The sequence below is a fragment of the Doryrhamphus excisus genome, linkage group LG8 (assembly GCF_037039965.1).
Source record: "Doryrhamphus excisus strain RoL-2023G ecotype Guam linkage group LG8, RoL_Dexc_Guam_v1.1, whole genome shotgun sequence".
NCBI lineage: Eukaryota > Metazoa > Chordata > Actinopteri > Syngnathiformes > Syngnathidae > Doryrhamphus > Doryrhamphus excisus.
In genome coordinates this window covers 9,181,526-9,456,690 of record NC_136364.1, presented here as the reverse complement: position 1 = coordinate 9,456,690, position 275,165 = coordinate 9,181,526, and the positions used below count along the sequence as shown (strand labels likewise).

At 44.2% G+C, this 275,165-nt stretch overlaps 22 protein-coding genes across 55 annotated transcripts in view; 14 read left to right on the top strand and 8 right to left on the bottom strand.

The window, feature by feature from the left end:
• Positions 1-31,690: 31,690 nt before the first annotated feature.
• pld3 (phospholipase D family member 3) lies at positions 31,691-38,836 on the top strand. Its single transcript, XM_058079052.2, has 12 exons — positions 31,691-31,883; positions 32,915-32,998; positions 34,596-34,646; positions 34,715-34,872; positions 34,944-35,124; positions 35,193-35,310; positions 35,381-35,508; positions 35,639-35,836; positions 35,911-36,050; positions 36,122-36,287; positions 36,354-36,453; positions 37,056-38,836. Exons 2-12 carry the CDS (start codon positions 32,972-32,974, stop codon positions 37,241-37,243), a joined length of 1,455 nt encoding a protein of 484 aa, XP_057935035.2. The 5' UTR covers positions 31,691-31,883; positions 32,915-32,971; the 3' UTR covers positions 37,244-38,836.
• A 2,256-nt stretch (positions 38,837-41,092) lies between these two features.
• Positions 41,093-68,064, top strand: prx (periaxin). 4 transcript variants are annotated; one of them, XM_078792767.1, is made up of 10 exons: positions 41,093-41,252; positions 47,046-47,101; positions 47,204-47,311; positions 47,915-48,040; positions 48,126-48,285; positions 48,441-48,634; positions 49,148-49,380; positions 50,093-54,091; positions 56,243-64,833; positions 66,621-68,064. In XM_078792767.1, the coding sequence occupies exons 1-10, from the start codon at positions 41,249-41,251 to the stop codon at positions 66,872-66,874; spliced, it is 13,725 nt and encodes a 4,574-aa protein (XP_078648893.1). In that variant the 5' UTR covers positions 41,093-41,248; the 3' UTR covers positions 66,875-68,064. The 4 variants fall into 4 exon arrangements, with proteins under 4 accessions (XP_078648893.1, XP_078648894.1, XP_078648892.1 ...); XM_078792768.1 differs by having other exon boundaries at positions 41,132-41,306; positions 66,534-66,771; XM_078792766.1 differs by having other exon boundaries at positions 41,133-41,306.
• Positions 68,065-68,898: 834 nt separating this feature from the next.
• LOC131134446 (uncharacterized) lies at positions 68,899-75,826 on the top strand. The gene is made up of 6 exons (XM_078792984.1): positions 68,899-69,393; positions 70,149-71,944; positions 72,407-72,558; positions 73,246-73,370; positions 73,680-73,797; positions 75,063-75,826. Exons 2-6 carry the CDS (start codon positions 70,393-70,395, stop codon positions 75,192-75,194), a joined length of 2,079 nt encoding a protein of 692 aa, XP_078649110.1. The 5' UTR covers positions 68,899-69,393; positions 70,149-70,392; the 3' UTR covers positions 75,195-75,826.
• A 2,457-nt stretch (positions 75,827-78,283) lies between these two features.
• On the top strand, positions 78,284-86,120 carry kcnk6 (potassium channel, subfamily K, member 6). The gene is made up of 3 exons (XM_058080856.2): positions 78,284-78,844; positions 81,424-81,816; positions 85,353-86,120. Exons 1-3 carry the CDS (start codon positions 78,529-78,531, stop codon positions 85,601-85,603), a joined length of 960 nt encoding a protein of 319 aa, XP_057936839.2. The 5' UTR covers positions 78,284-78,528; the 3' UTR covers positions 85,604-86,120.
• Positions 86,037-89,472, bottom strand: sertad3 (SERTA domain containing 3). 2 transcript variants are annotated; one of them, XM_058080855.2, is made up of 2 exons: positions 89,314-89,472; positions 86,037-87,714 (listed from the first exon to the last, which is right to left on the bottom strand). In XM_058080855.2, the coding sequence occupies exon 2, from the start codon at positions 87,705-87,707 to the stop codon at positions 86,790-86,792; it is 918 nt and encodes a 305-aa protein (XP_057936838.2). In that variant the 5' UTR covers positions 87,708-87,714; positions 89,314-89,472; the 3' UTR covers positions 86,037-86,789. The 2 variants fall into 2 exon arrangements, with proteins under 2 accessions (XP_057936838.2, XP_057936836.2); XM_058080853.2 differs by lacking the exon at positions 89,314-89,472 and adding an exon at positions 88,435-88,821.
• Positions 89,473-90,182: 710 nt separating this feature from the next.
• On the bottom strand, positions 90,183-92,650 carry blvrb (biliverdin reductase B). Its single transcript, XM_058080857.2, has 5 exons — positions 92,440-92,650; positions 91,133-91,294; positions 90,945-91,034; positions 90,734-90,865; positions 90,183-90,577 (listed from the first exon to the last, which is right to left on the bottom strand). Exons 1-5 carry the CDS (start codon positions 92,522-92,524, stop codon positions 90,423-90,425), a joined length of 624 nt encoding a protein of 207 aa, XP_057936840.2. The 5' UTR covers positions 92,525-92,650; the 3' UTR covers positions 90,183-90,422.
• Positions 92,651-93,190: 540 nt separating this feature from the next.
• On the top strand, positions 93,191-123,683 carry sptbn4b (spectrin, beta, non-erythrocytic 4b). Of its 5 annotated transcripts, XM_078792762.1 has the most exons (43): positions 93,191-93,454; positions 95,889-96,046; positions 96,142-96,293; positions 96,619-96,792; positions 97,749-97,840; positions 97,909-97,989; positions 98,105-98,220; positions 98,399-98,511; positions 98,591-98,778; positions 98,842-98,959; positions 99,050-99,208; positions 99,283-99,585; positions 99,658-99,808; positions 100,223-100,359; positions 100,469-100,618; positions 100,698-101,066; positions 101,145-101,359; positions 101,430-101,567; positions 101,863-102,103; positions 102,196-102,354; positions 102,449-102,579; positions 102,659-102,884; positions 102,942-103,144; positions 104,131-104,221; positions 107,971-108,117; positions 111,547-111,810; positions 112,332-112,556; positions 112,628-112,717; positions 112,785-113,063; positions 113,171-113,301; positions 113,383-113,587; positions 113,738-113,983; positions 114,442-114,576; positions 114,651-114,895; positions 114,959-115,097; positions 115,928-116,012; positions 116,166-116,362; positions 117,580-118,538; positions 118,673-118,733; positions 118,812-119,068; positions 119,761-119,931; positions 121,686-121,728; positions 121,807-123,683. In XM_078792762.1, exons 2-43 carry the CDS (start codon positions 95,902-95,904, stop codon positions 122,113-122,115), a joined length of 8,040 nt encoding a protein of 2,679 aa, XP_078648888.1. In that variant the 5' UTR covers positions 93,191-93,454; positions 95,889-95,901; the 3' UTR covers positions 122,116-123,683. The 5 variants fall into 5 exon arrangements, with proteins under 5 accessions (XP_078648888.1, XP_078648890.1, XP_078648887.1 ...); XM_078792764.1 differs by having other exon boundaries at positions 100,698-101,359; positions 119,764-119,931; XM_078792761.1 differs by having other exon boundaries at positions 100,698-101,359.
• A 1,061-nt stretch (positions 123,684-124,744) lies between these two features.
• LOC131135045 (uncharacterized) lies at positions 124,745-129,343 on the top strand. Its single transcript, XM_058080848.2, has 4 exons — positions 124,745-125,335; positions 125,532-125,749; positions 125,996-126,059; positions 127,770-129,343. Exons 1-4 carry the CDS (start codon positions 124,939-124,941, stop codon positions 129,338-129,340), a joined length of 2,250 nt encoding a protein of 749 aa, XP_057936831.2. The 5' UTR covers positions 124,745-124,938; the 3' UTR covers positions 129,341-129,343.
• Positions 129,344-129,876: 533 nt separating this feature from the next.
• On the top strand, positions 129,877-133,053 carry LOC131135048 (uncharacterized). 2 transcript variants are annotated; one of them, XM_078792759.1, is made up of 4 exons: positions 129,877-130,019; positions 130,976-131,306; positions 131,389-131,466; positions 131,541-133,053. In XM_078792759.1, the coding sequence occupies exons 1-4, from the start codon at positions 129,891-129,893 to the stop codon at positions 132,965-132,967; spliced, it is 1,965 nt and encodes a 654-aa protein (XP_078648885.1). In that variant the 5' UTR covers positions 129,877-129,890; the 3' UTR covers positions 132,968-133,053. The 2 variants fall into 2 exon arrangements, with proteins under 2 accessions (XP_078648885.1, XP_078648886.1); XM_078792760.1 differs by lacking the exon at positions 129,877-130,019 and adding an exon at positions 130,033-130,219.
• Positions 133,054-133,601: 548 nt separating this feature from the next.
• Positions 133,602-138,715, top strand: LOC131135046 (uncharacterized). Of its 2 annotated transcripts, none has more exons than XM_058080850.2 (7): positions 133,602-133,870; positions 134,642-134,743; positions 134,826-135,012; positions 136,204-136,265; positions 136,338-136,445; positions 136,656-137,303; positions 137,991-138,715. In XM_058080850.2, the coding sequence occupies exons 1-7, from the start codon at positions 133,712-133,714 to the stop codon at positions 138,255-138,257; spliced, it is 1,533 nt and encodes a 510-aa protein (XP_057936833.2). In that variant the 5' UTR covers positions 133,602-133,711; the 3' UTR covers positions 138,258-138,715. The 2 variants fall into 2 exon arrangements, with proteins under 2 accessions (XP_057936833.2, XP_057936832.2); XM_058080849.2 differs by having other exon boundaries at positions 136,653-137,303.
• A 202-nt stretch (positions 138,716-138,917) lies between these two features.
• Positions 138,918-169,692, top strand: mark4b (MAP/microtubule affinity-regulating kinase 4b). Of its 12 annotated transcripts, none has more exons than XM_078792753.1 (19): positions 138,918-139,114; positions 151,715-151,912; positions 152,330-152,383; positions 156,461-156,509; positions 156,589-156,654; positions 157,880-157,950; positions 158,234-158,290; positions 158,429-158,665; positions 158,794-158,913; positions 158,990-159,089; positions 160,695-160,804; positions 160,877-161,057; positions 161,133-161,353; positions 162,027-162,130; positions 163,385-163,666; positions 164,420-164,498; positions 166,296-166,332; positions 166,550-166,571; positions 168,414-169,692. In XM_078792753.1, the coding sequence occupies exons 1-19, from the start codon at positions 139,073-139,075 to the stop codon at positions 168,745-168,747; spliced, it is 2,364 nt and encodes a 787-aa protein (XP_078648879.1). In that variant the 5' UTR covers positions 138,918-139,072; the 3' UTR covers positions 168,748-169,692. The 12 variants fall into 12 exon arrangements, with proteins under 12 accessions (XP_078648879.1, XP_057936824.2, XP_057936825.2 ...); XM_058080841.2 differs by having other exon boundaries at positions 164,420-164,502; positions 166,288-166,332; XM_078792757.1 differs by having other exon boundaries at positions 138,920-139,114; positions 164,420-164,502; positions 168,414-168,538.
• Positions 169,693-170,677: 985 nt separating this feature from the next.
• On the bottom strand, positions 170,678-173,849 carry ckmb (creatine kinase, muscle b). Its single transcript, XM_058081041.2, has 9 exons — positions 173,707-173,849; positions 172,948-173,063; positions 172,783-172,879; positions 172,534-172,688; positions 172,324-172,456; positions 172,079-172,250; positions 171,852-171,975; positions 171,587-171,776; positions 170,678-171,095 (listed from the first exon to the last, which is right to left on the bottom strand). Exons 2-9 carry the CDS (start codon positions 173,041-173,043, stop codon positions 170,917-170,919), a joined length of 1,146 nt encoding a protein of 381 aa, XP_057937024.1. The 5' UTR covers positions 173,044-173,063; positions 173,707-173,849; the 3' UTR covers positions 170,678-170,916.
• A 4,917-nt stretch (positions 173,850-178,766) lies between these two features.
• klc3 (kinesin light chain 3) lies at positions 178,767-189,406 on the top strand. Its single transcript, XM_058081040.2, has 14 exons — positions 178,767-178,975; positions 180,180-180,410; positions 180,486-180,551; positions 180,631-180,795; positions 182,392-182,467; positions 182,567-182,715; positions 182,796-182,878; positions 182,951-183,038; positions 183,114-183,215; positions 183,282-183,455; positions 183,543-183,642; positions 184,280-184,454; positions 184,537-184,603; positions 184,750-189,406. The coding sequence occupies exons 2-14, from the start codon at positions 180,204-180,206 to the stop codon at positions 184,828-184,830; spliced, it is 1,533 nt and encodes a 510-aa protein (XP_057937023.2). The 5' UTR covers positions 178,767-178,975; positions 180,180-180,203; the 3' UTR covers positions 184,831-189,406.
• On the bottom strand, positions 184,908-191,564 carry ercc2 (excision repair cross-complementation group 2). 2 transcript variants are annotated; one of them, XM_058081039.2, is made up of 23 exons: positions 191,393-191,559; positions 191,126-191,225; positions 190,741-190,818; positions 190,613-190,675; positions 190,433-190,546; positions 190,210-190,326; positions 190,018-190,134; positions 189,829-189,952; positions 189,521-189,617; positions 188,402-188,535; positions 188,161-188,329; positions 187,954-188,072; positions 187,813-187,882; positions 187,565-187,634; positions 187,387-187,488; positions 187,247-187,310; positions 187,063-187,184; positions 186,900-186,992; positions 186,759-186,831; positions 186,619-186,689; positions 186,398-186,541; positions 186,081-186,224; positions 184,908-185,993 (listed from the first exon to the last, which is right to left on the bottom strand). In XM_058081039.2, the coding sequence occupies exons 1-23, from the start codon at positions 191,395-191,397 to the stop codon at positions 185,901-185,903; spliced, it is 2,283 nt and encodes a 760-aa protein (XP_057937022.2). In that variant the 5' UTR covers positions 191,398-191,559; the 3' UTR covers positions 184,908-185,900. The 2 variants fall into 2 exon arrangements, 1 of the variants encoding a protein (XP_057937022.2); XR_013627959.1 differs by lacking the exons at positions 184,908-185,993; positions 186,081-186,224; positions 186,398-186,541; positions 186,619-186,689; positions 186,759-186,831 and having other exon boundaries at positions 187,243-187,310; positions 191,393-191,564.
• Positions 191,565-191,826: 262 nt separating this feature from the next.
• Positions 191,827-195,060, bottom strand: LOC131135122 (cdc42 effector protein 2). The gene is made up of 2 exons (XM_058081046.2): positions 194,865-195,060; positions 191,827-193,408 (listed from the first exon to the last, which is right to left on the bottom strand). Exon 2 carries the CDS (start codon positions 193,161-193,163, stop codon positions 192,294-192,296), a length of 870 nt encoding a protein of 289 aa, XP_057937029.2. The 5' UTR covers positions 193,164-193,408; positions 194,865-195,060; the 3' UTR covers positions 191,827-192,293.
• A 6,673-nt stretch (positions 195,061-201,733) lies between these two features.
• Positions 201,734-210,354, bottom strand: zc3h4 (zinc finger CCCH-type containing 4). 5 transcript variants are annotated; one of them, XM_058081033.2, is made up of 14 exons: positions 210,016-210,354; positions 207,365-207,653; positions 207,188-207,295; positions 206,900-207,104; positions 206,500-206,642; positions 206,176-206,254; positions 205,894-206,027; positions 205,656-205,757; positions 205,408-205,519; positions 205,192-205,301; positions 204,656-205,110; positions 204,039-204,304; positions 203,768-203,953; positions 201,734-203,706 (listed from the first exon to the last, which is right to left on the bottom strand). In XM_058081033.2, exons 1-14 carry the CDS (start codon positions 210,093-210,095, stop codon positions 202,070-202,072), a joined length of 3,906 nt encoding a protein of 1,301 aa, XP_057937016.2. In that variant the 5' UTR covers positions 210,096-210,354; the 3' UTR covers positions 201,734-202,069. The 5 variants fall into 5 exon arrangements, with proteins under 5 accessions (XP_057937016.2, XP_057937017.2, XP_078648875.1 ...); XM_058081034.2 differs by having other exon boundaries at positions 201,734-203,703; XM_078792749.1 differs by having other exon boundaries at positions 204,039-204,301.
• Positions 210,355-211,127: 773 nt separating this feature from the next.
• sae1 (SUMO1 activating enzyme subunit 1) lies at positions 211,128-216,086 on the top strand. Its single transcript, XM_058081042.2, has 9 exons — positions 211,128-211,327; positions 211,556-211,667; positions 212,353-212,526; positions 212,846-212,991; positions 213,892-213,991; positions 214,147-214,252; positions 215,258-215,402; positions 215,489-215,558; positions 215,858-216,086. Exons 1-9 carry the CDS (start codon positions 211,227-211,229, stop codon positions 215,948-215,950), a joined length of 1,047 nt encoding a protein of 348 aa, XP_057937025.1. The 5' UTR covers positions 211,128-211,226; the 3' UTR covers positions 215,951-216,086.
• A 4,510-nt stretch (positions 216,087-220,596) lies between these two features.
• bbc3 (BCL2 binding component 3) lies at positions 220,597-226,461 on the bottom strand. Its single transcript, XM_058079959.2, has 4 exons — positions 226,152-226,461; positions 225,405-225,618; positions 223,377-223,549; positions 220,597-221,616 (listed from the first exon to the last, which is right to left on the bottom strand). The coding sequence occupies exons 1-4, from the start codon at positions 226,221-226,223 to the stop codon at positions 221,533-221,535; spliced, it is 543 nt and encodes a 180-aa protein (XP_057935942.2). The 5' UTR covers positions 226,224-226,461; the 3' UTR covers positions 220,597-221,532.
• A 6,990-nt stretch (positions 226,462-233,451) lies between these two features.
• Positions 233,452-243,600, top strand: ccdc9 (coiled-coil domain containing 9). Of its 6 annotated transcripts, none has more exons than XM_058080777.2 (16): positions 233,452-233,564; positions 234,430-234,487; positions 234,758-234,862; positions 234,987-235,139; positions 237,166-237,477; positions 237,554-237,637; positions 237,843-238,004; positions 238,082-238,263; positions 238,335-238,396; positions 238,786-238,830; positions 240,421-240,541; positions 240,828-240,948; positions 241,019-241,463; positions 241,534-241,722; positions 241,808-241,954; positions 242,831-243,600. In XM_058080777.2, the coding sequence occupies exons 2-16, from the start codon at positions 234,485-234,487 to the stop codon at positions 242,833-242,835; spliced, it is 2,136 nt and encodes a 711-aa protein (XP_057936760.2). In that variant the 5' UTR covers positions 233,452-233,564; positions 234,430-234,484; the 3' UTR covers positions 242,836-243,600. The 6 variants fall into 6 exon arrangements, with proteins under 6 accessions (XP_057936760.2, XP_057936757.2, XP_057936758.2 ...); XM_058080774.2 differs by having other exon boundaries at positions 237,840-238,004; XM_058080775.2 differs by having other exon boundaries at positions 237,551-237,637.
• A 3,651-nt stretch (positions 243,601-247,251) lies between these two features.
• pak4 (p21 protein (Cdc42/Rac)-activated kinase 4) lies at positions 247,252-264,935 on the top strand. Of its 2 annotated transcripts, none has more exons than XM_058080416.2 (10): positions 247,252-247,399; positions 256,980-257,216; positions 257,326-257,531; positions 257,659-257,860; positions 257,929-258,162; positions 258,296-258,748; positions 258,857-258,990; positions 259,215-259,341; positions 260,076-260,336; positions 261,989-264,935. In XM_058080416.2, exons 2-10 carry the CDS (start codon positions 257,016-257,018, stop codon positions 262,142-262,144), a joined length of 1,974 nt encoding a protein of 657 aa, XP_057936399.2. In that variant the 5' UTR covers positions 247,252-247,399; positions 256,980-257,015; the 3' UTR covers positions 262,145-264,935. The 2 variants fall into 2 exon arrangements, with proteins under 2 accessions (XP_057936399.2, XP_057936398.2); XM_058080415.2 differs by lacking the exon at positions 247,252-247,399 and adding an exon at positions 254,326-254,600.
• Positions 264,936-266,219: 1,284 nt separating this feature from the next.
• On the top strand, positions 266,220-272,452 carry LOC131134352 (sushi domain-containing protein 6). 2 transcript variants are annotated; one of them, XM_058079518.2, is made up of 5 exons: positions 266,220-266,371; positions 269,130-269,225; positions 269,292-269,492; positions 271,457-271,586; positions 271,657-272,452. In XM_058079518.2, exons 2-5 carry the CDS (start codon positions 269,135-269,137, stop codon positions 271,925-271,927), a joined length of 693 nt encoding a protein of 230 aa, XP_057935501.2. In that variant the 5' UTR covers positions 266,220-266,371; positions 269,130-269,134; the 3' UTR covers positions 271,928-272,452. The 2 variants fall into 2 exon arrangements, with proteins under 2 accessions (XP_057935501.2, XP_057935500.2); XM_058079517.2 differs by having other exon boundaries at positions 271,654-272,452.
• Positions 272,453-273,740: 1,288 nt separating this feature from the next.
• hif1al (hypoxia inducible factor 1 subunit alpha, like) overlaps positions 273,741-275,165 on the bottom strand; it is an 11,675-nt gene continuing 10,250 nt past the window's right edge. The window contains exons 12-15 of the mRNA XM_058079516.2: positions 274,827-274,972; positions 274,621-274,735; positions 274,414-274,531; positions 273,741-274,336 (exon numbers count right to left, since the gene is read on the bottom strand). Of these exons, the coding sequence (XP_057935499.2) occupies positions 274,269-274,336; positions 274,414-274,531; positions 274,621-274,735; positions 274,827-274,972 (447 nt within the window). The 3' untranslated portion in view covers positions 273,741-274,268. The remainder of the gene's footprint in view (positions 274,337-274,413; positions 274,532-274,620; positions 274,736-274,826; positions 274,973-275,165) is intronic.

The window sequence follows — 275,165 nt, the reverse complement described above, 5'->3', positions numbered from 1 at the left end:
CACGGAGCTTCACCATCAAGACCTTAAAGTGGATTAGATCATGTGAAGAGGTGACACCAGCTCAAGTGGCAACTGCAGTGACAAAGGGTCTGCTTTCCAGCAGGTTTGTAAACGGGATGTCTACGCAGTGCCAGACAGAATTAACTGCTTCAGTTCTCCCTCAAGATGTGCAGGGTCGGGTGATATGATATTTTGGGGATGTAGCATGATAAAAAAACATTTAAATTGAGTCTTGTATAAAAAGTTACAAACCTTATAATGAAATAGACTAGTCTCAATAAAGCACATTTACTTTTTGGTAACAAACTTTTTCTTTTTTCCTAATGGAAAGCCTCTGCACACATTGCTACTAAGGCTTCAACAAACTGTAATACCTGTGATTGTCATTAAGGAAGATGTAGTCACCCATGCAATTCCAACTGTATATGGAAGATATTTTTATGATTCCTATTTGCACAGTTAGACGGCAAACAGCGCTTTTATTTTGAAGGCCGTTAGTATGTTGAGAATGTCTGTACAATGAGCTAGGTACGAGAATAAAAATACTTCCCGTTTTCACTCATAACTTGAACGTTGTCATTAGGCATTATAAAATGCTCCTTACATTGAAGTGGTGAAGACGCTCATCCAGCCCGAGTCGCGCTCGCAACAACAGAAGCATACTAAACTCAGCTAACCTTGCTAGCTTCCATTGACTCTCTGAGGTTCCGCCAGCCTTCACCGGTGTTTTATCGCCATTTCAACCTGTTCAGTTTGAGAGGAGGCGGTTTAGTGTTTATAGTGAGAGTGGTCCTCCCCACACAAACGTTCTTTCTCCTCGCGATGACAGCATTTCATTCATCTGATGTAGCAAAGTCCGCAGCGGAGCGCTACTCTGCTTGCTTTCCATTTATACCGGTATAAGTCATTTTCTTATCAATATCGCCCAACCCCTATTCCCAACATACTGAACATATTACTGTTATTATATATTGTCACATCCACACTGTGCATACTGTTTATAATCTGCAATAGCCATATTATAGTCATTTATATCCCTGTACATATCCTCACTGTATTATAGTCATAGCCTGTTATAGTTTGTACATAGATCTGTCCATTTTTTTCTACATTTACTTACTACTAAGGTACTTAAAATTGCACTTCTGGTTGGATGCTAACTACATTTTGTTGCCCTGTACCAGTGACATGAGCAATAACAATAAAGTTGAATCTAATCTAAACATAAATATTCTGTATTGTACCACCTGTATACTTTATCTAGTTTGTGCCTAACTGGTTCTGTCAGGTGGGTCTCAAACTGATGGGGATTCTGATTCAAAGTTTAAAATGTTTCACCTTAAAGTCATAAAGTCCCAACTAAAAGTGGCATCATAACCAGTAAAGCATGGATGATGATCACTCAGAGGTATCAGAACTGTCTGACATTTACAATTACTCACTGATGCTTAAAACCACACACACACACACACACACACACACACACACACACATATATATACAGTACACACAGAGCAGTGGACAATGGTTGATGATGAAGCATCAGCATCATCATCAAAGGGACAAGCGTGACTTTGCAAATACCCTGACAACACAGATTACTTGCTGCAAATATTTGCTGCAAATCAGATAATTCATATTGGTTTACAGCACAGGCAGACTCTGATTGTTTAATATTACACCAGCCGAAAATCAAATTTGCTTTGGAATTTTTTTAGCCGCGTGCCGCCGTGCTAATGAAGCTGTGAGAATGGGGGCGGGGGGGGGGGGGGGGGGGGGGGGGTGGCCTCCAGCCTTGACCAGCTGTGTGACTGGACAGAATGTTTCTCACCCAACGTCTCTGTGGTGCACTCTTGTTCAACTCCACATTCAGATGAATAAGCTTATTGGCCAGTTAATGCAGTAATTATGCATAACAAACCGTCTATGATCCAATAACCACATTCTGCCTTTGCAACTGTAACACATTTGTTTATTACTGTACGCTTACTAATATTCTGTCACATAAGCAGACAGCAGGCATGTGTACCTAATGAAGTGGCCCGAGGATGTACTTAATGCAGTATGCTGGTGTGAGGAAGTGTGCACGTGCACACACACACACACAATGCCCTTAAGTTATCTTATCAATCATCACAGGTGTGCATGTTGAAGGGACCCCACCCTTACCGGTTTCCATCTGGGCCTTGTGTGTGTGTGTGTGTCTAAGGCATCAAATCATTCTTAGGCGACACACGTCCAGTAAAATAACCACCACACCATACAATCTGGTGGTGACTCTGACTATTTAACTGTACTTTGTTTTTTTAATTCAAGATTTCAAAGCACGTTTCAGTAGAGTAGTGAGACGTTTCAACACATTTCATTGGACTGTGTACTTCATGAATTGACCTGAGTACTAATGTACTTCAGTAGGCAACATTAAGAGCAAAAACAAAACCACTGGCATCTCAGATCCACATCCACAAAGACACCAAAAGAGTGCACAAGCGGACTCGGTCACACCATCATGACAACAGAGTTCATTAGCAGTGTGTGTGTACAGCTGGACACACAAGCACGCACGCACGTCGCAACAATGGAGCAGCTCGCCAACAGCTGGCAGAATGTGTGCATGACGCTGCCACCGCAATGTCTTGTTGGGAAAAGCGGCCGAGCCTCGGCAGGGACGTCAGTAATAGAAAGCGCCTCACCTGCCTGCAGGTGGACTTGGGGGAGTGTTCTGATGAGCGAGGGGGCGGGGCAACCCACCGGCAAAGATGATTCTTTTCGGCCGCTGGTGTCGAGGAAGTCAGGAGCCAAAATAAATAAAGGCTGCTGGAAGAGCAACGACGCATCGCAGCAACTACGTACACCGGTCGCTGTTTTCACGGTTCAGCCATAGAACAGTGGAACCCGCTTAAGTTGGTCCCGCTTATGTCACCAACCCATCTATGTGGAACAATTCATCAAGTTATTATTCTTATTATTTAAACAAGTGCCTACCAAAGTCGACATAAAATATGAGACCTAAAGAGATAATTTCTCTGAAAGCTGCCCCGTATATAAGTGGACATGTTGTAGAACAGTGGAACCTTGGTTAGCATGTGTTTAAGTTAACATTAAAAACTTCGGTTAACATACAATACTGGCCATTTTTGATGATTTTGACAGATTTTTCAAGGCACACAGAATATTGTGTTGGGGCCGTAAAGACACGGTATATACCAAAAGAGAGATTGGACTCTTCGCTTTCATCGGGAAAATACGTTTTTTCTACCTTTTTCCATTTTTTAGTAATCAGCAGTAGAGTTGTCAACAAAAAAACTGAAAAAGGGGCTTTTTGTGACATTTCAAGCATAACTTTCACTTTGACAAACTTAGCCATGTATATTTAACCTAAATGTCTAAACAACGATGCCACAACATAAAATAAATTGTTGTTTGATATGAAAATACTTTTTTTTTTTTTTTTTTTTTTTTTACAAATACTATGAACTGTTAATTTTGTAAGCGAACTGGATCAATGCGTAACCTCTTCCGCACTACATGGCGAGATGCCTTTTCACTTCCTGGTTGCTGCGCAGAGCGCTCATAAAATGTACTTCTGCCACCTTGTAGCCATTTTGTCAGCTTAAAGCTGCACCAAACATGATCTCTTCTATTGTGGAGTTGAATCATCACCTCTTTGTGCCTCTCACGTAAGCGGTCAGGATGAAAAAAAACCTCATAAATACATATTTGGTAGCGAGTGAGTTAATACACTGCTTGAGTACGTTTTTTTAAAATGGATTTTTAACACAAAGCTAACTTGAGTTACACATTGGCAACTGGAAGCAAAAGCCACCAATGGTTGATGTCAACACAAAATGTTTTTGTAGTTTTACATGTAAAAACAATTCTAAATGCATACAAATGTGATGAACATTTAGGTTACATTTGCCGTCACTGAAGACCTGATTTACGACCATACGAACACCACCTTCCTGTTTTGCCATGAGTTATTTTTTAGTTCAATTCAGTTCAATTTTTTCACCTTCTGTATCAAAATGCTGAAACTTTCTGTGGCTCCACATTGGGGGAGAAACACTATTGAATTCAAGAAATAACTCATAGCAAAACAGGTAAGTAGGGTTCGTCACATCAAGAATGACGTCTTCAAATGAAGGTAAAAATAACTAACATTCATTTAGTATCCATTTCATTCATCATTCATAAGTATGTATTTGCAATTACTGCACGCATAAAAACTATAAAAATGTGTTTTGTGTTAACAATTTTAGCTTCCTGTAACATATGAACTGGATTTACATGATTTCTTGTGGTAAAAATGGATTCCGTTAGCATACGTTTTGGTTATAGTTAGACCTAATGACACCAACCATCCTCAGAGATCCGGACCAACCTGGACACTCGCGGTTTCAACTGTTACCCTCTGGCTGGTGGTTCAGGACATTAAAGGAGTAAGCTAAAACGTACTATACTTTTACAAGGAATTTCACATTCCGCTTATTCTTTTTCATACCACACACTAAATGTTGTACCTGTTAGAATGACATTCTCTTGCTCTCATCGGCATTGGAGTCAAGACGTACATATTAGCGTCTATAAAACAGTACTCCTTACAGCAGAACAAACTCCACACTTCATTAATGACACTGATGGCAAATGGGGAGAAATCTTTACCACTATGCTCCACCCATGACGTGTCACCACTAGGTGGAACTGCAATTAATAAAAGGAAGTGGCGGACATTTTCATTATACACACCAATTATTGGCGAGGTCGGACGTTGTAGAGCTAAGTTATTAGTGTTTCATACTGCTCAGCGAGTCATCAATGGTACATCCCCACACTGAAATTGAGAGGCGTGTGGCGTGCGCCTTGTATCCGTATTTGGGATCCCGAGGAGGAGTTTGTCAATATCAAAATGCGACACAATCAGACCCCGACCTGCCATAATCTATTGTACATTGAGAAACACCAAATGGGGGAAAGCCACGTGAACAAACTGCCGTAGCTTGAAGAGTCTGTGGATAAAGTCACAAGTAAACGTGCAAGCAATTTCCATTTCGGAAACCACCCATGTCGACGTCAGTCAGCCAGTCTGAGGTGCGTCCATGTAAGCCAGCTCGACTGGACCACATCAACATTTCAACTGTAAAATGTGAGGACGGATGACTGACACCTGCACACAGCCTCCACTTCCACCGACAAGCTCCAGAGGAATTCCACTCTTCTCACTTTCACCCCCCTGTTACTGTTTGTCCTCCACCGCCAATAAGAGCCCCCCCAGACTGCTGCAATTAACAGCGACACACACATCCATCCAGGGGATGGTGTGGCGTCCAGCTGGGGCAGATTAGGGACCCTCCGCCTACCCATTAAGGTGGGGTGATTGGGGGGGGGGTGAAATTAACACTTACACACAAGAGAGACAAAAAAAAGTTCTCCGGAATGGACACATATCACGTGAAGGGGATGTGACGCCACTGGTTCATGTGGCTGGGAGTCAAACACGCGGCTTTCACTTCACCTCTCAGGGTCCCGACTTTTTCCACTGAGGGAGACATAATGAAAAAGTGAAAGGTGGCGGGGACTATTTTGATGACCAAACCAATCCCATGTACAGCGCTAGAGGGGATAGTCGGGATGTTTTAACATGACGTTGTATGACATTCCCGTCAGCAGTGTACCATAGCAAAGGTGGCTTACCCCGCAACCCCATCCTCAAAATGATCCGGTGAGTCCAGTTCTGGTCTGAGATCCTTGAAGAGGAACGTAGTTCCAGTTAGTTTCTGGGGCCATTTAAGTAAAGCCTTTGGCTTCTCTAAACAATATGCGTTCAAAAGAGTAATTATGAATACCTAAAAAAAACCAGACTTCACAAAACGCTTGGGGTTCTATTTGTCTCCCGCTGTATCCCTGTGCACTGTGCCTTCTTGTGTGTGTGACAAAGGCGCTCGCATCTACTTTCGCAACCGAGCACCGCGGCCATCTTGTTTACATGCGTGTTCCATAGCGGTAGAAGATACAAGCGTCGTCATTTGACTTTTTCCACGTACCATTCCCAACAATCCCAGCGCTGTGAAAACAGTGTAATAAGCATGCCAGCGCACTGGTTGGATACAGTACATTAGTCACATGACTGGTGTTGCTAATGCATACTCTGACGGAGAAACATCAAACACACATTAACATGTCCTCCATTTTCAGTGCAGACATGGAAACTGGAACTGGTGGTTCAGGACATTAAAGGAGTAAGCTAAAACGTACTATACTTTTACAAGGAATTTCACATTCCGCTTATTCTTTTTCATACCACACACTAAATATTGTACCTGTTAGAATGACATTCTCTTGCTCTCATCGGCATTGGAGTCAAGACGTACATATTAGCGTCTATAAAACAGTACTCCTTACAGCAGAACAAACTCCACACTTCATTAATGACACTGATGGCAAATGGGGAGAAATCTTTACCACTATGCTCCACCCACAACGTGTCACCACTAGGTGGAACTGCAATTAATAAAAGGAAGTGGCGGACATTTTCATTATACACACCAATTATTGGCGAGGTCGGACGTTGTAGAGCTAAGTTATTAGTGTTTCATACTGCTCAGCGAGTCATCAATGGTACATCCCCACACTGAAATTGAGAGGCGTGTGGCGTGCGCCTTGTATCCGTATTTGGGATTTGAGCTCATTTCGTCCCGAGGAGGAGTTTGTCAATATCAAAATGCGACACAATCAGACCCCGACCTGCCATAACCTATTGTACATTGAGAAACACCAAATGGGGGAAAGCCACGTGAACGCAGTCCCACTTTTTCGGCGTTGCCGTGGCAGCCATGTCGACGTGCAGCCAATCTGATACTGTTTGGATCGGTTAAAAACAGTCCTGCGCAAACAGCCCTGAGTGGTCTTAGGAAGTGATGCTGGAGGTGGGGGCGGGGAGGGACGACACAGGTCTACAGTAGTCTCAGGTGAGGATCTCACAAAGCCACAAGTATTCATTTAAACTGTCACAGCCCATGGAGATAAAAAGCGTCTGCGGCGTTAACGAGCGAGGGCCAGCCAGCGGATGCGTGCAGTGGAACAGTTAACCCCCCGGGCCACGTCGCCTTGTATTTGAATAGTCACCAAGGCCTGCAGCCATCTTTATTGTTCTCCACCCCCACAGGAGAGATAACAGGGCAGCCATCGAGTTTCTCACTGTGACAAAAGTCTGTAAAACATTGACTTTGCCCTACACTGCAACTGCCCAAAATATTACAACCTCCGGCTCTCATCTCGCCATTTATGCACCCCCGACTCCACCCATCCCACATGCCCCTCACTGCCTCCTGTCAAAATAAACACATTGCAAGCTGCCTTCTTTTCATTCAGACGAGCCGATGGCCTCATTTAGTGTGTGTGCGTTTCTCTCAAGTATTTATAACACATAGCTTTTTTTTTGCCGGGACACCATCCCCCCCCTCCCCAACTCTGCGCGGTATCTGACATAAGTGGCACTGGCTCTGTCCGGCCCGCTCTACCTTCCTGGCAGATAGAGGGGCCGCCGACCGCCGCCGGGGGAACTTTCCTGGCTCAGGGAAGCCTCGGGACAATCACACCTTTCATGGGCCGGAGAGAACGCTGCCTGTCCAGCGGCTCCCGGTCCGCTAGCCGGGGAATGTCTCTCCCACCCAGGACACACACCCCACCCCCTTCCCTTTTCTTGTAGGAATATGACCAACATTTGTCTTTTTGTTTGTACTGCTCTTTTACTCAAAAGAATTGCATCAAAATACATACTAAATACTGTTATGATGGACACAGTTTGACACCGGAACAGATGATTTTTTTTAGGGCTGATGGGAAACAAGAGTATCTAAATCAAACTTGGTGTTCCAACTTAGAGGCGGATTCCATAAGAGTAGATTCTTTTTTCAAAAAGCATTTTCCAAAGGGAATGATGCATAAATCTTGATGACAAAGGTAATAATGACGGCATACGGCAGGGGTATCCAAATTGAAGCCCAGGGGCCATGTGCAGCCCAGAGCTATTTTTTGATTGGCCCGCGGCACATTAAATAAATATACAATAATTTAACAAGAAAACCTAAAAAAAAAAAAAAACAGTATAAATGGAAAAATCTGTAGTAATATTACAAAAAAAGGCATTAGTCAAGTATTAGTCAAAAGTTTAGTAGGTAATATTTTTTGGAAAATGTTATATTATGAAAATAATGTCATAATATAAAAAAATCTATTTCTTAATTTTCTATTTCAACTCTCTTATGTTTTTCTCCACCCCGATCAAAGTTGAAATTATTTGGAAAATGTAATTATGGTAATAATATAATATATCATGCACATAATGTCAATTATTAAAAACATTTTTTTTTTAAAAAGTCACAATATTATGAGGAATCACCAAAACAAAACAAGGCTGTAATTTTTCATTCATTCATTCATTTTGGAAAATGAATTTGGGGAAAAGTTCAAATAAAAAAGTTCAAATATATTGAATTATATGGGAATCATATTAGGAGAAGAACATATACAAAGACAATTGGAAAAGACAGTTATTATATAAATATTTCGAAAATAAAAGAAATAAACAACAAATAAACAACAAAAACGGAAAAAAAGAGCCAAGATGGAAGCTGATACTTTTTCTCCTACAGTATATCAGAGCTGTTTTTTTTCTTGAAGTATATATAACTTCTTAGCATACTACCTACGTGTATCTATGTGTTGCATCCTTTCATTTCCCATATGTAGCCCTCGCTGGAAAAGATTTGGACATCCATGGCGTGTTTGGCGGCCTTGGTTGAGGTCTGTGTTCTACTAAGTGCCATTGTAGTTTTTTCCTAAAAGTAGGAAATGTCAGGTGTCCGTAATTGAATGTTCTTCCACGCTGCCGTACCATCAAACATTCCTTGGACGTTTCACACTTCATCTGCAACTTCCCCTCCCAATCCTCCCTCCCCCCACGCTGCCTCTGAAGCCGCCTCAGCTTTACAAAGCTACCTTTTAGCACTTTTAAAATTAGAATCTCCTTCTCTGGGGCCGCAACCTCCACTGCAGGCCATGCTAAAGTGAGAGTTGGGGAGACTTTCTAAACCTGAAAACTGGCAGCTTCTGAGAAGACGTATTTGGAAAGGCTGGCTTTGGAGGCACCGCGTTGCACTGCGCTCTTCCCGTAAGGACGCTGAGTAGCGTTATTCAAGGAGCTGCGGTAGAAAGGGCCAAATAAAGATCAAATCAACACCGAGATTTTCTGTGCAGGGGGCCAAGCCAGCTGGGACATGGAAAATGCTGAACAAATTACCGAAAACTACAACTCGGACAAGAAAGACACATGAAGAAATTCTAGCTCTCTGAGTGTCCTATTTCTACTTCATTAGACTTGGGACAGATATGTTTGAGCTATTCCACAGCAATCTCCCCCCAGAATGCCTTTAAGAACTGTGCTTCATACACGGGGGAACCCTAACCCTAACTCTCAAAAATGGAAGCATGCTATAGGTCCAAAATGTCTTTAAGATTCAGGAACAACCAAAGACGCCATTGATCGATTAAAGGGGACGTATTCTGCTCATTCTTGAACTTTTGTATTGAGTTGTGGACTCCTATAGAGCAGCTACACGGATAACCCGCTCAGAAAGCTTTCTAGATCTTCCAGAATCTGCACCTATTCCAGCTGTATTTCTTTGGACAGCCCGCACCCGGGCACACCCACTCCGCTGTGATTGGTCAGGCTTCCAAGCGCTTCAGACTACTGCCGAACCCCATGTTAATAATGAATGATAAGAATGAACCTTTGGAGGGCTCCTTGAAAAGTGATTAGGAGCTACTGGATGAGTCCGGCTGCATGGAGGACGAGTGGTTAGCGTGCAGACCTCACAGCTAGGAGACCCGAGTTCAATCCCTCGGCCATCTCCGTGTGGAGTTTGCATGTTCTCCTTGTGCATGCGTGGGTTTTCTCCGGGTACTCCGTTTTCCTCCCACATTCCAAAAACAAGTTAATTGGCGACTCCAAATTGTCCATAGGTATACCAGTCCAGGGTGTACCCCGCCTCTCGCCCGAGCTCGAGCACCCCTCACGACCCACATGAGGATAAGCAGTAGAAAATGAATGAATGAATGAATGAATGAATGAATGAATGGATGGTGTCCTTTGACTTACCGTGTATGAACTGGCACTATAGGGTTTTTCCTGATAATTCAAACCAGAAATGAGATACAGGTGGTCCTTGGTTTACGCCTGTCGGGCAAACCATGCCAAAACAACATCAGCAAACTCACCCCCACATGCACACAGCTTACATTCCAAGATATTTGGAATTAACTGGAGACTCTAAATATTCTGATTTGGTATGAATGTGAGTGTGAATGGTTGTTTGTCTATATGTGCCCAGTGATTGGCTGGCGACCAGTCCAGGGTGTACCCCGCCTCATGACCCAAAGTCAGCTGGGATAGGCTCCAGCATACCAGCGACTCTATATTGTATGTCCTTCATGTGTTCTGTGTATAGTCTGAGTTAATTTAGCCATAATTTAAGTAAAAGATCTGACTTAAATCCGAATCGGAACTTGGACGTACCCTTGTGGACTTCCTGTAGTCTGTTATTCTAATACATGCTACATATATTCCTTCCATCTTTTTATTGCTTTTGAATGTTTGGAAAATATTTTTTCATGGCTCTATTGCTCCCAATGGCTGCTACTCTCTATAGAGGGCGGAGCCTCCTGCATCCTGCTGTCACGTCAGCGCTTTTTAATCCCCTCCAGGAACCTGCGAGGATGTTCATGGTGCTAACAATGTGTACTCATGCATGACTCACGTCACCTCCTTCATCATTTTTCATGTGCTGGCTGCAGGGTGCACGCCCGCATCCCTGGCGTTAGCCTGAACGGGTCCAGACGCCACGGTCATCATGTCAGCCAATTTTGAGTGCAGTCAATGTGTCTTTCATAGAGGCGCTCTCTGGCTGTGTGCATCTATGGGCTCTTTCAGCGCGTGGCACGCAGTCGCCGCCGACCATATCGCTGTCACGCCGCTAAGGCCCGAGCGTCTGCAAAAAGGGGCGAGCTTTTCACGAGGGAAGAAAAGAATTCTGTTCAGCTTTTGGAGACGGGGTTCTCGTCGTGTAATCCACACTCTGACACATGAGTGACACATGAGTGTAAAAGTTGGTTTGATGGCTGTAATTTGAATTGAATGAAACATATTCATTAAAAATAACTGAAACACAGACAATTATAGACTGACTTACAGTCGTCCCTCATTTACCGCGGCTAACTGGCTCCAGCGTCAACCGGGAAAAGCGAACTGAAAAAAAATGTAAAAATTTTTCAGCACACAAAAAACTTGACATTTTTCTAAATAGAGTTTTCACCAGTGTTAGAGCCTTGTAGACATGAAATAACAACACTCTTGTTATTCTTGGTTTACATCACATTACACAACACTGATGTGCCACTTACGGGATTACTGCAGGGACATAAGAGACGGCTGCCACTCAAAGCATACAGCAAGCTACAGAACTAACTATCATCTATCTATTTTAAACTTAGTGTTTCAACAAAAGCTTACCACTTCCACACAGAATGGGAGGAGAACCTTTTTTCACTTTATCATGTCCGACATACTAAATATATAACTTGTCTTTCAATATTTTTGACTACTAATAGGCCATAGTCAACCATGAAACAGCAATTATTTATTGATAAATTAAAACACTCACAATAGAGTGAGGGGTGACCATATGAGAATCTATTGCTGGGCTTTCCATTGCAATTTTAAGTCAGCAAATGGTAATTGAGATGCTCCACATTGCTCAATCCTCCCACCTCCAAACACACATGAAACTATACCTATAAAGTCAAGCACAAAGCTGAAAAAGACGATTTAAGGACGTTGAAAACTGGCTTTTAAATCTCATTAAAAGTTCTACACCCCAATTCAATGGCTGGCATATGAAAAATCTGCTTCCAAGTTGCTCAGTTCAGCGAGCACCTTGCCGCTTTAAAAAAAAAAAGTAAATTAAGCCTCTCAATGAAGCTAATGCTGATTGTTTCATTGCTTTCACATCTTGAAATGAACACCGCTTCACTTCTTTTGACACTAGTGCGACGCTTAAGAATGTTAAAATGTGGAGCAGAACCATCCCATCCTAAAGCAAACACAGGTACTTTCCCGGTGCACACTTGGAAACAAAACAAACGGAAGACAAAGTGAACACGGAGTGAAAATGAGCGTGGAACAGAGCCGCTGGTTCTGAGCAAACACGACAGGCGGCGCCGGCACACGACTGGTTCGACTGGTTACTGGATGGCTTTTAATGGGAGCGCCAGGAAAGTTACGGGAAGTGATGGGATAGTTTTCCGTGTTTGATGCAGTAACAACATGCTATTTAATAAATATATATCGGCAAATGCATTTCAAACATGAACAACTCAAGTTAAGGTCAAGTTAAATATGCTAATTTTGTTCGATTTCATGTTAAGATGAGACTGCATTTATAAAAGTTTGTTCTTTATGTAATCTTTATGTTGTTTGTGTGTTTCTGTTGTGTCTGCATGTAGTAAAACACAGCGACACATGACATGATCACGTTAAAGGAGATGGAAATAGGGAGTAAAAATTTAAATTTGGCTAGTGGTGACCAAAGTGCCAGGCATGTGTGTCTCTTTGTCAAAACAAAAAAAGCAAAAATGTTTCGTTGATTTTCTTCTGAATTTGATCCATTTTGAGAGAATATTCAGGGGATAACGATGAAAATGTCAATGTGGTGTAACCATAACAGCATTGTACCAAATAAACCTGTTCCCAACCAGTATTTTTCATAAAAATTGACAATTCATAGAGAATAAGATGTAATGTACTCAAAGAAACTGTATCTTTACAGTTAATTACAGTGGTGTGAAAAAGCCCTTGTCCCCACCTGATTTCTTTGTTTTGCAGGTGTGACACACTTTAAATGTTTCAGATTATCAAAAAAACAGTAAATATTAAAAGCTAACTTCACATAGATTGACGGCAATGTATCAGTTTGGAAAAGGTTTATAATGCCATGTCTAAAAGCATTGGGACTCCAGCGAACCACAGTGAGAGCCATTATCCACAAATGGGGAAAACATGGAACAGTGGTGAACCATCCCAAGAGCGCAGTGACAACAACAACAACAACAACAAGTCATCCAAGAACTGCAGGAGTGACTTGCCTCAGTAAAGGTCAGCGTTCATGACCCCCCCATAAGGAAGACACAGGACAAAAACGGCCTGCATGGCAGAGTTCAAAGACAAAAAAAAACACTCCTGAACAAAAATAATTTCAGAAAACAGCAAAATATGGTGGTGGTGGTGTGATGGTCTGGGGCTGTTTTTGCTGCTTCAGAACCTGAAAGATTTGCTGTCATAAATGGAACCATAAATTCTGCTGTCCAGCAAAAAATCCTGAAGGAGAATGTCCGTCCATTCGTCAGTGACCTCAAGATGAAACCAACTCGGGTTCGAGAGCAGGACAATGATCCAAAACAAGTCATGGCTGACTTGAGAGTGGCCTTGTCAAAGTCCTGACCGGAATACTACTGAGATGTTATGGTATGACCTTAAATCGGCCCTTCATGGCCTTCAATGTGGCTGAATGACAACAATTCCGCAAAGACGAGTGGGCCAAAACTCCTCCACAGCGCTGGAAGAGACTCATTGCAAGTTACTGCAAATGCTTGATTGCAGTTGTTGCTGCTGAGGGTGCCCAAGCAGTTATTAGGTTTACAGGGAATCACTTTTTCAGCATTTTTAGTTTTCTCCCTTAATAATAAAGAACCGCATTATAGTACATTCAGTTGCATTGTCAACGACAATTACTTTAAAATAAATTAGTTTGACAATCTGAAACATTTAAGTGTGACAAATATGCAAAAAAAAAAAAAAAGAGGAAAAACACGGATTCACCCCCATGAAGTAGAGGATTTTAGAGTCATCCTGAAATTTCCACCAAAAGCCAAATATCCGCAACTCATGAAAATGATGTATTTTTATCCTTCTAAAAAAAACACACACAAAAATATCACATGGCCTTTGCATCCTTTCAGTTTTTTTTTTTTTATATTACAGTCCTAACTTAGGCACTCAGTTTTAATTGAGCATTAAGAACTGAAGCACAAATGTAAAAGAGAAGCATCATAAAAGACATCGGCTTGGCGTGTACACACACTTGACTGAAACGTCCGCCAACAAGCTGGGAGAAAGTGGAGCGCCGCGTTCAAGGGTCGATTCCCGTTTGCGCCGAGGCCAATGCCGACTGTGACCAGGAAGCATTTACGCAAGAAGCACTTAAATATTCACGTTTACAACTTGTCAGCCGCATGTTTGCCCTTATTTTTTTTCCTTAGTGCAGCAGCTCTGCTCCGAAAGCAAGATTTTACACATGGCTGCTGAAATGTTACCTCATGCACACACACACACACATCTTGGGTCTATTGGTTCCACAGGCGACAGCAGACTAGACGGAATATGTGATACAGGGGGCAATCTTTCGCTGCTAAAAAGTTGCAATTTGCCAAACTAAACAAACAACATTCATTTTCCTCCACTGGTCAACACTGCATGAATGAAAACAACACAAGAGCAATCAAACACGTCCCGCTAGCTGTACTGTATATGCACAATTGTACAAGTGCACACACACACACACACACTTCTACCACACTTTTGGACCGAAATAGCAAAATAAATAGCAAGTGTTAGCTGAAAGGAAAAAGGTCAGAGCAGTTTTCAGACAGCAGAGAGGAAAACAAACCTCAGCTGACCCAACAGGCCTTAAACAAGGCCTCTGGATTTTCCTTTTTGCTACCAATCATGTTTTTCACAACACACACACAAAACCAATCTGGCTAGAAATAGTGAGGTGGCACACAACACAAACATTTATTATGCCTAAAACACATTTCAATGAGTGGAGGTGGTTAACTTCATTTTATACTTATATGGCGCGTAAGAATCTTATTGTGACTTACAAATGGGGCTGATCGACTGCAAAAAAAAATGTGAATTTTCTTGCTCAGAATTGAGATTCATTTATTCACATACGATATTCAGGGCCATACAATTTCATTTCAGAAAAAAAAAGACATTGTTTCTTCTCATTTTTATAATTATTAGATTCCTACAAAAAGCTTTCTAGATCTTCCAGAATGTGCACCTATTCCAACTGTATTTCCTTGGATTTTCAAAACAGTTTTAATTTATTCCACCCACAGCCCATCTCCGGGCATGCCCACTATGATTTGTCCCACTTAGCTTGTACAGCTAACAGCTTGTACCTGGTGATGAAACCACAAACGTATCAGACTGAGGCTCATTTAGACTTACGATGGAATTACTTCTGCCAGTCATTTTGGAGTATAAGATAAGGAAATATTAGGAGAACGCCGACTGGGGTGAATCATGTCCGTGGAAATATTCTGACATTATGTTGCTTTGTCGTCAAAGATTCTCACTTCTGGCCACAGGGTCTGTGACATCATTGTTTTCATAAAGCAGAGGATCGCTTGTCTATACGGAAATGATTTTCCCACTCTGGAAGCCGTTTCCATAAAATACCGCTCCAGGGTACCCAGAACGTCGTTTCTATGAGGATGAAAGGCTGAAATTATCAAATATTTTGCCGTTTTGAACTGAAAATGTTTCCATATGGCTAGCCCATGAGTGTGAATGGAGATTTATGCATCAGTAATTAAAACAGGGGGTGTCCAAAGTGCGGCCTGAGGAGAATTTTTAGCTACTGGTACGTGGCACATTGTAGGAATAAACTCAAACCAGCAAAAACACAGGAAGAATGGAGCAAAACGGCAAAATGCAAAGCAAAGAAGACACAAAGCTTTGTGTTTTTTTAAGCCTCTTACAAATGCAAAAAAAGTAAACGCGACCCACTGCATCTTTTGATCTTCTGCATGCGGCCCTGGGTGAAAAATTATTTATGACTTAAAGCATTATATGTACTCGTATTTAAGCTTGTAGGATGGCTACAGTACAACCGTGGAACAGATTAATTCGATTTTCATTATTTCCTAAGGCAGGAGTATCCAGATTGAACGCATGCACGGGACCACTTACTGTGAATATTTATTTTTTTAAAAATCCTTTTGTAATCCTTCTTTACATATAATAAATAGGTTTATCATTTTTTAAAGATATTTTTATTTTAATTAATTTGATGTACTATTTGACTAAAATAATATTTAGGCAACCGTTTGTGCTAATACTTATTAGTATCAACAGTTCCTCGTTTTCCATTTACATTGTGCCTTTGCTCTAATTTTTCCCCATTTTTGCTAGTCCTTTTCATTTTTTTATTTTTTCATGTGGCGTGAACCAAAGAAAGCAAACGTGGCCCACATTTTGGACACCCATGTCCTACGGGGAAAGGTGGTTGACGAGTCTCCCTGTTTGAAGTGAGAGTTTCCACTGTTGAACAAAGGCATGGCGAATTTTGTTATTTAATGTGGTCTGATGGGATGATTTTAAGTGGACTGTTGTGTTGTTCTTGCTTTTTGATTATGTAAATAAGAGGAAACAGCAATTCATTCATTGATATTTATTGTCTCGGCTCCTTACTACTGGTGAATGACTGTTTCAAAAGCAGCAATGAGGCTCTCCTTGGCATGTGATCCATAATCAGGTGTAGTGCTGCCCGTCCGTTGCTCTCATGTTCCAGTAAAGTCCGTGTCCATGTCATGTCACAGTGCGTGTGTGTCCCGGAGCAGGTACAGGTGAGTTAGCAGCCAAACAGAACAGGTCCAGTTGAGCAGGTTTCCACAGTAAAAAGCCAGAGGGTACACTTAGTGCAGCTCCATCCTCACTTGATTTCCTTCAAAACATCCGCTGCATGAATTAGACATCTTATTTTGCCAGCAGCCCCCCCCCCCCGCATCTCCCGCTCGCCTGGCCTAGCGGGGTCACCCATCCCGTGCCCCCCACCCCCTCCTCCCGTCTCTTCTCATTGGCCCAGAAAACGCCTTGAAAGGCTTTCGGTTAGCGTGGCGGCTCGCTGCTCGACCGCCAGCACTCAAAGAGCCCAAAGAGTTCTTCACAGGAAGAAAAACTGCAGATCTGGCTCAATAAACAAGCGCGGTTCCGACTGTAAAATTATTTTTACTCTGCCAAACGATGAGATTCTGTGTCTTAATTAAGGTCCCCTACGTTTTTTTCACAACAAGCCCGAGTCTCCCATTTGGCCCACAGTGCCTCCTATCTATAGTTGGTGGAACTTCAGTTGTATGATAACTCCATTATTCTCTGTCTGCATTCAGTCAGCCTCGTCACCAAATCACAACCTAAAAATATAGTTTCCTATCCTCACACACACACACACACACACACACAAGGCTGCAATTAAAGTGTATTTAATTTTAGTCTCATCTGGCATGGTCCTTACACAAAGGTAGCACTGTTGGCCCGAGTGAGACGGAACACACCGAGGTATTTATGCTGCTGAGAGTCTCCAGTGGAGGGAAGTCAGGAAGAAACAAGCAGAGAGAAAGCCTCGTTTCTGTTACCGTCATCGCTTAGACGACGAGGCTGATTTACCATTTTAATGTCAAGAAGAGTTCCAACCTCTTGTTGTAATGAGACAAAAATCATTCCACTATCTTGAAAAATAGTGGAAGGGTCCTATTGTGTTCATTTTCGGCCTTTAGTATTGAGTTGTGGACTCCTATAGAGCAGCTATACACAATAACCAGCACAGAAAGCGTTATAGTTCTTCCAGAATCTGCACCTATTCAGCTCTATGTTTTTTTATTTCGTGGTGCCTGCAAAACCAGTCTGTTTTAATATATTCCACAGATGGCCTGCCACCAGGCACGCCCACTCTGCTGTGGTTGGTCACAATGTCGAGTGCATAGAAAGAGTTCCGGTTAGTGCCGCTAACTGTTTAGGAGTTGATAAACGGTTTAAGAGTTGATAATAAACGGCGATTTTGCCCACTGCTCCAGCTTACTCCAGCTGCATAGTGGCCCATGTTCACAAAACAGTCCAGTATGAAATGCCGTTGACAAATTAAAATTGCATTTCTTTTGCTGGTAGGGAATCAGGAACTCCAACCACTTGTGCTTGATGGTGGCGTCTTTAGGAATTGTAAACAAACGTGACGTTCCCTTTCGAGGCATTGCTAGCAAGGAAAAAAGCGGAGCAGTGCTTGGAAGGTAAATCCAATATACTCTGATGGGACACTATTAGGATTTGCCAAGGATGACTGAAACCGTGGGAATTTGCAGGGAAGAAAGTGGAAGTGTGCATTTGCATTATTTACCTTACTATCGAATTCAGATGACAGGTGTCAGAGGGCGCTCTGCATTGCTGGCATTGCAAGTTGGATTCTCTTCCTGTAAGGGTTGGACTTGTCCCCAACTAAGAGAAGGGTGGGACATGAGTCGAATTGGTCTGGTTTAGTGATGCAGACCTACATCGGTGTGTTGTGGTGACATGGGAGCTGAGTGGAAAGCCGAAGCTATCAATTTACCTGTTGATCTACATTCCTGTTGGCACGCACGGTCATCAGCTTTGGATAGTGACTGAAAAGGACAAGATCGCAGGTACAAGCTGCGGAAATGAGCTTTCTCCATAGGGTAACTGGGCTCTCCTTTAGAGATACGGTGAGAAGCATTGTCATCTGGGAGAAGCTCGGAGCAGAACTGCTGCTACTCCGAGGAGACAAATGAGGTGGCTCGGGCATCATCTGGTCAGGATGCCTCGCTGGAGAGATGGGCAAGGGGCACGTCAGGGCACGTCCAACCGGCAAGATGCCTTTAGGAGAGTAAACCAGGTCATGTTAGAGAAACAGTCTCTCAACTGGCCTGGGAAGACAAAGTAGCTAAGGAAAGGCTGCTGCCTCCGAAACCTTGGATTAGCAAAAGAAGATGGATGGTTGGAGAGATGCGCCCAACTGCAAGTTGGGTTACGGCTTTCCGAGGTCTGTCATTTTGTGGTTACATCTGCCTGCTCATAAATTCATAAAAAATGTAATTTTTCTGAATTTGCTTAAAAAGGTGAAATACCCACCAATATTGGCAGTATTGTGGAATTAAACAGTCAGCCATCATTCCGAAAGACTAGCCTTCAGCATGTTAAAGCACCTCCTCCGACAATTAAGCAGAAAAGTGGTCATCTTATTGTTTTACTTCTCCTTCCTCCACCCAATAAGCCACAGTTTTACACACTTTTTCAAAAATGTCTAAACTATATTTACCCATTAAAGGTCCTTGGCAATGTTGCACCCGTGTGCAACTTAGCCATGTTTTGGTATTTGTTAGAAACACGTCAGCATGTGATGCGTCCGGTGTGACGCTACACGGCCGAGCGTGATGTCTGCGTGTATGAGAGTTTCTGAAGAGGAGCAGCTGAGGATGTTTATTGATTCCAGCTATTTCCAGCTCTACCTGCGGTCTCCTCCCTGGTTTCTGTTCATTGTTTCCGCCTCGGGTGCTGTGGCGGCGGGTTAATGGTTAACGGCGGGCTTGGTCCGAGCAGAGCGAGCGGGGAGGCGGCGGCCGTGAAGAAACGGTGACATTTTGCTGCCATTATTCATCGGTGCTTTGTTCCCGTAGTGCTGAGGAGTGTTTGCACTGGGATGAATGGGACAGGGTGTGGAAGGAGGCAAGGTGGGAGGAGGAGAGAGGGGGAGGCGGTGAGTTGGAGGGGGTTTTGAGAGGTGAAGAAGTCAGGGGGTTAAAGTGTGAGACAACTCTGAGGAGAGGATAAGAGAGACAAAGGCCTCTGTGTTTCTACATCACTATCTCAAACTTTTAATCTTTCTTCTTTTCTCGCTTTGCTCCCTCCGCTCTTTTCCCGTTCCGTCAAGCTTTGTCCGCATGCTCTCCACACGGCTGTGTCTGTGCGCGGCTCACATATGGCACCCACAAAGATGTTTGCATGCCGTGTTTGCACAATATGGTGACAGTGGAGGAGCAGGGGGCATCTCCCCCCCGGTTCAGAGACCAATGTTGTCAACTCCTCAGTAAGGAAAGCTGCTATTGGCTGTCTGAACAGCCGCTAAATGATGTCATCATCTAATTTGCATTAAGAATCCATGCTTAACAACGTGCTTTTCTGTCAGACTAGGGCTGTCTTCAACTTTTCAGAGATTTTCATACTAGACGCATAGTTATCCCAACAAACATACGTATCTCTTTCAAACTTTTTTCCACCTCAAAGAAAAAGTTTAAAACAGTTGTAACTCATCCATTTTATTCCCTAAGGACCGCACATTAGAAAAGGAAAATGTGTGTTGACTCCTTTACTCTAGAAATCTCAGGGATGAGTCAAAGATCAGTGATAAAAACTTTGCCGCTGCAAAATCCAATACCCCAAAACTCGTAAGATGTAAAACCAGACCCAATATGAGCAAAATGATAACTAATAAACGGCAAACCTGGAAGAGATGCTGGGCTTTGCTGCTGTACACGCCGCCATCTTGTGTAAGTATAGGGCTTGTGTTAAACACACAAGGCATGTTCAATGCTCTTTATTAACACAACTGAGGCTGAGTGGGGATCAAAATAACAAAAACAAAGACATGTAGGCAGAATGGTACAAACTTGATCACGACATGTGAGGTGAGAGTGACAGTCAAATCATTCATTCGTTCATTCATTTTCTACCGCTTATCCTCACGAGGGTCGCGGGGGTGCTGGAGCCTATCCCAGCTGTCTTTGGACGAGAGGCGGGGTACACCCTGGACTGGTGGCCAGCCAATCACAGGGTACATATAGACAAACAACCATTCACACTCACATTCATACCTATGGACAATTTGGAGTCGCCAATTAACCTAGCATGTTTTTGGAATGTGGGAGGAAACCGGAGTACCCGGAGAAAACCCACGCATTGCATGGGAGAACATGCAAACTCCACACAGAGATGGCCGAGGGTGGAATTGAACCCGGGTCTCCTAGCTGTGAGGTCTGTGCGCTAACCACTCGACCGCCATGCAGCCCTACAGTCAAATCAGACTCTTCCAAATCGAATCAATACAAAAAAGTGTAAAATGTAAGACCTGGTGTACTGATTTTCAGTATTCTTTGCTTCTGTTGTTAGAAGCAATATACGGTATTGGGATGATTTTTAATGGATGATGGATCGTGTAATCTTCTTCCTTTGACTGACAAATTACATGCTATGTCATTGATGTGATGTCACACTGTTTAAGCTTGAATGCAACTTACAACTTTAAAACAATTAAATACAGGTGTGTTACATACGATTTTCATTCCTGGACTGTGATGTAAGTCAGATTTTATACCTAAATTATGGCTACAACTCCTCAGTCAGTCAGTCATTCACAACATATGACAATAATAATAAAACTGAAAATGCATTAAGTCCATCCATCCATCCATTTTCTATACCGCTTATCCTCACTAGGGTCGCGGGCCTGCTGGAGCCTATCCCAGCTGTCACCCTGGACTGGTCGCCAGCACATATAGACAAACGTCCATTCACACTCACATTCAGACCTATGGACAATTTGCAGTCGCCATTTAACCCAACATGTTTTTGGAATGTGGGAGAACACACGCACCCACGCATGGGGAGAACATGCAAACTCCACAGAGATGCCAGAGTGGGGAATGGACACCGGCCCCCTAGCCAGCGTGCTAACCGCACCTCCACCGTGCAGCCACAGTAATAGTCATAAAATATAATTTAAACAAAATGAAAGCATCACTCCACACAAAAAAAATACACGTACACAGCATGTGTCACAGAGAAATAGTACTCAGATGGCCTCACTTCCGGAAACGAGACTGAACAGCAAGAGCTAGCTGCTCATGGCTCCAAAATGCAATTTTCGCAAATTTTCCGTTCGTACATTTAGAATGTAGAACTTAATTCCAAGCGATATATAACATATTTAAGCAAAGGATACAGGATAGCATGATAGAATTTATTCAATCATGCTCACATCCACCTCCTCAATCTGTGTTACATATCAGAAAAATATCAGAACTCTATCACACATACGCCCACACACTTTAACTGAAGCCTAAGCATGTTGCTCCACTACTCCCATGCAAAGCAGCATTACAGTTAAGTGCTTTAAGTGTGCGGTGTTGTGGTCATTGAGGTCCCGGCAGAGTGGGCCACCGGTGCATTACGCAAGCAAACAAAGGTTCAGTAGCAGACGCGTGGCTCAAATGCTCGAAACTGGCTTGAGTCATTGCATGCAACCTGTGCATGTTGCCGCGTGCACATTTGGGGGGTGGGGGGGAATTATATTCTCACACACACACACACACACACACACACACGGTTGCTGGAACAATAGCTGGCTTTGACAGAGGCCGACTGACAGGAGGAGATGGGCTGGATCCATTGTCTGCTATGTTTACTCACAGACTCACCTGGCACTGAGCTAATAGCAGCCGCTCTATCTATCAGTGCAGGGGACCGCCAACCCCCCCGCCAACACACACACATACACAAGACAAAAACATATACCTCATGCAGCACGTTCTCATCACGCATTATGCCTGTTAAGAGGTGTGTGTGTGTGTGTGTGGGTTTCCAGTTCCACCTGGGTGTCCTGGGAGGTTCTGGTGGGTTTATGGAGAAGAAAGAGGTGAAGGGAGGGGGAAGGGAAGGGGGTCTTTCAGGTTTTTTACTACTGTGCAAATACACGTGCACACACACACACACACACACACACAGTTGATAGGTTTGATGGGATCAGTTGGAAGCTTCACAGTGACCCTGCCCCAACCACACCCTTGTTTGATCCAGCGAAGACGTGCATGTCTGTGAGACATCATGGGGATTCTAACAACAAACACCAACATGAACACAATAGTCAATTTTTCCCCACAAGAAATGGTATAAATAGAAATAATTTGCCAACACGTGAGGACGCGTATGACGCCGTTACTGCTTAGAACGCAAGTCCGCTTGCTTCACATAGCTTCCTGTGTAAGAGTTATTCCCTGGATGCTCGCAGAACTGAGCTCTTGTGAGGTAAGCTGACTCCTCAAGTGACATAATGCATGATGGCGGCTTTGGACGTGTCTTCATTTAGATGACATACAGTACATCTAGATGTATTGTATTGACTCACAGTGGGATCAAAACATTCCTCTTCATAATTCATGTGTACAATATCTAACCACTTTGAGGTCTATTCATCTTAACGAGCATGGTGAAACGTTGGGCCCGGCCAGTCAGACGCCGCCACTGATAAAGTGACTTTTTTTCTTTGCTGTTGTTCTGCAGGCCGAGCTGGGCTGTGTGCCAGCTGATAACGACGTGGGGCATACCTGTCGCATTAATGATTGTTCAACTCTTGCCCTTACGGCTCCCTTATTTTCATGTTGTGGCTCAGGCAGCAGAAACCAGCAGGAGGAGACCTCTGCAGAGGCCGAACGTGTGGTCAAGTCCGGCGAGCGGCCATTAAGATCAAACAGAGTTGAGAAGGGAGGTCATAGAGGGCGGGTCTTTTATCTACATAGCTTGGCGAGCTAGTGTCATGCGGCATCATGCATCCATCAGCGGCACACGAGGGTGACGACAAATCATCACAATGATTATTTACACTGGGAACAATTGAAATGAGACGTGATGATGTGCTGCTTCGCCGCTGGCTGTAGAGGGGAGCCACATTTATTTCTTTATTTATTTTTTTAAAATCACATTGGGCCCCCATATTTAAACTAATTTTAAATATTTTTTTAGCAAAAAAAAATGTAAAATTAGTACTAGTACAAGTAGTACAAGTACTAAAAAACAAAACATCCAGAAGACACATTCAAAGACTGTGATGATATGCAGTATTCTACACTGGTCGCTGAACAACAGGCTTTTGTTGCCGGTTTGGAATTATCTGACACCAGGTGCAATAATCCCTAACATGGGCTACAGTTGTGGCCATAACAACTCTGAACCCCTGACACCACTTCCTGTCCACTAGCACCGCAACACATTTATAACAACACACAAATCTTACTTTGGTCTTAATGTCTTATTTTCTCTTCCGTCTACTATATTGGGTAATACGAATGTTAAGTTGACTATAGGGGTGTTATTTCATGTCTAGAGGGGTTTAATAATGTAAAAAAAAAAAAAAACTACGTCAGAAGGTCCTAAAGTGATTTCCTATGCTCCAACTCCAAAAATATTCCATTTATAAATAAGGAAAACTACACAGTGAATCGCGGTCGGGTCTGGAAACAATCGTGATAAACAAGACATTACAGTAATATTAATTAAGGTAAACAAATTGTTCAGTAAATTCCAAAACAAATGAACACAATTAAAAAAAAAACTTGATCCTGGGGGTTACCGACAATGGGTTGTGGGGGCCCTACGCAAAGTCCATGTTGTGCTTCTAACAATTTTATACATGCAGACAGCTGTGAAGCATCAACACAAAGCAAGGAAGCAGTAGAGGAACCAAATCGGTGTACTACGACAGGGGTAATAACCGAGATACGTACCGAACCACGATGACGCTATACTGTTACACCCCTAACGGTAATAAACTGACAGCATCAATGAAAACCGTGGCAATGCACCAATAAACAAAGAGTTGGTTGAAATGAACAAAAAGGCAATACTTTTCATTAAATACAACTTTTACATGTGGACACGAGAGGTACAGGTACACCTGAAAGTGAGCGCGGCGACTCGGGCAGTGACCTGCTGGTTGTCTGGGCTGGATAAAGGAAGTCCTGGTTAATGAGTAACAGTGGCAATGTGGCCTGGCGCTACAGGTGGGGTGGGTGGGGGTGGACCGGGACGCCGGGCTGATAAGAGGGGACGACAGAGTGACTTTTAGAGGTGGTGGGGGGCGGGTAGAGGCAGTAAAAAAAAACACGTCAGTGATGGAGAGGGGAAGGAAAAATAGATTAAAGATGGAACAGCATGAGGGGGCAATAATGTGACAAGATGAAGGTGGTTAATGGTCACTGTGCCAATAATAAACTACTATCAGCACTGCTACTGTATGATGATACACAGTGTACAGGAGAAATGATGCCACAGCAGTACGGTACACTTATCCAATAGGTTGATTGCTCCAAAAGCCATTAACTCTATACTTACATGAGGAAGTGATGTAATGTTGGCCAATCACAGAACCGGGCATCCCATAATGTAGCCTGTGAACTCATCTCAGAGTGTACATGATTACAAAACAATAATTAATAGCAGGCTGGCATGTGATGGTGATTCATCAGACACATTTAGACAGCGCTGATAAGGACCCTGATAGTGACCTCAAAGGGGTTGCCATGACAGCCTAGTCACCTTTAACCTCACTTTAGCTTCACTTCCTCATTCTAGACCAGCGAGATGTGGGAATCGAGTCAAGCCGTCGTATCATGACAGCAGGAGAGGGAGCGATTGTGTGCGTGTACAGTCGAACATGATGGCAATCGTCACTGACTGCTCTCAAAGCATCGCAGCAACGTGTCATCCGAAACCACGGACGTTCCAAATCCTGTTTGTCCAAAGCGCTGTATCTTCTCCTCCTTTAAGAGCTTGACTCCCAGCGTGTGTTATTCTTGCGTCTTAGCGCAACAAAAGCACGCTTTCAAGCAAACAATGCAAAGGAAATCCTAGGCCGTCACAGTTGGGGTGTAAAGTTTAAGCGGCGGGATTTAAGGGTTAAACTAATGAGGAGGTGCACCAGGGCGGCGGGAGCTCCGCCCCTTCTCGGTCCACCCAGACCTGCTTCGACCGCTGGGTAATCAGTTACCTGCTCTATCGGACCTCTTCTACACACACACAGAGAGAAAAGTGAGAGACAGAGAGAGAGAGCCCACAAAGTCCACTTGGACACTATTTCCTTACCAATGTGGACACAAAGCTGAATTGCCAGCAAGTTAAGTAACAAACATAAACAAGCAACAATTAAAGTTGCTAATGTTTGAAGATGAACAACTATTCAGTGTAACAGTCACCGAAAGATGTCCGGAGTACCTCAGCAAGGTTATTTTTTTTATCACTTGTTTGTTACAAGCCCGATCACGCAAGCCCATTTCCTGGAAGGTTCATAGACGGGTGGCGCACCCGTCAATATCTGTTACAGATGAGGGATCATTTTCATCAGAGGAGGGGCCATTGGTAGTGTAGTGGCTCACAGCTCTTTCCTGTAGCGGGTGTGGGAGTCCGTATACTCTACCAATACTGATACTTTTGACTTGAAATTTTTCAGGCTCAATGAATTTGTGGTTTTGTCTTTTCATTGGTTGATCATTATTGAAATTAGAAGCAAAATTTATATTTTGTTCATTCATTGTAATGATAAACAAAATAATAAAATGATTCCCTTTTATTACATACAATTATGTGAATAAAGTAAAGTCAACACCCAAAAATAATCATCCATCTTCTATATTGCTTATCTCACAAGGGTCGCAGGCATGCTGGAGCCTATCCCAGCTGTCTTCGGCCAGAGGCGGGGTACACCCTGGACTGGTGGCCAGCCAATCACAGGGCACATATAGACAAACAACCATTCACACTCACATTCATACCTATGGACAATTTGGAGTGGCCAATTAACCGAGCATGTTTTTGGAATGTGGGAGGAAACCGGAGTACCCGGAGAAAACCCACGCATGCACAGGGAGAACATGCAAACTCCACACAGAGATGCCTGAGGGGGGGGAATCGAACACAGGTCTCCTAGCTGTGTGGCCTGTGCGCTAACCACTTACGCCAAACAAAGCAAATGCCTCCAACCAGAGATGGTCGAGTCGCAAGTTTTTTTACTGAACCGGGATCCCCCCCACAAGATATAAGAGCTAACGGCACGAACCTGGCTACAGAGAAACTACTGTGTGTGCAGCCTGATTACAAGATTGTAATTTTTTTCTATATATACTTTTTATCTCAACAGCTATTTTTCTATGAGATTTTGTTTTTATTTAAATAAACATCACATGCATATTTGACTTTGACTTTTGTCTAAACTCACTTTGTGGAAAAATACTGGGTAGGGTTGGGTGATAGAGACCTTAGCATACTGTATATCACAATATTTCTACGATGTATCACGATGTGACGTCAAAACGATGAATGCGTCACAACTTTCGAGCATAATGGTGTTCATGTTATGAAAATATGTCAAATTTGCTGAAATATGCATTTTGAGAACTAATAATGGGTCGTATTCAGCCAGAAAACTGCGATGATTTATAACTTTACATATTTTTTAAAAACCATGAAGCCATGAAATTTGAAAAGAAGCGAGGGATTACTGCGATCACAAGAGTATCAATTTGATACCGATACTATCCTCTGTGTTAATACTATCAATATTTGGATCGTTTCACTGACCCCTATCAATATATGCTGAGCAAGCTGAATAAAACTGTGTTCACCTGTCCTCAAACGGGATAGGCTCCAGCTTTGAGGTAATTTGTGCTGAAAAATAAGCGATCAATAAATAGGTTCTTCTTTGTTAGTGGGGTTACTCCAAGTCCATCAATAAAGTCAGTCAATAAAAATACAAATCAGTTCCCCTCTACACAATGATATCAAACTTCACATCTACCGACTGTACTTGTTCCTTTATACTTTACATCACGTCATCACATCAACTTTTGCATGATTTACATAACATGAACTAAAGACAGTGACATTCCTAGGTCCTAAATGTGTTGACGAACAGTGGTTTGTGTTGAAATTAAACATAGCTGGTTGTCAGAGGAAGTAAAAGCTCTAAAACTGCCAAGTAATGTGGCGTACGCTTTAACTACCGGTGTTTTACCCCTCCGCCCCAGCCTTGTAAGTGGGTTATCTGGCAGCCTTCACCTGAGGCTGAACGAGCAGTTAGTTTGCCCCGTCACCCCCCGTCAACCCCTCACCGGTTTCACTGCTGTACCTCCTAGCATGACCCCGCCCCCTCCGGTCACAGAGTCCAGCTCACACAGACGTGGGCGGACAGAAAGAACTGGACAACTGTCAAAATCAATCCCTGGTCACGTAGACCACATGATCACTAATTTAGTCAAGGAACAAAGATGCCAGCTCAGGCCAGGCGAGGACACGCTGGACATGGAGCTCAGTGTTGGGGGGCCGGCGAGGGTGGTCAGTGTGTTTGGAGGTCTGGATAGAAAGGAACACTTCACGTGACCCAGCACAACCTCCAAATTTAATGTTGAACCACCGTCCAGATAAGAGGGACCATATATGGGTCTGATGGGAAGAGGCTTTCCTGGGATGGATCAATTCAGAAGTTGGTGGGGGGGGGGGGGGTCCTTTGGACATTTACAGCAATTGCTGGAAGTTAAGGTTTGTGTATTTGGTCCAGGGATGGAACAGCAGTAGACAGGCTGGTCATCTCTAGCGGGGCCATTGCAGTAAGCAGGCTTGGAACCCCCACCACCAACACGCACACACACACACACACGCGCACACACACACACACACACACACACACACACACAGTTGGGTGGCAACTCCAAGCACCCTTGGCCGACGTTTCATTTCCTTCTCCACATCCTTTAACTGCACAGATGGCTGCCTTTCCAAAGAGCTGCGTGTGTGTGTGAGAAACAGAGAGGCGGGAGATGATCTGATCAATAAAAAAAAAATAAAAAAAAGAGTAATAAGGTAAAGAGTAGAGTAGAAAGATGGAGGCTGGGACCTGTGCATCTACGTCTTGCGTCCTTACATTTAAATTATTTTGTAATTAATACCATTTATTTATTGAATTACATCAACAGCGTGGAGGGTTTTGCTTGTTTAACACTTCGACCAACAAACGGTACATTTGATACCCCACTAATGTATTCACACTGACATGACTGACATATCACTGTTGCTCAACACAAATATGTATTTTTCAAACTAGAAAAAACAGACAGTGGAATCTCTATTAGCATGTTTTGCCCATTAATGTTGAAAATTTACGCCAAATTTTACTTCCATGTACATTTTCCTGTTAGCATGCAAAGTGGCACACGTCTTGTCCTGTTGCTAATACACTACACTACTTCATTTTCTACCGCTCATCCTCACGAGGGTCGCAGGGGTGCTAGAGCCTACCCCAGCTGTTTTCAGGCGAGAGGCGGGGCACACCCGGGACTGATCGCCAGCCAATCACAGGGCACATATAGACAAACAACCATTCATACTCACAACTACACTATTTGTGTTCATGTATTTTTAATCACAAAACATACTCGTTGGCAGCCTATTAGCTTGCCCCCTCCATTTATTGGACAACGTGCATGTTTTTGGAAGGTGGGAGGAAACCAGAGAACATTGGGAGAACATGCAAACTCCACACAGAGATGCCAAGCAGAGATTCAAACACAGGTCTTCCGGACTGTGTGGCCTACATGCTAACTACGAGTCCACAGTGCGGCATAGTGATGTGATATTCATTCATTCATTCATTCATTCATTCATTCATTCATTTTCTACCGCTTATGCTCGTGAGGGTTGCAGGGGGTGCTGGAGCCTATCCCAGCTGTCTTCAGGCAAGAGGCGGGGTAGGCCATGAGTGGTATTGTTATCAGTGTTGTCGATGAAGGCAGTGCAGTGATCTGTTATTCTACTTTGTCTGGTAATTTGGGGAAATAAAGTCAAAGATGTGATGCGGCAGCCAGATCAACACAGACACCACCTTCCCATTTTGCCATGACTTATTTCTTCAATATTGTCTCTCACCTACTTTATCAAAATGCCGACACTTGCAACTTCCTTTGGCTCCATTCTGGGTTCTTTTGCAGCCGTGATCAAAACAAAAGCAGAGACTTGAAGTGAAAACACTAATGAATTAAAGAAATAACTCATAGTAAAACATGAAGGTGGGATCTGTGTTGGTTTGGCTACCACATCTTGTCTTTGTCAACAATCACATCTTCAGTAAAGGTAAGAATAACCTTAAATGTTGATTTATCCCTATCGTTAATCACTTATATGCATGTAAACTATAAAAACGCGGGTGTGTATAAAAAAGATTAGATTTGGAGGGACAGGCAGGTTTGTAATGTTTCTCCACAAAGTGGCATCACCAACTACTGGCCTGGCGTGCATATTACTGTTTGCAGGTCTCCATACTCTCGTAAGTCTACTGTCAAATGCTACAGTTAACTGCCACACATCACTGCAGACCCAAAATCTTTAAGCAGAACTAGAGTAAGAAAAATCAGGAAGTTTTTGACAGCCATGTCCATGCCGCTGCTTGGCGACCCTGCTGCTTTCTATCCACTATCACCAGGATACAAAACACACCTATGACAACGTCACAGTTATTCAGATGAGAGTTCATATGCAAGTCACACACACACACACACACACACAACAGGAAGTAGCTCAACTAGTGACATCTCAAAATGAGTCATTTTACATCACAATACCAACCTTTTAGTAGATTTACCATCAAGAAGAATAATAAAATGATTGTTCTGCTTTCAGTTCACCTGATAAGCTAACTAGCTAACTGTAACTAACTTCTATACGCTGGATGATAATGACAGAAATGCATCAGTTGGTGGAGACTATTTCAAGCAAGAGTTGACTGGAAATCAGCTTTTATGGCGGCACCATAAGTCTGCCTCGGGAGCCGCAGTAAAAAATAAATAGTCTGGGAAACATAAGTGACAATATGTGCATTAACCGCCATGCCTTACTATTTCATTTTAACTCATCCACATCTGTGACGGGAAAACATGCTTTTCAGCTCACAATCTCGGATTTTTTTCCCCCTTTCTTTCTTATCTAGTCAAAAAGTTTCAGCCTCAACAAAAGAAAATATGGCCTCACATTCATAAAGGCACATTCCAAAGTTTTAACCCCCAACACTTGCCTGCTCAAAATAAAGCACCTAGCTGTTCAGATCATTTAACTATTCAGTGTTTTGGTTTACGTTTTTCAAAAGTTTGTTCAGTTTCCAATAATATTAAAGTTATTAGAATCTCAACTGAATCATCTGAGCATTATACAGGGCACAAAGAAAGAGAAAAGATATATTAAAGCTGGCTGACAGTATTCACCTGATCCAATATGGCGCCCCCTAGCTGCTGCCTGTGGTACGGCTTCAATCACGGCTACAGCTAACTTAAAGTTCCCCCAAACCAATTTCCTCTCTCCACAAATGATAGCACTTCTTTTACATGCGTACTTACATGTTCCGTGGGTCTTTAGAGTAGCCTCTGAAGTATCTTCAATCCAGGTGAATGTATGTTTAATTAGGTCACTCAATGGCGTCCTTCCCGTCACAGTGGCATGCAAACACAATAATACTGTCCAGATTGTCGATGGCCCTTCTATTGATATCTGAAAACCAAACAAATGGCCAAGTATTAAGGTGAGACATTCAGCCATCAAGTGATTGAGTTTTAAGAGTTATTGTAGCTGAAAAATTGGTTACATTGGTCTTACAACGGCACAATGATGCACTTCATCACGGTAATTAACGAATACACGTGGAATGGTGACATTATCCCCTTCATTATTAATGACGTTTTATTTTCGTGTGAATTAACGTCCATATTCAGTCGTATATTTGGTTGTAAATAAAGAAAAATCATCAAGCTGGCGTCAGTCTCAAACAAATTACAGAAACATGGAGCTTGGGTCACTTTTCTCTGGTGCTTACCTTCTAATATCAGCGGGCCAACAGCGCCCACTGGTGGTCCCAGTTAAATATAATTCAAGTAAAGTCATGTGACCAGATCACACATCACCTGATTGGCTGGCCGGCCAGGTCACATGGCTATCACTTATTGCACTGTACCTTCTGAAGCTAGCTTGCCCCTCTATGACGCTGACCAAGTTCTTTGTTATTTGTCTTAAAGTAAGTAAGGAAAAGCTGCTTTAAAAGCGGTTCCTTCGAAATGTAGAGTCGTTGAGGCTGTTGTGTAGGACTCTAGTAGGCCAGGATGCTTCTGAGCAGGTGAGTCAGACGTTTAAAAATAACTTAAAGCGGCGTGTGTTTGCTTGGTCAGCAACTTGTTGACAAAACAACTTGCTACTTGCTAGCATAATGGTATTTTTTGTTTTTGTGCATTTAACTTAAAGCCCCACAGTGACTTATATTTGGTATTGTGTTTTTTTAATTATCACATTTTTCTAGGCTGTTGGACGCGTTTATCATTTAGCATTCTTTGTTTATCGTCTAATCATCGAGTCGATCATTCTTTTCAACTTCAATGACATTACAAACTAAACATATTCTTAAAATATAGTTCATAATATCCGTCTGTAATCACGATCAAAAAGGAAGGCAAAAAATCACAAAATAATTTAATGATCTAAAATAAAAAGTAACGGCATCGCCGACAGGAGCCCTGCATTTACTTGCATTTACTTGCTATTGAATCGATACCAAAGTATGTAGCACCTTTAACGACACGCACAGTGATTGCTTTTGTTTTTTAAAGAACTTCATATCTTTGCTAAGTCTCATAGTTCTGTAAAAAATAAAAAAAAACGGGAAGTTTAATGGCACGGGTAATATATATATCCAAACTACAGCCTTTTTTTTTCAAATGGCATGAGACTTAGCGGTCACATGACCACTAAAATCTGCACAAAGCTGTAGACCAGCATGTGACTTCTGGTGATTGCAAACTCTGCTAAATCTTCTATTTCCTTCCTCCATCAGCTAAGAAGAATCACTAGCCAAACTACAAGCAGGGGTCTTCCTGTCTTTTTCACTACTTCCCTAAACTACAACAGCGTCTGCCACGTAATGGTTATGTATTTGTCACCATTATTATTAGTAGTATTATGTCTATACAACCAAAGAGCTGGACTGCGGAAAGTGAGGTGGTCCATCCACAAAGAGTAAAAAAAGCTCCTAGAACCTTCTCTTTGTGCTAAGCACTGTTGGATCATGTGATTGCTGTGGCTTTGTCGCATTTGTTGTCGCCACAAACGCAAGACGTGACGCTGCTTTCTCTTCATTTTGAATTGTGTCTGCAGATGAACATCTGACTGTTTGACCCGACCCATGAAATCAGAGTGACTTCCTGTGTGAACATGACAATCGACATCGCCTATGAGAAAGTAAGAACTTCGTGTCCTCTTTTTTTTTCTTACTTTTCTAATGCACATTCATACAGGGCTAGTCAACTGGCAGCCCGAGGGCCAAATCCGGCCTCTGAATCTGAAAGTACAGTTCAAAACTTAGCGCACACCTTGTCATATAGAGGATCTTTGACTCGTTTTTTGGTTGTTATTGTTTTTTGCACTAGTCTTGAAAAACGTAAGAACACAGCTGTCACAGAGAGAAACTTTGACTAGTATGACATTAAAAACAGAGCTATTCTGGCATATAGAGGATCTCTGACAAGTGTTTTTGAAGTAGATCCTTAAAAACAGCAGAGCACTCCTGTCGTATACAGGATCTTTGACTGGTGTTTTTGCAGGCGGTCCTTAAAAACTGCCAACACTCTTGTCATATAAAGGATATTTGACTAGCATTTTTGAAGTATGTCCTTAAAAACAGCAAGGTCCTTCTGGCATATAGAGGATATTTGATTAGCATTTTTGAAGTGGGTCCTTAAAAACAGCAAAGTTCTCCTGGCATATACAGTAGACGAGACCATCTTTGACCAGCACATTTGAAGTATGTCCTTAAAACAGCAGAGCACTGCTGTCATATAGAGGATCTATGACTGGTGTTTTTGCAGTAGGTCCTTCAAAGCTGCCGACACTCCTGTCATATAGAAGATCATTGACGAGCGGTGAAGTAGGTCTTTTAGCACGCTAGCACATTTGAAGTATGTCCTTAAAAACAGTCATATAAAATCTTTGACAAGTGTTTTTGAAGTCGGCCCTTAAAAACGTCAGAAAACTTCTATAATATAGAGCATTTTATAGCTGCTGTTTTTGCAGTAGGTCCGTAAAGACTGTGCAAGTCCATGCAGGTCCACAAGGGGGGGTGCTGGAGCCTATCCCAGCTGTCTTCGGGCGAGAGGCAGGGTACACCCTGGACTGGTCGCCAGCCAATCACAGGGCACATATAGACAAACAACCATTCACACTCACATTCATAACTATGGATAACTACTATACCAATTAACCTAGCATGTTTGATTGAAAATATGATCGTCTGCCAATCCCAATATATACAAAAGAGTGTAGCCCCCCCCACACACACCCCAAACCATACTTTCTGTAGTTCGATTTCAAAACTCATCCTCTTTATAGATACACACTTCCTGAGTTATTCACTGACTAATTAAGGAAAATGCTTAAAAATGGTGCGATCAAACCAAAATATAATAAGATATCAGTGTTGGGGTAGTCCTGCTAGCTAACAGTGGAAACAAAACATCCATCCATTCATATCTAAACGGATGACTGTTGCTCTGCGATTGGCTGGGGACCAGTCCAGGGTGTACCCCACCCCTGTACCCTGAAGACAGCTGGGATAGGCTCCAGCATACCCCCGGATCCTAGTGAGGATAAGCAGCATAGAAAATGAATGGATGGAGGTATGACTGTTGGGATGCATGCCCTTGTATGGCCAACAGCAGCAATGCAGCTTCACCTTGGTCCAGTGGATCTAAATAAGTTCCATGGTCAGGCACAACTCCATTGCAAGAAGCTAATTAACATCAAGTTAATTGATCTTGCTGCTGTGTTTGCTGTTCTCCAGCTGGTGGACGTCAAGTGGACGAGGTCGGTCTCCAACAGAAAAGCAGAAACGGTTAGTCGTAACAGAATCAGCCAAAGTGGTCGTGACATGAACATCTTTTGGGGGTTCCTTTTGGGCAGTTCTCCTGTTGTTTGCTTGCGGTGGCCGCCATCGTCTCTTTGCTGCTGGCTGGCACGGCGCTCTACAACCTGCTGGTGCCGACTGCTTGGTCTGCACCTCCATACGTGAGCTCTGACCTACAGCCTGGCTTGGTCGAGTCCTGCTCGGACCCCTGCAAGTAAGACAACCTCAATAAAAAACTGAAAGGAGACAAATAATCGCACTTGGGTGACCCGGGCTCCTCTTCAGGATCTTCCTGGTGGAGAGCATCCCTCAGGGCGTAGACTTCAACTCCAGTACCATTCATGGATCCATCTACCATGCATGGCTGCAACTGATGGCTCAGGCCCGCAGTAGCGTGGACATCGCGTCCTTCTACTGGACGCTCACCAACAAAGACACGGGGACTCAAGAGCCAACGGCCAATCAGGTCAGCCCCGAGATGTTACGTAATTGTCTACAACTCGGTGAACTCTGGACTTGAATGTGAATGTGCAGGGCGAGAACATCCTGAAGAACCTCGCTGAGCTCTCGGGGTCCTTGTCAGTCCGTATCGCCGTCAACGCGCCACAAGAGAGTCAACCTCAGGACGACCTCAGGTTGCTCAACACCTCAGGTGAGTCACATGACCTCACTGTTTAGTCATTTGAATGGAAACCTCAAGTTAAATCTGTATGGGTATGTAGGAGCCGCAATCAGGACAGTCAACATGAAGAGACTCACCTCAGGGGTCCTACACACCAAATTCTGGGTGGTGGACAAGAAACATGTTTACATCGGCAGCGCCAACATGGACTGGAGATCCCTGACACAGGTTGACACACATACTCGTGTTCCACTGTGGAGGCACCACTGTGTTTCAGTGACCCTATTTGGTGACGTATAACACCGTGGGTACAAAGTGCTGTTAATAAAGTTGTGTTTGAATGTGTGATGTGCTCCAGGTGAAGGAGCTGGGTGTGGTGGTCTACAACTGTAGCTGCTTGGCTTCAGACCTGTCCAAGATCTTTGAGGCGTACTGGTTCCTGGGGGAGAGCCAGTCCATCCCATCGCCGTGGCCCAGCAGCTTCTCCACAGAGTACAACAAGGACACGCCCCTTCAGCTGCCACTCAACAACACGATTTCCAGCGTCTACTTGTCGGTGAGGCCTGTGGAGATACAAAAGACATCACTGTTGGGGTTTTTCCTGCGACAGTCTTGTTCTCTCTCCATCAGAGCTCCCCTCCGTCCTTCTGTGCCGCTGGAAGGACGTCCGACCTGGAGTCCATCCTGAGCGTTATAGAGGATGCCGAGAGCTTCATCTACATTGCTGTCATGAACTACCTACCCACCATGGAGTTCTCTCATCCTAAGAGGTACCACTCTTTTTGTCATAGTGTCATAAAGTGAGCCGTCACACTCGTCCATGTGGCCACCCCCCCTGCAGGTACTGGGAGAGTATCGACACCCAGCTGAGGCGGGCGGCCTACGAGAAGCGTGTGCGAGTGCGGCTGCTGATCAGCTGCTGGGCTAACACGCCACCCGCCATGTTTCCCTTCCTCAAGTCGCTGGCGGCTGTCTACGAGCCCAAAAGCAAACTGGACATCCAAGCGGTGAGTGGATGCCATTTTGGTCCCAGGGCTCTGTAGAGCACATCACAACCTCTCTTCTCTCTGCAGCAACTCTTTGTGGTTCCCGCCAGTGCCGAGCAGAAGAAGATCCCCTACGCCAGAGTCAACCACAACAAGTACATGGTGACTGACAAGGTCGCCTACATCGGTAAGCTCGCCGGCTGATATGATATATGCAGTTTAAAAGGTCAGTTCGGACCTCCGTCAAGGCCAAACAACGCGAAATGTGTTCTCATATTTACCACTGCAGCCCTGCAGGTGGCAGTAATGTACATGGCGCAGCATGCTTTTTATTTCACCATGAGAATTGTTGGTGGACTAGGGTGGCTATAATTCACAGCTAACAGACTTCAGTATGATGTGCTGCGTTACATGAACGATTACATAAGAAAACGGCGGGTAGCGTCTGTGCTTCCACGGAACTCTGGGAAACCAGAACATAGAGCAGTTTATAGCCACCCGCCATGGCCGAAAAGGGAAGGCTTTCGTCAGACACAAACACTCTATCGGCCAGTTTAGAAATGTATATTCCCTTCACTAATCAGCGATTTTACAATACAACTCGCATTATCCCAGATCTGCATTGAAATATTAGGGATTGTACCTGAACCAACGCCCCATTCCTCCAAAGAGTTTTGTGCAAATCAGTTTCAAAATAACCCACTTGGTGTTTTTCTACTCATAAAAAAAGCTAACGCTAGGCGCATCTGCTGCTAATAAAGGGAGGTCTGCGTGTATTTGTGTCCTCAGGGACGTCCAACTGGTCGGGGGACTACTTTGTGAACACGGCAGGATCTGCGTTGGTGGTCAACCAGACGGCGTCCTCGTCCCTGGAACCCACCGTCCAATCACAGCTGAGGGACGTGTTTGAGAGAGACTGGAGCTCCACCTACAGTGTCCCACTCACGCAGCACACTAACCTCAAAGACGTCTGCTAGTAGAGTCGACCAAAACAAAGGCTCAAATCAGACTTAACACATTCGAAACATGTTTCCAGACTTGAGGACATTTTCCATCACATCACATCTCAGGGACAAAATATTCGTTTGTTTGCTGGAATCTGCTGTGCTTGTAAATATTATCATTCTTTACAAATAGATGAAATTAAAAGAAAGTTACTTTTTATCAAACCTAAATTGATTTCCACCATGTGGCGTCGTTGAGCTTTACAGCAACAGTCCACCAAAGCGAGAAGAGGTAAGGGGTTCAAGTCAAGTCAATCTTAATAATCTTTTATATACTTTAAGGGTAATGTCACTTCAAAGATAATCATAAGACAATAGTGGTTTAGCTGCCAACAGGGGGCGCACTAAGTGTTGGAAGTCCGTAAATGAACTTAAAGCAGACTTGAAGGTGCTTAACAGGAGAGATGCAAGAAGCTGATTGGTTGAAATACAAAGTAGGCGTGGCTGAAACTTGACCTACAACAATGACGTCAAAAATATGAAATGAAGCAGAAGCCTAGTGAAAATAAAAAACGTTATCTTGTAATATAAAAAGCAACATAAAAAAACAAGAGATAAGAAACGAGAAGCAGAAACCTAGTAAAGAATATTAATATACATTATCCTTTGTAATATAACTTGAGTTGAATCTCATTGGATTGTGTTGCTAATATTGTTACTGTAGACTGTTAATAAAATTGGACAAGATGTCCCCCTCCAGTGTAATTATGTAGTAGGAATGCAGTACAGCCCAACCCATGGTGGGTCTATTTCCGTCTGCTGGCCACTGAACTGAAACATGACATACTCGAACCATAAAACATTTACGTTATCACACCTACCAGGAGGTTAATGCTAATTAGCTGTTCCACATTCCCTTTTCAAAACATGCCTGCTACAAGGACACTGACCATCAATTTTTCATAACGTGTCCAATCAGAATTTTTTCTTCTTCCAGAAATTACCTTTAATGCCATCATCGTTGTGAACAAGTGAAAGCTAGCACATAATTAGCCTGATCCTCTGCCAAATGCTAACTATTTCTCTTGGCACTGAGTTAATGCTAGTTAGCTTTCCACATTCCCTTTTCAGAACATTCCTTCTCCAAGGACACTGACCATTAATTTTTCATGACGTGTCCTATCAGAAGAAAAGACGGTTTGGAATACAGGAGCTGTTTTTATTACTTTCAGAAATAACCTTTAATGCCGTCACCGTTGTGAACAAGTGAAAGGTAGCCCATAATTAGCCTGATCCTCTGCCAAATGCTAACTATTTCTCTTCACACCAAGCAGTTTTGGTACATTTTCAGTTTTTCCCCATAATTTCTACATAAAACTGGAGCTGAACTGTACCACTTAGTGGAAATGTGGCACCTGTTATCTGTGGAAAAAGTGAATTAGCTAGCAGCGAGCTCACCTGCTAGCATGACCTGACAACCTTACTAGTATGTTTTTACATACAGTGCATCCGGAAAGTATTCACAGCGCTTCACTTTTTCTACATTTTGTCATGTTACAGCCTCATTCCAAACTGTATTAAATTAATCTCTTACCTCAAAATTCTACACAAAATACTCCATTATGACAATGTGAAAAAATATTTTTTTGACATGTTTTGAATTTATTAAAAATAGAAAACAAAAAAAATCACATTTACATAAGTATTCACAGCCTTTGCTTAATACTTTGTTGATCCACCTTTGGCAGAAATTACAGCCTCAAGTCTTTGTGAATATGATCCCACAAGTTTAGCACACCTATCTTTAGGCAGTTTTGCCCATTCTTTTTTGCAATAAGTCTCAAGCTCCATCAGGTTGGATGGGAGACGTCTGTGCACAGCCATTTTCAGATCTCTCCAGAGATGTTCGATCGGATTCAAGTCTGGACTCTGGCTGGGCCACTCCAGGACATTCACGGAGTGGTTCTGAAGCCAATCTTTTGAGATCTTGGCTGTGTGCTAATGTCTACTGTCTATATGGTCAAGGTACATGACCAGTCTACTGAGGTCAAGAGCGCTCTGGAGCAGGTTTTCATCCAGGATATCTCTATATATTGCTGCATTCATTTTTCCTTCTATCCTGACTAGTCTGCCAGTTCCTGCTGCTGAAAAACATCCCCACAGCATGATGCTGCCACCACCATGCTTCACTGTAGGGATGGTATTGGCCTGGTGATGAGCAGTGCCTGGTTTCCTCCAAACATGGCGCCTGGCATTCACACCAAAGAGTTCAATCTTTGTCTCATCAGACCAGAGAATTTTGTTTCTCATGGTCATTCAGGTGCTTTTTGGCAAATTCCAGACGGGCTGCCATGTTCCTTTTACTAAGGAGTGGCTTTCGTCTGGCCACTCTACCATACAGGCCTGATTGGTGGATTGCTGCAGAGATGGTTGTCCTTCTGGAAGGCTCTCCTCTCTCCACAGAGGAACGCTGGAGCTCTGACAGAGTGACCATCGGGGCCTTGGTCACCTCCCTGACTAAGGCCCTTCTTCCCCGATCGCTCAGTTTAGAAGGCCGGCCAGCTCTAGGAAGAGTCCTGGTGGTTCCAAACGTCTTCCATTTACGAATAATGGAGGCCACTGTGCTCATTGGGACCTTCAAAGCAGCAGAAATGTTTCTGTATCCTTCCCCAGATTTGTGCCTCAAGACAATCCTGTCTCGCAGGTCTACAGACAGTTCTTTTGACTTCATGCTTGGTGTTTGTGCTCTGACATGCACAGTCAACTGTGGGACCTTATATAGACAGTTATTATATTTCCAAATCATGTCCAATCAACTGAATTTACTGCAGGTGGACTCCAATTAAGCTGTAGAAAGATCTCAAGGATGATCAGTGGAAAAAAGATGCACCTGAGCTCAATTTTGAGCTTCATGGCAAAGGCTGTGAATACTTATGTAAATGTGATTTTTTTTGTTTCTATTTTTAATAAATTCAAAACATGTCAAAAAAACCTTTTTTCACATTGTCATAATGGAGTATTTTGTGTAGAATTTTGAGGTAAGAGATTAATTTAATTCAGTTTGGAATGAGGCTGTAACATGACAAAATGTAGAAAAAGTGAAGCGCTGTGAATACTTTCCGGATGCACTGTACTGTCCTGTTTTGGAGGGTTTTTTTGGACCTTAAAATTGAGCGACATTAGGGTATGTGACGCAATTTCCGAGAGAGGCTGCCGTGTGTTGCCAATGAAAAAGCAAGATATATAGTATGGACGGCGATAGTCTCCTAAAATTTGATGTCATGTATGATGGCGGTTCAAAGTTGTTGTGACTTTAGAGGCAACGTATTTCCCCAAAATATTTTTTACATTCATTAACTTTTTACGGTATTTGAATGTTCATCCTTTGGAATTTGTGTCTTTGGCTATAGATAAGCCGCACGGTGGACAAGTGGTTAGCATGCTAGCTTAATTGGCAACCATATAAGTCACCCTATAAGAACTAAATATGCAAACAGAACATATATGGTAAGCATCTATAATAACTTCCAGAATGAGTTGTTGGCTACAAAGTTTTAGGTTCAGTACTTGTTGATGCATTTTATCAGCTGGTCCTGTGGGTCAATGAAAAAAGGACAATGTGTTCATTAAAAAGATGTTCTGATGCCGCAGTAATTAAGCGTTGTTATCCAGTGTCGGGGTCCAGCGTGCAGCCCCTCTAAGCCCACCAACAAGGCCTGCTAAAGCCTCCAACGCCAACAACAATAGGGTTTTGCAGAGACACACGACAAACTGCTGACTGTCCTTTACAGCTAATGCACGCCCATTCTGTTCTGTTGCCCCCACCCCACACACACACACATTGAGGATGTGAGGATGCAAAGTTCATCGTTGGATTTTTTTCCTCCCCTCCATCCATCCTGAGTTTGGTCTTTCACTCTGTGTGAGCCACACTGAGAGCGTCGCATCAAGCCCAACCCGGGATCCTGTCCGCCCAGCCCCGAGGCCCGAGTGCAGGCAGCTGTGTTGGTGAGCTCCAGTGGCGTCCTCCTGCAGACCATGTGTGAGTGTCTCCGTGGAATATTGCGAGTCACCTGGACACCTTCCTCTGATGCAGGTCAGGATGAATAACTTGATTGGCTTTCGGTCTGGATTGGTACATAACCAAAGTGCTGCTAGAGTAGGGTCTGTTCATTCGGCCATTTAACTGAGATCAAATATAATAATGACGTTAAATGTGACATCAGCCAAATAATGACATGACTAATAATCCATGCGCCTGCCTTGTAGTTCGCAACTTGATAGTTCCATTGTTGTGAGGTCATGTTACTCCTGTTGTGGCCTGGACTAGCCTATGATTGCTTTACCTAATGGTAGTTTAGTTCAATCCCAAAATTAGACATTCTCAGTTCATTCGGCTTGATGCCGACTGCAATCTTCAGTTGAATGGTCATCTAATTACACTTCAAAACATCAAGCAATCACATGGAATGTCAGTTAATTTATGTTTCAGGTTAAGGACGTGAGCACTGTGTCGACTAGGAAACATGACAACCACAAAAAAAAATTGCCATCATTGAACAACACGGACATCTCTACCCCGCTAAGCTCAGAAGCACACCCCAAACCCCCATCCCAGTATAAATCTAAATCCTGGCTTTGTGCATCAATGTCCATGTTTGCTGACATTGCTGGAAGTCGTCCCATCGCAAAGGCATCCCGAACCCATCATGACATCATGCCAACACTATTGCCACAACACCATTCCTCCGACATCAACACAAAATCCAAGCACCTGATATCCTGATACCATCGCCACATCAACATTCTTGACAGTATCCCAGCAAAATCTACCAACAAAAATCCACACTTATACCCAAAACATATTGGAATTACAGCAGTTCCTTTGCCAAAACTTGCCAACATCGTCCCAAAACCATTCTCCTAAAATCACCAAACCCTGTCCACAAAATCCAAACACCTTTTTTGACCGTATCCCAGCAAAATCTCCAGAACATCCTGACAAAATCTCAATACAAACCCAAAATATATTAGAATTACACCAATTCCATTGCCAAAACAGTCCAACTTAATCGCAACACCAGTCTCACCAAAGCCCAAAAAACTCCCTATCATCAAAATCCAAACACCTTTCCTGACCGTATCCCAGCAAAATGCCCACTGCATCCCAATTCCATTACCATCTGACATCAGACTCTTTCCAACGCTATTCCAGCTCACATTTAATGACATTGCGACCATTGCAACAACATCCCAGTACCATCCTGACGCAGTCTCGACACCATTCCCTCAAAACTCTACAACATTCCCACATCATCGCCACAAAATCCCAACAGCATTCCAGACACTATCCCAACAACATGGTCAAAAGATCCCAACATCACCCTTTGTACCCCAACAACAGTTGTGTTGTTCTTTGGGTTCTGGATCAAAACAATTTGTTTTCACGTGACCGTTTATTGTCCAAAATTTAATATTTTGAAGTTTGAACCGAAGTTTAACCAAACTCTTGGGATTGCTCCCAATGTTGTCTTTTGGGTTGGTGTCATGGAAACCTTATCACTACACATGAATGTGTGTAAAGGATGGATCTTAACACACACACACACACACACACACGCATGCACAGTGTTGGTACACATGAGCAGCTGAAGCAGCCTAGTGAGAGGAAGCGTCACCCTTTCTCCAAATCCTGCCCTTTCTATTTTTAGCTATGGTTTAAAAATAATCCATAAACAACATTGCCTGCTGGAAGTGTCATTCCAGGACTCCACAATCTCATCATCATTATGTTGTCTATCTCTGTTGACGTGACTGTCAGTCCTCTCAGCGCCCTCACAAACTTTCCACTATATTCCAAACCTTGTTATCTCCTTCTCCTCCCTCCGTTATCAGTCACACAACCCCGCCTCCCACCGCCCTAATATGGGGGCATTTCCCTGCCCTCTGGCCAATCAGGAGCCCAGAGCCGTTCCTCCTAGAGATGCCGTTGTCCCAAGCCGGGCCTGCGACTTCAGTGAGGGGAGTAACGGGCTGGGTCAAAAGTGATAGACGGAGAGGGGGGAAACTTGGGAATACCAGCAACGAGAAGGAGTTGGCAGCAGTTTAGCAGAGGCTGAGATTGAAGCCCTACAGCTGGGAAAAAGGTAGGATGGATCAGAAGCTTCCGTTGTCCTGGAGGTTTTGTGGAAAGTTGCTTAGACTGCATGAAGGAGTGGACATGGCTGAACAATGGCACGCTGTTAATACACACACAGAGTAGTATGTGTCACCCACATTTTAAAACAGCTCGTGAAAATAACTGCTGCTAACATCACATTTAGACAGGCCGGACTGGGTGGGCTTTGGGGTGGAGGCCATTCTCAAAAAGCACATTTTGTGGTGGTGCGAAATCACTTTAAAATAAGTGACGTAGAGCTGTCACTGTCTAGCCTTCATCTTGACATTACACAGCAGGGACAGCTGCACTGTGATGGTCATTGGATCTCTGTGCCCCCCTCGAGTACCGAGCCCGACCCCAACATACCCCCCAAGCCTGGTATGTTGGTGGTATGCACGGCGAGGGCACTCTGTGGGTGACAACAGGGCCTGGAGAGCTACACATATTTCCGTCTTCTTCCTTCAACCAGACCTAGTACTCTACGACTCAAAGTTTGTAGACCCTCTATTTACATTGAAGAGCCTTGTCTGTGAGACGCCTCCTCCAAAGGTGCTACTTTGCCCACTTGACATCTGTAGTTTTAGAACATAACTGCAGTTTTTGGTAGCGCTGTAGGACGTGTTGTGTACTGTGGGACGGATTGAGTGGTTCTGGTTCGATGTTGGGTTGCCAGACCTTTTTCTTTAAGACCTACAATGAGTATCGACTGTGTGAGATTTTGCGGCCAGAGTCAGCATGCATTCATCCACTGAGATTTTCCGGCATGGTGCGACTGTCATTGGCTATGTGTGTTGTATGTGTGATGTGTTTGAAGTTCCTGATGTGGTTTAATCCAGCATCCTCCTGGTCAGTTTTCTATGTGTAAGTAACAACATATGTTTGGACTTCAGTTTCTGTCCTCAGCATACTAAACGGATCACGTGGATCCTAATACCGCTTCAAACACGCAAGGCATCTGAAGCCTCCGTGAGTTCAGCTGGTGTGACAGAAGCCAAGAAGCAGAGGATGCTCAAATTCAGTCCGAACCCTCAAGTAATGTTCCGAATGTCTCATGTCATTGAAGCTACTGTGGATTTCACAGAGATGAACTGAAGTGACATGATGGCGAATGATGTCCGCTTCCTGGCGTCAGGCTTTGGGCGGTGGTGATGGTGGTGGTGTTTGTAGGTGGGGTTGATTTCGGAGCAGGAAGTAGGGTCAGGAGTGGTTGGGGGGGGGTGTAGGATGTAAGGAAACACAGTTTGACATCTACGGGAGGGAGAACTTCCCTCAGCATCCACATGCCAGAGAGGGAGGAAGACTGGTGTAAACACACCATTATGCACCATGTGACTTTTCACATTGATTTACTAATGAGATATGTGGACATTTCTGTTTCCTGTTTACACAGGCTTACTTCCTTTCCACGGGTGTGTTCATTTGTGGATGGTCAGAGGACATGCTGGCATTGGACAGTTGAATCATTAAGCGCAGGACGCTTTTGTCGAAAGTTGTTGTCTTATCTCAACACTGAGGACAGGAAGTGTGTGTGTGTATGTGTGGTCAGTGCAGTTTGATTATGATTGATGGACTTTTTTTTTTACCTTTGCTTTACTCAAATCTAGTGTATGTTGTCTTAAGTGCCTAATGTTGTCTAATTTTGTGTTGCCTGTGTCTATCATTATCTCATTTGGTCTTATATTGTCCATTGTCCAGAGCTGCAGGGCGGCCCAGTGGTTAAAGCACACGCCACACAGCTAGGAGAACGAGGTTCGATTCCCCTCTTGGGTACTCCGGTTTCCTCCCACATTCCAAAAACATGCTAGGTTAATTGGCGACTCCAAATTGTCCATAGGTATGAATGTGAATGGTTGTTTGTTTATATGTGCCTTGTGGCTGGCGACCAGTCCAGGGTGTACCCCGCCTCTTGCCCGAAGACAGCTGGGATAGGCTCCAGCACGCCCGCAACCCTCGTGAGGATAAGCAGTAGAAAATGAATGAATGTCCATTGTCCAGTCATTTTATGTCATGTTGTATCACAGTGTTCGATACTGTCATATGTTTTGTCATTTTATGAGTCATTTTGTTTAATGTTGGCCAATATTGTCTCTTGTCTCACATAACCTAATATTGTCTCATGTCTCATTTTGTGGAATGTTGTCTCACTATGTATAATTTACTCTCATGGTGTCTATGGCGTTGGCCATCACATGGCTCTAGCAGTTTTTTCCTGTTGTGTTGCGTCTAATATTGTCTTCTAATGTTTACACTCATCCTCTACGAGGCTGGATCTATGTTGAGGATGTTGCTTGTTTCGTTTGACGCAGCCAACAATAACATCATCATCATACGAGCGCCTCAGAGCTGGATCACACCAAGCACAGTCCCATCATTCAGTGATTTTGCATTCCTTCATGCAAGGTGTTCTTCTCATGCTGCTTACATCCAGTATGAGATGCTGTCAGTGCTACTCATACCTCAGCATGTTCCCGCATCTTTCCTTCATGGGGGCATCTGCACCAGTCGGGCCAGGCCTGCACTCGTGATCTATAATAAGAGGCAAGAGTAGTCAGGCATGTGACAAATAGAGGGATCTCCGCCTCCTCGGCCACCTGCTGCTGTCTGTCTACAGTCACAGCTGAAAACGTCCAAGTGGTCTTCACCTTTACCGTACAGCACTTTCACATCAAAAGCTGTGCTGGTTCTGATCTTCATATGTAACACAGTGTAAAGATTTGTTTAAAAACATAGGATTTGGACCTAAGAGGTGATCGATGGACACGTCAATGAGGGCTACCAAGTTGCAGATAAGAGAATGGACCTGCTAAGTCTTCTGAGAACGCCTTGTGTTCTCTTCAAATGAATGTGTGTTATGTCATCTTGTGACCCGCAGGACACCTGACACCCGCAACACGCCCAAACGGGCTCGGCATCCATGCAGACACTCTACACGACACACACACACACACACACACAGGTGCGTGCACATACATAGCAGATGCGAGGCTGTTAAAAAAGTGATCACACGAAGGCGGGACTCTCTGGAATGTCATAGCAGAGGGGGCTGCGGGAATGCAAGCCAAGTCATTCCTTAAGTGATGGGGCTCAGCTTATGCAGTACATACACACACCAATAACAACCTTAACTAGAAATGCTGCTGCATTTTACCGTTTACTCGCGCTGTTACTGTTGTTGTTGATGATGATGATGTCTCAATCCGCCTTGTGTCTCCTAGCAACAAAGTGATGCTGCTGTGACTGGCTTTTGTGTTTAACGGGTTCTCATTTGTCAGATTAAATAAGCGTTTTTAATTATCTTCAGGCAGGCAATGGACTCTATTTGTTGCGGTAGATATGTCAGTTTAGAGTTGTAGAGCAGGGGCGTCCAAACTTTTTCCACAACAGAAAAAAAAATGGATGCAGGGGCCACTTTGATACATTTTGTACATGAAAGATGCTAAAACCAATCCAATGTAGATCAATATATGCTTAACTTTCTAAACAAAACATCCACATCACAGCTTTGTGTTATATAGCAAATTAGTGCAATATCCAATCACAAAGAATTAATTTTAACTTCAAGATAAAGTGAGGGCCAATACCTTATTGTTATTATTACCATACATATTTGCCAGTGAGATGAACACTCACACAGGCACAGAACTCATAAATGAACACATTATTGTTCCCTTTCAGACTCTGACAGAGAAGAAGACGACGGCCATGTTTACAGCGCAAGCAGAGATCAACCTGTAAGTGAACGCTGACGTCAACGTACCCATGTGTTTATTATTGCACTGCGTCACACTGAGAATTGTCGATAAGACGCAACACGATGTCCCCACTGACAACAGGTAAAAGATAAGAGGCGGTCTCCCCCCTCCAGCAGACCCCCCACTGGCCCGCAGCGCAACCCTCACCACAGCAGCTCTGCAGAGGAACACGAGAGTCCAGAGAGAGTGGTGAGATGGAAATATACTGCACATGCATCCCAACAATCCCATGTCAGCTGTACGGTATGGACTAAAGTATAGGGACAGCTGCAGAAGTGAAGAAAACGTGGCATCATTGCAGATTCCACTCTCCTGGGAAGACTTTCTGCAAGCTTTTGGGAATTTTGTCCATTTGTGATGGACTTTCACAGCAAACTCCTCCAAGCGTGTGATTTTGCTTTGTGAACTGAGAACAGAAAGTGTTCCAGCAAAATGTCTAGCAAAGATGAAGAATTAAGATTCAGGGACAACAAAGTCCAACTTTTCATTGATTCATTAAGAAATGAAAAGTTGTGTCACTTTACATTTGACCATATTTTGTATGAGGGCCAACATGGCTGCCATTGAAAGCCGATGACCCCCAGCAGCACACCCTCACCACCCGCTTTTGTAGACCACAATGGTCTGGTCCAGCCACGTAAACAACTTTCATTTCCATCCAGTCAGCAGATGACAGTGGTGGTCTTTTCACAGGGCAGCAGCTGGACGCCCGTCAACCACAAAAACATCCCAATGTGACCTCACTGACTGGAAGTACGTAAGCCTGAGCGTTGAGTTTTTGTTGCTCTGCAGGAGCAGAAGGAGAAGCTTCATGCAGAGTTGAAGCAGGTGCTGAGTCAGAAGAGAAGTCACCTGAGAGAGTCCACCTGTCAGCTGGCCCAACCAGAAATGAACCCAGAAACTGACAATGAACCAACTGTAAGCTCCACCAACTCCATCATCTGCAGCTTCGACTGGGATAGGAGTCACAGTTCAAACCTTGCGCCTTGTCTTTGTGTACCAGATCGAGGTGGCGGTCTCCAAGCCGCAGGAGATCGTAGTCGAGACGGAAGCAGAGGCCGGCGCTAGCGGCTACAGCGTGACTGGCGGAGGAGAACGAGGGATCTTCGTCAAAGACGTCCTCAAAGACTCGCCTGCTGCCAAACATCTCAGTCTGCAGCAAGGTTCTCTCGGCACACCTTAATGAGTCATTGTTGATATCAATCCAGTTCTGTCCAAACTTTTACAGGGAACCAAAAACTAACTGAGAATAAATTGCAGTTGCACTGTAGGGACAAATGTACAGTATTAGTAACACTCTTTCCTATGATGCGTTAAGGTGACCAGCTGCTGAGCGCCAAGGTGTACTTTGACAACGTACGGTATGAAGATGCTCTGAAGATCCTCCAGTGTGCCGAGCCCTACAAAGTCAGCTTCCTGGTTAAGAGGACCGTCCCAGGAGCGGACCTCAGCATGAGGCCCGGAGTGCCCAGTGTGGAGGTTAAAGGTCCCAATGCCAAGATGGCCAAAATGGTAATCCATTAACATTGAGACTTGTTACATGTCTGTGCAGTCTAAGGGGAGATATTTCCCAAACATTTCTCATCAGGAGGGTTTAATTAGCTTGTAAATTAGACTACAAGAAAAGTATAAACACCAGACTGCGCTGTTCACTAATATTCAAGCCTTCTCTTGTGTTTTTGGCCACATACTGTACATGTAAAGAACAATTGTGCTAACATAGCATGCTAGCTGCTAGCTACTCAGCCATGAAGGCCTGCGGATGGAGTAGCTATAAAGTAAAACAGAGTCTTCATGCTTGGTTGATGTTCTTTCACTCTGTGCTGATAGCATGTCTAACAGATAAAGGAACGCTACTGTTTAGCTAGACAAGTCATAAAAAGTTAATTTAAGAAGAAACTCCTCTATAAATGCCTTTTGCAGGTTATATTGATGTGCGTCAGTGGCCTATTTGGTGTGTTTACAATAAACTAAACAGACTGTAAAACCTGAAGGACCTAATGTGTTGTATGTTTTGTATTTGAGAGCGTGAAGGGCACCAAGGCATTCAAGACCAAGAAGAAGCGAGGTGGCCGCTTCGGTCTGAAGAGGCTGAAGGAGAAGCGCCAAGAAGAGCTGGTCATTGAGGGAACGCCGCCCAGGCTGGAGATAAGTGACGTGGAGTTGGAGTTTTCTCTCCCTAAATTCCAACACAGGAAGAGTGCCCACCTGGAAGCGGCAGGCGGGGGTGATTCAGTGAAAGCAAAGAGGAAAATCAGGTCTTTCTCTTCATAGGAAATAAGTTTATTGCTACTTTTTTCTGATACAGTGGAACCTTCAAAACAACCCAAAATTGGGAGACTTCAGCTCGAATGCATCGAATGGATTTAGTGCATAAATGCTTTTTCTTTGCCTTTTTTGAATGCCACCATAGAAAGGTAACGCTTATGACCAAGAAAAAAACTCATAACCATAGAACAGGAAATGGCTGTTCAGTATTAGTAATACAACTATTTCAATGTTTCAAACCTTTATTATTTCCGGTTATACTGTACCAATAAAAACACAAAGAAACAGCTTCCTGTTCCCTCTCCCTTGAGTGTCCGTCTGTCAGTCGTCTACAAAGGGAGTAGAAAGAGTAGTTTGCTTTAGTTTTACAATGCATGTCTTGTTGCATTTGTGGATAATAAAGAATATCAAATTTTAAAGCTTTATGATTGCCACAGCTTGATCCCGGAACAAATTAATTCCTTTTACAGTATTTCATTTCCTATAAAAAAAAGTGGTTTTGATATGACAACAGTCTGAAAGTCACTTTTGGAGGTTCCACTGGAAAAACAATTATTGTGTTCTTACAATAACTGCTGTTGCAAGTATACTTTGGCGACTAAACTGACGATGTCAAATTGAGCATGCAGGCAAAGTTAACATCTTCTAAGAGATGTTTATGGTTTTCCTTGTATTTTTCATCGTTTGACAATGTTTCCTCAGGTTTCCTCGCATGAAGACAAAAGGTCGGATTGGAGAAAAAGAAGATAGTGGACAACTGGAGGGAACACTGAATATCTCCCCAGCTGGGGTTCCAGGAGCTAAAGTAAAAAGCAAAACAAAAGGACACAAGTTTGGAATCAGCTTTCCAAGGACCACCGAGTCTGGATCTGTGGAGTTGAAGAAGCCAGACGTGAACATCCAGCCTCCATCAGTGGAGTTTAGTCTGTCTGCTGGTCAAGAGAAGCAAGGGGCAAGCTTTATTTCCCCCGATGTGGAGTTTGCCTTTCCTTCCGGCAAAGCGGAAGCCTCTTTACCCACTGGGAAGGGAAAGGTAGAAATTAAAGCTCCAAAAGTAGAAGTTAAAGGAGCAGGAGGCGAAGCCACTCTGGGAAAAGTTGAAGTAGAGTCAGGAAAAGGAGATGGTAAAATTAGAATGCCAAAGATAAAACTTCCCAAAGTGAGACTCTCACGTCATTTGGATGACAGCGATGATGGTATCAAGGTAAAAGTTCCTCAAGAAGACATTAAGGCCCAAATGAAAGCTGGAAGTGGGTTTGAAGCGCACATCCTCAAACCAAAGATCGAAGCAGACCTTCCTTCCATGAACATGCCTTCTGTGGATATTTCTTCACCCAAAGTCAAAGGAAAAGACATGGACATTTCTGTGCCTGACCTGGAGTTGGATGTTGGCAGACTTCCTGATGAAGTGGAGGGCACTTTTAAAGGACCAGAAATTTCTATACCCACACTTGATATCTCTTTATCAAATATGGGATCCTCTGATGGGACAGTGGAAGGTTCAGGAAGTACAGGGAAGTTTATTCTGCCTTCTGTAGACATTTCCCCACCCAAAGTGAAGACTGATGCTGGAGACGTAGACATGGACGTTTACATTGGTGGAGATGGGAAGTTCAAACTGCCTAATTTTAATGTGTCCCTTCCAAAGGTCAAACCACAAAAAGGAGTGGTCCATCTCAAAGGAGCAGAAGGTGAAGGAAGCGTTAAGTTATCCACTGTGGACATGACTCTTCCCAAAAGCAAAGATCTGGAAATTGACATGGACTTTTCGATTAAAGGTCCTAAAGGCGGAAAGGCCGTGATGCCAACTGTTGATGTTTGCCTTCCCAAAGTTGAAGGAGGCCTGGATATTGAAGGTCCTGATGTCAAAGGAGGAAAGTTGAAAATGCCAACACTGGATGTTTCTTTGCCAAAAGTCAATCTTCCAGAGGGCGGAATCACACTGAAAGGTCCGGAATACAGTGGAGCAAAGATTGAGATGGGTGACATCGATGTTTCACCTCCAAAAGGACAATTTGAGGGGGGTGTCGATCTTGAAGGTCCTGATGTCAAAGGAGGAAAGTTGAAAATGCCAAAGTTTGATGTTTCTTTACCAACTATAAATCTACCAGAAGGTAGTGTAAAACTAAAAGGTCCAGAACTCAAGGGAGGAAAGACGGAAATGCCAGACGTTGATGTCTCACTTCCTAAAGGAAAAATAAAGGGTGATTTTGGCATGGAAGGTCCTGGAAAGTTTAAAATGCCAACAGTAGATTTCTCAGTTAATCTCCCAGAGAGTGGGGTTAAACTGAAAGGTCCTGACATTTCCCTTCCCAAAGGAAAAGTTGAAGGAGACTTTGACATTCAAGGTCCTGATGTCAAAGGAGGAATGTTCAAAATGCCATCGTTGGATGTTTCTTTGCCAAAAGTTCCAGAAGGTGGCATCAAACTAAAAGGTCCAGACTTTGAGGGAAGAAAGATTGAGATGCCTGACTTAGAGGTTTCACTTCCCAAAGGAAATCTTGAAGCTGACCTTGATGTTGAAGGTCCAGAGATGAAGGGAGGAAAGTTTAAAATGCCAACATTTGATGTTTCTTTACCTAAAGTCAATCTTCCAGAGCGTGGACTCAAACTAAAAGGCCCAGAACTCAAGGAAGCAACAATGGAAATGCCAGAAATTGACGTCTCATTTCCCAAAGGAAAAGTTGAGGGTGACTTTGACATTGAAGGTCCTGATCTCAAAGGAGGAAAGTTCAAAATGCCAACAATAGATGTTTCTTTACCAAAAGTCGATATTCCAGAGGGTGGTGTTAAAATCAAAGGTCCAGAACTAAAGGGAGGAAAGATAGGAATGCCAGATGTTGATGTCTCAATTCCCAAGGGAAAAGCTAAAGGTGACTTTAATATAAAAGGTCCTGGAAAGTTCAAAATGCCAGCGCTAGACGTAACTTTACCAAAAGTTCATCTCCCAGATGGTGGTAATGAACTAAAAGGTCCGGAATTCAGTGGTGTAAAAACTGGCATAGATATTTCCCTTCCCAAAGGAAAACTTGAGGGAAACTTTGACATTGAAGGCCCTGACGTCAATGGAGGAAAGCTCAAAATGCCAACGATGGATGTTTCTCTACCTAAAGTCAATCTTCCAGAGGGTGGTGTTAAAACAAAAGGTCTAGACTTTCAAAGAAGGACGATTGAGATGCCTGACTTGGATATTTCACTTCCGAAAGGAAAACCTGAAGGTCATCTTGCTTTTGAGAGTCCACAGATAAAGAGTGGCAAATTTAAAATGCCAAAGTTGGATGTTTCTTTACCCAAAGTCAATCTCCCAGAGGGTGGTGTAAAACTAAAAGGTCCAGAATTCAGTGGCGGGAAGATGGAAATGCCAGATGTTGATGTCTCACTTCCCAAAGGAAAAGCTGAAGGGGAAATAAACACTGAAGGACATGTTGGCAAAGGAGGGAAGTTCCACATGCCCACTGTTGATATTTCTTTTCCTAAAATTAAAACAAAAGTTCCAGAGATGAATATTGAAGGTTCTGACATCAAAAGTGGAAAGGTCTCAGTACCAACTGTTGATGTTTCGCTTCCCAAAATTGAAGGAGGCCTGGATATTGAAGGTCCTGATGTCAAAGGAGGAAAATTCAAAATGCCAACAATGGATGTTTCTATGCCAAAAGTCAATCTTCCAGAGGGTGGAATAAAAATAAAAGGTCCAGAACTCAAAGGAAAAAATATGGACATGCCAGATATGGGCATATCTTTTCCCAAAACAAAAACAGAGGGAGAAATAGAAATTGAGGGACATGTCGGAAAAGGGGGAAAGTTTAATATGCCCTCTGTTGATATTTCGCTTCCTAAAATTAAAACAAAAGGTCCAGAGATCAACATTGAAGGTCCTGACATGAAAGGTGGAAAGGTCTCCATGCCAACTGTTGATGTTTCCCTTCCCAAAGTTGAAGGAGATCTTCATATTGAAGGCCCTGATGTTAAAGGAGGAAAGTTCAAAATGCCAGCAATGGATGTTTCTTTACCAAAAGTCAACCTCCCAGAGGGTGGCATCAAACTGAAAGGCCCAGAGTTCAGTGGTGCAAAGATTGAGATGCCTGATTTAGATATTTCACTTCCCAAAGGAAAAGTTAAGGGTGGTGTTGATCTTGAAGGTAGTAATGTCAAAGGAAGAAAGTTAAAAATGCCAACATTGGATGTTTCCTTACCAAAAGTCAATCTTCCAGAACATGGCATCAAAGTAGAAGGTCCAGACATTGGAGGAAGAATGGAAATGCCAGATGTTGACATCTCACTTCCCAAAAGAAAAGTTCAGGGTGACTTTGACATTGAACTTCCTGATGTCAAAGGAGGAAAGTTCAAAATGCCAACATTTGATGTTTCTTTACCAAAAGTCAATCTTCCAGAGGGTGACATCAGACTGAAAGGTCCAGAACTCAAAGGAGGAAAGATGGAAATTCCAGATGTGGACGTTTCACTTCCCAAAACAAAAGCAGAGGGAGAAATTGGAATTGAAGGACATGTTGGCAAAGGAGGAAAGTTTCAAATGCCCTCTGTTGATATTTCTCTTCCTAAAATGAAAACCAAAGGTCCAGACATCAACATTGAAGGGCCTGACATTAAAGGTGGAAAGGTCTCCATGCCAACTGTGGATGTGGCCCTTCCCAAATTTGAAGGAGACCTTGATATAGAGGGCCCGGATGTCAAAGGAGGAAAGTTCAAAATGCCAAAGATTGATATTTCTTTACCAAAAGTCCATCTCCCAGAGGGTGGCATGCAACTTAAAGGTCCAGACCTCGAGGGAAATCTGGAAATGCTAGATGTTGATGTCTCACTTCCCAAAGGAAACGTTGAAGGGGATTTTGACATTGAAGGTCCAGATGTCAAAGGAGGAAAGTTCAAAATGCCGGCAATGGATGTTTCTTTACCAAAAGTCAACCTCCCAGAGGGTGGCATCAAACTGAAAGGACCAGAGTTGAGTGGTGCAAAGATTGATATGCCTGATTTAGATATTTCACTTCCCAAAGGAAAACTTGAAGGTGGTGTTAATCTCGAAAGTCCTGATGTCAAAGGCGGAAAGTTCAAAATGCCAAAGTTGGACTTTTCATTAACAAAAGTCAATCTTCCAGAGCATGGCATCAAACTTAAAGGTCCAGACCATGCAGGAAATGTAGAAATGCCAGACATTGACATCTCACTTTCCAAAGGAAAAATTGAGGGTGGTGTTGACGTTGAAGGTCCTGATGTCAAAGGAGGAAAGCTCAAAATGCCAAAGTTGGATGTTTCTTCACCAAAAGTCCATCTCCCAGAGGGTGGCATCAAACTAAAAGGACCAGAGTTCAGTGGTGCAAAGATTGAGATGCCCGATTTAGATATGTCACTTCCCAAAGGAAAAATTAAGGGTGGCATTGATCTTGAAAGTCCTGATGTCAAAGGAGGAAAGTTTCAAATGCCCTCCGTTGATATTTCTCTTCCTAAAATGAAAACAAAAGGTCCAGAGATCAACATTGAAGGTCCTGACGTGAAAAGTGGAAAAATCACCATGCCAACTGTTGATGTTTCCCTTCCCAAAGTTGAAGGAGACCTTGATATTGAAGACCCTGAAGTCAGAGGAGGAAGGTTCAAAATGCCAAAGTTGGATGTTTCTTTACCGAAAGTCAACCTCCCACAGGGTGGCATCAACCTTAAACGTCCAGACCTCGGAGGAAAGCTGGAAATGCCAGATGTTGATGTTTCACTTCCCAGAGGAAAAGTTGAAGGGGGCCTGGATATTGAAGGTCCTGATGTCAAAGGAGGAAAGTTCAAAATGCCAACATTTGATATTTCTTTACCAAAAGTCCATCTCCCAGAGGGTGGCATCAACCTTAAAGGTCCAGACTTCGGAGGAAATCTGGAAATGCCAGATGTTGATGTTTCACTTCCCAAAGGAAAGGTTGAAGGAGGCCTGGATATTGAAAGTCCTGATGTCAAAGGAGGAACGTTCAAAATGCCAAAGTTGGATGTTTCTTTACCAAAAGTCCATCTCCCAGAGGGTGGCATCAAAATTAAAGGTCCAGACCTCGGAGGAAAGTTAGAAATGCCAGATATCGATGTCTCGCTTCCCAAAGGAAAAGTTGAAGGAGATTTAGCCATTGAAGGTCCTGATCTCAAAGGAAGAAAGTTCAAAATGCCAAAGTTGGATGTTTCTTTACCAAAAGTCCATCTCCCAGAGGGTGAAATCAAACTAAAAGGACCAGAACTCAAAGGAGGAGAGATGGAAATGCCAGATGTGGACGTTTCACTTCCCAAAATAAAAGCGGAGGGAGAAATAGGAATTGAAGGAGAAAAATTTCAAATGCCCTCAGTTGATATTTCTCTTCCCAAGATGAAAGCAAAAGATCCAGAGATCAACATTGAAGGTGACATGAAAGGTGGAAAGCTCTCCATGCCAACTGCTGATGTTTCCCTTCCCAAAATTGAAGGAGGCCTGGATATTGAAGGTCCTAATCTCAAAGGAGGAAAGTTCAAAATACCCAAGTTCGATGTTTCTTTGCCAAAAGTCAATCTCCCAGAGGGTGGCATCAAACTTAAAGGTCCAGAGTTCAGTGGTGCAAAGATTGAGATGCCTGATTTAGATGTATCACTTCCCAAAGGAAACATTAAGGGTGGTGTTCGTCTTGAAAGTCCTGATGTCAAAGGAGGGAAGTTCAAAATGCCAAAGTTGGATGTTTCTTTACCAAAAGTCCATCTCCCAGAGGGTGGCATCCAACTTAAAGGTCCAGACCTCGAGGGAAAGCTGGAAATGCCAAATGTTGATGCCTCGCTTCCCAAAGGAAAAGTTGATGGAGATTTTGGCATTGGGGGCCCTGATGTCAAAGGAGGAGGAAGGTTCAAAATGCCAAAGTTTGATGTTTCCTTACCAAAAGTCAATCTCCCACAGGGTGGCATCAACCTTAAAGGTCCAGACTTCAGAGGAAAGCTGGAAATGCCAGATGTTGATGTTTCACTTCCCAAAGGAAAAGTTGAAGGAGGCCTGGATATTGAAGGTCCTGATGTCAAAGGAGGAAAGTTCAAAATGCCCAAGTTCAATGTTTCTTTGCCAAAAGTCAATCTCCCAGAGGGTGGCATCAAACTTAAAGGTCCAGAGTTCAGTGGTGCAAAGATTGAGACGCCTGATTTAGATGTGTCACTTCCTAAAGGAAACATTGAGGGTCATGTTGATCTTGAAAGTCCTGATGTCAAAGGAGGAAAGTTCAAAATGCCAAAGTTGGATGTTTCTTTACCAAAAGTCCATCTCCCAGAGGGTGGCATCCAACTTAAAGGTCCAGACCTCGAGGGAAAGCTGGAAATGCCAAATGTTGATGTCTCGCTTCCCAAAGGAAAAGTTGAAGGAGATTTTGGGATTGAAGGTCCTGACCTCAAAGGAGGAAAGTTCAAAATGCCAACATTTGATGTTTCTTTACCAAAAGTCCATCTCCCAGAGGGTGGCATCAAACTGAAAGGTCCAAACCTCGGAGGAAAGCTGGAAATGCCAGATGTTGATGTTTCACTTCCCAAAGGGAAAGTTGAAGGAGGCCTGGATATTGAAGGTCCTGATCTCAAAGGAGGAAAGTTCAAAATGCCAACATTTGATGTGTCTTTGCCAAAAGTCAATCTCCCAGAGGGTGGCATCAAACTTAAAGGTTCAGACCTCGGAGGAAAGCTGGAAATGCCAGATGTTGATGTTTCACTTCCCAAAGGAAAAGTTGAAGGAGATTTTGGCATTGAAAGCCCTGATGTCAAAGGAGGAGGAAGGTTCAAAATGCCAAAGTTTGATGTTTCTTTACCAAAAGTCAATCTCCCAGAGGGTGGCATCAAACTTACAGGTCCAGAGTTCAGTGGTGCAAAGATTGAGACGCCTGATTTAGATGTGTCACTTCCCAAAGGAAACATTGAGGGTGGTGTTGATCTTGAAAGTCCTGATGTCAAAGGAGGAAAGTTCAAAATGCCAACATTTGATGTTTCTTTACCAAAAGTCCATCTCCCAGAGGGTGGCATCAAACTTAAAGGTCCAGACCTCGGAGGAAAGCTGGAAATGCCAGATGTTGATGTCTCGCTTCCCAAAGGAAAAGTTGAAGGAGATTTTGGCATTGAAGGCCCTGATGTCAAAGGAGGAGGAAGGTTCAAAATGCCAAAGTTTGATGTTTCTTTACCAAAAGTCAATCTCCCAGAGGGTGGCATCAACCTTAGAGGTCCAGACTTCAGAGGAAAGCTGGAAATGCCAGATGTTGATGTTTCACTTCCCAAAGGAAAAGTTGAAGGAGGCCTAGATATTGAAGGTCCTGATGTCAAAGGAGGAAAGTTCAAAATGCCAACATTTGATGTTTCTTTGCCAAAAGTCAATCTCCCAGAGGGTGGCATCAAACTTAAAGGTCCAGACCTCGGAGAAAAGCTGGAAATGCCAGATGTTGATGTCTTGCTTCCCAAAGGAAAAGTTGAAGGAGATTTTGGGATTGAAGGTCCTGATCTCAAAGGAGGAAAGTTCAAAATGCCAACATTTGATGTTTCTTTACCAAAAGTCCATCTCCCAGAGGGTGGCATCAAACTGAAAGGTCCAAACCTCGGAGGAAAGCTGGAAATGCCAGATGTTGATGTTTCACTTCCCAAAGGAAAACTTGAAGGAGGCCTGGATATTGGAGGTCCTGATGTCAAAGGAGGAAAGTTCAAAATGCCCAAGTTCGATGTTTCTTTGCCAAAAGTCAATCTTCCAGAGGGTGGCATCAAACTTAAAGGTCCAGAGTTCAGTGGTGCAAAGATTGAGACGCCTGATTTAGATGTGTCACTTCCCAAAGGAAACATTAAGGGTGGTGTTGATCTTGAAAGTCCTGATGTCAAAGGAGGAAAATTCAAAATGCCAAAGTTGGATGTTTCTTTACCAAAAGTCCATCTCCCAGAGGGTGGCATCAAACTGAAAGGTCCAAACCTCAGAGGAAAGCTGGAAATGCCAGATGTTGATGTTTCACTTCCCAAAGGAAAAGTTGAAGGAGGCCTGGATATTGAAGGTCCTGATGTCAAAGGAGGAAAGTTCAAAATGCCCAAGTTCAATGTTTCTTTGCCAAAAGTCAATCTCCCAGAGGGTGGCATCAAACTTAAAGGTCCAGAGTTCAGTGGTGCAAAGATTGAGACGCCTGATTTAGATGTGTCACTTCCTAAAGGAAACATTGAGGGTCATGTTGATCTTGAAAGTCCTGATGTCAAAGGAGGAAAGTTCAAAATGCCAAAGTTGGATGTTTCTTTACCAAAAGTCCATCTCCCAGAGGGTGGCATCCAACTTAAAGGTCCAGACCTCGAGGGAAAGCTGGAAATGCCAAATGTTGATGTCTCGCTTCCCAAAGGAAAAGTTGAAGGAGATTTTGGGATTGAAGGTCCTGACCTCAAAGGAGGAAAGTTCAAAATGCCAACATTTGATGTTTCTTTACCAAAAGTCCATCTCCCAGAGGGTGGCATCAAACTGAAAGGTCCAAACCTCGGAGGAAAGCTGGAAATGCCAGATGTTGATGTTTCACTTCCCAAAGGGAAAGTTGAAGGAGGCCTGGATATTGAAGGTCCTGATCTCAAAGGAGGAAAGTTCAAAATGCCAACATTTGATGTGTCTTTGCCAAAAGTCAATCTCCCAGAGGGTGGCATCAAACTTAAAGGTTCAGACCTCGGAGGAAAGCTGGAAATGCCAGATGTTGATGTTTCACTTCCCAAAGGAAAAGTTGAAGGAGATTTTGGCATTGAAAGCCCTGATGTCAAAGGAGGAGGAAGGTTCAAAATGCCAAAGTTTGATGTTTCTTTACCAAAAGTCAATCTCCCAGAGGGTGGCATCAAACTTACAGGTCCAGAGTTCAGTGGTGCAAAGATTGAGACGCCTGATTTAGATGTGTCACTTCCCAAAGGAAACATTGAGGGTGGTGTTGATCTTGAAAGTCCTGATGTCAAAGGAGGAAAGTTCAAAATGCCAACATTTGATGTTTCTTTACCAAAAGTCCATCTCCCAGAGGGTGGCATCAAACTTAAAGGTCCAGACCTCGGAGGAAAGCTGGAAATGCCAGATGTTGATGTCTCGCTTCCCAAAGGAAAAGTTGAAGGAGATTTTGGCATTGAAGGCCCTGATGTCAAAGGAGGAGGAAGGTTCAAAATGCCAAAGTTTGATGTTTCTTTACCAAAAGTCAATCTCCCAGAGGGTGGCATCAACCTTAGAGGTCCAGACTTCAGAGGAAAGCTGGAAATGCCAGATGTTGATGTTTCACTTCCCAAAGGAAAAGTTGAAGGAGGCCTAGATATTGAAGGTCCTGATGTCAAAGGAGGAAAGTTCAAAATGCCAACATTTGATGTTTCTTTGCCAAAAGTCAATCTCCCAGAGGGTGGCATCAAACTTAAAGGTCCAGACCTCGGAGAAAAGCTGGAAATGCCAGATGTTGATGTCTTGCTTCCCAAAGGAAAAGTTGAAGGAGATTTTGGGATTGAAGGTCCTGATCTCAAAGGAGGAAAGTTCAAAATGCCAACATTTGATGTTTCTTTACCAAAAGTCCATCTCCCAGAGGGTGGCATCAAACTGAAAGGTCCAAACCTCGGAGGAAAGCTGGAAATGCCAGATGTTGATGTTTCACTTCCCAAAGGAAAACTTGAAGGAGGCCTGGATATTGGAGGTCCTGATGTCAAAGGAGGAAAGTTCAAAATGCCCAAGTTCGATGTTTCTTTGCCAAAAGTCAATCTTCCAGAGGGTGGCATCAAACTTAAAGGTCCAGAGTTCAGTGGTGCAAAGATTGAGACGCCTGATTTAGATGTGTCACTTCCCAAAGGAAACATTAAGGGTGGTGTTGATCTTGAAAGTCCTGATGTCAAAGGAGGAAAATTCAAAATGCCAAAGTTGGATGTTTCTTTACCAAAAGTCCATCTCCCAGAGGGTGGCATCCAACTTAAAGGTCCAGACCTCGAGGGAAAGCTGGAAATGCCAAATGTTGATGTCTCGCTTCCCAAAGGAAAAGTTGAAGGAGACTTTGGCATTGAAGGTCCTGATCTCAAAGGAGGAAAGTACAAAATGCCAACATTTGATGTTTCTTTACCAAAAGTCCATCTCCCAGAGGGTGGCATCAAACTGAAAAGTCCAAACCTCGGAGGAAAGCTGGAAATGCCAGATGTTGATGTTTCATTTCCCAAAGGAAATGTTGAAGGAGGCCTTGATATTGAAGGTCCTGATGTCAAAGGAGGAAAGTTCAAAATGCCAACATTTGATGTTTCTTTACCAAAAGTCAATCTTCCAGAGGGTGGACTCAAAGGTCCAGAACTCAAAGGAGGAAAGATGGAAAAGCTTGATGTGCACGTTTCACTTCCCAAAATAAACACAGAGGAAGAAATAGGTATTGAAGGACATGTTGGCAAAGGAGGAAAGTTTAAAATGCCCTCTGTTGATATTTCTCTTCCTAAAATGAAAACCAAAGGGCCAAAGATAAACATTGACGGTCCTGACATGAAAGGTGGAAAGGTCTCCATGCCAACTGTCGATGTTTCCCTTCCCAAAGTTGAAGGAAAGCTTGATATTGAAGGCCCTGATGTCAAAGGAGGAAAGTTAAAAACGCCAACATTTGATGTTTCTTTTCCAAAAGTCAATGTCCCAGAGGGTGGCATTAGACTAAAAGGTCCAGAACTTAAAGGAGGAAAGATAGAAATGGCAGATATAGATGTCTCACTTCCCAAAGGAAAGGCTGAAGGAGGCCTAGATATTGAAGGTCCTGTTGGAGGAAAAGGAGGAAATTTCCATTTGCCCTCTGTTGATATAGCTCTTCCTAAAATGAAAACAAAAGGTCCAGAGATCAACATTGAAGGTCCTGACATGAAAGGTGTAAAAGTCTCCATGCCAACTGTTGATGTTTCCCTTCCCAAAGTTTCAGGAGACCTTGATATTGAAGGTCCTGATGTGAAAGGAGAAAGGTTCAAAATGCCAAAGTTTGATGTTTCTTTACCAAAAGTCCATCTCCCAGAGGGTGGCATCAACCTTAAAGGTCCAGAACTCAAAGGAGGAAAGCTGGAAATGCCAGATGTTGATGTTTCACTTCCCAAAGGAAAAGTTGAAGGAGGCCTGGATATTGAAGGTCCTGATCTCAAAGGGGGAAAGTTCAAAATGCCAACAATAGATGTTTCTTTACCAAAAGTCAGTCTCCCAGAGGGTGGCATTAAAGTAAAAGGACCAGATTTTAGAGGTGCAAAGATTGAGATGCCTGATTTAGAGATGTCATTTCCCAAAGGGAATTTTGAAGGTGGTGTTGATGTTGAAGGTCCTGATGTCAGAGGAGGAAAGTTCAAAATGCCAACATTTGATGTTTCTTTACCAAAAGTCAATCTTCCAGAGGGTGGACTCAAACTAAAAGGTTCAGAACTCAAAGGAGGAAAGATAGAAATGTCAGATATAGACGTTTCACTTCCCAAAACAAAAGCAGAGGGAGAAATAGGAATTGACGGACATGCTGAAAAACGAGGATCGTTTCAAATGCCGTCTGTTGATATTTCTCTTCCTAAATTGAAAACAAAAGGTCCAGAGATCAACATTGAAGGGCCTCGCATGAAAGACGGAAAGGTCTCCATGCCAACTGTTGATGTTTCCCTTCCCAAAGTTGAAGGAGATCTTGATGTCAAAGGAGGAAAGTTAAAAATGCCAAAGTTGGATGTTTCTTTACCAAAAGTCAATCTCTCAGAGAGTGGTGTTAAAATAAAAGGTCCAGACTTTGGAGGAAAGGGGGAAATGCCAGATTTGGACGTCTCGCTTCCAAAAGGAAAAGCTGAAGGAGAAATAGAAATTGAAGGTCATGTTGGGAAAGGAGGAAAGTTTCAAATGCCCTCTGTTGATATTGGTCTTCCTAAAATAAAAACAAAAGGTCCAGAGATAAACATTGAAGGTCCTGAAGTTAAAGGTAGAAAAGTCCCCATGCCAACTCTTGATGTTTCTTTTCCCAAAATGAAATCTCCAGAAGTAGATGTCAGCTTTGACGGTCCTGATGTCAAAGGTGGAAAAATCACCATGTCCGGAATGAAAGGAGATATTCATCCAGCCAAATTTGATGTTAAAGGTGTGGACATTAAGACAGGTAGTGTAGAAGGTCCAAGTTCATCTCTTAAAGTTCACACAGTCAAACTGCCATCAGTGGACATCTCCGCTCCAAAGGTTGATCTAGACTTTGGCATCTCCAAGCCAAAAGGTGATGAGGTGGAAGTGGCACTTTTGAAGGCCGAGGGAAGCCGACCTTCTTCAGGAGGAAGCTTTGATTTACCCAGTGTCTCTCTCAAAGTCCCTAGCTTTTCTCTTCCGAGGTTTGGTGGAAAGTCCAAGAGTGGTAATCTGGAACTATCAGGACAAAGCAGTGAGGGGAACATTTCTCTCAAGACACCTTCCATGGAGTTGGACTTGGACAAAAACATCAAGGGGAAAAAAACTAAACTCAAAAAACCCTCTTTGGGAATATCTAAAGTAGATGCAGATGTGTCTGTGTCTTGTCCTGAATTAGATGTTAATTTAAAAAAAAGGGCAATTGACATTCCGAAATCAGATGTTCAACTCTCAGAGGCCACCATGGAAGGAAAAGGTCGCTTCCATGCACCTGATGTCACCATCAAACTGCCAAAGTTCTCCAGGCCCGCATTTGGTTCAAAGGATGGAGATTTTGAAAAGCCAAGTGGTGACCTTGAAGCTAAGGCTAAGGTCAGGATGCCATCAGTGGAGCTGTCACTCCCAGCCTCTAAATCACCAGAAACTGAAGTTCTTATCCCCAAAGCGGAAGTGGACGTATCAGACGCTGACATCAGAGCCTATGAGGGAGACTTGAAAATCCCAAAGAGACCTGCAATTGATGTCTCTGTCCCCAAAGTAGACCTGGCTGTGCCACTTCCCAAAATAAAACATGATCCCAGTTACGAGAAGGCCGGAGCCAAATTCAAGATGCCCGATGTTGACCTGTCCTTACCTAAAGGGAAAGTAGGCAACATTGAAGGAAGTGGTGCTGGAGCTGAAGTTGAGGGGGGGAAGCTAAGAATGCCTCACATAAGCATTCCTAGTGTAGACGTATCACTGCCGAAAGGAAAACCTCCAAAGACTGAAGAACCAGAAGTTGAACTTAAAGGAAAGCTAAAAATGCAGCCAGTGGATGTGTCCCTTCCCAAGGCACCACATGCTCATATACATGGCAGCGACTTGAAGACTCCACATGCTGACATCAACCTGCCTGAACCAACAAAACCAGGAGCAAAAATTGAAGTTGACACAAATGTCCAGTCACCACATGTGGACGTTGATGTGAGTCTCCGTAAAACCAAACAACACGCAGGCAACAAAGAGAAAGCTGATGTGCACGATGAAGGAGCGCATGCAGGCCTGAAACTAAAGATCCCAACGCTGGACATCAAAGTTCCGAAAGGAGACCTGGAGCTGGATTTAGGACGAGGCAAAGGAGAGGCTACAACTGAAGGCAGCGGCAAAGTCAAAGGGCCAAAAGTGAAAGGAGCAAAGTTTAATATTGGAATGCCAAAAAAGAAAAATGGTGGGGCTGTCGCTGATGTTGGAGTTCCCACTTCCCACAATGGACACACAGGGGGTCCAAACGTTCAAATGGAAGGCGTCACGTTACCAAGTGGTTCAGCCAGTGTGGGGACAGGAGGAGGAAGTGGCCTCCCAAGGATTCCAGACATAGACTTTGACATCGGCACATCACAAGATGAAGATGAGGAAAGGAAAATCAAAATCCCAAAGTTTGGTGTTCCTTTACCCTCTATGTCATCCCCCGAAGGAAGGATGGAGTTGTGTGGGCCAGAGATCAGATATGAGGGTGCCAAGGTACCGAAAGTGAAGAAAGCAGTTTTTGTTCTAGTAAATCCACCTCAAACAGAGGATGTCACTTTATCTACCGGTGACCCCATCCAGAAGACAACAAAGATCCAAACAAAGTCCATAGAATCCTCTGTCACACAGAGAGGAGCTGTTAGAATTCCTGAAATGTCAGTCAGTGCTGGAAAATCTGGGTCAGCTGACGTCACTCTCAAAGCAGAAGGTTCAAGTTCAAGTCCACACAAGGTCTTCAAAGACGACACAGGCACGTTGAGCGGAAAGGTCAAACTTCCGAAGGTAGAATTAACATCTCATTACGCAAAGAAGGCTGCAGCAGACAGCAACCTGGAAATGAGAAGCAAAGTGGTTAAACATTCATCATCTGGGGAAATAGAGCAAGGCCCTGCAGGGCTTCAGCTGAAACCAAGCAAGATTTCATTTGAAGGTTTCCCTGAGGACTCCTCAAAGGGAGTTGTCATACACTCTAGGACGGAAAGGCTGGAGAGGGACGGCTCCGGTTCTCCTTCTGGTTTTACTGTGGAGTTCAGCTCAGCAAAGATGGACACCAAAAGAGACTCCCGAGAGGCAGAATCTTCCCCCTGGTTGAAGGCCCCAAAGTTCACCCTGAAGCCACACTCCACAGGTACGGGCATTAGTGTGCGGTTGTAACATGTAAGGTTGACTCTTGACTGGAAACATATTGTTTGAAAGACAGCACAGTGGTACCTCATAGTTTGACCACAATCTGTGACTCTGGTCTGACTTCGATTTAGTCCACTTTCAAATCAAAGTTTCAACTCAATGTCCAGCGTGTACTGTTCGTCCCCGCAGTCGCACCATCTGGCATCCCCTACTGTAGCGGAGAGGCTTCTCGGGTTGTGAGATCGTCTCCCAGGATGCACTAGTTTGGAGCGGTCAAAGGTATAGGGGGTGTGTTCAAATCAAAGAACACGGAAGGTTGTCCTCTTTTGGTGATTTTATTTAGGTTATGATGTGGTACTGATGAGACATACATACAAAGACAAATACACAATAAATGATAAGTAACTTAATGTAACTCATATTACACAAGTATAAAGATGAGCTAAAGGCACGCTACACACAGAAATTCAACAAAGAAACCAAGCAAACATGACACTCACTAGAATAACCGTTAGTCATAGTTAGCTTAAATACTGATATTAGCACCGATGAAAAGGGAGCCTAACTTTGTGAAAAGGGTGCCCAAACTACTCCACAGCTCCCACAATAAGCCAAAAAACTCACCTTTATGCATTCACGCACAGCATCAACCTAGTGATATGATGTATGAAGCGCAATAAGGCTCAGAGATCTATATATTGTTCAACCGAAAAAACGTCCCGCACTGTGGTGCGTTTACTGACCGCTGAACACCATAGGACAAACGACACTCTAAGCCGAACATACAATGCAATGTAAATTATGGGCTTTCTAACAGTCACAATGTTTATGAAATTAATATCAATGCGTTTTCTGTATACTAAGTAACAGAATGTAATCTTGAATAATGCCTGAGAACTAACACTGCACTCTAAGCTGAACATACAATGCAATGTAAATTATGGGCTTTCTAACACACTCAGAAGCACATAACCAGTCAAATGACACAAAAAACTGCTCCATGCCAGTTGAGAGTTCCACCAAGTACCATAGGAAAAAATGGACAAAAGTACTTGGATGCTGCTTGAGTCTTTATTTATAAAGTGAGTCTGCTTAATTTATGGTAAATTCTGGAGGATATTTGTATTCTCTTACCAACTTCTGTCAGAAGACGTCTTGGAAAAAAGACAAAGAATTAGGGGACACAAAATCTGAACATTAGGACAGAAAGTTTTTGGTTGGAACTTTTGGTGAGTTCAAACTTAAAGGTACCACTGTGAAAGCTGACGCAAAGCAACAACACATTTCTACTTTCATGTTGATAAATGGGCGGCACGGCGGTCTAGTGGTTAGCGCACAGACCTCACAGCTAGGAGACCAGGGTTTAATTCCACCCTCGGCCATCTCTGTGTGGAGTTTGCATGTTCTGCCCGGGCATGCGTGGGTTTTCTCCGGGTACTCCGGTTTCCTCCCACATTCCAAAAACATGCTAGGTTAATTAGCGACTCCAAATTGAATGTGAATGGTTGTTTGTCTATATGTGCCCTGTGATTGGCTGGCGACCAGTCCAGGGTGTACCCTGCCTCTCGCCCGAAGACAGCTGGGATAGGCTCCAGCACCCCCGTGATCCTTGTGAGGAAAAGCGGTAGAAAATGAATGAATGAATGTTGATAAATGTCCGACTCATTAATTGTCACATCTTGTTTTGTCTCCGCTATAAAGACTAAGTTTCCCTTCTGCCTTACACCCTTCCTGTCTTCCCTCCTGTCTTGTCTTTGTCCTTCGTCCTTCGGCCACGCCCTCTGGCAGGCTTCCTCCAGATCACGCCGGAGGGGTCTCCTCGGGCCCAGCGTCGAGGAGAGGTGGGGGGCGAGGCCAACGTATCGGGGTCCTTCAGTATGCACACGTCAGATGTGGACGTCACCACCCGGGAAGCGTCTTCCTCGGTGGGAGGGGTCATCACCACGATGACCAAGACGTCGAGGATCACACGGCACTCCACGCCGGCCGGGACACAGACGGGTGAATCGTTGGTGAGCACTCGTCAGCCCTCAGACCTCTGAGGAGGACGTGAATGTCTTCTTTTTTCTACTTTGCCAGCATTAACAGTAGAGTAATATATATTTACCTTTTCATTATAATTGTGCCTTTTTGTTACTCCCTCTCAAAGTGTGTTAGAATAGTTGGTGGTAAGATTTCACATTAAACGTAATTATTTTATGTTAAGTCACAGTAGTTCCATTTACTGCCAGAGGACAATGTAAATATACAAGTCATGTATGGAGTTAAAGTTCCTTTTTTTTAGCATTATTGGCCTTTTCTCTGAGAGTAACAGTCACAATTGCTTTTGTTTGTACTTCTGCTTCTTTGCATTTTGTTTTTTTTAAGCATTTAGCCTGTCAGTGATGCTCAAACATACTTTTTTGTATTATCATCATGAACTGTAAAGCTTCTAGCTGCTGGCTGTCAAGCGTTTTCTTCAAACTGCTGCTATTTTAGTTCACGTTTCTATTTGTCATGCACTACCATGCAACGTTTTGACGTTCGGGTCCTTGTCAGTGAACATCAAAGTGGTGCAAAAAGTTGGGCATATGCATTCAAATTTTAGGGAAGGTCAAATTAAAGGTTACACTGCATTTGAGCTTCATCCTGGTAATTATTAATAAAACTGAGTTGGACTTGCTTGATGGACCCTACTTTATCAGCATTTACCCATTTTGGAATTATTTTTAATGCAATTTTATCCATTTGTAAGTCAATTTAAGAACCTATATCAGAAATGGACCTTCCCACAATATTGAAAGCACACAATGTTCCACCAAGATGAAGAATTAAGATTCAAGGACAACTAAACCAACGTCTCGCTGATTCAGTACTCTCGCTGACAGTCATAAATAAAACATTATTGTCTTGGGAATAGAACTAACATCTGACATGTTGTTGTAAAGTGCAGCCAGTTAGTTTGCGAACCTTTCAAGTGGACACTGTGGAACGTACACATACAGTTTATGACTTGGGCTGGCTTTCCTTGCTGTGCCTGTTTTGCAGGTGAACACATTTGATTTATTTTTTTCAATGTTTCAAATGCTGGATGAAGTTACGTTATGTTGTGTAGAAATGAACGCCCAATATGGTTTGGTCATGTGGTTTATTTTCTTTGTTTTTTGTTGTGTAAGTGGCAAGTGTTGTGTCCTCAAATGCATTGGAGAGATTGTTGGTTAAGATAAATAAAATAATATATTCACACAAAAAAGGATGTTTCAGTGTCATAAATTAGCACAATCAACAGCACAAATCCGAATTGTTTTTGTTTTACAACTCATGTTTTTAGCAAGGTAGAAGAGTCAGCAAAAAAGAATTCAATCACCACATTCCCATAGGCCACTTGAAAAACAGCTGCAGTCATTGCTGTCCAATGAAAAGCCAATCAGGGAGCATGTTGGGAAAAAAACATTACCATTAAAATTGCAGTTTATATTTAAATATAAAGTAGTGATATATAATTAAATTAATATTCTGGAAATATGTTGAGACTCATTTCCATTCATAGTTGAATGACTGGTCTGTATTAACTATAAAACTGTAACCCACTTAATCTCGACTCTCCTCATACTGGCTGCATGACGTCATCACAAGATGGTGTCGACGTCGCGCTCAGGATGCTAATCAGTAGCTATACTTGCCATGTTGGTTTTCCTGAAGCTATTTGACATTTCTAAAAAAAAAAGAATATAGCGATATAAAGAAAAAAGCAGCGGCTTGGGAATTCGTTGGCGCCAGAGTAAACATTTCTGGTAAATTTACATACATTTACACGGACATTTATGTAAGTTTATCTTCAATACTAGCAAGATCTGGTACTAGCAAGAGTCCTCGATCAACACCGGTAGATTTTCCTACTCTGAACTACTTTGATATCCCAAAATTTGACAGCCAATCAAACCGTGGGAAACCCGTATAATTCCCTATGGATGTGAAGATGTCGCTCACCCGTGTAGCTCGTTACCTCCCGTGGTTTGCTCCGAGTTTCGCCAATAGTCTATAGTTTGTCGCCTCGTGTGTGTGGTGCCCATTAAGCGGGTTCCACTGTAATAGAGAAAGGGGAAATAGTGCCATCTGCTGGACTCGGTGAGATACTGCTTCCTGTGGAGCGCTAACGTCAATCGAGTGACTCCTCCTCCAGCCCTGGCAACTCCTCCTACCGCCGTGCCGTGGGGTGGGGGTGGTGGTGGGGGAGGCACTGGTGGGCCCTCATAGAGTGTAGTGGGCTGCATGTCCACGGAGGCATCATCAGCATCATCAGTGCGTCGCAGATGATGCGCAATGGCCGCAGTGGCGGAAGGGGGGGCAAGCTGACGACGCCGAGAGAGTGGGGGGGGAGACGTCTTTGTGCCGTCGTGTCTATTTTCAGCAGCGTGGAGTGGAGTGGATGTCCACATTTCTTTGGTGGATGTGTGGTGCTGAAGGCCCATTGAGGATGAGGATGGTGATGATCAGCTTCCGCCTGTAAATCAACACCGAGGACAAGGTGGGGGGGGCGGGTGGGGGTCGTACTGTGGAGATTATTCAAGCTTTTGATGAGGTAAGGATTGTTTTTTAATTCCTCTTTTTAATCCTGATGTGTTGGCAGGTGTTCTGTGTTTAATGACGTGACGTGCACGAGCGAGCGTGACGGCCCAAATGCGTTTTACGCAAGAAGTATGGCGTCACTGCCCTGTATCTTTACATCAGTGTGTTTGTTACATTCTAGGACAAATCTTTTTTAGCACACTTGTTAAATGTACACACCTGACCACATCAGTAGGTACACCATATAATTCTACACTCATGTTTAAGTATTAATCTAACAATATATTTTTTTTTAGTCTTGACTGCTTTAATGAGGGAGTTCAAATACAGTGTTTTGATATTGTGCTGTAGCAAATAAAATAGTTGATGAAGAACTCTGACAGTGTGAATCAGAAGTCGGCCTCACTACTAGGTAAGTTCTGTTAGGTAACATAATTATTTTTAAAAAGCATGTTGAGGGGTGTCACATGTCACACGGAAAAGGTCTTCATGTTTTGGGACACATCTGGATATATGTGCGGAAATAATTAAATATTTAGTAACCCACCACATCCAGTAGATGAAACTGTCGGCACACACTTAGTAATGTGCATTGCTGCCATCTATAGGACTCGAGTGGTACTGCATGGCATGATTAGACCGGCCTTGTTGGAGGTCTATGTATGCCACAGTCATCTCTTTCTCATATGAAATGATTATGTTGTCTTCAACAGTAAGTCACTTCATGTACAGCAGAGCTGGTCTAAATGTTGTATTTTGTCTCTGCAGGTTGTTGGAAAAGACGTCAGTGGATGTTTGAATCATCAAACTTCCTCTCATCATCCAGTGGAGGCCCACGGGGGGCGAAGCATAGGAGGTGTTGTTATTGCAATTTGATGGATGAGCAAAGGCGAGCAATGCTGCCCCCTCTGGAAACAATTTGAATTACTTTGTTATACAGCGATGACCTTCGGGTGTTTTGGCTCACACAGGAAGTGAGGTTCGATTGTGTCGTCAGATTCATCACATCCAAATGCGTCCCAGGTGGAGCACCATGTTGCAGCACAACAACAACAACAACTACCCCTGCCTCAGCAGTTCCTCCTGCGAGGCCCCTCTCAAGTGCTCCTCCGCCTCCCTGCCCCTCCCCAGCAGGCTGGAGCTGGGCCTGGGTGACCTGCCACTCATCCGGGGGCTGAGAGCGTGGGCACTGTGTTCCAAGAACCGCCAAAAGGGTGGCGCTCCAGTAGGGGGTGGACGAGCACCGGCGACACCACCTGCCGGCCTGAGGACTTCCTGTTCAAGGCCGGCGGACGTCCACCTGAACAGGGGGTGGGGCCGCACGGGTTACGGCCTCCCCCTGGACGCCAGACAGGCGGGAATCGGCGCTCTGGTGACCGTGGCCACCCTGAAGACGTCTGAAGGCAACGGGAAGACGCAGACTCAGTGTCTCTTTGTCCGCAACGACAAAGGAAGTTGTTTGTACTCCACAGCCAAGCCCTCATCCGGTGGGACGACTGGGGCGGGGGGCTGGCTGAGAGGGAAGTCGGGGGCAGTGAGGAGGGACGACGCTTCCACTCTTCAAACGGAGACGTCAAGTGCAGTCAGAGGTCGAGTGCGGTCAGGCCGGAGATGGAGGAAGTCTGGTCACGCCGCTGGCCGAGAGAAGGGAGGCAACGGGGAGGAGCCTGAGGAGGAAGCTGCAAAGAAACAGGAAGTGGGCCTGGAGCGCCTTCCCGGCCCCCAGCAACATGACGGGGAAGGCTGTCGGGACAGTGAAGGACAGCCAGGGAGTCCTGGATTCTGTCAACATGATTCCAGCACTCAGCTGGAAGAGGACAGGCTGAGCGGAGGCATTCCGACAAGGCTGAGCCAGGAGAAGACGGCCATGAAGAAGCAGCGGGAAGAGAAGGAGGAGGACTCGTTGTGTAGGAGTGACACTTTGGAGGGGCCCAACCCTGACCTGGAATCTATTCACTCTCACAAGGAATGGGGAGGCAGCAAGGACTCAAACATGAAAAGGGAAAACCAGGACGTCATCCTTCCTGCAGGAGAAGTGGAAGGAAGTGAAGTCACATGCCAACACACCGAGCCCTCCCATCCTGCAGGGGGCAGCACCAGCAAATCTGAAAGTGCAGTTTCCCAGGTCGAGAGGGTGCAGGGGAACGCCGAGCTGGAGCGTACTGTGAAGTTGAACACAACACAAGGACATGTGGACAACAACGGCCATCTTGAAAGGGAACTTTCACCTTTGGAAAAACAGAGAGGTGATGATGACGTTTCGGAAGCTGATTGGACACTTAAGGAGAGAAAAGAGGGCGGAGCCTCTCCTGTTGCTCCGCGCCTGCATAATCCTGCCCCCTCCATGCACCCCACGGGCACCATGGCAACTACTCTGCCCCGCGTGGACGCAGAAGAAGAAGTCAGGGGCCCAGACGGGAGAAAGCTGGAGCGCCGGGAGGAGAAGCACAGCGAGGATGAGGAGGAGGAAGATGACTTTGGAGTTTTCATGCAGGCAGAGGGAGGAGCACTGTGGAGCGAGGGCGTCGGCATGTCTGCCCCAGTGCCTTGTGGGAGCTCAGTTGGTGAGTGCTTCTGTCTTTGGCCACTTCATTAGGTACACTTAAATATAATAATATAAAATGTCTCACTAGCGTACACAATACAAACACACAACATTCCCATGCCTCAGGGGTGCTTTTCCAGCGTGAGGCTGAGCCGGGGATTACTCTCTTATTTACATCCTCTCTTTTTATCCGCCTAATAACATTTTTGGAATGATTCTACCATGTTGGCTGGGATTAAGATGGGATTTTTTTTTAATGAAACGTTCATACCCGGAATGAAAAAGTGAAGAACAGCTTCCAGTCTTCTGGGAAGACCTTCTAGGAGATTTAGGAGTTTGTCTATGGAGGATTTGTGTCCACTTGTGTCCGTTCTTGTTCCCACAAAGCCAACAAGTGTCCAAGATGTCCTACTAAGGTGAAGAATTAAGATGATTACTTTCAGTGAAAATCCCTGTCTCCATCTTTGTGTGTTTTTAACAGCATTGGAGGAGTCATGTGACTGGAAGACCACCTGGACAGGAAGCCCGAGCCAGCAGTCAGGTGACGCCTGGACCGCCTTTCCTCAGGTTGAGGGTCAGGACGTGGCGGGACAGTGGTGGCCTGAGGAGGAGAGGAGAAACCACGACAATCTGGTAAGGACTTGGCTTGACAAACATGAATACATGTCAATCACCCGAAAACAAGGCCACGCCCACACTGTAGGGACACGCCCAGGACAACCGGGCTGCTCACTGTGGTATACACTGTATACAGCATACAACATCGACACTATATACAGTATAGATGTTGACCAAGTCACAGGTTCATTGCACAGTTATTGTACAGAATTTTTTGGAGCACTTTTCGGCCAAGGTTTATTGCACGGTTATTGTACAGATTTTTTTGGAGCACTTTTTATGATAAAGTCTGGCAGCTGCAGGAAGGAAAGCAATATCTCTCCTTCACAGTCAGCTTGTCACCAGTGGAGCTCCTTAGTGCAGTGAGTGGGTGTTGGAGTGGGTGGGAGTTTTTATTCATCACGGAGGACAGCTTGGCTGTCATCCTCCTCTTGCACACCTCCTCCACCTGTTCCAGGAGACACCGCAGGACAGAGCTGGGCTTCTTTATCAGGTGGTTCAGTCTCCTGTGCACCGAAAGCCACATGCAAATGAAAAGCAACATAACGATACAGTGACAAAATGTATTATTATTATTATATCAATATTTTATTAATATCTATAAGTCAACATTCAGACATTTCATTGGGAACACCAGCACAGCCCAATCATGTCCAATAAAAAAGTTTTATGTCTATTAACGTATTTATTTCTCCCCTAAAGGCGGGTCTCTTTACGTCAGCATTCCCCTCACTGCCCGACCTACCATCCTGTGACCCCGGTGACCCTGAGGTTATTCCCACATTGACGCAGCTCCTGGGAGAAAGAAGCAGCGGTCAGGAGCAGCGGTGAGTCAAATGTTGTTGTGTTGAGAACATTTCCTTTTTTTTTTTTGCTTTAATCTGCTAATCTGCTAATCTTACTAATCTAACTAATTCCTTTATTTTGCCTCAGTGAAGCAAAACCTATACCGTTAAATCAGATGTTTGTTCACGTAGTTGTGAAATGTTTCCATCGTGTGGCCAACACGGTGAACTGCGCCATTAAAAAAAAAAAAAAAACCTGTGCTCAATGCAGCAACTCATTGCTACTTTGGTCAAGAAATTCATCAAAATGTCTTTTCATCCTTCACTACATATGGAATCTGGACTCTGCAGGCTTCTGGATGGCTTCCATGATCTCAGCAAAATGATCGTCCACAGATACAAACTAGGAAGTGGTGGCGTGTCATGTGACCTGTTGTTGCAGTCCTTACACGTGGAGCAGCCCAGCACAGTGAGCCTCCTTTAAAAAACTTTATTTTTGCAGTTTTTCCACACTGAACTCCTCCAGGCGTGCCTTTATGGACAAAATGACAGTAGTGGATGAGGAACAAACCTACGCTAACCATTACTTATTAGTTTCTCATTAGTTCTTTATTAGTTCCTCAGTAACTACTCCTAAATGTGCCTTAGTTCTTCCATAACTACTCAACACATTTGTTTGGGGAAAAGTTAATTAGTTCCACAATAACTACTCCAAATTGATGTGCCTTAGTCATGACTTCCTCATTAGTTTTTCAGTGGTTTGTCAGCAATTACTCTAAATTTATTTGCTTTAGTTCCTCCATAACTAATCTACTCATTAGTTTGTCATTACTTTTTCATTAGTTCTTCAATAACTACTCTAAATATGTTCTTCACTAGTTTTTCAGTAACCACTCCAAATGTATGAACCTTAGTTCCTTTGCAACTACTCATTAGTTCCACATTAGTTCTTCAATAACTACTCTAAATGTATGTGCCTTAGTCATTAGTTCCTCAGTAGTTCCTCAGTAACTACTCTTAGATGTATGTATGTGCCTTAGTTTATTTGTAACTCTCTACTCATTAGTTTTGTCATTAGTTCTTCATTAGTAACTCATGAACTACTCTAAATTTGCACCTTAGTCATTAGTTCCTTATTAGTTGTTCAACAGTTGCTCAGTAACTACCCTAAATGTATGTGCTTAGTTTCTTTGTAACTACTCATTAGTTTGTAATTAGTCCCTCATTAACTACTCTAAATCTGCACCTTAGTCATTACTTTCTTATTAGTTGTTCAACAGTTCCTCAGTAACAACTCTAAATGTGCCTTAGTTTCTTTGTAACTACTCATTAGTCCCTCAATAAGTACTTTAAAAGTATGTGCCGTAGCTCCTCCGTAACTACTCTACTCATTAGTTTGTCACTAATTCTTCATTAGGTCCTCAATAACTACTCTAAATTGATGTGCCTTAGTCATTAGTTCCTCGGTAAGTCTTCATTAGTTACTCAGTAACTACTCTAAATGTATGTGCCTTAGTTCCTTTGTATCTCCACTCGTGAGTTTGTCATTAGTTCTTCATTAGTTCCTCAATAACTACTCTAAGAATCTGCCTTAATAATTAGTTCCTCATTAGTTCCTCAGTAACTACTGTATTTTTGTGTACCTTATTGTAAAGTGAGATTGGTACATTTATTGATTAGGCGCTGTGTCCATATACTGTAGTCCACAACAATCCTTTAATATTGTCCTTGCAGGATGGCAGACCAGTCCCCTGGTGGACCAATCGCCGTCCCTCCCCCGGCCTCCACTCAGCCAACCAGCACGCCCACAAAGCGGTTGCCAAGCGACGGCTGTCGTGTGACCACAATAGAAGCATCACTGACTGACCTCCTTGACACACCTTGACACTTCTTTCAGGAAGTTGACGCTCACTTCAACTTGCTTTAGTTTGGGATTTGATTTGGCATCTTTTTTTTTTAAAGCTGTCGGAACATTTAATAATAAGAGATGACCTGCACTATTTTATTTGACACTGGAAGAACAATAACGTTTTTTTCAGGGACGTGTTGCATGTCAAATCACAGCTGCATTGTTGCTGATGTACAGCAGATGGCGCTGAAGTGCAGCGTGCCACATGATCCGAGTCACACGCCGATGACAGCCTCTTTTATGTGTTTTTCTTCTTCTTCCAGTCAGTGCCAACATGAAAGGCCTCAGAGGTCGCTGATGTTTACAAGGTCAGCCAAGCAGGAAGTGGCCTCCTCCACTCTATTTTCAAATGCAAATGTTGACGGCCCGGATTCTCTGCGCGGCTCCACTCCTTCTATGTTGTCATCTCCGAGCTGTCAATCAAATAGCGTCGCAATGGTAACAGCTCGTTGATCACTCCCATGTTTCACTGCTTTGTGTTTGTACGTTTTTGTCACGTGTGCTGACCAGGAAGGAATTAGGAGATAAATGAATGGATAAATCAATCAATAAATACATTGACACTGCTCAGCCTCGTGATGGACTCTTTCATTTTCCTTGTCAGCCATCATTAATCGTAATAAGTGAACTTCCATTAATACGTCCTAGGGCACAGAAAACCTGTGTATCACTGTCTAAATATTTTTATTAAACATTGGGGCCCTCTAGACATGAAATAACACCCCTAGAGTCACATTTACACTCTTATTAATACTGTTTACTGTTTACACTACATTGCAACCCCAGGCTACGGGATAACTGCATGCAGGGACGTGTGTGCGCTTGTGTGTGTGTGCTTCCTCAAAACTAACTTTTAAAATCCTCTTGCTCAGCGATGAAAGAGTTAAGTAGGTTATTTTGCTGAGTCAGTGCAGCAGGAGGATATTTTCATTCTTGAGAGAACAAAAACAACTTTTTTTTTTAAGTACAGCACGTCAGAGACCCTCAGGTTTGCTTGCAGAAGCAGAAAACGTATAAATAGAAGGGAGGAGGGGGGACAATTGTGCATATGTTCACAACAATCATAATATGCTCTTAGGAAGTCATTATGCACGTGTCGCTAACTGTGTCCATAAGCACTTTTATTTTGAAATCCAGTTGAGAAATGTGAAACAACATTTCATTGTGAATGTGTGCCTATAATAAAGTATCCATGAGTACCTTTATTTTGAAAACTATGTAAAAATATCTACAAGATCCATCTAGCAGCCAGCAGTGTAGTGATGTGTCTGCATATTTTTATTTCAAAACCCATGTGATAAATGTATAACAGGATTCAATGTCCTTTGGAGAACAATGTATTGGAATTAGAAATAGAGGTGTGCCTAATGAAGGGTCCATAAGCACTTTTATTTTGAAAACACATGTTAAAAACAGCATGAAAAAATACTTTTGAGCAGGTGTGTTGTACTTTTACTTTGAAATCCAGGAGACAACGTTTAAAAACGTTTTTTTATTGGACCTCAATGTGCAGGTGTGCCTAATTAATTGTCTTCTAACCACTATTTTGAAAACTCAGGTAAAAAAAATATCGAAAGCAGCATTCATCTTTTTTTTTATTATATAGAGGTTACTGTGCAGATGTGCCCAAAGAAGCGTCCACTCCACACTTTTATGTTGAAATCCAGGAAAAAACATTTCTTAAAAACAACATTAAAAGTTATTTTTTGTATTGTATGGAAATTCAAAGGGCGGGTGTGCCTGTGATGAAGTGAATGAAGTGTCTACTTGCACTTTTATTTTTGAAATCCAGGTGAGCAAAAAAAACAGCATTAAAAAGTTATGTTTTTATTGTGTATGGGAAATCAAAATGCAGGTGTGCTTAATTAAGTGTCTTATTGCGCTTTTATTTTGAAATCTGGGTGAGAAAACAGCATTAAAAAGTTATTTTTTTAATTGTGTATGGGGAGTCAAAGTGCAGGTGTGCCTAATGAGGTGCCCTTGTGCTCGTTTATTTTGAAATCCGGGTGAGAAAACAGCATTAAAAAGTTATTTTATAAATTATATATGGGGAGTCAAAGTGCAGGTGTGCCTAATGAGGTACCCTTGTGCTCTTGTATTTTGAAATCTGGTAGAGAAAACAGCGTGCCAAGTTCTTTTTCACGTTTTGCTTGGGAAGTCATTGTGTGTGTGCCTATTGAAGTGTCCATGTACAATTTTATTTTTTTTTAAATCCGGGTGAGAATTATTAAGTAAACAGCATTCAACGTATATATATATTTGTTTTGTATGGGAAGTCATAGTGCAAGTGTGCCTATTGAAGTGTCCAAGTACACTTTTATTTTAATATTTAGTTGAGAAATGTAAAATAGACAGCATTAAAAGTTATTTCGTTTTGTATGGAAAGTCAAACTGCAGATGTGCCTAATGAAGTGTCCAAAACCACTTTTATTTTGAAATCTGTTTGAGAAATGTCAAAACAGGGTTTTGTATTAAAGGTCATTGTGCAGGTGTGCCTAATTAAGTAAGTGTGCAAGAAGCACTTTATTTTTATTTTGAAATCCGGATGAGCAATGTAGACAAAGCGACATTCAAGTTATGTAAATTGTTGTTTTATTAGTCTCAAGTGTTGGCAAGAGTTGAGCGTAGTGAGGAGGTCTAACAGGATCCAGGATATCACCTCCGGGACTGAGCACGAGGGGAGGATGGGTTGACATAAATATTGATAGCATGATGTTGTGTTTGCTTAAACTCTTCACCCTGTGCTTTATTGAGATGATCATCCGGACAACAATTGACATGCTAACCATAACTCGTCTTTCCAACCACATGGAAAAAGTCCAAGTAACGAGTATCGGTATCGTCAATACCGGCTCTGTTTGTACAGTACACGTTGTGCAGTCGATACCACAGTGTTGCTGTATCGGCCACCGAACGCGGATGGTGGGTGGAGGATGATGGGGGCCGAGATGGGCGTCAAGTTCTCCGAGTTCGACCCCCTCAAAGTTACGTGGAGGGTTCGTCGAGCAGAATCCTGTTGGCTAGGACACTATATATTAACTTGGGCGACACGTAGTGTTCAGAATGATTCAGAATCATCCAAATGATTCAAATGTATCGTATTACAATGATTTGACAATCAAAGCATGATCGTAAGAGTCCACATTTTTTAGATCGATAGGGTCATATCAAAGCAAGAAAAGTAAGCTCCGCCCCCCACAGCCGTAAGCACTCCCGCGGAAGGGGACACACTTTCTCTTAGGGATACTGACTTGACACGGCAGGGGCTCCCCAACAGCGGCAACGGCAGACATGGATTCCCTCGGCAGGTCCTGGCTGCTGCTCACCGGCTTCGTCCTCTTCTACTTCACCTACCTCCTCTTCGGAGCTCTGGTCTTCTCCAGCATCGAGCGGCCGGTCGAGGAGGAGCTGCGCCGCGACTTGGACGCCCTCAAGCGGAGCTTCCTCAACCATAGCTGCGTCTCCGCCGCCGACCTGGAGCTCTTCGTGTCCCAGGTGCTGTCCGCCAACAGGTACGGCGTCACGGTGCACAGGAACTCCTCCGGCCCGTCCAACTGGGACCTGACCTCGGCCATGTTCTTCGCCAACACGCTGGTCACCACCGTGGGTGAGTGAGGAGAAAAAGGCTGGGGTTCCAGACGGAGAACCAGGCCGGCTTTGTGGTGTCCACTTAACACGTGGAAGTTTTGTTTGGTACACTGAAAAACAAAGGAAATTGATCCACCAAAACTTTGAAGATGGTGTCCATTTCTTCTTATTTTAACACACTAATATGACTTTTAATGGTAAAATAGTTTAAACAAGTGAAAGATAATTAACAAAATCTCAATTTCCACTTATTTTTACACACTAATATGACTTTTAAAGGTAAAATAGTTTATACAAGTGAAAGATAATTAAAATCTCAATTTCCACTTATTTCTACACACTAATATGACTTTGAACCATATCTTCTCCAAATCCTTCTCACATTAATGAAACTGTTGGCTAGTTTTACATATAAATGATACTGAAATGAGTATAAAATTGTGTTTGACGTTATTAAAAACACGGAGGAGGTCTCCAGCCTACACTCTTTAAACACTGGTGCGCTGGCAAAGTCAACATCCTGCTAGCAGATGTGATGGTATGAAACAATAGAGGTGGTAGAAAGTTTGAGTTTTGCAAGTGTCAGATAAGGACAAGACCGGTCTGAAGTTGAAGTCTGAAGTTTTAGGTTTGACATTTTTTGCTTCCCATTTATAATACAGTGACCTCGTAATTTATACTCCTGTTCGTGTTCATCACCTTAATCACCGCAACTCTCCAGTAGTCTGGCTCTCACAGAAATGTCAGCCACACCCTTGTTGCTGGCACTTAAACCTGGTCAGACCTCGTTAGATGCGTTCAATGAGACAGATTATGTGGGAAATTGCTGCTTGGATCTGATTATTAATCCATTAGCCAATTAATCGAGAAATATTTAGTGTAAAAATGTACTGTAAATCTCCTGATTTCAGCCTCTCAAATGTGACTACTTTAACTTCCTTAATCATCCATGAAAGCAGGCTGTTATCTTTGTGTTTCCGGCAAAAACAAGATTGTCACACATCAGCTTTGGCTTTGGAAAAGAGCCTGAAAAGAACTTTGTCTGGCAGAGCAAACCACTGCAGAGATACTATGTATGAGCGTAGAACGTTCACCACAACATTCCCACGCAAAGTATGGGATGTATGACCTGTGATTGGCTAGGGACCAGTCCGGGGTAGCTGGGATAGTTAATTTCCTGTTTGTTTATTGGTCATGCACATGTTTCAGTGACTTGTTGATTTGCACACTAGTAGCACAAATAGAAGTAAATAATGATATGGAAAGTAGGCAAAGTAGGAAGGTCAAGCAAGTGTCCTTATATGTACTCCTTCATATCAGAGGGCCTCGTCATTTCCCGAGGCCAAGCGAGGAGTCGTTCCTTCTCCTCTTCTTGGAATCTTCTCGCAGCCGTACACTGCCTTTCTCTCTGGAAGTCCAGAGTTTGTTGCTTTGCAAGTAGCAGCCTTTTCGTTTTGTGTCCGATGTTTGGTCCTCAGATGACAGATTGAATTTGTGGTATTGAATGAAGCTCTGCTAGTACCACGCCCTGAAATTGTCATTTTGGCTGTAGGACTATCCGAAATGTCTATAAGCCACTGGTATCCATGTTCTAACGCGGGATATTTACGCAAACAAACACACCTCCACTCGGTGTTCCCAGCATCCAAGCAGTAGTAATTCTACACGTGATCAAACTTACTTAAGATTTGTCAGATCAAAACATGATCACTGCATAATAGAGGTCTACACGGCTGTGCTTTTCCTTGGCCGCCCCGCCCCACAGCCGTGGCACAACAGCCACAGCCGTCCACAGCCGTGGTGAGATTTGAGCGGCAACAAGCGCAAAAATTAAATTACCTCTTTTCAGCTCAAGATAGTATAAATTGTGTGAAAAAGATGATATAAGGAATGATTATGGACAATATAGGTGACCTTTCAAGAAACAAATGAGGCTATCAATATTTTTTTAGTATATTTAGTATTCCATAGCTGTGGCCATGTTCTTGAGATTTCTTGAGCCCGCCCCGCCTCGTTAGCCGAGGAGTCCGGCCAGCCGTGGGGCCAGCCGCTCCGTGTAGACCTCTACTGCATAACACTTAAAAAAACATGTGATACTAGATTTACTTTGTGTTTCGGCACTCTGAGCATCATGGGAATTGTAGTTCTTTTAGCCATCAATTAGCCGCATCTTGGTTCAAAGCGTGTGGGGGAAAAAGTAATGAGTGAGGGTGAACAGGTAGTGCCAAATCTGTGGCTGAACACAGAACTGAATCTACTGGAAACTGCTCCCTCCTCCATTTTTTGTAGCTTCCATGTTGGCATTATACATGTGATGTTCTTGTCGTCGTTCCAAAAGCAGTATGATCTGTTGATACATCGTAAAAGTATGACCGATTGGACTAAAAGCATATCGGAGCGTTCATGACTTCATGGTGACCATGCCATTTGTGTTACATCCACTAGGTCATGCTAGGTTTGCCCTCCGAAGATCCATAAAGATGTGGTAAGGACAAAGAGTGTCTGTGCGGACAGCTGTGTTTAAATGTTCTGCCTGTCAAGAAGTTAAAAACCAGGAAGTATTGTTGTTTTCATGGATCTCCTTCTCGGTGTTTCCAGGTTATGGTCAAACCGCTCCTCTGTCCGACACGGGGAAGATCTTCTCCATCGTCTATGCTCTGATCGGCGTGCCGTTCACCATGCTGGTGCTGACGGCCTGCGTCCAAAGGTTGATGTACCCGCTGGTCCTCGCCCCCCTCGGCCTCCTGCAGCGTTTGGGCCTGAAGCCTCGGCCGGCTGCCGCCGTTCATTTCCTGCTGCTGCTAGTGTTGGTGGTGCTGTGCTTCTTTGTGGCGCCGGCGGCCATCTTCAGTGTGGTAGAAGGCAAATGGTCCTTCCTGGACGGTTTCTATTTCTGCTTCATCTCGCTGTGCACCATCGGGTTGGGAGACTTTGTCCCCGCCATGCAGCCTGAGCAGAACCTCAAGGAGGTGTACCAGATCACTGTCATGGGTGAGTGACACTCGCTCCTGCTCCTTCTCCTTCCGATTTAGACCTGAATCTTCTCTCATGTCATAGTTTGGCGCAATTTAGTCCACAGTAGCAAACGACGACAACCAAATGCTTTGTCACGATACGCTCAAACATTTTTATTTTGAGCCAAAACCCTTTAAAAGTAGCACTTTTAGGTCAAAGATGACTAAAAAACTTCTGTGAAATCATATGAGGTCATAGTTGCATCATGTGGTCTTTTAAAGATTGTCTGACTTAACTTCATGTTCGTGCAGCCGTGTCACATGATCACTTCCTGCACGGAGGTAGCTGCTTCGCACACACTCGTCAAAAATATCATAGCCGTGTCGGGAAAACATCGCTTGGCTTGGAAGCTTGACCTTTGAACTAAGGTTCCAGTTCCATTGCGTCGGGCATCCTTAGGCACGTTGAATCTTGCAGCAATGCGGGGAAATGAGTAGAACATGCGGTGCATTTGGGACTACTGGGAAATGGGGATTATCTCATCTTGTCTGCACTCCAGTCCAACATAAACACAAAAAATCATGACTGACTACTACAGTGACATTTGTTGCGGACCGAGTCCAAATGAATGAGTGAATGGTTTGGTCCGCAGAGTGTCAGAAAAGAGGCCAAAATGTCCATCACTGTTTTTCCAAAGTCCAAGCTGATGTGTGTGAACACAAATACATTTGCTCTACTTTCATGGATGACTAAAGGAAATTTAAAAAATATTCACATAATGAAAGGATATTTACATTTTTAAATTAAAAAAATGATGAATCGAGTACCATAATAGTTGTTGATTAATTGGATATATGATTATTCTTGGATTAATTGTTGCAATTAATTAGGTCACACCCACAATGTAACTTTTCTACTTCTCCTTTCTACTTTTCTACCTCCACTTGCTGAACATGAATGAAAGCTACTGGGGTTAGCTTAGTTTAGCATGCTAATGTGGTTGTGTGTGTGCCAAAAAAAATCAGCCTGCATCTCGGTCAGTGGCAAAGCTTATTATTAGTATGAATGAACTTTGTTTGCTTGTTTTTTTTCCACTTTTACTGTTTTTAAAAAAAAATAAATTTATATTTCAACTTAATATGTTCCCCCAACCTCAATTTGCTAAAATTGCAACTTCTTTGTTTTTGTTGCTCAAAAAAAAAAAAGAAATCTTGCCCCCACCCCCCCCCCCCCCCTCTTAAAGGAGATCTATTACGCCCTTTGTATTGAGTTTTGGACTCCTACAGAGCAGCCACACACAATAACGGCACATAAAGCTTTATAATTCTTCAAGAGTCTGCACCGATTCAGCTGTATTTCTTTGGATTTTTCCTGCAAAAACGGTCTGTTTTAATGTATTCCGCCCACCGCCATGAGGAGGGCAGAGAGCTTATCTGGCTTGCAACCACTCCCATATAAGGAAGTCATAAGGAAGTCCACTCCTCTGTGATATCACAAAGGGTCGGTTTTACCATTTTACCAACTTTTTTCAGGGCTCACTTCCAAATGCGCAAACCTCATAATCTGAAACTGTGGCATCGTTTAATGAAGATAAGCATAGAAGATGGCGGGATGGATTATGACTTCTTACATTTTATCTTCATTCTCAAAAAAATATTGTTTTTTTTCTTTTTTTTTAATGATGTGATAAAAGTTTCATGTTGATGGCATTCTAGGATGTAAGGGGTATCGTCCACTGTGAGGTGAGGAAAAAAATCTGCAAATTTGCATGGCCGCAAATGCTGAATTGTGAATGTCTGGTTAAGCACAACCCATAGGAGGCGCCACAAATGTCATTTACAGTGAAAACACCATAAGGTGTCCTAATTTTTCCAGTAGTCAGAAAACATCCAGTTTAGTGCCGTTCTATTGGATGATCATTGGCTGTAATAATGATTCAGAGAGAAGATGGCGTATTTAGTACCACGTGGTGGGGAGCGTCACACGGACACGCTACATAGCTGCTGAGATGTTCGGCAGGAGGAGAGAATATGAGCCACACGAGGAATCTCTCAGGCTTTCAAAACAAAATGTGTTTTTTTTAATGACAGTGGAAGTAGAGGGGCACTCCTGTCCATTCCAATTCCAATTAGATGTAGACTGTGATGCTCATTATGAATGGTGATCATTTTCCCAATACGTAGGAACATGTAATATGCATGCCAGGCCAGTAGGTGTTGCTGTAATACAAAAGTCCTCCAATGGATAAAGGTTGGACACCCCTGCTCTGGTTTGCTAGTAGCCCATTGTTATCCGACTACTGCTAACAACCCAAAAGCTCTGATGTTGTTTGTCAAAACAAGTAGTCGCTTCCCCATCCAGATGGTTGCACATGTGCTTCCCGTTAGGCGTGACCGCTGCGTTCCCTCTCTGTCTTTGTTCTTCAGAGCATCACATGATCGTCTTCATGGCAAACTTCTCTAATTGAATCCGAGAGCGCTGAAAGAGCTTTTTGTCTCAAAAATAAACTCTTCATTGCGGTTTCGGACTCACTGCCACTAATCCAGTCAGCTGAATGATGACAAACTATTGTCTTCACCACTAACTTGGTAAACAAGATTGACTTGGAGAGGCATCATGGTACTGGTACATAACTACAACAACAGAAATTTTGAGGTGTGCAATGTCTCTTGTTGAGCCAAAGAAAATAATTAGCATCATCTGGATTGTACATTCATTCATTCATTTTCTACCGCTTTTTCCTCACGAGGGTCGCGGGGGTGCTGGAGCCTATCCCAGCTGTCTTCGGGCGAGAGGCGGGGTCGGACTGGTCGCCAGCCAATCACAGGGCACATATAGACAAACAACCATTCACACTCACATTCATACCTATGGACAATTTGGAGTCGTCGGATTTGGAGTCGTCGGATTGTACATTTAAATGTCTACTTCATTGTCGTATTTGGAAGTATTTTGAAATTACCATGCAAATCGCTCATGCTAAGTTCTAGCACGCATATGGGATTTCCAATGTAAATTAGCATCAAGCTAGCGTATTTGTTTGAATATGTTTCGTTTGTTGTTGATTTGTATTCTGTCACAAGTAACATGTTTTGTTTCGTTCTTTTTCATAGTGCTGCAAAGTAAAGGCTGTGAAATGGGAGCAGAACAACACTTAATACTGAAAGTCCCCATCCTGCAATTGGACAAGCACTGCAGGCCACATAGGAGAGATTAGGACACACTCGGAGGAGCGGGGACAGATTTGAACTGAATGAGGACAGGCCAGGCCACAAACTCGTAGTGTTTGTGTTGAGCAAATACTTTGGGACGGCAGTTTGGAGTTTGCACTGTCCACGTTAGTTATTCGAAAGATGCTTTGATTTGAGGACGCTGTTCCTTTAAGAACCCTGAGAAAAGTCCTAATCCTTCACTACGGTTCATTCTCACGCTCCTGTCATAATCCCTCACCGTTGACGTGCAGGGTGAAGTCAGTGCATGCAGGAAACCATGTGTTTTTTTTAATACTTTTTTTTTTTAGAATTGGACCTAATTTGTCTTTCATTGCTGCCCCCCCTCCCCTTTTCCCACAGTCTACCTCTTCCTAGGCTTAATGATGATGTACCTGCTGCTGCGCACCTTTCACAAAATGTCCGACCTGCACGGCCTGACCACCTTCCTGCAGCTGCCGCGCTGCGAGGAGTCTGACCTGGAAGATGACCGCGAACCCATTATGGAGAACCGGCAGGGCGACCAGAAGCGCTCACAACACACGCAGCAGGCCGCCAGCGAGCATCTGGAGCCCGCCTCGCAGCCGTCCTACAACTCCATCAGCACCAGATGAGGCGTGGAGACGAGAGGGAAGCTCTAACTAGGACTATGGACACCACCTAAGCGAGACTACGCCACTGAATGTGGAGTCTTGACTGGAACTTTTCTGTCTACGCTTCATTGAGGTGAGAACTTTACACTTTACTCCACAGCCTCAGGATGGCCTCACACCAAATGACTTTTGTCTTTCATATACCGTATGTGCCTGTCAAAATACATTTTTGTTGTACTTGGAGGGTGCTATCTAAGACTCCCCACAGCTGCAGTGGAATGACAGAATGTGGTGCTGCCCCCTGGTGTTTGATAGCATGTACTGCATCTCCTGATTTGGAAATTTGAATTGGGAGACAATTCAAATTTAATGATGTGGATTTAGGGCCAAGATGCTGAGAAGTGTGGAATGAACACTTGAGAAGCACTTTAATGTTTACATGTTTTAATAAGAGATTGTAACCTAATGTAATATAACCCCCTTGTTCTTTTCAATGTTGTAGATGTGATGTCATAAATAAAAATGTTTGCTCACTGAATACGATTAATTCATTCACTTGAATGATGCACAAACAACTTCAAATTGTCATTGACATTTTAATAATCAATATTAGTACAAGTGGAAAAAAGTATCTCTAAAGAGATGAGTAAATACAATGTGAACATTTTTGTCCTCCATTACAATAAGGAATAACTGCCATAGTGACTAAATGGATAAACGTCAACAACAAAACATGTTATAAATATGTGGAGGCTTTAACCAGGGAGAACAAAGGCTGTGGAACAATGAATGTAAACATTAACACTTTGTGTCAGCTGACAAAAGTGAGAAGCTCACTCAGTGATGCCTATTGACAACAACGGTGCGTCCATTCCGTGAGAACTTAGTAAAACAATATGAGCCCGCCTCTCGACAGTAAATAAACAAGATAAAAAACTTGGACTAACTAGTCTATCACAGTTCGATGTGGTTTCTTCTCAGCAACATTGAGTGACACTGCTTGATAAATACGAAAGATTAAACTTTTCTTCACAGAAGAACATTAGTGTTTAAACAGACATCGCATCGGTAACAATTGAATACGAGTTGCTTGCCTGTGCATGGAGTCGCTGCTTAGCAGCGTTTAAATCATGTATGCAGTTTTATTCCTGCATGTTTTTCCTCCAGGACGACTTTGTGCTGCACAAAAGCTCATCTTGGTAACATTTCAGGATTCCACCAGTGTGGTCATCAGATTCTCCAGCTCCAGTCCTTCTCTCATGTGAGCCGAGAAGGAGGAGAAGGATGGCAGGCCCTTCATGTTGTAGTTGAGAGGGAGAGGCTGGGAATGTGTGGAGGAGGACAGGGGAGTCAGACACTGAAGATCCTCTGCGGTAGGGTATGCAGCTCCACTGGCCCTCAGGCCAAGTATTCCCATGTCCCTCTCCAGTTGGGACGTGTCTATGTCCTGGAACATGTCCTCCACGATGACGTCCTTGAGGTAGCTGGCGCTGCTCACCTCCATGCTGGCCTCCCACTCCATGAACTCCTCCTGCTGCTCCCAGCACCTCCCGTGACCTCTGACCTGCTTCAGCCAGAAGACTCCTGCATCGGGGGAGGCCGGCAGGTTCTCCAAGGACCTGAGGGCCGCCCGTGGACATGCCTGGGTGCTAGTGTCGAGGGTCGATTCCAGGCCAGTGAGGATGGTCGATATTGTGGGTGAAATGGAAAAATCTGGATCGGCGGCCAATGAACTCCAATCCTCGTCGTCCGCAGACAGAGGGGGCGATGCCACACATGACGCACTTTTGCCACCATTGGGCGCCACCCGTTGGCATTTTGTAGGAGATGGGAGGTCGTTGTGCGCAGCGACACCTGGCTGTTCCTTTGGCTCATGTACAACAGGCGGTAAAGGCACCTCCAAACCTACAGACGACACCTGACACGCTTCCATCTGCCGCAGCGTGTTGGTGATCAAGACGGACCTCCTGAGGCTGGGCTCTGGTGTCTCTTGGTCCCGCTGATACTTGTGCATGGAAACACTGAAGACAAACTGCCTCTGCCTCTCCCAGGCCAGGCTGCTCCTGTCTGAAACCTCCTCGGAAACCTCCGGCTGGAGTTTACGCTTGTGCGTCTTCATAATCATCTTCACACTGCAAGACATAAAGTTGTTAAGAACAGCAAAACACTTTTCATATAAGCAATACTTGAATCACTGTTAGTGTACTTCAGTAGTACTTGTTTATTGGTGCCTAAACTTACTTCTTCCTGTGTTCTATACAAACTAAAACAGACGGAATGACGTTCATGCCGGCAGACCACATCAGACCAGGGGGGGTTCGGAAAGCAACGACTCGAAAAGACGAAGAATCCCGAAGTCATATTCAAGATGGCGGCCAAAAGTATCAACAATCGCGTGGATGTTATTTTTAAAACGTCGTTAAATCGGTTATGCATATGGTTGTCGTTTCTGTACTTTTTGTTACAAAACAACCGATGAAACAACATCAATCACTTGCTGTTCGTAGTGGAGGCTAACATGGCTAGCTAAAGCCCCTCCCCCGTGCTTAAGTGGAAACGCCAACGTAATGCATATATTTTACGTTTTTGCTATAAAAAAAGTCTAAACAGAGGGGGGAATCTCCTTTTTCACCACTGTTTGTTTGACTGGGATTAAACCATGTTAACATTCCTGAGCTCAACGGAACACCTCTACTTTCTTCTTGGAGGGAAAGGCGGCCATTGAGCATCTAAGCTGTAAACACGCGAAACAACTCGTGATGTTTAAACACTAACACACACATGAAGACAAGCGGGCCAGCAACCGATCAGTGATAACGAGCCATTTTAAGGTAAACGTTTGCAAAACCGACCTGATAGTCGAATACGTTTCCCTTCGACGACTCCAACGGCTGCTTTGATCAACCGTCTCACTGTTTGCCGTCCCTTGGACTTATTCGATCTGCTTGTTAAAATGTCATATTTTGTCACGAAGCAGAGGTCGTCGTAAAAAAACAGTTACAGTTGTTTAAATTTTAAATGCTTCCACCATCGTGTGATTGCCTTCGTCCTTCCTTCTCCCGCCCGTTATTTGTAATGTGTCGTGTCCTCCGCGAATGAAATTGCTCCTGAATTGAACCACGGGAGTTTTTTCCCCTCCCCCTTCCATTGCTCGCGTTTTTTTTCTCTTCAAGTCGCATGTGATTGGTCAATATGTGTGGCGTCTTTTTCATGTCCGAGCTGAGCAGCAAATCACAGACTTGAGCTTCTCGGTGGATAATATAGGGGTGTGGCTACATGGCGAGGTGCATACTGGGTAGAGTAGTATTATCTTAACATGCAGTCGTCGGTTGCTTTTTAATGACAAACATTGGTTTGGACGCTGTCAAACCATAAAGTGCACTTGGTTTCGATCATAAATATATAAACACAACGTAGGTGCGATTGTATGGCATTAACTAGAGTGTTATTACGCACGGCGAGTAGTTGTAATTCCAACACGATGACATCATCTCCCGTCCGCTTCATGGCTGAATATTATTTAATGTGATAGTCCAAAGTTATCATTTAATGACGTACTGACATTGAGGTAATAGACAGAAATGCATATTGCTATCGGTCGCCATAGCTGTCAATAGTTATCTGCTTTAACACATGTACACGTTGACCCACCAGCAAATGGGGAACACGTCTTCCGTGTACACGACGAAAGGAAACGAAACATGAAACAGGCAAATGTTATGGTAACTTACCTGATATCGAAGTAGGAATTGCCACAAAGTCACACGACGGTAATAAAAGTTGACTGTTCTAATTTAAATTCCACTACTCGACCTTTTGCCACATGAAAGCCGACGAGCCAATCACAGAGTCAACTTTGAAAAAAAACAGACTGACTGCGACACCGGATGTTAAACATAAAACTAGCTTCCTGTAGAAGCCTTCAAAATAAACCACAAACCCCTTTAAAAATTATACAACAGTATACGTTAGTAAATAATTATAAAATCATAAACCACAGACTGGGCTACTTCATTTAAAAATTATTGTTCGTGCGTTTCTAAATGTGGTGAAATGATAGCAACGTTGTTTAAAACTATCATGATTATATGAAACGAACCCACACTTGGACACTGGTATTAGTCTGAAGTTACGACACTGAGATTTCCGGTATAAGTGACTCGCCCTTCTTCCTGGGCGTTCTTTTTCAGTTTGGCGGGAGTTGCACAACGACAAAATACCACAGATACCACTAAAAGTTGTCTTCTAAAATAAGTTAAGTGACAGTAATCTCCAAGTTTGATCGTCATGCTCTGAGAAGTTTGTGTTTAGTTTGGAAAAGTGAAGAAGCCCGCAGCTCGAGTCAAAGGACACTCTAATTTTGTACAATGCTATGCCTGGTCTGCATAACAGCAAAGAGAAACAAATTCAAGATCGTTACAACAAACGCGTTTTTTGTTAATTGGGAGTTGTTTGTGACATCCTTGCCATCGGGGGCAATAAAGATTGTGTCAAAGCTACTGACAGCAGTGGAAGGCTAGTTATCACTTTATTCACTCTTATGTCTGCAGGAGGCACAGTATATCTTTGTTTTGGTTTGAATACATTTGGACAACTCACACAGATTGCTCAAAATTTATTTCAGAGACACAAAACAAATCATTCTTTCCAAGTGGGAATCAATGTGTGGCGGAAGCCATGTTTGGCATCTCTTTAAAACGTCTCCTGTGTAAATGTGGTTTGATATACATTTTAGAAAAAAAACTGTCTTTTTATGCATTTTGTCTTGAAAAGCTGCATCATCACCCACTCCCATGTGTTTGGTGGAAAAAGGAAAGTAAGAAAACATAGTACAGCGGCACTATTTGTACTCCCCCCACACGCCCACTGCCTTGCCGTCCCACTCGCTGGTGGACAGACATTTGACGAAGAAGTGTCCAAGGTCGTGTTTGGAGATGGCCCGTCCTTTCAGCATGTTCTCTGTCGCTGAGTATTGCTCTGTCAGAGGAAGATCGCCTGCACAGAGATGGAAAATACAAGTTGATCATTACAGGAGTTTGATCACATGATGAGGTGAGAACTGGTTTATGTTTCTTCCATATGCACCGATTGGTTATCATATCTTTCATTGAGCTTAAATGTCTCAAAATCCAATATTCAGTCTCCACCAACCAGCAATGTGAGGCGGCATAACGGCCACGTAGTCCAGACCAGACAACTTGAGGACATTGTACATCCTGTCATGGTCTTCCGTGAGGGGAATCATACGGGGTGGGACTTTGGCGCGATCCCACAGCAGGAAGGCTGTGGAGAACAAGGAGGAGAGTTAAATAAGTGGAAGTTGAGGGTGGCAGTGAAGTCAGGTGATTGTGTGTCACCCTACCTGACATACAGCCGACCACTTTGCGGATGCCGCGAGCCTTCATGGCCTCCACTATGTTTTTGGTACCATCAGACATCATGGTGGTCGCACCTGAGCAGAACAGAACAAAACTGTTTGTGTGCTATATCCGTATTTATCTTTTCTTTTACTTTTTTCTTTTTTAGGTGGATATTATTGACGCAACTCACTCAGGTCGCTCCTGGTGCCCAGGACAATGATAACGGCATCCTGACCCTCCATGGTCTTTTTCACATCGTCCATATTGACAACGTCCCCCACCACCACCCTGGATGCCTTGTGATCAGCGGGTAGCCTGGCGGGGTCCCGAACAAGCACTGTCACATTGTAACCTGCAGGGGGAGCAGAGAGCCGGTCAGTGATGGGGACAGTTTGACCCTTGAACAGATCATTTCTATAACCTGTGAGCAGAAATTGGTTTCCAAATTGTCATACATGATGTGTGGACCCGCCGTCATAGACTGTGCTTGTGTTCTTTGACAAACCACAGCTTCACCGTGGAACCTGACAACTTGTATGCACGCACCAAACCAGACCAAGCAGTAAGTGTGACTCCGCCCCCTCCTGTACGACCAAGATAACCAATATCGATGCTATCGTCTCTGCTGAAACCCTGAAACGCCTTAACGTGACTCAGTGGTTTTCAGCCCATGCAAAGAGGGACAATGATAAATCATTAAAACATTGCTTCGTCTAATTTAGGGGTGTCCAAAACCTTTTCCAGGGCAGCATACTGCAAAATCAAAGGATGCGGGTCCCCACTTTTACCTTTCTTAAACCAATCCATGCAGATATGCCGATATGTTTTCCTATATTTTCTATATATGTGTTGTTAGTACTAACATTTTCTCCTTAAAGTGCAATTTTTTGCTTTTAAAAAAATACTTTATAAGAAATATTTCATATTTTTCCTTGTACATTTTCCAACATAATTTCCCACAAATTGCAACTTTATTATTTGTTTGTTTATATTATTTTCACTATGCAATTTTTGTTCTCTTAATATTATGACTTTAGTCTTAATATTTTGTCTTTATCTTTCAAAAATACTCTTCATTTTTTTATGTTCTTGTTTATTTTTTTAGAATGTGCAATAGAAACAACAAGCATGGGCTGTAAATGGCCCCCGCAGGCGCACTTTGGACAACCCTGGTCTACTCATTTACTTATTATGGAAGTATTATTTCAGCTTGAGCTGAGGCTTCCCTTTTGAATGTTATATTAAACAGTCTTTCGATGTATATTAATACAGGATTAATCACAATTTATTTGTAAAAGTACAGTACGTCTAATTATTATTCACAGCTGAATAGAAGTTAATTAGTTACATAATCGGTATAATTATGTTGCAAGAATAGATATAAAAACGTCATAAATTAAGATTTAATATTAAAATTAAGTTGGCCCATTAATAATGATCCCTCACGCCAGAACCTCCGTTACGGTTATGTCATGGAGCAGTGACGTCATCTCTAACCTGCAGCCGCCGCGAGGGTAACGGTGGCCTGGCCGGTCATTCCCGTCGCTCCAAAAACGGCGACATTCTTAATCGAGTCGGACATTGTCGGAGGATGAGATCGTTCCGTGAGCTCAGAGTGTAAGTCTTCTTGTTAAAAAGTCACATTAGTGTGACAACAAGAATTCAGTCTGCCGCTTCCGCATATCAGGGCCCTCCCCCATCGAGCACCCTCCCCTTTGTGACAATTTAAAGGTACAGAGCTCTTTTTATATTAAAACTGCAGGTTCTCAAATGGGCGTACTAGTCAGTTGTAAATGTATAGGCTGACAAATATATGAACAGACTATTAAATATATGTAATGTATATTTGACACGAAATTGTTTTTATATTCATTTGGATTTGCATTTAAGTACCATTGTAATCCAAGAAGGAGGCAATTTAATTCGCTCATTATGTTCACGTATGTATTTTCAACCATAGGAGGTACTTTTCAGTAATTCACTGAAAAGTGGTTAAGAATGGAAATAAATGTAAATCCTAATGAAAATTACACATAAAATCAAATGCATGGTTGATATCTACTATTTGCATACTGTTTTGTTTATAATTCTGAAATTAAAAAGGTAATTTTCTGATATTAAATTGTCATGTTTTTCAGCCTGTCTTTTCTGGTACTCGTTGTGAGTGCGCCCCCCAGTGGCCTCATTCAATAATGGCGCTCTCTCACTGATGCTGCTATTTCCCGCATCTCCACGGAGAGGAGGGGCAGGAGGAGGGGGAGCCTGTGTCAGGTGGTAACATCACCATCATCCTCCTCAGCACCAGCAGCACCTCCCGGCGCCTCGACGGCCTCGTCAGTGCCACGGTACCGACTCGCCGGTCCTGTTCCTGTGCGCAGCAGCCGGCGTCAAGGACTCGATCGCTGCCCGGGACCAAAGCGGAGCGCCGTTCTCCTCCAGGGGACAAAACCCTCCGTCCTCGGCGTCGTCCGGTGCGAGAGGAGCGACTCAACATTGGCGCACAAGCTTGAAGGTAAGACGGACATTGAGGTTTCGAACGGACCCGTCCTCTCTCAGTGCCAAAGTCAGCATTGTTGTGCCTGCAGACGCCCCGGCCTGCGTTAGGCTGCAGGGGTACCGCCGCAGTGGTCCGGCTTGGGGACGGTGTGTCTCCTGCACATGTGATGGATGGTGCACGCATGAAGAGTGTTGATAGTGTCACACCATCCTTGCAACGCAGCGGCCTATGGCATCAGCACCATAGACACACTTAGCTAACCTACTAATTAGCCCGCTTGCAACTTTTAATTACACACAATTATGCAGAAATGGTCCCCTTTGCAGAGGTTTTGACCCAAACCTTGCAAAGACACAGCCGGGCGGGTGAAATACACACCTGCACCCTCTGGTGACCTCATCTGTCGTAGCCGTGTTGCACTTTCTGTCATGTTCATTTGGCCTCAGAATGGTTGTTTGATTTGTGTCTTGAGTTGTGCTGATGTTTGTTTGTTGTTTGTGTTGTTTTCACATGCCTTTCTCCACCGGCTAATTTCAGCTAGCCTGCTAATGTTAGCCACTTGCCTCCCTAACCTTTCAAATACTGCATATTTATGTTCTAGCTGTGCAAAGTCTACTTGTATCTGATTTTCTTTGCTTATTTAGCTCTGTGGGTCGGGTTTGCACGTTCTGACGCTGCCTCGAGTTGTAATTTCGGCCTTTCACTCATTTCCAACTCTCCTATTAACATTTTTATGGGCTATAAATTAAGAAGACGGGAACATTATGAGGCACAAAGTGACACTAAAATAGGCCTGTGTGGTTTTTGTGCATCTCTGAAGGCTGACAATGGTAAATTTTGATTTGTTTTGACCACGTATAGCTATAGGGATCACACAATTTGGAAGGTTTTCACTTTGTATTAAAAAAATGTCGCAATGTATTTGGTGACAGTGCTAGCATGAATGAGGAAGAATGAACATGCTGTAGTCTACATAGCAGTTGCCACGCCCTTCTAGAAAGTGAACTTTAAGCTTGTGTGCATCTGTTATGGGTCTCCCAGTATTTTCCCATCAGTTGTATGTAGGTGTTGTGCAAATCTGATTGTGCTATGTGAGTGTCTGTGTCCTGAGAAGTTATTAGACCCACTGAGCTATTCGACTGAAACTATAAGTGTAGTAATACTATATAGTAACAGTACCTTACATCAGTTTTAATACTTCATCCAGGTCTTGGTGATGTGTGTGTGTGTGTGTGTTGTAGTACCAGTATCCGAGTCTCTATTGTATCTCCATGAACACAAGCTAACAGCTAGTTAGCTATCAATTATCCGAGTACATTCTGCGTTCAAAGGGCCAGGTGCTGAGTGAGCTCCCCAGGGCGAATCCAGATGATGCACCGCCACCACCTGACCGCCGGCGGTGCATCATCTGGATTTGCAGAGGTCACGCTAAAAACATTATCGCTGCACGTTTTGACGAGGGGGTGACAGTTTTGATGAGAACTCCCGGTCAAAAAGGGGAATACGCCTCAGAGAAACCGCCAGCTTGAGAAAGAGGCTGATGAGCACTGGCAGCTGTCTCCCTCCGTGGCTTCCTGTCTGGTTGTAGTGGGCCGCCATCATTTCCTCACAAGTATTCTCCGTTATTATTAAACCCTCTTAGTAGTTAGTGTTTGAACATGCGGTCCAATCCAATCATCAACGTTTCTTTGTAAAGATGCACAATGTTGACATGCACGCCTCCAATGGCAGCATCCTTTTTAACATTTGTTGCTCAGAAGTTATTTTTATTTTTCTCGGCTGTCAAAAAAAAAGGAAACGCAGGACTAAGTGACTCTTGTTTTTTAGACCGGCATTTATTTTTAAGGCCTCGTTATTGTGAGATGCTGGTGCCGCGTTAATTATTCATCATGGCTCCAAAACTCCAAAATAAGACTTCCATGTTTGGAAATATTGAAAATATCACCAATAATATATGCAGCGGCTGCACGGCGGAAGAGTGGTTAGTGCGCAGGCCTCACAGCTAGGAGACCCGAGTTCAATCCCACCCTCGGCCATCTTTGTATGTTCTCCCCGTGCATGCGTGGGTTTTCTCTGGGTACTCCGGTTTACTCCATGCTAGGTTAAATGGCGACTCCAAATGGTCCATAGGTATGAATGTGAGTGTGAATGGTTGTTTGTCTATATGTGCCCTGTGATTGGCTGGCCACCAGTCCAGGGTGTAGACAGCTGGGATAGGCTCCAGCATGCCCGCGACCCTCTTGAGGATAAGCGGTAGAAAATGACTGAAAGGTGCACTGAACGCACTTTGGAAAATGGATGTGTTCTTCATAACAATGTTGCCTTTTAAATACTGTATCTGTATATGCAGATAGTTTTTGTTTGCAGTAGCGCTTGCTTATTTGGAGAGATGTGGCATATGACTGCGGGCATTTTTTATGGTTGACACATGCGTATGTGCGTGTGGCAGGGCGTTGGGCGCCATGGCAAATGCCTCCCCAGACCTGGACAACGCCGAAGCCCAGCGCCAGCTCAACAACAACAACCGGCCCATCAGCTCGGGGTTCTGGGAGACGGAGTGTACCAGCGCCAAGCTGTTTGAGTGCTCCCGCATCAAGGCCCTGGCAGGTCAGAGGTCACACACAGATAAAGCCACAGTAATTCTGCTATGTATGGACAAGTATTGGGCCTTGTTGAGTCATTTTTCTCTTGAATCATCTCAGATGAGCGAGACGCCGTACAGAAGAAGACTTTCACCAAGTGGGTCAACTCTCACTTGGCCAGGGTTTCCTGTCGCATCTCCGACCTGTACAACGACCTCCGTGATGGCTACATGCTCACGCGACTGCTGGAGGTCCTCAGCGGGGAGCTGCTGGTGAGCACTCGGCATCACAGCAGATGATTGTTTTTAATTGGCACCTGTTTCTTATATTATACTAGATAATATATATCTATAAGAACAATGGTTATTATAAGAAAGTACAATAAATACAATAATAAATGTAAATAAATAAATTAAAAAATATATATAAATAAACATTAAACATAAAATGATAATTCAATATAGTCAATAAATATAAATCTAATAATATAATACAGTATGTGTCTAATATACATTGTTATATATGCATTGTACCTTTAGCGGTAAAATGTCTTGTCGGGCTTTGTGACAAGTAATTTTTTTCCCTGGACCTTTCTAGCCGAGGCCGACGCGGGGCCGCATGCGCATACACTGTTTGGAGAACGTGGACAAAGCCCTGCAGTTCCTCAAGGAGCAGAGGGTTCACCTGGAGAACGTGGGCTCCCACGACATCGTGGATGGGAACCACCGCCTCACGCTGGGCCTCATCTGGACCATCATCCTTCGCTTCCAGGTATACACACATATGGGGCGTGCCAGGTTGTGGCGGGACGACGCGGAACTCTAGAAAAGAAGGCCGCGTTGGTAGAAGGAGCCCTCCAATTGGGTCAGCGTTTGCGTGTGTTGTCTTTCCTTCAGGATGTGTGCAGCCCCTCATCAGGGACCCTGCTAAATGTCACTCAGAGCTTTGGGGTCCGTTTAAGCTTTTACTTTGTGCAGTTTGTATAGCGCATGTATACACGCCTATGTGCTTGTTTAACTAATTCAATGAGTCCATGTTCTATATCAGTTAAAATGCTTACATGGCATCATCTGGACCTTTGTGTGGTGTTTGTGGAGTCTTGTCAGCCTCCTGGGATGCTTTCTTAGTCATGTGAAGTCACCAAAGACCACATTTACTCAAGTCAACTCGAGTAGATTTATAGCTTTATTTATTGATTTATTGCTCAACCCCCCCTCCCCCGTACTTGTCATGTTGTCCTTCTTGTTTCTGCGTTTCCTGTGTGCTGAAAGTCAGTTTGTCCAGTCAGCATGGTGGCTCAAACACTGCAGTGACTGCACACACTGAGGAGGAGGAGGAGGAGGAGGGAGGAGGGAGGAGAGAGGAGAGAGAAGTAACTGGAAGACGGAAAGTAACCCTAATGTATTTATAGAAGCATACAGTAAATAAGAGCAGACTTCCACGGAGGTTGTTTGTGTTCCAGTGATGTCAAGATGACATGAAGGCGTCTACTCAACATTACAGATTGCCCCTTAAATCCCGTGCCTAAATAAATTGCACTCTTGATGGATGATTAGGAAAATAATACACTCAGATATTTGTGTTCATTACCCATAGCTTCTAGCAGCAACTAATGTTAGCATCAAGCTGTCCGTATTGAACAGGAAGCTGGCGTCCTTTCGCTTGATGTTGATTTTCACAACTTTTAGCTCCGAGAACAACTGGAATGGTGTCATGTGTTTGTGCAGATCCAGGTGATCAAGATAGCCACGGCGGACAACAGAGAGACGCGCTCCGCCAAGGATGCGCTGCTGCTCTGGTGCCAGATGAAGACGGCAGGGTGAGCAAGGAGGTAGACATTTCCAGGAGAGCTTCAGCACATTTTATTGAAGTTTAACATCGCTTCAGGTACCCCGAGGTCAACATCCAGAACTTCACCAGCTGCTGGAGGGACGGCCTCGCCTTCAATGCGCTCATACACAGACACAGGTGGGCCACATGTAGAAAATATGAAGGGTGTATTAGGGTCACTTTGGTATTTTTGTGTACCTCCTCCAAGCTATGTTTTGTCCAGCGTTTATATGTTTGTGTTCAAAATAACCAGACCGGATCTGATCGAGTTCCACAAGCTGACGAGATCCAACGCGACTCACAACCTGCAGCAGGCCTTCAACATCGCTGAGCAGAACCTGGGCCTCACCAAACTCCTGGACCCAGAGGGTGAACACTGCACCTCATCTCTTGTCACATTGCATGTGTTTGGCGTCAGAGTCTCAATACTTTCTTCAAACTTGACTGAGAGTACCCGAAAATCTCATGCGTGTTAAATATGTGCAATCCCAGCATAAATATAAATAATATGCAAACAACATTTCTTCTTTCGGTCTCCTTGGCCCAGATGTGAACACGGAGAACCCGGATGAAAAATCCATCATCACCTATGTGGTGTCCTACTACCACTACTTCTCCAAGATGAAGGCTCTTATTGTGGAAGGCAAGAGGGTCGGCAAGGTAGCAAACATTCAGTTCATTCCCTTCTTGTCCCCTCCCCCCTCCTTTTTTTTCCTGACTGCCCGTGCTTGCACGTCAGGTGCTGGACAACTGCATCGAGGCGGAGAAACTGGTGGGCCGCTACGAGGCGCTGGCGTCTGACCTGCTGGACTGGATCGAGAAGACCATCGCGGTCATCAGCAACCAGAAGTTTGCCAACTCGTTGACTGGAGTTCAGCAGCAGCTTCAAGCCTTCACAACCTACTGTACCATCGAGAAGCCCATCAAGTAAGACCACTCACGGCCTCCATTGTGTCACACGTGGAGGTAACGCCATTTTCCTGTGGGCAGGTTCCAGGAGAAGGGGAACCTGGAGGTCCTTCTCTTCACTATCCAAAGCAAACTGAGAGCCAACAACCAGAAAGCCTACGTGCCTCATGAAGGAAAGCTCATCTCCGACATCAACAAGGTCTTCTTAGAAAATGTTTATATGATCGTGTCGCCAACACGTGTGACACCCGCTGGTGAGCTCACGCCATGTCTGTCACCACCTGCCCAGGCGTGGGAGCGTCTGGAGAAGGCGGAGCATGAGAGGGGTGTGGCCCTGCGCAAGGAGCTGATTCGCCAGGAGAAGCTAGAGCTGCTGGCTCAGCGCTTTGACCACAAGACCACCATGAGACAGGCGTGGCTCAACGAGAACCAGAGGCTGGTGTCGCAGGTACCGTGAAAATTCCCACAAAGAACCGACCCGGGAACTAAATGATGCGAAAGATGCGCTTTCTATTCACATAGGACAATTTTGGCTATGACCTGCCGGCGGTGGAGGCCGCCATGAAGAAGCACGAGGCCATCGAGGCAGACATCGCCTCCTACGAAGAGCGAATCGGTGTGGTGGTGGAGCTGGCGGCAGAGATGGAGGTGGAAGGCTACTACGACATCCGCCGTATCGCCGCCCGCAAGGAGAACATCCTGGGACAGTGGAGTCTGCTGAAGGAGCTGGTGGCGGGGAGACGGATCCGGCTGGAGAAGAACCTGGCGCTGCAGAAGACGTTCCAGGACATGGTCTATATGATCGACTGGATGGAGGACACTCAGGTAGCTGATGGCGGCATTAAAAGTGTAACTGCTTCTGGATGTTTCTCACCAACCCCTTCCGCTCCGTCCCAGTTCCAGCTGCTGTCGAAGGATTTTGGCAAGCATCTTCTGGAGGTGGACGACCTTCTGCAGAAGCACAGCCTGCAGGAAGCTGACATCGGCATCCAAGCTGAGAGGGTGGAGACGCTCAATGCCGCTGCGCTCAAATTCACCACCATAGAGGGTACGAACTACTACTTGAAGTTGATAAACTTGTCAAATCCTTCCCCCAGAAACCTGTGCTAACTAAAGAACCTTGTTGTTACATGACCTTGATGATGAGCGATGCTAATGATCATTTTAAGCTAACGTGAGCTATGGATATGTGAGGTCTTCCTCTTGCTCCTCAGCCAAAGTCATTAATGTAAAGTGGAGTAATAGTTTGTAATAAAAGCCATATGTTGTTAAATTCTATTAGCGGTGTCAACAGTCCCGCAATCATAAAAGAAGCATGAGCGGCACTGAGCCTTTGTGGTGATTTTGATGATTCATCAGTTGTATTTGATCTTGAGATGACAACAATACTGATCTTTGATGCTGGTGATTGGCTGTTTGAGCGATGCGCCGTGGTGCTCAACCTTGTCTTCTTGTCTCCAAGGCTACCAACCATGTGACCCGCAGGTGATCTGTAACCGGGTCAACCACGTCTCCTCCTGTCTGGAGGAGTTGAAGCAGCTGGCGGACAAAAGACGCATTGAGCTAGAGGAGTCACGGCAACTGTGGGCCTTTTTCCAGGTAAGGGGGTGCAGCGTTTTGGAGGTGGACAGTGGGAGTATTGCACCAACCTGAAAAAGATAAATCCCCCAAATGAACTTGAGCTGATTCAGCTCTGTTCTCTAAAAAGGAGCTGGAGGAGTCTGAGGCCTGGATCCGAGAGAAGAGCTCCATCCTGGGAGCGCAGGGTTATGGGAAGGACCTGAGCAGTGTGCTGAAGTTACTCCAGAAACACAAGACTCTGGCTGGGGAACTGCTGGCTCACCGATCCTTGTTGCAGGTCTTGGTTTGGTCCATTAAAGTACAGAACCCGGACTCCATTCCCCACTGTTATACGGTTCTTTCATTCATTTGTGCAGACGACCATGCAGCGAGGGCAGCAAATCCTGAGCGAGAAGAGCATCGACACGGCGGGCATACAGGAACGCATCATGGACGTGAAAGACGAGTGGAAGATGCTGGAGGACCAGGCGGCTCAGCGTCTCGGCCACCTTCAGGAAGCACTCAATTTCTTCCAGTTCTCCACCGAGACGGACGACCTGGTGGTCTGGCTGCAGGACGCCTACCGCCTGGTGTCCAGCGAGGACTTTGGCCACGACGAGTACTCCACACAGTCGCTCTTGAAGAAGCACCGGGGGGTCAGCGAGGACGTGGACAAACATCGGCTGCATGTGGTAGCTTTGCGCAAACACATGGTGGTGCTGCCTTTGCGGTACCGTGAACAAGAGGTGGGCTGCAACGACAACAATGAAAAAGCTGTGTCATTTCCTCCTTTCTCCATATCACATTCCTGTTTTGGCTGGCAGGAGGTGCAGGTGAGGATGTTGGAGGTGGAGCAGCTGTACACCGAGGTAGTGGAGGTGGGCGTGCTGCGCCAGCAGTGGCTCCACGACGCCCTCGCCGTCTACTGCATGTTCAGCGAGGTCAACGCCTGCGAGCTGTGGATTGACGAGAAGGAGCAGTGGCTGAACAAGATGGAGATTCCCGAGAAGCTGGAAGACGTGGAGGTGGTGGCGCACAGGTGAGTGTCACGCAGTGGTCCACATCTGAACACTTTTTTTTTTCCCCCTAACCGGGTCTCCTTGGTGCAGATTTGAGTCCCTGGACCAGGAAATGAACAGCCTGATGGGAAGGATCCTGGATGTGAACCAGATAGTCCAGCAACTTCTGGATGGAGGTCATCCGTCCTCTACAGAGGTCAGAGGATGTCAGGACCACCTCAACTCCAGGTACTGAGACACAAACGTTCTAACAGCCTGGTGTCAATCTCAGGTTGAAGATCATATTGTTCTTCCTTGTGGGTGTGTCAATGAAACATGGCCCGCCCATCTAGAAAGTGGCGGCATCTGATTGGCTCTATTCTGGTATTTACTGGCGTCTGCGTTGTCTGGCAGCAACATAAAGCCATCACGTGGGGTGTCCATGAGGCTTACGACCCCACAGTGCGACCATCTGTAGTGGCGGTGGCCTCAGCCACCATGTTTACCTCCATTCATCTTCTTACTGGCGTCTGCTTCCTGCCAGGTGGAACAGCATTGTGAGTCTGGTGGAGCAGAAGAAGGACCAACTGGACTCCATGTTGCGTCTGCAGAACTACCTGCTGGAGTGCGTCGAGATCAAATCCCAGATCCAGGAAAAGCGGAAGGCCATCGACGCCACCCAATATGCGGGCAGCGACCTGGGCGGCGTTCTGGCGCTGCAGAGGCGGCTCTCCACCATGGAGGGGGCGCTGTCCGTCCTGGAACCCAAACTGATGCACCTGCAGGTCGGGCATGAGTGTGTGTGTGTAGGGAGAATGTGGGCACAGGCCAAGATGGCGATGTTTAAGATCTTCACAATAAACGCTCACTGATGTAGGAAGAGGCGGAGCATCTGGCCACTGCCCACGCGGGTCGGGCCACGGAGGTTCTCCTGCCCTTTGATGGCATCAGTGTGGAGTGGGAGGAGCTTAAGCGGACACTGCAGGGCTGTGAGGACTCGCTGATGGTGGCTAGCAGGCTGCAGAGCTTCATTCAGGTCAGCAGGTGGCGCTCACACGTTCATGCAAACAAACTAAAACCCATCACAACATGTATAACATATATTGTGATTTGTCTCTGTATCTTCTCAGGACTTGGACTTGTTCCTCACCTGGTTGGTCCAAACGCAGACGGCTGCTGCCTCGGATCAGCTGCCCAATGACCTGGAAGAAGCCGAGAGACTCATCAACAAACATGCCGCCCTCAAGGAGGAGATTGGCCGGTGCGCCATCATGATGCTGTCTTTAATATCGCTTCTAGAATGGTCCTTCAGAAGGGTCCTTCCGTGTTTGTGTTCGCAGCTACGAAGAAGACTACGAGCGTCTGCAGGCCATGAACGAACTGCTGGAGTCGGAGGAGGCGCCGCTGCCTCAGGCCGCCCTGCAGCAGTGGCTCCAGAAGCTGGACGTGGGCTGGAATAAACTGCTGGAGATGTGGGAGAGCAGGAGAGAGGTCCTGGTGCAGGCTCACATCTTCCATCTGTTTCTGCGAGACGTCAAACAGGCTGAGTCCTTCATCAACAACCAGGTGAGAGAAGATGTCAAGATGATGTCACGGCATCCAACCAAGTCTCGTGTCTCTCAGGAGTCAGCGTTGGCCCACGTGGAGCTTCCGACCACAGTGGAGACGGTGGAGGCGGCCATCAAGAAGCACAAGGACTTCACCACCACCATGGAGCTCAATCTGCACCGCATCAAGGCTGTGATCGAGGCGGGAGAAAGCCTGATCAGCCAGAGCAACATCTACTCTGAGCGCATCAGGGAGCGTGTTGACACGCTCGCCAAGAGGTAACGCAACAGGAAAAGAAAACGATATTGATGGTGGAAGATTTTGTGATGGAAGTTTATTTTTTTGCCATTGTGCAGGGCTTCTTTTCCCTTTGTTCTTTCTTTTTTTTATATATACAGTAGGTTTTGTGTCCACCATTCCCTCATTTAATGTGAGCGCAGCTGCCAGACTATTCGGCAACAATAAGCATTAGCAGCACACGCACAACTGACACCTAGCCATGAAATCAGTCTGATCTGCGTGTGTGTGTTGGGGGTAGGGCTAAGTGTTTCCCGTGGGGGGTTTCTGGTGGTTGTGTGGGCCTCTTGTGAGGAAGCATATGGATTGAAGGTTACATTTACATGAATTTAACGCTACAAACGTAGTACATTGTGTTAACACATAATGGTGTCTGTGTTATCGATAACAATACGAATTTAGTGATTGAAATCAGTCATACACGTAATCATTAGGCTGATTTGTATGTGACACGGTGGTCGAGTGGTTAGCACGCAGACCTCAGCTAGGAGACCAGGGTTCAATTCCACCCTCGGCCATCTCTGTGTGGAGTTTGCATGTTCTCCCCGTGCATGCATGGGTTTTCTCCGGGTACTCCGGTTTCCTCCCACATTCCGGTTTGGGGGTGTGTGTGTGTGTGTGTGTGGGGAGGGGAGGAACCTACACTCTTTTGTATATAATGGGATTGTCAGACAATCATATTTTCAATCAAACATGCTAGGTTAATTGACGACTCCAAATTGTCCATAGATATGAATGTGAGTGTGAATTGTTGTTTGTCTATATGTGCCCTGTGATTGGCTGGCCACTAGTCCAGGGTGTACCCCGCCTCTTGCTCAAAGACAGCTGGGATAGGCTCCAGCACCCCCATGACCCTTGTGAGGAAAAGCGGTAGAAAATGAATGAATGAAGGAATGAATGTATGTGACTTTTTAGAGTCAGTTCTTCGTCTGTAATATGACTTTCCTTCCTTGTGTGTTTCTCTCAGGGGCAACCAGAACCGAGAGCAGGCCCAGCAGTGGTTGGAAAAGCTCAACGACCAATGGGAGCTCCAGAGGTTCCTCCAGGACTGTCACGAGGTGGGTCCACCAAAAATCAGCGCTTTTGCTCCACCTTTGTTTAGCGTTGTTTTTGCTCACTGGTCCGTATACCCGACCTCCTTCCTGTTTACAGTCTTCCGAACAGTAAGAGGAGAGACTGATGTCACATGGATTGTTATGATTCACAGTGAAACCCAGTCATGTTGAAATAGGCCAGGGGTCGATGACCTTTAGCATCAAAAGAGACATTTTGGCCATTTCTACCAAATTAAAAGCCACTTAAACCTATTTCACCACTAAATTGAAGGTCATGCTTTTTTCCGTCTTCCTGTTCCTGCTGGTGGAGTGACAAGCCACACCTGATGCCACCTGGCAATTCAACCTGTTTATTAAGCCTTTTCTTAAGCCGTCTTCACCAATTTAAGATAAAAAAAAATTCCCAATGAAAGTGTTGTTACACATCGATATGTTCCAGGTCCAGTTCCTCTCTCTGTATCGCTTCAGTTGCCTTTCTTTCTTAGAAAGCTAACAAGCTAAATAGCTGACCAGCGTCGACTAACCAGGAAACACATCCTCGCCTCGCACTTTGGTGGAGAATTGCAAGTCACACGCTTCACTCCGACGCAGAACTTTGAAAGGCTCATGATGGCATCAGAAGGGACAGCATAGTCACGACTCAGAAGCATGAAGCAGCTGGAAGAAAAGAATTAGATGCTGTTTGCAGAGCCATGATGTCGGCGATTGTCAACATACCTGATAATAAGTTGCTCATATAAATCAGAATAGTCAAAAAATGCGTCATAAAGAGGAGAAACAACATATGTAAGTTGCACTGGACTGCTCACATTTATTTTGAAATTGAGTTGACCAAATTCAATGCCAACAGCAAACATTCAACCTGAAAAGACAAGTTATTCAATACCGGGGAAACGCTGAAGCGACTAAATTACACAAAGAGGCCGAACAAGCTCCTATCTCATTCTTGCAGCATAGCGTAGTTGTCACAAGTCTAAAACGTCCTCTTGTGTCCGGTAATATTCACTCCTTGCTTCATGTCAGTCGGTATCAATTCACATTTAAAAACATTGTTTACATCTAATTAGCAAGCTAATGAACTTACAAGCTAGCGAGCTAACCAGCTAAATCAAATGTATTTCTTCTAAACTTAAGCCAAAAAACGTACCACTTCCACACGGAATGGGAGGAGAAAGTTTTTCACTATCATGTCATCTGTCATAGACATGACTTAATGTAGTGTTAAGGTAATATATTAGTGTTTTGTGTTATTACTGCTGCCTAGTGACCAGAATACTACATATCGCTCCTATTAATAATAGGAGCTAATAATAACTGACTAATAATAGACCATAGTCTACCACGAAACAGGGATAATAATTAATTTCTGAAAACCCACGATACAGCGAAGGAGCGATAAACAAACTGTGATGTTGGAAGGGACGAATGTATTGACATATAAAGACCAGGACCAGCAAAATTATGATTAAAAAGTGTAACTTACTGTCCAGAAAATATGCTAATTGTAACTTTGGCCAGTGACAAAAGGAAGATGATGGATAATTTTTATTATATGTGATTTTATATGTAATTTTTCTTCGTTTTATTTGAATTCTGCTGTTTTCGTATGACATATCAAACTATTATCTAAGGCTAATATTCTTGTATGTCATCAAATCATTCTTCCAGTGGCTGACAATGTAAAAAATGTGAGTGAAAGGATCCAGTTTAATGCTTATGTGCATTTATTTTGAAGCTTACTTTGCACTTAACAGGAAGTGCGCATTTGCGTGCTGTAACTATACAGTAGTTACATTGCTGTTGTGATTTCATGCTAGTGTTTGATAGTGAGGAATTCAACAATACAGCAAAGGAACCAATTTTTCATAGAAATGACCCCTTTGGCTCTCAAATTTAATCCACTTCCACGTTGACATGAAGCTAAACAGACCAAGTAAGAGACTGAGGGACCTGGACCGGGACCAGGACTCAGCACAAGCTGTCATGTGACGTCCCCGGGTTGAATGTGGGGCGTGTCCTCCTCTTGCTGTCTGTCCGGCCCCAAAAATCCTGTTGAGTTTCTGCAACTTTCTCTCTTTGGCTGTGTTGAATTATTCAACGGCACGGCTCCTCATCATTAATTCACAAGAGCAAGAGTGTGTCTAGATGTGTGTATGTACAGTATATGCATACAGTATACTGTACTACTGATGTACATGTAGTGTCTATGTGGCCCATACTGATAATCATATGAGCGTCTATGAGTACACAAGTTATAGCAGCTTCTTTGACTGTGACCGGCGTGGTCATTTCAGGACCGCATAGGCTTCTCCTTCCTCCTCCTCCTCCCCCATCCCACCGTACAATCCATTTACAGTCTCAGAGGACTCGGTGCACTTTGACCTGCATGTTCACTCGCCATGAAACGCTTCCTGGGTCCGTTTAGGGGCTCCAGTAGGGTCCCGTGTGTCCGGCGCTAGCTGTCACGTTGTCTGTGTGATGTGACTGCAGCTCGGAGGCTTTTTAGCTTCTTTGGGCTGCTGCAGAGATGGGGTGGGTGGGGGTGGAGGTGCTGTGTGTGGGTAGCTTTTGTGTCCCTTTTAAAGAAAAAGAAAATGCTCTCACCATCCCCTCCACCCATTTTACCCCATCCATGCCAGCACCATTTGATGTGTCCAGTAAACCTGCCCCCCTCCAAAAAAAAATCCCAATCCAGTCTTTGCTCCTCCCTATTCCTCCATCCCTCCACCCCTCTCTCGCTCACTCGCTCATGGAAGGTAGCAGGCAGAGAGGAGGGGCCAGCGCATCATCTCGGCCGCCTGCCATTTTATTGTTTCTGAAGGGGGGGGATTTTTCCTCTTCTTCATCTTCTTTGGCTTTGGTCCGTTCTGTCCTCGTGCCCTCGTGCTCGTCACAGCTCAGCCCCGCCTCTTTCTTAGCAAGAGAGAGAGCGCGTGTCCGTCTCCCGTCGATGGTGTCAGCACACCTTTTTGTGCAGCTGCCTCTCCTCCTTCCTGCTCCATCGCTTTCCCTGCGGCGGAGCATGTCCCGGGCGAGGATGCGGACGCCTGTGGACGCCACCGCCTGCCCCACGCCTTCCTCGGCTCGTTCCTGCTAAAGAGCACCGGTAAAAGCGTGTTTGCGTTGGGACGCGGGAAGAGGAGATGCTGCATGCGGCTGTGTGGATGTTGTTGCCGGGAGACGAGGATGCTGACCTAAATGTCTTAGTGATGTTGTCAGTGCAGGCGTGTGTGTGTGTGTGTGTGTGTGTGTGTGTGTGTGTGTGCATGCATGCATGGGAATTCCTGCCGCCATGCTTGCTGGCACACACGTGTGCGACGACATGCCTCTGCTGTTTCATGTGTGTGCCTTTGACCTTGTGACTTAGTGACTTAAGACATGCGTGTCTCCTAAATTGTGTTTTTGCCAAGCAAACATATTTAAACTTCTTTTTATTTTGCAACATTAACCTGCCACGTTTAAGCCAATGAAAAGCATCAGAACTAAACATTTTTACATTTGTTGAAATAGGAGCGTGCCAACATGAAAAGGAGTCCAGCAGAAGAAAACCAACAATGTACTAAAAGTTGTAGACAAGCTAACGTCACAAACCCCAATATATGTTTCTGTCTTGTGATTATTACTATTATTATTACTACAGTTTTTCATTCAAAATGATCCACATCCACCTTATGCCCATGCCCACTGTGTATGTGTGTGTGTATCTATTATGTAAGCCGTGACTAACCGGTCTTCTTCTCCCTATGGTCCAGCTGGGGGACTGGGTGTGCGAGAAGATGCTGATGGCGAGGGACAGCAGCCACGACGAGACCCAGAAGCTTCACAAGAAATGGCTGAAGCACCAGGCCTTCATGGCCGAGCTGGCCCAGAATAAAGAATGGCTGGAAAAGATTGAACGGGTGAGTTTTGCCTTTTTTTTTTTTTTTTAAGGGGCGATTGCTAAGTGTTGCTAAAAACATGTAGCATGCCAGGTGGAGAGCCGGGCATGTGACACCAGCATAGCACTTCTATTTGACCACACATATCAATCCAGATTTTCTATGCTTACATTTATTTCTAGCAACATATGCTGTCATAGCTGTTTTGGCTTGGTTTTGTTATGATTTTGTTTAAAAAACAAAAAATATGGAAATTGTCAAAATTTTGATTAGGAATAATTAAATGAAAAAAACTACAAACATAAATGTTATTTATTCATTCATTTTCTACCGCTTATCCTCACAAGGATCGCGTGGGGGGGGTGCTGGAGCCTATCCCAGCTGTCTTCGGGTGAGACGCGGGGTACACCCTGGACTGGTCATAACTCTGTTATAACAGAGAGGCGTGCTTGCTAAAAAAAAATCAACGTAATTAGTTAAATAAATTTGTTAGCATGTTATTTTTGACAGCCCTAGGATGGATAAGTAATAAATATTGTCAAAATGATAGAGAATACAATTATAGAGACTACAATGTGAAATAATTGTAAATGAGGTATGGATGGAATTTATTGTTGATGCAGACTACCCGTACATTCTTGCAAAATAGAATTGAATTGTGTTTCACACCTTCTTTAGCAAACTGCTGGCACTCGCAACTTTCTTTGGCCCCATGGTGGGTTGTTTAGCAGTTACACTAGGTAAAAAAAAATGCACGGACTGCAAGTCAGCAAAGACGTATTTCTCCCTTTCACAGAACAATACAGTACAGGACAGACGGACTAGTGTGGTACGTGTAATATTGTCCAAAATTTGAGGCCAAATTTCATTTCCCCCCCCGCAGACAAATGTTTTTGTATTTGAACTGATGTTTCCCATTATCTTACTCGGCTGCTGGATCAAATCTGCGGCGCTTAAGTTACGAGGTCAGAGTCCTCTCAACGTTATACGGCAAAAGGAGACCAGTCACGCGTGCACTCGGGCATCGTGCTGCACCGCGCTTCCTCTGCAGTGTGGAAGTGGGCAGGGTTGAAATTCAACTCCCCCGCTGGGAGCAGAGAGAGCGTCGAGAACGGCGATGCGTTTGCTCTCACGTGTGCACGCGAGCGGAGGCACACCATGACTTGCTTCAGGGGAGGAAGATTTTTAACAGATGTGTACTGTGGAAAAAAAAACACAAGTGGATCTGCAGCAGAATGAATTTATGGTCAAACAAATTCTGTCCTCAATGTTCTGCACTATGATGTTGTTGGTGCCTGTGATGAGCTCTCCAATCAGAGGAGGAGGAGGACAACGTCCTGATTCAAGCAGCAGCTTATTCACTTTTGCTTCTGATTGGGCCGCTTTTCACTGTCCTGGTTACGTCTCTTCTCTCTGCGAGGTCCTCTGAGATTCTCCGCACTATTTTTGTCCCTGTTGAAAAAGCTCTCGCCGCAGACAAGGACGCTTTGAAGCATGTTTGTCGGGCCGGTGTTCACTAGTAAACAAGTCGATCTGGATCCTCGACTGGCCTGCAGTCACTGAGCTGAGTCTCTTCTGTCCTGACGTCATCACTGGAGTTGTTGAATCATGGCAAAAATAATAAGACTTACCTTCTGCAGTAAGCAGCAGGGGGTACAACAACTACGTACATGCTCATGCTGTCATCCTTGTTTATCGCCATTAATCAGCGATAGGATTCCTTATTTATTTGTAGAATCAAAAACCTGATTCCAACCTTCTAAGTATGTGTTTTACATTATTAGAGCCCTCCAGACATGAAATAACACCCCTATAGTCACCTTTACATTGGTATTACCCAATACAGTAGGTGTAATAAGATAATATAAGTAACATAAATAGGACTCATGCTTGTGTGTGTTGCTGTAAATGTGTTCCGGTGCTAGTAGAGCTGAGTGGGGGGAGGGGGGGGTCAGACATAAATGTGATGTTGTGCGTTCAGGGTTGAGTTTTAGCTTGGCATAGGGGATGATTGCGCCTGTTGTGAGATCATTAACACCAACAATTATTCTGGCAATCGAATCTGGTGCTTGTGTGTCTCACCCAACATTTCAGTTACATCACAATTAGTGACCAGTGTAGAATATTACATATCATCACAACGCCTTCTGAATGCCTTGTATTTACATTTTAGTTTATGTAGCTGAATTTATGCTTGACAAATGCTGAATTTAGGCAAAAACATTGCTTAAATATGCATGTTTTTAGACTAATAATGGGCTTTATTCACCCACGAAACAGCATGATTTATGAATGAATGTATTTGGAAAAACTGTGATAAAGCGAAGCTGTTAAATCGGAAGCGCAAATTGTACTCCTTTGTTTACTTTGAATTCCTAGCGCCTCATGTTGTGTTGCCATGCCACGATATAGCCAATGCAGCTATGCCTTGGGAACACCAACCACGTCACGGTCACTTTAAGGCCGACATCCAAATCCAGGGCGGAATTCCGAGTCTGGTATCTTCAGGAGCTTTAAGACTTGAGACTTTTTGGAGGTTCCACTGTAGACTGTAGAGGTGTTCCTATATGAAGCGGCATACAAAAGCAGAACACACACCCCCCCTCAGTGCCTTAGGCGTCTCCAAGGAAACACCAGCGTCCTGCAGGACTCCACCTTTAGAGCTGGGATGTAGCATAAACGAATGAATGAATGTCGGGTGGAAGGAGACAGTTTTTCACACTCGGGGTAAATATTGACGCTGGAGCATCCTGGGCGACATTTGGAGCCGAGCAGACGTCTGTTGCGATTAGACACACGCCAGTCTGGAACTGTTGGCGTCTGCCGGCCCATCTTAGCCAAGCTCTCGCGTGGTAATAGTTGCAAATGGACATGCTTGTATGCAGAGGAGCTGCTCAGGCTGTTTCGGTTTGAGCGTGGAGCCTGTGGGCTAAGCTGCGGCGGCCCACGCAGCCCTCCCACTCGCAGGACGCCTTTTTACAATAATTTACTTTCTTGTGCTTCCAAGCGAAGACTGTAGTTGGTTGCCGGCTGGCGTTATTATCTTCCGTTACATGGGTGATAAACGATGTCAACATAACGATACTTCAATTTGTTCTCATATTAATTATTAGACATTTTTAATGAGAAAAACCAAACACTGTCTGAGTGACATCATCCTTTTTCCGGAGCCGTAAAAGGAGACAAATAGGAGGAACATTTGGTTGGGGGAAGGGAGCGACCTGGTGTGTGTGTGTGTGTGTGTGTGAGTGATATAATGGCACATTATCTGCACTCCCTTCCCCCCCAATACCCTGGTCTTGTCCTCCTGTCTCTCTCTCTCTCTCTCTCTCACACACACACAGAGGTGTTGACAAACAAGGTCATCTGTCGTCTTTGTTTACATTAATTGATGATCATACAAGCTAATGGTGTATGTTCCAAGTTTGACAAAGCCATGTGTTGGTCCAGGAGGGCCAGCAGCTGATCCAGGAGAAGCCGGAGCTTAGCCAGATGGTCCGGAGGAAGCTGGAGGAGATCCGGGATTGCTGGCAGGACCTGGAGAGCACCACGCAGGCCAAAGCCCAGCAGCTCTTCCAGGCCAACAAGGCCGACCTCCTAGTCCAGAGCTACCACAGCCTGGACCAGAGGCTGGGCCAGCTGGAGGGACAACTGGCCTTCGTGGACCGAGGGCAGGACCTGAGCACCGTCAACAGGCAGTTGAAAAAACTGCAGGTGTGCACCACAGAAGAATTTTCATCAGAGGTCATCAGCATTGAGCATTTGGGGGCTGTAGTTAAACGAGCAGCCAGCAGATGGTGCACACGTTCATGTTCATTTCACCATTCTTGCTCTCCCACAGCATGCTTCCTTTCAGCTTCCTTTAGCAGGCTGCCATTAGCTGTGCTTTACCTCCTCCTCACCCTCACTCCATCCTGACAAGGGTACAGTAACCTTCACTATGTTTTTCTTTGGCCCTTATTTTGCCGCCATGCTCAACTCCCCACAGTACAACTTGCAATACGACAGCCATCCTCAGGGGCGGCGATACTGGGGGATATCATTCCATAAAGATGTCATTATCTCCCCAATCTATGTGATTTAAATTAGCACTCATGCTAAGGAAGTTAGCATTTCCTTGTTACTTGTTTCAGCATGGATGACAGATGCACGTGCTGCAACCCGTTGGTGTGGCATGTGAGCCACTATATTAGGTACAGTGGCACTATTTAACAAGGTTCTATACACCTCCTCAGACCATGGAGTCCCAGATGGAGGAGTGGTACAAGGAGGTGGGGCAGCTGCAGGTGCAGGCCACCTCCATACCGCAGCAGACGCAGGTCAAGGAGACGGTTGCTGAGCATCAAGCGGCGGTGGAGGCCCGCATGGTGCGCCTGATTGAGCCCCTGAAGGAGAGGAGACGCCTCCTGTTGGCGTCCAAGGAGGTGCACCAAGTTGGACGAGACCTGGAGGATGAAATGGTGAGTCCTGGTCTCGCTGGAAATGTGGACATGACAGCTCATACATGTTATGACGTGTGATTGTCTTGTAGTTGTGGGTGCAGGAGCGTCTCCCACTGGCCATGAGTCAGGAGCATGGCTCCTCCCTGCAGTCGGTCCAGCAGCTCATGAAGAAGAACCAGGTAAGATCATCCAGATCGCCCTCAAAGTGCGCATAGGAGATGTAAAGCATCACTCTTGTGTCATCAGACACTCCAGAGGGAGCTCCACGGCCATCAAGGGCGAGTAGATGAGGTCCTGGAGAGGGCGGGGATCATTGCGTCCATCCGCAGCCCAGAAGCCAACGTGATGAGGGCGGGCCACGAGCAGCTGGCCCAACTGTGGGCTTTACTCTGGGCCGAGACCGAGCGAAGGCAGCTGGTCCTGGATGCCATGTACCAGGCACAGCAGTACTACTTCGACACGGCCGAGGTGGAGGCCTGGCTGAGCGAGCAGGAGCTGCACATGATGAACGAGGAGAAGGGGAAGGTGAGTAGAACATCCCATCGTCACTTCCCGACCTGTCCAAATATGTCCAATAATAACATCGCAAGGAACAAACCTCTTCCCCGTCTCCTTCATCTTGTTCCTTCCAGGATGAGCCGAGCACTTTGCAGCTGCTGAAGAAGCATCTTGTCCTGGAGCAGACCATCGAAGACTATGCGGAGACCATCGGCCTGCTCTCTCAACAATGTCGGCAGCTGCTGGAGATAGGACACCCTGACTGGTTAGCTTACGCACGGAAATAAACACATATGTGTAAAATGTTATTACATATACATATTTTGTGTGACTCTCACGTTCTCAGCGAGCAGATCAGCAAGCGGCAGTCGCAGATCGACCGCCTGTATGTGTCGCTGAAGGACCTGGTGGAGGAGAGGAAGAGCCGCCTGGAGCAGCAGTACTGGCTCTACCAGCTCAACAGGGAGGTGGACGAGCTGGAGCAGTGGATCGCTCAAAGGGAGGTGGTGGCCAGCTCACCGGAACTGGGCCAAGACTTTGAGCACGTCACTGTAAGCATGGAGCCATCGTAAAATAATAATTCTCATATGATGATTAACACATTAGGCATCACTAGTGATCTTTTTGGCCTTTTTCATATTTTTAACACTGTTTTTAGTTCTTACTTTATTATTAAGTCTCCTCCTTCTTTGTACCTTCAGCTGCTCCAGGAGAAGTTTACGGAGTTTGCCTCAGAGACGGGGAATGTGGGCCAGGAGCGAGTGACGGCCGTCAACCAGATGGTGGATGAGCTAATCGACTACGGCCATGCCGAGGCCGCCACCATCGCCGAGTGGAAGGACGGCGTCAACGAGTCCTGGGCCGACCTGCTGGAGCTGATGGAGACCCGGGCGCAGATGCTGGCCGCCTCGCACCAGCTGCACAAGTTCTTCTCCGACTGCAGAGAGGTCAGGAGGAGGATGAGTGTTGTTAATAACAAATTATCTGATTAGTTCTTAAACTAGGGGCTGCACGGAGGCCTCACAGCTAGGAGATCCGAGTTCAATTCCACCCTCGGCCATCTCTGTGTGGAGTTTGCATGTTCTCCCCGTGCATGCGTGGGTTTTCTCCGGGTACTCCGGTTTCCTCCCACACTCCAAAAACATGCTAGGTTAATTGGCGACTCCAAATTGTCCATAGGTATGAATGTGAGTGTGAATGGTTGTTTGTCTATATGTGCCCTGTGATTGGCTGGCTACTAGTCCAGGGTGTACCCCGCTTCTCGCCCAAAGACAGCTGCCCAAAGACAGCTGGGATAGGCTCCAGCACCCCCTGAGGATAAGCGGTAGAAAATGAATGAATGAGTTCTTAAACTGATTAGTTCTTAATTCTTCAGCCTCTAACACTCAGATTGCCATTTTTCCAGGTTCTGTGCCAGATAGCGGACAAGCATCGCAGGTTACCAGAGGTTCGCGGTCGTCAGAGCAGCACGTCCAACACCAGCTCGCTGCAGAGGCTGCTGCAGAGCTTCGAACAGGATATCCAGCTTCTGGTCACGCAGGTACAGCGGCTAAAAGTTCACACGCCTTCCCTCCTGGTGCTACTAAGTCGCCACCCCTCTGTGTCTCTTGTCAGGTACGCCAGCTGCAGGAGAGCGCCGCCCAGCTCAGGACGGTGTACGCGGGCGAGAAGGCAGAACTCATCGCCTGCCGCGAGCACGAAGTCATGCAGTGCTGGAAGGAGCTGCTGACGTCCTGCGAGGAGTGTCGTGTGCAGATCACCACGGAGACGGACAAGCTGAGGTTCTTCAGCCTGGTCCGGGATCAAATCATGTGGATGGACTCTATCATCTGTCAGATCGGGACGGGAGAAAAGCCGAGGTAGATCTACAGTAACTCCGTATCCCTGATGATGTCTCTCATGAACTTCTTGAACGTCTGCAGGGACGTGTCGTCTGTGGAGGTGTTGATGAACTATCACCAGAGTCTGAAGAGCGAGGTGGACGCTCGCAGTCAGAGCGTAATGGAATGTATCGAGATGGGGAAGACGCTTTTGGCAGCTCGAAACCCTGCAGCACAAGAGGTCAGAGATCAACACAAGTCCAACTGGGTCTTCATACAATATGTTACACATGTCAAACTCAGGCCGGGGGGCCAAATCTGGTCCGTGATGCAATTTCATCCGGCCTGTGGAAGTGTATGGAAGATTAAATTGTGTTGTCCTGCCTTGCGGAGCTTATCAAAAGTGCTTACGTCACTTTTAGAGCGGTTTTAAGCCATAAAAATGGCCACAAGGCAGCAGAAGAGTGGACTGGTGGCCAGCCAATCACAGGGCACATATAGACAAACAACCATTCACACTCACATTCATACCTATGGACAATTTGGAGTCGCCAATTAACCTAGCATGTTTTTGGAATGTGGGAGGAAACCGGAGTACCCGGAGAAAACCCACACATGCACAGGGAGAACATGCAAAAATGCCACACAGAGATGGCCGAGGGTGGAATCGAACTCAGGTCTCCCAGCTGTGAGGCCTGCGTGCTAACCACTGGTCACCGTGCAGCCAAAAGCTTAAATTGTAAGTGAAATTTGAACGCAAGCACACACACACGCGTCCTGGGTCTTTCCCGAGGCCACCTACAGGTCGAATGTTCCCTGAACACCTCCCCTGGGAGGTGTCCGGAAGGCATCCTGACCAGATGCCCGAAACACCTCATCTGGCTCATCGCAGTGAGGGAGAGCGTCGGTTCTACTTCGAGTTTCTGACTTAATTTTTTTATTTTCACATTGAAATTATATTTATTTTATGTGTGCCAGCAAGTCATGAAATAAAATATCTGTCCCCTGCGTAGGGGCGTGACAGAATATACTGGTGTGATGTGATGGTGACGTTGCTGATGTTGCCTGCAGATCAAGGAGAAGCTGGACAAGGTGGTTGCTAAGCAACATGAGCTGTCTGAGAAGTGGGACAAGCATTGGGAGGTCCTACAGCAATGTGAGCACACACTGCAGCCCACAACTACACATAGACACCCCCCCCCCCCCCAAACACTGACATCATCAATCATTAACCAAATAGTGACATGTCCACAACTTTGTGCATTTAACCGGTTGTCTCACGTTGTTGATGTTCTTCTGGTGATTTTAGTGCTGGAGGTGCATCAGTTTGCTCAGGAGGCGGTGGTGGCGGAGGCGTGGCTGACGGCGCAGGAGCCGCTGGTTAACAGCAACGAACTCGGGGCAAGCGTGGACGAGGTGGAGCAGCTGATACGACGACATGAAGCCTTTCGGAAAGCCGCCGCAACCTGGGAGGAGCGCTTCAGCTCACTGCGCCGCCTCACCACGGTATTACATTCAATGCGGAGGAAGGAGACACTTATAATTCACATGCTTGCGCACTTGTAGACTGACTAACTTAGGGGTTCACGTAGTGTAGAACTTTTTTTTTTTTTTTTACATAAAATTGAAAAAGCCCTTCTGTGTATGTCGACATGTGTTGTATTGTTAACTTCCTCATTATTGTCAAGCAGCGTCTGTCAAGATACACAGTATCACACAATTTACACAGTAAAAGTTTACAAAAGCTTTATTTTCAATGTAATGGAGACACACAAGGAGGCCAGCGTTGCAGCTCTGTTCGATAAATATATATGTATAAAATATTGTAATGTCGGCGGAATGAGGATGAGGCAGGATGACTGTGCACAACTCAGCCTTTTATTGGCCGTACATCTTATAGCAAGAAGTGACTCAGCAGCTCTTCTTCTCTCTTGGGCTGGTGATCAGCGATCAGGAAACACTGCTGCCCCCTATAGCCCAAATCCTGAATCACAGCTCAGAACCATACACAATACTCCCGTCGCTGCTCAAATAGAAGAAAAACTGTGTCTCAATTAGGTGACAAGACAATACATTTTCTATACATAATATATTTTAATCTAGCCTGAACGGTGTTCGAGTGGTTAACATGCATGCCACACAGCTAGGAGACCTGAGTTTGATTCCATGCTCGGCCATCTCTGTGTGGAGTTTGCATGTTCTCCCCGTGCATGCGTGGGTTTTCTCCAGATATGTTTCCTCCCACATTCCAAAAACATGCTAGGTTAATTGGCCACTCCAAATTGTCCATAGGTATGAATGTGAGTGTGAATGGTTGTTTGTCTGTATGTGCCCTGTGATTGGCTGGCGACCAGTCTAGGGTGTACCCCGCCTCTCGCCCGAAGACAGCTGGGATAGGCTCCAGCATGCCTGCGACCCTTGTGAGGAAAAGCGGTAGAAAATGAATGAATGAATGAATATTTTAATCTACTCATATAATTTAGACGGTTCCACTGTTCCACTGTTACCGGCCCCGCCTCCACCCACCGAGACAGGTCTTCAGGGAGAGTCACACATAAATGTGCAAGCAATGGTTAATTTGGATTTCGGCAAAAGCCGAGATAAGCAGGTTCCTATTACATTTCAGAGCAAAATCTGAGATCTATGCAAGATTCTCTGGTTCATAGTTAATAGTTCAAGCTACCCGCAGGTAGATGTTAACAGGGTTCTGGTCATCTGCACAGGTGGAGAAGCTGAAAGCGGAGCAAAGCAAGCAGCCAGCAACCCCTTTACTGGGTCGTAAAGTCTTCCTGGACCCGCAAGATGCCTCACCTGCCCCCTCCACCCTCCCACGCCTCCCGCTCTCCCCCGTCATGAGACAGACCATCTATGAACAAAACGAGGCCAGCACCCCGCCTTCACCCTCGCCTGCAACACCCACACCCTCCCCTTCAGCCGCCGCCCGTCGACTGAGCTCCACAGGGACCAGCTACTTGCCTGTGATGAATGGCAGCGGTTATCGTCACAGCCTGGAGGCACGTCACGGGGGCATGGCAGGTGTGGCTGCGGGACTCCGCCAACCCGCTCCTTCCTCCATTTTGTCCGTCGCCACAGCCGCCATGCTGGTCTCGGCCAATCAGGTGCGGGAAAGCACCAGCAAGGTTCGCCTTCAGCCGGCAGCAGAGGTGGATGCAAAACTGTCTCCGTATCTACGGCAACCCAAAATCAAACACCTGGATGACGCGGTGACGCCGCTGGTAGTGGCCAGCAGGCTGGAGAAGGCCAGGGAGAAAGGCCGGGAGATGATGACCGAGAGAGCCGAGGTGGCCGTTATGGCTGAGGTGGTTCTCCAAGAGCCAAACAGGGACAGGCTCCACGGAGAACCTGCCAGAGGGCACCATCCCTCCAGGACTAACCCTGAGCCGCAGGTCCAGACTCACACCTCTCACAAGGAGCACAGGTTGGAACGCCAGCTGTCCAGCGAGCAGCTGATCCAAGCTCGTAGGGATGAGCTTCCTCAGGAGGTTTGGCGGGAACATGCAGAGCGGCGGGAGAGGCGGACTCTGGAGAGGCAGACGTCCAGCGAGCAGGAGGGCCACGGAAGCCTCGATGGACGAAGGAGGGACCGACACCGGCTGGAGAGGCAGGAGTCCAGTGAGCACGACACCGGGAAGGAACATTCTGACAGACGCTCAGGAGGAGGGTGAGATGTTTAATGCCGCCCATGCTTCTTAATGTCCACTAATCCATCCTGTCCAGTTCACCATCGTATGGTTTGGAAGTCTGAACTTTCATCGTGGAGCATTTAATTCACTGCTAACTGCTTTTTTTGCACAGAGAAAGGAGAGCCACCATGGCAGAAATAGTGGAGCAGCTTCAGGAGAGAGAAGCAGCACAGGTTGGAGATTTCTGCAATTTTGATGTGCAGTTCTGATGTACGTAAATATCTTCATCTTGCTGACTCCACCCCCTCCAGGCCCGAGGCGAGGTGCCCCGCCTACCCAACGGCCTACCAGAGAAGTCTTCCCGTCCCGATCGGCCTCGAGCTCGGGACAGACCCAAACCGCGGCGCAGACCGCGGCCCAAAGAGGCGGGAGATGCAACACGGCGATCCCGATCGGCTCCCGCCCAGAGCGGCCCGGCGGTGCCGCAGCCGCCGACCCACAGCGCTCACCACGAGGGCTTCCTCTTCCGCAAGCTGGACATCGAGAGTCTGAAGAAGAGCACCAACAGGTGGGTCTTCTGCGTCCTGATGCCAGCAGCACATCTGCATGATGCAAGGTGTTTACCGCACTGGTTAAGTCATTTTAAATAATGATTGCACTAGCTGCCTCCTCCGGAGAGAACCAACAGTATTGTGGCTCGGCTGACCTAACGCACACACAAAAAAAGCTCCCACCATGCACCTTATGGCCTCGATGCATGGACAATGTCTTCCCCGGACATTCCCTGAAATGTGCATGGAAGCAGGGGTGTCCGTGTTTGGAGTAGGACCACCTTGATGATGGTTCACAGTTTTTATAGTTGTCCTTTAACCAAACTTTTTTGCTGTCTGCTTCTATCCTCGCTTCTGCTGGCTGCTGCCCCCCCACCTCCATCACCCCTAAGGTAAGTCCTATTTAAGCTCCGCTTACTTTTCCCCGCTCGAGCTGTATGTAGTCCCCCCCACCCCGCACGTCCTCCCTTTGCCTCCCTTGGCGTCCGTCTTGTGTTTGTTTAGCAGTGTGTTTTCTCCTCCTCCCTTCTTGGTGTTGGTCCTTCTCGCCCACCTACCTGTAAGCTCAGGTGAGTGAGGTGTTAGCTTAGCAGCGGCTACACTGCAGCGCCCCCTAACTCCTCGCGTCTCCACCCCCCTCCTCCTTCCCTCTCACCTGACCCCCGACCCCTACCCACAACTCCTCCCATCCGGTCTTCTCGCACCTCAGCAGGTCCTGGGTCAACTTGTACTGCGTGCTGAACAAAGGGGAGTTGGGCTTCTACAAGGACGCCAAGAACACTACCACCGCATACAACAACGAGCCGCTGCTCAACCTGGCCCAGTGTCACTGTGACGTCACCAATGGATACAAGAAGAAGAAGAACGTCTTCACTCTCAAGTACAACCTGTTTGTTCTTACTCACATGCTAATATGCTCGTATTAGACTTGTCAGTTGGTCGAAAGTCTCAGAAAATGTTCCAGGTGGTCAAGACAGTCTTTAAGGACTCCTCACTTGGACCAAAAGGCTCCAAAGACCATTCAGTTGGTAGATGAAGCATCTAAAGACTTGTCAGTTTGTCTTCCAAAGTCTTTTAAGACTTTTCAACTGATCCAAAGTCTCAGAACACTGCCCAGTTAGTCTAAAAAGGATCCAAAGACTCTTTACATGGACCAGAAAGGTTCCATCGACTCTTCACTTGGATAAAAAAAGTCTCGAAAAACTATTCGGATGGCCCAAAATTGTATTAACAACTGTTCAACCGTCCAAAAGGTTTTAAAGATGCTCCAGGTGCTCCTTATCTGAATCCTCTTCAGTTGAGTTTCAAAAGTCTTTTGAAACTTTCAGTTAGTTTCCTAAAGATTCTTCTCTTGGTTTAAATAATTCTGTTAAGAGTTTTCAGTTGGTCCAGAAAAGTTCCAAAGACTGTCAAGTTGGTCCAAACAGTCTCTCAAAGTTCTCCAAATATCCCAAGGTCTGCCCAAGACCGTCCAGCTGTTCCAGTGAGGTTCTCAAGACTCTGCAACTGGTCCAAAAGTCCTTTCAGTTTATCCAAAAAGTTTTCAAGACTTTTAAATTGGTCTAAAATGTTCCTAAAGAGGCTTCACTTGGTCTCAAAAAGGTCTGTGAAGACTCTTCAGTTGATCCAAAGCTTACAGAAACACTGTACAACTGGTCCAACAAATGTTGGCCAAAAAAATCCTGAAAGTCTTTAAAGATCCTTAAATCGGTCGAAAAGGTTTCTAGAGACTATCCACTTGACCCGCAAAGTCTCTAAAGACTGCAAACGGTCAAAAGAGTATCCATCTGATCCATAATGCTTTTAAAGACTCTTCAAATTGAATTAGTCTGAAAGAAAGAGTCTGTATCTGGTCTTAAGATTGTTTAGATGTTCCGGCAAACTCTGCAGTTTGTCCAAAAGTCTCTAAAAACCTTTCAGTTCATTCAAAAGGTTTTTCAAGACTCTGAAGTCAGTTGATTCCTAAAGTCCCTAAAGACTCTTCCCCTGGACCAAAAATTTCTGAAGTCCTTTCAGTCTTTTAAGTCTTCAATTGGTCGAAGCTGTTTCTAAAGCTTCTTCACTTGGTTTGAAAATATTTGCAAAAATGGTCAAAAGACTATCCATGTGACCCACAATGTTTTTAAAGACTGAAAGACTCTACAACTAGCCTAAAGATTGTCTGGCTGTTCCAGTGAGACGGTCTAAAGTCTGTCATGAGCTTTTAGTTTATCCAAAAAGTCTTAAAAGACTCTTCAGTCTGTCTTAAAAAGTCTCTAAAGACTCATCAGTTGGTTTAAAGTTTACAAAGACGCTGTACAACTGCTTCAAATGTGGGCCACAAACATTCCTACAGTCCTTAACAATTCTTCCGTTGGACCAAAAAGTCTTTAAAGACTTAGTTTGAGTAAGTCTGTAAAGACTCCTCAGTTGGTAAAAAAAAAAAGTTCAAGAGACTGTCAAGTTGGTCCAAACAGTCTTTAAAAACGCTCCAACTAGTCCAAGGTCTACAAAGATTGGTTCAAGAGGTGTTTTCAGTTGGTCCAAAGAGTCTTTCAAGTTTCTGTAACTCACCCAAAATATTGTGTTGTGTGTGTGATGTGAACTGTACAATGTAAACCACGCTGACACGAGCGTCCTCTGCTGTGGTCACAGGACGAAGGACGGCAGTGAGTTCTTGTTCCACGCAAAGGACGAGGTAGGACATTCTTGACAATACGCGTACATCGCTGGACGTGACCTTTTGTAACCTGTTACCTTTTTGTGGGTGCGTCAGGAGGACCTGAAGACGTGGGTGAGCAACATCAGCAGCAGCATCAGTGAGCATCAGGAGATCGCCAAGTGGGGCATGCCCCAAGCAACTACCTCATCCACCGACGAGGGCACGCGCCGCGACGGCAGCAAGGCCGGTTCGGAGCGCGGCGGCGAGCGCTCAGATCGGGCCGACCGCATTGAGCGGGCTGAGCGGGACAAGGAGAAGGAGAAGGAGAAGGACAGAGGGCGGGAGAAGGACAGGGGTGAGAGGTCAGACCGGGGCGGCAAGGCGGAGGCAAAGCGCTCCGAGAAGAGCAGCAAGAAAAAATGACGACCTGACTGGTTGAAGCGCCACATGCCCCGTCCCCTTTTTGCTCCCACCTATGTGGATGGAAACTGAAGTGCGGGAAGGAAGAACTCAACTTACTCCTTCTTCTCTTCCTGCCTCGCCACGAGGCTCTGCCCCCTGCTGGCCGCCCAGGGAAGTGCGGAGGAAGACGATCGCTGTCAGCGAGATAGAAGCTAAAGTAGCTTGCGCTGTCCCATCATTGTTTGTGTGTATGTGTTTTAGTAGAGAAAGCCCACTATGCCAAACTGAATGATTGGATAAATGCTAACATGCTTCTCCTGTTTGACTGTTATCACAACGACTGCTTGTTTTCAATCACACACACACACCCCCTCTCTCTTGATTTTATCATCCCCTCCAATCAGTGGAATCATTTCAACGGGCTATCTTAACGGAAATCTTGTTTGTGCGTCTGTCATAGCTCTCAGGTTTCTTACACTGCTGTCATGCTTCACGTGTTCAAACGTCTTCCAGGCACGTGTGAGCATCAGCAGAGAGGTCGCGACCCAATGTCTGCAACGAGCATAAAGGTGAACATGAGCGTGAACGGGTTCATCATTTACACCGCAATCACAACCGGAACGGCTTCGGCTGTCACGCCTTGTGACATTGTATGTCAGACAGTGAGGAATCAAGTGTCCCGGTCTAAAGGCGTGGCGCTAATGTGGCTAAAGTGCAAATAAAGAACGCAAACAGTTGCACTCCTCCAGTTATTATATATATATGTGTGTATGTATGTATGTATATATATATATATATATATATATACATATATATATGTATATATAATATTATGTACTATGCTAAACTACTCAAAAATATTTTTAGGGCAATGTTAGCTAGTAAGCTAATACAAATAAGGGACGCCCAAAATCAACATGGCACCTTTCAGGTCACTGTGACTTTCTGGGGAAAAAAAGAAGTGTGGGCGTGCATTTACAACTTGAACATTATCATTCTTATCTTTTTTTTAAAATAGTTTTTATGACTTTTCACTCATGTTACGCATATGAATTGTGAACGCCAGATGGATGCTATCATTTTCCATGCATGTCCGCCACACCTAGCAACGTGAGCGAGGTGAAAATGTCGAAAGAATGAGAAAATGTTTAACGATGCAATGCTCTGATGTCACATTTGGACGCCTCCAACCTCAAAAACAGACTGTACATGAAAAAGCAGCTTAATTTTTGTTGTTTTCCTGTGGGTCTCGGTGTGGAAAGCTGAGATGGAATGACAAATAAAATACATTTTGGTTTATCAGTACAACTCTGTGTCTTACTGTGTTTATATTTGATACGACCTGTATTGGAAGTATGACTTATTTATGTCAGACATGCTTTACAAGTTCATGACATTAAGACAATTTAACCCTCCGGAAAAGGTTATGGAAGGGGTCTCAAACTCAATTTACTTGGGGGCCACTGGAGCTAGGGTCTGGGTGAGACTGGGCCGCATCAGGTTTTCCAAAAAAAAACAAAAACGCATTTATTAAAAACAAAAAAATTTTAAAAACTTCGCTTTGTTTCCAATTTTCTACAAGAAAAGCTCTGATAAAACATTATTATTTTTCTACACAAAATAAGATGAAAAATAAACAAATCAAGAATAATGAAAATCAATCAATCAGTAATAAATAAATATAATAATAATAATAATAATAAAATGGCAAATAATAAAAACTTACGAAACCACATATAGTTGGTGGATAGACAAATTATTTTTTCAGATTAAAATGAACAAAGCATTATTAGAGCCCTGTAGACATAACAAAACACGACTATAGTCACATTTATACTCTTTTTATTTACAACTTGAGACACAGGCTAACTCGCAAACTAGAGAGCTAGCGACCTAAACGGTAGCCTTCAAGTTATTTCCTTTAAACTTAAATAGCCAAAAACGTACCACTTCCACACGGATAGGGAGCATAACTATTAACAGTTATTTAACCTTTAACATGAACATTAATCAAACGTAATAATTTTTTCTGGGTACATGATACCATACAGCATCCATATCAAACTTGCGCGGGCCGCACTAACATTAAACTTTCATATTAAGGCAGGGGCCTCAAACTAGTGTCCTGCGGGCCACATTTGGCCCACGGGCCACGTGTTTGAGACCCCTGGGTTATGGAATCCTACCCCTTGTCCATGTCTATTATTGATTACACATATATTTTACATGTTGACACTTGGAATATTTAGCTCACTTACATTGTGATACCGAGTAAGTAAAATAAAAACGCTAGGTTTCAGAGAGTTTTTTGTAACTCAAGCTAACTGTGAAGCCAGACTTCCTGATATGGGCGTGCCAAGGTTTAGGCCTGCCCTTTTCCCCCTACTCTGCAGGTATGTCTTGGGAGTGTGACCAATCATAGCAGAGTGGGCGTGCCCGGAGGCGGGCCGTGAGTGGAATTAATTAAAACAGACCGTTTCGGAGATCCAAGGAAGTACAGCTGGAATAGTGGTGTGTGTGCATATCGTGTGTAGCTGCTCTATAGGAGTCCACAACAAATGATACAGCTCCCATTTGACCAAAGTGATTCTCCTGTCCGAAAGATGGCGGCAGCGAGACCTGCATGATCACAATTGTGCTCTAAAAACAAAACCGAAGAAGTCACCGGAAGCGGAAATGTATTGCGGAGTCTTTTCCGAGGCGTACAGTCCGCCATTGTTAAGTATCAATCTACCGTGATCATAACACGAAAGAAAACTGCTGTTTTGTTCCATCCTATTCAAGTTTTTTTTCGAAGCACACACTTACACCTGATCGGCGATTTTGTGCTCCTTGAGGAGAAACATGGAGGCGACCTTCGCCGGCGAAGTGGCGTCGATGGTAGAGATGGCCTTCCAGGCCACCGTGTCAGTCTTCAGGGATGTGTGGGCCAAAGAGGTGCCAGACTCGGAGTGGGAAGACGCCAAGCTCGGGGACGACATCCAGGAGATCGAGAGAGGTCTGTTGCTGCAGATCCAGACCGTGTTCGCGGAGTTCTCCTCCACCTTGTTCGAGGAGAACGAGGCTTTGAAGGCCAGAGTGGAGCAATTGGAGGACATGGTCCAGGCGAAGGCCGGCCAGCTGGAGCAAGATCTGCAGGTGCGAGTGGGACAGTTGGGGAAAGACATGGAGCAGCTGGAGAAGGAGCTGCAAGAAGCAAAGCCTGCTGCTCACGTCATGCTGCATGACCAGACCCTGCAAGGTTGCACTAAAATACCTACTAGGTCCTAAAACATAGTTTTATTATTGTGTATTTTTCATTTACATGCGTTTTTAAATATTGTTAGTACGATTTCTAACGTTTTATGTGTTTATAATGTGTGGTAGTATTTCTTTTTACAATTAGTGTCAAAGAAAGTGAAATGAAACGTTGGTTCTAAGCCCCGCCCCTTTGACAGACCACCAGTCCGCACTCACCTTTGTGAGCCGGGGTAGCGGCACTCCGACAATGATACTGCTAGGAGACGGAGGTACCCAGGATGAACCGCTTGCGTCTCCCACAGACGGCCACACGCAGCTCATCCTTCCACCTGCAGCCTCGCCCGGAAACACGGCCCACGATGGCCCCGGTTCTGATTGCGGTTCCGTCAACACGGACGACATGCCACACGAGCAGGTTTGCTGTCTTTGTGCTCTAGATCGATTTGCTGTCATTGCCTGTAAGTTGTTTGCTCTTTAGACAATTAAGGGCAGTGTGTTGACTCAGTGACAGTCGATAGCTGTACTGTGACTACTCTAAAGTATATACTGTCTGTACTTTTGGGGTCTGACAAGATTTTCTGAAGCTGAAACGTAAGGGCTATACTCACCTTTGTCAGATACTCTCCAATGTACTTGATTGTACTTTTTGTTTGCGTGGCAGTGCTCTACGGATGAGGTATCTTCAAGAAGAGCAAGAAGGAAGGTCAGCATCAAAGTTGAACAAGGTACCTTTTGATAGTTGTAACATCAGGAATTTTACCACCATTTTTAGGAGAAATAGCCTTTTTAATAGTAGGCTTGTGTGATTATGAAAAATTGAAAATGCAATGTTTTATCATGGTTCTTTTTTTGTACAGTGGATGCCTGTTTTCGCAGGATTCGTTTTTTGTTTTATTTCTAAAATTTTTGTTTTTAAACAAAACGTCAACATTAATGCAAACAAACCCAAAACAAAAAGGAGGCACTGGACCTACATAGTTTACAAGTTAGGATTTCACATTCTTTGTCATGGTGTAGTTTTAGTCATTTCCTTGGTTTCTGTTCCTGAACAGTGTCTACTTCATCCATTTTTCTCCACATATGTCTTCTTCAGTCCTAAATCTATGTGTTAATAGTTCCATATTGTGTATTGTATTCATCACACAAAGCCAGTCCTCCAGTACCGGGGGTCTTGGATTAAGCCATTTTTTGGTAATGGCTTTTTTTTTACATGCTACCAACATGATTTTATACAAATACCTATATTCCCTTAACACAGAGGTAGGGAACCTATGGCTCGGGAGCCAGGTAGGGCTCTTTTGATGACTGGCTCTCAAGCATTTCTTACCACAATAAAAATGTATTTTTGCTAACATTTTAAAGTAAACCATCACAGAAATGACTGTTAAAAATAATATTCAAAATCAACAACTTTCTTATGCATTTTAATTCGTCCATCTATATTCTGCTGCAATACGGCCAACCATATCTATCTTTCCTGATGATATTTTCCAGGTCAAACACCAAAACTTGATTATTACTGGGTAATGTTGTAGTCTACCTCGGTCATTGAGATGTCAAAAAAACATGTAAATGTAAACTTTCCTCTTTTAGTCAAATAGCTAAAGCTGCAGAACCAAGCCTTCTGACGAAGATGGCCAAAAGAATGAAATACGTCTACGGAGTACGGTGCAAAACTATGCAGCAGCAGAAGTTGTATTAATGGCAACAAGTATTTGATTTATTATTAGACACTGCGCTGCTCACGAAAGTGTGCTGGCCACACCCCATTGGCGTGGGGTTGTGTGCCTGGTCTACGTAATTAGAGCCCATTATCTAAAACTGTTGATCTTACATAAAAATGCACACATTTTATTGCATTCAATGTTTAAAAAAATGTATATGGCTCTCACAGATACACATTTTAAAATATCTGGCCTTCATGGCTCTTTTCGCCAAAAAGGTTCCCGACCCCTGCCTTAACACAAGGTCTCCCACCAGGTGGCGCAGGTACAATGTCTGCAGGATTTGTTATTTGCCAAAAAGTATGTCTTGTTTTTTTCTGCCCCAACAAAGCATCTGCATGTTGGGTGACTCCTGTGAAGAATGGATAGTGGTTCATTCAGAGTTGGGGCACTATAGGCAGATTTTAGCTTAGGAATCCTGTAATCATCTTTAGGATGTGTGTATTATTTTGTTTTGTGTAAGAACGCACATTGAAGCACTGTGTGCCCTGTGCTGATGAGGCGTTCCAGCGCACTGCGTACTGCAAACTGTTTTGTGTGCTTTTTAAAAAAATACTGTTGCAAAATAAGCCACCATGACACTAAAGAAAGAGAGAATTCAAGAAAGATTACGGTTAAAACAGCATTGTAGGTTCCTAGTGACACACTTTGCAGGAAGAATGGTTTATGGGAGACGCATAACAGAAAGTGATGATTGTATTTCTCTCTCAGTGTCTCCTGAAAGAAGCATAGACGAGATGAATTCTGATCAAGTGGAAGGACGGAGGCTAAGGAAGAAGGAGCCTCGGCCCATCAAGAGGTTTTTCTGTGACGAGTGTGACGCCGCCTACTACTGGAAAGCCGACCTGAAGAAGCACGTGGCGCTCCACAAGAGGCCTTTCCCGTGCGAGCAGTGCGGACAGAGCTTCCTGGACAAGAAGTCTCTGGAGAATCACCTCCTGCGTCACGACGAGTCAAAGACCCCGCTGCCCTTCCCGTGCCCGCTGTGCAAGCGTTCGTACCGTCAGGAGCAATCGCTGCAGAACCACCTCAAGCGTCACCAGCGCCTCCAGCAGCCCAAGCCCTTCGCCTGCGAGCAATGCGGCAAGACTTTCCGCATCGAGCAGTCGCTGGAGAACCACCTGCTTCGCCACGAGAAGTGGAAGCAGATGCTGAAGTGTCATCTGTGCGACAAGGTGTGCAAGACCCCGGTTCAGCTGCGAGGTCACATGGTGGTTCACTCAGAGGATCGCCCCTTCAGCTGCGCCACCTGTGGCAAGGAGTTCAAGAGCAAGGACACGCTGCGATTCCACCAAATGGTCCACACCAGCGCAAAGAAGTACAAATGTCCCGACTGCGATGAGACCTTCAAGTACGCCCACTCGCTGACCGTGCACAAAAGGAAGCACACCGGCATCACGCCCTTCGTGTGCGAGGTGTGCAACCGCTCCTACCGCACGGGCACGGCGCTCAAACGCCATAGCATGGTGCACACAGGTGAGAAGCCCTTCACCTGCCACGTCTGCGGCGCCAGGTTCAGCCTCAACAACAACCTGAAGAGACACCTGCGCATCCACACGGGCGAGAAGCCCTTCAGCTGCCAGGACTGCGGGAAGAGCTTCTCTGACAACAACAAGCTCAAGACTCACATGCTGGTGCACGGCGCCAGGAAGCCTTTCATGTGCGACCTGTGCGGCAAGACCTTCCTCTTCAACTGTCGCCTGCAGATCCACCAGAAGTACGTGCATGCCGACGGCAAGCCCAAGATGTTCCCGGCCAAACAACGGAGCAAGCTGCTGGTCAAGCCTTTCAGCTGTAAGATCTGCATGAGCAGCTTCAGCGCCGCCTGCTCGCTCAAACTGCACGAGAAAGGCCACAGCGAGCACAAGGAGTTCAACTGCGGCCTGTGTGAGAAGTCCTTCCACAACAAGTACTCCTTTCGCTACCACCAGAGGAGCCACCTGGGAGAGAAGCCCTTTGTGTGCGACGTGTGCGGGAAGGGCTTCTTCCAGGCCGGAAGCCTCAAGCAACACGAGCGCATCCACACGGGAGAGAAGCCCTATAAGTGCGACCAGTGCGGCAAGGCCTTCCGGACGGACGGGAACTTCTACCGACACATGCGCATCCACACGGGGGAGAAACCCTTTGAGTGCACCTTCTGTCAGAGAAAGTTCCACCAGTCCAACCAGCTTAAGTCCCACCTGCAAGTCCACACGGGCCAGAAGCTCTACTCCTGCCAGCAGTGTGGACGCGGCTTCTCTGACTCACGACAGCTGAAGAAGCACAGCTGCGCCACATCGTAGGCCGTTTGAGGACCATCCAGTCCTCCAGCAATTTGGAGATGAACGCTGCCTCATCCATTCTGCTAAACAAGAACGTGTCCAAACACTAACTGTGCATTTACTTTGATCAGATATTTAGCATTTCTGTGTCAACTCGTGCATTTATGTTGTCCAAGGCTATACTCATGCAAAATCTTTCATCCCAAAGTTACATGGCCTATTATATCTGAATGAATTATATTGTCATCACTGACATATTTCTCAAATGACAAAAATCTCCTATTTTCTTAAACTACTTACTAATTATGAATTGCAATATATTTACGTGTTTTTTTCAAGCATTTTCTGTATGTTTTTTGTTGAGTGTGTGTTTCAGTTCGCCTTTTATTGTGCAGTGTCTTGCTGCTCTTCCTAAGAATTTTGAAGACAAAACAGGTTTTATTTTGAAGTCAGTTCCGTGTGGCATGCACTTCCGGGTGTGGTGTTCGTTAGCGAGCGGCCGGAAAAAAAAGAAGTCCGACTCTGCTCTCTTTTGTTATGACAGGCAGCTTGCAATAAATTTGATGCCAAAATGTCACAAAGTTTGGTATTTTATACACAAACGAAATCCATTTTGGAAACTGTTATTCACAGTTCACTGGATTTAAGCGGACATATAAACGAAGACAGTTGCACGCAGCGATCAAGTTTGAGAGTGAAGGTAAAGCGTTTAAATTATGTTATTGGGTACCTTTCATCGTGAAGACATCGATTGTGCTGTTAAGGGTATCAGATATGTTTTGAAGTTGTACAGAGATATTACATTAGAAAGAGACTGGACTTTGCTAATAGAAACGTTCCTGCCCAAGATGGCGCCTGGTCGTGTCGCCAGACTAACAAAAGTTACCGTGGCGAAGTGAGGTAACCTTCACGTTCGTTATTTAATTTAGCGCTTAGTGTGGCGGGTTCTCTTCGAATAAACCGTTTGTTGAAGATTTGTTTCTTTAATTACATGAGATTTTATGACAAGCAGCGGCTGTCAGCGCCGAGTGCCACATAACGTTAGCGCCATCTATGGGCGTGGAGGTCCACGGTTTTATGTTTCATATCAAATTTACGGTATTAACAATGTTAGTCTTATATTTGACGCGAATGGTTATTATCCGCCAACCAAGTGGTGTTTTCTAAATAACTCAGTAATTTCTGATAGTTATTACATGTATTTGAACTAGGGGTTGGCGACATTGCCAGTTTTAGTATCACTGCGATTCACAAGTCGGTATTCACGATAACGACAACGACACGTTGTACTTGAAATTTCTCAAGATAATTAAACGATTTTGTGATTTTGCCTTTAATTTATGGATCACCATTTAATGAGAATAAAACACGACAAACAAAAATATGCAAAAAAGAAAAGCAAAAACAACTACTGGCTAATTAACTAAAACTATTGTGTCCAAAAACCTTTTCCCTTAGCTTTATAGTAATATATAACTGTACAGATATTTAAAAAAAAAAAACACAGATATCGGTGAAAATACACAGAAGAGAACTGAAAATATATAATTATCATGTATCAACCCAATAATATCCATATTTGGATACAATGTGGCATGCTAGCATATAATAGAATCAAAAGGCAGAAAACTAAAATGGGATTAATTTGTTTTGTAGCCAGGATTGGACAAAGTGGTGGACATGTTGGCTCAGGAGGCCAGCAGAAAGATCAGCGCTATTTTCCAGCAGCTGTTTGCGGCCGAGAACAAGGAGAAGTTGGCATTGAAAGACAAAGTGTGCCAGCTGGAGCACGAGCTTAAGACTGCGATGGACAACTTTGACAACGCTAGAACGTGGAGAGAAAATGTGATGAATGGATGCCCCGTGCTGAACGAGCAGACTGGATGGATCTTCACCTTGAAGCCCCTTGGGACGCTGGTGAAATCAGCTGATGAGGTCGCCAAGGATGAGTCGGCGGCTGCTAACGGAAATGGCAGCCATGATGAAGGTACGTGGTGAAATGTCTAAATGTGAACCACAATAAAAAGGAATAGAACATATGTACAATTACGTCTTAACTTGTGTCAAAGTTCACAGTTCAGATGGTGAAGAAAGGACAAAGGAGGTGAACTGCGGTGCTGAGTCATCATCAGCCAGCAGACAAGAAGGTAAGGTAAGGTGCTGTTGAGGTAAAATGAGAAGATGATTCCACATCATCACTAAATCATCAACGCTTCCACAGAGGACATTGTCACGACTCTGCCTGCAGAGTCCCTGGAACTTCCCCGTGCCGCAGTCCAGAAGAAGGTCTTTGAATGTGATGTGTGCAAGAAGAGCTTCAGCCGCCAGCTTCACCTGAGGAAGCACGCTGACACTCACAAAGAGCCTCTGACCTGCCCCCAGTGTCCGAGAACCTTCCGCAATGCGTCCACGTTGGAGCGCCACGTGCTGCAGCACGAAGAGAAGAAGCTGCAGACCTTCGCGTGCAACCTCTGCGAGAAGACGTTCAAGAGCAAGGTGCTCCTCAAATCTCATGACCTCGTCCACAGAGACGCCCGCCCCTTTATGTGCGCCACGTGCGGCAAGGCCTTCAAGAGCCGCCAGTGCCTGCAGGCCCACCGCACAGTGCACAGCGCCGACAAGCCGCACAAGTGTGAGGAGTGCGGCGAGAGTTTCCGCTACGCCGTGGCACTGCGCTGCCATCGAAGCGTCCACACAGGCGAGTACCCTCACAAATGTGCCGTGTGCGGCAAGGCCTTCACCAAGAAGCGATCACTGCGCACTCACATGGCGGTGCACAGGGGCAAAATGTTCACGTGCGAGACGTGCGGCGCCGGCTTCACGCTGCGGCAGAACCTCAAACGGCACATGCGCATTCACACGGGCGAGCGGCCGTTCACATGTCACGTGTGCGGCGTGAGCTTTGTCCAAGACAAGCTGAAAGCTCACATGCTGCTCCACGGAGCCTCCAAGTCCTTCATGTGCGACCTCTGCGGGAAGACCTTCCTCTACAACTGCCAGCTGCAGAAGCACCAGAAGCTGGTCCACCGTGAGGGCGACTTGGCGGGGGAAGGCACTCGAAGGCGAGCTGGGACGCGAGCGAACCGCAGGGTCATCTTCAGACGGGACAGAACCACAGTGGAGGTGACGCCCTTCACCTGCCAGACCTGCCAGCGAGGCTTCCACTCGGCAACATCCCTGAAGAAACACGAGCAGGTCCACACGGGCAGCACGCCGTATAGCTGCCACGTTTGCAGCAAGTCTTTTCTGTACAAGGCCACCTTCGACTACCACCTGAGGACGCACTCGGGGGAGCGGCCCTACGCCTGCGACGTGTGCGGGAAGACCTTCATCATCCAGCACGCCCTCAAGTCGCACAAACTGCAGCACACGGGTGAGAAGCCTCACAGGTGCGAGCAGTGCGGGAAGGCATTCCGCGTCTACACCAACTACTGCCGACATCTGAGGATCCACACGGGCGAGAAGCCGTACGAGTGCGAGGTCTGCGGTGTGCGCTTCCGGCAGTTGGGGCACGTCAAGTTCCACATGCAGGTGCACACGGGGGAGCGGCCGTACGCCTGTGACACTTGCGGGCTTGGCTTCTCCGACTCCAGGCAGCTCAAGAGACACGTGTGTGCGGTAAACACGCTGGTGCCATCATACACGTGACATGTGACTCAATCCCAGCACTGCAAATAGAATAATTGTATGTATAATGATTACGCTGACATGCCAATAAAACAAACAGGATATATCAATGGTTTGTTGTGTTACCTTGCATCTAAATCTGAATTAATTAATCCTGTATAGCAACAAATGACTAATTGATTGAGGTACATACAGTACAGTAGATACACAATATCTGTCTTTCAGTGTTTAAAATGAGCTTTTATGCTAGGATGAAATAATCACAAATATTTCAGTTTTTAACCCGCACACAGCAAAACTACTTGAAATTTGAAAAAGATTTGCCATAGTTACACGAATCACATTTTTATGATGTCATCGAATTGCGTGTGTCTTGCTATCAGAAGAGATTATTATATGTCAGAACCTTAGGAAATCTAAATTAGTACATTTTAATCTAAATAACGCGGAAGTACAGGGCCGGAAGTTATCAGCACAAACTTGGCGTGACTCATGAAATAACAGTAACATACAAATTAATACATTTAGATTTTATTTATATGCCATGTTGTTACTTTGGTACATTAACAACAAACATATCACAGGGTGTTTTTTAAATTTCCACAAATTAGTGTCTAAAACTACAACGTGTTCTTATTTCGAAACCACCTTACGATATGACATCACTTCCTGTTTTGTGTTGTGCGGCGTTTCACGATAGATAGGGTTAATATTACTTAACAACGCCATAGTTATTACACTTTTACGTTTAGTGACTTTGTCATCATGTCAGATTTAGAGGCGCGGGTGGTGGCCATTTTGGAGCAAATGGTTGACACTTCCGTGAGAGAAATGAGCAAAGTTATGAGTGCCTCAAACGCGAAAAGTCCACAGGAAGAGTCACCGAGCGAGAATGACAACGTACAAGCATCGTCTGACGATAAGGTACTTTGATTTGTGACAACTTGTTATATTTTCAGTTATGATATGTGTCCATATTTGTCTTCTTCCACTCTGCTTGCCTTCAGCAACAGCAGCGTCTGATCATAGAAATAGAAGAGCTAGCACGTTAGCTTCCTGGAGATGCCGAGCCAAACTCACAACGGGTCGCTACAGAGTTTATCTCAAACCAAAAGCACATTAACATGTATAAGCATATTGTTGAGATACAACATTCCCCCCACGAAGAGCCATGTTTGGTCGCCATTTTGTGCTGAGACATCCACTAGGTGTAATCTAGTTGGTGTATGTCTAGACGCGCGTCACCCGCAGATTTGTTCACAATTGGAGAAAAGTTGACGGACGTTTTCTTTGAATGAAACTACTGGCAATGAATGGATTAGCCTCCGTTGATCATAGCTAGCTGTGATTGTCAGACTAACTAACCGCAAGCAGCTGCTTCTGACATCAGAGGCCTGGCTGACCATCTTCTGTCACAACCTTCTGTCTCTGTACTTCTCTCAGCACAATTTGTAACACCAACACTCACACTCCTGCAAATCTAAATAAAAACAGCTATTTTTATTATTGATCATGTATTTATATATTTATTCAGGCCTGGATATCTACAGGAGCTATTAGCTCTCTGAGGATGTGCATGTCTCCAGGTGTCTTTTGTTCTTCTAACACTTTTACCCCAAAATCAGATCTTTATTGATTGGTCTACTACCCATAATTTTTGTGCATGAGGCAGTAAGATGTGTCGTCCCCCATCAGGTGGTCCACCATCTCAACACCTTCATGACGTCTCTGGCTCAAGGGGTGTCTGAGAAGATCTGCCAGCTTTTCCAAGAATGTTCTTCTCTGCTGCTCTTAGAAGTATTTATCACTGTCACAGTTTCACGCAGCGCCAGTGGCCAAGCTTTTGCAATAACTGATGAGGATCTCTGTTGGTTTACAGGTGACGCAGGGCGAAGCTGAGGTGGAGGAGCTGAGGAGGAGGCTGGAGGTGGCTGAGACTGAGCTGAGTCTGCTGCTGACTGGAGGACCCATTGAGGAGGAGCATGGTGGGGAGGAAGGCGGCCTCACCGGCACAGAAGGAGAGAATGCTCACTCCTCGCAGCGCCCGAGGAGGAAACGAGGCAGAGGTGACTCCAGTGTTTCCCACAGGACTGAAATGAATCTATGGTTCTGTGTTGTGTCTTTGGAGGTTTTTGGTTCGTGTCATAAGAAGTGTGCAACATTATTCATGGTTGTACACCTTATTTAACACAGGTGTTACCCAGGAAATTGGTAACCAGGCCAACCGTGGTAGCTTTCCCATGCTATCTGGTTGGCTTTTTCTTAGGTGGCTGTTGTCTTATTTATGTAACATTACTGACACCTAGTGACCAGTTTAGAATACTACATATCACAACGTGTCTTTGAATGCGTCTTCTGAATCCCTTGCACTGGTATCTTTGTCCATGTAGACCTTTTTATGCTTGAAAATGCTCAATATAGGCCAGTGCTTCTCAAATAGTGGGGCAGAGGCCATGGTGATTACGGCCATAGCTCTCCATTTTGTTGCATTTAGCTGGGTTCAGTTTCAAGTTCAGTCTGTACGGTTCAGATAAATAGATATCAGTTATTTTCAGCATGACAGAAAATAATTTTGAACCACTGATTTGGGCCAAAAACGTATAAAATTTTCTAGAATATGCATATTTTTTTTACTAATAGTCAACCAAAAAACAGCATTCATTAATTCATTTTTTACTGCTTATCCTCACGAGGGTGGCGAGGGTGCGGGAGCCTATCCCAGCTGTCTATGGGCGAGAGGCAGGGTACACCCTGGACTGGTCGCCAGCCAATCACAGAGCACATATAGACAAACAACCATTCACACTCATATTCATAGATATGGACAATTTGGAGTCGCTAAATAACCTAGCATGTTTTTGGAATGTGGGAGGAAACCGGAGTACCCGGAGAAAACCCATGCATGCACAGGGAGAACATGCAAACTCCACACAGAGATGCCCGAGGGTGGAATCGAACTCAGGTGTGTGGCCTGTGCGCTAATCATTTTACACCGAGCAGCCTCCAAAAACAGCAATGATTTATTAATTAATATAGTATAAAATAGGCCGCACGGTGGATGAGTGCTTAGCATGTAGGCCACACAGTTAGGAGATCGGGAAGACCTTGGTTCGATTTTCCGCTTGTGTGGAGTTTGCATGTTCTCCTCGTGTGTGCGTGGGTTTTATCCGGGTACTCCGGTTTCTTCTCCATGTGATGGTGCAGAAATGGCCGCCGAGGCTGTAAGGAGCTGAAGCTGACATTGTTTACATTTGCAGCTGGTGGTGCTGGGGTCAAGCGATCGCCCATCGTTCACCTGTGGAAGGGCAGAACCTACGAGGTACTAAATATGACCTCGCCTTTTTCATCCCGCAGTCGGGACCTATTTCACCAGATTGTATCTGTCTCTCAGGAAAGTGTCCATCCAGCGCCACTGGAAGATGCATGTCTTGAGCAGAGGATGCCTCAGCACGGAGACATCTTAGACCCAAACTACGAGCACAATGATCCAGACTATCAGGTGACTTCCATCTTGGTTTTGAAGTCATTGTATTCTCCTATTACACCCAAAAGTGAAGTTTTCATGATGATATAACAGTAGAGAGCCTTTTATGAGCACCAAATGTTAGACAAATCTATCATCTCCCTCACTTGGTTCCTCCATTTTTTTGGACAGCACACTTCCACACAAATTGTACGATGTTGTCACCCATTTCCCTCCACTCAGCAGGAAGATGCCAGCAATGCAGGACACACAAGAACATCCAGACGAGTCAAAGCGCGCCAAGGCTTGCACAGGCGTAAGCTAGCGTCCAGCTGCCACTTCTGCCATAAGAGCTTCACCATACACGGCAACCTGCAGCGCCACCTGCGCATCCACACGGGGGAGAAGCCCTTCAGGTGTGACATCTGCGGCAAGAGCTTCAACCAAGCCGACACGCTAAAAGGTCACCAGAGGATCCACACGGGCGAGCGGCCCTTCAGCTGCGACACCTGCGGCAAGACATTCAACCAGAAGAGCGCCCTGAAAATGCACCAGAATTCATCTCACCCCGCCGCCAAGTCGTTGTCCTGCGTAGCATGTGGCACCGCCACGGCCTGCGTGGAGTCGTTGCGCCTTCACCTCCAGACACACGCTGCCGTCGTCCCCTGCGAGTGCGTCCTCTGCGGCCAGCGCATGGGCTCCATCATGGAGCTGCGCTCCCATCAGCAGCACCACACGGTGGACAGGCTGCACACTTGCGCCCTGTGTGGAAAGAGCTTCAAATCGTCCAGTTACTTGAAGGTTCACCAGAAGATACACAGCGGCGAGAAGCCCTTCTCCTGCGACGTCTGCAGACGCGCCTTCACGCAGCATAGTAGCCTCAAGTCACACAAGGTACTTTCATAGTTTTTCATTTGGAACGTCTTCTCATTTTGTACCGTTCTTCTCAAGTATGGACCAAAATAGAACCTCCATGGTAAATATTGCCTTATTTATGACTTTCTGGGTCATAATAGTGTAATTACTAGCTTCACCACTAGGTGGAGCAATTATTCTCTGGTAAACATGCACAAATGAGTCAAAGTGAAGATATGCTCAGCCAGGGGCGTTCCAGCTTTTTCCCTACCAAGGGCAGGGTGCTTAATTTTGGAAAAAAAAAAAAAAAAACATCCATAGGTATGAATGTGAGTGTGAATGGTTGTTTGTCTATATGTGCCCTGTGGTTGGCTGCCAACCAGTCCAGGGTGTAGCCCGCCTCATGCCTGAAGACAGCTGGGATAGGCTCCAGCATGCCCGCGACCCTCGTGAGGATAAGCGGTCCAGAAAATGGATGGGTGGATAATGTTAAAAGAAATGTGAAAATGTTGACAGCAATAATTATTTTAACACAAAGCTTTGTCTTTAAAAATAGTTTAAAGTATTTTTTTAAACCGTTTTACAAAATGAAAAAAATAGATAAAATATCAAAGTGGACACTTGTATCATTTGTTTTCTTATGTAGGCTTCAAGGACTTAGAATTTTGCTGACCCCATAAAAGCTGAGAGATTAAACGACTGACCTGTGTTCCCGGTCCCGTGCAGGCGGTGCACACAGGCGAGAAACCCTTTGTCTGCAACGCGTGCGGCAAGTGCTTCAGCAACACGGGCAACCTGAACCGCCACCAGCGCATCCACACGGGCGAGAAGCCGTACAGCTGCGACGTGTGCGGCCGCAGCTTCAACCAGGGCAACAGCCTGAAAGCCCACCAGCAGATCCACACGGGCGAGAAGCAGTTCATGTGCGACAAGTGCGGCAAGGGTTTCGCCTACATGAGGAACCTGAAGGACCACAAGTGCTTCTACGTGTGACCCCCGTCTACACTCCGCATACCCAGGCAGGAGCACGTTGACGTGAAACTGTGATGGTTAAATGGCAACATGGATGGAAACCACTTTGTCACTTTTTAAAAATGTATTAGATACTTGTGAGATACTCTTGGGTACTGGTGAGGGTGTCCAAAAAGTTAAGATGCTAGCTATGATATAACTATAGCTACTATGATAACTACTTATTCTTGTGTGCATATGAATAAGCGGCCCGCTGTTAACACACAAAGCTTTAAAAATAAACGGAAACTTTAGTTTGGTTTCCCAATGAGATCCAGAAAGCTTGTGTTTGATGACTGGTCCAAGCATGCACCAAAAACTGACTTTTGTATTGACTCATGTGACATTATTGATTATGAAAGGCAGATTAGTGCAACAAGATTTGTGTATTGTAATTAAGTCTCAAGTAAATAGTAAATAAATTGAAGATGTGAAGGGTTTGCTTTGGTCTCACTATGTTTTTAACCCCTTTTATGTGTTGATGTGACAACACATCAACAGAATGTCACTCGAGTACTTTGCAGTATTGATGATTCCACATCCAGTATTTTCCCCCACTAATTGGTTTATCCGCAGCTGACCGGACACCGATGTGGACGCCGGAGCACTCATCATGTTGCGTACATCCTCACCACTGAATGGAAATATGGAACGCTGCTCTCATTGTTCTTTCCAGCATTGATCGTCACAGTGTAACTCTTAGCCTCCACCCAGAGACGACTGTGTCTATCGATGCACCGGCTTCTTTATACTTTCCGTCAGTCTGGAATTTTGACTTTTTAAGCTTTGAGGGAAGAATGAGGCCTTGGGTTCGCTCCATCAGGTCCAGATCGGTTCAGGTAAGACATATTTTAAGACAGTCTGAACAGTGACTCAACTCTTTTGCGTTAAATGTGTGGATAGATTCAATGGCTGTTAAGACTTCTCAGGAAATCTAAATATTTGTTGCAGAAAATACTGTCTGTGCCCATTTTTATGTACAGTGTGATCATAGTGGTAGTCCTATATACATATTAGTATTTATAACCTCATTTACCTCAATTACCAGGGATTCATTAAATGACCCACAGAGTCAAGTGACGTTTTGTAAAAAAATAAATATGTATGCAGTGTGCAGTCTATTATATATAAACTGTAGTTCAGTATTTTATAGAGGCAAACGAGTGTGTTGTTTGTGACTTAAATCAGGAAATAAACGGTTATTGTCAATAAACAGCATGAGTGACACATCGTTACCATTGGGGTCATCGGGTGGGGGCGTCAGAAGCGCTAGTTACTATGCCAAATGAATGCATCGCGAGAAATGAGGTATGGGACAAGTATAGGTTACGAGGGACCCTGAACGCATCGCCACTGAACTGTATGAGCGCGACAAGCGCAGATTACTAAGGTTGTGTGAACGCACCACGGCCATTGTAGGCGTAGCGGGAGAGGACACCAGGAGACATCCAGGCAGTCAAGACGGTCTTCAGTGTCTGCCTGCCTCTTCCTACTGTCACCGCCGTTTCCTGCTAACGGTACGGTACCGATTTATTCACTCCTCGAACAGGAAAAACACCGATTATTACCAGAGAGGAGCTATCCCCTTTTGTTCCGCCTCCAGTCATCATCAGACAGCGGACACTTTTCATTCGCCGCATCCGCTTCTTTGATCGAATGAGAGCAGCGAAGACCAAGAGGCTTTCGCTTGACAAGGACACCAACATGTCTTCAAAGGCGACCCCTGCGCGTCTTTTTCGTACAGTTCCTGTTCTGACTCGACATTTTTAGTGTGGACAAAGCTAGCTTACTTGCTAGCTAGCAAGCTAGCAGTGGTCGCTTTTCTCCCTTTAATTGTCCTCAGCTTTGTTAGTCTTCTCAGCAAAGGACATTTGCTTCTTAACCTGCCGGATCATCTCCTTAGCGGCCGTCTGTCCACAGGAATGGAACCATCGAGCCGGAGGACCCGGAGAGAGTGAACCCCCATTAGAGGGGGAGACAGAGGGGGGTTCAGTCTGGGCTGTTATTTTTCAGTTATTTTTTGTGTCTTGGATGATGCCGACTTGTAGAGCCTCGGGAGCTGAAAGTAGCTCATTATTGAACTCTTTTGACTCTTTGTCGGTGTCCTGATCCCTGCTGCCTTCACCATGAAGATTGTATGAGTCATTTTGGTCAAACGAGGAGTGTTATTGACAGACACACGCACACACTGCTTATTTCCTTTCTCCTGACCGGAAGTCCACTCAGGGACCATCATGTCTTTACGCACATCACTGCCTGGAAACGAAAGGAACCCTGATCATGTAAGTACATACCTACACATTCATGCACATTATTGTCACTGTCAAGCATGAACGCACTTCCTGTCTATTGCGATAACGCGTTAACACATACACAGATACTGCAGTCTACACTTTATCCAGGTCTTTCAAGGAGGGGCAGATGTTTGTTCCATTTGCCCCCACCCCAGCAGATCAATATTTAATCCAACTGATTGCAAGGCCACCATGAAGTGCTCCTCTCTATTGCTTCTGTGTGGTCACATGAGGGGGGGGGGGGGGGGCAGGGGCTGTACTGTGCTGTGAAATGCCCATTTTCTTTAAACAAATCTACACGTTCATGTTGTCCTGGTTGCCGCTTACCATCCAGGTAAAGTTTGGTAAATGGAGGACACATTCTGCAAACAAACTTACACATTGTATAAGCTTAGCTTTGCATCATGATGTCAAGGTGGATGTCTCTAGAGCAGGGGTCTCAAACTCAATTTACCTGGGGGCCACTGGAGCTAGTGTCTGGGCGAGGCTGGGCCGCATCAGGTTTTCCAAAAAAAAAAAAAAAACGCATTTATTAAAAACAGAAAAATTAATAAACTTTGCTTTGGTTCCGATTGTCTACAATAAAAGCTCTGATAAAACATTTCACTGTTCTCAGTAATAAATAATCAGTAATAAATAAATATAATAATAACGGCAAATAATTAAAAATTAAGAAACCACATATAGTTGGTGGGTAGACAAATAATTTTTTTCAGATTAAAATGAACAAAGCATTATTAAAGCCCTGTAGACATGACAAAACACTACTATAGTCACATTTATACTCTTTTTATTTACAACATATTACGCAACTGCAAGGTCTTGAGACACATGCTAACTCGCAAACTAGAGAGCTAGCGACATAAACGGTAGCCTCAAAGTTATTTCCTTTAAACTTAAAAAGCCAAAAACTTACCACTTCCACACGGATAGGGAGGATAACTATTAACAGTTATTTAACCTTTAACATGAACATTAATCAAACGTAATATTTTTTTCTGGGTACATGATACCATACAGCATCCATATCAAACTTGCGCGGGCCGCACTAACATTAAACTTTCATATCAAGGCGGGGGCCTCAAACTAGTGTCCTGCGGGCCATATTTGGCCCGCGGGCCGTGTGTTTGAGTCATATTTTTTGGTGCACAGCAAGCTTGCTTACTTTATAAAGTATATATTATTAGTATTTATAAATGTAATATTTTTCTATGTAGAGCATCAAAATCCTGTTCAAGACCATAATAACAAAAAATAAGTGATTTAAGACATAAATAAGACTTGTCCTTGTGTGTTGCTATTAAAGTGTTCCGCAGACAGGAAGTGACGTTGGGGCTTCAGAGTTGAGTTTTAGCTTTGCGCGTGTTACGGCCACAACAGTAGCCCGTGTAAGGGTTTATTGTGCCCGTGGTGAAAATTCATACCGGCAATCAAAGTCTGTTGTTCCAAGGATGAAGTCCCAACAGGTGTAATTAACAAGTACAAATTGAAATGTCGATACGAGTAACCCTAATAACATGAATATGTTTTGTCACTCCATTTTTTTCCTGTCCGATCACCCCTCGTCTTGCTAGCAATCTCACCATGCAGGGTGTGGGGACATGATCATTCCTTTCCCTTTCGGTCATCTTCATGTGTCCATATATATTTCAATTCGCATTCATAGTTGTCGGGTCATCTCATGCTTTTAGTTCCCCCAAGCATTCATTATGGTATCAGTCCCAAACTGGCACGCAATCAGTTTGTTCCACTATACCTTATCTTCCCTTGTAATTGTATACGTTTACTTCTTACGAATATCACAAATGACTTTGTTTGGGAACTATTCAATCCAAATCCAAAGGGCATAATGTCAAAATAAATATGTTTCAGTGGCCATCATACAATCAAAGGTGACATTTTAACATTCTTAAAATAAATAAACCACTGTTAATAGAATAACATGTTGAATTGACTTTGAATGTGAGGGTGTTTACTTGATGTAACTTCCTGTCTATACGCTTCTCTTCACACTCCTTATTGATGCTCACCTTTCTGGAAGAAGTGTTGCAAAAAAAGACAAAAAAACCCAAATCACACCATCCTATGATGCAGCACCCAGCCTGTTGTGTTTATGTTTTTCATAAGTGCAGCTAGTCAGCGCCAGTGCCACGGCATGTTATATGGTGGACCGCTTTATCTGTGCTGCAGGACTAAAACGTTGTTGGATCAAGTCATGAGTTTTAATCAGATGTGTTTCAGCAAGAAAAGGAAGTCCTAAAGTGGGCGTGGCTTAGTGCTTGTGCGCACAGGCGGGGCTGTGTGTTGGTTTTGTTTTTTCTTCTTCTTCATGTTCTTCTTGTTTCCTGGACTAAGCCAACAAGTCATGAGCTCGCTGTCACAACTTGTTAGCCAAAGCTCTGGCGCTCGCCCCGCATGTACCCAGCGCAGAGTTAACTGCACTGAGGAGGAACACCTCAGGCTCTTCATCATGTGGTCCACTGAGGCCCACTCAACCGTGTTTGATATGTACAAAGTTTGATATGAGATGACCTATATTTTGGCCACATTGCTGACGTGTGCTGTTGCGGGCGCTAGCCAGCTAAAGCGGACTCTGAAGTGTTTGTGGCAGTAAGGTCAAGGAAAGTGGGCCAGTCGCAGGGACGTTTCCGGCTTAAAGCTCGGGCCGAGGTGATTGAGGTGCCATCTGTTTAGCCTTAACATCTCCTACCAAGATGCCCACCAGCAAGGCGCTACGCTCCTGCTGACATCGCAGCTGTGAGTCTTTAATAAAGTGCTGCAAGGAGAGCGTTGGCATTCACACACTTTCACTGGAAATCCTTCAAATTTGAAGTCGCATTGTGTGAAACTGAAGCGCTTTATTGTTCAACGCTGCTGAAAGATGCGCTGTGAAGTGCTAACACCTGCGGACAATTCACAGGAACATACGAACATGGGAACGACACCAGCTGTTGTGTTCTGTGTGACAGTGTCGTCTCGGCGATATCCCGCATTCTGAAGTAGTATCAGAGGCGCGACAGCGCCTACATGAAAGCATATTCCGCAGTGTTTCACATCCGACACACACTCCTCACCCAGGGCTCTACATTAAAAACAAAAATGACATGCCCATGGGGAATCCTTAAGGTGAGAACTACTTGCCCGAACTTGCCCCATGTAAAATGAAAAGACTGCCATAATGATATCATATATCAATATATGCTGATAATTTATCAGATAATAGTACTGATGTATTGTATTTGGAGGAATGTCTGAAAAATTGATGATCTTATTATCACATACTATTTAATCATGAGCTTATTATCACGTACGATTTAATCAAAAGACCATTTTGTTTCCAGAAAATTTTCAGTTTATTACATGTATTATATCTAAACAGTGTAAACCCAATAATTGCAAAAATATTTCAACAATAATATGTTGACAGAGCACAGACAGCAGCAAAACAAACGCTGTGTGTTCACGCTCGTGTGCTGTTCTCTGATTGGTTGTTTCACGGGCACGATACCAGAGCAGCGCGCTCTGAGTGGACAGCTACGGGGGCTGATACTGGACATGGTTAAACTCTATATTTTATCAGTATCACTGCCCTGGGCTTTGACACAGTATCATTTCGGTCTTTTCCCGTATCATTCATGGGCGGTTTCTAGGGTACAGGGCCAATTAATACTGTAGTATGTGATAACATGGCATGCCATACTACCTTACACATTGTAGTCGTAGTAAGCTCATAAGTGATACTCATAAGTTGTACACCACAATGAAACATTATTGAATAGACACATTTGTGTACTAGTAAAGTGTTTTTAATCCAGAAAAAAATGCTCAATGGTCAAACAATAATTTGTGAAGCAAAGGTGAGAAAAATCCACACAGAAATGGAAGCGCTAGATTTTGTAGCTTGTGCAAAATCAGCACTTGGTATTGGATCTAATCGCTGGTGTTTCATTGTGACCACTTCAAATTGTCACAGCAGTGTGATTCACTCACCTGTGCCATCATTTGATTTGCTGCCGCTAATAAAATACTTGTTTAGGAGGCACTGGTTCATCACTTTTTGGTGTTTTCCTTCAGAAGTTGTTGAAGAATTAGATGATGTTGGCAGGGACGCCATGATAGATGTTTTCCTAGTCAAACCATCGCTGATTGGTTGATCGCGAACAAGAACGGGTGTGGGTAAAACGTGGACTGTGGATTGAGGACCGTGGCTAAATAAACGATTCTGATTGGTCCATTTCAAGATTTGCAAGGATTGGTTTGCAAATTACCACCGGAATTATGCAGTCCGTGTTTTACCAACACCCAACAAGAACCGCTTTAAAAAAAACTCTGCAGTATGGCATGCCAAAGTGCACTTGCCCGACGGGAATATCACTGATTGGATTTACTTGCCCGAATTTTGTTTTAACTTGCCCCGGGCCATCGGTACATCGTTATTGTCGAGCCCTGTCACCCCACCGCTGACGATTGAGATATATCGTATCGTTATGTGAAAGCAGTATCATACTTTGCTGGCTTCTATGTGAAAGGCATAGGCGGATAGCGGGATCCCTGTGGAAGATGTTTGCGTAGAAGCCGGTTTAATGTAGGATTTCCATGTCAAATATTGACATCCTCATGTTTGTTCACAAGGCTCATGTAAGCTTTGCATTGATTCCAATATCTCTATCTGGTTTGTATGCCTGTGTCTTGCCTTGTCAGGCGTTGTTTAGACTTTTCCCCTTGCGCAGGGCATAAAAATGGACCACAGGAGGCGACGTGGCACGTGTTTACTGGTAGAAAATCAATCAGTTGAAGCTAGCTAGGTGAGCAGTGACTCAGCGCCTCCCGTTGATCCAAACCGCATCATTTGGATCGTAACACAGTGTGGGGAGGAACCAGGAGTCCACACGTGTTACACTTAGGGTGTATTCTCAAGTAATTTCCATGACCCCTTGGACCTTCCTTATAAAGTTCTGTTAATAACTGATCATAATGCCTAAATTCATGTCTTCTAGTCAGCAAATAATGCCACGACTCCTTCACAACTGCAGGAAGTGGCAGTGACAGGGCATACCCTTGCAGGAACAATACACGTCACGTACTAGACGTAAACACTACCTTCACACATGACAGGCTTGAGCGGTGTTGTCAAGCAGAAAACCTTAAGCGTGTTTTTACACGAACGTCTCAGTAAAGTTGTCATTCCAAACATTTTTTAGAAAGTCAAAAGCCGCCCACAGCGAGCGGAGTCTTAGCTGTCGCTGGCTGGGAAAGCTGCAAGATAAGACCTTGTAATGACAACATAGCCTCCTCCCTCGGCCCCTAAAGGTGACACAGCACTCTTACTGTATGTACAGTAGGGAACTACTCTGTCATGGAGCCAACTTGCTAATTGTTATTGGCGCAGGTGGTCTTTTTTGTTTTTTGTAATTTATTTTGAGCAAAACATACGACAGAATATATACAAACTAACACAATCAATTCCACAATAGCGTTTGGTTATGCTTCTCTATAAATTTATTTAGTCTCCTTTCAAAAACATTTTCAAGAATTTTAGAAAATTGGGGAAGAAGTGAAAAGGGTCTATAATTACTAAAATCATACTTGTTTCCGTTTTTGAAGACTGGGATAACTTTGGGCATTTTCATTTTCTCTACAACATAACCGTTTTGCAGCGACAGATTACAGATACGTATGTGTCAAGGGTTTAATAATATTGCTTATTATCTTTTTTTTTTATCAACACCATGTCAATGGAGCGACAATCTGTTGAAAATGTACTATTACATTTCTGGACAATGGTAAGAATTTCATATTGAGTGGCAGCTGAGAGTGCAAGTGTTTTCATAGTTCTTTCAAAATTAAGCTCCATGTCATGATTTGGAATTGTTGCTAATAAATCAGTACTTATATTTACAAAAAAAAGTTGTTAACATGATTAACTATTGTCTTTTTTTCTTGATTTAAATCAATAAAATAATCTTTGTTTTATCCTCGCTTGACAATACTGTTCAGTACTTTCCATGTTTTTTTTAATATTACCTTTGTTATCCACTAATATTTGTTTATAATACAACTTCTTTGCCATTCTTATGATTGCAGTCAGCTTATTTTTATACAACTTATATCAATCCTCAGCTTTTTTAGTTTTCAATTTAAGGAATGACTTATAAAGATTATTTTTCTTTTTACAAGCATTTTGCAGGCCTTTGGAAAGTCAAGGGCATTTTGAATATTTGTTTTGTTTTCCAAATTCTCCGATGGGACAGTGTTTATTATACAGTGAAGTAATTATTTCTATAAAGCAATCATAAGCCTTTTCTGTGTCTTTCTCTCCACAAATAGTGTTCCAGCTTTGTAATTTTAAATCATCATTTAATGCACTTAGGGCTTCATCAGTACATACTCGTCTGTAACTTGCATTACCAATCGGTAATTGGTAAAAAATAAATAAATAAAAAAAATTACAAATTGGTAAATGATCAGTAATATCACTAATAAGTAGGCCACTGACTGTTTTGTTCATGAAATTATTTGTGAAAATATTATTATGTAGAGTTGTACTGCATTCATTCATTTTCTACCGCTTGTCCTCACGAGGGTCGCGGGGGTGCTGGAGCCTATCCAAACTGTCTTCGGGCGAGAGGCGGGGTACTGCATTCGAGTTGTACTGCATTCTATCAATAAAGTCATTAGTAGGTTTGTGATTACTCGGATTTATGAAGTCAATATTAAAATCCTCACATATATAAATATGGGCATATCTTTGCCTTCAGAAAACAACTTCCATCCATTCATTGAAAATATCCACATTTGATCCAGATTCTATAAACACGGTTTACAATGACATTCTTTGGTCTATCCAGTGTAAATGTGTTTTTACAACTACGCCTATCCCTGCCAACAAAGTCTTGCAAGTGGCAGCAGGAACTAATGGCAAGAAATGTGTGCACCAGGTGAGAGTTCAGCTACCCTGCTACGCTGTCAAAACATTAATTTCATTACTCATCTTAGCTTTAGTCGTGCATGAAAGCTCTTTACCAATATTGTGGACTTGCTTTGTCTTCCTTCTCACTGGCCTCACTGTTGAAGGGAATCAATTTTGCCGCTTTTTAATAATTCATTATTTTTCAAACGTGTGAACATTTTCATCCCATATGACCATCTACCCAATAAGCTGTCACACGCCTGCTGTCTTTTTTCTACCTTTATAATAATAATTGAAAAAATTGAAAAAGCGCTCCTGTTGTGATTTTTCCCGTTCACGGACATCATCTGATGTTAACTTAAAGGACACCTCAATGGTATTTTTGCTTTGCACTTGAAGGTTTGAAAACGTGCTGTGGCAACAGGAGCTGTTTTCCTGCTCGTCTGCAACACAACAGCGTGATGATAAATCAAAGTCATTACCCAAATGGATGTGGCACGCTAAATAACACCTTGTGTCAACGGATGACTCACCCCTCGGGCAGTTTCTTTTCACCTGCTTCACGCCGGCAGACATGAGGTGTCTGCTGCGCGTTGTTCGTGTCATGCCATATCTGTGTGTCGTGCATGTCACATTGTACTTGCCTGTTGTGCGTCAGGACTTAATAACACGCCTGCGTGAGGTCACAAAAACCCAGAGAGGAAGAGGAAACTGGAGCTGTGCTGCTGATCGATGTGCGTTTCAGCCGGAGGGCTGGTGGGGAGGGTTTCAAGGTTACGCCACTCTTCAGCTGGGGGAATGACGCCACACATCCTGCCATCCATGTCGCATTTCCTCTTACAAAACACACACACACACAGTATTGTGACAGCAGCAGTTGTTTCTTGTTATTCCTATTGGCACATGCCAATGCTGTGGCCAAAACCTTTTAAAGGGATGTCCCAATCTGATCTCTATCGGACCGATTTTAGCAACAACCAAAAAAATCAGATTACATTGAACTGCATCTTAAATCTGCAATATTAGCATTCCGAAACAAGCAGTCGATTCCAGATTCCGTCCCAGCACTCGATGTGATCACATCACTGTCTGCTAGCGTGTTAACAAAGTAGCAAGGAGCAAACCTTGTCATGCACAAGTTTTCCGTGGTGACACAGAACTGCAGAAAATCAATCCATATATGTCCTGCGGGCCACATTTGGCCCGCGGGCCGCGTGTTTGAGACCCCTGGTTTAAGACAACAATGGACAAACCAAGTGCAAAGAACGAGAGTTCTGTCCTTTGCTGTGATCATTTCATTGACGACTCCTTCGAAGGAATACCTTCTGTACAAGAAGGCTTGAAAGTATGGTATGAACACATTTGGAAAAAGAATGCTATTCCCCCCGGTACACAGGAAAAGGCATCAAAACAGCATGGGGGCGCGACGGGTACACGTACATTAAAACAGGATATAAAAACCTTATTAAGAAGCTGATTTAAAACATTAATTGAAGGATAGGCAACACAAAAAAATTGTCAATTTCCCACTAACATGCAATCACATTTCTAAATGATGATCACAAACGAATGCAAATCAGTTTCGTCAAGAATTCACACTTCACTGTCGTTGGCATGACAGCGCACACTTCCTCCTCGCTCTGGCCGTCCCCCAGCGAGCCTTGCCAGCCAGGGCGAGTTGGCTCCACTGCCCTGGTTCTACATTGCATTCATTAATATCATACGTGCATGAATGTACTTTGGAGTGAGTAGGCGGGTTGTGTTTTTGACTGGATGGATTATCTTTCTCTTAAATTCTGTCACAAAAGTGACATGTCTGATGGCAGAAAGACCATTGGTAATGGTTTTATTTCATTTGAACATGCATCAGATTCCAATTGAGTGCATCACATAATCAGTTCAAAGTTCCACATGTCCAAAAGGAGTAGGAAGAAGCAAAGCTTATTAACTCCTACCCCTCCATCTGGTACTTTTACAATCAGTAACTGTTACATTTGTTCACTTCCTGCTTTCCTAATATAGTTTAAGTTTTTTTATTTTATATATATATATACATATATATATATATATATATATATATATATATTTTGTCACGTACCGAAGTACGAGTTGATATGACCATACAATGACATAAAGGGTGCCATAGTAACTGTCAATATAGTGATATGTATAGCACATCATGATTGGAGGTTTCTTGAAAGAAGAACAAGCAGAAAATATAATAATAATAATAATAATAATACAATAGTTGTGTAACTTATTTAAATGTAATCACACGGCCCTGAACATGTGACTGTTGAAAAAAATTGTCCCTGACTATCCCAATCTCATTTCTGAGCAAGAAAATTGACTTTTTTTAAATGCAGAATTGTGCAGTCCTAAGTGGGTGGAGGGGGAAGAAGGGTGGGGTGTGATGTGATGGCGGCAGAGGCTCAAAGTGATGCAAGGTCACCCAAAATGATGATGGTGCCGTGAGACAAAAGAGAGGGCGGGCCCAGTCGTGGAGAGCAGCGTAAAGGGAAAGGAACGTCTGGGGGAGGGGGGGCGGCTCAAGACGAAGAGACGGCGGTTGTGGAGGGCGTGATTGGGGGAAGGGTGACGGGATGAGACTATGAAGGTGAAGGAATAGATTTGGAGGAAAGCATTTTCTGCAAGATGAGCTTTTGGTCGCGAAGCTTTTTCTTTCCAGTGCAGCTGGAGCGAGTTTGTTTATAAAGGGCCTGTTTGTTTGCACAGCAGATGGAGGGATTTGTCCGCACTGTTTATGTTGCAACAACTCACCTCACTTGACCCCAAAGCCTCCACTGAACCCCTCACTGCTTGTACAACTCTGTTGCATTCAGCAACATTGTATTCACCGTTATTGTTGGCCACTTATCACACTTGGCACAAATTATTTTTAGTCAGTTTTAATCCAAGTTTTCTTGTTCAAAGATGGTCGTTTGATACTTTTCTACATGGGACATAAGCTACTTATGTTGTTTGCTGTTTTTTGGGTTATACAATCCATAAATGTGTACTTATTTCTCCTTCTGTAGCAGGAATTAGTAAACATGTCAATAGTTTCCAGTCGCATCTCTATGGAACACCAACCTTTAAAGGGGACCTAATGTATTATGCTTATTTTTCGGCCCTTTGTATTGAGTTATTGACTCTTATAGAGCAGCTACACACAATAACCAGCAGAGAAAGCGTTCTAGTTCTTCCAGAATCTGCACCTATTCAGCTGTTTTCCTGGTTCCTGCTAAAGCGTCTATTAATGTATCAAAGCCCGCCTCCAGGCACTCCCACTCTGCTGTGGTTGGTCACACTGCCGAGTGCATAGAAACACTTCTGGTTTGTGCCGCGAACTGTTTTGGAGTTGATAAATGGTATAAGAGCTGATTTGCTGGTAGGGAATCAGTAACTCCAACCACTTGTGCCTTATGGTGGTGTCTTTAGGAATTGTAAACAAATGTGGCGTTCCCTATATATATATATATATATATATATATATATATATATATATATATATATATATATATATATATATATATTAGAAAGAGGGAGAGAGAGAGAAGTCCGCCTCTCTGTGACATCAAAGGGGCAGTTTTACCACGCCTTTCGAAACAGAGTATTTTGAGCCTTACAAAATTTTTTTACGGCTCACTTCCAAATGCACAAACCTCATTATCTGACACTTTGGCATCGTTCATCACGAGAATACTACATTTATATGTCAGAAAAGTGGAAAAGGCATAATAGGTCTAAAAAGTCCAACAGGATCTCATTTATTGACATTCATTTTAAAAAGCTACAACCCAATTCATGCAATAATTTATTTTTTAAATGCACGTCCATGTAGTGAATTAGAAATGTTGATTCACTCTGCAGTATGTTGTCCATATGCAGAGGATATACATAATTCATTTTACCGTTAGTTAGTATTCATAAATAATTTCTCTCTGTGCCACACTACTGTGGATTTTATGGATAAGGAGTAGGTGCGATTGTTTATTTCTTACATCAGATCAAATGTATAGAAATTACTATTTATTTTTATTTCTAAATATATATATGATAATTATATTATGATAACTATCATATATATATGATAGTTAATATATATGATAATATATATAATATATATGATTTCCTGGACAAAGCCGCAGTTGGTGGCAGTGGACCTCATTACTATGTCATTTATGTCTTTGCTGATCCTAACGGCCCGTCTTGTCTCTTGTCTGTCCTGTCAGCACACCTCCCTGTCCACCAGCCGCTCAGACAAAGGGACAGTCTGGTCAAGCCGTTCGCTGGGCGCCCGATGTCGAAACTCAATTGCATTGTGTTCGGACGAACAGCCGCACATTGGGAACTACCGGCTGCTCAAGACCATCGGCAAAGGCAACTTTGCCAAGGTCAAACTGGCGCGACACATCCTGACGGGCAGAGAGGTGAGTTCCTTCCAGATATATTCACTGTACATTGTTATCTATCTTCAATGAATGCAATGACCTACATTTTCATTAGCGTACTTGTTTCAAAGCAATGAAAGGATCTGTGTGTGAATCATGTGAATAACAGTGGTGTTTCTTTGACGTAGTCTTCGACAAGGTCCCTGTTGATCCATGTTGGTTTGCGGCTCCTCACTTCCTGTATTTTCTCACAGTCAAACACTGTGGTGTATTTGTCCACCCTGGGACCCCACTGGGGTCATGGAACCTGGAGGACATTTGTGTTCACAATCAGCATTACAAGCTGAATGCTTCACTTAAATACCTAAATACCTCAGTCTGTTGAAGGTGTGCATTTATGTTTTTACTTAACAGTATGGTTCTATTGACGCTTGTTTCTTTTTGGCTCTTGTTTAGGTTGCAATAAAGATCATTGATAAAACACAACTCAACCCAACCAGCCTGCAGAAGGTGAGTGAAACGTTTTGGGGAAAACAAATTTTAAAAATCCACTTGCCTACACTCAAAATTATTATTCTAATAATGAGTACTTTTATATGCAGTCAGTTGCGCACTGCCGTGTAAACCCTAATAACCTTCTTAAAAACCCAAATATTAGTGTCTATAACCCGAATATTACCCCTGGACTGCTTTTCTAACCTGAATACTGGGTCATGTACTGTATACATCTGTACATCAGGGATATCCTGATCAAAAGAATGTGTGTTATACATGGCAACACACTTTTGGAATGAGTAGGAAACAAGCCACAACGTTAGTGTGGCGAAGCACAGGAACATTATGTCTTTTGTAGATGCTAGAAAGTACAAAGGTACTGAAATCTATCACAAGTTGAGCCAGAAGTTACGCAAAGTAGGGTTTGCACGCACAAACTTTCATCCAACGCGTCCGGGGGGGCTCTGGTGCATGTAGCATGGATATGGAAGGTACAGCTGCAGCACCATTTCCTATTTCTTCACATTCTGGCCTTCCATTAATGAAGAAACTGAGAAAGAATAGTGTCAAGTACTGGTGATGGCTCAGTACTGCCGTGCCAGTATTGTTGTTGTTGTTGTTGATGGATACAGGAAGACCCGTCATGACGCTTTCTGTGTATCGGGTTATTCTGAATGTTTCAGAAAGCGGAATATTCACCTTAAACTGAACTGTGGAGGAATATTTGTTTTTTTTTCTTAAGGGGTTGAAAGCCATGGTTCTTTATAGATTTCTGAGGAGTACCAGCAAGTGTTCGAGCAGCTCCCTATTTCTTTGCAGGACGTGCCAGCGTCCCCGTGGTGTTATCTCAAACGTACAGAAGCCTTCAGATAAAACATGAAGGTTTTGCTACTCTGTCGGAACCGTGGTGGTAGTCTGTGTGACCGCTCGTGTTCTCACACTCCATACAAAGTCAACCCTTTGTTCTGTTTGTCGGCTGTGCTGAGCAAACGTCACCCGGGTCTTGTTATTAGTTGACTTTATCAGCAACTTGACTGCGGGGAATACACGATCGATACCAGCATCCCACATGCACACACCTCGCCTATTGATGAGCACTGTGTTGGTTTGCTTACATGTTGAGGCTGGCTTTTGATAACGTGGGAGTATTGATGGCGTCTGGCCTGTTGCTCCCATCTGGCCCAGATACTGGCCAACACTGCAGCGTTAACACTTTACTGCTGACTGGTGCCATATAATCAATGGATTCATTACTCAAGCAGGGGTTGGACTCGGGTCCTTAGTTGACCCTGAATCTGCATTCTACATCTTATATAGTTTTTTTTCTAAATTGTATACTTCCAACCGTGTACGAACACTTTAGGGAAGGGCCTTTTTTGCATAAATGCATGCTTGGAGGAGTTTGCTGTGTAAGAATAAGAATAGACAGCTGCTTGTCTTCTGGAGTCTTATCCAAAAGCCTGTCTTGAATGGCCCTTTCTTTGCCATAAATGTCTGGTCCGCAATGCAGAAAATGTACATTTTTCATCCATTGTTGTTTTTGGTTGGCGAGTACTGAACCATGCTTGGACTCTTTGAGTTCAAAAACACAAAAGAACAACCTTGCCATTTTAAGTAGGTGGTTGTCATGTAAATGCTCCCCTAAGACTGCTTGATAAAGTGTTTGCGTGGTCATGGGAGACTGTGTTGAGGCCGTCATCTAACCAATGCTGGGAAGGTCTTTATCCCCTGCACTGGCCCCCTAAACCGGGAGCTGAATTCCAGACAGGCGAAACAAAAGGGCCCCGGCTGAGGTGGGGAGTTGTTGGGCCTCAGCACGGGAGAAAGACAAGATAGAGAGCAGAACTGAAGAGAACAGACGAGTCGCCTCTCTGCCTTTTGTGTGCACGTGTAATGCAATTATATGCATTGCTATTGTGTGCAGCATCTTTCACTGGGTGTCTGCGCAGCATCATATTGTTGCCTCTGAGTGCTTTGTTGGGATTGTACACGCAATAATAGGACGATGAAGATGCGAGAGGGCAGAAGGAGCACAAGCACAACACTGACATTCTGTCTTGTTGAACAAGCCAAGTCAGGATTGTGATGCTTTGGAACAGCAGTGAAGTTTATCTAAAAATTATGTTTTTGACATTTTGTGATTGGCTGCGGTGGCCAAAGCGAGGAGACACTTGGCCTGGTTGAACAGGTCAGACGTCCCGACGTATGAATCAAATATTGCGCAGCCGAGAGAGACTAAATGAGATCCACTCGAGGAAATGTGCATGAAAAGGAAGGTGTGATGCTGGCCAGATAGCATTAGCATGTAAGGTCGCAATTATGCTGTCTCACCACTGACCTCTGACCTTCACAACCACACACACACATATCCCAATGGAGCCATGACAGAGAGCAGCTGTGGGTGTGCAGCTTTAGCCTCGGGGATTAATACCTGCGTTGTCATGACAACCGTGACACCGCCGGGCTGTTGTCACGGCAGAGAGCCAGGAAGTGATTTAAGGAGTGTAAATGAAAGATCCGCAGAGTCATGGAGTTATTCTATCGGCAGAGTGGGACGGAAAAGCCTGAGCGAAATTAATCATCATCATCATCATGCATGCTAAATTCAGTGCAGCGCGGCAGCCTATCAAGTCATGGATTGATGGCATTGTTGATCAATAGCTTGCTCAGGAACATCCTGAAAGCTCCCCCACAGCTAAGCTTTCTGCCTCTTCCAGCTGCAAACACAACAACATAGTACACAAGGTTCCTCTCAGCAGTCCTCCACCTTAGAAGACTACATGTAAAGAAGGAACATTTAACAGGGAGGTGACGGAGGACAGGCTTATCCCTTAATTTGTCTTTAAGCACACAGATGACCAGATGATGCTCCACTTACTTCATTTCATGTGTCCAATATGACTTCCAATCGGGTCTATTGATGCGTTTGCTCTCTTCGCTTCCCCGTGTTCTCTTTTTGCTTCAACTGCCAGCTGTTTATTACATGTACATTTCCATCCATTATACACTCACAGTACTCTACCTAGTAGAGTCAGCATGTCTCACACCGTCACTAATTGTGAAGTCATGATGAATGAAGCGCTTCCTGTAGGCGTCGCTGAGTCATCATCTTGTTTTATCGTCTCAATTCCAAACAATTTTACACTTTTCAAACAAACGGCCAGCCAACAGGCTTTAATCTCTTAAAAGGCTTTTTTTTAAGGAAGCAGAAAAGTTGCGTGGGGGGGAGGACGTCATTTCGCACTCCCCAGGGGGGCACTGGGTGTAAAGGTGGATAGGTTGTCCACTTTCGTGACTTAATTCATTTTATCACACGTTTTCCTAATATGTATTCATTTAAGAAAAAGCATGTCACTGTTTCAGGGTGTCTATCAATAGTTTAAAAAGGTGGTTTTGGTCTAAATTTACATTTCAAGCATAAATATGGCTAAATGAGCTAAAGTACAAATATAATGTATTCAGAAACCATACCGTACTCACCCATTCAAAGTATTTTCACAGGTTAGTGGTTGTGTTTCTGTGTGTGTGTGTAATGGAAAACACACAAGGAAATGCTTATAATGCAGCTTTCAAGTTAGGTTCAAGGTGCAAACTTTTGCTTAGTCCGCCACTGGAACTCTGACAGCGTGAGGCAGTGTCAAAAAATGTCACCAACGGCTTCCGAAAGTCTGGACTATGGCGTGATGAAGAGGACAGCACAAACATCAGGGCTACTTTGTCTCAACATGATATTGACACTAAGAGTGATGACAAAAGAGAGAGGCTGACAAAGTGTGTGATGATGGAACTGCTGTTCAATTTCTGAAGAAGACGACTTCAGTGGTTTCATTATGGAAGGGGGTAGATGAAGAAAGCGATGAATTACTTTTCTGATATGCTACTGTTTAACGAAAAAGCGTGAATGTGACTACCATGATTGTATATAAAGTGTGCTTTTGTTCATGTTTTTGGTTGTCTGGAACATGTTGATTGCCTTGGGTTTCCTACGTTTTGATTTTCAAACAAATCCTGCACAAAAAACGGGCTACGACTGTTATTTCAGCTGTGTGATGAACAATTTTCTTTAATTTTTTTTATTTTTATTTTTGCCAGCTGTTTCGTGAGGTACGCATCATGAAAACTCTCAACCATCCCAACATAGGTGAGTTGCGATTGTGTTTTGTGGTGTGTTGTCTTAACTTGTGTTTTATGTAGTGACAATCCTCCTCTGCGTGTTACAGTCCAGCTGTTTGAGGTCATCGAGACAGAGAAGACACTCTACCTCATCATGGAGTACGCCAGCGGGGGTGAGTGGCACTTCATGAAGCCTATTCATTTTTTTGTCTGCTAAATTGCTCACAAATCAGCAAAAAACATTTTTGGCAACCAAATATTGCAAGTGTGTATGACTTTTTTTGGGGGGGCCGGGCACTGTATTGAAGCAGGGGTTCTCAAATGGTCTTAACCCGGGACCCACATTTTCCAATGTTCTAATGGTATTTTTTTCATTTAGTTAAGTCATATTTAATTTGTATAATATTTAGATTATAGTTACGGTTTTATTGAAGTTTTTTTTTGCTTAAGTAAGCTTAAATAATTTTTATTTATATTTTTATACATTTTAAAAATGTATTATTTAGTTTTACACTTATTTTATGTTTTTTTACACTTATTGAAATAATTTTTTAAAAAACATTTTTTACACATTTTTAAACATATTTAGCTATGTTTATTTTTTTGTCATTTCTGAGTGTTTTTTTTAAACAAAAGCAAATTAATTTGTTGTTAAAACGGACATCTATGGAAACATTACTCCACATAATTATATGTCCAAGGTACCTTGAGAGGAATTTATTAAGAAAATGGGGAGGAAGTAATTATTTTTGGGGGGGCCATTTGTAGTGCCTTCAAGTCATGTGTTTTTTTTTTTTGAAAGGGGCACGTTACTATCTTGAGTTTCCATGAAAGACCCCATCAGTTGTTTGTCTTTACGCTCTTTTACCTCACTTGAAAACACTGTTCCGCTGCTTCCAGTGTGCTCCTATTTTTAATGCCTCTGTTTTCCTTGCTTCTCCTTCTTGATCTTTTTCATCTGGCTGTGCTGGACTCTATCTTGCCTCTAATACCTAACAAGGAGCTGGTCCCCCCCACCCAACACATACATCATGTTAGCTTACAGTGCAGCTGCTCATGCAGAGACACTCTCACTTGACACTTGGGTCTCTAAAGTGCTGCCCGAGGGCCATTTTCAGCCCGAAGCTTGTTTTGTTTTTTATTTAATTGGCCCACGCATCCTTCAATTTTTTGTGAGAAAAGTTTGATCTCTACTGTTGTAAACAATCACAGCTGCATTTTTTGTAAAGCTGGAGTGCACTCATGTTTAGGAGGCTTTGTAGATTAGGGTTGCATTTAATAATAATTTTTTATTTCCATTTTTTTTAAATCAAAAAAAGATGATTGAATGAACGAATGAATGATCTCCTCTGAGCTTTGGTTTGGTTGAAGGGATCCTAATCCTGTCTTTCCTTACAGGGGAGGTGTTTGACTATCTCGTGTCTCATGGCAGGATGAAAGAGAAAGAAGCCCGAGCCAAATTCAGACAGGTCAGCTCACCACACACGCCTCACCCCACATTTTAATTGTGGCGAATGACAAAGGAACAGTAGACATACATTCATTATGAATAAGTGGCTGAAGATGATATGTGCACCAGTAAGAGTTGGCCTATAATTTAGCGCAGGCGAGTGGGACAGTATGACGCAAAAACCACCACAGACATTTCCACTGTGGTGCAGACATAATAAAACAAACAGTGGGTGGGAAATTCAGATGTTCGATGTGTTCTGCAGCGTCGTACATGAAGCACATTTTCTGTTCTTTCCACAGATTGTGTCAGCGGTGCACTACTGCCATCAGAAGCACATTGTTCACAGAGACTTGAAGGTGAGCATGCACCATAATTTCATGTTAAATATCAGCCATGCCTTTAAAAAAAACAACTTGTTGAATTCTGGCAGCACTGTCAAGTTAACATAAATGTAAATTGATGTCATGCTCCACTGTCCATGTTGGTTCCTTCAGGCGGAGAACTTGCTACTCGACGCCAACTCCAACATCAAAATCGCCGACTTTGGCTTCAGCAACGAGTTCACAGCCGGCAGCAAGCTGGACACCTTCTGTGGCTCTCCGCCTTACGCTGCCCCGGAACTCTTCCAAGGGAAGAAGTACGACGGTCCAGAGGTGGACATCTGGAGCCTGGGCGTCATCCTCTACACGCTGGTCAGCGGGTCCCTGCCCTTTGACGGACAAAACCTGAAGGTGGGCAAAGTGACGGTTTGGTTAGGTAGTCCCAAACATAAAGCTAACACAGTTTCCGTTATGCCACAATTATGTTTCTTTATCAAATCGGATGTCTGAAATTCAACTTGTGTGGATGTTTCCTTCAGGAGCTGCGAGAGCGTGTCCTGAGAGGGAAATACCGCGTGCCCTTCTACATGTCTACAGACTGTGAGGGAATCCTGCGCCGCTTCCTCGTCCTCAACCCTTCCAAGCGCTGTTCTCTGGAGGTGAGCAGGAAGTACATAAAATGGGTTTCTGTTTATGTTGTGTTCATCGGCGTTCATCTGTCCTTGTCTTTACCAGCAAATTATGAAGGACAAGTGGCTGAACGTGAGTTACGACGGAGAAGAGCTGAAGCCTCACACAGAGCCTGAGGAGGACTTCAACGATACCACTCGCATCGGTCAGTAAAAATACCCTAAAAACTATACTTGGCCATCAGTTTGATTCCGACTCCAAACGATTCTCGATTCCAAAGCTTTTAAGAGGCAAGGTCACAAAAGTTGGAATGGTTTAAATGAGTTAGTTTTGAAATTAAATATCTGAACGTCTCCATGAATTGTTAAATGATATAAGCTTTTTATCAACTTTACTATTTTCAACCAGTATACAAATAATCAACGTGAATGTAAATGTTAGGAAGTTTAATTTTACAAGAGTACACAAAAGATGAAGCGCTTTTATTGTGAAAGCCGGAAGTCTTTTGTGCGAGTTGAGAAGGTCCCTTGACTGCTGCAAACAAAGACTTACTGTGCAAATGAATAAACGAGCTGTGGCCGTAGCTCCTGTCCTTTATTCATACCAAAATTAGCTAGCATCCTGAAACCCTGGGGTTACATCGGCTTGAGACGAACGTCATTTATTCTTTGACTTCCTGGATTCTGATTACTTAGAGCAGGGGTCTGAACTCCAATTTACTTGGGGGCCACTGGAGCTAGGGTCTGGGTGAGACTGGGCCACATCAGGTTTTCCCAAAAAAAAAAAAAAACTAATTTATTAAAAACAAAATTTTTTTAAAAACTTCGCTTTGGTTTTCTACAATTTTATTTTTCTACACAAAATAAGATGAAAAATAAATAAACAAATCAAGAATAAAATCAATCAGTAATAAATAAATGAATATAATAATAATAATAATAATAATATAATAATAATAATAAAACAGCAAATAATAAAAACTTAAGAAACCACATATAGTTGGTGGGTAGACAAATTATTTTTTTCAGATTAAAATTAACAAAGCATTATTAAAGCCCTGTAGACATGACAAAACACCACTATAGTCACATTTCTATTCTTTTTATTTACAACATATTGCGCAACTGCAGGGTCTTGAGACACATGCTAACTCGCAAACTAGAGAGCTAGCGACCTAAACGGTAGCCTTCAAGTTATTTCCTTTAAACTTAAAAGGCCAAAAACTTACCACTTCCACACGGATAGGGAGGATAACTATTAACAGTTATTTAATGTTTAACATGAACATTAATCAAATGTAATAATTTTTTCTGGGTACATGATACCATACACCATCCATATCAGACTTGTGCGGGCCGCACTAACATTAAACTTTCATATCAAGGCGGGGGCCTCAAACAAGTGCCAAATATGGCCCGCAGGCCACGTGTTTGAGACCCCTGGCTTAGAGGAAGTCCGCCATAGAGCATCAAATACAAGGTACTGTGGATTTTCTACACTATGAATGTGTGAGCATTAATCATGCGATGAGTTGACCGCTCTTATTTATGAAGTTAAGCCACACTTTTTTATCAGCGTCTTCGTCGCTGGTACTCGCCGGCTTCTTCTTTGCTGTTGTTTGTGGCTATTTTTTCTGGTCGGCGAAGTGGGCATCAAAAGGAATCGAAACTAGAATCGGAATGTTAGTCTCCGTTTTCATCGATGCTCGTGACTCAATGCCCAACCCTACTTAAAGACCCTCTGAATGGCCCAAATTCTCATGTTGTGTGACTGCATTAATATCACTTTACCCTTGATGGTCCTGTTCCAGATGTGATGGTGGGGATGGGCTTCACCAGAGATGAGATCAGGGAGTCTCTGGTCAGTCACAAGTACAATGAAGTGACAGCCACGTACCTGCTACTAGCACGCAAGACTGGGGTGAGGGCATGAACATCTTGATTCTTCTGGAAGCTCTGAAATGTATTCTCATCACTGTGTTTGTGGTCTCAGGCTGAAAACAGCGTGTCCCGGTCCGGCAGCAATCTCAGTCTCGCTCGAGTCCGGCCCAGCACCCTCACCAACGGGACCAGCAAACACTCCACTTCCTCCTCTGGCACGACATCCTCGTCAGCCCACAAGCCACAACGCAGTGTCTCCACCTACCAGCGCCAGAGACGACACTCTGACTTCTGTACGTGCGGCCGCTTAAGATCTGCACATCGTAGCCTTGTCGTCTGCTTTTTTCGTGACTTCTCTTGTCTCCTAGGTGGTCCGGCTGCTTCCGGGTCTGCACACCCCAAGCGCAGTCCCAGTGGCGTGGGAGAAGGAGCGGCGCTCAAAGAGGAGAGGTTATCGGTCCGCAAGCCCAGCAACAACACTGTTAGCTCACGGAGCATCCCGGCCCCCTCCAGTCCCATGGTCAGCTCCGCTCACAATCCAAATAAAGCGGAAATACCTGACCGACGCAGGGAGGCCAACTCAACCACGGTAAACGCAGAAAAATCTCCTCATGTAACAAACCAAGTGGAGTTGAGGATGCTGTGATGCATGCAGTGTGGAGAGAGAGTCCTAGCTTTAGGTCAGGGGTCTCAAGCCAAACTTAGCTGTGGACCACCAGAGGTAGTCTGAGAGAGATCTTGTATTGCACATAAAAAATACATCTGATCTATTGTAGCATGCCTTGCGGTACTTGTTTTGTAAAAAGTTGCCCAGTTGTAGTTTATGATGCCCCATAGTAGTAGTGGTTGTCCTATGGGAGTGTATTTATCTGTTGCATTTTTATGTTTGCATCGTGTTCATTTCACGGTGTGACGAGCTATTGGCTCTTGCTTGCCCAATTAAAGAGCCTCTTTAAGTTGACATAAAGTGACCACGGGCCACACTAACACTAAACCTTGATGTCAAGTAGGCTGCAAGTCTGAGAGCCCTGCTGTAAATGGATGATATGTACTGTAAGTATCAGGCAAATGTGGCTAGAAGAACCTGAGATCAACTCTTGTAGGGATTTAAAGAGCCAGTCCATGCTGAGGTGGATGTTGTTTATGTTTTGTCGATGATGGCGGGTGAAAGTGCTTCTTACACTGGAACAGTTTGATCCTCTGTGTTGGTGTGAAGCAGGCCCTTTGATGATATATAAATGATTTATTTTTTTTTATCCCAGAATAACGTCTCTGCTAGTGCCATGACTCGAAGGAATACATATGTGTGCACGGACCGCTCCAGCACTGACAAACACTCCCTGCTGCAGAACGGCAAAGAAAACAGGTAGGTGTCCTAAGTTCACATTTAATTGGATTGAAGTGCAGGATGGGAAGGAATAACACTGTCAACTTGTCCAAACACTTTGAATGTACGCAGCTCATAATGTTTCTAACCCACTGTGGAAGTCTTTGTTTGGACAATAATCTTATATCAAGCAAGTATTGTTTTGAAATCAACCTACTATACTATCCCTACTATAGGATTCACTCATTCTTTTATACCGGATATACTGATATAAAGTTATACCAGAGATTTGTCTCGTGTGTTTAAAGTCTCTTTAGGATAGCATGAAGGGCTCATACAGTGTGTACACAGCCAAAATGTGCTGTGTGTTTTTGTTATGACAGATGGCGGTCTGCTTCTCAGTCTCACAGTGTGTCAGACAGCATCGCCTCTTCCCATTCTGTCCATGTCTTTCACTCGCGGCACACTTGTCTCCTTTCAGTCCTCCTCATCGCGGTGCGCTCACACTTGTCATGTTTGGTCAGGTTAAAAAGAACGCTAGTCTAGTTTGCCCTTGCTGATACAGTTTGATTGGTCAAGTGTGAATGCAGCCCAGGATCAAGTAGGTGGACCCAGACCGCCTGGGTCTTTTACATTCAGACACGACTTCCATAAGGACTTTGATTTTGCGGTACTGAAGAACCGTGTTAAAAGCTAGACTGAGTTAGGAAGCAAGAGCAAGGACACAAACAAGGTGGTAGGAAATGTTGTGATGAAGTAGCGACTGGCATTGTGCCCGCATCAAACCTCCACCCCTTCCCCTGTTGCCCGCTAGGCTTTGTCAATGTGATGCCATGCTAGAGTGATGCTTGGTGGGGCAAACACGTGCAGGGGAACACGCACAGTTCTATAGTTTTTTTTTTTACCTGTTAAAAGTGTTGTAGGGGCTCTGTTTTAATGCCTAAAAAAGTGCTGGGAATGTTTATCACATGTAGCGGCGTCAAGAGTGCTCTCCATGTTTCTCGCCTCATGTCATTCAATATGTGCACCCTGCTGTGATCTGCAGGTACTTCACGCTTTCACTGTGCAGTGTCTGATGTGTGTGTGTGTGTGTGTGTGTGTGCACGAGCGCTATCTAGAGCGTTATGAAAAGCAGCCGCAGGCAGTCATGGCGGGGGGGGGGGGCTTGTACAGAGGGTGTGTGTGCCCCACAAGAATAATGGCCTCATGGAAGTTCAATCAGGAAATGATTTACTTCATTTTTTTTTTTTTTACTTCACTGAAGAATTGCGACTCCCTCTGTTTCCCCTCCAGTACCCTATCCCACCGTCTGCCCCCGGCCTCCCCCTCCACCCACAGCATTGCCGGCGCGTCGGGCGTGTCCTCCTCGTCCTCCACACCCTCCTCGCGTCTCTCCAGGGGCTCTGCGGCGAGGAGCACTTTCCACGGAGGGCAGATCAGGGACCGCCGACCTCCCTCGCACGCCCCTCTGGCGTATCCCACGTCGTCGAATGACACCAGCCCCCTGCCCAGCACCAGGACCCCCCGCGCCACAAGCAACCTGCTGAGCAAGCTCACCTCCAAGTTGACCCGCAGGTAAGCGGAGAGGCCGCGAGAGGAGGGAAAAGGACCGTGTGGACTAGTGATATGGACTCATTTTCTAGTACTATCTTGTGAATGCAGTGATTCCAAACTGCACGTTATTACGGCAATGGATTATGTGAATGGATCTGAATTCATATATTGATGCTAAAATGTGGTGCAAGCAGACTGTAAGGAACCTTTCTTTCACTACAAACTACAACATAAAGATCATTTTGCTCATCTACTAACATGCAAGGCTTTGTTCTTTTCCAAGGACGCTTTAAAAGTTGTCCACCTCAGTATCAACAATGTATCATGAAGACGCTGTAGTCAACATATTTTAGAAGAATTGTCTTTGATAAAACGTCTCCTTTTTATATTATTGACATGCACAGTACAAGTGAAAGGTTTGGAGACACCATTCCTAGTAATTGCATGAGAAGGCGTCTCCAAATTATTGCACCAGGTGTGCGTCTGAGGTGGACAAGAGTCACTTCTTCTGAGCTTCCTGTTGTTGCTTTGAATGTTTGTTTGATTCTTTAACAAGGTTTGCTTTCCCCTGCCAGTCACCTGCCAACCTGCCATCCTCTGTTCTCTCGACACAACAGTTTAATCTTCTGCCTCTGCTTTATTTCCTGTCATCTCCATGTTGTTTTTTCCTCCATCAACTGCTGTTTCTTTCCTTCAATGTCGCTCTGACTCTGCTTTTGTTTTTCCTCCTTCTGCCATTCCACATCTCTTCTTCTTCTTCTTGTCTCCTCCCAGGGTCACTCTTGACCCTTCTAAACGTCAGAGCTCAAACAAATCCATGTCGGGCTGCACCCTCCCACAAGGGACAAAAACAGTTAGTAAGTCTTCCTTTCCCATGTTTTCTGGCTGCTTTTGTCCGTCTTATTTGTCTGTCCATCCGTGTCTTCGTCTGTCTTGTCTGCTGTTGCCGGCTGGAGTTAAGCAAGACACATTTAATATTCAGGCAGGTTTTGTAAGAACATTGCATTCACATATAAAAAAAAAAGCCCAGCATGTTTGTGTGACTACAACTGATCAGCTGCTGTTTTCACTGTTTGTGTCTGCTGCATTGGCTTTTGAGCTGTGGCGACCCCTGTAGGGTGAACGAGGAAGAGCAGCATCACTCTGATGGTTGAAAACAAATTGATTTGGTGTGCAGTGGATCTCTGCATATTCATGATTTAGCATTCTTAATTGTTTTTATTTGTGAGGAAAACCAGCCATTTCTTGTTTATAATCTCCATACTCTGGTAGTTTGTTGTAAGAAAACCTACCAACCTACATTTGTCAAGATTAAGCTACACAGGAAATAGTTGAGGAGGTGATCTTTTATATGAGCTTCATCTTTACACCCATCTTTACTCTCACATCACAAACCAACAGGAGCTATCCAGTCAAAATACTGACACCAGCATTTATGCAAAACAGTACTAACTTGTAACCCGCAAGGCATGCTGGGAAGCCCGCCTATACTTTTGCTTGTATATTTGTGTGTCAATGTTTATTTTGTTATGTGTGCAGTTACAATGTGTGTTCCATGTGTGTTACTTTTATATTTTGGTCGCAATTGATGACTTCCTGTTGGTTTCTGGTTTCAAAATAGACTTTTTTTTTATCGGCGTCTCAATGACTTGTAGTTTATTTTTGAGAACATAAGCCCCCACAAATACCGAAGATACATTGCTGCTAAAATTGTCATTTTTGAAGATGCTTCTTCAGTTATTGACAGGTTACTAGTTACTAGCACTTTTGTCTGATGCATGCGCCCTGGGGTTATAAGGGTTTATGTGTTAGGTTGCGCTGTCACCAATCAGCAGGTCAGTGCAATCAAGGACGGGCAGGATAGGGGGTGGGGCTTTATTAGTGTCTCACACATGGCAGATTTGTGATAAGAATGCCATTGGGCTAAATAAATTATTACAAGGGAGAGACAGTATTTCTTCCTACAGCGGCCACTGGGTGTATACTCAGCTGCAGAGAGTACCAGTTCTCAATTTTTGTGTTTAATTTTGTCAGCCAGAGCTTTAAAGTGCGTGACACTGCGTCTGTACCGACTGACGGAGCCAAAGCGTGGCTGCGTTTTTTTCCACCAAGATTAGTGGCCCTTAAGCTGCCTTGATCCCGCTATTGAACGAGCATCTTGCATCGCTTTTGTTGCATTAAGCTGGTGCTCGTGTTTCTTCTTCTGGTGCTGTTGTCCTCCCATCATGCACTTCTCTTTTTCCTCTCAGCCTCTTTTTGCTGTTCTTACCTAACGACACACGTCAGATGGCAAATTAGGACCTCAGTCACACTTACCAGCCGTCCACGAATTCCTGGAATGGACATGAACTTTCCACGTTGTGTGTGTGCATGAGTGGAGCTGCAGGGTGGGGGTGGTAGCAACGGTTTCCCCCTAGTGGCAGTGACAAGGAAGTGCGTCAAGCATTCCCATGAAGCACGTCACATGACTTTATCTTCAGTGGGCTCATCGTCCTCATTTCTTCATGGTGTTTACATTGATCACTTGTCAGTGATGAGCCTTGATGTTCTGTGTCGCGATTGGAGTAGACCCTCTTGCAGAAAGTGTGTGATGGTTTTTAACCTGTTTGTTTTCTAATGGACGCCTTTGTCTTCTTCTTGAGGGTCACAGACGAACCTGAGAGAATCAGCAGATCTCCGGTCACAAGGTGAGTGCACGTCTTGTGTTTTTCCACGCACGCATGCTACAGCAGACCTTTTGGAAATGTCATTTAGTAGCATTGAACTTGAAAAAAAACAGCACATTCAGATGGATTGGACGACAATGGTCACAAGGTTACTTATTGTGTTTAAATGCCATCCCTGTGACTTGAAGCAGCTTGTTTACGTTTTCTTCTACTGAAAGTTGCGTGTGTTTCCTCTCAGAGTCTCAGGGTAACAGCAGCAGGTAACGTTAGCTAACTGTCGTGGCTGCTGGTGGTAGATCAGGGGTTCTCAAATGGTCTCAGCCTGGGACCCACATTTTCCAATTCTGTACCGACCCACTTTTACGTCATTTTACATTCTTATATTAACCCCTCATTATTTGCACTTTTTTTACCCTTTTAAGATGTATTTAATTCCTTAATTTTTATTTATTTTTTTACACTTTTATATTTAATTAATTCCTCTGTTTTTATTTATATTTTATACACATTTATATGTATTTAATTCTGCCAATTTTATTTAAAATTTCTACATTAGATTTTATATTAAATTCATTCCGTCATTATTTTATTTTTATTTCTTACACTTTTTTACATTTAATTCCTTCAATTTAATGTACTTTTTTCACACTTATGTTTAATCAATTCTTTAATTTTTATTCATGTTTTTTTACACTTTATATTTATTTAATTCAGTCAATTTTATGTAAATTTTTACACCTTTATATTCATTTACATTCATTTAATTTCTTCATTATTTCGTTGATCTTTTTTACACTTATTTAAGTCATTGACAGTTTTATATTTAATTCCTTCTGTTAATTCTTTCTTATTTTTTTACACGTTTATATAATTCTGTTATTTGGTTTTATTTTTACACTTGTATTTATTTAATTCCTTCATTATTTTATTATTTTGTACACTTTTCTATTAATTCACTCCTTCATTATTTTATTGATATTTTTTTATCCAAGTCAAACCAAGCAAAGGTATTTTTCTTATCAAATCACTTGTCATCTTTTGACTGATTACTGTGTATTACAGAATACACATAATTACCTGTGCAAAGTGCATTTCAGAAGAATTTACAAGGCATTTTGTCAAGGAAATGAGGAAGAACACATTATCTGCATGCATACAAATAATGCATAAATGAAAATAAAAAATCTAAATTGCACTAAATAAGACCACAAAATCAAATGCAATGAATAAATACCAAGGAGGAAGATGACAAAAAATATTGCTAAATGTACTTCAAAATAACCTGCTGCCCACTTTTGGGTCCCGACCCACCAGTTGAGAACCACTTTGCTAGATGAAGCTGTAAATGAAATCTTTTAGTATCATACCGTCTCTTTTCACCCACTTTAGACACTTTAGATATGTTTTTCCGACCTGTGTTTAGAAATGACTCCCATGGTGGATGTGATTCGTTGTGAAGGAGATGGTAGATGTTAGAGAAGAAATGTATTCATTGCATTTCAATCTGTTTTTAATAACTGAATGATGAATGATACAATCATTAGACGTAATTGTTGCAAGACACTCTGCCATTTCAACAATCTAACGAAATAATATGGTACTCATACAGCAAAACATATAATGTATGTACTATGATCAAATAGCAGTGTTTTCTATTCATTTATTTATTTGTGGCAGGTCGCCATCAATACATTTGGACCACCACAAATAGATTCGATGTTGCCTTTTGCAATCCTGTGGGAAACATTGAATATTACCAAGTACCATAGTACCTTACCCAATACTAATAGTGCATTACCCAGTAAGTAGGAAGTACTTACCCATGATAGATGCTTGGTACTCTCTGCAGTTGAGTAACTAGGCCACTATATGAGGGCAATCAGTGGTTAGAACGATTGGCATGTAATTGTGTTTGCTGATATTAATGATTTTCTTCCTCCCTCCTCCACTCCATCAAACTCCCACCACCTCAAATGTCCCCCCATTCATCATTTCCACCTTCTAACAACTTCACGTCCACAATTTACCCTTCTGGCCCCCCCACCACCACCACCACCCATACGTGTCTGTCATCTACATATTCCCCATCTCTGACCACCTAGTCGCCATCTATCTGGGCATCAAAAAGCGGCAGAGCCCCGGACCCCCCGATGCGGCTGGGATGTGAGGGTACGGAGCCCCCGCGACCCGGCCGAGGTGGTGCTAGCTCTGCGCGAGGCGGCTCAGGGCTGCGGCTGCCAGGTCCACCTGGCCGGGCCTTTCCTGCTGTCGTGCACACACGGCGCGGCCGGCGCTCGCGTGGCCTTCGAGGCCGAGGTGTGCCAGCTGCCCGGCGGGCTGGGCCAGAGCAGCGGCGTCAGGTTCAAGCGCCTGTGGGGGGCGCCGTTAGCGTTCAGAGACATCGCCACCAAAGTGTCCAAGGAGCTGGAGCTCTGAGGGCGACCGGAGGCGAGGCAAAGTGAGGACGAGAGATGAGGAGGAGGAGGAAGAAGAACTCTGTGCACACTCCTCCCCCGTCCCTTCTTTTAGCTCGGCCTTTAAGTGATGTGACTGCTGACGCCTCGCCTCCGCCAAAGACCCTCATCTACTGTCCAATCACATGGCTGCTGTGACATGTTGACTGCTGAAACAAACACCACCACAGTAAGGACCCCATCAACTTTTTTTTTTGCTGAGTGAACAGAACTTTGTGTTCTTTTTTTAATTAGATTTGACATCATTCCTTTTTAAAGAGCTGCTATTTATAGTCATGATTTCAGGAACTTTGTCCATTAAGTTGATTCTTTGACAGACAACAGTGTCCGTAGCAGACCTCACATGAATAAGTAGTGATGCACTCTGACCTCCGGCCTCTTGAGGGAGACATGCAGCAATGCAGAGACACTTTACATGTTTTTTTTTTTCATTTCCTGTTCCGCTAGAAGTGTTGGTTCAAGCTCACACATCTTTCAGCAGAAATCTCATCACGCATCGCAACGTTAAGATTAGCCCTTTTTTCATGAACATTCTGGTAACTTTAATCACGTATCCTTCAATTCAGTTTCTCTGTGGTAAACGTTTGCCCTGAGAAGTGCTGTGGTGTGCTGTGATGTGTGTTTATCTTCTATAGGCACTTTTAAACCGGTGACGTTTGGTCAAAATATCACCAACGGCTGAGTTTAAAGGTGTGTGAACGTGAACCAATTACAACGCCCGTCTTAACTTTTTGGTATTCAATGACTTTGGGCTCATCTTCAGCGGGCCACTGAAGACTGCTAGTGTCTTTGTAGCCGTCAGGGTTTTCATTTAAGGCTTTCATTTCACGGACGGATAGATCGAGCTGCAGTCCTGCATGTCTCCGAGGTAAACGTGTTGTGACACAAATAAAGAATTTCAAGCTATGTTCTACTGTTTTTTTAATCCTTTTCCTGATCTTCTCTCATTGGCTAATTAGTCTCCTGGCAAGAAAGGAAGACGTTCTAAAGCAGGGGAATCTAAGCTTTGCTGAAGCACACCCCCCCCCTTTTTTTTTTTAATTTTCCAAAAACTTTCTTCTTAAATAATCTTAGTAATTTGTCTACTTGTATTTAGACTTTATTATCATATTGTAACTTTTTGCCCAACCTAACTTTCCAAAAATTACAACTTTATTTTGTTTTGTTTCTCATTTGATTACAACATTGAAAAAATATATTATTTCTTTTTTTTTAATAAAATGAAAATTGGTTTATTCTCCTAAAATTACAACTTTTTTCTGGTTTGAGTAGGGCTTTTTTCCCTAATATTTTGATTTTATTTTTATAAAAGTTCAGCTGTTTTTATTTTCCCATTCCCTCTGCTTTTTACATTTTACAATTGTTAAATTTTCTTCTCATATTTATTTAGGACTTTCTTCACAAATTTTGACTTGATTTCCCGCAATCTAATATTCCAAAAACTTTTTTTTCCAACTTTTATACTAAAATGACATTCTGTTATCTCATACCACTTTACATTACCACTTTTTCTCATTGCTGCTCATTTTTATTTATTTTTTGCTGTTGCTGATTTTAAAAAAAAATAGTTTTCTTGTTAAATAATAAAAATGTTAATAGCCCCTGGGCCGCACTTTGGACACCACTGTTCTAATCAGTTCTTTTAACAGACCAAAGTTATTTTTCCGTACTGGACAGTTTCAACTGCCCACTTGCAGTCTTGAAACACAAAGCAGAACAGGAACAGCCCAAATCCGCCATTCCGGACCAGAGCAAAAGGGAAAAACACATGACGGATTAGACTGGAGCAAACATCATTGGGACAAGAGGACAACCAACAGCAGCGATGGAGAGTTTGAAAAGTGGCCGTAGAACCGAATGAACCTCATGGGACCAAGAAAGGAAGACATGTCTTTGTTAAATGGGGCATTGTTTATTTGTCCAGTTCTAATTTACAACCAGAAAAATAATTCCTCACGTTGCGTACATGAGATTACGGATGGATTGATCCCAGGATGGTACAAAGGAGTTGGAGAAAAGGAAGATCTGTTACACAAAGTCCGCCAAAGACTTTAACAACAAGGCTACCCGTTCATTTTTGTTTTTGTGATATAAAAAAACAACAACAAATAGTCACTGTCGTCCGTCCACTTTACTTCTGGGCAGGGATCATGTCATCGATGGACTCTCCCTTCTCCAGCTTCTTCTCCATCTCCACCATCAGCTTGACGCCGTCCACCACCATTTGGACCTGCTCCACCTCGGAGGAGCCCAGACGGTCGGCGTTGGAGATGTCGAACACGCCGCCCACGGAGGCTGTGTCCACGCCACCTGGAGGAAGGGGACAAAGACTCAGCCGGGACCACAACAACCCGACACTGGACAGCACGGTTCAGGCTAACGCTGATGTAAAGCTCATCGAGAGAAAAAGCTAAGCTACCCTCGTGATCCTTGATGAGAAAAGGCAATAGAGAAGATAAGTGGACCACAATAGACTGATGCTACTCGGAAAGCTCTGTTTGGATGTGGACACTTCAGGTTTCTACCACGTTCCTCGTAAGGAAGCCACCTCAATAGACTCTACACTTTGGTTTTGTTTGTGTTTTCATTGCCAAAAGTTGTGAAGCATCTCTAAATGTCTGAGGAGTTTTTCCTTGTCTCCATCACCAAAGTGCTTCATCATGCGGGTTCAGTTTTTCTGGGATGAGCATTGTCCTAGACTTGGACCATATGAAAAGCACCTTGAGATAACTGGCACGACAGAAATAAAACAAACTGTGTAAGTGTGCTTGGAGGAGGTCTAGCCGACGTGACAAAAATACCTGTGCCACGCTTCTGCAGGCGCAGTCTGGTCAGGATCTCCTCGAACTTGGCATGCGTGCTGAGCTTGGGCAGCTTGACGTGCACTCCACCGCGCAGGCCGGTGCCCAAGTTGGAGGGGCAGGTGAGGATGTAGCCCAGATGCTCGTTCCACATGAAGCCGTGGTTGTGCTTCTTGAAGATCTCCTCAATCTGACCAAGACGGAAGCGAATAGGGTTACTTTAGAGCTTCACATGCGTGTTGAAATGTCAACTCTCAGCGTTTACCTTCTGCAGGCCCACGCAGAAGCGCCTGAAGACCTCCTTCATGTTGCCTCCCTTCTGCATGGAGATGACACGCAGGTGATCCTCCTCATTCACCCACACCAGGAAGGTCTTGTTGTCGTTGTGCCTGCAGCAGAATAGCTCAAGTTGTAGGAGTACCACAAGGTAGTGTTCTAGAACAACCACTACTCATGTCCTGTCCTAGGCTGTCTCTTGTGGTGGAGCCTCACCAGATGCCTCTGGCGTCGGGCCAGTCGCGGGCCATACCAGCGCAGGTCAGCAGGGGGGACACAGGCTTGTCAAACAGGAAGTGATCAGCGATCAGCTGCTCCTGCTCGGCATCGGTCATGCCGTCCAGGGGGTAGTACTTGCCCTTGAACTCGCCCTCCAGGCTGGCCAAGGCTGGGGGGTGGACAAGGACGTTAGTCACACTCCCTGAGGGGTACTTTTAGACCAGACACCATGTGACCCTTACCCTCAATGGACAGCTTCTGGATGGCTCTACGCTCGCCACGGCTGTTGTGGGGGGGCAGGGTGAATCCCTTGATGCTGCGGCCGGTACGCACACGGCTGGACAGCACGTAGTTGGGGTCCAGGTCATCTCCGCCCTACCCGGACAAAGAAGATGACCATTTAGTCAACATGTCGTCGTGGCGACTATCCATCACATCTCTGAACAACTCGCCTTCAGGTTCTCGAAGTTCAGGTCGGTCTTGTGCTTGTCGGTGGGCTTGTATCCACCATGACGGTCAGAGATGACGGGGTCCAGCAGCTCCTTGAAATACTCATAGGACTCCTCATCACCAGCGACGCAGCCGACGGTCATGATGAAGGGGTGGCCTGGGGGGGAAGTTGGTATAAGGACTTGGTCCACCTTTGCTGAGGAGCTAGACCAGATCTTTGAGGGCTGGATGCCAGCGTGTTCCCTGCTTACCGGGGTTGTCCACGCCGGTCTGGATGACGTCATCCAGGGTGAAACCGCTGGGGGTGGACTTGCCTCTCAGCTTGTTGTAGATGTCCTTGTTCAGCACCTGTAGGGGGCGCACCGGTTAGCATTCATATTTGGCTAAAGTGTATCTTAGAGATTTTTTATGTGTACCTTAGCCATGTGGTTGTTGTGCAGGGACAGGTCAGGGAACTCATCATCTACAGAGAACTTCATCTTGTAGTCATTGTGACAGTTCTTGGCTGCCATGGCTGCGATTCCTGCTCCGACTGAGGGCAATCATAGCACATGTATTCGTAATGATGATCTTGTTATGTTATTTGAAGTATCTTTCTAAAGCGGCGTCAGGAATAAAGCACCATGAGTCTTGTCTGACGTCTCCCCGAGTGCTTCCAGTGCTTTGTTGACAAGTCTTTGAGTGAGGAGGAGACACCTTCTCATTGTGTCTGCTAAACTATCGCTCTCTCTGATTGGACCACTCTTACGTTGCATCCAAAATAGAGAACCCATTAAGTGTTTAAAGGTCAAAGGGTTATCTTTCTCTGTCAGTGTCTCTCTCAGCTGTGCTGCTCACCCTCCACTAAGATTATTAATATCCAAATAGCCCCTCCCACAGCCTGCAACACCCCCTGCGGCACCTTCTGCCCCCCTTTAAAGAACTTTACTAGTGCATCTGTTGCAATTGGAGGAGTGGCGTATTATAAATACATACATGCAAATACAATGAAGAGCAGTAAATTACGCTTGCATTCGCTTTTTTTGTTTTGAGTCAACCTCGCATGCAAACGAGATCATCAAGAAAACTGACCTTCAAAGAGCTAAATGATAGCGTTTTTGTTACCCTTTTTTGGTCACTTAATGACATAAAGTAGACATTACGAGATGAAAGTGTCTCAACCGTCTTTGTTTTACCTGCTTGGGAGAAAAGAAAGGAGATAACAGATCCCGGGATCAGATCCTGTCCACCGAGTGTAGGGGTTGCCCGAGTGTACCAGGTGTTGGACTCCCACTTTTATACCGGGACCTCCGCCCCGACTGGCTGAGCGAACCCCTTGTGTGATTGGACGCGGCTGGGGGGCCTCGCTTTGTAAAAAAGGCAACGAGGAGCGTACGTCGCACAACGTTGGAGTGGAGTGGAGAGGCGGGGCGACAGCTGCAAGCCTGGACCCTCCAACCTTTCACCTCACGGCCTGCTGCATCCAGTAGAACCTGCACGCACGGGAATCATGTCTAGCCGTGTCTGACCCCAAACTACATCAACTTAAAATGTCAGATTGTTGAAAATGAAGAAAGTCATGAGAGGTTTTTTTGGGTCATTTCTCTACTAAATGGCGTGCAGCTAGGAACCTAAATGGGGCTCCTCACCAAAGACAAAAATGCTAACTTCCCTAAAATGGACTTCCCTAAAATGCCCCCTTTGCAGCTTTGAAGCTTTGCACTAATTGCTCTCAAAGCTCCCCGCCTCGCTCTGCTAGCATTGTTAGCGCCAACCGCTAATGTGATAAACCTCAATCATCCGCCCGCATTTATTAAATCATGCTCAAGCGATGTGTCCACGTATCCTGCGGCTGGTTTTATGTTTCATCTCATCTCCGCTGGCAATGGATACTTCATTACGTACAGCGGAACCTCAACCTAATTTGATTCAAATTGTCAGGCCAAAACCGAAACGTATGAAAACCAAGGCAATTTTTCCAATAGAAAAACAATGTCAATTGAAGTACTGTTGCAGACGCTGAAAATATGTACAAAAAAGTTTCTAGAGAAAATAATGATTCAATAAGCAACGGATGAACACAAGATGGAATTAGCGTTTCTCAACTTTTTTGGCCAATGGGTGGCACTTGCAACTTTCTTTCGCTCCATGGTGGGTTATTTAGCAGCCATACTCAATAAGAAATGCACAGACAGGGAGTCAGCAACTCATAGGGTGCTTTGTTTTGGTGCTCAATTTCGCAAAACAATCCCATAAAGGGCAAAGGGACTAGTTTGTTGCGTGTATGAAATCTAGACGCTGTAAGAATCATATAACAAGTAAGGTTTGACTGTACAAAATCAATGTAAATGTAACACTATTGTGGTTATACAACTGTACTTTTAGGTCATCATATCCAGCTATGATCATGGGAAGGACAGCTTGAAGGGCATGGAGGTCACAATCACTTTCTTTGGTGTACCACAAGGCTGTGTTGTAGAACCACTGCTTCACACTTCATATGACAGCAAGACATTGAAGTGTTTATTTAAAAAAAAAATAGCGACTCTTAAGTGTCAACTGTGTCAAGTTATTGCAACGTCTGAAGGTTTGAACCTTGTAGTGAACACGGCCCGAGGGACCAGAGCTAGGTAACTAGCATCATGCCGCTGTGACTTGAGTGCACAAGAGCGTCAGGTGTCCCATCGTCTCTCAAGCTCCAGTTTCACCTCTCAGGCCTCGCTGTCACTTCCCAAATTAGTCGCGGCTGTGAACGTGCTCTCTTGTTGCCATGACAACATGACTCATATACTTACAGAAGGAAGTCAAGTGTAGCACAGTGACGGCCAAATAGTCTCTCAACTACGTATTTCGCACAGCCTTGTATAACAAACGCCATTAATGCAACTAAAGGTCATGTTGTGTGTGTGTGTGCTAGTTATTTTACCCCTATATAACAGTGGCACACATCCAGCTTCCCACTTTAGACAGTCACTGAATCCACACTCCCACCCCTCCGGACCCACATTACCACACTATACCCCTCCCCACCCATCAGCCCCCTCAGTGGCACAGCTGCCCACAGTGACAGTGACGCACTTGAAGGACAGTTATATAAGCAACAAGCATGTGTCAATTGCTGCCGATCACATTGTTATACAACACAGCACTGCACTTTTTGCACACAACATTATGGTACATACTGTAACACAATGTTATAGCACAACATATTGTGCACAGCATTGTGGGATACAATATTATAGTACACTACACTGGTATATTATGTGTTGTGTAATAGTAAAGTACACAATATTATGGTACACGACATTGTGGGATACAGTTTTATAGTACACAGTATTATTGGACAATACAATGTACATATTGGTGTACACAAAATTGATGCACACAACATTATAGTGATACATACATATCACAACAAATGTCATAGTACAATACATGGTGCACAACACTGTGGAACACAATAATATTGTACACAAAATTATGGTACACATTGTTATGGGCACAATATAACACAACATTGCAGCACACAACATGATGGTACGTCACATTATAGCAAATGTTATAGTTCAGTACATGGTCCACAACATTGTGGGATACGATATTATAGTAAACAACATTGTGGTATGCATCGTTATGTGCACAATATAACACACAGCATTGTAGTGGACAACATAACACACAATGTTATAGTATAGTACATGGTGCACAATATTGTGGGATACATAATTGGATATTATGTACTAACCATTGTGGTACACACCATTGTAGTAGTACATAGTTCACACTGCAGTGCTGCCGTCAAGCAGTCTCGTCGTCTGTGATGTTTCTGTTTACATAGTAATACCATACATGATTACGTGTACTTTTCAAATGGATTATTTTTTTATTCTTACTTTTATTTTGGCGACCCCACCAACTCACAAGTAGGCTTAATGACCTAGATAGAAAAGTCAACTTCTCATAAATGGTATGATCTTTGCATTACAGCACACTCCCTGGCGTCATGTGGTATTGTTGTGCCCTCCCTGGACTTCCTAGCGGTCATGTTTGGTACAATATTTCTATGAGGGAGGGGTCATCATCCTTTCACTGTCTTTCACTGTCCAATATGGCGTCTATTGCTGCATCAATTGTTGTTGTTGTTTTAAGGAAAAATTGTCTTGATGATTTTTTTCAGGGGACATTTTTGATGTCGCAGCAGGCTGTAACCTCTCCTTTCTATTTTAGTGTGGCCTCCACTGCCAGGCCCCTGATTGGATTGCGTCGACTCAGCTTTCCCTCTGTATGACCCCCCCCAGCACCACCACCACCAATCCTCACCCTCCTCCACTTCATGCATCTGTTCTCCTTTTTGACTATACGAGTCCATGGAGAACCTGACCCAACTTTTACCACTATGGTTGGTGGTGCAGACCCCCACCCCACCCTGATGGGGTCCAACGGGTCCCTAAAAAGGGCAGAAAATTACATTTCCTGAAGGGTTTATTTTTGACAGTTTCATCACAAATTTTTGTCACATTTGTTTATTAAAGTGTCCTCTGCAGCACATGACTGGACCAGGAAGAGGTGCAGACCCCCACCCCCTCATCAGGGGTCCACCAAGATCTCAGGGGTTGATTTTCAGCTGCTTCAATTTTTTCCAGGTAGCTTTTCAATAATAATAAAACCTTATCAAATGTGCACACACATTTTGGCCACCGATAGCCGGGACCTCCTTTTGACTGTTTGACTGTGAGGGTCAATGTGAGGTGACCAGGGTCAAATGTCATGTGGACATTTTAAGAAAGTGGAAAAAGTCTCAGTTGCAGCTTCAAACATGGCGGAGTGCACTCAGCCTTCAAATGTGGAATTAAAAAGCAGCAGAGCGGTGATGGTGGGCGTCAGCTTACATTTATTGGACAAATACACAGCAAAAATGATTGAGAAAGTTTCCTCAACAACATCAACAGTCATGTTTTTGTTCACCGAGGAGATCCTAGCCGCCCATCGACACTGTCACGTGAAAACAATAGCCAATCGGGAAGGTAGCCCCCGGCAGAAGGCGGGAGCACAGAAAATAACAGCGACTGCCAGCGTCGTGAAGAAGAAAGTTATACGGACTTAAGGAATGGACCACCGAGTTCATTGAGCTGTGGTAAATACACAAGTATTTAAATAATACGTCTATACCGCAGTAGAGCTTGCAGTAAAATGTCACCGCACTTAGGTTTCCAGATAAGCTAACAGGTCGCAAGCTGTTTCTCTTTTCGCCACTGTCCGGGAGCCTTGCTGCTCATCACTGCCTCTCGTAGGTCAGTTGAGGTACTACGTCAGGCTGTGCCGTCATCTCGTAGCGAGACTACACATTACTGTACAAATGGTAATTTTTTTCCTGCCACGCATGGACTCAACATTTAAAAGCATTATTTTCATGAATAGAAAAAGAGATCGTCATTGGACACTAGTGACCTTATAAGGGGCCCATGGCGGCACGCCAGCTCACAGCTGAGCTTTCAGTTATCCGACTCATATAACTGTCACACACACAATGCTTTCTTATCTGATGTGACTTTAACAACATTCTTGGGTGGATTTGTAAGTCGTGCTGGTGTAAAGTCGGCTTTTTTTCTTTAAGCTGCTCACTAAATACTTATAAACGACTTAATTGTTTCCCGAAACCTCTCTAAACACAAACAAGGGTTGCACTAATCTGACTTGAAATAAAACTAACAAAACGTACAAACAGTGGATCTATGATGCATACATACACCGTACACACACATTTTTGCAGCATTAGAGGCTGCTATTACTTCATAAGCATGGCCATAATTAATCCCAGATAAGTCAGTTACAAGAATAACCATTTATTGACGTAATAAAAACTTTAATAATGATTAAAAAGCGGGAGACGAAAACTGGTCCAGGTGACCTCGCGCAGGTTGTGCTGCCGCGGTGCATCATGGGAATACTTGGGATCAGGTAAGCTCCTCCGCTGCATCAAGTCAACAAACACCACAGTAGAAACACAGGAAAGTTTGAAGCTTCGTGCTTCAGAATAAAACGGCCTATTGACTTAACGTACTGTATACCAAATTTAATTTTCTCACATAGAAAATGTATATCAAATTATGTCGTTGTGATAAGGACTTACTCAAACAGTCATAGATATAAACATCATCATTGAGTTGATTTGCGTTAATGTTACTCACTGGTAATATTCGTACTTTTATTATGAAACGAAAGTCGCAGCCGGAAATGTGTGCTGCTTTAGCATGCTGCTAGCCGTTGTCTGGGATGACAGCAGGTGGATGATTTACACTTTTATTGTTTTTACTTTCACATCGCCTCCTTATCCAGTTAACTGGTCGGAAATATCACACGGTGTTTTATAACATCAACAGCCATCAAATAATAATCACATTCAACACAAAAAACATCCTCTCGAAGTTAACAAAAAACGCAACCGGCGGAGTCTGGATTTAGCAGGTAGGCTAAAAATAACTTCTGGTGGTGGGAGTGTTTGTTTACTTCTGCTACTTGGTCAACAAGCACCAAACATATGTCGCTTTAAGTCTATAAAGTTACTTTTACTTGGACCAGAGATGCTCCAAATGCGTCCCGTTTGGGAGGTTTGTGAGTGAATGAATTATTGAGGGCCTGTTGCACCGAGCACGCAGCTTCGGTTGTTGTGTTGAGAACACAGTCAAATAACTCTGAAACGTGTACTTAACACAATGTTTGGCAGCTAGGAGTGATGCTTCCTGTTTTTATTTATTTACAATGTTTAATAACGCCTGAGAGAGCATGTGGTTATGGTGCCATCTGATCAATACATTGACACATGAAGTACTTTTACCCAAAATACTAATCACTAACATTAAGTATTATAAGGGGCATATAATGCACACTTGAATAAACATTCAGCAATCCTGTTAATTACTTGACTTTTCTTGTGACCTGCCTTTATTATATTCTATGTACATGCATGGATCATGTATTGGCGAGTGACCAAGCAAGCCATGTTTTTCCCTTGATGGGTTGTTTTATTTCAGGGCTGTCCAATGAGCGGCACATTACACTTTCTAAAAAATATAATTTAATAAGAAAACAGAAAAAAATCATAATAAGGTCAGAATATTACAAGAAGAAAATTTTCAAGAAAAAAGTTGAAAAAGTCAGCATAAATTTAAAAACGGCTTTAATTCTGTAAAAATTTAAGCTGTTTTTTTCACTTTATTCTCGTAAATAAACTCAAAATATTAAGAGGTAAAAGCCATATTCTAACGAGAATAGACTCCTAATTTTCCGAGAATAAACTTGTACTATTATGAAGAAAAATAATTCTATTTTTGCTGCATAGAATTGAAATATTACTTTTTTTTTAAATCAAGACTTGATATGACAAGTAAACAAAACAAAACAAAGTTGTCATTTTTGGAAAAAAGGAGCAAAGATGATTTTTCACCTATATCAAAAAGGTGAGGTGCAGTTTTTTTTCTTGAAATATAGTATACATAACTTCTTCGCATGTGTACATGTGTTGCTTACAAATGTAAGCAAGTGGCTCTGAACGTGGGTGTGTGGAAAAAGTCATCCCAGAGATCCCTCATCTCAATTCAAAATAAATTACATTTTGTGCAGCTGTAATGCAGAATAAAAGCAAAAGTGTTTTATGTCTTACTTTCCTCAGGTAGCGCCTCTGTGCACTGTCGCCATGTTGTCAGCGGAGGAGATTCTGTGCAGCACGCAGCAGGTCATTGCTGGGCTGGAGGCGCTAAGAGGAGAGAACCGCAGCCTGCTGGAGACCCTGCAGCAGAGCCCCATAGCGGCAGTGGTGGAGAGTGGCAGTGTGGAGCAGGAGAAGAGCGGCATCATCCGTCAGTCCCTGGAGAGGATTGAACTGGGCCTCAGCGAGGCGCAGGTACCGAGAAACATTCTCAGTGAACATGAAATATGTTTCATGTGATGATGAGTATGTAATAAAGTTGTTACACAGGTGATGATGGCGCTGTCTGCTCATTTGGGTTCGCTGGAGGCTGAGAAACAGAAGCTGCGAGCTCAGGTAGAGATTGAAAGACTATACACCTGTCTTTTTGTTGACCGGAAATCATCTTTTCCGTGTGGATGTGTGTGTGTCTCAGGTGCGTCGCCTGTGCCAGGAGAACCAGTGGCTACGGGACGAGCTGGCCGGCGCCCAGCAGCGTCTTCAGGACCGCGAACAGGACGTGGTCACCCTGGAGGAGCAGAACAGACACCTGCAGTTCATGTCCTCCATACGCAAATACGACCAGGAGGAGGCGCCGCTGGTGAGGCACATTGATGTGATGACGATCTTGTGGAAGCGTTTAGACCTTATACTGAAATATGAAATATACACTACTGTATATTGCAAGAAAAAACTGCATCGCAGGTTTGTGCCACAGGTGAAAATGCACATTATTAATAGAAACTTGCCCCCCCCCATTTTTCTCTACTTTTTTTTAATTTCAACTTTCGACTTACATAATCTTTTTAAATGTTATTTTCGTAATATTATGATTTTACTCCTGTATTCCCATATTATAAGTTTTTCTTCAACCAAATTTACCAGAAATTCCGACTTTATTTAGCTATATTTATAGCTCACAATAATATCAATTATCAATTTATATGCTACTAACATGTTACTTCATATTTTTCCTCCTAATATTACAAGTTTCTTGTTAGAATATTATTTATTCTTATTCAGTATTTTTCCCCCCATTTTCCAACTATTTCAACTTTCGGCTTGGAAATGTTCTTCTTGCAATTTTGTGACTTTATGTCCTTATTATTTTGATTTTATTCTCATAATATTAGAACTACTCCCCCAACCTAATTTTCCTAACTTTATTTTGTTTTGTTTCTGCAACTTTAAAAAAAAGTATATTCTACGGAAATGATGTTATTTGCCTCATATTACAATGCTTTTCTTGTAAAATTATGACACTTTGTAGTTAGATTACAACTTTTGTTTCAGTATTTTCACTTATTTCGTGTAAAACTACTGCTGATCTTATTCATTCGTGCTGCAATTTTTTTGTCTTTTTTTGTTAAAATATGTTTTTAAAATGTGAACACAGTTGGTTTAGGTGGAGATACAGAACCACACAGAATCAATATAGACAGGCCCAAGCACAGAACCTTGAGGCACACCTTAGCTGGAAATTGTTTACAACAGGGTATGATAGCGCCACATTGGAAATCTGAGATTTTGAGAAGTAAAAAGTGAGAAGTGGTAAATGAATCAGAAACGAGACACAAGTTGTAATATTATGTGTCAGAGGGAAAATACAGCATAGCCCTTCAGGAAGGAAGAAAACTTTCCTCCTGCTTGTTACAATGGAGTATTAAACATTATGAGAATAAAGTCGTAAATTTATGGAAAAAAACGTCTAATATTACGAACATTAAGTTGTAAATTGACGAGAAAAAAATGAGACAGCCAAAGGGGGGACTTTTTTCTCATAAATTTGCAACTTTATTCTCATAGTATTAAATGTATTTTTGTAAACTTATGACTTTATTCTCAAAATATCATCTTATTTTAATACTGCATTGTAACAGGGGAGGCGGGCTTTTCCATAGTCATAAAGTTTTCATATTACAGCAAAAACAAGATTTTTCTTTAATGTTTCAACACTATTCTACTAAAAATATATTTTTTCCCCTCATAACATTACAAGGGTATTCTAATTTTACGAGAAATAAAGTTGTGATATTAACTTTGCCCAAGGTTGTAGGAAATGGATGTTGGTATATGTTAGAGGGAAATATCATCCAGAAAAGAACAAAGATGTGATTTGAATAGTTGCTAATAATAACCTGCATGTATTACTACTTAAGAAGACCGAATGAGGTTTCCTGGCTGTTTGTGTGTTCAGGATGACAAGAACACATCCTCCACCAAAGAATCTCTTGACGACCTTTTTCCTGCTGAGGACGAGGAGTCGTCACAAAGTAAGATACACACACACACACGCACACACAGAGTCTGTAGTACCGCCACCTTCCTGAAGGGGCAGCAGTGAGTGACTGGCACAATGTTTGCGTTCCCAGTGTCATCCGCACCTCACCACAGCAGCGCAGCCGCAGCGGCCCAGCAGGGTGGCTACGAGATTCCCGCCCGCCTTCGGACGCTCCACAACCTGGTCATCCAGTACGCCTCGCAGGGCCGCTACGAGGTCGCCGTGCCGCTCTGCAAACAGGTAAGACGGAAGCCGTGGTTCTAAAGTGGTGCAACTGAAACACTTTGAAGATTCTTAAATGGAAGCCCGCACGTCCACAGGCACTGGAGGACTTGGAGAAGTCGTCCGGCCACACCCACCCTGACGTCGCCACCATGTTGAACATCCTGGCGCTGGTGTACAGGTGATGCGGGTGACCACGGCAGTGCCACGACCACACGCTTCTTCTAAATCAGACTGAACTTTATTTTGTCAGAGACCAAAACAAATACAAAGAAGCTGCCAACCTGCTGAACGACGCACTGGCCATCAGGGAGAAAACACTGGGAGTGGACCACCCTGCTGTATGTTCTTTGCTCTTTTTATGTATCTCACACACATTTAACTGTGTGTGTGTGTGTGTGTGTGTGCGTGTACAGGTTGCAGCCACGCTGAACAACCTAGCAGTGCTTTACGGCAAGCGAGGCAAATACACAGAGGCGGAGCCACTGTGCAAACGAGCGCTACAGATCAGAGAGAAGGTGAGCTCAAGCCCCGCCCCCAACCGCGCCCCTCACTCTTACACACACGCACCCTCCTCCCGGCAGGTTCTGGGCACGGACCACCCCGACGTGGCCAAGCAGCTGAACAACTTGGCTCTGCTGTGTCAGAACCAGGGCAAGTACCAGGAAGTGGAGCAGTACTACGAGCGCGCCCTGCACATCTATCAGAGCAGGCTGGGTCCCGACGACGCCAACGTGGCCAAGACCAAAAACAACCTGGTGAAACATTTGGGGGCAGGGGAAGGGGTCTTTGGCCTCGTGATGAGACGACACGGTCACACTCGCTTCACTTCCTTCTTTCGTTAGGCTTCCTGTTACCTCAAGCAGGGAAAGTACCGTCAAGCAGAAGCTCTGTACAAGGAGATCCTCACCAGGGCGCACGAGAAGGAGTTTGGATCTGTGGAAGGTGATGATGATGATGATGATATGTTTTTTCGAGCAGTGTCATATATCGAAAAATGAAGGGATATTTTGGTAACAAGTCATATATGTATATTATTATGAGTATGAATGTCTGTCTTTGCTCTTTTTTTTTCACCCATATTTACAGTTTAAAAAAACAAATCTAACTTCATCTTTCTACTTACATAATCTTTGTAAATCTTCTTTTTGTAAGACTATGATGTTATTCCCATAGTATTCTGACTTTATTTACTTATTTACTCTTACTTATTTTGACTTTATTATTTTTATGACTTTATACATTTTATGACTTTATTCTCATATTTTCACTCATAGTATTACAAGTATTCCAACATTATTTTGTTTTCTTAACTTAAAAAACGTGTTTTTTCTTGAATATTTCAATTTTCTGCTACTAAAATTACATTTTTCCTCATATTACATAATTCTCATTTTTTTTAAATCTTGACTTTTTCTTCTTACTTTTTTTCTTAATATTTTAGTCAGTATTCTTGTAAAAGTACTGATTTTTCCTTTTTTAATTTTTTAAAAATGTTTTTTTGTTCAAATATATTTTTTGAATGGCCCTTGAGCCACACTTTGGACACCCTTGGTTTAAGTGGTTGCCGTCTGTCATCCAGGTGACGCCCGGCCCAGCTGGTCGGGTGGAGACGACCCCCAGTCCCGTCAGGAGGGTCCCCTGAGGCGCAGTGGCTCCTTCACCAAACTGCGAGAGTCCATACGGCGAAGCAGCGAGAAGCTGGTCCGTAAGCTGAAGGGCGTCAGCGCAGAGGATGCGGCTCCCAGGAATGCTGGGTAAGAGCTGGGGCTTTCGGTTGCTTTTCATGAAAAAAACAACAACAAACAGAAGGTGTGCTTGTGACTTCCTTGTCTGCAGGATGAAAAGAGCCAACTCGCTCAACGTTCTCAATGTCGGTGGAGGAGAGAGTCAAGATGGCGGCCAGGTGAGGAAAACTATGTGATAACTAATAACAATGCTTTGATTCGCTAACAAACACCTGGAAGTTGAGCAACAACACAATGGCAGGTCCAGTTATGCGGTGCTGACAGCGACATGAACGACATTGTGTGCTTTTGTTTGGTTCCTCAGTCACGCTGCCTGATGGACCATCGAGGACTGAGCTCCAGCACGCAGAGCCTCAACAGGAGAGGATCGCTTGGCACCAGCTAACGTACACACACACACACACACACAGTCTACATTGAGGGTCCAGTTCCATTTACATGAGTAAAAAAAGTGTGTATTTTTTTGTTTACATAAGTTTTGGTAGCGTGGAAACACAAAAATGGGTCCCAAAGTGCACAAAATGACATCTCAGAACATTCTGGTATTTCACAACCAAAAAAACAATGTAGCATGTTTCTGGCCTGTCACATGACTTGCGTACGAGAAATGTTTACATATGTGTGTGTCACATACATAACGGACCCGAGCATTTCTGCATACATTTACATTCCAGGTGAGGACACAATCATTTCTTCCCGAGTACGAGTTGAGTATCAACTTGTATTTCAGACATTTTTAGGTGCACCTTCACTGATATTGGGACGCACTGATGCGTCATGACACACTTTGCCCAGCAGGGGCGCAAGGACTTGAAATGATTCCTGTGAAGAGACAACCGTTTGCACAATCAGCACACGACTAAATGTTTGCTTTACGCCTTGCCTTTAAAATGATTAACATTTTCACATCATCTCATTTAAGCTTGTTTACATATCGACAACGGAACTTATTTATCCTGGAAGTTTGGACGGATGGTAGAAGCTTTTTGCACATTTACTCTTAACGCTGCAGCGCATGGACAATTGGAGGCGGGATCAAGTCAATATTTGTAGCTCAGCTGTTGGAATAATGCTTATTTAACATTTTGAAAGATATATTTATATATTAACACTATGTAACATTTCTACTCTACTGGAGGATTTTAGTTTGTCATTTGGACTTTTTGTAACTCAAGTTTGGAGATGTTTTTACAACATGGTTGTAGTTTGCTAATGTTAGCCGTCTCATTGAGAAGTTGTCATAGAAACGAGTCAGTACAAATGTTTGTGTTGGAATATCTTGGTGGGAAATGGAAATAAATGTGTTTATTGTGGATGATGATGTACTGTCGTTACAGGTGTTGGTGGCAAACTATGGGCTAGAAATTCAAATACAAGACATGATATAAAATGTACAGCGGCAGTAGAAAACCACACAGTAGAGTCTGTATGACAGACAAGGTCATGATGTCACTTTCAGCTCTGATGAGCCATCTGAGCGATCTTCTTGAGCATGTCCTCCGACTGCAGCTGCTCCAGTGTCAGCAGCGACAGACCCAATTGGTCCTCCTTCACAGCAGGGGGCGACACAGGGGAGACGGGACTGTTAGCGAGGTGATGACGGACTTTAAGATTTGCGTTTGTGTGGAGCGGGACCTGTCTGAAAGGCTGAGCCATCTGTCGCAGGAAGTGCTTGGACAGATGCACCGTCTCGTCCACGGTCAGATTGAGGCTGCCTTCGTTGATGTGTTCCTGGATCCAGCGAGGAAGCTTCCCGCGCTTGTCGGCTCGAGCGTAGCGCTGCAGGGAGGGAGGAATGTGATCACACAAAATATAAGGCAAAATAAGGGCTACACTGCCTCATAGAGTAAAGAAAGCATTATGAGACATGTTGAATTGTCAATAAAGTTCTTGCTGGTGCACGGCAGACATCAAGAAGATCAGGGAGGAGCAAGAACTAAAGACATGTTTACCTTGTCTGCAAAAACCATGAGCCCGTAGTCGGTCTTGCCTCGTATGGCTCGGCCCACGCACTGAGCGGCGTGCCGCATGGCATCAAAGGTGAGGAAGTCGTTCTCTCGGATCTGGAACTGGTCTCGCAGGTACTCCAGGCGGGCCTGCACAAGACAGCTCCACGTCATGTAGATGGCAGAACGCACACCATGGGTATGGATGTAAAGAAGATGGATCTGACCTTCAGGATGCGACTCTGCGTGTAAACGTACGGAACGCCAAACATGATGACAGCACGGCCAAAGTGGTGCACTGAAGAAAGCAGAGCGGCACTTAGAAAACACGACCTGTGTTTTTACTTGCACTTTCATGAGCAGGTACCAAAATCGATGCCCTCTGACACTTTGCCTCTGGCGACGGAGAGCAGGATGGCTCCGCGGCCGTTTTCACACGCCTAAAATAGGCAGAGACAGACGTCACAGGTGAACAGTCTTTGACGGAGATGACGGCGACATTTATGACCTCGTGATACTTCTCCAGCGCCATGCTGGTCTCGGCGGCATCCTGTGTCTCGATGAAGATCAGCTTGTTCTTCTGAATGTTCTCCAAAATGCCCTGCAAGCAATGAGAAGTTAGCATGGCGCTAACCACGGCGCCGTCAGAGATGAACTGAACAAACGCTGACCTGTTCATACCAGGACGCCACAATGTTCTCCATGTAGATGTAGCTGGTGAAAAACGCCACAATGCCATCTGGAACAATGGCGGACATCTCCAGAAGCAGGTTGCCGTAGTTACGAATCACAGCTGGAATAAAAACAGATGTTTTTTTAGGATGTAGAACACGACAAAACAACCTTTCTACTCACCAAAATCCTCTCTGGTCTCAAACTTTGAGCTGAGAGCCACCTGGTCGTTCCCTCTTCCAACAATCTGCGAAGACGAGGAGACAGGATGAGAGCAGGACGCTGCGCCGTCACCGAGGACATGTTGAGAGCGGTGCACACACCAGCGGGCAGAGGCAGGTGCGTGCCAGTGTCATGGTGAAAGATGCCATGGTGACGGGCCGGAAGTCCAGGATGCGAGGGTAGACGTCCAGTGGGGACAGCGTCTGCCGGGACAAAAAAAAACCCTTGAGGTCACATGAGGACAACACGAAAGGTCAGAGAGGAGGACGAGCAGCTTACACCCGAAGTTATGATGACCGACTGGAACCTCTGGAAGACTGGCTTGATGGCGATGGACGGGTCCATGCAGCTGAGGGCGAAGAAGACCTCAAGTGAGATGTTACCTCCACTAGGGTACAACATGCATGCTAATTCCAAAAGTTTTTCACATTACGGCGCCATCTTCTAGGAAGCAGCAATTAAGGGTCAAAATGTGTGCAGAGTACAAAAAATGTGTACATGTTGGCAGAAGTAATGAATGCACCTACCTGAAGTGTAAGATGGGGTTGGCAATGGTTGGCGTCCTGTCTTCAAAGGGCTCGATGATGATGGTGAAACCTTTAGAGCAAGAAGATTCCGTCATCACAATGGCGGCTCAAGTCACGCCACGAAGACGATGGCATGCGCACCTTGACTGTACGTGCTGACCAGCGTGGCAAAGTTGGAGATGAGCGTGATGGCGGAAAAGTCGGCGATGTCGGCGATCTCCAGGGTGCGTAACAACGACTGCAGACGCTCCGCGCAAAACCTGCACAGAAGACACGGGTCAGGGGTCCAATGAGAGATGGATGGAGTGTCACATGACAGGAGGCCACGCTTATGAAAGGATGGGAGACCTGAGAGGTTTACGGTCGATGCAGACTTTGTCGAAGATGTCTTTGAGGAACTGCGGGGTGCTCTCCTGAACGACGTGCTGCACCCTCAGACGAGACTTTAAATATTCCATGAAGCGCCTCAGGAAGCCCACAAAGTGCTCTGCAGTGCGGATGGTGCCCGGAACCGCCTCTGTCATCGGCAGTGGTCCCATCAGTATGTCGGGATAATGACTTTTTTTTCATGCTCATCATGCGCTCCTACCTTGTAGGATCTCATCTGGCAACACGGGATTGGCGAGGTAGACGTCCGTTTCTCGAGCGACGTTGGCCTCCTTCAGACCCTCCACTAGTCGCCTGTACTCCTCCTTCAGTTTGGCAGCATCTGTCTCCTTGATCCTGTCACATGACAGGAAGTTGAATGAAACGGTAGATGTTTTGTTATAGACAAAAGTACATTTTCTTCATATTTCACTTGCTGTCAGTGGAATGTGTCCCAATTCTTTTGTCCTATTCTATGTAGTGTCGTTTATTTTTGGATGTCTTGAACAAAATAACTACAAAAGCAATCTTCACTCGCTAAATGTACTGCAAAAAAGGTCAGTAAGGATAATTCATAATGCCGCCTATAGAGAACATACTAACTCCTTATTTCTAAAATCACAAATACTTCAACTTGCTGATATAGTTCATCTTCAAACAGCTAAATTAATGCATAAGGCTAAAAACAACAAATTACCTAAAAATATCCAGTACTTCTCTACAAGTGAGGAGAAATATGATCTCAGGGAAGAACTAAATTAGAAACACTTCTACTATGCTAGGACTACGTTAAAAAGCCATAGCATTTCAGTATGTGGAATCAAACTATGGAATGGATTGAGTAAGACCCTCAAACAATGCACAACGATGAGCCAATACATGAAACAATACAAGCAGTTGATGTTTGCTAAATACAAGGATGAAGACTATATATAGCTATATATATCTACTATATATATCACTATATTGACAGTTACTATGGTACCCATTATGTCATTGTATGGTCATATCACCTTGTACTTCGGTACGAGGTACATTATTAAAAAAAAAACAAAAAAAACCTTAAACTGTATTATAGAAAGCAGGAAGTGAACAAATGTAACAGTTACTGATTGTAAAAGTACCAGATGGAGGGGTATGATTTAATAAGCTTTGCTTCTTCCTACTCCTTTTGGACATGTGGAACTGTGAACTGATTATGGGATGCACTCAATTGTAATCTGATGAATGTTCAAATGAAATAAAACCATTACCAAAATCATTTGATTTACATGATTTGTTACGGGAAAAAATGTAATTGGTTATTATTTGACTCAGTCAAACCAGCTGCTTTCTGTCTTACTTTTGTATAGTGCTCTGGAGCGTGTCCACGTTGCCCTGACAACGGTCCAGCGTCCGCCTGGTGATGTTGACGCTCATGGAGTCGATGCACACGTTGTCTGCGGGAAGACAAAACACATTCCATGAGGTGGACTCTCACGTGTGGACGCAGTTGCAGGGTTGTTTTTTTTAATGGCAGTACATAGTCTTGTCCACTAGGTGTCACTGTGGGCCTTGTTGAGGGCAGCGTCTGTTGCTAGCATGAAAATCACAAACAACATTCATAAAAGAGCCGCTGCATCAGCTCTGTCAGTGAATCACGACACGCACCGATGTTGTGCGCCTCGTCAAAGACCACCACAGAGTTCTTGGCCAGTTCTTTGGATACCAGGTCTGCTATCTTGGGGTCCAGCAGGTAGTGGTAGCTGTACACTACAATGTTGGCGTGCAGGATCTAAGAGAGAGACAATGTTACCGAGGTGGGATCAATTCCTTCACTTCCGGTTGAATGAAGCGTACCGAGTAGCGTGCCAGGTAATAAGGACACCAGCCTTTCCTGCGTCCATAGTCCTTCAGGTCATCCAAGTTGTAGATGCCAGCAGAGAGCGGGACCTGTCGGCCGACGGCATCGAACTCCTGCAGGGACGAGCAAAGATTTTGTAACGATGGTGTCCATCTGGAGGCCGCATGTGCGCGGAGCTCCGCTGGTACCTCATAGAAGCGACAGGCTGGCAGGTTGGGGTTGCTGTGACGCTGGGCACGGATGTACGACGCCGTCAGACTGTGACACTTCCCATCTACCTCCTTGCCAAAGCGCAGGCTGCTCACCTGGAAGAAAGCAGCGGTCCCAATGTGATATTCCCACTCGTGTGTCTTTCCCCTTGGCTAACATGATTGCGGGTCATCGTGCCTCCTCCTGCTGGGATATGCTCACCTCAGGGTGAATGCAGAGGTTCTTCCGGGAGGAAAGCGCCAGAGCCAGGAAGTTATTTTTCTCACCGGTCTCTTTGGAATAAAACTCCATCAGCTTCCTGAGTTCCTCAACCACCTCAACACAAACAATCAAATAAGCCCGGAACATTCTTGTCTGTACGCTGGCGTGATTTGGACTCACCTTCTCAATCTCAGGGACCGTTCTGGAGCAGTAGATGAGCTTGGTCACATCCAGCGGGAACGCCTGAGGAGCAGAAGGTCATAAAGCTCTCAGGTAACATTCACTAGTAAGGAAGGAGCATCACTCACCCTCTGGTATGCAACAATGAGGGACAACAGGGAGATGGTCTTCCCTGTTCCTGACGGCATCTCCAGGACGCCATGACCCTGAACAGACACGGAAGACAGAATTATTATGCATTATGAAGCGAATAAGGTTTTTTAATTGGTCAAAGACAATCTAGGCTAGCCAACAAGGCGGGCATGCAAATTATCCATAAGCAGAAACACCAAGGAGCACACATGCAGCAGGGAGTTGGTGCAAAGTAAAAATACTACAATCACATAAACACTGCAGTATCAAAACTACATTTCTATTTGTTTAACACTTGACCGTAATATTTAACAGCCCAGTAGTATTAAGTGTAGTATTATGTGTTGTTCAATACAATGCAGGTCTGTTTTGCTCTCTCACCTTAGCATCCAGCGTCCTCTTCAGCTCCAGCATGTAGGAGTATTGCTCGGGATAAATGTAATCATATGGAAAATACACCAGCAGACCGTCGATGTTGAGCCTGAAAACAATATTTAATCAGTCGGGCTTGTTTTATTTACAGTATCGTAGCCATAGCTAGCTAAAGATGCTATACTTTAGCGTGGCTGTTGAAGCTCAGCTAACCGCAGCGTGACTGTGTAGCTGACGGGTGCAACATGAGGTTATAAAATGATCTAAATCACTCACTTCATTGTTGCCGAATGTCTCCTCTTCTTTGACGGTCACGTTTATTATTTTTAAGCCCTCATTGACAACTTTGTTGTGAGCGGAAGCCGGTGTCTCGTCTTCTTCGTGCCTTTGTTCGGCCGCATGTTTGCTTTTTACTGCCGCCTAGTGAATGGGAGAACATACTGCGCAGGAGTACTACAGCAGATGCGTAGGAATGTTATTTACATTTGAGATGTTTTGTAACGATACGATACGTGTGTAATTTGGTTAATTTGCCCTCACTGCCACTAGTTCAATTGCATGTTATTTGTTATGTAATTTGTTCATTAGCTATCACTGTTTTTAGTTCTAGCGCTTGACTAAAATGTCCCATGTTCGTCGTATACTGCCCCCGGTGGCCAAGTTAAGAAGTGCAAATACATTTGGTATACATTATGACTTAGACGCAATAATAAACTCAAGTCTTGGTCCGCAAATTTTCTTTGTAGTGGAACATTTATTGACATGAATACAGCACAGTAGTGACATTGAACATTGACAGGACCATGAGAGCTCTAAATATAGTTTTTGAATTGAATAATAATCATTTTATATTTCAGTCGGTCAGATGAAACAAGAATAAGCATTCTTGATGATCAGCCATTATGCCGATATGGACAGAATAGAGAGAAATAACAGTTCATGTTTACAGAACAACTTAGTTTAACTTGACTGCAGAAATGATTTGTAAAAAAAAAAATCATGAGCTAATGACACTGTTGTGAGACATATTATCTACAAGTGTTGACAGCTTGTTGACGGTGACAACATGGCTGCTGTCGTCTAACGGTGATTAGATGTTGCTGTGAAAAAGGCGCCTGAGGACCAGCCTGTCGCCTCCCAGCACTCGTCCAAAACATCCCTTCCGCTCAGTCTGTCATTACGTTGGAACGCCGTCTCCGCCTTGTCGCCGCCTGGCATGTTCCTCACAACGCTGGTCCACGTTGTTGTAGCGGTCCATGATCCTCAGCACATCCTCCATGATGGAGGGGCCCAGGTCCAGGTCTAGACCCACCATCGATTCTGAGCGTGGGATGTTGGAGGCAACGAGGCGGAAGTGACCGCACGGCGAATCGCTGCGATCACTCCTCAGATCCTCATTGCTCAGGCCGGCGTCAGAGTCCAGACTGAGGCCTTGTTGGGTATCCAGGGGTCCGCAGGCATCTGACATGGACTCCTCTGAGGATGCCTCTGAGAAGGAGCCCGTGTAGGGGACCATCCTACGGACGGCGGGTGAGACGTCCAGGCATGGCTCGGCTGCAGAGCGGTGCGGCAACGTGGGGTGCTGCTTGTGGTTGACGGACTGCGGATGGCGCTGGGCGGGGTCATCCAGGTGCAGGCGGGGGGGTTTAGGCGGGGCTTGTTCGTGGGTGACAAAGACAGGCATGGAGATGGTGGACTTCAACAAGCCGGATGACGAGTGCTCGTAGTGGAAGCCGTTGAAGGAGTAGTCGTGCCTGTCTGAGTCCTGCTTGGCGGCCGCGGCGGCCTCCAGCTGTCTGTCCACGCTGTGTGAGCGCACGTCTCCGTTGTTGGCCCGTGCCGCAGAGGGCAGCATGTCCATCTTTCCCCGCAGGAAGTCCACATCCCCAAACATGTCCGCCTCCCCCTCCGGCCCCACGTGTGCGCTATGGCGCATGTCGCCTAGCGGCGGGCTGATCATGTCTCCTGACAGGATGTCACGCAGCTTCAGCTTCTTGCCTTTCTTGGGCGTGGTGGTCTTCAAGTAAATGGGCGTCTTAACGGGCATCCTGCGGGGCTCCTCGCCGCCGGACACCTCAGCCGCGCTCAGACGCAGCTGGAAACACGACCACCACGGCGTGCACAGGTAATGGTAAGATGATGCTTCCACACCCAGGACGGCCCACACAAGAGAATGTAGGTCAGGGGGGGCGGGGCTCACGCTGACATGCGACTCCTGAGGAAGACCTTGACCTCCGTCAGAGACACATCAGTCGTGTCCAACATGGCACACCACGTCTTCAAGAGCAGACTCTGTGCAAAGAGAGTTCAGTGAGTTGAGTCAGTCCTAAATATCACTTTCCCTAGTATTTCAAATGGGGGGGGTGTCTGTCCCTTGGGAGGGGAGCACTGCAATAAGCTAAGCTAGCGTGACTGCTGTTAATATATAAGTGCAATGTTAGCACTTTAGCTCATGTATGTAGCTACGCTAGTGTTGCTAACACTGCATTGCATTGTTGTATGTGATAAAGGGCACCGATGATGTCAGAGTAAAAGCAGCCAATAGGAGGCATGGACAAACACAGCTCATTAGCATTAAATCTACAGAGACATAAAGGGATGGTTACCCAATTCTTTTGGTACTTTCATACCAATCAAATACCAACTCAAACAGTAGCATGTTTTGGTACCTAAACGCATCTTTGTGTGAGTGTGAGGGAGTGAAAATTAAAGGTACACACACAGTTCCCAGTAGAGCTGACTAAAAATGCTCTTATACAGTATTAAGATTTTGGACACCACCCTCCCAATGCATGACTGTGGGACCTCAGAGATCCTTTAAATGTGATGAAGCACTTCCTTTCAGAAGCAGCGCTTCTTCTCAAACAGGAAGCTTCACTCGTAAATCTGTGAGACAGCAAAGCAGACGTCTGCACAACCTCTGACCTCTTTTCATCTCCTGGTCTTATCGGGAGGTGACACAATGAGGGCGCCATATTTACGAGCCCTGCTGGATGGAGGTTTGCTGCTGCTTTAGACAACACTCTTTTAAAAAAAGTCAAACCAAAGTCAGACCATGAATACAAACAGGAAGTTTGCGTCATCATGCGTTTCCTCGCTGGGTATAGAAAAGTTAGCGTTTCATACGAGTGACACTGCTTCACTTCTTTTTACACTTAAAACAGCCTGCACATTTGATACAGCTTTCAGGATGGCCACAGCTTGACCCTGGAACAGACCCACACCTGATTGACTTCGTTAGCTCATGACGTCACAGAGAAAGTGATGAAGCACCACCACAGACAACCCCCCCCCCCCCCGTGTATGTGTGTGTGTGTTGGGGGGGGGAGGGAGTTATGTAACAGTGACATCACCAGAGTCGTCCTGAAGTCCCTAGGTGGAACACTTTGCCGTCTAATCCACGCACAGTCACGCTGTTTCCAGCCCGGGGGTGGCCCCCGGAATAAAGAAGAATGCTAATACTAATACACTGCTCGAATGAACCCCAGTCCCTCCTCCACATTTAGACAACATCCTACGGAGTCCTGACACTTAGTCACAGAGAGGAAAAGTGCTCTTCTGTCACGACGACGTCATTAATAAAACAAACAAGGCGGTCTCTGCTTTCAAAAGTCGTAAAGAGAAACTTAACGGGGGCGTCTTAAAATGTACAACGTCAACTTTTATGCCTTTTTGATAGTAAGTGACAGAAAATAGCCAGCATGTCGAACCTCCCGCCACTGAATATCCGTGGCTGATATTTACTTACAAGGTAACGCGTCGCTCCAACGTCATCCTTTCTTTTTTTTTACTTCCTTTCTTTTAAAAATGAAAATGTTGCTTCCGCGGTCAAGCAGTTCTTCCGTGACAACAAAGAGTCCACCTGGACGTAAACCTCTTAGCGCTGAGACCAGAAGTGAAGTCTCTCCGTCCCTGGACCAGCAAAGTGGATCAGCGAGGAGGGGGCGTGTCAAGCTACAAAGTTAAAATCATAACACGTCCGGTTAGCGACTTCAAAATAAAAGCGAATGCCAGTGTTTCATGCTATTATGCTAGTAGACGCTATTTTTGTAAATGCGCTGATTTCCGTTACTAATTCTGTTTCATATCAAGTCAGTGGGTGTGCCTGCTATTGAAAAGGTTTTATTTTAAACAACCCAATAGCAGCACACGTGGATTCTGACAATGATATCAACATGGTGTTTTGTTTCGTTCTTTCTATTCTTATTCCTTGCCAACCCCCACCACCCAAATCGTGTTAATTTAACGTCGTCTTAGAAGGTGACGTCTCACCTTCCTTCCGGCCGACTAGAAGTGCTAATGAAAGCGTAGAGTGCAGATAAAGAGGATTAGCTGAGGTTATTGATCTATCAGGCAAAGGTGCTAATGCTAAAACGACTTCCTTTTGATTAAGTGGTGAGAAACCTGGATGACGTCTCCTTGCTTTTGGGGGTGGGGGGTGCTGTTAATAAAGCGACATCGTAATTTGCAACATAGCTGCATTGCAACGTCACAACAGTGTAGTAGCATCACAACAAATTGCAACACAACTGCATTGTAATGCCTGCGTTGTAACACCACAACATTGCAGACAGCATCAATAGTCAGCAGCACAAAGAGTAATGATAATGGAGTCAACCAAGATGTCATGATGCATCCGTAGCTACACCAACCATCTGCATGTGGCTTCAGTCGCCACTGTTCACTGTGCCTACGCAGGAAGCTAAACAGCTTGTCAACTACTTTTATACAGCCTCAACATTGACCTCGTTGGTCTTCTAGATCTTTCCATATTTCACCTGTCCACCACTGAAGTCAGTCATGATGCCACACGTGCGTCCCATGAGCATGCAAGCAGGAAGCATGCAGAGTTTGCCTTGAGGCGCTTGAGGCCGCCTGGAATGTGATAAACACACAGACTGTGTGCTCCAAGTTCTTACATCACACATGACATCAGCTAAATAAATCAAGATGTAATCAGTGCAGACCTCCACCGGGCCTCATGGCGGGGCTCCAGCCCCCCCTGACCCCCACTCCAGGTGTCACCACACACATAGCCCGCCCTCCATCCCGGAGAGGCTGGAAGCTCTCCAGCCCTTCAAGGAGGCCCATAGAAGTGTTTTCCAGATAAGATTTCAAAAGTTAAGTGTTGCTGTTGACCCACAGGATGAGGAGGAAGTGGAGGGAACACAGGAAGGGCAGGAAAAAGGAACCGGGCGACGTTTGTGCTCGCCTTGTAGCATTGGCGTTGTGTCAATTCAGAGCAGATGTAAGTCTTCTCGCTCTACGCTGTTACGCAACAGGTGGAGTGAATCCATCCCACCTCGGGACCTTTCAGAAGAAGAATCAGAATGTCAACATGTCCATCCCGAGTACAGCATCCCCAGCCCACAGAGATGTGCCTGTCTTGTGTGCAGCTGGGACAGTGTGTGACATCATCATCGGGAATTCTGGGAATCTGTGAGTCAGCCTTCCATGTGCTTCCACTTTGCGGGGATTGCTGCAGACCCTCGCCCATAGACTGAGGCAGACGAGAGATGTTAATTAGTCACCTCAATGCTAGCATTCCCTCCAGGAAGGAGGAAGTTAAACACAGCGAGTTAAACACCACCATGTTAGCTTAGCCTAGTCGCTGAAGAAATGAACAAGCAAATGTACAGCTCTCATGTGGATACAGAAAAAATATGTATGTATCAAAATATATGTGGTTCTTATGGGAGTCAAATCGGTCCTGAAGGTAATAAGTGTAGGCAAGTTCATAAGTTTAATACAATTAGCTTATTTAAGATGTGCAGAGAAGCCTGTTTTTCTTCTGTCAATTTGCGGGCGAACAAAAAGTCACTTTTCCATCATAGGGCGCCTTTATTTAAAAAAAACAGTGCTGAGTGGCAAGGATAAAATTAGCCACTTTGGACAAAATAACCTCGTCTAAATGGGGACGCTTTTTTGGAATTTTTCCACAAGTTTGTTTTTCCTAGAGCGAGACAACAAAGGATGATGTCAGCGAGAACGCGGGATGTCATAAATGTGTCGTTTCAGGAAAGTATCTCACACACACACAGCATTACATAAAAGCATGCTATCACAAATGAAACACACACCAACATGTGAAAATAATTCCCGCTCCCTTCCTTTCCTCGCATCATTCTGGCATTCATCCGTTCCCACAACCCTCATCCCCCCACCCCGTCCCCCCACAATCGCCGCCTCCATGGGGGTGCACCGAGGAGGTCACAGCACTCCTGTGACAAACATTCCGAAATAGACGGGAGGAGGAAGAGACGAGTGGAAAGCCGACGCCTCTCCGCTTGGCCGGCGTCCAATCCTCTCAAGTGGACATCTTTAACTGGCAACAAGGAGCGGGTGGGAGGGTGAGGGTCACGATGGGGGTGAAAGGTCAGAGTCGAATGTGTGTGTGAGCTGGGAACCTTCATAAGACAAACAAACATCACATGACCATGGAACGCTTCCAGCTGTGTGTGTGAGATGACAATAACAGCATGTTCCTCGGAGCAGGGAGGAGCTAAAATCCCCTGTCAGAGTGTGTTTGTGTGTTTCGGAACATTCCGGGCCGAGGTGGTTTCATGTTGGCACTTCACAACAGGAAGTGGAGATGTTGCTGTTGGCGTCAAGGAGAACGCCACGTGAAAAAAACAAAAAGCCTCTGCTCCAAAAACATCCTTATTGGGGGGGAAAAAAAGTCCACATTTAAGCAGCCGGTCCAGTCCAGTTTTCAGGCTGGAAGCAAAGTGAAGTGACCCTCCTCTCTGTGCACCAATCAACACTCACTGCACTGTATCTAGCCCCGCCCATTCAGGGACCCCACAACTGTGCTTGGTACTGCAATGGAAAGGTGGTATTTTGTTAAGCCTCAACACAAAGACAGCTGTTTTATCACTGTGTGAAGGTGGGTACAGTTGGCACCACCACCTGACACGGTGTAATCATAGGATCACTGACCACAGAGAGGACTCGAGCTGAAAGAAGGACCCCATACTAAGAAGCAAATGCAGGCAGGATGCTCGGACTTGGCTACTGATGGGAATGATCCATCCAAGAGGAGAAAAGGTCATTCGTGTATGAAGCCATTGTCTAATCATCCCCGCAGTGACGCCTTTAGGAGGAGACATGGAAGTGGGATTCTTCCCAGGAGTATGAGCACACTTCCAACATCATGAGCCACCCCCACCCCCACGGAAGACGTTACAGTAAGCCTTCCAGAATGTGCCATAAAAATACCATGCCTGAAATGGAATACTTGCGGCAGTACACTTACATTGTGTACACTGTGTGGACGTGGTTTCTGAGTGCACATTTTGACAGGGTACTGTCATTGCTCGACATTTACCTTTATAATAATAATTGCATAGAGTTTCTTCATACTATCATAAGACTTCGTTGTTATTATATGTTGTAAGAAAAATAAGTATACTTTAATGAAGAATATCCGAAGCAGATAGCCAACCTGTCAATCAAGGCATTACACTTCCTGTTTTGATTGTGACTTTTTTTCTCCAATGTGGACAATGTCTTGCTTTGTCCAGCAATAAAATGTTGAAGTAATCCTCCAGTGCATTGCAGTCCTCGCTATAAACTCTTCTAACACTTGTCTTCAAAGCAGCAGCAGCAGCAAAAAAGGAATTTAACCAAAGCTGAAGAGACAATCTGACAATCTGTTGTTGTACTCTTTATGACTTGGGAATGAAAAGCCTTAGATTGTAAAAAGATGTTGACTTGCAGCCAGTGGAAGAGCATTTTGTCTTCCCATTACTGAACAGAAGAGTGTGTGTGTCAGATGTATAGGCATGCATTTTACACACACACACACACACACACACACATACCAGCAAACTGATGTCACTGTTCTTGAGTGGACCCTCGACAGGTTGAAGGCCACAATCCACACGGATGTGGTCTCTGTTCATACTCAATGGCCACTTCATTGGGTACGCCTTCTAAACACTTCTAATACAAGAAGTCCATCAAAATGACAACGTGGAATGGTCAACTTTGATGATAATGCCCTCGTTTATCGAGGTTAATTGGTTCCAGACCGTACTGTGATGATGGGGCTCCCACAAAGTGGGATTGCTTATTTATAAATGTAATATTTTCATAGTTAGTGCATAGGAAATCTGTTTTACGACCTAAATACACTTTTTTAATATTATTAGAGCCCTCTACACATGAAATAACACCCCTACAGTCACCTTTGCAGTCCTATTACACCAATATAGTAGACTTTCGGCTTTTCCCTTCAGGGGTCACCACAGCAAATCAACCGCCTCCATCCAACCCTTTCTTCCGCATCTGTCTCTCTCACACCAACTTCCCTCATGTCCTCCTTCACTACATCCATAAACCTCCTACTTGGTCTTCCTAACAATATACCAATATAGTAGACATAACAAGAAAATATGCCATTTAAGAAATGCTTGTGTCCTGTTGTGAGATCATTACAACCCTGCAATAAAAGCCTTTTGTCCCGGAGATCAAGTCTGGTGCTTGCGGGTCTCACCTGAGAGTACAACATTACTGACACCTAGTGACCAGTGTAGAATACTACATATCACCACCACAACATCTGAATGCCTCATATTAGTATTTTACGGCATTTAGCTATTTGTATGGTTGCTTCGTTTAGGCAAAAAATTTGTAAAAATTGTGTGAATGTGCATATTTTTGTGTCAGAAGTACCCGAGGACGCCCACCCACTTTACACTTCCCATCGTTGCATAAAGGCAAAAAATATTGTAGCTATGCTAGAACTCTCTGCACTCTGGGTCATTGCACCGAGGCTTTCCCTTTGATGGCATGCAGGCCCCCGCAGGGCCGCAATTAACAACATCGTCAAATCCCTGACAGAGGTCTTAAGAGGCTCACACGTTCTAAATATAAGTACGCTCCCAACAGGTAGCTCAGCTAAGAAGATTACCCATCAAAGATACAGCATGGTGACACATGCGTCCATTTACCTGGACACATTATCTTATAAATGAAAAACAAGGTAAAAGCAATGGCATTCAAATTTTGTTTTGTGACTGTAAATCCTTGCCCAGGGCACCACTTTGGGTATAGGGCCAGCTCTGGCCAGTAAGATACATAGTGTTCATCTTAGACCACTTTTCTTCATCTTAGAAATACTTAGTGATGCAGCTCTCATGAGATACGCCAAGGTGTACCGACTGGGTCTATCTACAATACCACAGTGCACTTTTCCAAAAGGAACACATGCAGCAGTGAGCGGAAATCTCTGAGGTGCAGGATGAATACTCACCAGTCCCACTGGAGCCAGCGTAGCAGGATGGGAGGGGAACAGGAAGTGTCAAGTGAGGGATCACAACAAGGAACAGGACGAGGGCAGCACGCCACCAGAGACAAAAAATTCAAAGACAAAGTCTGCATGATGTCCTCGCCTGTTGAAATGATACATAAAGTACACAAGAGAAGACACTGGAACTGTAGCAAAATTTCCATTAGTTACCTCAGCATCAGCCCATCCTGTGGAGTCCTCATGGTCCTGTCTGCTGTTGAATGCCACTTTGTAGTCAGACCTTCATGCAGAGCTAAATAAGGTGACCAAAAGATGACAACCGCAGAAGCAATATCTTTGGAAAGGCAGCCTTTTGATATCCAACTACCATCAATAAAACTAAACAATCACAACCATCATATCGAGCCATACAAGCGCCTTGAATCTGGTGGAATTATTTGTATCTTTATTTAAATACTCACCTACAGTGTACAGTTAGAAAAGTCCACCCCTCCACAGACAATAAACGGGTCAAATTGGTATTCTTGCAAAAGAAAGCAGATTTACAAAGCCATAGAAAAAAAGAGCAACTCAACTAGAACATGGATGCCCCCTCTCCATTGAAAGACAAAAAACAAACAAATATACATTTTCTCTGCCCTGTGGACTTACTCAGATGAGCAGGAATCCCGTATGAAACAATTCAACACATGGCAAGTATAGAAGATTACATTTGGGTATAAAAATAAATAAAAATGGACAATTTTTTCATTTGTATTATTATTTTTACAACAAAGTCCTGTCTGCTGGAGGTTGTCCCAAAGCTCCGCCCACATGATGCGGCCAGGATTTGTTTGCTGCACTCGTTTGTTCTAAGTCGTCACAAATGTTGAGTATCAACTGGTGCACTTCCATACTTAGCATTTTGGTTGCAAAGTGAATGGACTCCAAATGCTCAGGTCTGTCTAAATTTGCGCTCTTCCATATTAAATAAGTGAACTCAGCATTTTCGGTGCATACAATGCCGAGTATGGAAGTGCACAAATTGAAACGTTTTCTGTCCAGATGACAATGACGTGTGTCCTTGATGCTGACTGGCAGTAAAATAAAGTTATGTTTGTGATTGTCACGCTGCCTGCGAGAATGTCACAGACATTACGGCTTCCACTCGGAGCAAAAGTGGCTAAGAGCTGAGACACCGATGCACCTCTCAGCCCTCAGCCAGCTCGACTGTGCACCTTAGCGAGGAAACCAAACTCTACTTTTAGAGGAAAATTTGTTTTGTTTGTACCAAATGGTCCAGTAGGATGGGAGGGACAAAAGGGTGAAAGGTAAGTTGATGTGGCCTTCCTCAGGAAAGAATGGACAAAGACAAATGAGATGTTGCTGATGTGGCAAACATTAAAAACATGTTGAGTTAATAAACTAATCATTGAAGTCGTATGGTAGTCATTCTCCTAGATTCCAAATGACTTCCAAATGACAAAAAGCAAAGAGTGTGATGATTCTCCAAAGTAAAATCTAAACTGTGGAAGTGAGACGTGTGAGGTAACGACCTGATGCTAAAACGCAAGTTGTGCTGTTAGAAGTGTATCGAATAATAACAACTCTGTTTAAAATAGACATTTGACTTTCCCACATCCCAAAGGTTTTTCACACTCTTGTGTGCATCCATGTTGGCTCAACAACATGTCCAGGTTCACGTCCTCTGCCCATGCGGGTCACTGACAGAAGGGAGAGGCCGTGGGGTCGAAGCCCTTGAAAACATCCTTCAATGAGCCATTGTCCTGCTCTGCGGTGGTCTGCTCCGACTGGGCCGGGCTATTCCCACCAAATGGGCTGCCCGTCCCACTGGTCTTGCTGGCCTGCTTCACGACGCCAAACAGAGAGGGCACTGGGAGGTTGTGAACGCCGGCTTGGTCTGCAGGGGATCCGGGAGCACCTTGAGCCCCAGTGCAGGCGGGTCCTCCCTGGCCTGTGGAGTTGGGCGAGGGTGCTGGTTTGGGCCGGGGTCTGTTGTAGCTGTTGTACCTGTCGGTGCCTTGCTCTCCGCTCTTCTCGGGCTCAGGTTGATCCAAGGCAGATTTCCGAACAAACAAAGGCTCCTTGGATTTGGGTTTACTCGTCGTGGAGTCCCCAAGTCGGGACTCGGTGCTGGTTGAGTTGGGGGAGTTGTTGGGGCCAGCTGCAGTACCAGGACTCCCTGGTTTGTTAGTCCTTGGGTCATACAGACTGATGCTGCTCAGTACACTGGCTCCCCCTGGTGGCCCCGGCGCCACACTGCGCCCTGCTCCTCCAGAGGAGAGGAGCCGCGGGTCGTATGGGGCAATGGTCTGCGGGGGGGAGCCAGTTGTGGACACTGCAGAGGTGACAGGAGCAGGGGGGGCAGGTTCAGACGGCTGCTTGAGGGCGGACTTCTGGGGCTGGAGGCGGGGGTCTGCGGGGGCTTTGCGCACCATGCGAGGATCAACTGGCTTCTCTGTGGGTACAGGGGGAGCAGGGGGAGTTTGTCCCAGCAGTGCCATGGGGGGAGGGGGGAGAGGCGGTGAGGAGGACTGGGAGGGGCTGGAGTTGACAGTCTTCAGGATACGAGACAAAAGCTCAAAGTCTGGGAGGGAGGATGATGACGAGGGGGCCGGGGGTTCCGAGGAAGGAGGGGGTGCTCTGGGGGGAGACTGTGAGTGGAGTTGCTGCTGGGTGCGGGACAGACGTGGGTCAAGGGGGGGCACAGGGGGAATGCCTGGTGGAAGTGGTAGAAGGTCCTGTTTGGGGACGGGTAAGGGTAGGAGGTCCTCAGGCGACCAGGTGATGGCTTTGGAGAAAGCCGGCATGTGGAGAACAATGTCCTTCTTGATGTGGCTGAACTGCTGCAGCTGTGAGCGAGGATCTCTGAGAGCCATGCCCATGAGTGGGTCCAAAGGAATGGGCACGGGCTTGTCCCGAAGGACTCGCTCAGTCTCCTCCTCCTCTGCTGGAGCTGTAAGAGGCGGAGGTTTGTAGACCAGAGGGGCTTCTGGTTTGGACACGGCAGGTAGGTGGGCAGACCCTGCTGAGGCGGCTGCCAAACGAGCTAAGCGAGGATCTGCAGGTGGCCCTGACGAAGAAGGAGGGGACGCAAGGTGGGTGGAGTCAGAGCTCTGAGATGACTCGGCAGCACGGGCCAGACGTGGGTCGCGAGCCAAGCGGGGGTCAGCGGGTCGAGACGGAGGATTGGCAGGAGACGCCTTCTGGAGACGGGGGTCGCTTGGGGCGTCCGACTTTTGAGAAGCCTGGGTCTGCTGTCGGAGGGTCTTCAGGATTGACGTCACGCTGCCGCCACCATCCTCGTCCTCACTTGAGTACCAGTTCCCTGAGTCTGCTGCAAAATAAGGAGTTAAGAATAAGTGGTTATAAAAAATGGCAAGCATGTCAACATTTACCTTCAGCATCTCTGCTCTTCTCCGTGCCTCCATCGGCCATGCGACGGGCACGATCCTCCTCCTCCTGCTGCTTCTGCTGGATTCTCATGAAGAGGACACGTTGTGCTGGGGGGAGGAGGTCAGAGACAGATATTCCTCCTTGATTGGCTCCATTGGCAGTGTCATCTTGGTTGCTAAATTTGCCTCCTATAGTTTTGGTAGACAGTGACATGAGCCCTCAGCAAATTAAACGTCATCGTAATGTAACAATAATATATTGAAACATTGAAACCTTCTTCCACAGCTCCTTCCATCTTCATTCCCTCCTGCTGATTGAAGAAAGTGTTGAAGTAGTTCCCTCCACCCTGAGGAGGAATAGCACCCCCATGTGGAGGGCAATCCCCGGACGCAAATCCTCCCATCATAGGTGGCCCCTGGTTCATCCCCGGGCCTATGTTCTGCATGTCAGGGGACATCATGCCTTGCGGGGTGGGGAAGCAGGTCGGGGGGGCCCCAGGTGCGGGGGTCGCTGCCTGGTTGCTACTGGGTGTCTGGCTTCTGAGGGAAACCACAGTAGTTAGGAATTTGATAATTGTTAGAGGTTTAGCGCTGTCTCAGTTTTGGCAAGGCCGCTCTTCTATACTATCCTAGAGAACGAGACAAGCAAATCGGGGTGCCCCAAGTGTGGGCCGGGGCCCAGAGCTCATATTTTAACTGGCCTTTGGCAATTCATAATTAGAAAATAAATTCAAAATGCGGCTGTTTTGTTAGTATACAGTATATTAATCTGCACTGGATTGGTTTTAGCATGTTTACTGAGCAAAATGTATCCAAGTCGCCCCGCTACAGTTCTATGTGGCCCTAGTGTAAGCGGTTCCTGTCAAAATGAAATCATGAATGTGGACTCACCTAACAGCCAGTTTCTGAGCGAGCTGTCCTGTCGGCTGCACTTTGATCTCAAACAGGGAGGGGATCTTCTTTCCACCGCCACCACCAGCAGGAGGGGGGCCCATGTGTTGCGGGGGCCCGTTGGGGTTCATGGGTGCTCCTTGGTAAGGAACTGCTTCAGGGTTTTGCACAGGAGGACCACCCATGCAGGGGACAGGACCAGGAACTGACCCGGGCTCAGAGGGAGCCTTGGGGACAATGGACACCTGGTTGGCGACGGGAACGCCCCCAAAGTCGCCAGCCGCGGGGCCAAAATCTCCCGCCCCGCCATTCCCGTCTACAGGCACAGGGCGAGGAGGGGTGGGGAGGAGGCCGACACCGGGTGGGGGTTTGGGGAGAGGGTTGATGCCCTGCTTCTTCAGCTCCTCCACTTCCTTCTCATCCTCTGCTCCAGCCTCTGCATCCTCTGCTAACATCTGAAGACGTGAAATGTATATGAAGAAGGTCCAGTTGCCAACCTATGCAGATCTAGAAAACTCCTCACGAGGGGGCGCTACCTTGCTGAGCAGCTCCTGGGTGTCGTCATTGAGGTTGTCATGGGAGAACATGCACTCATCACCGTTGACACAGTTTCCTGTGGTGTGGAAGAGCTTGCAGGGAAATTCACGTAGAGTTGGTGTTAAGGCGAAACACAATGTTGACAGCCAGGTGAAATGAAATGTTTCATTCAAAAAGGTCACTTGTAGCTTCTGCATTGTATCAGTAAAGGATATCATGCATGTACGGGCAGTGGTCTGCTTTAGCACAGTATCCCGTGATGTAAAACTTGCACAACTCCTTCTTCTTGGGCAATTCAATGTCATGGCTGAAGTTACAATGGTCGCCCTAGTGGTTGAAGAAATGACACAAGGAAAACGTGGAGTCATAAATATGATTTTTGCTATCTGGATTTATATGACAAAGCTGACAATATGTAAAGATAAAAGTTCTATTGAAAGCGGCAGAGCTCTTCTGCTCTTACCCAGGTGCATCTGCCTTCAATGTAGTACTTGCAGATGGCTTTTCCTTTCTTATCATGCTGATTCCTCTTCCCCATTCCTGGTCCAATATCCCCTCCTCCATCCTTAAACACACACAATACGTCAAGATACAAGTACGAAAAATGTTCCAAAGTTTGTCCTTGAGATATTTGTTGTTTAGAAGCGTTTCAGAATAAATAATAAAGATGACGTGACGAGCGAAGCAGATGGAACTCATACCCCGTTGTCCATGTCTCCATTGTTGTCATCATCATTGCCCATGTCACCCCGTCCTCGCCCTCTGCTCCTCATTTTGCCTCTGATCATGCCGCGTCCTCCTTTCCCTCTGCCTCTCCCTCGACCACCTCTGCCACCTGCACCGCAAAGCAAACACATTTGTGGGAGATGAGCGTCAAACTCCTTGGCTTAACTCGTGTAGAAATTTACACAGGACTCTGATGCAACATTAGTATTTTCTCTCCACATCTTTCATGCCTTTATCACACAAAATGTTGAACTTACCTCTTCCTCTGTCTTTGGACTTCTTGTACTGATAGTCATCATAGTCATCCTCCCCCATGTTGTCATAGTCGTCGTCATACTGGAGGGACAGGTTAACAACTTAATACAGCTTAAGAAGAGAGGTTATTCGCCTTGTTTAACAAAAGAATGAATGATACTTTATTCATCTCCAAGAGAAATTAGACATATTCTGTATGAAAGCTATCTTAAATTATTCCATTCCAATTACTTGTAATCAGGCACTATGTAGAAGAATGGGAGGGGAAACAGGCAGGGGACAGGCAGGACATGTCCAGCAAATCATCACCACCAGCTGGCACTCACCTCCATGTCCTCACCATAACCATCTCCATCGTCGTCTCCCATCTTTCCACCTCGTCCTCCTCTGCCTCTGCTCCCTCCTCTTCCTCGCCGTCCGCCCCTCATTCCGCCACGGCCTCTCATGTTCTTCATACGGCCTCTGCCCCCTGTAGTAAGACAAATGACTACTATCCGGCACCAATTCATCAATATTAGGGCTGCACATGCTATCGAATTTGTTTTGGCTTTTTTAACCTAACGAGCTGCATTGTAAAGGATGATGCAGTCCAAATCAAGCAAACTTTTTGAGGACAAAATTTGATGTTGACATCCTTGCAGCATTGAAGCGACATTACGGTGTTTGCTGTGGTGACACTTTCCAGTGCAAACCAATAACATCCACAGTTTAGCACCTCACACCCACCTCGTCCACCCCGGCCGCCCTCCTTGGATTTGCGGTACATGTTGAGCTCCTTGGTATAGTCGTCGTATTCTTCATCCCCCATGTCCTCCTCCTCCTCTCCTTCATAGTTGTCGTCTTCATAGTCATCGTAGCCACCGTAGCCCTGCTTGTCCATCTTCATCTTCATGTAGCCACCCTTCTTTGAGCCACCATAGCCCCCGTGAGACTGGAGAGATGGGTTGAAATATCACGTGATTATGAAGACGGTAGACATTGAGGTGTGTGGTGGTGGTAGCTCAAGAGACTTACAGTAGGGGGGTAGGGGGGGCTGTACTCTCTGTACTTTCTCTTCTCATTGGGAGAGTAGTCAGAGTCATCGCTGAAGTCTGAGTAGTCATCATCGGAAGACGCGTGACGCTGCGGGAGACAATTTGACGTTGTTAGGGGGATCCCAGACGGAGCTTGTGTGGTCATGACGACTCTTACTTTGTGTTTGGACTTCCGTTTCTTCTTGGCCCTCCTCTTCTCACGCTCACGCTCCTTCTTCCTCTTGCGCTTGCGACGGTGCGACCTCTCCTCGTCCGTCTCGCTGCTGGCGTGGCGCTCCCTGCTCCGCGGGGGCCGCTCTCCACCCCCGTCTCCTGCCACTCCATCTCCTCCACCAGCTTCACCTGCCCCGTCGCCGCCTCCTCCTGCGGCAGACGCATCGCCTCCCATCACCACATCTCCCCCATCGTCCTCCAATTCGCCCTCCTCCAGCTCGCCTTCCTCATGCCTGCATGGACGTAAACAACACTTTTAAAGCATGTTTAGAGCAACATCATGCCACACAATTAGTCAAGTAAACAATCACAACTATCATACTGACATAAACAAACTTGGGAGTTATTTTCTCACACTTATCTTCTGTCCGCAACCATAGTTTAGTATCTTTTTTTAATGACATGTTATTCTTGGACGCTATGGATGCTATGAATGGACATAATGATCAATGCATTCGATCTAATTAGAATGTGCACCTAATGAGGGGCCACTGGCTACCCGTAGCTGTGATGCTGCATTTAAGGGAGATGCTGTGGCGTGAGTGTGGCGCACAGCTGGAGCACAACAGCTACATGTGAGCTCCACCACCACCAGATTGCAACTGACATGGATCACAAGAAGGCCACACACTGGAAAGAGGCATGGAGGAGGGCAGGGGGTGGGGTCAAATCAGCAACTAATTGACAAAGAGTTTGCTGTGCTGGGAGACTGACAGAGGCCACCAAGGACACTAGAGAAGACATGCTGGTGTGCGCAGTCCTACTACCTCTCATTGCAACCCCATGGGCTTTTACTTGTATAACACTCTTGGAACTTCAAGGCAATCAGAGCACACTTTGCCACCTGATTGAGTTATTGATGACGCAACATCAGGAACAACTGTGTGATCAGGATCTTGCTCAGGGATACTTTAACATAGTTACTTGTGGGGTGGGCCTTCTCGTCTTTTCTCAAAATTAAAGCTCAAAACTATCAACAGTCTTCTTACTCAGATCTCGGCAAGACAACAAGCATGAGGGCAGTTTTGACACCGTTACTTGTCACTTCAACAGTCAAAGCACACAGAGTGTTCTTTATCCTAAAGCTGTAGGATTTGATTTCATTATGGAGGGAGGGACTGCATGGACAAACTGATGACCTCTCTGGCCTGTTCACGTCACCCGCAGGCCGAGACGACCAGCTCCAAAGCTGCGAGTCATGCAAACACATCTAAACCAGGCTTTTCTATTCCCTGCCAAGGGACTTACTTGTTGAACGTCAATGATTTGACAGACATACAACTGGACTAAGTAGGGAGGAGTTATATGACATAGCTATGGAGGAAAACAACACAAGAGTCACCGTAAATGTCTCCAAGTGTTTACAAACACACCCTTACAGAGCTTTCACATTCAACTGAGCGTACATTTCTCCTCCTCTCTGTGGGACACACCATGCACATTGGTTAAAGAGGCATCAATAACTCCACAATGTGTCCACAACTTAGCTGATATCAAGAAAAGGGCCATGATTAAAATGGGGGATACTTACTGTGACAGGCTTTCTCCATATTTTGCAATCACAACCATTAAAAAGTCCTCCCCCTAACAACTTGGGGTCACTGGAGGGATTTGATGGGTGTTAAGAAATTTGACTAAACTGAAATATTCATTTTGCCAACTGGGAACTGGGGGTTAGGTCGAAACTCAAGATTTGTGTTTTGACTTCTGGGATGCTTTGCAGACATTTTACACAACTTTGGTACATTTTTGGGGCAAGTCAATTTGGACATGTTAAATAAACAGCACTATCTCGCACCAGCTAGAATTTGGTAGTTAAGCTGCCCTACGAATGAACTTTAAAGGTGACGTTGATAAATCTTGTTAATGAATTGGTGTTTGTCGAATTTTAAAAGTAATAAACCAACTAATCGCATTAATTTGGCAAATTGTTTCATGCGCAGCTGGTTATTACAGTATCCACTAATAACACGTATGTGTCGTAAATGGTTACTAAAGATGAAAATGTTTGAAGAAATTCGAATATTCCTTCGTAGCGTGAACGACGCAGGGTTACTTATGTGACGTAACGAGCTACAAAGTCGAGGATGGTTATGAAAACACTTAGCTGTTAGCTTGGCGTCGAGCTAACATAGCTAGCTAAGAAGCTAAGTTAGCCCCCAAAGGGGCACACGTCTCTATCGAGTTGTTTCCCACGTCCAAATAAAAGATACTCACACACTAAAAAAAACTTAATGGTTAGTTTACGCAAACAATTCGACGATGTCGTCTATTCGTCGAAGTTGATGGCAAAGACAAGTATGTCTAGGTGCCTCGGCCTTCTCTTTAGGTCGTCATTATTAGTCCGCGTTAAGTCGCATAACCGTCCGAGTGAGATAACGTAATAACATGAAGGGAAAACGTTATGTCGGACGTTATTTGGCCTCCCAGTTGGCGTCGTCGTGTCAATACAGTTCGTTACCTCTTTACCGTTTTTCCAGAAAAGGCGAGTTTAATCCCTCTGACAAAAAAAGGAAAAAGGCATCCCGGGCTTTTGTGTAAAAGCACAGGACAAATAAATAGTTTCATTGAAACATGATTGTAGAATTACTCGACCTTTCGTCAGTCAGGAGACTGTTGTGTTCGTGGTTGGTAGTTGGGGAGTTTGGATGGACAGTCATGCTTTCCACCGCCATTTCCTCTTAACCGTTAGCTAACATGAAGGTGCCAAAAATTCAAACTCGACACTGGAATCTACTGGCTTATGCGTCACTTCACAAGGATCTACTTGATTTTGGATTTAGTTGAATTTCAGTTCATAGTAGGCAGTGCTCCACAACAGTTGTAAGAGAAATTTGCTGAAATTGAGTCCAGACGTTCTCCGTCCTACTGAAGCGAGGTGAAATGACGACTGAAACACTTAAAATGGCCGACTGTCTTCTTCACACAGAAATGGGCGGGCCTTTCCGATAATGACGTCACTACCTCAAAGTTCTTGTATGCGTCTCACGGACAAGACCGAGTGCCGTGCAAAATATAAACCCTATATTTAGTTTCACAGGCGCAACATGAACGCCGTAACTTTAAATTATAAGTTATACATAATCCAATATATGACATTTCACGATGGATACGTGTTATATCTGAAGTAATTTGTCATTGTTTGACCACAAAATAGTTGTAATAACATTTAACAACGAAGGTCAATTTCTGCCACTGTTATAGAAGACGGCATGGATTGCTCAACCACCCGCTGCTAAATCCGGCATATACAAGTACGATACTGACGTTTACTCAATAAATCATAATTGAAAATAATAATAATGCGATTGTTTTCTTAATGAAAATATAAAGCTTGGACATTTTGTAAGTCAGAGATCGGGGATAAATACGCTCAAATAAGTTCATAGGGCACTGCTGTCCAAGTAACCAAATAAATCAGGTCTTGTTAATTTTAGTAAAATGTAACATAATATTGCATTGTAAATGTCCTTTACGTAAATTATGGTAGCGATACTGTCAGACGCCCTTGTCGTTTTTCGTAGGATTGAAGAACTTAAACGGGTCGCTTTCTAAATATACTCTTATAATAAATATATATATATAAATATATATACAATTCAACCTGACTAAATGTATTTACGGAGCAACAAAAAAAACAAAAAACAATCATATGCAAGCATGTACTGGTATGCTTGCAGCTTATCGTGACGTAATCAATCTGCGCCGATTGAGCGGGGCTGTCGCGGCTTTTGAAACAATTGCAAGTGTCTCTTCATCAAACTTCACGATTAACTTAAGGTTTTCTGTCATCGGCGAAGGGTGAAATGATCGACATGATCGAGAAAGAGGATCCGGTCATCACGGAAGAAGAGGCGGCCCAGTACGATCGTCAGATCCGTCTGTGGGGTTTGGATGCACAGAAGAGGTAACAAGTTAGCTTGTCATGCTAATGCTAAGCGGAACAGTCTTTAGACGGTTGATTGTGGATTTGTTTCTTATAGTAATTGAAACACTGTAAGGCAGAAAAAAGTAAAATACTGTGTTGTTTTTTTCATAGGTTGTAATTAATGGTCACCTGGCGTTTGATTTGAAAAAATATCCCCTCATTTGTTTATATGTAGTAATCTGTAATTAATTTGTATTTCGGCTACAGACTGCGAGGGTCCCGGGTTCTCTTGGCTGGCTTAGGGGGTCTGGGGGCTGAAGTGGCCAAAAACTTAATCCTGGCTGGAGTAAAAGGACTAACTTTGTTGGATCACGAAAAGGTACACACAAGCAAAATAACGTAAATATCTAACATTTATCTCAATTGGCATTGCATTTATATAATACCTGTCTCTGTGTAAGTTGAATTCAATTCTCTCAGTGCCCTGAACACATTTAATTAATCTAATGTTGTAGTATTGTAGTTGTAGTATACCCAAAGCGCACCATAGTTTTGTTGTATAAGAAATGACACCCTGGCATTTCATTATTTGGTGTATGAAGTGATGTTCTATTACCGTGGTGCCCCGCATTTTCGAGATTTTCAGCATTTTTGTCCCAGCAAATATGTATTTTGTTGCTCCCTTCGTCGCGAACTAACAATGGCAATCAAAGAGGGACGTGGCGCATTTTTGGTGCTGGAACCGGAAAAAATAATTTTATTTCTGTTTCTATTGTTCCCTGGTTTTCTTAAAATATAATTTATGCTTTTTTTAAATGATTTGACACTGGTGTGCAATTGTATTTGTGTCCACTAGATGGCGACAGTGGCAAAACCTCAATTCAAACTATAGTGCTTACATTATTCTAGTCTAACCAAAAGTCTGAGCTAATTGATGTTCATCGTCGTTGAATCATGTATTGAAATAATACATAATTTTAAGCTTGTTAAATTGCAGCATGAATTGAAAGACCTATAGCTGGTTCTGAGTCAGCTTTGCCCGTCCTTGTTTGTGTGCTCGCCAGGCAACCGAGGAGCTGTGTCGAGCTCAGTTTCTGGTGCCGGTGAGCATGTACGGCCAGAGCCGCGCCAAGGCATCGCTGGAGCGCGCTCAAAACCTCAACCCCATGGTGGAGGTTCTGGCCGACACAGGGAGAATTGAGGAGAAGCCTGACAGTTTCTTTCTGCAGTTTAGTGCGGTGAGTGCACAGGAAGTGAATACCTACATGGAAGCTAAGAAAAGAAAAGTTAAGAGCCCCCCTACCTCTGTGTTTTGTTTTTTTTTTGCTCCGCCTCCTTTCCTTCTTGGTGTCCTCACCTCCCCTCTTCGTCCTACTCTCGTCATCTCTCTCATCCTGTCCTCACTTCACCCCATCCTCACATCACTCTCCCTCCTCCCGACCTTCACTTGGCTCCCTCGCGGTGAGAAAATATGCCGACACAACAGCAGAGAAAGAAATGTCTCCACAACCACCCAGTCGGTGTCTATGTAAGAATGTCAGCCTCACCGTCCCTCAGGTGTGTCTGACTGGATGCTCCAGAGACGTGATGGTGCGTGTGGACCATTTGTGCTCGCAGCACAACATCATGGTTTTCTGCGGCGACGTCCACGGTTACTATGGTTACATGTTCTGCAACCTGGGGCCGGAGCACAGCTATGTAGAGTGAGTTGTCACAGAACCTTTAGACGCTAACGCAGGGGTGTCCAAAGTGTGGTACAGAGGCTATTTTTTATTAGTTCGTAGCACACGCCTCGGGTTTGAATATCCACTCGTAAGCATATGTTATTATTCGTCAGGAAGGGAATCCAGAATATAAAGGGCTCAAGGCAAAAATCAGTATGCGGATCAAAAAGATCTGCTGTGGCGATTCCTTCATCAGGAAAAAGCTGAAAGAAACAAACAAAACATGCCAAGAATGTAGTTTCACAAAAGTACAAAAAATAAACATAAATAAAAATGGCAGCTAATTTCATGACAAACTTGTAACATCATGAGCAAAAATAATGTAATTTTAGTGGCATAGTTGAAATATTAAAGAAAAAATAAATAAAACATAAGTCATAATGTTATGGGAAACAAACAAAATAAAATAAAGTTGTAATTACTAGAAATAACACAAAATATCACAGTTTATTAAAGAAAAAAATACATAAAAAATAAGTCATAATGTTATGTGAAAAAAACTAAACAAAATAAAGTTGTAATTACTGGAAATAACACAAAATATCACAGTTTATTAAAGAAAGAAATACGTACATACAAAATAAGTCATAATGTTATGGGAAACAAACTAAACAAAATAAAGTTGTAATTACTAGAAATAACACAAAATATCACAGTTTATTAAAGAAACAAATACATAAAAAATAAGTCATAATGTTATGTGAAAAAAACAAAACAAAATAAAGTTGTAATTAGTTGAAATAATACAAAATATCACAGTGGCCCTTACATTTTTTAATTTTTTAGTATGTGGCCCTCAGTGGAAAAAGCTTGGACACCCCTGCGCTAACACGTGTCGCTTCTCGGGTTCACTTTACCGAACTTTCCTTTGGTCCTCAGGGAGAAACCCAAAGTAGTGAAGCCCTCAGCAGACTCCAACGATGGGCCTGAAGCCAAGAAGGCCAAAGTGGACCCCAATGAGACCACAATGGTCAAAAAGGTGAGAGTGGGCCAAAATTACAAGTTTAGCATTTAATAAATCACTGAATACAATAATTAAATGAAACATTAATCAAGAAGAGAACACTACTTTTGTATTTAGTAAAAAGTACATTTATGGTGGTGATGTGTTGTTTCTTGTGTGGACCCAAACAGACAGCCAGGTTCTGCAGGCTGAAGGAGGCGCTGCAGGTGGACTGGACCACAGAGAAGGCCAAAGCCTGTCTGAAGAAGACACCTGTGGACTATTTCCTGCTACACGGTATTTGGCAGCACCATTCTGAGCATTTAATGACGGAAGAACATGCTTATCATGGTTATTCCAGTCTGTCCCCAACTAAGCGCCAAGATTACGATAAATTTGTGCATGTTTACACGTGGTAGGTTTTGTATATGTATACCAAATTTCGAGTGTCTGGGTCAAAGTGGGGCCTCCCTAGAACTGCCACCATTACTTGGAAAAAGCCGGAAATGCACATTTTTTATAACTGAACTACTGTATATTGGACTTACAGCTTCAAAATGTCAAGGGTTGTATCAGGCTATGGTGTTGCATAAGTATACCAAGTTTTAAGCATCTGGGTCGCTGATACTCCTTTGGTTACTTTACATTTGCGGATATCTTATTATGTTAGTTGATACTGTTTTGGCTATGTTTGCTGACAACTTACAGCTGAGATAGGGCTCATGGAGCAGAGCTCGCCAGTGGTATGCATTCATTTTGCTGGTATCAGAAACCGATACTAGATGGGATCGGCCTCATCTTTAGTCATGGTGCACACTTCTGCCTTTCATGGCACACACATCAGTTTGATTCCCAGCCAGGGTTGCGCCGGAAAAGGCACCGGGTGTAAAAAACCAAGCAAAAAAAAAACATTACTGCAATTGACTTCCCTGAAAGGGGAAAAAATGATGGCGTATTGTTCAGGGTGGGGCTGTGTCTTGGTGTGTTTGTGGAAGTATCACAGGAAGTGGTGTTAGCCGAGCGCGTGAGGAAGTGACTCTTCCTCCCTACCGACTGCTTCCTGTCCCAGCCCAGTTTGTGGTGTCCAGCAACCTTGTGCTGCCATTAACTCATGCAGTGGTGCAACACTGGACTCTAAACAAGCTGACTTTAGGGAGAGAGGCGGGGCTAAGCCAGGACAGATGACTTGTCAATCATCACCACAGTCACTGTGGTGTGTGTACTTTAAAATCAGAATGGGGGAATAAACATGTGCAAACAAAAAAAAAGTGGTTGCTAAAAAGCTTTGTTTGTCCTATGCAGTCCTGCTGAAGTTCCGTACGGATAAAGGTCGTGACCCCGAGCCACAGTCCTTTGCAGAGGACAGTCAACTCTTGAGGCAGATCCGTGACGATGTCCTGGAGGCCTTGGGCGTGAGCGCTGACATCCTTAGCGACGACTTCATCAGGTACATCCGAAGCAGCTCCAGCTTGCTCCTGGCGGGGATCCTACTGGGTGTACAAGAGGTCACTTCCTGTTTGTTGATGTCCACAGCTACTGCTTCTCCGTCATGTCTCCTGTGTGCGCCGTGGTGGGTGGAGTCCTGGGTCAGGAGATTGTGAAGGTAAGCACACACACACACACATTATGGAACCTTCCTGAATCCACAGAAGACATCTTCTAACATGAAACTATGACAACATTCACGCCTCACTGTGCGGACAGGTGGCCCGCTCTGCTGGGTTCTGGCTCTGATCCAGTCCTTGAGCTTAGCTCTGTGAGACAGGCTTCATGACCTCATCAGTGCCATCCTTTTGATTATTTACATCAGCACCACTAACACTCCTTTGTATCGACCAAGGGTGTCAAAAGCGTGGCCTGGGGTTTAGGGGTTAGCTTAAATGTGTCCTTGTTGTTCTCCAGGCTCTGTCCCAAAGGGACGCTCCGCATCGGAACTTCTTCTTCTTCGACGGCCGCAAAGGAAACGGCATGGTGGACTACTTTGGACCAAACTGATGCTGCTCCCGCTCCATCACTCTCATCATCACCATCATCATCATCCGTTTGTTTATTTATGGCATCCATCACTGACAACACGCCCCTGCTCCTGCTACCTTTTTTTACATTGAGTAATAAAAGTACTACATAAAAACCTGTTGTTTCCATATTTATCCTAAAGGAATTGCAGATTAGAAAGTGCAAGCTTTGAAGGAAAGATGAGACGGTTGTCTGGACGAGTACTTCATTTATTTAAAAACTAAAAACCATGCTGACGTTTTGTTTTTGTTCACAGGGTGACGCATGCGCCGGTATCCTCACTGAGAGGTCGCAGCTCGGTCGTTGCAGCCAATCACGATGCCAATGTTGCTCCTGCTGCAGCATGATTGGCTCATCCTGCAGCAGAGAGCATATGAGGACATCCTCACTGACTGGGTTAGAAATGAAATGGAGCTCACCTATATTCACCCATACTCCTATATTCAGTCTCAAACACTCCTTACAAGACCTGCAAAGCAACTATTTTGGTTTCTGTTGACATAATAAAAAGCAATATAGCAGCTCTTGGCTTAGGTTGGGGGAACAGTAAAGAATATTCCAAAAATATATACCTGTGTTATAGGTGGATGCCTGCATCTTGAATTTTTTAAATTTCTGATTTTTCAGTAGATAAATTCACCCTATGTCGGTAATACTTTAAGAATACACGAAATACATGTCAAATGTGCAGCATGTACAGGTGTTGGTAAAGCCCACCATTCATTCATTCATTTTCTACCGCTTATCCTCGCGGGGGTGCTGGAGCCTATCCCAGCTGTCTTCGGGCAAGAGGCGCGGTACACCCTGGACTGGTGGCCAGCCAATCACAGGGCACATATAGACAAACAACCATTCACACTCACATTCATACCTATGGACAATTTGGAGTCGCCAATTAACCTAGCATGTTTTTGGAATGTGGGAGGAAACCAGAGTACCCGGAGAAAACCCACGCATGCACGGGGAGAACATGCAAACTCTACACAGAGATGGCCAAGGGTGGGATTGAACTCAAGTCTCCGAGGTAAAACCCACAATTTGAATTTTTATGATTTCGTACTTTGTTTGGCAGTCCTTGAACGCACCACAGTTGCTGTGAGACGAAAAATGAAACTTCCACATGGTGACTCTCATTGTCTTACATTAATCATTCATTAGAGGTGAGTATATATTTTATAATTTCAAATGTGTTTAATATACTTTAATACCTCCTTTATTTCCGCGAAGTAGGAGTCCTGTTTTTATAAATTGACTATTTTTGTAGTTATGGCCTAGAACACCTGTTCACGATCTAAATATGCTATGTAAAACTATTAGACCCACATAGACATGAAATAACACCACCCGTACAGTCACCTTTACACTCTTATTACATAAAGTGGGAGATATAAAGAGAGACAAGCCATTTAAACAAAAATATAGCATATGCTTGTGTGTGTTACAGTAAATGTGTTCCCAAGGGGAACTTCGTGTCTCTTGGCCAACAACACATTATAAAAATTAAATTAAACAAGAAAACAACAAAAACGGGAAAAAAAACAGCAGTACCTTTACATGAATAAAGTCGTACTATTACAAGAAAAAAATATTTTTTATGACACTAAAGTCATGATATTATTAGAAAAAACATGCAATTTTTACAAGCATGAAGTGCATATCAAATAATGAAGAATGAAGATGTTGCTTTCTTCAGGTGAAATTTGGGGAATTAGGTTGAGAGAAAGTTATAATTTTACAGGAAAAAAATTGTCATCTAATGTGGAAAAAAGTCATATTATTCTAAGGATTTTTTTAGACGAATGAAGTTGACAAATTAAGAAATAAAGATGTCGTAATATTAGGAGAAACACAACAAAAGGAATGAAGTTGCAAATTTTGAAAACATGTATGACGCTAGGGGAATAAACATTGCTAAGAGAAAACGTGGTCATTTTACAAAAATAAAGTCGGAATATTCAGAGGAAAAAATATCTAATTTATACAATCATGAAATTAAAAATTATGTTACTTTGTGAAGTCATAATAGTAGAAAATAAAGTCATCATTTTATGAGAAAAAAATTACATTTCACGAGAATAAAGTCAGAATATTCTCAGGAAAAATGTCACTGTTGGAAGTATAATTGAAATATTAAAGCATTTTTTAAAGGGGACCTATTATGCTAATTTTTCTGCCCTTTGTATTAGGTTGTGGACTCCCTTAGACTACACATGATAACCAGCACGGAGAGCTTTCTAGTATATCTTCCAGAATAAAAAAAGACTGAAAAACAGTTTCTTTCCTCGAGCCATCATCTCTCTCAACAAGACCATGTAACCAAGGCAACCAATCATCCTCTACAATGTAGACCCTTTGTTATTTATTATTATTTATCCTTCTAATTTCTAATTTCTATATTTTGTACTGTCATACTGTCTTGCACTGAAAATGGAGCTGCTGCAATTTCATTCTACTATATGTAAAATGACAATAAAGGGCATTCTGATTCTGATTCAGCTGCATTTCCTTGGATTTAATGCTTCCCGTAAAAACGGCAATTTTTAATGTATTCCACCTAAGTCAGGTTGAAGGAAACTCACCCAGGAGTTCACGGCTCATGTAAAGGCAGCCCCGCTGCATCCAGACCAAGCACAATGGATATTTACATTGCACCCAGCACTAGACCCTCTAGTTATATCCACTTTGTTGCATTTGGTATAGACCTGGAATACTTTACTAATCTGTTAGTAATCAGAAGGACCTGTTTATCATATCAAAGGTGTGACCGAAACTTCTTCTTTTACAAACAGCTCACTCTTTTATTATACAGGATGTAAAAAAACAACAGAATAGGTGAATGAAGGAAATTTAATAGTAAATTTGGCAAGGGCAAAAAGCAGTAAAATAATAAAAATAATACATTACTTTGTCTTTCAAAATGCTGTTGAGCTCCAGTTACATATGAACAAAAGTTGTAAAAATGTCCAAAGTGGTTAAAAATGACAGGTGGGTCGCTACCACCCTCTCAGGCTCATCCCAAAATGAACAACAAATATGCCACAACAGCATCCAGATAATAAAGTAAAAGGCAAAATAAAAGGTTGTCACATTCGCTGATGGAGGGAAATTCCTAATCCCAAAGGTGAGACTCGTCGGTCCGCGGTCAATAAATGTTCTTTGTTTTCCTGCAAGGCTCTAGGTTGCACATGAAGAAAAGAGAGAAGGAGCTGCATCTATGTGTGGCTTCCTCCGATGTCCCTGGGCACTTCTCCTCCTCGCTAAACTGCGCCTTGCTGGTTAAACTCTAAGTTTGCATAGTCTGTGTTTCTTCTGATGAGAGAACAAGTTGCTCTTTTCACTTGCAGAACAAAGTGACAGTTTTTAGCCTATCTATAGATGCGCTACATGTATCCCAGGGACTCGCAAGGAGAAAAGCCCCGAAATGTCTTGGGTGCGGTTCTTATACCTCTTCACCCCTCAGCGTCATAGCTCCAACCTCCTCACTTTTACATGACCTAAAATGGTAAGAATCATGGTATAACGGACTAATTCCCTCCCAGCAGTGATGTGAACACATATCTGTTCTGGTTTCCCGGAATACAGACGTTACTCTTCCCAGAATACAGAAGTTCAATATAAAATGCCCTGTCATAGTGACTCTTGTGTGTGTGTGTGTGTGTGTGTGTGTGTGTGTGTGTACCAACCAATGCATCACACTAAACGTAGGTGAAGGTTCAACTACATGTAGTTCCTCATAATAGCTGCACATTTAGCCCCAGGGAACATAGCCATCTTTCAATAACCATTGCCTACACATACGCATATGTATGTGATAACAGCAATTACTTACCTTATCTTCACCGGTCACCCCTGGCTGGGACCCGGGCCAGGATGTACCTGGTCGTGTGTGATGATTAAGAGGTAGCGTCACTCTCCTCAGGTCACTTGCTTGACCTTATCACCGGATGCCTTTTACGGTCGTCCCTTTTACAACAGTCAAAAAGTCCCCTGTTACTGTCGGATTCTTGACAGCCGCAAGCTACAAAACCAATTTTAAAGGAGTTGATGAACAGTATAGGACTTGATAATAAACTGCAATTTATCTTTTTTAAAATGTCTGCTTTTTACATACAGCCATGTGTTGGATCTCGAATCCGATCCGGAAGTAGAGACTGGATAGTCTGAAGTTTCTCCAAAAAAGCGATTACTCCAAGACATCTTGAAAAGCCGTTGAAAGATTAAAATGCATTTCGTTGGCTGGTAGGGAATCAGGAACTCCAAGCACTTGTGCCTGATGGTGGAGTCTTCAGGAATTGTAAACAAATGGGGTTTTCCCTTATGAGCCATTGCTAGCAACGTAAACAGAGAGGCAGAACTTGGGGGAGGGCAGAGAGCTTATCTGGCTTACAGCCATGCCCATATATGGAAATCATCTCCTCTGTGACATCACAAAGGGGCAGTTTTTGAGGCACCACAAACTTCTTTCAGGGCTCACTCGCTTAACACGAAAATACAACATTCTAACTTATAATTTTACACTAACTTTTAATTAACTGTCACACTTATACATTTGTAGGTCAGAAAAGTGGGGAAAGCATAAGAGGTCCCCTTTAAATTTAAAGAAATCTCTCAGCAGGTGACAGCAGACCGCTTTATTTCATTGAGTTTATTGTATAAAACAACAAAGTACAAAATTCCAGTAGAAACTTTACAGCAGTAAAAAAATGCAACAACTGCATGATAACAAGGAAGACGAACCAGGAAGTGGCAACGCTGCATCTGCATCATGTTAGCAAAACGCACAAGGCAGTCATGTCAGTCCCACAGATGCACAAACATCGAAAACAAGACGACGCGGTGAACATGCTGCTGGAAAAACAAAGGCAAACGGAAGCAACGTAAAAGTGCGCTTGAATCTTTTGTTTTCAGCTCCAAATCCTGCTACAGTTTCCCGGGTCCTGATGAAACATTATTTTAGCGTCTGATCGTTTTGTGTTTCAACATGCAGATCCAGTTTTCAGCTTATTGAAGCATCAGCTAGGCCAACAACAGGAATGTCAAGAACAAATAAATTAAACATACAAAACAAAACAAAAGAAGCTCCATACATGCTACCGTTGGAAATAAATTAACTTAACTACAAAGCAATCGCACAAAACTGACTTGTGAAAACATCATGAAATACTTGTCGGGAATGAAATCAAATCAACATTGAGTGTTGCACCTTACAAACAAAACACTCGGTATTCCACAGGCCACTTTTGTCTGATTGAAAAGGAATATTTACACTTCAGGAAATGTATGTGTGTGTGTGTCACAAAGGCACGTGTCGCACCACCAAATGAAACTATTTCATGTGGAAGGACATTCCGGTGAATGAAAACGTCATTGTGCTCTGTTGAGATGAATGTAACCAGCTGGCCGCAAGCGCCAGCGTCCAGTTTGGACCGTCGCACAGGTGAAAAAGGACCAAAAAAAAAAAACCCAAAAAAACCCCACACGCAGCGAGCGTCGGCTGCAGTCTGAACCAGCAGAAAAGGGACGTCGAGTGGAGGATGGTGATGTGCTCCCGACCGGGCGAACTAGACCAGCCTGTCGAGGGCGCGGACCAGGGTGACGAGGCCTCGGCGGAAGCCTCTCCAGTACTGCCAGTAGGCGGAGTCGTGCTGAGGACACATTGTCACAATCAGTAGGCTGTTGCTGAGACAGGAGACAAAACATGTGACGTCCCATGTGTGTCGGTGTACCACGTGTGTGTGTGTGTGTGTTTGCAAGCAGCCGGGCAGGTTTGCGAAGTGTAGAGAGGGCGGGACCAAGACATGCACGTGAGTTTAACACAGTCCAAGGCACATAAACACAAATGACGTCGCGTGCGTGTGTGTGTGTGTGTGTCTGCTGGTCTGCTGCCAAGTCCTCACACGATCTGGTGTAAGGAGGGCGGGAAGATAAGAAAGTAGTGCAAATAAAACAGAGGAGAGACAGAAAACCCAGCTAATAATTAAGGGAAGTTCAGACAAAATGGCCGTTGTGATCACTATAGAACAGTTGCGACAGTTAGGAGTATGCTCTAAACCACGGGTGTCCAAACAGTGAAAAATGAAAGGATACAACTTTGCCACTTTTGCCACAAGTGCTCCTCTTCCCCATTTTTTTTAAATTCATGTTTCAACTTTCTTCTTTTGTAAATTTTCTTCCTGCAGAATTATGACTTTAATTTTCAGAATATATTGAGCTTCAATTTTAGTTATTCCCCTAATATTGTAACTTTGTCCCCAACCTAGTTTTCCAGAAAATGTATTTCATTGTGTTTGTTAGTCATAGTATAACTTAATACTATAATATAACTTTCTTCTTAGAATTATGACTTTATCATATAAATTTGACTCCATTCTCATTGCATTAGTGCTTTTCCCACAACATATATACAACTTTTACTAATTATTTTGTTAGCTTTTCAAAACATTACAATATTTATTTCATATTTCAACTTTATGCTTCGGTGGTCAAGTGGTTAGAACGCAGACCTCACAGCTAGGCCATCTCTGTGGAGTTTGCATGTTCTCCCGTGCATGCATGGGTTTTCTCCGGGTACTCCGGCTTCCTCCCACATTCCAAAAACATGCTAGGTTAATTGGCGACTCCAAATTGTCCATAGGTATGAATGTGAGTGTGAATGGTTGTTTGTCTATATGTGTCCTGTGATTGGCTGGCGACCAGTCCAGGGTGTACCCCACCTCTTGCCCGAAGACAGCTGGGATAGGCTCCAGCACCTCCCGCGACCCTTGTGAGGATAAGCGGTAGAAAATGAATGAGTGAACTTTATGCTTATAAAATTATGTTGTTGTTGTTGCTTTTAGTTTTCTTGTTAAATTATACATTTTGAAAGTGCTGCGGTCCACAAAATGGCCCCCAGGCCTCACTTTGGAGGCGCCTGCTGTCCGCCCTTGGTACCGACAATATCAACGTTTGATTCGGCCGCCCACCACCACCCTCCCGACTGCCAAAAACGACAGTCAGACCACCCCTGTCAAATTTTTACCCCTGGTTTCGTACAACATTGCACGTAACAAAATGGTAATTTTGCGATGTGCTGTATTCTTCAGCGCAATCGAGCATCGTGCTGCCGAATAACCCGCCATGGGGTCAAAGTGCCCAGAGAAGACAAACATAAACAAAGACGTAAGTGTCCTGCATCCGTGCTTGTTAACATTTTGTACCGTTAACACCGCTTCACTTCTTATTACACTTCTGTGGCCACATTAGCATACACAGCATCCTAAGTCAGATGACTTAGGATGCTGACTTAGGGGCGGAGTTAGACACCGCGCAAAACGAAGAAGAAAGTCACCCTGTATTGTTGCCCATGCTGCAATGTCACCAATATTTACCCCCGTCGACCCCGCCCACACCCGCCATGGAAGCTTACCGCTCGCAGCACTGAGGCATTGAAGTCATCTCCGATAGTCTTCAGCTGCTGGCCCAGAGCGGTGGTGTCCAGCCATGGCGTCGGGAGCGGATCCGCCGACTCGTGCTCGTCCTGAGGCGGCAGTTCCGGTAGGGGTCTGCGTCTGAGGAGCGCCCCCTGATCCTGCCGTTCGTCTATAGAGACAAACGCCTGGGTCATGAACCAGGAAGTGATCCAAAGTGTTTGATAGTGATGAGACGCAACTAGTGGAGCGTAATCACTTAATCTTCTTAATAAGTCTGCTGTACTGCGTGTGCGGCATCACTATTAAAGAGTGGCAACAGGTCATGTGACTGGAGGTCATGTGACATTTTCTCCCAAGCCACCCGTTGCCATTTAGACGGTCGCCCCCGGCAACTGGCGGCTTTGCAGGGAGGATTAGAAGCCATCCTTCCAGCAAAAAAAAAAAAGTGACTAGACAGCACGCAAAAAAACAACAACAAACACACGAGAAAGGCCTGGCTTGTTGCCAAGGTAACTCGAGACCGCGTACTGTCTTGGCGTGATTGGCAAGTGGAGCATGGTGCCACGCTCTGATTGGACGCGGGGGGTGGAGCCGATGTCAGGATTGGCCGAGAGGGAGACACCGACAAACTTTATTTATTTCACTTATTCCCATTGGTTAACTGGCAATGTTTGTTTTTTGTTCTATTAGACGTCCATTTATTACAGTTTTAATCCTTTATCTATCGATTAGCAGCACTGCTTTTGTAGAGCAGGAGCAGGCAGCGCAGCCCGGTGGAGGACATGTCTGAACATGTCTGCACAGCTGACCCGCGGCAGAAGGGGGAGGCGGGTGTAGCAGGGAGGAGGAGGAGGTGGTACCTTCATTATTGCCTCCTTTTACAACTTGTAACATCTCCATTCATGCTTCCTCTCCCAGTAAATCATAACGTTAAGCTGCAGCCTGCAAAGCATCATACCATTCTATGATTAGATTAGCTTTTCTTCCCCAAGTTTGCATGCTTATCTTAAAACTAAACACATTATTTACCCAGTTAGGACTTGGTCAACAAGATCAACAAAGCACCCACATTCATTATTTTTTCAATGCACTTCTCTGTTAAAAAAAGAGTTTTATAGTAATAAATACACAAAATGTACCTCTTCCCTGCTATCTGTAATATTTTTTTAACGCACCAGCGTCAAGAAACTGAAAGCACGTGTCGCAATCCTTGTTTTCATCTCCGCACCTCCTCCTCAAACCGGTCGGAGCACTTTTTGGCGTCATCTTGCGTCAATGCGACAAGCTCCCGCCAGCCCTCCACGCCATTCCACCACTGTTACCTCCTTGCTGACGACATTGGGAGGAGGAGTAACGGTAGCATCACTTTCACCAAAATGGGTAGAAATACAGGAAGTGGCAGACCACCATAATGTATCCCAGCATACAAAATTGGAACGTGATGCAAATGAAAAATACCTATGCATACAAATCACAGCCTGATGGGTTGTATTTGCGATGTATCGTGTCACAAATCAAAAAATAATGCATATTATCGATATTGCAAATTGAAATGTTGCTATTATTTACCCTTATTTAAAGTGCTGTTTAAATAAGGGTATTTAAACACTTGCATATGCTGACATTTACTGTCTTGTGTTTGCAATCTCTCCACATTTTCATCGTTAAGACCATGTCTGTGAGCCCACATCAACCACCCCAGACTGTGCCTACTGCACAGTGTGCAGCAGAAATGCCGTGTGGTTATAAATGCATGTGGTTTGAGCACGGAGTAACTGGAAAGACTCCAGAAAGAAGTCAGTACCCTGTGGCGTGCAAACCACCTGACAAAGACACCGCTACAATAACAGATTAATTATAATACTACCCAATATCATCACCTGAGCTTTTCTGGAGCCGCAAAGACATGTTCTGATTGGTCCGAGAGATGTCAGCGTACATCTTTTGTTCTCTACAGTGACTCACTCTTCACGTGAGGACTAATGTTTCAGGTGCGATAAGGTTAGAAAGGCACATGATCCTACCCGACTGCGTTGGGCTCAGCGGCGGCGATGGCGTCTGGGGCGTGGGGCCAGGCAGGCTGGTGGGCAGCGGAGGTGGGTGAGGGTGCTGCGTGTTGGGCAAGGCGCTGCCTGAGCTGTGGTGGTTTTGTGGGAGAGGGCCATTCGCACCCCCTGCTGCAGCTGCAGAGACGCCCTCCGTGGCCTCTGCGCGCGCCATCTCAGTGGTACCTGGAACCTGAATATGTACATCAATTAATACCAACAATGTAATCAGTCAATTACACACTACAATGTCAGAAATGGACATCATGCCAATATTTTGGTGCAATTTTGTCAAGAATATTGTGATTTTTTTCTAATGCAAATGGATGGAAACTGTGTTAAATGTTAAATGCTGCTATAAGAATATCATATAAAATAGTTGATTAAAGGGAAATCTCTACTCCAAAATAATACAGCACCATGTTGACCTAAATTCTACCATTGGCCGCCAGGGGGAAGCAGTGCGCCCCCGACGACGCCACACTGCTGTTTGTAAACAAACCCCGGTATGGATTATTTCTTTTAAATTTTCATTTAGGACGAATAAACGTCATCCTGCAGTAAATAACTACGTTCAAGTGAGTGTTTCACTTGAGTGGAAGGGAAACTAGCTGTACTATAAAGTTAAAAAAGAACGTGTTAGTATATTTTCACGACTTACTAATATAATAATAAATCACATTTGACATGACTTACTAGTATAATAATGAGCATATTTAGTCATACCTTACGGCGACCCTGTTGGGATGGGTGCTGAGTGTTTCCGCCCGATGGAGAGCGGCGGCGACCGGCGGACATCAGAGGCGCTCCAATGTGCAAAAAAGTGTCAAGCGGGCGACCAAAAGTGTCATTTCACGTAGATGATCCGGCTAGGGGTTGTCTCGACGACTTTTCCTCGCTTTTTGAAGATTGTTATTCCCAGTTTAGCGCATCCATGCGGCGCTAGCTAGCTAGCTACGGACATGAAGACATGTTAGCAAGCGGCTGCGGTATACTTTCCTTGCTGCTGCAGACTCTGCCGCTCATCGCTCGTTGCCCTGTATTATATAGCGTCAGCTGACGTCATATCCGGTTTGAAATTTCAAAACAAAAGTCGAATCTGAATCGCTTGTTTAATGCCGAAAATGTAAGTTTTATTGAATTTATTCTTATTTAATTCTTCTCAGAAATGTCTAGGTGGCACGACGGAGTCGGTGCGACTCCTCAAGAAGTGTATGGATGATGGATAACGAGACGGAGTCCATTTGACTTATCAGAAGTGTCTTGATGACGCGACGGAGTCCATGTGACCTCTCAAGAAGTGTCTTGGTGATGAGACGAGAGTTCATGTGATTTCTCAGAAATGTCTTGAGAACGTGACAGAACCCACGTGGTCTCCTGTGAAGACATGCTATTGGACGATTGAAGGGACTTTCCCAGTAGAGGAGGGGACATGGCAGTGGTGAGCACAGAGTGCATAAAAACAGCTGATTTGCTTCAGTCGGAGCGCTCTTTTCGTGGATTCCTGAGACTCCACGCTGCTCAGAACTGCCTCAAAGATTGGAATATACCACGTCAGCTTTTGCTGAGCAGAAAAGAAAAGGTGCTTCTTCTTGTAACCTCAACCGCTCAATCGAGAAGGAATGATAGGAAACTGAAGGAACTCAAAGTTCACCATCGATGCTCTTTCCTTCTCGATCTCTCAAGGGCAACTTCAAGCCCCAACCTGCACCTACCTACCTACCTACCTTCCCTCGCTGTGGATTTGCACTTATGGAACTACTGGCATATTTTTAATGGGAATGTTCTTGTTCTTTTTATAGTTTTGTGAGTTTTGATCCTTGAATATTTTTGCTGCCTATCGCCCTTCCTTTCCTATTAAACTCTTTTTCTTTCTAACATTATAAAAAAAGTGTCACCCAATGTCTTCTGTGATATAAACGAGTCAGCAGTATTGTTCAAGAAAAGGTCATGCCCGTATATTTAAACCAATGAACTTGTCCCTCTGATCGCTAACATGAGTCAATTAGCCCTGGTCCTTAGTGGAAATAACCTTAAAGGGGAGCAGCTATAAAGTAGAGGTTCTACATGGAAGCCCCTCAGAACAGTGATGAAAAAAACTTATATAACTTGTGCTCTCCAGAACAGTGCAAAATGTTTACATAACTGTGGAAAAAAGTGCCAAGGATTTACAAATATACAATTTCTAGTGATGAATCAACAGTACCCCAACTAATGTGTTTACTACAGGCTCAACACTTCCTTTCTACTCCTTTCATTCTCACTAACCCTCCAACTTACTCCCGCCTAAATGGCCTCCTCATAAACCCCAGGCCCTCCTACCAGGACAAGAACCCCTGGTAGAAGAACCCCACCCCCCCACCCCCCCAAAAAGCATTAGGAAACTAACACATAACACATTATTCTTCTGCTGCAATTGCCATCTGCAAAAACGTAACAATCATATATCAAAGTAAATATCATCCTTGTAGAAGCAACAAACATGTGCTTTGCCGTTTAATATAAAAAATGGGAAACAACAACCACTGTCAGTAGTGAGACGCCATCTTTGTGCTTTGTGGTGAGTTCAGTTGCATTCCTCATTTTGTTTGACATAGCTTTTTGCCCCATGGTGGGTTATTTACAAAGAATATACAAAGTTATAGATAGATAATTTATTGATCCTTTGCGGAGAAATTCCTTGTGGCGACAGAAGCCACATTTACATTTATAGACAGCATAGTCAGAATATGAATAAAATAAGCAACATTTTGAGTAACAATGTCAACAAAATGTAAAAGAAGTAAGTAAGTAAGTATCAATGTCTTGCAATGAGATCATAAATAAAACCGTCAATTGTTGAATTATCAATTATTATTGAAGGTATCTGTTAATGTGTGTGGGGAAAATAGCAATTATTTCTCCACACTACATGCGGCCCTCCGCAGTAAAAGTTTGGCATGCAGCTTTGACCTAAAGACGTTTTGGCTCACGAGCAGCAGGCACGTGCACGCAGCTGACCAGCGAGGGGGATTCCAAGCTACGTCACCGTGGCACTTGCGGACATTTCGTACAGTGAGCGTCGAACTTGTCTAATAAAGAGCCTTATAAACAGGGAAGAGATGATTTCAGCAACTTGTCCGTCTGACCCAGCAGAGAAACCCGACACCGGAGGCTGACTCTCTGCTGCTGCCTTACAGCGACTGAAAGTGTCAAGCCAAGAGAAGGGGCGGGGGTGGGGTGGAGGCTGAGAAGGAAGTTAGCATGTGAGTGAGCGATCTGCTCGTAGGCTCGGCACGAGACATCCCGCACATAGTAGCACATGCAGGAAGTTGAGTGTTTAAATAGCAAATGCCGGCTATCATGGCGCTCTGTGGGACTTCAACCCAGACACCAAAGTGTGAGTCAATAAAAGCCAAGTGTGTCGGGACCAAAAAAAAAAACACTAAAAGGTCTGAGTGAAGGCAGAGAGGTGGAGACACAGCAGCTGCGTATCGGGGGGCATGTCAGAGCTTGTTGTGGAACATGAGACCACAGGAAGTCCATTCACTGCCACAAGGAATCCCCTACCAGAATAAAAGCAAACACAACACTCGGGGTGCCCAATGTGTGGCCCACAACACATTATGGGAAAAAAAGCAAAAATGGAACGAGGATAAGTCATTTTACAAGAATAAAGTCATACATTTAGAGGAATTAAGTCATACATTGATGAGGAAAAAAAATAAAATGTATTCTGAAGTCAACTTTTCTAGAAGAAAGTTCTAAATTTAGAAGAATAAAGTCATAAATGTGCCAGAAAAACATTTATGCAGAAATTTATTTATTTTGGGACACAACTTTTTTCTCATACTTTTGACTTTATTCTTAAGTCTTATGACTTTAGAATAAAGTCGTACATTTACAAGAATATATTTATTCTGCTAAATTTACAACTTTCTTTTCTCAAAACTTTCTGACTCATAAATTTACAATTTAATTCTGAAGTCATAAATTTTAAAGGATAAAGTCAGAAATTTGCAAGAATTAAGTCATACATTTACAACAATATAATTATACATTTGTGGGAAAAAATAAAACTTTCTTCAAAAGTCATAATTTTACAAGAATAAAGGCATGAACTTACAACAATTAAGTCATGCATTTACAAAAACAAACTCATAATGTTAGAGGAATAAAGTCATAAATCCTCAAGAATAAAGTTATAAACTTACAAGAATTTACAAAAAGCTAAGTCATAATATTACAAGAATTAAGTCTTAAACGTACAAAAAACTAAGTCATAAATGTACAAAAAACTAAGTCAGAATGTTACAAGAATAAAGTCATAAATTTACAAGAATAAAATCATACATTTTGGGGAAAAAAGTTGTATACTTATAAGAAACAAAGACTTTATTCTAAATTTATAAGATTAGTGTAAAAACTAAACCACTCATCCACTATGCAGCCCCTCTTACATGCATGTTATATTGTATGCTGACCTTCTGCTGCCAACGTTTCTTTCCCTTTTTACTGAGACACCCAACTTTCTTGTAAGACACTGATGTGGGCCATCTTTCATTTTATTTGCCAATAAAACAAAATGATCCACGGGCATTAGAAGTCCAACTTGAATATACGTATAGTACAGTGCCCGTCGAGAACCCGAGTGCCCTGGTGAAGAAATATGTTGTTTTCAGAAGGAAGGAAGAGCACCTGTGGCGCAACGTGACTGGCGTTGAGGAAGCTAGGATGGGTCGTGACCTTTGTGAGTGATAGTGTGTGATGACACGGAGCATGCGAAACACTCATGAGACACCAAACCACCAGCATCCAACATCCACCTTGTTTTCAACAGTGAATGATCAGTTATGTCACCTTCACGTAACATTTTTTTCAGGGTATCCGTGTCACAAAGTCACCCATAAAGTCATCCAATATTCCACTGCAGCAACGTGATAACACAAAACATTGCTCAAGTACACAATGTACGCACTATACTAGTACTGATGGGAGTACAATATTCCATTTGCAACACAGCACTTTCTCTTCCTGTCATTATTTACAGTATGTATTCTTTATCCTTCATCTTGATTAATTTGTACATTTTATATAAATTCTATATATTATTATATATTATAATATTTATTATATTATTATATCTCTTTGTCTATTATTTTATTGTATTATTGTTTTCGTATTAATTGACTTTATTGTGATTTTATTTTGTGTACGATTAACAATTTCTTACTTTTTATTTACAACATTATAATAAGATGTATTATTAATTAAATAATAATATAACAATATTTTTGATAATGGTAATATGAAAATTCAATGTTTTTTAAAGTTATATAATAATAATAACAAAGTTTAAGACGTTGTTAATCGTATACAAAATAAAAAAGACAAATAAATACAAATGTTTAAAAATAGTAATAATGAGAAAATATAACAATAACAATTTATTATATTTCATTTATTATTTCATAATAATAATAGTAGTATAAGACAAAATAATAAGAAAGCAAATATAATTTTATTATTAAATAGTAAATAATAATAAATTAAATACAATAATCAATTATTATATTTGATTTTTTTTCTTATTTCTTATGTATGTCAGAAAGTAAAGAAACAGTATCAGAATCAGTAGCTGCCGAGTATTAAATACATTGTGCTTCTTCCTACTTCTTTTCGGACATGCTGACTAGTGCAGATACAGTATAATCATGTGATGTCCCGTGATGTAACTTTGTTAAACATATCCTAAACAAAACAAACACACTGAGCTCCTCCAGCTTCTTTCTGACAGTGCTTCATGGCATTAACATCTCCAAAGACTTCTGACACCCACCCCCCGCCCGCACAACCCTTGACACCCGCCTGCATTGTCTTCCTGCTCTTTGCCCAGCTGGGAATGGCTGGGAGGCGGGAGGGGAAATCACCGCAGGGTCAAAGGCCGGCTAATCAGCTGGAAGTGAACCCCCCTTTCGTTCCCACTCTACTTGGTTGGAGTGAGGTGGGCGCAAAGGGGGCGGGTCCTCAGTCAGGTACATGCCCGGGCGTGCGCCCTCTGTCAGCGTTGATGCAAAGAAACCTGCTTTCTCAGATGATCGTACGTGATCAGAAACACACACATTTACGAGTGAGTGCATGCAAGTCATGTCATCGATATGGATGCTCATAAAACGATATAAATAGTTACAAACATTAATGTAAAAATTTCAAAGTGGCCCATGTTTGCGTCCTTTGATTTTTTTTAGGATGCCATTCTTGCTGGAAGAAGTTTAGACCTCCCCTGGTGTAGTTAAACTCTAGTTGATGTCCAAAGTGCGGCCCAGGGGCCATTTCTGGCCCATGGCACAAAAACAAAAAAAAGTGCAAAAATCATTAGTAATTTTACAAGCAGGAAGTCAAAATATTGAAGGTGACAAGAATAACATCATAACATTATCAGGAAAAAAAATTTGTAGCATAAAGTTGAAATATTTAAGTCCCACACTCTTAAAAATGTCCTGCAGGACACAGATGAAGATGGATGTATGGATGTTGTATTCTAACAAGAAAAAAAGGTCTCAATTATACAATAACAAATGTGGAATATTTTCAATAGGAATAGGTTTAAAAAAGTCAGACTATTATGAGAAACAATAATAGCAAAATAAAGGGGAAAAGTTATAATAGTTAGTTATAATATGGGAATAAAATTTTATATTTTGATTTTTAAATAGGCGGCACGGCGGTCGAGTGGTTAGCGCACAGACCTCACAGCTAGGAGACAAGGGTTCAATTCCTCCCTCGGCCATCTCTATGTGGAGCTTGCATGTTCTCCCCGTGCATGCGTGGGCTTTCTTCGGGTACTCCGGTTTCCTCCCACATTCCAAAAACATGCTAGGTTAATTGGCGACTCCAAATTGTCCATAGGTATGAATGTGAGTATGAATATTTGTTTGTCTATGTCTGCCCTGTGATTGGCTGGCGACCAGTCCAGGCTTACCCCGCCTCTCGCCCAAAGACAGCTGAGATAGGCTCCAGCACCCCCCGCGACCCTCGTGAGGAAAAGCGGTAGAAAATGAAAGAATGAATGAATGAATTTTTAAATAATATTATAGAAATAATATTGTTGTTGTGCATGTGTTGCCAACATTGCCAACTAGTGTCCTGGCATGCATACTACAGCAGGGAACTTAAGCAATGTTGGCTAAACTGCCCAGAGACACACACACAGACATTTCCATTACCCTCCTCCTCCCCATCAGCCCTGGAGACCAGCTTGTTTATAAACAAGAGTAGCCGGCGTCAGTGTCATCTCTCCGTGATCAGAACCTCAAGGGCTCCGGTGTTGTCTCCTGAGAGCTTGTTTGGCTCTCTCAACAATGAGATCATCACACAGAAACCCCACCCCCCACCTCCTAACACACACACACACACACTTCCTGTGACAGGGGATCCACTTTGGGATGACCAGACTAGACGAACACAAATGGGCAAATAAATGAACTTCCCCACCAGCCATGATAATGCATCTTAGACCTGTAAAAACACAACAAACATGTAGTTTGATTATATAACAATGTCACGTTCTCATCTCATCATGCCACCGTGATCACATGACATCACAGCAGGCCAAATTATGTCATTGTGTGCCCACATTTGGGTCAAGTCGAGTTCTGCAGGACAAACAAATTATGTCATTATGATTTTAATATTTAGTTTTTTCCCGATGAGTTGTTGTTGCAGGTGTCCTGCTCACAGCTGAGGCCTAAGGTAAAACACATCTGCTATTTATTAGTTATCTCCATTGTTTTGGCGACAATGTGGGCAAATGACTGCTCATGCATGCCTTTAGCGCCATCTGCTGGTATGCTCCCTCTTAACATTTACTTTGTCTCTTTAAAAATGCTCAACGTCTACTTCTGTTGATCCGTTAACTTTATTTACCACTTATCCACAGGAAACTATAACAGTGATTATGCAAGATACGTCAGATTATATGTGAATTAGAGTAATAAGCTTAGCTGAAGCGGAAGTGATACTGTCCCTTTAAATCCGCCCAGTGTGGCTCATTTTTTGGCAGGAAGTGAGCCGCTGCAAACCGGAAGCCAAATAATGAGGGCACGGTGAGGCTGGAAGTGGGGAAAGAGCTACACAGACGAACTCATCGAGCACGCCGAGGTGAAGTAATTTTAAAACGAATCTTAAGATGGCTGAGACGTTAACCTCGTTCGTTTTAGAGGCGCGTTGTCCGTACCGACGGTGTGTTCCTTGCCAGCAGCGCTTTGTGTCATGGCTAGCCGCGCTTATGTTACGTTAAGTCACACGCTGGTCAACGGAACGTCTGGAAGAGCGCGGGAAGGTTCTCAGTGTTTGTCCTGTGTCGAAGTATTTATTTTATGCAACCCTCCCCCCATACTGTAACACCTTTTGATTAGCTTACACGGCTAGGATTTACACAGACGCTCTGTGTTCCACGCATGCGCGCACCTGTCTCTTTACCTCACCTGAGATGAGCTTATCTTGAGCCATTATGTGCTAAAGTAGCTTCACCTCTTAATTTGATCAAGGGGACGAATGACGTGAGTATAGCATGTCACTATACCTTACGGCTATTTTGGCAAATAGGTGTGGTTAAAATGCTGTAATTCATTTTGTAAATGCAGCAGCCAATGCACAGCACTTATTTTCCATTAACACGTTGCCACTGCACCGAACTATCTAGTAAACTAAACTCTACATCCATCCATCCACTAAATATACCGCTGGTCCTCATTAGGGTCACGGGTGAGCTGGTGCCTATCCCACCTGACTTTGTGTGCAAGGTAGGGTGCCCTGGATGCCATATAGACAAACGGGCATCCACACCTACTTAAAAACCTTTGGACAAATGGGTCAGGTCATTTAAAGCTGTCTTTTACAGTGACCTCAATGAAAACAAACTACCCTTATAATATAATACAAAAGCTGAACTTTGTTGACAAGAGCAACATGGAAATTATTCATCCTCCGTGAAGGAACTGATGGCCGCTTTTTTCTTTTTCAGTGCAACATCAGTGTGGTCCTGTCCGCCTGTGCTTGACGACAAGCCAGAAACGGCCATGGTGAGTGAAACAGACACGGTAATGTTAGAAAATGGAGAAGTAAGCTGTCATATTTTTTATTAACCATTTTGTGTAACAATACATTGAGAGATGGCTACACTTCAGAGATGGCTACATGGAATTTTACGCATCTGCTATGGGAACAACTTTCCCAGTCCACTAGATGGTGCTCTCTTACCGTTTGACTATTTTACAGCCAAATGATGACGTTTCACATGGTTTCTTTTGGTTGTCTATTTTCTGTGTTTTTCCTCTTCTTGTGGGTGTCAGTCTTCGGCGGTGGACCTCAAGACCAAGGAGGAGAAGGATGCAGAGCTGGACAAAAGAATTGAAGCCCTAAGGAAAAAGAACGAAGCTCTGGTCAAGCGCTATCAGGTATTAAGGGGTTACGGCCTGTTGTACCTGATGTAAGCGAGTCTTTGTCAGGACATCCAAACACCTGCTTGACCGTGAAAGCTTTGTTTGTTTGCTGGTATGCATTGACATGCTTTTGGAACAGGAAATAGAAGAGGACAAGAAGAAGGCAGAGCAGGAGGGTATTGCAGTGACCACGCCCCGCAAGCCCCGCCCCCACGAGCCAGAGTCAGACCGTAGGAAGACAGAGAAAGAAAACTTCACGCTCGCAGTCGACACGCCCAGGTCCTCATCAGGGGTAAGTGGTAATGACTCGGACAGGAGGACACAAATGTTAACATCACACTCACAGCAACATAAGGAAACAAAATGATCCAATGTCAGCTCCCATGTCTGCCGCTGACTGACTGAGTTGGCAGAGCACTCGGCTGCATTTTAAGATCTGTAGTGAAGCCTGCAGTATCATGTCCATGAGGAAGGAGGTTTTTCCTTAATGACATCATTAAAAGCCACAAAAAAGAAGCGAGCACGAGCAAAAAAGCGAGGGAGATTATTTTCTCACGTTTGATGCCCATTATGGCATTCTATGGACACATATTACCATAATCTCTGGACTAGAAGTCACTTTTTTTTCATAGTTTGGCTAGTCCTGTGACTTACAGTGTAAGCAAAGGAGTGAACATTACCACCATCAAACTCCAGAAGGCGCGCAATGCTTGTGACAAAACTGCTTGTGCCATTCAGTGACATGGAATGAGATCGGGAGCTTGGTGAACTTGCTCACGGGTAACTTGCTTGTTGGAGTCCCTGGCTTTTTACGTTCTTTTAGCTTATTCAGCCTCCCAGGTGTGTTCTTTATGCGATTGTGTAGCTGACTAAGAGTTAACGTGTTACATGAACATCAATCGGACATCTATTTAGCCTGTTGTTCTGTGTTCTATTGTGTAGTTGAATATTTAATAACTATTTAATAACTTCCAGATTAAGTGTCTTTTCTTGATCTTGCCCCCCCCGATGTATTAGACTGATGCAACTTAAACTACAGTATTTGCATTATTTCCTTTGGGGCATATCAACACACACACACACACATTAGTCAAACCCAAGAAACCGATCATAATATGTTTATTTTTAACCAAGACCTCCCAGCCACATTCTGATGGCCGAAGATGAAATATATCTTTGTCTGACCCATTGGATCAAACAGTTGATAAATCAGGCTGCTTGGTGACATTTATACAAGAAAGTGAGCAACAGAATCAATCAACTTCGGGACGTCACAGAGCAAAGATGTGCTGTTTGCGTCCTCAGGAGAGGAGTCTTTGTTCTGCGTGCGTTCCAAAAGGTAAACACTTGAAAGGAGCGACCTTCCCGGGAAGAAACCAGAGCAGCGCCGACGCGCTCGTTAGATCAACATAATGTCATAAAGTCCACACACGTCCAGGAGGACATGCTCTGTAATCTGTTTGTGTCTCCCTTTTATGTGCAATGTTCTGTTCTGTTGGCATCACATGCTCTACCAGAAGCTACACTTTGCAAGCCTGGCCATGTAGGACAACCACTGGATGCATGTTTTGAATTTCCAGTATGTGGTTTATTTTACTATAACTCAATAAGAGAAACTAAATTCCGACATTAAAAAAGGCTCGTATAAGCCTGCATGGAAATGCTTGGGTGGTGACTGCTGCCTGCTTTCCTGGAGAGATTATATCTAATAAGCAAATATGAGCAGTTAAACGAGTGCAATATACATGAGTGATTTCAGAGCTGCATTTTAAGATCTGTAAGGAAGCATTCTTGCAGTATTTTCACATGTGTAAAACAGCACATCACATTCCCAAGCTTAGAAGTCCCCAACCACCAGGCTGTGGGAAACACTCAACTTGTAAATATGCAATTTTCATGTAAATGGAGAAACATTTTGTAAATACAGTACGGGCCATTATTTTATTTTGAAAATGCATTTAGAAATTCCCCAGTTTTTGCATGTTTATGTCCCACTTTGTTTGACAGCATTTGAACGCAGCATCTAATAGGGATGTCTTGATCCGATCTTCAGGACCTGGATCGGCTGCCAAACCTCTGTAGTCCAAAGATCGGCTAAAATTGTCTCCACAAGATTGGACCGATCCTGTTGCCATATGATGTTCATAACTCTGGGCCACACTCCAACACAGTTAGCCCCTGCTGAAGGAGCTATAAATCAATCAAGACGCCGAACCTGAAGCCTAATTCAGGCTTAAATGGAGCCCAGAAACCACAGTGGAGCGCCACTTTAATGGAGCTGAAATGCTAAAAGACAAACCGCTTCCTGTTCCCTGCAGGATGCCAGAATCGTAGACGAATGGAAGCCGCCCACGCCCCGCGGTCGGAAAGTGTCCGAGGACAGCGACGGCCACAGCCCCCCCAGGAGGACAGGCTCGGGGCGAGTGGGGAGGGGAGGAGGTCCCAGAGGGGGTGGAGGCGGCAGTGGTCGCCAGGAGAGGAGAGAACGGGAACCCCGTACCCCTAGAGGTGGAGAGCCAGCTGAAATGGGGGGACAAGGGCGACGGGGAGGAAGGAGAGGGAGAGGAGGAGGAGGAGGAGGAGATGCAGATGCTGGAGGGACCCCAGGGGGCGTGGACAGGAAGTCCAAGGTAATCAGACACATTTAGTATTTGAGGTTGTAGTGTCAACTGGCAGGTATTGAAAATGTGTCGTCTCTCTAAGCAGGAATGGGAGGAGAAAAGGCGACAGAACATCGAGAAGATGAATGAAGAAATGGAGAGAATAGCAGAGTATGAGAGAGGACAACGGGTACAAATTGCCTTTTGATGAGTTTGGTTCCATGTTTAAATGTGCTTGCATGAAAGCAGTAGTGGATCTGGACATCTGGGGCTCTTGGCAGGTTTTAAATGTGGGGGCCGATGGCTATTTAATGACTGATGGTGGCATATTTGAGCGTCCCTAAGCAGTCGCGTAATGGGATAAACATACTTACTGTGATTTCTCTTCTCAGCAGGACGGAGACAAGCCCATCCGTAACTTCCTGGATGACCCACGACGTTCCGGCCCGGCTCCAGACACTGACCGCAAAGAGGGCAGCAGGAGACACGTGCGAAACTGGGGAGGGCTAGACTTCGACAACGTGAAGACCGGGACTGACCTGGAGAAAGAATGGACCGTAAGTGACCGTGGCGATGCTTGGATGCCCTGCTTCCTGCCGCGGCAGGCTTCACTTCCCCTGCTGCCACTCTGCAGAGTCGGCGCCCCGGCCCGAGAGGCTCCATGGACATGACCATGTCGATGACGGGCCGCGAACGGGCCGAGTACCTGCGCTGGAAGAAGGAGCGCGAGCAGATTGACGAGGAGCGACTGGCACGCCATCGCAACGCCACCGGCCAGTGGAGACGAGAGTGGGATGCGCAGAAGACTGAGAACATGTAAGAGCGTGTCCTACTGGCATGTGTGAGTATGACATCGCATCATGAGAACCCTACCACTTTATTGACAGGTTCAAGGACGACGCACAAGTGGCGGCAGAGGGTGTCACGGCAGAGCATGGTGGCAGGAGGGGTGAGTGTCTCCATGGACTACAGTCCTTAGTTGTCTCAAAATCAATCCCTCGCATTAACAACACAATTTGGACAATTGTATGCTGTGCTGTGAATGTCCCAACACTTATGTCCATGTAGTGTACCACAGGACATTGCTGACCAAGACAAATGTCGGTTAAGCTCGTTAGCTAAGTGCTGGCTGTATTTCCCTGGAGGAGTGTTATGATCTCCCAGGAGACCTCGCAGTCACCCAGGGTCCATACCGACTCGTGAATAACAATAAATCAGCAGCCATTGTTGCCCTAAAGCACATACTCGATGTTAGATGTACATGTGTGTATTCCCACAATGCATCTCTGCTTACTGGCTTGCATTTGTGTTTAGTGTCTTTGTGTGTCCTCTCCGCAGCCCGGGGGCGTAACTTTCGTGGCGAGCCTCGGGGCAGAGCCTCAGGTTAGACCAGCCCGCGGATGGTTCCCGCCGTTCGCAATTGTGTGTGTGTGTGTGTGTGTGTGTTTGCATCCATTTGTCCACATATGTTTGTGTGAGACTCATTTTCATCACGGCTAATTTGCATTTGAGTCTGAAGACGGCTGCTTCCCCTGTGTGTTGTGTGCTCGCATTAGACGACGCAAGCCGCTTCCTTTTTCATTTATTTTACGCCCCAAACCAGCATGGGGGCACCACATCAGCGCAATGTTGGCGTTTCAGATACCATTAGATGAAACGCTTCGGGGTGACATTTTCATCTCAGCAGCCGAATGAAAAGAGTGACACTCATCATCTTTACGGTGACGATCTTTCCGTCGACATTGATGCCTCTTGAGGAACAGAGTGGTATTACACAGGAAGTCAAATCTTTACTAGGGGCAGTTGAAGTTAGGGTAATTTGATTGTGCATCACCAAGCCTGCTTATTGCCCATCAAAGTTGTATTATAATAGCGAGGCGTCAGTCAGACACACTGAGTATCATGAAAATGTGGATCCATTTCAGTGAAAGGTAGTTGGCATCAGACGGGATGTGAAGCTGAGAATTATATTTAGCTGCACTTGATTCCCTGCTTTGTCCCCGTGCCAGACTGTAAGTGGAATAAGTGGCGTCGACATGACATCACCCGGTGGCGGGATAAGCGTCTTAATTGACTGAATGACTCCAGCGTCCTTATCTCCAATCTCTTCCCTCTGAGCCCCTCATTTCTTTTGTGCTTCCCGCGTTCTCATTTTTGACCTTTTTGTCACCTTCCTGCCTGCTTCTTCAAGCTCTTATCCTTCCTGCACGCATCCCTGGAGAGCTTTCAGGCTGTGACCTTCCTCCCTCGTGCTCATCCTCCATCCTTTTGCTTTTTTCTCACCTCATCTTCTTTTGCGCTGTTGTTTTTCAATTCTCAGAGGCATCAAAGCTTTTTTTCTTACTTCTCTTAGCGAAGATGTTAACTTTTTCCAGTGTGGAGTAAAGTAATTGCGATTTTATGAAAAATATTTTTTTGCAAAACTCACTCGACTCGAGTATTTTGGTGCAATTTATGTGATCGTCATAACAATGCTTGATGGAAAAGCACCTCAGATCATCAGCATGATCGTTCAGATTCTGACATGACACTCCCATCAGCAGTGTAGTGCGTCGACGGTGTCAGAAAAGTGGAAAAAGCATAGCTGCCCTAAGGATTTGGCTTCTCAAAACAATACACATTGAAAAGAAGATGCCCACGATGCTTGCATCACGTACACAACAATGGACAGGCGATGGCGTGCATTGATACGGAAGAGAGAAAGTGCAGACTGAGATGATTGTTTTGAGAGGCCAAACTCTTTAAGTGGCCCCACCGACTAACCGGAACCACTTTCCTCATCACCAAAACCAAACAGAATTGGGCTTGCGGGGAGGGATGTTTTGCAACTTTATGTTAAAAAAAAATCCCAACTGTCCCTTTTAATGTTCAACGCATGCATGCTGCACAGGTTTGCATGGCAGCTGCTTTATGGACAAGCCACCTCTATGTGTTTTTATATTTGCTTTGCATTTGCATCATTGTGTCCTGCAGATGACGGCAAGCGACCCCCTAAAACGCCCACATTTGGCGACTTCCTGTCCCAGGGCAGGCAGCAGGGATCCAGAGGAGACCAGAGCAGAGGAAAAGGAAGAGGACAGAAGCCCAGCTATAGGTAGCACTCATTTTCTGAAACAGATGGACAGAGCATCCTGGCCATTCTTGTACTAGCATAGGGCCCTATAGTTTCTGTGTGGATGTACATTATTGGCATTGACCAATCAAAGGAGAATCTACTGTTAAACGTGTAATTTCGTGGAAATTGATACAATGTGACTGAAATGCTGTCATGAGGAGAGGGCACATTTGTGATGTTTAGATTTCAGGATTGTTCCATGGTTAATTTAGGATTCAAATGGGAATTATTGCATGGTTGCACATGTAACAAGCACTCTCGTCAGTATGCATGACAACCGCTGGGAAGGTGAAAAAGAAGATGAGGAGACTGAGAAGAATGACAAGCCAAAGCGGGAGAAGACCCAGAAGGAGAAAGAGAAGTCCAAACCTCCTCCAGAAGAGAAGGTAGGTGTGAGAAAAGGAGGAGAATTGTCATAATAGACTCTTCCGGCAGTCTCACTGCATCTATTCCCAGGCGGCCGAGGCTGGAGACGAGGAGGATGAGGACCAGTGGGAAGATGCCAGCGATGGAGAGCAGGAAGGGTCCGACGATGAAAATGATTCCAGGGGCGATGAGAAGAAAGACTCTGGCAAAGACGACTCCCCCACTACATCCTTGCCTCGCTCCAGACCGTCATCAGCCGGAAGCCCCAAAGAGCAGCGGACCCCCCGGCCCAAGGTCCACATACCGCCTCCCTCAGCAGCCTCGCTGGGCCCATCTGAAGCGGGGAAGCCTGTTAGCCCCTTCTCCCCGCTGGACGGCCACCAGCCTGTTTCGGACTGGGGGGAGGAGATGGAGATGCTCTCACCACGGAGCAGCATGGGGGGAGAGAGCTCACTGAAACCCCCCAGTGCTGAGAACAGCCCTGCACAAAAGACGGAGGAGGCGGAGGACACCACCACCGTTGAGGGGGACACAGGTACGTCTTTTTTCTCAATTATCAGAGCATTTTATTTCAGTGGCTCTTCCTCCCCTCCGTTCCAACACAGCTGCTCCAGCCACTCCAGAAAAGGCGGAAGTCCAACGAGCCGTCATAGTCTCAGAACCGGAGTCCACTCCTGCAGACTCCTTGGAAACACCGCCATCATCGTCTGAGGTCACTCCATCAGAGGTGTCGGAATCCGCCACCCTGGAGGTCAGTGAAGACAGCCCGGAAACGACTTCCCCCGATTCGCAAGGTACGCCTCAAGTCCAACTTCATTCCTTGGTAGCAGGGCGAGGTACTGTAGTATGTTTAGTTCTTCCTTTGTCATCTGATGACAGACAAAGCTGACAGTCCGCCACCCGTTGTCCTGTTGACTGAGCCCGCCGCCGCTGAAGCAGGAAGAGATGACGACAATGACACGAATGGAGATCACGCCACTGACACCACCACCATGTCAGAGATTCCCCCCCAACAGCCAACCTCAGGTACGCCACAGATCAATGACACTCTTCATAGTCGCCATGTTTGTTTATGCCATGAAAACAAAAGTATAAGGACACCTGGAATGTCAGGTGTGTTTGTGTCCATTTGTGAGGGCGGAGGTCGCTGATGTTGGATCGGTTTTTTTGCTTTGTGCACCGGGAACAGAATGGGTCTTTACTACACAATTGGAGGCAGGCAGTTGTCCGTCTTTCCAAGATGAAGAGTTCTGATTGATTTTAGGCAATTAGACATTGCCCATATTGCATAAACCGTGTTCCAAGAGGTGACATCACCTGGTGGAGGTCTCCCATCACCACAGTAACATTATCATTTCCCGCTTTTCAGTCACGTTGGATAAGTGACAAAGAAGTTGTGATCTTGTTTTTCCCTCAGCTCATATAGCGGCCACAACAAGCACTCGGCTTTTGGCTGTGGTGGCGTCACTTTGGCTAATGGCAGAGTTGAAAATTTGTCACGGGAGGATGTTTTGCTTGGACTCCCACATTAAAACCCAACCATCGATTGATGGAAACTGCACCCATGCTTGTTGTATGGGCTATAAAGCTCCTTTCTAATAACCATCAGTCACATGACCTCATTGTGGTGGAAACCAGAGAGGAGAGGCACAATTAGGTTTTTGACAGGAAACGAGCTGCTGGAATGATGACGGAGTAGATAAAACACCACAGCAGCACAAAGTGCTGAAGTTTGATTGGATTAAGTCACAAGATGCTGCTCAGCCCCACGCTGGCTGCCAGACTGAACATGAAGATGGACGGTTTACGTCCTGTCGGTGTTGCGCAGACGAGGGAGGGCATTGTTGACATGTATCTGCCATGGTGAGTAAAGCATAGTGAATGGTGACTTTGCATTAACAGGCTGAAGCCACCGCCGCTGGCTTGCTCCTGAAGACGATGACATTGCTGGAGTGATGTCTCTCACACGCACAAACAAACAAAAAAAAACTTCACAAGGAGAGGGAGGGGCAAAGCCTCGCCGCCGCGCCGTGCTCCGCTTTCACTCGTCCATCTTTGGGAGTGTCACGTCTCAGGGCTGACGGCAAGGCAGACGAGCACAACTGGACAACTTCATCCCTTGAACCAAGCTGCTGGAATCAGCTGACAGCACGCCCTGTGACCACACCCCCACCATCCCTCCCTCAGATGAACCAATCACAAGGCTGCCCCGTCTGCACAGAGTGACATTCACATTTTTTATTTGCAATAACTCTTTTAGTCGTCATCGACAACAGGTCTTTTTCTACAGTTTTTATCTGATTTAAGCGGCAGTCGGCAGGCAATATGCAAAATAGTCCACTGTATAGCCATGTGCATTTAAATGTTCAAACAAAAGGATGCACTTGTTTTCTGTTGCCCCTTTCTTGTTGAGCTCAGGTTAGTTGATGTTTCTGCTGCAATGCATATGTCTTATGTCACTGCAGTAATACATTCTCTGCTCTGAAGATGGGAACTACAATAAGGATTCATAATTAGGTGTTCCAAAAATTCTCCTCAGTTTGTATAATGCAAGATTGAAATGGACAATTAAGTGTATGTGTGGAAACGGGTCTCGATGTATTCATGATATGACACAGACCCTAAAGCAGCTGCTTAAAGCAATGAATAAAAATTCCATGTCAGGAGGTGAATTTTCTGTCGTTGGCCACCCAGCAGACATGAGTGCATGTATGTTTTAAGCTGCTGCTCCTGGACGAGTTTGACCTTGTAGGACAGGAAGGGGGTGAAAGCCTGTGACTCATCATAGCAAGACTTTTTTTTTTTTTTTAAATAACAGCGAGTGTGCTGGAGGATTAAAAAAAACTGCCTCAGCTCAGCACTGCGCCCCCCAGCATCTGCTGCTGCGGGACATTCTGCCTCAAACTATGACCCAATCACTGGATGTTGCGCACTTTCAGCCCCTCCTTTTGCCACCATGCGTTAAGTTTGACAGAAAGGACTTGAAGATGCACCGCAAATGACGCCACGGCCTCTTCACAATAAGAGTTCATTGTGTCCTTTGCATCGATGGAGATAGTAACTGTTTGGAGAGCAAATTTAACAGTTTTAGAATGTGTTACAACTGCAGTTTTACATGGGAGATTTTCTGGCATCTCAACAATATAGTGTTACTTACATTAAGTCACTGAGATCCATTCGTAAAAACCTTTGAGATTTTCAAACCAAATTTTCACTTATTTCTGAAACTAATGTAATTATTTTCTAAAGTAGTAATCACCTGAGCTAAGTAGAATTAAATAGAATGTGCCTGTTAGCCTTCAATTAAAGAAGTAATTTGTACTCTGGTGTATTTGAAGGTCATGGCGTATAGAGGAAGTTGCTACTGAAGTACATTCTTTGGTCGTCTGAATGCGATTTTTAATGTAATTTGAATGCGCTGTTTTAGTGGGCGGTTTGCTTTTATTTTGAAACGCATCCCGGAAAATGCCATTCCAAATCCTCGGTTAGCTTGTCAACCGTCCCATCCGGCCGATGAGAGCCTCCTTGAGTTCAGTCCCCCCCGGTGTGCAGTGAGGACGCGCTGTGCTTGCCGACCTCCGACGCGGACACGGCAGTACCGGAGCTTGGCCCGCTCGAACAGCTGACCCCGCGGCCCACACTGCGTCCCGACCGGACCGGACAGCTAAGGAGGAAGTGGGGGTCGGAGGGCTCCGTGCCGTCCCGCCTCAGATGATCCCTCGCCGCTTCAAGGAGGAGACAGCGGAGGTGAAATTGGCGCTGATCACAAGATGAAAGCAGCCGACGGGGGGGCGAGCGTCACCGTTGACAAGCTGAACGGGGACCCCAAGAGGAGGCCGAGCTACCCGGGAGAGCCTCGAGCCAAACACGCCAACATGTCCACTAAGATTTGGGTGAAAGTGGCCATGGCCATTGCTTATTTCCTGTGCGTGTCCGTGGCCGCCTTCGTCCTGGTGATTTATTACGTCTTCTTCTGGAAGCCAGATCCGCCGTACAACAACACCAGCACAGGGGCGCCCAACCGCACCGACTGCGCGCCCAAATTTGGATGAGGGCACGCGCAGCGGAGGTATCTGAGAGACCTTGCGTGAGGCTGCAGGACGGATGGAGGACAGCGAGAGGACGCGCGGGAGGAGGAGGAACGTCCAGAGTTTGTTTGGGATGCTGCTGGGGGACTAGAGGGGGTGGATGCTGAAGGACTAGCCGGCTGGTCCCTCGATCAACCTGAACCTCCGTTGTCCTTGAAGGACCTCTAGAAACCCCACTGGACCCCCATCAGGCTTGATAATCAAACAGAAGTCCCGACTCAGCATTATTCTTCCCCTTCATGCCTATAGTTAAACTTTAGGAACACTTCTAGTAGCACCCCCTCCTTTTGGGAAACCCTTTAATTGAGAATGCTTAGAGAAGACCCCTAGCTTGTTTCTAAAGGGATGTATCACTCTGACATCCCGGGCCGTGCACTGACTTGTGATCTGCCTTGTCCTTCGTTCACAGCAGGGTGCTGTTGTACTATTCAGGTATCTTCAAATGTAGCAGAAGACGTAGCCTCAAGGTGTCGCTGTAAGGAGACACACACACATACATACAGTATTATGTACATAGATATTCTATCTCTGTAGTATCTTTTTAGAGTCACCTCACTCAAACAATGAGCTTCAGTGCAAACTTTGTAATGCTCACCTCACTTCCTGTCCTCAAAGTGACTGTTTTGTTGCTATGGACTGACTGCTATGGATTGCTGCTAAGACTGCAATGATAATAATTATTAACATGATAAACTATGCATTTATTCCAGAGTGGGTGTTGTCATTGCTAAAAACAAGTTCGTGTGTTGTTCTTCAGCCGAATGCACCATAATGCCAACCATCGACTCATTCTCACTTTTGATTGACACCGTCAGAGTTTATTTTTGACCTTCTACAACTAGCATAGTGTCTTTTTAGCTGCACGAGGGACAGCATGCAATACAAAAGTAGAAGCAAGTAGACAATACTTCTCCAGTATGCAGTATTACGTCTAGTATCTACTCTGTATAGTTAACTACAGAATACTTAATACATTAAAATATATAATTATTAATTAGTTAATATATTATTTTTAATATGAATTTTAAAAATTACATTAATTATACGTAATATACTGTTAATGTTTGAAAAGAATAATCGTATAATTCAGAATGTGTGCAGGCTTCAGGGACAACATTGTTGTAATGCCAATATTGAACACTGGAGGGTAGTGTTGTGCAGCTGCACCGTGCTGACATCATTCGCACTGCACCTGACTCTACTTAAAGCTCGGAGAGAATCGACATTGAGGACATGCCAAAATATTCTACACGAGAGCAGTCAGTGTCGTCAGTCGCTCACACAGAAACATACTAACACAAAGTATATAAATAAACACAATGAATTGTAATGTTCATGTCCAGCTGCCTCATTGTCCTTCAAGCGATGTGTATTCATATCCTCCTGCTATACCATCACAAGCAACAGCATCCATCCATTTTTCATTGCACGTGTCCTCATTAGGGTCATTAAGGTGAGCTGGAGTCGACCCCAGCTGACTTTGGGTGAACGGCAGGATCCACCTTGCAGTGGTCGCCGGTCAATCACAGGACAGTATCGACCAACGACCATTCACACCCAAATAGTCTCCAAATAGCCAAACTTGCGTGTTTTTGTGAGGCCGACGTCCTAAGCATTAGGTCATTGCGCTCCATAAGGTCTTAATGGTTTTTTATCTACTGTCTCTGTTCTTTGAGCTCTCTTATAGATAGATAGATAGACTCCCTTTATTGTCATTGCACAAAAACACAGTAGTGAAATTGCCAACGAAATGTCGTTGCCTGGCTCCCATATAATAACAGACACAAAAGAAGATAAGTAATAATAAATAACAATAATAATAATAATAATGTGGAGAATAAATAGATAGAATATGAACAACATAATGTAAAGTGCAGCGTGAACAGTAAATTGCCCAAATAATTAAAATAATTTAAATAAATAATAATGTAAGTATGTATATAAGACATGCTAGAACATGACAAGAACCAATAAAGCATGTCATTGTGTCTAGTATGTCTTAATCTCATGAAGGAACTTTTCCTTCAAATTGAAAACACCCCTCATGGAAAACAAAGTTCAAATCACAGTTTGTGAAAATAGTAAACGTTACATGACAAGATCAAGACAATTTGTCATCAAAACAAGTAACAAATCAACGCCTGTAGTGTTTAACCTCACTGTCCTCCAAAGTGACCCCTTGGCTGCCATGGTAACGGCCCACTGATTCCCGGATGTAGAGTCCCCCCGCCACCACCACCCTTGACTGTTCCAACATGGCGTCTGCAAAGTGAGACTTGGGTTGTTAGTTTGTTCAGTCAGTCCGCCTCCACCCGTGTAAAGTGATCCAGGGCTCCTCCGTGGTCTTTGCGGCACCAGAGACGGTTCACTCGGGATTTGTGTGGTGAGTGTGAGCTTTTTTTGTTCTGCTAATAACTTTAGTTGAAGCTTGTTGTGCCCTATATTAAGGCGACTGTCCCGTTTACATGCTAGCTCTTGCTAACGCTAGTCGGTAGTTAGCCTGCCCTACTCACTTACTTACTCACTTCCAGTATAACGTCGCTATTGTGGCACACGGGTTATTTACAGGTGATGGGTATACCTTCGGAACAGCAAGTTAATGTTACTTGTAAGCGGACGAGACACTTCCTGAAGTTGTGGGACCGATTCAGTTGCAGCTACGGAAGCTAGATTCATTGATGACAAGGCATCTAAGCCCTCTCCTCGGCATCATGGTGTAAACTGACTAGATAAACTGGTTCCACACACTTTAACCCGTCTCTCTCTTATGATGTGCGTCAAAAGTTGTGCTCGCCACCAGACTTTGTGAAATTGTCACTTCCGGGCAAGTACAACGCTTCCGGTCAGGCTGCGGCCATGTTGACCCTCCTCGATCCCCCTGCTGGCGTCATTAGGTGTCATTCTGAGGGGATTAAGATTCGCATTGGATTGACACTTAGCAGACTGTTGGTTTGTCAGCATGCTCGTGTGATTAGTGCTGAGGATAACAAACATTCCTGGGGGGCATGGAAGGTGGGGGTGGCATTCTTCATTCTGGACCATCATCAATCCCCTTTCTACAGACAATAGAGGCACCCAAAAATGCCTGTTTTTTTACACACAAATCCATCAAAACACATATTAAACAAAAGGTACGTGAGAGAGCATATGGAGCCACGTCCAGCCTTTAGCCTGGTCATCAGGCTACTGTGACAACCGTGCTTTTCTCCTCTTCTTCTCCTCTTCTGTGGCGTTGCCTCCATCTTCCTGTAAAGTGGCGAGCGGGTTGTCTCAGCTTGCAGACCGAGATGATGCAGGCATTCCACCAATGTGGCATCTACATTATGTACATTGCTTGTCTGTTGTAATCCCAGTGGTGACTTGCAATCATACATTAGCTTGTGTTCACATCGCTGCAAAGTTGCCTCTCAGAAGCTAGTGTAACCACACAAGCTCCAGCCATCTTGAACTTCTGTCGTGTTTATTTATTATTATTTTTAACAATATTACTACCGCCTTGGCAAAGGCAAAAGGCTGCCTGTGTGTATTTGAACGAAATAAGAAGACAGTCATCCCATGTTTATCATGGTTAATTGGGTCCACACCTGAACATAAGTGAATTTCCACAAAGTAGAATTCCTTATTTATGAATGTAATGTTTTTGTTAGTTAGAGCATGTTTACGACCTTGTCAATAACACTATTAGAGCCCTCTAGTCATGAAATAACAACCCTATATTCATCTTCACACTCGTATTAGCCAGTATTGTAGACATTAGAAAATAACAGTATAGACTCACTCGTGAAGGCTTGTGATAGTGGCTAATATAACATGATTGATACCTTGTGACCAGTATAGAATACTACTTATTGATGTATTTTAGTGCATATTGACATTCTCATGCTTGAAAATTTGTGAGAGACAACTGTAAGTCTTTATCATGATCAACGCTGGTGCTCAGCGGCAACATCTTAAACACGCTCACGTTGATCAAAACACATTTGTAGTCTGGGTCATCTCCTGCAGACTATTTGAAGACAATCAAGCACAAGCGCAGGGTGTTTGTGGTGGGTTGCAGCAGGGGAAGCTGTCGTGAGAAAGACATTGGGTGGGGGTGAGGGGCAGAGGTGTGTTGTGGTTAGTTTGAAGTGATTTGACCTGCAGGTCGTTCCGAGCCACAGCTGCCGTTTGACCGGAACACAGGAGCCGCCTGTCAGTGCCAGACAGACGTATCTAATAGAGTTTAGTCCTGGAGTGGCCAAAGTGTGGTTTGGGGGGGATTTTCAGCACCCTTCTCATTTGTTTTCCCATAGCAAATAGGAATTATATGTTGCAGGGCCAACTGTAACCATTATAAAGCTTTTAGTACATGTATTGCAATATTTTAGGCAACACTTCAATATAAACTGTCATTACATCCTTTTTTATTGTACATAGCAGCCAGGACTTTCCCACGTAACAAAGCATATTGACCTGGTGCCGTGCCCCTTCAGAGGCGATGGGGTGTTTTGGATGATATCATGAGAAATAAAGAGAGATAAGCATGTGGAGCAAAATGTTGCACTGTAAAGTTAGTGGATTTGCTGCAAACGATTGATGTTTTGCAGATTTGTTGCTCTTTTGTGTTTTGCAATCTCATAACTCGGGCTTGGGCCGAGGCCAATAATGGAGTCATCCATCCAACGGGAATCTCATCTCTCCTGTGGCCCGCAGCGCTCAGGAGGCATGAAGGAGCAAGTTAAGCTGACTGGAAACAGATGGAATCAACACTAGGTAGGCTTCAATCAGACCTGCAGCGTGTAAGCAGCACAAACACAAAAGGGCCGAGTCTGTTGCCTTTGAAGGAGGAGGCAGGGGTCCGCTCAGGAATGACTACAGTAGCCAACATCAACAAGTCCATGTGGGTGTTCAGGAACGGGGAGGAAAACAGTGGGAATAAAAAAAAACAATTGAAAAACATACTTGTTGCTCTTATCATGGCTGCTAAATGTTCCTGCTTAGTTCCTCTCTGACTTTTTAAAAGTGAATTTGTTGATGTGCGCAAGTGCTAAAGTCATGGTTCCATCATATGACCATATGACAACCTCATAAGTCCACTTTATATCCGGTTTGACTTCACAGCTGCAGGGAAATTGTCAGTCTGCATCTAGCCATCCATCACTGTTGCCTTACTTTGTGAGAAAATGAATGATGCTGATTCACTTTTATCGTGTCTGGCTCAGATGCCAGTGCTGTGTGTTGCCAATGTTTGCGTGTGTGCGCAGCTCACTTTCCTCCATGTATGTTTGCACTTGTTTTCATCTCAGTCCAAAACATCAAGCTAGGACCTGCCTTCACAAACGCACAACAGAAAGAGAAAGTTCTGGATCCTCCCCCTCCAGCTGCGCCCGTGTTGCAATAGTAGAGAATAGTGGCAAGGTTAAACAAGCGCGCAACAGCCTGCTTTTTGTGAACGCTTCTTTTTGCACTGAAAAGACCGGAATATTCCCAATTATGTAAATATGGCGTAGAGCTTTACAACTAGAGAGTCATATAGGTTGTAAATCATAGCGCGTCATGTAGATGGAAAACATCACTTCAGATGACTTGTGACTATAATGACAGAGCAAACATCATGTGTGATGATGGTTTACAACAGCTGACTTGTGTGTTCTTCTACTGATGTGGCACAAGATTGTCTGTGGGAAATAAAGTTTGATGCCAAGAGTGTCAACAAATATCATATTTTCATTAGGCTGTCAATGAATCAATCAGGTTTATGTACAGTGAAGAAAATAAGTATTTGAACACCCTGCTATTTTGCTATTTCTCCCACTTAGAAATCATGGAGGGGTCTGAAATTTTCATCGTAGGTGCATGTCCACTGTGAGAGAGATAAACTAAAAAGAAAAATCCAGAAATCACAATGCATGATTTTTTAACAATTTATTTGTGTGATACAGCTGCAAATAAGTATTTGAACACCTGTGTATCATCTAGAATTCTGACCCTGAAAGACCTGTTAGTCTGCCCATTAGAAGTCCACCTGCACTCCATGTATCATCCTGAATCAGATGCACCTGTTTGAGGTCGTTAGCTGCATAAAGACACCTGTCCACCCCATACAATCAGTAAGACTTTAACTTGTAACATGGCGAAGACCAAAGAGCTGTCCAAAGACACCAGAGACAAAATTGTACACCTCCACAAGGCTGGAAAGGGCTACGGAGCAATTACCAAGCAGCTTGGTGAAAAAAGGTCCACTGTTGGAGCTATCATTAGAAAATGGAAGAAGCTAAACATGACGGTCAATCTCAATCGGAGTGGAGCCCCATGCAAGATATCACCTCGTGGGGTCTCAATGATTCTAAGAAAGGTGAGGAATCAGCCCAGAACTACACGACAGGACTTGGTCAATGACCTGAAAAGAGCTGGGACCACCGTTTCCAAGGTTACTGTAGGTAATACACTAAGACGTCATGATGTGAAATCATGCATGGCACGAAAGGTTCCCCTGCTTAAACCAGCACATGTCAAGGCCCGTCTTAAGTTTGCATATGACCATTTGGATGATACAGAGGAGTCATGGGAGAAAGTTTTATGGTCAGATGAGACCAAAATAGAACTTTTTGGTCATAATTCCAATAAGCGTGTTTGGAGGAAGAAGAATGAAGAGTACAATCCGAAGAACACCATCCCTACTGTGAAGCATGGGGGTGGTAGCATCATGCTTTGGGGGTGTTTTTCTGCACATGGGACAGGACGAGTGCACTGCATTAAAGAGAGGATGACTGGGGCCGTGTATTGTGAGATTTTGGGGAACAACCTCCTTCCCTCTGTCAGAGCATTGAAGATGGGTCGTGGCTGGGTCTTCCAACACGACAACGACCCGAAGCACACAGCCAGGAAAACCAAGGAGTGGCTCCGTAAGAAGCATATCAAGGTTCTAGCATGGCCCAGCCAGTCTCCAGACCTGAACCCAATCGAAAATCTTTGGAGGGAGCTCAAACTCCGTGTTTCTCAGCGACAGCCCAGAAACCTGACTGATCTAGAGAAGATCTGTGTGGAGGAGTGGGCCAAGATCCCTCCTGCAGTGTGTGCAAACCTGGTGAAAAACTACAGGAAACGTTTGACCTCTGTAATAGCAAACAAAGGCTACTGTACCAAATATTAACATTCATTTTCTCAGGTGTTCAAATACTTATTTGCAGCTGTATCACACAAATAAATTGTTAAAAAATTATGCATTGTGATTTCTGGATTTTTCTTTTTAGTTTATCTCTCTCACAGTGGACATGCACCTACGATGAAAATTTCAGACCCCTCCATGATTTCTAAGTGGGAGAAATAGCAAAATAGCAGGGTGTTCAAATACTTATTTTCTTCACTGTACCTTTGGGTTTTGTTAACAAGTGAGGGAAGAATGGCACGATATCTGCAGTGATGCAGACTGTGTATCGGTCCAAGCTCACAGTTTTCCGGTGGCTCCATGTTCCTACCCTCACCTATGGTCACAGGCTTTCGGTAGAAGCGGCCAAAATGAGTTTCCTTCGTAGGGTGGCTGGGCTCTCCCATAGAGGTGAGAAGCACTGTCATCCGGGAGAGATTTGGAGTAGAACCCGCTGCTCCTTCGCATTGAGAGGAGCCAGGTCATATGGCTTGGGCATCTGCTCAATATGCCTCCCTGGTGAAGTGCTCTGGGCACGCCCGACCAGTAGATTCCTCAGAGGAGTTGGAAACTGTTGGAAAAGTTGCTATGTGTTTGCTTTCATTAACTGCACATAGTCTTACCATGGTTTTCATATACACTGAGTTTTTGTGTGATTGGAAATATTTTTGCTACAATTTTGCCTTGATTTTTGTACAATGTTGCACTTAACAAACAAGTCGGTTTGCTCTTTACCGTATTAATCCACAAACTCAAAACTAAGGGTGCTTTGTTTTGGCACTTTTGGTGTTGGTGACTCACTGTTTTCATTGAGTGCCACTACTAAATAACCCGCCATGGGGCCACAGAAAGTTGCGAGTGACCGCAATGTGTTAATGAAGGTGAGGAACACTTTTGCAATTGATCTCACCAGGATGTATAGGAGGTCTGCATCAACAACAAGTTTCATCCATTCCTCAGTTATAATTATTTAGCAATGTTTCAAGCTTACAAACTTATTTTCCGATGATAATGATGAGTGCCTGTTGAATATGAACTGTGTGTGCATGTGGAGGTGGGGGGTTCCTCCCTCTCTGCTCTGCCATCTTCAATCATTGACCTTCCCCGCATTCCATAACCTGCCGTCAGCAATAGGCTGCAGTGCTGCATGCTTTTGTTTGAAACGGGCCTTGTGATTGGCAGCTTTGTGATCGCTCCCCTTATTTCTGACTGGGACGTCCCGACAGCTTATAGAGACACTTTGAGATGTATGCACTCCGTGCTGTCATGAACTGACCACGTTTGCTTGTCTGGAAGGGAAACCATAGCTTTCAGACAAGGCTCCCAATGAAGACTTGTGTATCCGTTGGTGATGGATGTGTTTGTGTTTGCAAGCAGGCGTCATTCTTCACGATTACCTGATTTTATTAGACCGTCATGCAAAACTGAGTCATTAAGGCTTTTAATGTGTAACAGCTTCAATCATGTCATGTCTTCTTAGTCAGTGGAAATATGGATCCCATACACAATACACAGAGATTGAAGTGTCTTTCTATACTAAGACTACACAAACACACACTATATTTTTAAGAAAGTACATGCATTCTAGCTTTGTTGCTAACTAAATTAAGTGAATATTTCTTTGTCATTGTTTACTTATTTTGCACTCACATGTCGTAAAAGGTAATAATAATAAAATATTGATAATATTTAATATTATATTATTTGTATTCATATAATGTTGTATTGTTTGTTATTATCTGCCTAATATTGTTGTCCAGTGTTTAAATGTGATTACAGTATAATAATCATGAACAACAAATTTAAGTGTGAATATCCAAATCACTCAACGAGTTTGAAAAATGATCTGTCATACCGGTCCTGTATTTACTTGGTATCAGATCAATACCAAAATGTCCCATAGTAATCACCCACACTGCCCATCACTGCAAACTACGAGCACAAGAATGAATACATTGTTGAATGAAAAGACATGTGTCAATCAAAAGTGAGCGTCTTGACAGGTGTGCCTAATGAAGTGGCCGTTGAGTGCATGGATTTGAACTCCCTTTAAAAAAAACAAAGAAAAAGAAACAATATAGCAGTGTGATAGTGTTCTGCGTTCGTGTTTTGTTTTCGACCGTTAAAGTCATTAAGGTCGGGCTCGCCGCGTGATGACATCACGAAACTGGGCGTGGCTAGTGTAAGAGCGTTGGAATGCGTCACTTTGTGTTTCCACCCAAAAGAGGCAGCAGCAGCAGAAACTCCGTGTGTGTGATTTTTAAAAGTTCTTTTCACGGTGCTTTTAGCGTCCTCCAGACTAGTCTCTGTCGGTATGAGTTTTCTTCTTTTAACCCGAGATGATTTAACGTATCTTTGGACCAGTTGAATACGGAAACAACTTCGTCTTCGTCGTCGTCCTTCCGACATGACGTCAGGTGGATGTTGTGTCCCTGCTGCCGTGTGTTAATTTAACTCGGTGAGTTAAAAAAAATGTTTGGACGTTGTAGCTTGGCACCCACTCAAATGTTGCTGAAATGTCACGGCGGGGATTAGCTGTTAAACAGTGAAAACACACAGTAACTTTATTGTTAGTTTGTGTTTAAGGGGAGGGGGCACACAACCTGCATCTGGAACATTCTCTTATGTTACTTATTGAGCATTTTATCTGACTTTAAAACTAAACTGTAACCATTAAGACCACTATGGCAAAACTATTTCCTAGTGGGGAATGAGGAGGATACAGACTGTAATAGTGATAGCTGTCTCAGTAATGAAAAAATAAATACAGGAGAAAAAACTGACGCCACACAATAATTCACATATGCTGACACCAGATAGCTCATCTGAGGACTCTTGTGGTCAGCTTTACACTGGTGACAGGTGGACACGACGGCCACAACAAGGTGTACCGAGAGGTTGTGTCTCGGTGGATGCGCTGTTGTATTTAACAAAGGTTGAGTAGCATGGACTTCCTGCACTCAGGTGTGTTTACAGAGGCCCATGTTACCTTTGCTTGACATATGCTTGTTCATATTTGACCAAGTAGAAAGCTCTCTGGTAGAGGCCTTTTTAATATACAGCACTTTTGGTCACTAAAGATGTTCCAAAGGTAGAACCAGCGTAAAGAGACTGTTGTCTTTTGGAAAACCAAAAGTCCTTGATGGCCAAAATGAAGTCATTTCATACTTGAATTGTCTTTTATAAGCCGTGTACACTTTTGCGATATTGTGTTTGTTTACTCTTGTAAAATGACTAACAAGCTTTATTACTGTACTCCTCAAGGTGGTTCAAGTAAACATCTTCATCGTGACATCCATAATCAAATTTGGTGGGCAACGACACGCAGGTGGCCCTTACTGTTATCAATGTATTCCTAAAGTCAAATCGACCACGCGGTCCGCCTCCCTCCATCATTGCGTATTAATAAGAACACAGTCTGAATGTGCTGAGTAAGGATGTATTTTAAGCTATTTACGTTATCCTTATCTGCCATTGAGTGTGGCTGTGATTGTTTAGGCTGAAAGTTATGTGAAGTATGTCTCAGGAGCCTCCCACTGAAAATCATTAAAGCCAAGAGGGGGAACTGTGTCTCACACACACATCCTTGGCGTGGCTCACATATGACTCTCTAATTCTTCCCACTCTGGATGACCGCTTGTTCCTACAAAGACGCAGAATGGTGAAACTACAGTAGAGATAACATACTCTGTACTGAGGAATTATTTATTACAGTGGAATGTCTGGCTGTCCAACACAATCTGTTTTGGGATGCTGGTTGACCTCCTTTTTCTTCTGATTTTTATATTCCCACTTGTAAATAACCTGATCCAGGGGCTAGCTGGGAACCTTTTATTAACTGTCATACAACTGTAAAAAGTGTTCATGTTGTGTGGACCGCCATCTTTAGAAGTGGAAGCAGGCCAGCGTGCAGCAGCATGATCATCAGCCGGGTTCTGGTCCAGTGAGTGACCAGACGTTTCTCACTGCTCAGCCAGGCGAACATGGCAGCAATGCTGGGGATGGGGGTTTTAGGTTTGGTGTAGTAGTGTGCGGGGTGCATCAGTGAGTAATGAAGAGTAGATGGAGCTTCGTTAATGGACGGGTTTGTTGTTTTTCTGTAATAGGTGTGTGAGGCTGCATTATTGACATTATCGACTGTAATGCTGCCGTCTCAGTCCAGCAATAATGACAGAGGGTTTGCAGCCTCCGTGTCAGCTGCCAGCACTGTCATTACCTCTGCAGACTGGCATGTCTCACCACTGCTCTGTGGTACTTTCACTAAGAGGTGTCATTCTTTGCTTTAAATGCAGTCCTTTAAAATTAATTGTAGTTGTCATAACAGGCTGAGACACATTTAGCACTGGGCTCAGTGTGTCATCTCGTCAATGCTGTGTCAAAGTGCTGCTGACCTCAAATGCACCTGAACTGCATGAATCAAGATTGCCATTCTGTGGGATAAAAGAAACTTCCATCGTCTTTCTGCCGTTCTTTGTGGGAGGTCCCGGAAGGACAGTTTAGAGGGGACTTTCTAAAATAGAAATGCATAGAAAGAGAGAGTAATCCATCAGCTCCATCAAATCATGGCAGCCTGGCTCACTCCACAGTACATTCATGCACCCAATAAAGACAAGTCAAAAGAGCGAGCGGATGAATAATAGCCACCGAGCCTTGCCAGCCGGGGCAGTGGAGATGGGAAAAGTCAGGAAGTGTGCAGCACTATAATGCCCCATGATATTTTATACTTGTAGCTTTGTTTCTACAATATACTGTAAGTATTTGTTTTAATTATGAAGATTGCCTCTTTGTATCCTGCTCACCTTTTCTTCCCACTTTTTCAACTTCCTCTTCCCCGCAGCTCTGATGCTCGGCTGTTACCGCCTCAGCCGCCATCATGTTCACCAAGAAAAAGAAGTCCCGTATCCAGATCTCGGCCCCGTCTAACTTTGAGCACCGCGTGCACACGGACTTTGACGAGCAGGAGCAGAAGTTTGTGGGTCTGCCGCGACAATGGCAGTCGCTCATCGAGGACACGGCCAAGAGGCCCAAGCCGTTCATCGACGTCACTGTCATCACCACCGTGGAGCCGCACAAGGTGGGTGAAGTGTCAGCAGTTAATCACCTCCGCTGCTCTTGAGAGTCCAGTGTACTTGTCAGGTTTCTTAGCGAGGAATGAACACTTTTGTGTGTGTCTCCTTGTTCAGACAATTGTGCGTGGCAGCAAGCTCGGGGTGGACGGCTCTCTGACGTGGCTGCTGGATGAGTTTGACACCATGTCTGTGACTCGATCCAACTCGCTGCGTCGAGGCAGTCCTCCCGTCCAGCCCCGTAGGGATTCAACCTTGGGAAGAAATGGCGGCAGGCAGGAGAACGGAGACCCCCCTCAGCGACACCACTCGCAGTCAGACAGGTGAGGCATCACATTACAACTCCAGGTGTGCTCAGGTGACATATAAAATAAATATCCAGAAGCACTTGATGTTGTGATTTTTTTGGTGCGACGAGACGTTATGGGATATAATACTGCTTCTGTTTAGAGACCGACCCAGACCAGACCACCAGAGCGGAGGTGAACACCGCCACAGTCAGCGTTCCTGTCAGCGAGACGATGGCATCCACGGTCGGCCTCAGCAGCAGCCCCGCGGCCAAGAACCCGTTCGAGGCAACAGGGAAAGACCAGGTTCTGGTCCCCCGCCACCACCACCCCACAGAGACAGAGAGAAACGAGACCGAGACCAGGTATGTCTTGGATGGAGATTCTTGCTGGGTCTTTATTCTCGCTTGATTGTAACACTTCCTCGCTTCAGGATCAAGTGGTCCGCCGTGAACAACATGGTGAACACAGGCCTAAGTCCAGCTACCAGGTGCGGGATGGCAGCCCGCAGTCTCCCAGGGACAAGAGGCCTCTTTCTGGGCCCAACATCCGCACACCCAATCTGCCAGTGACGGATGGGGTGATGAAGACCGCTCAGCAGACCGCACGTCCGTTCAACACGTACCCGAGGACAGAAAGTGATGGGGGACGCAGCCCCACTGGGCCGGTAAGCATTTGTGTCAAAAGATCAGAATTTAGGATGAGGAATTGTAGAAAAACACTGTTGTGCTGCTTCAGTTTTGATTGGATATATATTTTTATTTCTGGTATTAATGATGATGCTCCTGTCTGCCTTCCAGCCGGTACGACACAATGAGTCGTCCCCTCAAAATGGGCCGTCCATCTCCCATCGTGGTCCCTCAGGCTCTAAGCCTCCTATCAGCAACCCGCATCCTCATCACACTTCACATCCCAGCCTGAACCCCAACGCCCAGCACCCGCACACCCCCCACCCTAGCATCCCGGCACCACGACCGCCCCTGCCTTCCGGCCCGCCGCCGTCGGGTGCGCCGCCCCAGACGCGCTCACCTCAGAGGGAGCCGCAGAGGGTTTCTCATGAGCAGTTCCGTGCGGCACTACAGATGGTCGTGGACCCCGGGGATCCGCGCACATACTTGGACCACTACATTAAGATCGGCGAGGGATCCACAGGGATTGTGTGCATTGCTACTGTCAAGACGACGGGCAAACTTGTCGCTGTGAAGAAGATGGACTTGAGGAAGCAACAGCGCAGAGAGCTTCTTTTCAACGAGGTAAGAGCTGCATCACTTGCAGACTTATTCAGCATCCCATAATGTTAGGGACAAGCACCTGCTATTTTTAGTGGCCGTCTTTAGTCACTGTCTGTGTGGTAACTTCAGGTGGTGATCATGCGGGACTACCACCATGAGAACGTAGTAGAGATGTACAACAGCTACCTGGTAGGAGACGAGCTCTGGGTTGTCATGGAGTTCCTGGAGGGAGGGGCTCTTACAGACATTGTGACACACACCAGGTGAGAAGTCATATTTCTATTAGCTGTTGCTCCCAACAGCTGTTTCCCAGTTTGTTTTGTAATTCCTCCAGAATTGAGAAAGCACCTCTTGCTCGCCACAAGAGGGCAGTATAGTCTTTATGGAAACACAGACTTCTAAAAAGCCTTGGTGCAGTCACTTGTGTGTCTAAAAATGTCCTCTCTGTGCTTGTGGCTGAAAGATGACACTGTCCTTGCCTCCCCAGGATGAATGAGGAGCAGATTGCTACCGTGTGTTTGTCTGTCCTGAAGGCCTTGTCCGTGCTGCACACACAGGGCGTCATCCACCGCGACATCAAAAGCGACTCCATCCTCCTCACGCATGATGGCCGGGTATGCTGCTGCAGCACCAGCATCACACAGCTCATACTCAGCAGTGCCAGGCTCACATTAAAGCTGTTTAAACTCTGCACTCGCTTTTCAAATGCCACAGGAAGCACTGAGTTGGCATAGAAGTCTACTGCAGGAGGCATCCCGTAGCATTTCTGTGGTGTCTTAAAATACAGCTTTACATGCAGTTTTTGTATGAATATACATTTACCTCAGCAGCAGCCACCATCAGTAAGGTTGTGTTGGATGGCCAACAGGAACAAAAAGCCACAGTGTCAACCACCAAAACATAGCCATCACTTCCTCATTCTCTTTTCTGTAGAAATGAAATCAACAATGTGGCACACCAAGCGCTTTCCTGTCAGTCAGCTGATTCTCATCTACACACGCAACCATGGGTGGATATTCCCAGAAAGGGCAGGCAGGCACATAAAGTCAAAGTGGACCATGTCTAAATGCTTTTCATGGGTGTTTGCCTCTGCACTTGATGAAATGTGAGGTTTAAACACATTTTAACTATCAGGGCAGAGATCAGGTGACTTTATTTGTAGCAGGAAATATACAAGACTAAATTCAAAACTATTTAAAACTAGTCCAATGGCGAAAATGCATGCATACACTAAACAATGTGTTTGGAGAGTGATATAAGGTAAACCCTTCTCAAGGCAGTGTCTCAGCACAAGTGGACTGTCTGGATGTCCAAAACACAAAATAACGCTGACTTTGCGTGTCTGCAGGTGAAGCTGTCAGACTTTGGCTTCTGCGCTCAAGTGTCAAAGGAAGTGCAGCGGAGGAAGTCCCTGGTCGGCACGCCGTACTGGATGGCGCCCGAGCTCATATCCCGACTTCCCTACGGGCCCGAGGTGGACATCTGGTCCTTGGGCATCATGGTCATAGAGATGGTGGACGGGGAGCCGCCGTACTTCAACGAGCCGCCGCTCAAAGCCATGAAGATGATCCGAGACAATCTTCCCCCCAAACTGAAGAACCTGCACAAGGTACATGCAGTGAACACAAACAGTAACATGAGAGAGAAAGACACACAGGCCCCCTGGTTGCGTATTGGTATCAAAGCCGCACCTACTAAATTGTAAAAGAAGAAAGTGAACAAAAATTTTTTAAAACTTTTGACTGAAGAGATGCTTTTTTCCAAGCAATGTGTGCATTATGGCAAGTTAAACAGGAACCTACCAGAAAAGTTACTAATCGCCACCGCCAGGAACTAAAACGACTAAAGACGTCTTCTTCAGCATCAGTCTTGAACAGCCTCATACTTCCTTCAACACACACAGTCTCTCTGTCGGTTGGCAGTCCGAGCAGTCCACACAGACAATCGATCAAACCTACTTAAGACATGGCAGAGATTGCTGCATAACACTTATATATATTATACTTGCACACTTACCATCATGGGAAATTTCGTTTTTTAATTAGTTTAAATTAGTTTAAAACGAAGCATCTTATACAACGGAAATTATGAGAGGTCGCTTCAAATAAAGAAGGAACTACCCACAATTTTCCACACGCCGGGCCGAGCGGAGATCAACCATAGCAAAAAGAGAACAAAAACGTGGCGAGAGAAACAGGAACTGGGGGTGGGAGGTGGGGAAGAAGAAACAGAGGGGACTCTCTCAGCTCTGCAGGAAGCAGAGCGTACCATCCGTTGTCTTCCTTTTCGCCATGCCTCGTTCTTCCTCCCCTCACCGCAAATCAGAACATCTGCGGCGGTGGAAAGCAGAATGTGAGTCTGTGTATTGCTAGTCATATCCTATCATGGCTGACCGATATTATTGGCTGATAGTTTCATATAAATGGGATATTGTGATATGTTTTTGTTTTCCTGCCAAGAAATATATCGGCATGTGAGTGATGATGTCATGCACTGTGCTCACTCAGCATGTCCCCACTCTGGAATCACTTTCCATTTCAGCTTTGGATTGTAAACACTGAATACTTTACTTTAATACTTCTAATCTAATATCACACCTCAGGAAGAATCAGTCATTCTCACATGTAGCTAGCTTACCTTTCTAGGCTAGCTTTGGAAATTGTGTGGTTGCCAGCATTGTTTCATTGGATTCTTATTTGTGAATGTATTAAGTCTAACCTTGTTGATAAGAGGACATGTTATTATTTTTTATGATTATTTTGTTGAGACATTATGTTTAAAATGACAGACGTTAAAAGGTACTCAATGATGTAGACACGAGGCGGTCATGAAAATGCGTGCATATTTGTGCAAAACTTGGACAAAGTCACTCGGCAAAGATGTTCTTTTCATCCAAAAATAATTTTAAAAGGTATTGGTGAAGCAGCTCTCGTTATGTCTCACCACTCCTGCCACACACACACACACACACACACAGCAAATTATCTCCCAACTGCCATAGCCAAAAGTTTTACCCTCTTTCTTGTTAATCTCCAACACGGAATCATTTGGTTGAGATAATACTCGCTACTGTTGCACAAATTCCCTGAAATTGCCACAAACGCACGAAGGAGAGCATGCTAGTTTGTTTTCTTTCGTCTTTTTCTTGATTATGGTATCGGTAATGAAATAAGGCATATTGGATATAAGCCTGTGTCAATCATCTCTACGTAACACCCTGTGTGTTAGTCCATTATGCTAAAAGCTCTCTGTTGCCCCCAGGTGTCCCCCATACTCAAAGGCTTCCTGGACAGGATGTTGGTACGTGACCCGGCCCAGCGTGCCTCAGCCAGCGAACTCCTTAAACATGCATTCTTGACCAAGGCGGGACCGCCGTCCTGCATCGTCCCGCTCATGAGGCAGAACAGGATGAAATGAGGGGGTCAATGGTCACAGACTACTTACACTCACTGGACACTACAAGGAGCAAAGTGGGCCTACCTTTTTTTCTACTGTGGGGAGTGCGTTCCGTGGATACTGAGCAATAATTGTGTGTGTGTTTGTGTGTGTGTGAGTGATAATGGAGAACCTGGAACTTTTTCCTGAGTGTTATTTGGACCTCGCTTGGATTTTTAAGTGTGAAGGAGCCACATGTTGGTTTTTTCCCCAAGACCACATGTGTCCAAAAGACCCCCTGGTCCCAGCTGGACTTGACTACTGAGGGATGTTCATGAGTCCAGGCCAGCTTCCTGGTGGAAAACCAGCAAACATGAAGTCAAAAGGTAAACACTGGAGTCTGGTGTGTTTGTGTAAGTGTGATGAAGATGGAGAGAGCGAGAGAGAGAGCGAGAGAGAGAGCGATATCACTGTCATGTCATGTCATCTCTGTTTTTACCCTGATCATTGACTTAACAACCTGATGTGATGATTTTTGAAGCACTGTCAACACTAGAAGCTGCACTCACCTTCACCTTTCACACAATTTTTATACGTTTTTAGACCACACGTGTATAAACTAAAGCGACTAGATGAAGCTGATAAGGATTTAGGATGTTACAACATTAAGCAAACTCACTTTACAAACGGTGCTTATTTTGTTGTTTTTATACCAAACAAAACCAGCGGGGGTTGATCATGTAGCATCTCTTCAACTGGACGTACACGTCATTGTTTTTATACACTAGCTGTGCTTTTTACATTTGTAGGGCAGGTGAACAAGCTGGTACTTTCCTGTTCACTTTTTTTACCAACAGGGGGCAGCGACTACATTTTTATCCTGATATCCTGGCTGTTCTTTTGTTTTTTTTTTGTGGTCCCGCCTCCTGGCTTGGAAGAGCAAAACAGTGCTGGCAGTGTGGATGTAGGCTAGTTAGGTTAACATTCGACCTTTCACCTCCCACCATCCCAAACATTAACAGAAAAGAATGTTTGCTTTGTACTTTGGAGCAGCGAGTCACCCGTTAAGAATTTGTCGACACGACAATCATGCTCCTAAACTCCTGAAACTAGAACAACACTAAAAAGAGACCTCCGCCAGGGCCACGCTAGTCTAATAGTCGGACAGTTACGTGTACACTCGGCACAAATGGACGATGTGAAAAAAAAGTCCAGACCTGCACCACAATCAATGAACGGGTTCATCCCTTTCTTACACAGTTGTGTTTTTGTGTAAAACTACTGCTACTGAATGCATCATGCTAAAAGCAATCCAGTGTGTCTCAATATATGTTAAGCTATCTGAACAAAACATCTTAGCTTTGTTTTATGGCTGACAAAGCTATATTTAAGAATATATCGCAACAATGAATTCATTTTATTTTTACAATAAGCATAGGGCCGATTAACAACCAAAAAATAAGGTGCGGTCTGCGAGTGGGCCCTGGAGCTACGCTTTGGACACCCCTGAAATAAACTAATGTAATGAGCTTCATTGGTGGAGGTAACCACACAAGGTTGATTTCCAAATCAAAACACCTTTGTTAGCGTCCCATTAGCTTGAAGATACAGTCCTCCCTCGCTGCATAGCTGTTTTTCACAAATGATCAAATGGTATGATCATCTATTACTAGTCACAACATATTCTGGCCACTAGGCAGCAGTATTGTTACATGGATGAGACATGAATCCTTATTTTATAACACTACCTTGCACTCGATGTTGCCAGCCATGGCTTCAGAGAGAGAGAAAAAAGGATATCCTCCCATGCCGTGTGGAAGTGGTAAGGTTGTGGCTTCTTTTTGTCCTTCTTCCCCTCTCCGTTTGAAACCCTTTAGAAGAAATAAATTCAAGGCTGACGGGTTTGCTTGCTGGCTTACTAGCTAGCTGCCGTCTAGAGTTCCTGTGGCATAATAGCGGTGCAATCTGGTGTGAACATTGAATATTATAAGTGTAATTCTGACTCTAATCATTTTAAAAGCCGTGTTTGGAAAGTCAAACAGGTTTTCCATTTATTGACATTGACGCCAATATTGTGGAAATTCAGTGAAAGCAGTCGTTTCTGGAACCTATGAACCACTATAAACGAGGGACCACTGCACATGGCAGCACGAAGCAGAAGTCAGCTCTGTCGCCCATCTGTGATGTCATCAGAGGTTGACTGAAGTTCTTTAACACGGTTACACAGCAAATGTCTCAAACATGCTAAGACAAAACACGTTCTAATTTTACTATTTGTTAGGGGGAAATTGATTCATTAGCGTAGGTTTCCATCAGAGCCCGACCGTCTGGAACGCCAACCCAGATTCCACTGTAGTTTAGTGACTAGGCTAAGTAAACGTTGGCGACTAGAGCTTCTTTGTACGTGCGACTCTTGATTAACACTACGACATTGTTCCCGGCACAATCATCTTTTTTTTTTTAAGGGACAAGATGGCGTCCAAGGACCAGGACATCTCACTGCAGAGCTTTCAGAAACTTCCCATAGATTCATTTTTAAAAACATTTAATTTTTTGAATCCTTTGCCAACTAGCAATGTCGCTGTTGCTGTTCAGGGTTTTAGTGCCTTGCTCTGCGTTGTCTTCTTGAAACGAACGGTTCTGCTTCTCCTGTGTAAATACGACCATGTTATTTTATGTGTACACGTTGTTTGCTGACGTCGTTGTCAGCCCCATCTTGTGTTGTCACTGGGATTGATTGTCATGAAAATAAAAGACTTTGATTTGGAAATGTGACTGGACTGTTGCAAAGCGAGATTATAAACATCGATAACATCATCGGTTTGGTTCTCTTGTTTCTTTTTATTCATGTTTTATTGTTTTTCTAGCCTACTGTAGCGTTGAACCTGCTGGAATGTTTCAGTCTGCTTTTAATTGACTGAAAAATCTGGTGTTATGTGTTATGTTAAAATGGTGTGCGTGGGTGAGTGAAAGTTGTTTCTTCAGCGCTCATGAGTCATTTGATGGAGTTGCAGACCACCAACACAGAACCTGAAGTTGAGCAAACCGGGATTGTCCAAACTTGCACACTGAAAAATCAAAGGGGGGCGCTTTGACATTTGAAGCCAACCCAGGGGTCGACCGTCAACTGGTCTTACCCAGCGACCCACGATCATTCCCATGCTCATTAACTTGTGACCCACTTTAATCAGAGGTAAAAACATGGCAAATTCATATAAAAATAATAATAAAAATAGCCTTCAAAACACATTCATGTCACCAAAATACACCCGAGTACTTGTGCACAATATTTAGGATTTTTATTCTATAATACTTAATATTTGTAGATATATTGCAGAAATCTATTTTCAAAATATTTGTACTTCAGATGACAATAACAGTCATTTCTTCACTTCTTCATATTTTTAAGTACAAATATTTCAATTTTCCTTTACTTATAAAATTCCTTTATTCTGATAATAATTTGACTTTATTCTCATAATAACTGATTAACTTTTCCAAACCTAATGTTCCTTAAGTCTTTTGTTTCTCATAATATAATGTCCGTTTTCCCTCATTTTCCCCTAATATTTCAATTTTTCCTGAACATACTGCCCTTTTCCCCATTTTTATTTAATCGTGTTTTCATTGTAATGTCGATGGCCTCAAATGGCCCCATGACACCCTTTCTTTACAAACAGTCTGCTGACCGGGCGGGACCTCAGAGTTGTGGAATGGAGGACTTCTGAGGCCACCAGTCACATCAGGTCGTGCTTCAGGTTAAATATGAGCCACACAATGCCGGATTAGTCATGTTCACTCACAGTTCTGCATTTTGGTATCTTGTTTAATGGGCCGCGTTAACTTGTTTCCGAGAAAAATACTACAGCATTGTGTGCAGTTGAATGACCGATTTTCCATGTTTTTTTCGCCAAAAATGTTGTTTGACAAAGTCATTTGTTTGAATTAATTCAAACTAAAACAGAAAAAAAACGTTAGGTGGAGTAGTAATTTGTGTTTTTTAGTTCCTACCACAGGTGGGAAAACCTGTTGGTTGGTGGTGTTGTCACTTCCGGTCCCATGACGCGCCGACTTCCAAACATGTTCGAGGTGGTTTTTTTGTCGGGCTGGGGCGTGGCTTGGCGGCGGTGGGTAGCCAATGAGAGGCGGCGCGGTATGATCACGCTCAGCTGATCCAGGAGCGGCGACCCAAGCGAGGAGGACACACTTGTTGCCGAGTAGCAGAAGCGTCCACTACTTCGTCTTCGTCAACGTCTCCACTGCCTTCAGGTGAGACGATTATTGAGTTTTTTGAGGTGATAGATCCTGCTTTTAACATCTTAATGGCGACGCGAGCTCCACTCATTTAAGATGAGGTATTTACTGATGACGCTTAGCGGTGCATCCAAGTGATACTATAGCTTTACATTGGTCATGTTTCTTCCAGCCATGATGCTTTTTAAACAAAGTCAACTTACATGAAAAAAACAAGCGTGTGTATTATTACAGCACTGTGTGTAATGTGCACTAATCTCTTAAAAACGCTGTAAAACTGGAGACAAGAAGTAGCAAACAGTCAAATTCACCCTAAAAGAATACTGGTACTGTATATACTGGCCATACTGGCTTCGGAAGATGAGTTTTTAAAGGGTGGATACTGGGGACCACTTTCATATTTTATGTATGTTTACATTTTGTAAATAGTCAAAAAATGCTATTTGACATATTTCAAGACAAACCCATGTATTATGAGTTGTAGGTATCAACATTCTAAGTACGTTGTGCATTTTTGCTCAATTTTCCTTATTTTTTTGCGTATTTAACTTGTGTAATGTGCTGCGGTGGGGGAAAAAAACTAAGCACCAGGGCTGCAATTTGGGCACCCCTACTGTAAAATAAACTAGGAGGCTTTTTTCATACATAATTGTTGCAAAACAGCCATCATAAGGTTTTATTTGCAGTGTATTTTAGTCTCTTTCGGTCCCAAATTGAGCCAACATTTTGGGGGAAACTCGCAAAAGCTAAAGAGAAGCAGCAAATATGAAATATCTGCATGACCTTTGCACACGTTTCCTGTAGCTGTCAGGGAAAGTGACACCAAAGGGTGACGTTTATGTTTGCTGTTCTTCTTCAAACACGCTTCTCATGCATAATATCTAATAACTCGACTTGGCAAACAAGTTGGCGAGATCCCACAAGCCTCAATCAGCCGGTGCGCCCACGCTGCGTTTACCCCCTCCAAAATGTCATTTACTCTTCATTAGACACGGGTGGAGATGTACTGTTCATGTTTGTACTTGCAACACACACAGAAGGTCACACGGAATACACAACATGACATCACTCTGGTGTTGCCGTTAGTCATATTTGCAGCTTCATCCTTACACTTATTTGTCACCTGGAGGCTGTTGCTAGGCAGCACATTTACTGTGTCATATTTTAGTGGATGAACGCTACACTGTCTTTGCGGGAAATATTAATCATTTACAGTGTTGGTGGGGTTTTTTTGCCACATTTTACATGAGGGAAAAGACGCTGCGGAATGTTTATGCACACCTTGATCTCCACATCCTCACTCATTACACAAGTGTACACGGTGCATATCCTGGAATGTAAAAATGAGATAAATCATCATACACTCTAAATTAGGCCGTATAAAGACAACTGAAGGGTTAACTCATTCAATCCCAACCGTTTTTTCAAAAGACCTGCCCTTCACTAGACGATTTTGGCTGATCTACCAAGGCACACACAATATTGTGTTCTTGGGATACATAGATAGCCAATACCAATAGAAAGATTAGACTGTCATCTTTCATCAGGAAAAAACACTTTGTTTCTACCTTTTTCCGTTCTTTAGTAATCAGCAATAGAACACAGGTAAGTTTCAGGAAAATATCAGTTCCCGACTAAAGCAGTTTTGGTGAAAAGCTGCATTTCAACCATAACTTTTTTGGAGCATAACTCAAATTGTACTGAGGATAGTACTATACCCCAGATGATGCAGTGATTTATGAATTAATCTCCAAATAATCCATAAATTATTCTGTGGTAATACAGTAATTAAACCACAGATGGTGCAGTCATAAAATACCAGTAGCAATCTCCAAATAATACATAAAATAAACTGCAGCTAAATTAAATCACAGACAATACAGTAATTCATTTACAGATAATACATGAATTAATCTCCAAATACTGCAAAAAATGAACAGAACATAGGTAAGTTTCAGGAAAATATCAGTTCCTGACTAGAAAGGGGAGAAAGTAGCTTTTGTGAAAAGATTTCACAAGTAATTCTGATTTAATTATAATTAATTATTTTAAATTATTACTTAAAAAATATAATGCATAAATGTTAACATAGAATAATCAAATCCTAATTTATATATAATGTGTATATACAGTAATTCTAATTAATTATTAAATTGTTTTATTATTACTGTTCAAAAATTATAATTAATTTTAATACATAAATATTAAATAATAAATACATTGTAATGATATATATAGTAATTTGAATTTATTTTTTAAATTAATACTAGTTAAAAATGGGATTTAATCATAATACATAAATATTAAATTACAGTAAATGAAATTCAAATTTTATATATATATATATACGTATATATATATATTTATAAATAATATATATATATATTTATATATATATATATTTTTATGCTTAACTAATTCAAATACATAAATATTAACTGATTAAAAATGCAAATAAATTTAAATAAATAAAAAATTAATTATTTGCTATTTTATTTCAATTAATCCTGAATACCTGAAGCCTTGCCAAAGCATCATTTTTGGCAGTGTGGCCCTAATCCTCTTTATAACAAAGAAAAATTAGATTTATTTATTATGGGTAAATGCTGTGCATACACGATTTCAAAGTAGAAGCTGAGTTTATAATGAAGGTATCAATTTTTCATTTGAATTGTAGAAAACAAGGAAAGTTAGCAGCAGGCCTCAAACGGCCCCTGGGGCGTGGTTTGGACACACCTTGTTCCAAAGAGTTGAAAGTGTTTGTGCTCTTCAGGTTTGATGTCTGCGTTGGCGTCATCCCCGTGGAAGTGCGGCTGCATCGGTCAGCTCTATGTCCTCCTCTTGACCTTCCTGCCCCACATCCTTGCAGGTACGGCCCTTAGCCCCACCCCTTCCCGCTCACCTTTCACGGACATATGATTTCTAACCTCTGCAGGCAGGCTGAGTAACTGCAGCCACCCTCTGGTGCCGGAACATGGCGGCTTCCGCTGCGATCCCTCGCCCTGCAGAGGTTTCCCCCACAAGAGCTCGGTCCGCATGTTCTGCGAGGCCGGGTACCGCCCCAACACGTCGGGTGTCGCCTGGTGCCACCACGGCGCCTGGAAACCCCCGCTTCCCGCCTGCGTCCGCCTCAAAGGTGAGGAGGTGATGTTTTTGTGCCTTGTCAGCACGTTGGACGAGATTAAAAGCGGATTCTTCCCGCTTGCAAAAATAAAACGCTGAGACGGTTAAAGTCGATTGGAGACATTTGAAGATGCTTCCTATCTTGTGCATCTCCTACAGGAAGTTGATTGAGTTTCACTCTCAGCATGACTCACGACTGACTTTTGGCGCTCCTAAGACTTTTGTCAAGACACCCTGAATAGATACATAACCTTTTACTTTGCAATGCTAACTTTCATGCTCCACGTGCCTCAAATCCTTCCGACCGTGGACACCTTCTGAGGTTTTAAGATGGGAATGACCCATCATGCTGTAATTAATTAATCCACACATCATTCAGTCATTAATCCACAGCCAATACTGTAATTCATCTACATAATGTACAGTATAATAAGCAATGGACTAAACTACAGATAATCATTCATTAATTCAACTAAAAATAATAATGTCATTAATCCAATGCAATATTTAATCGACAGTTAATATCTTAATTAATCTCCAAATAATATAATAATATATATATTATAGGGCGGCACGGCGGTCTAGTGGTTAGTGCGCAGACCTCACAGCTAGGAGTTCAATTCCACCCTCGGGCATCTCTGTGTGGAGTTTGCATGTTCTCCGGTTTCCTCCCACATTCCAAAAACATGCTAGGTTAATTGGCGACTCCAAATTGTCCATAGGTATGAATGTGAGTGTGAATGGTTGTTTGTCTATATGTGCCCTGTGATTGGCTGGCAACCAGTCCAGGGTGTACCCCGCCTCTCGCCCGAAGACAGCTGGGATAGGCTCCAGCACCCCCCGCGACCCTCGTGAGGAAAAAGCGGTAGAAAATGAATGAATGAATATATACGTATATTATATTATATATATAATATATAAAAAAGTAAGTGTCTTTGAGTACTCTGAAAAGATAATATATATATACGTATATATAAATGTATTATTATTATTAAAATAAATTGCAGATAATACATTACTTAAACCACAAACCATACAGTCATTGTTCTACAGATAATACCTGAATTAATATCCAAATAATACAACAATTGTACTACGGAGGATACAGTTATTAAACCACAGACAATACAGTAACTAATCTACAGATATGACCTATATTAATACTGTACTGTATTGTACTGTAACTAAACCACAGACGATACTGTTACAGAAATCAAACCACAGACTGTGCAGTTTGTCATCTCCAGATAACACCAGCATCAATCTCGAAATAATCCATAAAATGAACAGCAGATAATACAGGAATGAAATACAATAATTAATGCACACATGGTACATCAATTAATCTCCAAACAATGCATAAAATGAACAGCAGATCATACAGTAATTAAACCTCAGACAATGCAGTAGTTAATCAACAGATAATACCTGATTTATTCTGTAAATAATCCGTAAAATAAACTCGGGGTAATATAGTAATTAATTCACATACAATGCAGTAATTAATCTATAGATGATACATGAATTAATCTCAAAATGAAGGAAAATATATATAATCATTCATTCATTTTCTACCACTTATCCTCACGAGGGGCGCATAAATTAAATTACACAATATACAGTAATGAAAGTGAATAAACAGTAAATATCATACAGGGATTGAACCACGGGCAATAATGACAGTAATGAATGTAGAGATGATTTAGTGATTCATCATATCATCCATTAATGGAACTGCATAAATGCATAAAATCAATTGCATGTTATGCAGTAATGATCGATCAAAAACTTTTTCAAGTTTGACCTACTTTACAGGCGCTCTGCGGTTTGTCTTCCAACAGGAAGTGAGAATTCAGAAAGAGGAAGTGAAAAGAAGCGTGCAGAACGATTAAACATGAGACAGGCCAAACCGCACCACAATATCAAAGACTTTTTTCACCCACAATGCTTTGCTTTGCTCTCCCTACTCCGCCACAGGGGGCGCTCACGTGAAAGTGGACAGCGGAATCCACGTGGCGTCCACGGCTGCGGGCGTGTCCATCTTCCTGCTCACCACCACTGCCTGCCTGGTGGTCAAGTCCCGCCTCTGCACCTGTCTGTCACACAGGTGAGCTCAAGGCTTTGCCGCCTTTAGGCCCCCCGCCCCCGCTCACCTTTGTGACCCTTGTTGGCAGCAGGCGGCGGCCGTCTGACCAGCTGGACCTGATGGGGGAGGGACTTCCTGTCACGTTGCCGTCCTATGAGGAGGCGGTGTACGGCAGCTGGGGGCAGCGCCTCCCCACTTGCTCGTCGCCGGGCCCCACCCAGCTCCTGTTGGCCCGTGAGCCCCTCACTGACCAATCGGGGGATGCCCCGCCCACTTACGAGGAGGTCCAGTCACGGGGCAGAGACAGGACGAGCGACGTGCAGCGGCTACGTGTGTCGTTGTCGGACGACAAGGACATTTGAAGGACAGTTGAACATTTGATTCACAGTTCAAGGATGTGATGACTCAGCACTTTTTTTGGGGGGGTGCAGCTGGCTGGCCTCCAGATGGAAAATGATTGGCCAGTTTGCACACATTTTAGTCATTTTAAAATATTTTTTAATATATGTGTGTGTATGTGTGTGAGATGCGTACTTGAACGCATGTTTCCATGGTAACCAACTGTGTGTGAATTCCCGCCAGGACTGTGTGACTAAATCTGTTTCAACATGTGCTGGTGTTATTTTAAAATGCTTTCATTATGATTGCGTTTTTGTTTAACCCACAAGGACATAATGTTAATAGAAATGATCTGTTCCAGGGTCAAACCGTGGCCTTTTTTTTTTTTAAATGTTCAACATTTTTAGCTCAGATTACCCTCCAATTCCGAGGGAATTTTGCAAAAGCGGATCACACATGCTGAATGTTGAGTTTCTTGGATGAGCTCTTGTAAATAAAGTTAGAAAATACAAATATGCCTTATAAACTTCCTGGTTGCGATCTCACAACATTGTCATCTTCACTGACAAGTTTCATTTTGTGGAATTTGCCGTCACAGTCAGAAACTGTGAATCACACTTTTTTTTCTTTCTTTCTAAATAAGGTCACCCAAATATTAGGAACAGCTGTAGCGATTATGTAACACTGCCTTCACAGTACTCATCATATAGTTCAATGAATATCTTTCAAAAGTCAGCATAATTAACTTTGAAAAGGCAGAATTTTGACTTTTATTACACATTTTAGTGTGTTTATAATGACTTAAGCGTGAACAATAGTGGGCCTCGGTGGTTTGGACATCCCTGCACTGGCTGGTGCAGATGTACCTAATAATGTGTTCTAGAGTTGACGGCCATTCATTGCAGGGACACTTCCTGCTGACTTACAGGTTGTCCCAAAAAAGAGAAGTAGATTTACTGTAAACACACACATCATTGATAAAAGGTGCTGCTTTGCATTATTGTATTCTTTTTTTGTTTTGCCTTAAGATATCATCTTAACTTGAGATATAAAGAAAACATCACACAGGAAGTCGCCTCTGAACATTACTAATGGGCGGGTCAAACCGGTTTACTATTAATGATGTTATTCATTTCCTTTCTATTTGATACCAGCAGCAATACTGCTACATTTGTTATAGGATTCATACTAAAATGTGCTGTATCACCCACTCATTATCATCGTAATGCTCGTGCTGTTTTTCATCTCCAAAAAAGAATGTGTATGTTCCTGTGGGTCCATCTGGTACCACAACAGAACTCCCCCATCATGGTTGTGATCCAAACTGATAATGCTCCTGCTTGATGAAGCTTGTTTAAAGCAGCCTCTAGTGGTCATATGGTTGAACTACAACATCTAACATGTTGTTTCCACAAGTGCCGGCGAAGACATGGCGCTGTTAGGCTTTGTTTCTAATATAATACCATACAGTAGGCCTGGTACACTGTAACACATATTTGGAATATGAAATACCCCATAACAACAATAAAACATCGTCATGTGCTGTATGTTATGGCGTGTGTGGTGTAGTACCTGGACTCACCTGTGTGAGGCAGCAACATGCGTCGTGGTTCCCAGGCTACCTGTTAATAAACAAAACGCCGAAGAGCGTTTTGGATGCTAGTTGGATGCTCATTACGGTGTTAAATGTCACATTTAAAAATGTGTAAAACACATTAGTCATTAATATTTGTTTCAAGAGCAGAACATACACAATACACATTTGTAAACTTTGTCTGTTTTTGTTTTAAGTTACATAGGTTAATACTTCGTTATCATGGTTAAAAAATGAAGGTCATAGGAAGCTTTTGCACCTTTTATTAAAATGGAAGCATAAAAAGAATCATGTCGAAGCTCATAATTCACGCTCAGGCATGATTTCTTCAAAGTTACAGATAAAAAACAGTTTATTTTGCCTAGTATAGCTGCATAAACTAATTGATGCTATGCTACCTAAAGCCTTTACATCATACAAAGCTACATGGACAGTATTTTTTTTTTAAATAAACATGATAGAGGGAGTGTTACATAAAGTCAACCCCGCCCACCTGGCACATGCAGATTAAAAGGAACACCCCTCCCCGAACTAGGCAACTATAAAAATACAGTAAGGAAATTAGGTGTATAAAAAGATGCCACATTCATGTTTGATTGCAGTGAGCAGAGCGAAGCATCATGGGTTTGCGTGCCCCCACCTGCTGCTCACATGAGTCCCCCCCCCCCGTTGATGTCCACGCACACGTCACCAGCAGCCATCCGTTGAACTCATGGCGTACTTCACCATAGGATGTTGCCACCTGCAGATGAAAAAGGTGGACCGCTTTGTCAGGACATGTACAACCGAGGCGGGAACAAGTCGGGCGGGTGCGACTTGAATATGTCCCTCATCAGAGCTGTTGGAGGACGAGACGCACAGAGTGAGGTCATAGTTTGATATCACCGCATGTGTGTCGCCAGGCGGCAAACGTACCGGCTGTGTCGCAGAGCCCCTTCATGCCGCCTAAGACAGGGTCTCTGTCGGTGAGGAGGTGACTCCGCCCCTGTGGGCCAAACCCCACCTCGGATTGGCCAGTTTCCTCCAGGCAGCCCTGCGTTCAAACACCAGCAACAGCAACATGAGCGATGACAACAGCCGCTTGTCTTCTCCTTAAGAAACGCCGCCTCGGCTTCCTCTCACCAGCAACGAGTGGCTCAGAAGGAGCTCCTCCTCCAGCGAGGGGGGGTCGTGTTTGTGTCTCTTGTCACCCGTTATCAGCTGGGACAGAGTGTCCTCCTCATCCGGGTCATAAGCCCTGAGAGACAAACAGAGTGAAGAGCGTGAGAAACGGCAGCGATCTTTGGCGACAAACATTCCAACATCAAACCACGTGGTGTCGCTTGTACCGCTTCCTGTTGACGATGGAGGGCTCTGGCGAAGAAGACGGAGGCTCGCTCGCCTCCTCCGGCATGCCGCTGAAGAAGGTCAGCTGGAAGTCATCGTCCATGGAGATGTAAGGAGCCAACATTTCCAGATCCATCCCGTCCATGACCTGAAACGAGACCACGTGTTTGAGGTGACACTCCACAGACGGCTCACTTGATAAACGTATGGTACACGGAATCAAACACAATACCACAATTCTACCTTTGAAAAGCTACAGTAATGCCTTGTTTATTGTGGTTAACTGCTTCCAGACCTGACAGGGATAAGTCGATAAAAAGGATATATGTGAACATTATTAG

Bases quoted from the DNA above. Each gene is read 5' to 3' on its own strand.
- pld3 (XM_058079052.2), top strand. From the start codon at position 32,972: ATGACAATCGACATCGCCTATGAGAAA. The intron at 35,125-35,192 runs GTCAGCCCCGAG...GTGAATGTGCAG, and splicing joins AAGAGCCAACGGCCAATCAG to GGCGAGAACATCCTGAAGAA. The intron at 35,837-35,910 runs GTGAGGCCTGTG...TCTCTCCATCAG, and splicing joins TTTCCAGCGTCTACTTGTCG to AGCTCCCCTCCGTCCTTCTG.
- prx (XM_078792766.1), top strand. From the start codon at position 41,249: ATGTGTGAGTGTCTCCGTGGAATATTGCGAGTCACCTGGACACCTTCC. The intron at 48,286-48,440 runs GTTCTCTCGGCA...TGATGCGTTAAG, and splicing joins ACATCTCAGTCTGCAGCAAG to GTGACCAGCTGCTGAGCGCC. The intron at 48,635-49,147 runs GTAATCCATTAA...TTTGTATTTGAG, and splicing joins ATGCCAAGATGGCCAAAATG to AGCGTGAAGGGCACCAAGGC.
- LOC131134446 (XM_078792984.1), top strand. From the start codon at position 70,393: ATGCGTCCCAGGTGGAGCACCATGTTGCAGCACAACAACAACAACAAC. The intron at 72,559-73,245 runs GTAAGGACTTGG...TCTCCCCTAAAG, and splicing joins GGAGAAACCACGACAATCTG to GCGGGTCTCTTTACGTCAGC. The intron at 73,798-75,062 runs GTGAGCCTCCTT...TTGTCCTTGCAG, and splicing joins ACGTGGAGCAGCCCAGCACA to GATGGCAGACCAGTCCCCTG.
- kcnk6 (XM_058080856.2), top strand. From the start codon at position 78,529: ATGGATTCCCTCGGCAGGTCCTGGCTGCTGCTCACCGGCTTCGTCCTC. The intron at 78,845-81,423 runs GTGAGTGAGGAG...CGGTGTTTCCAG, and splicing joins CACGCTGGTCACCACCGTGG to GTTATGGTCAAACCGCTCCT. The intron at 81,817-85,352 runs GTGAGTGACACT...CTTTTCCCACAG, and splicing joins GTACCAGATCACTGTCATGG to TCTACCTCTTCCTAGGCTTA.
- sertad3 (XM_058080855.2), bottom strand. From the start codon at position 87,707: ATGATTATGAAGACGCACAAGCGTAAACTCCAGCCGGAGGTTTCCGAG.
- blvrb (XM_058080857.2), bottom strand. From the start codon at position 92,524: ATGTCCGACTCGATTAAGAATGTCGCCGTTTTTGGAGCGACGGGAATG. The intron at 91,035-91,132 runs GTGAGTTGCGTC...TGTTCTGCTCAG, and splicing joins GGGCACCAGGAGCGACCTGA to GTGCGACCACCATGATGTCT. The intron at 90,578-90,733 runs GTTGGTGGAGAC...ATCTCTGTGCAG, and splicing joins TATGCCGCCTCACATTGCTG to GCGATCTTCCTCTGACAGAG.
- sptbn4b (XM_078792761.1), top strand. From the start codon at position 95,902: ATGGCAAATGCCTCCCCAGACCTGGACAACGCCGAAGCCCAGCGCCAG. The intron at 104,222-107,970 runs GTGGGTCCACCA...CCTATGGTCCAG, and splicing joins TCCTCCAGGACTGTCACGAG to CTGGGGGACTGGGTGTGCGA. The intron at 118,539-118,672 runs GTGAGATGTTTA...TTTTTTGCACAG, and splicing joins GACAGACGCTCAGGAGGAGG to AGAAAGGAGAGCCACCATGG.
- LOC131135045 (XM_058080848.2), top strand. From the start codon at position 124,939: ATGGAGGCGACCTTCGCCGGCGAAGTGGCGTCGATGGTAGAGATGGCC. The intron at 125,336-125,531 runs GTTGCACTAAAA...CCCCTTTGACAG, and splicing joins GCATGACCAGACCCTGCAAG to ACCACCAGTCCGCACTCACC. The intron at 125,750-125,995 runs GTTTGCTGTCTT...TTTGCGTGGCAG, and splicing joins ACGACATGCCACACGAGCAG to TGCTCTACGGATGAGGTATC.
- LOC131135048 (XM_078792759.1), top strand. From the start codon at position 129,891: ATGTCACAAAGTTTGGTATTTTATACACAAACGAAATCCATTTTGGAA. The intron at 131,307-131,388 runs GTACGTGGTGAA...CTTGTGTCAAAG, and splicing joins AAATGGCAGCCATGATGAAG to TTCACAGTTCAGATGGTGAA. The intron at 131,467-131,540 runs GTAAGGTAAGGT...ACGCTTCCACAG, and splicing joins ATCAGCCAGCAGACAAGAAG to AGGACATTGTCACGACTCTG.
- LOC131135046 (XM_058080849.2), top strand. From the start codon at position 133,712: ATGTCAGATTTAGAGGCGCGGGTGGTGGCCATTTTGGAGCAAATGGTT. The intron at 133,871-134,641 runs GTACTTTGATTT...GTCCCCCATCAG, and splicing joins AAGCATCGTCTGACGATAAG to GTGGTCCACCATCTCAACAC. The intron at 135,013-136,203 runs GTGACTCCAGTG...TTACATTTGCAG, and splicing joins GAGGAGGAAACGAGGCAGAG to CTGGTGGTGCTGGGGTCAAG.
- mark4b (XM_078792755.1), top strand. From the start codon at position 140,510: ATGTCTTTACGCACATCACTGCCTGGAAACGAAAGGAACCCTGATCAT. The intron at 159,090-160,694 runs GTCAGTAAAAAT...GTCCTGTTCCAG, and splicing joins CAACGATACCACTCGCATCG to ATGTGATGGTGGGGATGGGC. The intron at 161,354-162,026 runs GTAAACGCAGAA...TTTTTATCCCAG, and splicing joins GGGAGGCCAACTCAACCACG to AATAACGTCTCTGCTAGTGC.
- ckmb (XM_058081041.2), bottom strand. From the start codon at position 173,043: ATGGCAGCCAAGAACTGTCACAATGACTACAAGATGAAGTTCTCTGTA. The intron at 172,457-172,533 runs GCGAGTTGTTCA...TTGTCCGGGTAG, and splicing joins TGAACTTCGAGAACCTGAAG to GGCGGAGATGACCTGGACCC. The intron at 171,096-171,586 runs GTATTTTTGTCA...CCCTTCCTCCAG, and splicing joins CCTGCAGAAGCGTGGCACAG to GTGGCGTGGACACAGCCTCC.
- klc3 (XM_058081040.2), top strand. From the start codon at position 180,204: ATGTTGTCAGCGGAGGAGATTCTGTGCAGCACGCAGCAGGTCATTGCT. The intron at 182,879-182,950 runs GTGATGCGGGTG...TTATTTTGTCAG, and splicing joins ATCCTGGCGCTGGTGTACAG to AGACCAAAACAAATACAAAG. The intron at 183,456-183,542 runs GTGAAACATTTG...TTCTTTCGTTAG, and splicing joins CCAAGACCAAAAACAACCTG to GCTTCCTGTTACCTCAAGCA.
- ercc2 (XM_058081039.2), bottom strand. The intron at 186,993-187,062 runs GTCAGCGTTTGT...CATTGCTTGCAG, and splicing joins TGGCGTCCTGGTATGAACAG to GGCATTTTGGAGAACATTCA. The intron at 186,690-186,758 runs GTACCTGCTCAT...TGCTTTCTTCAG, and splicing joins GTCAGAGGGCATCGATTTTG to TGCACCACTTTGGCCGTGCT.
- LOC131135122 (XM_058081046.2), bottom strand. From the start codon at position 193,163: ATGCCCGTTAAGACGCCCATTTACTTGAAGACCACCACGCCCAAGAAA.
- zc3h4 (XM_058081033.2), bottom strand. From the start codon at position 210,095: ATGGCGGTGGAAAGCATGACTGTCCATCCAAACTCCCCAACTACCAAC. The intron at 206,255-206,499 runs GTGAGTGCCAGC...CTGTCCCTCCAG, and splicing joins GTTATGGTGAGGACATGGAG to TATGACGACGACTATGACAA. The intron at 203,707-203,767 runs GTAAATGTTGAC...CTTATTTTGCAG, and splicing joins GAAGAGCAGAGATGCTGAAG to CAGACTCAGGGAACTGGTAC.
- sae1 (XM_058081042.2), top strand. From the start codon at position 211,227: ATGATCGACATGATCGAGAAAGAGGATCCGGTCATCACGGAAGAAGAG. The intron at 211,328-211,555 runs GTAACAAGTTAG...TTTCGGCTACAG, and splicing joins GGTTTGGATGCACAGAAGAG to ACTGCGAGGGTCCCGGGTTC. The intron at 214,253-215,257 runs GTATTTGGCAGC...TGTCCTATGCAG, and splicing joins GGACTATTTCCTGCTACACG to TCCTGCTGAAGTTCCGTACG.
- bbc3 (XM_058079959.2), bottom strand. From the start codon at position 226,223: ATGTCCGCCGGTCGCCGCCGCTCTCCATCGGGCGGAAACACTCAGCAC. The intron at 225,619-226,151 runs GTATGACTAAAT...GTACATATTCAG, and splicing joins CCCAACAGGGTCGCCGTAAG to GTTCCAGGTACCACTGAGAT. The intron at 221,617-223,376 runs GTAAGCTTCCAT...ATGTGTCCTCAG, and splicing joins ATGCCTCAGTGCTGCGAGCG to CACGACTCCGCCTACTGGCA.
- ccdc9 (XM_058080773.2), top strand. The intron at 237,478-237,550 runs GTAATCAGACAC...CGTCTCTCTAAG, and splicing joins GCGTGGACAGGAAGTCCAAG to CAGGAATGGGAGGAGAAAAG. The intron at 238,397-238,785 runs GTGAGTGTCTCC...TCCTCTCCGCAG, and splicing joins AGAGCATGGTGGCAGGAGGG to CCCGGGGGCGTAACTTTCGT.
- pak4 (XM_058080416.2), top strand. From the start codon at position 257,016: ATGTTCACCAAGAAAAAGAAGTCCCGTATCCAGATCTCGGCCCCGTCT. The intron at 257,861-257,928 runs GTATGTCTTGGA...TCCTCGCTTCAG, and splicing joins AGAAACGAGACCGAGACCAG to GATCAAGTGGTCCGCCGTGA. The intron at 258,991-259,214 runs GTGAGAAGTCAT...TTGCCTCCCCAG, and splicing joins GACATTGTGACACACACCAG to GATGAATGAGGAGCAGATTG.
- LOC131134352 (XM_058079517.2), top strand. From the start codon at position 269,135: ATGTCTGCGTTGGCGTCATCCCCGTGGAAGTGCGGCTGCATCGGTCAG. The intron at 269,493-271,456 runs GTGAGGAGGTGA...ACTCCGCCACAG, and splicing joins CGCCTGCGTCCGCCTCAAAG to GGGGCGCTCACGTGAAAGTG. The intron at 271,587-271,653 runs GTGAGCTCAAGG...CCTTGTTGGCAG, and splicing joins TGCACCTGTCTGTCACACAG to CAGGCGGCGGCCGTCTGACC.